The sequence below is a fragment of the Syngnathus acus genome, chromosome 21, assembly GCF_901709675.1.
Source record: "Syngnathus acus chromosome 21, fSynAcu1.2, whole genome shotgun sequence".
NCBI lineage: Eukaryota > Metazoa > Chordata > Actinopteri > Syngnathiformes > Syngnathidae > Syngnathus > Syngnathus acus.
Window position 1 is genome coordinate 11,496,064 of NC_051105.1, and position 226,381 is coordinate 11,722,444.

Consider the following 226,381-nt stretch of genomic DNA (forward strand, 5'->3'; position numbering starts at 1 on the left):
GGACCTCCATCACCATCATGGCCTCACCGCAGTCTGACCTCCAGAGATTTTTTTTTTTTTGGGTTAGGGTGGTGGTGGTTCTCACTTTGCTGGAAAGCAGAGCGGGTGGGTCACATGACTCATACGTGCATGTGTGAGTTAGTGTGTGCGGATGTGCATTAGAGAGCCATCCTGGGGTGAAAAGAGAAACACCCTCCACATTTCCATTTTGCTTTGTCCTGCAGTTCAACCCTAAATAATTCACATGTACTATGCGCACACATCTACATGCACGCACACGCATGAACACACGCACACATAAAATGCTGTTCTCTGAATGGCATCACAGAGAGGCTCCCTCTTGGAGGAAAAAGAAAAAAAATGAGGTCATCTTGGAATACTCCCAATTTTCTATCACAAAAAAATGGCAAAAAAGGACATTTTCACATGTAGTATGTGTCACTTGGCAACTACACGACACAAAGTGTGACACATTAGAAAATTTGAATTTTTTTTTTACTATGTGTTTTTTTTTTTAACAAGGACAATACCACTCTATCATATTAGTCTTCATAAAACATAGAACATAATTTAATGACCAATATGGATTTTTTGGGGCTCATCCTGCTTCCGAGCAATCTCACGTTACATAACCAAAAGTTTCTCAGTTGGTGTTTACCGTAAATCTGACGATGCTCACACTGTCTAATAAAGATATGCTCGTATAATGCTAATGTATAATGAAATATATATACAAATGTCATAGACAGGCTAATTTAAATTTAATACAAACCTTAAAGCAGCTTTGACATTGTCGGTTTAGACACCAAAATGTTCTACCAAAACATAATGAATGCATACTAGCTTCATGCTAACATAATGCAAAAGACAGGCTAATGAAAATTAGCATCAATGTAATTACAAACCTTCAAGCAGCTGCTACTTTTAAACACACATGGAGCTGCAACGTAAATAGAGAATATGCAAAGCTCTCAAGGAGCCTGCAGTCACACACAACGCACACATTTGTGTATTCCTCATAGACTACACTAACCCACAAAACAAAGCAAAAGTCATTGTGGCTTCACGCTGCGTTGCCACGACAACATCATCGGTCTGCTGGCCTACATGGATCATGTAGAGATGCATCAAGTAAAAGTGCACCACATAGACTTGCATTGCCTCAACACACACTAAAAGCATGTCAACGTACATCATGTATGAATAGACATACAACACGTAGACTAGCCTGGAAGTACATTGCAAACTGGATGAGGGGGGTCAACAGGAAGTCTGACCTACTACTTCCTCTACTTCCTGTACTACAACTTCCCCTTCATCGACTGGACTTCCTGTCACGATGTTTATCTTAGCGTGTGTCTCAGTTTAGTCTTCGTGCTCCTCGCCTCCGAGACAAACGTCTGCGCTCTTATTCCCAAGGTCACCCTCCTCCTCTACATCGACCCATTTACTCTACACACGCTCGCACAACAATCATCCATGCATGAAGCGGCGCTGGAATGGTGGCACACTCTGTTCTCACACAGTCCACACACACAGAGAATGTGTAAAAGAAAGCGACATGCCCAAATGAGCGTCCGGAGGGTCTTTCATGTTGTTGTGTTGCTATTGATTAGAACATAAACGTGGTGTTAGTGTTCGGCCACGCGAGATCAATGAGCGCCAGACAGAAGTCATCAAATACCTAGCCGAGTCGCTGAGAACTGAAATGCTGATTTAAGCCAATGAAATTTGTATATGTGTGTCTACGGTACCTTGTCACACTTTTTGGGGGAACTCGCACCACTTTTTTCTACTCGTTTCCCTAATCCCAACACACACACACACACACAGACACACACAGACACACACAGACACACACAGACAGACATCCAGAAAGACAGACAGAAAGACACACACACAGAGCCAGGCAGCATTAAACGTTACCATAACAACGCAACTCATGTGGCTAAAAGTTCATGTAAACCAAAACTGTATGTAACCTTTACACGTGTGTATGTGTGTGTGTTGTCCTGCTAGCTTCAGGCCGTGTTGGCAAGCTCTCTCTCTCTCGCCACATACGCACACATGTATACACACACACACACACACACACGCTCGCACACGCTCGCACACGCATAAAATGAGTTTGCTGGATGAAAAAGACGACGGCAGAGTACAATTGATTTTTTTCTTGTCCATCATGCAGAACTGAGGCATCGGGAAGCAAGCGAGTCACATTTTGGGAGGGAACAGGAGGTCAGAACACTCAGAACAAGACAACAAATCAATCTATAAATCGTTAGATCATTCTGTCGATTTTGCGGAACCAAATCAAAGCAGTTTAGGAACAATGGAGGGGAAAACCTTGGCTTATGTTTTGCTTCCCCGCAGCCTGTTTGAAATAGTCAATAATGTCCATTCAAGCAGGCAAATTTTTCTTTCTTTCTTTCAGATTTGTTTCTCTTGCAGCCCTTTTAGCCAATTGCTATAAAGCAGTCAGTGATTGCTGAGCAACTCATACTGCCCGCTGTCTTTTTAAAAGCACACAAGAAAAACTTTGTCTTGCTGTTGACTTTCTCTTCTATTTTGTATGGCAGCCCGTTTAGACAGCTGATTTAAAATATTCAATGACTGCCAAGATATTAATCATGCCTTGTTTTTGATCCCCTTTGACTTCTTTCATTCACACACACACACACACACACACACACACACACACACACACACACACACACACACACACACACACACACACACACACACACACACACACACACACACACACACACACACACACACACACACACACACATACATACACCCACAGAGCCAGTCATGTGTAAAGATGAGGACGACTTTCACAACCCAACTTTGTGGTCGTGCCTCATTTGTTCCGCTTTGACGGCGCCGTACTCCCGACTAGTTTGTCCCGGTAATAGTCTCTTATTTAATCTCCCGCGCCGGCGACTGAACGCCTCATTCGCCTCCTGAATTACAGCCGACCTAGGTGTGTGAGTGCGTGTGTGTGTGTGTGTGCTACACAAATGAATTGATGTGCAGCCTCCCAGCAAGGAGAGGGAAGATGATCAATCAAACGCAGATTGCTCATCAAAGATCAGCTTTGTGTTTTCATCACTTTTTCTTTCCATCTGTGAAATCTGCTGATCTGCACTTTGATTAGCAACGTCTGCGCCTCAAGTTCCGGCGAGCAAAATGTTCACATTACAAATTTCAAAAAAAGGAAGTTTGATATAAAAAAAAAAAGTGAAGGAGGATTAGGAAGATGACCAGTCATTCAGTTTCTCAGTCATTCACTTCCTCTGTTCTTCATTCTTTGTTTTGTTTCCTCTTTTTGTCTGACCAGGAAGCAGCTGTTAACTTACGCAATCGTGTGTGTGTGTGTGTGTGTGTGTGTGTGTGTGTGTGCGCGTGTGCCAACAAAAAAACAGACCCTCGGGACAGGCATGATTAATTGATTGGCAATCAGACCATTTTCAGAAGCACCTGCCTAAACAGGCTGCCATACAAATCAAAACTGTAAGTTTGGTTTGGATGCCAAATGCTGGTCGAGCAAAAAATCTTTATGATGAGATACTTTTGATCCCCTTCGTATTTAGACAATCAAAAGTGCACTTGGCTACTCAGCAGAACCAATCAACACGAAACTCGGTGTGGATTGTATCAGAATGCATGAAAAGTCTCACGACCCATGCCTGGAAGGAAACAGGAAGTGGGTTGTTTTGCTTCGAAAACATCACAATGTCAAAGTTGGGGTAGTATTGTTATTGAAATCAAAAAATTGTTGAATCTATTAAGTATGCTAGCGGTGCACTCGATACCCCGACGGCAAGCTGCCAAAAAGTAATTTGAGTGCAGACGATAGCGGCCGATGTAAACGCCTCTCTCTGTTCTTATCTCTTGTGCCGCCGTGATTCCCATCGGGAATTCAGCTCCGCGCCGAATCGGATCGGCGGCATATCGGCGGCACGCAAGCGTCTGGCGAGTCGCCGGGATCTGTGGTGACGCCGTGGTGGATCAATCCATCAATCGGGATGAAAACAGATGAAACGACAACAGAGCGCAACAGGCGGGAAGGGAAAAATGCTTTTAACCGGGATGTGGTAAAAATAGCAGGAGGAAATGTTACGCCAGTCTGGAAAATTTGGATTTATTGTCACACACACACAAATCCCAAAAGGCCATCACATCATTCCCAATCGGCACAGACGCAGCAATTATACGGCGAAGACTACATGCTGCTGTCAGACGCAACAAGGCTAACAGACAGGCGGGACTGTGTGTGTGTGTTTGTGTGTGTGTTTAGCAGTCGGGCAAAGCAGTTGATGAGAGAGGACAAAGAAGCAGAAGACACAGGAAGCAACCAAACATGACGATGCCAGTGTGTGCACGTGTGCGTCGCTGCAGAGAAAGAATTTTGAGGAAACTTGACATAGCTTGATACGTTTAAGAGTAATAGAGGCTGGCGAGGCTTTTATTGACTTAACTACAGCTATTAATACGACGACGCTACTTTATTTCTAATGATATCGCCATTTACAGTTTCATTAAGGGGATCATTATTGAAGGCAAACATGGACACGCGCATTATTGTGGCGCAACCACATGTAGTTTCTAGTTTCGGTCTTCTACGTAAGATTAACTGTAAGAATGCTGACTTTGCAGGAGAAAAAAAAATCATAAGACAGCAAATGTCATGAGTTTACAAGAATACTAATCATCGCTTAAGATGCCGTGCAGCAAATTAGCTCAAATGGGATTTGATGTCCATTTGTGTCAATTGTCTAGTCCAATCTATGCTACAAGCTAAAGTCATGAAATAGCCTCTGGTCCAAAGACAATGTTTACACTTAGCCTGTTGCTAAGTTAGCGAATGGCGGCTAACTTCATCCTACCAGCCACACAATGCGTGTGAAGACTTGTCAGATTTTCAATAACAGACTCCATAGAAGCCAGCAACCATGTTACAACGCTAATGACAACAAATGAGGAGTCATAACTGTTATTATCGACCCCTGGCATAGGTTACACACACAAGCTTTAAGTTACAGCTTTGAGTGACAACTTAGAGGTCAGAATTTGCAGACTTGGTCCACTTCTTCCCCCTATTCCATATTGTTGCCTTTTACATAAAAAAGCAGGTAAAGTTCCCTCTTAACGAATCTACAGAGCCCTCAAAAGAACTGCATAAGTCTGATTCGAGGAATTCGGTATTCGAGGAAATGACTGTCCCCCATTCCGCGTCACTGCCTTTCACGCCCCCCCCACCTCAAAAAAGGTGGAAAATGACAGTTTTTACTGCTGTCGAGTAAATGCAGACTTAATGGATGGGGCGGGGCTTCATTCAGTACTGTAGGCGTAATGGACATGTGGGCCACACACACGCGCACGCGCACACACACACACACACACACACACACACACACACACACACACACACACACACATACTGGTCACAGCTGTGCTCATTCAATGTCCATCAGTGTGGAACCATCACACACACGCCAATTAACATACCACGTGCTCATTAATAGCTTTTGGTGAGCACGTGATGAGCGTGAATATGATTTACATGGAGCCTGATGTCAACAAAACATTTTATACACACGCGCGTGCACGACGATGATGATACATAATTTAGTCTGCAAATTCGCCATGACAGGTGTGCATGTATTATTTAGTAAAGGGAGCCAGCGGCCATTAGGCGCGTGCGTGCGTACGCATCGATCAGATCAGAGCTGAAGCGCGCAGCCCGATCGCGCCCGAGGCGCGCGCACGCACCACAACAACGCTCCACGTAAGAAAAGCACGTTTAAATGCGTAAAGGGGAAAGAAAATCTTAAAAGCTATTCAGGGGTGGGGCTAAAAGTACAACATTCAAAAATATAGATTTGTTTTTTTCTTTTCGAAAGGAAGGCACGTGACTGTTTTTACGAGTGCGTCCGCGTGCGTGTGTGCCTGCCAGCGGACCGCGCTGCGATCCATGTGAGCGAGGAAATTAATATATAATTCAGGGGGAAAAAACGACAAGCCAAACTGGACAGTAATGACTGAAAAAAGAATAACGTGCAAATTATTACAAATATTTATATGTATGAATACATTTTTTTCAAAAACTGCTTACAGACCTGCTGCCAGTTTTCCTCCAGGGAAGGCATCGCGGAGAAATAACCAGTGTCGTGCACCAGTTGGAGTTCCTGGAAAATACTGTAATTAGCCAGCACGTCCATGCTTGTTGTGCAAGAACAACAAGAAGTAAAAGAAAAACGTCCACAATCAAGCCCAAAAAAAGTCCGCACGGGAAGTGTCACATCCAAACAATTATTTCCTCATCTCACGTTTAGGTGGGGAGAGAAAAAGAAAAAGAAAAAAAACAACTACAGCTGAAGCAGGGAAGCTCAGAATGAGCGCGCACTTTAATTTTAATTTGTTGAAAAGGAGAAAAATGAAGCTTAGTTTTGTCGGTTCCGCCTCTGCTCGCGGCTGCCAGGTTTGCTTCCGCACAGGCAGCTCGCCATGCAGGCTGCGGGTTGCCAGGTTTGCTTCTCGGCACAAGCCACGCAGCTTCGCCATGCAGGCTTTTGCGGGTTGCCAGGTACCACATAAGCGGGGGACCAGAGGGGGCGTGAAGTCTCTTGTCACTCACTTGCTCGCGTGACCATATAAGGTAAATCGGCTTCATGATGTCAGCGCCGGCCACGTAAGGGGGTGCTGCTGGTGAGGTTGGAGGCGGGACTTGTTGGGAGATAGGCTCGCCATTGGTTGGTTCCCGCTGTCAGCCCCGCCTCTTTGGGCAAAGAGGGGGGTGAGTTATTTTTAGCGAGCTTTAAATTGAGCCGAGCAACGCTCCAGCCAGTCAGTCCTGTGAGGACCTAAGAGGACGCACATGAGCGAGTAGTTCTCCAAAAACAAGCAGCGTCAGAAAGCAGTGGGAGCGTACATGTGAAAGTACATTTACAAGCTGCATGAAACGGAGCAGAGTCAGCAGACCTTCTCCCACCACTTCGGGTCAAATGACTGGGTTGGCTAGACCCTGTGGCTAAGCATGATGCTAATTAAAAATAAACTACAGAAATGGCGGTGGTCTTGTTGGTATGGGACATCTAAACTAAGATTTTGACATCACAAAATTGTTTAAGATTATCAGAAGTTGCATGTCATGTTTGGGAACTGAAATGAAACCTAACCTAAATGTCAATTCAAGACTATTTAGTGGTATCAGGTGCACTATGTACAGTATAAATGTGCTTGGTAAGCAGCAGTTGAAGCACACATTGTGTAGGGAATTAAGTCCAACAAAGAAAAAGTCACATGACATTTCCCTCAGGTGCATCGTGTCACATCTCCAGGGATGGAGGAACACGTCTCGGAGGAGAAGGCCGAAAGGGGTGTTTGAGGGGGAGCAGATGGCTTCTACATGAGCTCTTAAGACATTTTCATCATTGATTTTTACTAAGGCAAGGTGGAGGGGGTTGATCAATACTGGCTGACAGATTGCCAGAAACAGCCGGTCACACCACTCAAAATATATACCAGTATCGCTCAAACTACTACTAGCATGTTGGGTTATAGTACTGCTATTACAACTAGCATACTACTACTTCTACTAGCATTACTCACACTAGTACTACAACTGCTTGCATGGTGTCTATGATATGTAAAATTATCATGTTTTAAAAACATGGCAATGGCCTAACAGGTGTCAAAGTGTCTTTTTGTAAATTAAAGTCACATTGAGATGTCTCATGTGGTTAGCGGATAGACAAAATGGCCGTTTAGAGGTGTGTGTGTATAAACAATAGAGATTTGTTGTAGAAGAAGAGAGACATCTACTTTTATGAGGCCATAAAACATCTCCGCGGTGACCTTCCTTTGATGGTCGCCATGGCTAATGCGCGTTTATACGCCACAAACATGTAGCCGCGTCATTACCTTCTCGTTTTGTGATTGACAGCTGCAAATACATCATTGTTAACACATGCACAGACTCAAACGATTATCGGTGGACTGTGTCCAATGCGTTGTTTGAGGTGAGGTGATTTTTTGGGTGAGGGTGGATGGAATTTGTCACAATTGATCTAAAACACTATTTTAATTGATTTATTTGAAGATGATTTGATATTTTTCAGGATTATTTTTGAGGCGGCGAAAAACTATCCATCCATTCAAAGTAGCAACAAACACGTCATCGTGTCATTGGACCGCATGATGTTTGCGCGCCATCGCCATGGCACCGTTCTACTGGGATCTTTAGCATGTGTTTATCGCCTCTTATGAAACCCCACTGAGTGGGTGTATGACTGTGTGTTGTGTGTTTGTGCATGTGTTTTAGTGTACGTGTGTGGGTGCGTGCACGCGTTCACACAAACATCCAGATGTGTCCCCTGCGTCACATCCGAACCACCTGTGGTTCATGGACGCTGTGCCACATGACCACGACAGTACAGCACCCACAAGCTCCTTTTGTGTGTATTTGCATGTGTGAATTTCTCAAAATTTCTGGTATCTTGACATTTGTGCAATCGGGTGGAATTTTCTTGTTTTTACCATTTTCATAAACGAGTGCAGGTAGAAAGGGGTGTTTGCGCCGTTGTGGGTGTGAACACAGCTGACTTAGTTCCCCGCCAATGAAATCTTTCTCATGGCAGAAACAGGCTTACTGGAGTCCATGCAGAAGATCCACTACTGTGAAGTGGGCACATGGAGACCTGGTTCCACTTCCATTGTTTGTGCACCCACACCCTTTCCACCACTCCAATATTCCACACGTCCTGTAGGTGGTCAAACGGTTGTCATTGTGATCTCAATCCTTTTCCACCGCTGACAGACGATGCAAGTTGATCTTCAAAAGTGTAGCAAGTAAATCATAATAATAAAAATAATGTTTTTTGCCTTGCCAATCAGTTGGTCAGTGAGAGTGTTCATCATCCTGCATTAATTCCGGACCAGCGGACGCCAGCCAGGCTCCACCAGGGACTGACATCATCTAAAAGCCTACACACTACATCACCCCCCCCCCCCCCCGCCCCCAACTAATACCCCTCAACGCCTAGACCCTTTTCTAGCCCAGCCCTCCATCATTCCTCCTCTGCTCCCTGCATGGCCCAGTTCTTCCTCCGTGGCATCGCCCCGGGTCCAATTCAGCAGCGACCTGACACTCTCATTTAGTTTCGATACCAAGCCCCCCCCCCTCTATAAATTCCCCCCACCTCACGTCCTGCCTGGAAGTAGAAGAAAAGGAAGAAGCGCCGTCGCACATAAATCTTTGCTGGAGACACCTTCTCCTCCTCCCTGACCCACTTCCTCCTCCTCGAATGTCATCGGCTCCTCTGTCCATAAATCTTCACGTGCTATGTTTGACTACAAAAGTGCAATATTAGCAGAAAAATTGCAATGTTCTACTTTTGGGAATATTTTCCACAGTTAAATACTAGATTTGCTATATTCGATCACAAAAAGCACACATCCACCCAGCTGGTCACCTGCCTGAGGGCTGGAGAAGCAGTTTGCAGTGGTTTTTGTATCTTGTCTGCTGCAGAGAACAGCAGGTCATCAATAAACCCGCTAAGGGGGGAGAAGAGAACGAGGTGATGAGGAAGAGCACAGAATGGAAAAGAAAGATGGACTGAAGTTGGGAGGAAGAGGGAGAAAGAGCCGTTAAAGAAGAGCTCAAGTGCTCAAGTTGAAGGAAAGCCAAGATGTGTTTTATTTCCTCACTCAGAAGCTTCTGTGACCTCCCCCAGGGAACAAGCAGAGTCATCGTTCAAAGTAGACGACACTTCATTACACCGGGCCTTCTTCCTCCAATTCCTATTTCCTGCCTTCGTTGCTCGCTTTTCTCCATTCTGCCTCCATTCTTCTTCTTGCCTTCCATCCTTCCGCCATTCTTCTTCTCTTCCTTTTATACATCCTTTTCTCCTATTCCCCAGTTTTCTTACCTTCCTTTGCACTGTATGTAAAACATGGCCTAGTGTACGCCGGCCATAGTTTGAACCAGGTGCAGATGATTTCCCATATCCTGTGGTTCCTATCACAGTAAAACACCATGAAAGAGCACATCCTGTTGTTGCTATTGACTGCATGGATTATTTCGGACGGGTGAATGACAGCCGCTGGGTCGAGTCCTACATGCCCTTTATGTGCCACGCGCATGTAAGTTAGCCATTAGCGTATCGCGTAAATGCTACGTGTCCTAACACACGTGTAAGTGTCCCATTAGCATGCTTGTCATGACCCCCCCCCCCACACACACACAAGCCAGCTCTTGTTACCAGGCAGTGTAGACTCCATTAGCATTGATCAGACGTGTACGTGAGTGTGTGCGTGCGCGAATGCATGCGCATGACTCACTTATTTTCAAACTAAATCAGTCATCAGCCAAGTTGTGATTTTTCAAAATAAAATGAAAGAATGCAATATACTCATGCTTGGTGTAAATTTATTTTAGGTTTTAATCAAATAAAAGACAGACTTCTTTCAATGAAAAACATTGTCATTTATTTTTACATTGTTATTTAGCACTTTATTATTTTCTATTTGTTTTCAAATATTTATTTTTTATTGACCATTTCATGTTTTATTTTGGAGGTTATTTCAATAGTTTTTTCATTGACATTTCACTTACTTAGGTTAAATATGTTTAATGGTTTTTAAACGTTCATTTCTATTTTTGTTCTATATGTTTTCTTTTGTAAATACATATTTATTAGACTTGCTATTTTCTTCTATGGATGCCAGACTCGTTGAGGAAAAAAAGAAAAAACTTTTTTAAAGTCCATCTGGAGCAACAGTGCCCCCTGTTGCCCACAGCCAATTTGAACACTTTAAAAGGGACACCCTGGCAATGCAAATATAATTATTATTTTTTTTTAAATTGCTTCGTTTTGTCACACACACAAAGCAAAAAAAAATAACCTAAAATAATTTGGACTTTATTTTCATCAAATGAAAACTTTTCTTGAAACACATTTTTTCATTTTGGATTGATTTGTATTTTAAAAAATGGGATTTTATTCCTATCACACTTTAACCTTTTTCTTAAACAAATTTGTCGTTACTATGAAAAATTCGACTGGTCTTGAATTATTTATCTTTTTTCCCCTGAGTAAAAATCTGAGTTTTTCCATGTTTGGAAATATCTGACTTTTCATGTTGAATAAACTTCACTGTTCTCTAAGGACTTTGGGACATGGTCAGCTTTAATGCATCACGTGACGCATCTGTAATGAAGTCGTTAGCTTAAATTTGCTTTGTGCCTCTGGCCTGCGCACATCTCTTATTATATACTGTATGTACATCTTTTATCGTTCACGCTTATTTCCCTCGTGCACTCGTTAACTAAATAAATAATAAACATAAAAACTAAATGTCAGATGCTCGGAAGATTCAATTTATATGCTCATACTTATATGGGCACTCTTGTAGCCACCCAGTAATGACAATCTTTTCTTCTTTTTTTTTTTTAACAAAAATAGACATTCAAGTTCTACTTGCACATTTGACAGTTTGATTACATGTAACAATCTTTAAAATCATGGAATTTGATATTTTTTATAAAATATGTAGTTCTTGCGTTTTAAAAATGCGTTTATTTTAATATTTCAAAATGTTGACAGATTTTTAAAAATATATATTTTTAATTACTAAGTAACCCCGAGTTTGTGTGCAAGAAAAACAATGACATTTAAAAACATACAACATCTCTCCTATCACTTTGTCCATCTAATTAACTACAAAGTGTGTGCGCGCGTGTGAGTGAGTTTAAAGGCTTAAGGATTAGAGTCTGTTTTGAGTAACGCAGGCATTCAAACAGCAAATATCAGCGTGAGACTCCAACGAGACGATCATGAGGTGAGTTGAAACTTGTTAATACGTTCTTGAGTATTACATCCTTTGCGATGAATGCTAACGTTACATCATTTAACAGTGTCAAAGTTTCACTATTGGCACATATTGACAATTTTTTGAAGAAGAAATTGCCTTAATTTTATTCTATGACTGGTCAAGAGACACGCACTAGCCTGACTCCAGTGGCCCTCAAATGGACCAGCCATTTAGGAATCTTTCTCCAACAGGAAGATTTCATTTTAGGGGGTACCTTTTTTTCTTTTTTTGTTGCAATTTCCCCCCAGTCATACATGAATATAATAATCATGAAGTGATGAAAAGGTTACAGTAGCTACTAAAGTCACGTCGATATACAGTATTATCATATAGAGTATATGAGCTTTTAAAGGCAAATGAAGACTTTTGTAAGGCTTTGCTCTTCAGAACTGAGCTCATTCTTGGAATAAGTCTAATAGAAGAAAACTAAAGCTGGCATTGGTCCACATTTAGAACATGGTCGACGGAATCTCACCTCTATTCGAGTCAGTGTAGCGTGATGGCGCCTCCTGGTGGAACAATATGCTTCCACAGGTAGTTGAAGTTCCACTACTATGTTCGAGCATTAAACGTTGATGTGCTTTATTTTCCGGGCCATGCTGATGCTGATAGAGGACTGTCGTCATGACTCACACTGAGGAGGACGGTAGGAAACACACAATCAGATAACCGGAAGTTCTTCGATTATGGCGGGAGACGCCATTTTAGATTTATTTTACCCATTTTCCAGTGTCCCGCTTTTGCTCAAATCTGATCGCTAACAAAGTGGAACCACATAAAACGTTAGATTGAAAATAATTTGAATTATTTGGGTCATGTTATTTATGAGTAGACAGACAAAAAAGTATCACTACGCCATACCTGAAAAGACAAGGGAAGTTTTTACTTTACAGCTGCCATTTTAACTAATTTCCAGGCGTCATTGGGGTCCTATCTATGATGGTGGAAGATGTCGGCGAGGCCGCCACGAGAAACGTCAATGGCGCTCATCTTCTTTACGAACTCCTGAGCGCTCCGTGGCTGCGCGCCCTGCTTCAGGTCTGATTCCAACCAAGGGAAGAGACGAGGACTCCCGGAAGTGGCTACCATCGTCAAGCATAACTTCCTGTTTTCTTCTTCTACAGATTTATGAGTGCCTGTTGACTTTCAAGAGAATTTTGCCCCGCCCTCTCCTGTCTCACGCTTCGGGACTTTCACGCGAGGTTATTGCGAACAATTAACATAACAATTATGAAAACTCGCTAATTAAGTGACGAGCTGTTGAACTAAGTGACTAATTGACGAACTGATTGGCAAATTAATTGATTGTTTGCCTCACAGACTATCCAATTAACAATTGAGTGAATATTAGCAGGCACACCCCCTTTTCTGCTGAGAAAGGAAGGAGAATTCTGCACTAACTCTGGCTTCTTTCTTTTGTTATTGAGGTCCAGGGTGTCCTGCATACAGTCCAGACTCCTTCTGTGGAGGCTACAGAGCTTCAGATCCTCCTGAGCTCTCCACACATAAAGGTTCTCCATCTAGTCACCTACCGGGTCCTTAAACGGTCCTTAATCTCGAACCATCTTCAGGCTCTGTTGTCCTGTCACGACGCCGTGGCTCAAGCAGACTTCGGACCCGTCTTGGCGCCGCTACCTGACGGGCCGGCTGAAGATAAGGACGTCGTGAGGATCGTTTGTTTGGCTAAGAATGAACAACCTCTGGTCAGAACACAAATGAAGAACTTTTGAGTGGGGACCAGCATTGCCATTTGTCCTTACTGTGTGTGCATGTGTGTCAGGGGGCCACCATAAGGAAGGACAAGGAGACCGGAGAAATATTTATCGCAAGAGTTATTCGTGGAGGACTTGCAGACCGTAGCGGTGTGTGTGTAGTGTGTGTGTGTGTGTGTGTGTGTGTGTGTGCGTGTGTGTGTGTGTGTGTGTGTGTGTGTGTGTGTGTGTGTGTGTGTGTGTGTGTGTGTGTGTGTGAGGAACAATAGTTCGGATGTGCAGTAACGCATTCTGTGTGTGTGTCAGGTCTTCTCCATCCTGGAGATCATCTGCTGGAGGTGGATGGGAAGCCACTGGTAGGGTTGGACCCCGAGCAGGTCATCCAGATGCTGGTTTGTCTGGTTGTCAACGTTACCACGATTCTCATGCTCCCCATTTGCCATATTGCTCCTCCCATTTCTTATGTGTCTCAGATTTGTTACTCAAGTCTCAATCATTTGTGTGCTCAGATGAGGTCAGAGGGCACCATTCTCTTCAAAGTAGTTCCAAACACCTTCCAGCTGAGCAGCATCAACAAACCAGTGAGGAACCTTCAGCATCCTCATGTGAGAGATGTGTGCTGAGTATCTATTTCTCCTGCGTCAGGTCTACATGAGGTCCATGGTGGACTACTGTCCCTTGCGGGACTCTTCCATACCCTGCCCTGATGTCGGGGTTTTCTTCAGTAAGGGGGAAGTGCTGGAGGTCTTGGACCAGTCAGATGGACAGTGGTGGCAGGCCAGGAAGCTCACCAGCTCAGCCTCCTTTGTTGGATTAATTCCATCCGCCGCCACGTTGAAGAGGTTACCTGACACCACAACTAATTAACTATCTAACTAACTAACTAACTAACTAACTAACTAACTAACTAACTAACTAACTAACTAACGATTAACTCATGTTGTGGTGGTGTATCGTTTGTGATGTCATCAGTAAAGAGAAGGAACAGAGAGATCAAAAGGAGTGTAAAGATGATAAGCATGATAAGGATGAGTATGGCGGTGGAGGCAGCAGAGCAGGTGAGGGCCATCTCAAATGGAATGTATACAATTATATAGATGACATGATTTTGAATGAATGTTTTCTGTTTCAGAGGAGGAACCTCAAGAGAAATGCACTGCGGGTAATGCATACTTTTTATAATACTTGTATTTTATTAAGGACACTGTAGTCATATAATCTTGTAGACTATAAAAAAACATATGGCTTTTTTAAAATCCAACAGATCAGGAAGAAATACATATTGGTAGGTAAGTCTCCTGTAAGTTAGTCAGGTAGTTAGTTGGTCATGAAGTTAGTAGGCCAGTCGGGTGTTGTGGTCATGCAAGGCAATGTGATGTCATATCTTTCAGAGTCAGAACCATCAGAATTTCCTGATGGGCTCTACCTTGGTAAGATTCCGCAATATTGAATATATTATTGCATAATTTTTAGTTGTAATAAAATAAACGTCATTGTGTCTTTAGCGGGTTTCCGTCGTAGTTTTTGTCTGTTGAGGAGGTCGCTGTCCAAGAGAAGACGAATGTCTTGCACCAGCATCGCCACCTCCTGTTCCACTGTGGCCACGCCCTACGAGGAAGTGGTCCTCTACCGACGACCCCCACAGGACCACCACCGACTCATCATCCTCGTAGGTGAGAAGAGCATCACTTAGCATACCTTTGTCAACACTTTGGCCTCTCTTTTTTGTCTTATTGTCCATTTCTTTCGTCCTGGACAGGCGCGTCCGGAGTAGGCATCAACAAGCTGAGACAGACCCTCATTAAACTCAACCCGGACACATACGAGGGAACAACTCCACGTACGTCAGCGCCTCCTTGAACGCCGCATATAAAATCCGTGAGTAACTGAGTAACGTTTATTATGATTGGCTGCCGCAGACACCACCCGACCAATCAGAGCGTGGGAACAGACAGGCAGAGAGTACCACTTTGTCAACAAAGAGCTCTTTGACTACATGGTGTGCAGCCACAGGTGAGCCTCTTTTTGGATTTTACATTCTTCGCACACACCTGACTTTGCGTGTGTTTGCGCAGGTTTGTGGAATACGGCGAGTATAAGGGCCACAAGTACGGGACCAGCATTGACGCCATCGACGAGGTCATCAAACGGGGACGTGTGTGCATCGTTGACATCCAACCACATGTAGGTATTCAATACAGCACCGTTGCAGAATTAATAAATTTTACTGTTTTGAAAGAGTATCTGTCTTGTTGTAGAACATTCCTCCACTGAGGACCTGGAAGTACAAGCCGTATGTGATCTTCATCAAAGCTCCCACCTTGGAGAAACTTGCACAAACTAGAGTGAACGCCAGAATCATTTGCAGTTACCTGCACAACAGATACATCACTGTAAGACTGAGTAGAACACGTGTCCATACCTCTCAGGTATGAATAATAATTTCTATGTATGTGCTACAGAATCAAGACCTTCTGGACCTGGGGGAGTCGTCTCTGCAGATGGAGCAGAAGTACAAACATTTGTTTGATGAAGTGCTAGTCAATGAGCAGCTAAGTGACACTTGTGCTAAGCTTCATGCCGCTATCCACCGGGCACAGGTGGATGAAAACTGGATACCTGTCAGCTGGACGCGAGGCCAGGACTAACTGGACACTAAATATGGACTAGCATCACAGGAAGCTATAGCACGGACAACTGCTAAATTTCAGTACGCCGTTAACATTGACGAGCAGCTAGCGCCACCTGCAGGCTGTGTGTGAATGTGCAGGCATGCGAACAACTTACAAATTAAAGTTCAATGTCAACAGTTTGTCTTTTTCTATCTAGTGATTAATGTACCATTCCGATTTATCTAGCTAGCTACAAACAGCGCAACCTATTTACTTTGCGTACTTACATAACTGTCCATTTTACTACCCATCAACCCAAATAGCTAACTCGCTAGCAACCTACTGGCACTCGTTTTTCAACTTGTTACAACCTACCTATTTACCCCACTCACCTACCTAGAATATCTAGCTATCAACCTATCTATCACACCTATTTAGCTCTCTAGCAACTGATGACCTACATCCCTAATATTTAACAACACCTCGCTCTCCCTCTCTGCTAATCCACCACATGGAGCTAATCAGCACAAGCTAACAGGATTTACCACTGTACCTTTTGTGTTTCAGTGTTATAGTGTTTCAGTTACAAAATACTGGATTACCATGAGGAAAGACACTTTCCTAGACTTATATATCATTTTCATGACTTGGCGTAGTGTTGTGGAGGAAAAGTATGGCACAGTTCATCAACATTATTGTGCTCTTTCAAACTTATTTTGTGTTATTTTCTTCTTGAATCAATCATCTTTTGAAGGTCTTTTGATGGCGACGGTTTGACCCAAGTACAAATCATTTGTGAGGCCTCCTGCTGGTCAGATTAGCGTCAATGGCTGCTCTGCTAATGCTTTGCTAATTACATCATCACAAAGCTCTCCCAGTAGCTCAGCACATGTCCACCTGTCACTCACATCAGTGTCTATGTCGCCATCGTGAAGACGAGCTGAGCGCAAAAAAGCGTGGACAGGTGAGTGGCAGTAGCTTTAGCATGTGTAGCGTACATAACAAGACAGTAGTAATATGAGCAGCATAGTAACATTACTTGTAGTAATACATGTAGCGTAGCACTAGTGCCAGTGGCAACACTTGATAGTAATAACTGCTGTGTCTGTAGTGCAACACATAGTACACTAGTTATATGTGTAGCACTACCAGGAGTCATATATGTATCATACAACTACTAGTGCCAGTACTAGTAGCAATGCATGAAGCATACAAGTAGTAACATGCGTGGCATAGTCGTAATTACCAGCAATAGTATACGTAGCATACTATTTCCACCAGACGTAATACATACTTAGCATAGCATACTACCACCAGCAGTAGTAGTAGTAGTAACCAGTTGTGTGTGAATCAAATTAGTACCAGTGGAAGTTGCAGAGTACACTTACCATTGTAGTAAAGTAGTATCCGTAATAATAGATAACAGCACGGTTAATAGTTAACAAAGGAGTTGCTCAGGATGCTATCTGAGCTAAATGCTAACATCTTCATCCCAGGACATGTTGTTGTTGTTAGCATGGTAGCATTGCAAAGTGATGACTTTTACCACTCGAAATGTTTTTTAATTAAACATGACCCCGTAGCATCTGCTCTAGTTGGCTAATCCAATCACTGCTAACGTTTAGCGCTAATTGACTGACCTCAATCACTAATTGGCAGACTGGTCGTCATGCCAACAGTCAAGGGCAGGAAGAGGAGGTCTAAGAAGGAAGTCAACAATGGTGATGGTGAAGGTGAGTCACTGTCTTATGTGTACTACAAGAGTATAAAATTATTCACTTTAGTGACATCATCAGTCATTTATGACATCATTGGCTTGTTTCTTTAGTGGTGTGTGTGCAGGTAGGGACTGAGGAGTTGACCAATCAGAACAGAGAAGCAGCAACGCCGGACTTCCTCGATGCAGCGGCACCACAGAAGAAAAAGAAAAAGAAGAGGACGCCGACTATTGGTTAGCCTCTTCAATTTGACTTGATACTTGTCCTCTGTAACAGCTCCATTAAGTATTTTTTTGTGGTTTCAGATCAGCAGGTGGAGCTTGTCGACACGCCAAATGGGAACACGGCCGAAGCCGAGGTGGACGACGAGGAAGCCGCGGTCGCTGTGACCAGACGGACCAAAAAGAAGAGGTAAGCAACTCATTTATTGATGTATTCATATAGAAAGTCATTGTATCAATGTCTTGCGCAGGAAGACCAAATACCCGGAGCATCACAGCAACGACCTTGGAGCGGAAGATGACGACATTGCGGCGGACGCCCCCTCGCCCATTCCCCAGCATTCCTTGTTCTCCGCCCCCCATGGAAACAGTCAACCCGTTGGCAGAGTCTTTGTGGAGAGGAACAGTAAGTTGGAATGTTACTCAATGGCTATTTTCCAAATGCAAAAGTCTGCATACGCGTGCGTAGGGCGTTTCCAGCCTGAGCGAGTGGAGCAGTTCCGACATCCCGACCAGGTGGACGACTACTTGGAGCCCAGACAGATGATGTGGACCACCAGAGACATTGCCGTCAAGGTCCACAGCAGCTTCAGGTGTGATGGCATCGTTATCGTGCGGCATCTTTGCTTGCTCTGTATCACATGGTACGATGGTAGGGTTCTGGGCCTGTTCTGCCACGGCTTCCTGTCAGGCTACGCCATATGGAACGTGAGCGTGGTGTACGTCCTGGCGGGTGAGCACATGTCCACGCTGGCCAACCTTCTACAGCAGTATCACTCTCTGGCCTACAACGCGCAGTCGCTGCTCTACCTGCTGCTCGCCATCAGCACCGTGTCTGCCTTCGACCGGTACGTTGGCCACTTCTGCTCCGCCGGCGAGTCCGCAATTATTTGATATGGGATTTCTGCCCGGTGCAGAGTCAACCTGGCCAAGGCCTCCATGGCTCTGAGGGGCTTCATCACGTTAGATCCCGCTGCTCTCGCATCCTTCTGTAAGTCAAACACTTGAATCATTGTTAGCATAAATAAATCAAGTTATATGATCATTTTGGAGTTGCCTCTTGTGTTGTCTTTCCAGTGTACTTCATAGCGTTGATCCTTTCCCTCAGTCAGCAAATGACCAGCGATCGGATTCACCTCTATCCCACCGCCAACGAGACTCTTTGGTGAGAACTTTAAAAATAACCTTGCGGCAGAAGTTACGAATGATCCGATATGGTCATGATATTCCCTCAGGCCTCGTGGATCCGAGGAGCAGATCTTGCGACCGTGGATTGTAGTCAACCTGGTGGTGGCCGTACTGGTGGGCCTGGCCTGGGCCGTCATCTCCACGCGGCCGGATGTTGACTACACAGAAGGTACAGTCAAGTGTTATCATGTTGTTTGACTCAAAACAAAAGAGCCCTGATCACCGGTTTTACAGATTGGTACCAAAAAAGGGCTTGTACAAATACCAACCATGACAACATCAACATTTGGGTTGTTAATATTTGTATTATTTTATCTATACAGGAGATTAATTTCTTTTTTTGCAGAGTTCTTGATGTCCATGGAGGTTGACAGCTATCCCAGAGGCGATGAGAATGTGGACATCCCAGCCTAAGATCTTGTTTGAAATCAAGAATTCCCAGTATTTATATTCAAAATCTATTTTTTACTGTAATTCTTTTACATTTTTTGTCCATTGTAATTTTGTGAATTTAAGAAATAAAGTAGCAAATTGTTGTGCCGTGCCTTTGCACTTTTAAGCATGAGGTGGCGCTGCTGACCTCTAAATCCAAAATATTATTTAAGTTTACAGTTGATAGGACATGTAATTTAAGTTACGTGTTGTTTTAAATTACTACACAGTATTTGATTTATTTATTGCCATTATTAGAATTAATGTATGTAACTTTGACATATTGTAAAATGTAAATATAATGCGTGAGTAATTTTTGTGCAGATTAGTATTCTAAATTCAAATGATCACATTTTTAAAGATGCTACAAATGAAAAAAAAAAGTAGAATGAACTCAAGTGGGAGTTGTAAAATGGTGCGTTTAAGACCGTGATAAGAAATTCGCCGATAGTCAATTTACATTACAAAATTTCATAACTAAAAAAACACCGCAAACTAATTAACCTCCAAACGTAACATGGTATATGATTGCAGTTAATCTTTACAAATCAGCGTTTCTTCGCATAAAATGCTGTCGGTCCCCGTTTTCAAAAGCGCTGATCGCATAGTAGTCGCGCTATATCCCAGGGTCCATGAAGGCATCAGCACGCTGAGCTTGTGCTGTGGCAGCAAGTCAGGCAATCATGTAAAGATGGCGGAGCTTCAAATGCTTCTCGAGGAGGAGATTCCCGCAGGGAGAAGGGCGCTTCTTGACAGTTTCCCCAACTTAGAGAGCGTGGCCGAATACTGCGAGGCCAACTATGTCCAGGTAAGCGCTTACGGGGAAGTGGAGCCTGATGCGTCGGCGTTTAGGGGAGAAGTGGGCGTTCCACCGGTCAGGACCGAGTTTACAGTGAACCCCCGTTTATCGCGCCTGAAAATCCATAATATAGTCATATTCTATACAATTGATTTTGCCTTAAAATTATTGAAACACATTTATATGTTTTAAAACAAAGTTAGTTGTTGCTGTGCCGACTTTTTTGCCTTGTCTTGCGAGCAATAAATTGCAATCATATGACTACTTTTCCCAGTAACACAAAAACTAACACTTTACTTTTTCTAAACAGATTAAGATTAAAACATTTCACTTGAGTGTCCATTTTAATTTTCCCCATATTGTCATGTACACCTGACATGAGTCTTGTTTAATACTATAGTATTGCAGTAATACAGGCCTCCCCCTCCTCGTAGAAAGAAGTGTGTGTGTGTCTGTGTGTGTCAGTGTGTTTCTTGTCAACCTCCGGCATGAATGAGTTTGCGCTGACCTACATTGTATTCGTCCTGCTTACACACACATTATACACACACTAACAAATACACATGACGCACGTCCTTTGCCTGTAAACACCAAGCTTACACAAAATAAATGTAGTCACACAGTTGGCATGTTACTACTATAAAAAGGAGTAAAAGATGAAATGGTGACATTTGACATCTTTCTTGTTTGCTTCTTCTGACGTCCTGCCCCAGGCGTCGGACAAACGTGGAGCCCTGGAGGAGACCAAGAGCTACACCACGCAGTCTGTGGCCAGCGTGGCCTACCTCATCAACACTCTGGCTAACAACATGCTGCAAATGCTCGACATCCAGATGTCTCAGCTTCGCTGCATGGAGAGCTCCGTCAACCACATCACGCAGGTTGGCCGGCTAACCGCACAACATGGCCAGTAGTATTGGGACACTGGAAGCTAGGAAGGAAGGAGTCAAGGATGCAAGGAAGGATGACTGAAAAGAAAGATTGGAAGGATGGATAGAATCTAAATGTACTCTTTTCACTTGTTCTGCATTGGTGTAAATGAATGCTGACAGTAGATAAGCTCATCTTTGTGCCAGCTAGCATCACTGCCGGCGCCAACACTCGCCTACACAACAGCTGCCACCCTCGACACACACACACATGCACACACACAGAGCCACGCTGCTGACAAGGCTGAAAGAAGACCGACGGCATCTCATGTTTTTTTGCTTCTCAGCCAAGTGACAATGAAGGCTGGGTGGATGTGAAACGAACCATTGTACAACATTTTAAAAAGACAGTTGTGTGCGTTCCAGCCCCGCATCCCAAAAATCTATAGTGCGACGAAGATTTGTACATAAAATTGCAACGGATGCTCAAAAAAATTGTCAACAGTCAAGATTGTATATTTGATTGACAGGCGTACGTTGCCGCCATCTTGTTGGTGTTTTGCAGACGGTGGGCATCCACAAGGAGAAGGTGGCGAGACGGGAGATCGGCGTGCTGACCACCAATAAGAACGCGAGCCGCGCTCACAAAATCGTGGCGCCAACTAATCCAGAGAGGCCGCTGCGCTACGTGCGCAAGCCGCTGGACTTCGGCGCGCTGGATGACGTCGGGCACGGCGTCAAGGTGATTCCGGCTGATCAATAGCCGTCGCAGTCGCCTGACTTCCTTTATGCCGATGTCGTGACGCTGACAGTTTGCACTTTGTGTCTTTTTCTGCATTCGTTGATGTGTTAAGTGGTTGCTGAGGTTGAAGGTAAATCGTTGGGTTAGGATTTCAAATTAGCATTTCTAGATTGGGTTTGACGTAAAAAATAACAGGAAGCATTGTACATTTTTCCTTTGTGTGACATCATGAAGACTGATGTTTCAACAGGAGAACATGAAGGAGCCTGGCTCTAGCCCGCCCAGCCAGAAGCCCCCCAGCCCCCCCAGGGCGGGACGCAGCATCTTTGGGTATGTGACGCCATCTTGAATAGCCTGCTACTATTTTGACTCAAACTTCTTTGTGACTGACAATGCAACACACATACATAAACAATTATAGGTGCAACTGGGGACTTTTCTGCATTTCTGGATATTCAAAAATTATTATTATTTTTTAAATATTTTATTATTTATTTATGATATATTAATTTATTTATTAGATAATTACATTTTTAAAATATTCTAAAATGGTCTTAAATCAAGATTTCAAGCCAGGGTTCGTGTTTATGTTAATGTTTCCAACGAACCAAATGTGTGTGTCAGAATCCCGAGGCCAGATGATGACACATTGAACTCGGCACACGGGCGATGACATCACACTCGGGCGAGCGCATACACACTCACACGGCATTGGGAGAAATGACATCATGCTTTATGAAAGCTTGTTTTTCTTTCGCTCCCTCCTCCAGCATGTAGGTCAGCCACATGGAGATCTTCTCGCTTGGTCGTCTTTTCTCATCAAATCTCTTTCTCCCTGTTTTTTGGCTTCACACTCGACCAAATGTGTTTTTTTAATTCGAATGAAACGCAATGTCATTTTTTCCATTTCCACTCACATTTCTGTTTTGGTTTTCTCTACTAGGGACAAGAAGATCACAAAGGGAGCAAAATGTCAATTATGTGTTATTGTGTTTGGTCAAACATTCCAATCAACAAACAATCCACTTTAAGTGCACAACATTAAAAACAGGGCTTGTGATTGCTAACCATAAACTTTTCATTTTGGGCCCAAATGTATTTGGCCTCCCAACCTAACCTGCATATGCACATGCAGGAAGAGCTCCCCCTACAGGACCCTGGAGCCCGTGCGGCCTCCGGTGGTCCCCAACCACTACGCCTGTAGCCCCACCAGCAGAAAGCAAAACAACAACTGCCAGCGCTCACGCACGTCCAGGTCAGCCACATGGCCGCCGCCACCACCGGGGAGTCCCTCATCTGCTTCTTTCGCCAATCGCAGCGCTTGGCCCCGCCCCCACCCACAGCTGTCATCCAATCCACCTCTCACATTTCTTTGCTGTTTCTTCCGCTTGTCGCTAACATTTTTCTCCATCGGTGTCATCTTATGTTTTTGAAAAAATCCTCTTAATTTTAATTCCATAAAAATGTCTGTTTTAAAGTGGCAGTAGCGGAGGGAGTTACCCCAGCAGCAGCAGTCGGAGCAGCAGCAGAGAGAACAGTGGCAGCGGGACCACCGGTGTGCCCATCCCCGTGGCGACGCCGTCGCCGCCCGCCATCTTCCCAGGTAACACGCAAGTAATTGACGGCCTCCAAAAAAGCTCAGTATATATTTATACAGCTTCCTGATGTTCTCCCTAAAGTTTCCCCGAGCGCCGGACCCGCTAGCTCGTCTTCTAGCCCCCCCAACTCTTCCCCGACCTCCTCTTCCTCATTCTCGCCCTCCTCTTCTTCCTCTGCCACCCTAACCATGCCGCCGCCATTGGCGCACGCCCCCCCATCCCCTCTGTCCAAGCCCAACGAGATCCCCGGCACGGCCTGCAGCCTCCCTCCACCGCCTCCCTCCCCCCAGTCCTCATCACCCAAGGAAGGTGAGTTCCTACTTCCTGTCTGGTTCGGAATGCATCTCCTCCCACGTTATTCATCCAATTCATGTCGATGCATCACCATTTTCCAAAAATTGAAATTCAAAGGTGGGGTGGTGCCTCAGTTCTTCAGCATGAATCGTCCGCAGCCTCGCCAGCAGACGCCGCAGGTGGGCGGCTCCCTGCCCTACCGCCGCCCGCCTTCTGTCACCGGGCAGCCAATCGGCACGCAGAGCAACTGCAGGCCCTACTACAACGGCCAAAGCCCAGGTAGGTGCTGGGAGAACAACGTCACGGCTCGGCATGTGCATCACAAGTCCACTACAAACAAAAAATAGTTTGAAAAGCGACCAATAAAACCAATTTTTTTGCAGCCTCTCCACCGCCCTCCCTCCTCCAGTTCACTCCTCAGCTCCCTCTCATGGGCTTCGTGGCTCGTCTTCAAGAATCCAGTCAGTACACCACACTTTCTCATCGTCCAATAACGCGTTACCTAAGCGACCCGTTTGGCTTTCAGTCTCGGACGTGGCATCGCCCCTTTGGCCGACCCCTGAGGAGACGGCACCTGCTCGGGCCCCGCAGGACGTCGACGCACAGGGCGGAGAGGAGGACTCGGCGGAGTTGGAGTACAACGACCCGCATGCGGAAGAAGACCCACCCTGGGTCCCCAGCAATTACCTGGAGAAAGGTTATTATGGGTTAGCTTAGCATCTTTAGCATGAGCGCGGGGTTGAATGTTATTTTTGCCTAATGTTGTGTTTTGTGGATCAGACAAATTTTAGCGGCATCTCTGCATGAAATAAACAAAAAAAATATGATATTCCCTCCCTCCTCCTCCAGTGGTGGCCATCTACGACTACACGGCTGACAAGGAGGACGAGCTGTCTTTTCAGGAGGGCGCCATTATCTACGTACTGAAGAAGAACGAAGATGGCTGGTTCGAGGGCATAATGAACGCCACCACTGGACTCTTCCCCGGGAACTACGTGGAGGCCATCATGCACTACACCGACTGACTTTTTAAAATTTTTATTTTAACCCAGAAGCCCTTACACTTACATAGTGATGCCATTTCTGAGCCTTGTGTTTTTGATGTTGTGAAGTGGAGCTCAGCGGACATTTTGTCCACTCTTGAAGTTTACAGTGTGTTTGCGTGCACATGTACCATGTTTACATTTATAAACATACACAAGTTGTATTTTATATTCTTATGTGCTTTAATCTCAGCTTTTAAGCTATATTGTCCCTTTAAATGATGGAGTTGTCTGTGTGTGTATAAATAAGGTTAATTGGTTACAAAAATCAATCCTACACTAACATCGAGTCTGTTCAAGATGTTTAAAATAAAATGTATTGCGATATTTTGTTCTAAGGACTTGTTGTCTTTTTATAAAAAAATTTGTTCAATATAATTTAAATGTGCTTCACAAATCCCAATAAACAAACAAATGTCTGTCTTCGCTATCAAGCTACTCATCTCAATTTATGTTTCTTTGATTTAAGGTTCAAATGGTCATAAATCATAACTGATACTTAAATCAACGATTATCATAAGCCTTGTTTCGGCAACACAATGAACTACATTTCTAATATTGCACCGCGGGAAGCCTTTTTTTTGGGGTCATATTTGAACTACGTTTCCCACAAAGCACCTGTGAAGAAAGTGCCCAATCACAACTCGGGTTCGGCACCGCGTTTAAACTACGCCTTCCATGATGCACCTCTCAGGAAACAGTCAAGTCAAATTCCAATTTAAAATTACAACCTCGCCGGGTTTTCCGCGTTCTTTCATTTGAAATAAGGCGCCTCCTAGCCGGGAATAGTTCATTTTATGGACCAGTAAAACTCTTGGTTGACTTCTGAGTCCTCCGGAGCGTAAAACTGACGACTTTTATTTACGCCATGGCTTCGATTTTTCTGTCGGTTAGCCGCGCTAAGCTAACTCATTGCTAGCCAGCTAGGTCGCCTGCAGCTGGATTTTCAGACTTTCGGGACTTGATGTAACCATGCCTAAAGTTCGCTCAAAATTATTGTAGCGAGTCCCCTAAGACGTAGAGCACCATGACGCTGGCACCGAAGGAGCTGTCCAACCTGCTGGGCATCATCTCGGAGGAGGCTTGCACCAACACGTTCGAGACTCTGTCCACGCACTTTCACCACTTCTTCGGCAAGGCGGAGCACTTCCGCGCGGGCTCGGTGCTCGTCATGCTCCTGCAGCAGCCCGACTTGCTGCCCAGCTCGCCGCAGCGGCTCACCGCGCTCTACCTGCTCTGGGAGATGTACCGTACCGAGCCGCTGGCAGCTAACCCCTTCGCCGCCGTGTTCGCGCACCTGCTCAACCCCGAGCCCGAGAAGCTGCTCTCGGGTCAGTGTGGCCAAAAGTCCGGCTGTTATTGCAATAAAATGCTTATCTGTCAAACATTTTTTGAATATATTTAAAAATTGTAAGTTGTTTTTAAATCAAGTTAAAAAAGAAAAAGAAAATAACAATTGTGTTCGTTTTTAAATTAAAAATTGTGTACGACTTCAATATTGGAAAACAAATGTACATTTTAACCAAAGTCTTTTAAAAGAAAGTGAATTCTAATAAGTAAGCGATAACTTGGCATTTGTTTGCATTCAGGCTTCCTGCCACCCATCACGCAGCCTGAGAAGTTCTTTCTGTCACAACTGATGTTGGCGCCGCCCCGAGATTTGTTCAAGAAGACGCCGAGACAAGTATCGTGCATGGACGTCAGCGGAATGCCGCAGTCCATCGACATCAGCGGCCTGCAGCTCGCCCTGGCGGGTATAGAAAGTCTTCACACCCCTTTTCAAATACCAGTTTTTGTGTTATAAAGTAAATGACTCAAAAAAAGATAAATCCACTCAGAAGTCTTACCATGTGACCTCTAAATTGTGCACAACTCAGTGCGTGTTTTTGTTGGTGCAGAGCGTCAGTCCGAATTGCCCACACAAAGCAAGGCCAGCTTCCCCAGCGTCCTCAACGACCCGGACCCAGACTCGTCCAACTCGGGATTCGACAGCTCCGTGGCCAATCAGATCATCGAGTCTCTGGTCACTGAGCCGCGCCCACCGTTGGAAAGTCAGTATAGTTGATTTTTTGTGCCTCAAACATGGGTGAACGTTTCAAGTTTGGGTTTTAAACCAGCGTCGATGTCTCAAGTAAGCTGGTTTGTTTTATTTGCTTCCTTTCTCAGGTCACTTCCGCCCTGAGCTGATTCGTCCTCCTCCCCCGTTGCACGTGTGCGAGGACGAGTTGGCGTGGCTCAACCCCACTGAGCCGGACCACCGCGTTCACTGGGACCGCTCCATGTGCGTCAAGAACAGCACCGGGCTTGAAATCAAACGGGTCATGGCCAAAGCCTTCAAGAGCCCGTTGTCTGCGCAGCAGCAGTCGCAGGTAAACAAAACAAAACAAAACAAAAATACTCCAAGGCGAACAACAGTGATGATGGAGTGAATCCCACCACCAATAGTTGCTGGCTGAGCTGGAGAAGGACCCCAAGCTGGTGTACCACATCGGGCTGACCCCCGCCAAGCTTCCCGACCTGGTGGAGAACAACCCCCTGGTGGCCATTGAGATGCTGCTGAAGCTGATGCAGAGTAGTCAGATTACCGAGTACTTCTCTGTGCTGGTCAACATGGACATGTCGCTGCATTCCATGGAGGTTGTCAACAGGTCAGCATCAAACTCACCCACCATCTCCACTTCTTGTGTGTGTGTTGTAAACTCATCACGTTATTGCGTGCTTCAGGTTGACCACGGCTGTGGACTTACCTCCAGAGTTCATCCATCTTTACATCTCCAACTGCATCTCCACCTGTGAGCAGATCAAAGACAAGTACATGCAGGTAGGGCGTATCTTTTTTTGGGCTGCTCTTCATTGGAGGGACGAAACTGACATGGCTGCTGTCGCTGTTGTCCAGAACCGTTTGGTGCGTCTGGTGTGCGTGTTCCTTCAGTCTCTAATCCGTAACAAGATCATCAACGTTCAGGACCTGTTCATCGAGGTCCAGGCATTCTGCATCGAATTCAGTCGTATACGCGAGGCGGCCGGACTCTTTCGCCTCCTCAAGAGTCTGGACACTGGCGACGGCGGACTTCCTGACGCCAAGACTACCAAATAAGGGCTACAAAAATACTGTAAATAGTTTTACTCCTTTCAATGCAAAATTATGGAAATAAAACCTTTTTGTGGGGGAATTCTGAAATGGTCATAAATTGATTGACTGGTGGTCACCAATGTTCCCTCTAAGCTGCGCGCGTGCGCAATCGCGCACTGCCCGCACATTCTCAGCGTACAAGAAAATCTATCCAGCGCATAAACATCAACATAACGTGTTAATTAATATTAGATTATAATATATAATTATAATATATTATATCAATTATAATATATTAATATTAGACCTAATCTAATTAATTCGCCCAATAATATTGTTTTTTTTGTTTCTCACTCAGTGAGTGACAGGTGTCCAGCCAATGATACGATACGGTTCACTTACGGTACGAAGCCAATCATGGCATTGACGGTGCTTGCGTCTGGGCCCTGCCTATATGCGCCGTGCAGGTTAGCTAGCAGGTTAATTGATGCTAATACAAACCCCGCATCCTGGCGAAACGAACAGGAGCGATACATCCACTCACCAAGCCACAGTAAAAAAGAAATGCAGTTCTTTTAAGATGGAATGGCTGTCGGAGTATGTGCAAATTGAAGAAAAATCGGTGAAATTGGGTGAGATTTTTTCTTTTTCAAGTGAGAAAGGTCTACTCTGCAAAACATGCAGCGATGCCAACTGTGAAAGAGGATTTAGTTTAATGAATCATATCAAAACAAAATCCAGAAATCGTCTTGAAGTGACACATTTGGACCAGCTGATGCGCATAAAGTCAAAGCAAGAAGCAGACGAAGCCATCAACCTGGACAAAGTGTACAACCATTGGAGAAGTGAGAAGGACAGACGTGAAAAATAAGGTCAAATTTTAGTCCGATTTGTGCATATTCTAGTGACGGTTATTAAGATTTTGTCTTTGTGGATATTAATCATTAAATGTTGTTACTATTAGATCATTTATGGGTAGTAGAAATGCCAAGAAAAACTGTGTAATTAGATATTTTACAAAGTGTTACAGGAATTTGCACTGTATCACAAGCTACAGCACAAGTCATTGTGCAAAATGTGAATGTTTTAATGTGAGCAAAATGTTATGTCTGAAAGGTGTATATGTCTCATATCTTCCAGAACAGGACCCTCAGCCGGGCCAAAGCAGGACTCTTCCCATGGCCAAAGCAGGACTCTTCCCATGGCCAAAGCAGGACTCTTCCTATGGCCAAAGCAGGACTCTTCCCATGGCCAAAGCAGGACTCTCACATACTGTATAACATCTACACATCCCATTTTTCAGATTTTTGTCTTTTTTTTAAGTGGACCAAATTACTTATTTAAAAATAAAGCATGCATATCTGATGTTGCTCACACTAGTCCTCAGTTTGCTCAGGGAGCTTGTGTGTATGCCCAAATACATGAAAAATTAGAGGGAACATTGGTGGTCACTAAGGTTGACATTTATCCCAACTGGTGTGACGTCTGCAGCACCCAAGTTAGAGGAACTCAAAGTCCAAAGAACTGCAAGTTCCTGGAACTTTAGATTGAAACTCGAGCGTGTGTTTAAAAGCACCTGACTGTATATGGGAAAGTGTTTGTGTACAAAAAATTGACAATTGACATGATCTCATTTATTTATAAAAAAAAAAGGATGTTCTTGTCCTTTGTCCTGGTAACTCGGTTTTGAACTTATGACATCATCAGCGCTATGACATCATCTGCCGTTGTCTGTTCCGTTAAGTGCGTCAGGTCCGCTTCATGGCGCGCGCCATCAGGCAGGCGAACACGGTCATCACCATCTTGGGTTTCACCTCCACCAAGTCCTCGGGCAGCGCATACACGCGAGCGCCGATCTTCCTCGCCGTGGAGATGGCGTACCTGTCATTCAACATCATTACGGGTGATCACATGTCACAATAGACTGGTTCTGATTGGCTGTTCAGGACTGCAACCAGAACGTGGTTCAAGTCACATGACCCGGAGTTCTTTTGACGCAGACACCCTTAAGAAATGTTCTTTTACATGATAAAATCGTTTCTTACTTGGCGTTGTTGAGTTTTTCCTCTTCAGTCAGGTCGACGGTCTTGAGGAAGTCGTATCGGATGGATCTAGGCTGGATGGCATCAATCAGGTCCAGAACCGGCATGCTGGTGCTAATGGAGCCATCCTACACAAACCCAATTCACACTCTTACAACTAAGCAACAACCGACACGTGAGTGCCTAATTTCTCATGTTTTAAAACATCATTATTTGTCAGTGAAACATTTGTGCACAAAGTTTTCTTCGGGCCACCTTAAAACTGGAGATGGATGACGTTTTCCCAGCTTGTATGAGCGTCTGATTGGTCCACAACACGATGGTGTCGTCAGTGACTTTCTGCCCATCGCCGAGCTCCTCCAGGATGCTCAGCGTGTACCTAAAAAAATTGTTGCTAAAACACACCCACAGGGGGCGCAATGGAGGCGGCCGGCGTTACCTCCTCATAAGCTGCCAGAGCAGCGCCAGTGTGAGCGTTCGATTGCCAGAGTGCAGGTCCTGGCCGGCAATCCCCACCAGGGAGAACTTGGCCTCGTTCTTGCCCAGCTCCACCGCGTAGTTGCAGTTCTCCAGCTGTAGGGGGCAGCAGCATAGCGCTCATTCATTGACTGTTTAGTAGGGAAGAGTTACTCGTATCGTCGTCACCTTCTTCATGTTGCTGCCCAGTTTGGAGTAAGGAGGCTTGTTGACTCGCTCCCAGTCCACAGGAACATTGATCTTCTCGTACAGCTGGAAGATGATCAGGCCGTCCTCCATGTCACTACAGCATACAAGCAAGCCAAATATTGGAATCCTCTCAAAATCCCTAGTCCCTAATCTCAAGGCAGGCTTAGGGTTTAAAACATTGGTTAGATCTTAAAATGAAAGATTTAGCCCAAATGAAGGTTTCATTTCATGCACGTATTGATGATTCTTGATGATGCTTGATGTCATCTTACGCGTAGAGATGATTGACATGAGGGTGGACACCCAAAGAGTTGATCCAGTTCCTGAAAGTCCTCTCTTCCCTGGTTTCTCCTAAAAACATCAAATAAGGTGAAGATCTAGGCAGATGTCCTTCAGGTCTTTCGGGTCCTAACCTTCGATGGATCCCCAGTCTATGTCCTGGTTCTCGGGTTTCTTGAGGCCAGGGTATCTATTGAAAAGGTTGGCTACAAAGGCCAGGTTGAGTTTGGGGTTCCCGCGGACCACGTCGGTCGCCGTGACGAACTGACGACACCCCAACTTGTCTGCCTGGTCCAGCATCAAGTCTGCACGCTGTACCTCGTCTTTCTCCTGGAACACACATTAGGTTTCAAGCCAAGATTAGGTTTTCCAATTAGCCAGCATTGGAGTTTTAAGAAAAGTTTAGGCTTTGAAGAAGTCTCACTCTGATTCCTGACATATCAATGATGATTGGTGGGATTCCTTTCTCCGTCCCTCTGGGCCTGACTTGATCCAAAAGGTTGTAGTACGCTTTTGAGTCCTACACACAAATGGCATCGTCAGCCAATCAGACAGCAACGTCCATCCAATCATCCATCTCGGATCGTACCTTGATATCTGAGCTGAAGTTGTTGATTTTGGGTGAGTTGGCCACCTCCAGGTGAAAGTTGGCCCAGCGCAGCAGCAGCTCCTCTGGTGACAGCTTCATCATGTCTTCCAGACTCTCACCATCTCTCAGCAGAGCAACCAAAGCTATCGCGACAAAAACAATAAAACCATCAACAGTCAGTTCTTTGTTATCATGCTAAGCTATGCTAACAACGTAACGCTAAGCTAACGCTACCTTCATTCCTGCTGAGCTCGATGTCCGCGAACAGTCCAATCTTGATGATCTGCCAGAGCAGACCGAGGACCAGATGCTGCCGGCCTTCCTTCAGGTCCTCAGCTCCGATGTTGACCACGTGGCAGCCGATGGCCGAGGCCGAGTTGAGGGCCAGGTTGAGGTTCTCCTGGATGGTGAATGGGGTCAGCTTCTTCTTGTTGATGGTCCTCTCGTCTATGGTGTCCGCCACAGAGAGGTTGATCATCTTACTGACAGCAAGATAGGGTTCCAGGTTAGGGCTCGGAGCCAGAATTAGGATTTCAAGTTCAACCAGGCTTAATCTTTCAAATCGGGATCACAAGTCATGGTTAGGACTTAAACCCGAATCAAGAATTTGAAGTATGTTTCGAATTAGAGTTCATCAATAATTTATGGCTGAAGTTTCTAAAAGTACCAGAGAATAATTCCATCTCCCACAGCCGTAAAGAGTTCGTCAGTGTCTGGATCAGCAGGCAGGACATGTTTACAGTCCGGGTCGTTCTCCAGAGATGTGTTGATCCAGTTCACAAAGGCCACCTTCTCCTCCTCTGTGGAGACAAATATCACTATCAAAATGGACTGGACCCCCCCCCCCCCCCCCCCAAATATTGCTGCTTTAGTCTGTAGACTCATCTTCATAGATTTCCACCTCCACAGACCTTCAGACCTCAAAGTCGTTAACCCTCAAAGACTCCGTTCTTACCCGAGTATGAGTGCTGCGTGCCGGCCTGCTCTGAGGTTCCGGCCACATTTCGGATTCCCTCTTTCTTATTGATGGCTTTCCGGAAGGTCTTGCCAACCTCGGTGCTTTTTAGTCCGTGAGCTATCTGAGGAGAAAGTCCAAAAATGTAGTGGTGGACAACCGAAGGCGTCTCAGTGGACTGACCTGCGTGAACTCCTCAAAGCTGAGCCGATCGCTGGTCTTGGTCAGCTCCTCGACGATCTCTCGGACCCTGAAACCCGGCACTGCCAGGTTGGCGGCCCGGAAGAGCTCGTTGAGTTCTCTTTTGCTGATGAAGCCGTTGCCGTCAAGGTCTGCCGGAAGACGGTGGGGGGTGTCAGAGTTGCCGGACGGAGAAACCGAACTGGGTCGGCGTTCTTACCGATTTTAGCGAAGGCCTCTTTCAGGTCCTCCAGCTCCTCTGGGCAAATACCTGTGGTGGCGTTCATATTGGAGTGCTGGAAAAGAAATGAAAAAAGCTGAAATGAAAACGCCGTCCTCGACCCGAGAAGAGGAAGCGAGGACACTCGTGATTTCATACTGTGATGCAAATGCTTCTCTTCACTTCTACCAACTTCCTGCTTCACATGCCGCACTTCCTGTTTGACACTCAACACTTTCTGATACGCACAATTTGATCCAAAAGATCATCCTGATTTTAACAAGCAATTCCAAATAACGACATTGCTTCCTCCTAAACGCAACAGGTGTTCAAATGTTGTCAATTTCAGTAGAATAAAAAGTTGGAATGTTCAGATGACAAATTATTAGAATCAAGATGTCAGCCAATGAAAAAGTAAGACAATTCTAGGTCATGATTTTAAATAAAGGTTTCAAGTCAGGGTAGGGTTTTGAAAAGAGCTGAGGTTTCAATTCTGAGTAACATTTTTTTTAAAGGAGTCAGGCTCTCAAATTAAGGTTTCAAATCATGGATAGGGTATCGAACAGAATTAGGGTTAGAAATCTGTGTATCATGTCAGAGTTGTTGTTCAAGCGAGATTAAGGCTGTTAAATAAGCATTAAAGGTTCAAATCAGGGTCTCAATTCAAGATAAGGTTTTTCCAAACAAATTTTCTGACTTTCCAATTAGGGTTTGAAGCTGATGATGTTCCTCACCTGAGCGTGGTGGCAAGGAGGAGTCTGGCGGCGCCAAGCTGAAGATAGCGACGATAGCGAGCGGTCTGCAGCGCGCTCCCGTCTGAGCGAGCGATCATCTAGTCACAGCCAGCAGGAAGGAAGTGACTCAAAATCGCGCCTCAAAGCCCCACGTTTTGTCTTTATAAGGCAATGGCAGACACACAGACAGACAGATAGACAAACTGACAGGTAAGGTGTCACTCAAGCGATTTGACTCAACATGCAACTTTTTTTGTTAGATGTGCAACTTGCTCATGTTGGTTGCAAGGTCAGGTTTCAAGACATGACATTCAAATAAATTAATATATTTAATTTCATTATTATTTTAGCATCTTGGATTATTTCAATTTGGCGTATAGCATGAAAGGCTTCGAAAGCAGCGTGAAACACTCACTGGGAAACAGCGCCGGAGTTTTGCTTGCGTCGCACTGGAGATCAACGGTTACCGTTTGACACTCACTGAGGGCATCACACGCTGACATCATCACATCGGGATTCTGTCACAGAGGCGGCCGAGTCACTTGATGTGTGATGTCATCGCTAACAGTGGAAAGAAGTTAGAATCCCCAACAAGGGTTCTTTCTGGTTTCAAATTGGGATTTCAAAGCCAGGGTTAAGGTTTTACGTTTTGGGTTTCAATCCAGGTTTAGGGTCTAAAATTTGGGAATTAAGTTTCCAGACCAGTACTTACTCTTTAGGACTTATCAATACTGATATTGACTACCTCCTGGTCTCTGCTGGACGCCAAGACGGAGCTGCGTAGTGCTGGTGGTCTTCATTAAAGGTGTCTCCAGCTGGAGATCCGAATCAGACTGATAAAATCTGGATCCAAATCGGATTGATAAAATCTAGATCCAAACCGGACCTGGATCAAATGTCTGACAACATGAGTGCAAAGCAATTGCGGCTCATCTTTCAAAAGAGCTGAAGACACCGACGTAAACAACACACTTGTGAGCTTCTGTATGAGCTGTAAGGATTTTAATGGCAGTGAGGAGACCACCTTGGATGGTTTTGCGGCTTTTTGAAATAGAACACTCCGAAAAAAAAATACTCAGTTCAATAAGTTTGTGGGTATCTCATGTCCTGGATTCTCCCGGGTCACCACCATCCAGTGGCACCGTTCCTTCAAGATTTTTCGTCTCCACATCTGTGTCGTCCTCTGTGACAAATAGGTTCCTCATGGAGTCGGACAGAGCCTCCCTCAGATCATCATCTGACTCCTCAAAGTTCCTGAAACATAGGAAGACATCCGAGTAAACAAAAAGGTTTGGTTTTTCCGTCACCTTGTGTCAACTTACGTGTCATCATCGTCCGACCTGGGCTCCAGGCGCTCCTGGTCCATCTCGACATCTGAGTCTTTGTCCTGGTCTTCCATCCCTTCAGGGGCTGAATGAGAGTAAAGACAACTGAACGTTGCTGCTAGCAACCTCGTTCTCGTTTTTGTCAGGCCGATTTCTGACCTGCACCCTGCGAGTCCACAGTGGAGCATGTGAGATTGGCTTGGGCCATGGCATGCAGTAAGGTCTTGGGGGGACCGGAGATCCACTGCCGACGAGCGACTTCTTCTTCCTCCTCCTTCTTCTCACCTGTGAACCAACAAGGCTCATTCAAACAAAACAAATCTAAGAAGGTCTTCACATCTGTGCTGCACGAACACCTTGTTCTACCAGGATCGGTGGACCCATCAAACACTCCTCAGATGTCACTAAATCCATCTTCTTCACTTTCTATACAAAAAAAATAATTAGACTGACATGGTTGAAGTTCCAGCGTCGCACCAGAGTCCACGTCTATGTGGACCAGAGCCTCCATCAGCGTCTCCGGTGGTCCCTGGCTCCATCCCCTCCTCGGCTTGGCCCAACCCTCGACCTTTATGTCCTCGCCCTCCTGCAAATGAACTGTCTGATTCTGAAGGTCCACCTCCAATTTTCTCTCCTCCTCTGCTGTCTCTTCGTCTTCCTCCTCCGAGGAATCCTTTGCGTCGTCGAGACGGATCTCAAACATGATTCCCTTCTGGAAGATGCCAGAGACAATTTTGAAACTGGATGCTTACCAGTAAAGTCTTGATTGTGAACTAGACCAGCATGGTTTGTGTTATGGTGTCCTTCAAATCACCTGGTTCTTGTGTTCCTTCTTACGTTCCCTCCTTTGTTTTCGGTTCTCTTCCCTGATCTTCCTCAAAGCCGCTTCCACGTCCTGCGTTGTTTTAAAACGGTCTAATAAACAGCTGCCCGATACAATTCGAGTAAAGGCGGGCATTACCTGCACTGGTTGCTCTTGTTTTTCGGTTTGTGTAGTGGAAGGTTGTGCTTCTTTGTCCAGCACAAACGTGTTGTGTTGTTGTGGCGGCTGATCAACAAATGCCTACATCAATAAACGCAACACAACTGTCTCACATTTTTAACAACCTGCTCAAATATACACACATATATTCTAACCCATACCGCCTTTGTTATTTGTATCGCATTTGCTAACGTGTGTGCGTGTGTGTGTGTGTGCACCTCTGCCTCAGCTCTCAATCTCATCTGTTTCATCTCCTGATGATATTGTTGTCGGATGAGCTGCAGCTGCCTCAAGTACTCCTGCAAACACACACACAAATGTACATTTAACTCATTTACTGCCAATCCAATTCATATCTTTGATGTCTATAACCGTCAATGGCACTGAATGGGTTAATTTCTTGCTAGGCTCAATTCGTCCGATTTCCCGCAGCTGCAGATTATTTACCACCTGTTGGTCCTGTTTCTTGCCAGCAGGTGTGTGCTGCGGCTCACGCGAGTCCATGTGGCCTTCCGATCCGTCGGCCGGTCTGCAGCTCTCCGCCGTACTGGGTCGCAGACCCTGACGAGGCGCTAACGTCATAAAACAATCCTCGGATTGATGAAGCGTGTTGCTCACCAACTGTTTCTCTGCCCTCAGCTTGTATTGGTTGGCTTCCTGTCTCCTTTGAAGGTATTCTTCACGAGCTGCGGCCACACTGAAACGTATGTTACACTTGCATGTTACATGTGTGTAACACGCATATGTGAAATACAGCCGAATGTTGGTCACTCACAGCTGGTAAGGTTCGACCGGAGGGACCACGTAGTCTTCACATGGCTCACTGGGAGGAAGAGGAGGATGAAGAGCTGGAGGAGGATAAACGTCCCCCCTGTGGAGGGCATCCAACCGGGCAAAATATTGCTGGTACTGTCCAATCCTGTACAGGTAAAACTAGTTAGACTCAGCCCAGAGATGATTAGGATTTGAACTGACTTTTGGTGGTGATCCCGCGTGGTGTCTCCTGCTGCAGGCTGAGGAAGGTGTCCTGCTCTGTGGGGCTGAGTGGACATCACAAAAACAGACAGCTCAATAAATGCCTACAGGAAAATGTGTTAAGCAAGTCCAAGGTTTGGTTTAAGTTTGTGTAATTACCGGGTAATAAGCAAGGCCGCAGACCCTCCACTCTGGCTTGACGGGAAGTTTCTTCACAGCCGCTTTGCAATTTGTCTTGTTGTCTACATCACAACAACAAGCATGTGTTATGATTGTCGAACGTGTGTGATGCATGTGTAACATCTGTGTGTGTGTTACCTGATGTTGCTTTGCAGGTGTTAGTGCTCGATGTGTTGCTATTTGGACGAAACTCCTGTGCACACGAACACACACACACACAAATCATATACCAGCACAGTGGTGTCAAAAGTGTGTGAATAGTTAGTGAAGGCTGTGAATAAAAGCGGTCAAAGAAAACACTTCACCTGAGCGTGTTTGTTCAAGAAAGGACGCTCCAGCAAAGAGCTGACGGAGGGACGGTCGCGGGGATTCACCTGAACACAACACGAGTGAAAGACTGTCAAGCTTAAATTGGTCACGTGCAGTGAGAAATAACACGCGCAAAATCCGTGTGAGACCTTGAAGAGTTGCGCCACGAGCATGCGAAGATCGTAGGAGTAACGTGCAGGCACGGGGTTAAAGCGCCCCCTGCAGATCTTACTGACCAGCTGACTCAGACTGTTGCCCTCAAACTGGACGGGACACAAACACAAACAGTCGTCTAATATGTGATAGTTGTTACTTTTGTATAAAACCTATTACAAATAAGTGTGTCTGTTGAAGCTTACTGGATGTTTCAGAGTGCAGAGTTCATAGAGGACGCAGCCCAGAGACCAGATGTCCCTGCAAATCCGGTCCACAAACGCACCACATCACTTTCTTATGTTATTGTGCGAGTTGCGTGTACATACGTTTTATTGTTGTAGGGTCGACTCTCGCAGATTTCCGGAGAGAGGTAGTGAGGGGTCCCCACACAGGTTCTGGCTAGCTCCAAAGTGCTACGTGCACACACACACACACACACACATGCAGACGGGTTATTTGATGTTCTGTCTCGTTCGACATGTATGCGGCACTGACGTACTGAGTCAACATCCTTGCGATGCCAAAGTCACCTAGCTTGACTTTAACACCTCGCTCACTCAGGAAAATGTTCTACAACACAAATATAAAACCGTCACATACAACTTGGGTAACAAGACATTGTGTCCTGTTGTTATGTCGATGTCACAGTACCTGACTTTTAATATCTCTATGCAGGATCTTTTTGTCATGGATGTGCTTGAGGCCCAGGCAGATCTGAACAAACCAGGCCAGGATCTGATGGACAATAAAAAACACAGGTAAGGAATTACAAATACATATAAAAAAATTAACTAAAGTAAAACAATTCCTATTCGTGTACCTAATCAAGTGTCCTGTATATTACCTGCTGCTCAGTGAAGAAGACTCCTCTCTGCATGTTGATCTTCATCATCAGATCGCCTCCGTCGCAGTACTCCATAACGATACACAGGCTGCCCCTGTCTACGCACGAACACACGCTTATGGTAACACACTTGCACACAGACACATGCACACACGTGCACACCTTGGAAGGAGTGGATGAATGTCACAATGTTGGGATGTTCCATTTTGGACAAAAGGGCTACCTCCTTCCTCGCGGCTTCCTTCTCCTTGCTTGACATCTGAACACACGTAAATAATAATAATAATAATAATAGTAATAATAATAATAATTTGACAATAACCTTTGCGAGGTTAATCATTTTGACCACACACGGTGGGTCATTCCCGTCAGCCTTGGTTCGCACGAGAAAGGCCTTTCCGAAACCACCCTCTCCGATCGGACGCACCACCTCGTAGTCGTCCATCACAACTAAAGAGCAGAACAATGAAAATTTTATTACTACAGTCAAGTCTCAGAAACTTCATGTGCAAGTAATAGACACTTTTGTAATTATTTGGAGGAGTACTTTTTATTTTTACTTCACTCCTACATTACTCTTGGCAACAAATGTGGGCTATTCTACCCACCTCGGTGTAGTCATATTCCATAAAATATCTTTTCAGCAAGTTGTGAGTTAGAAGTTAAACTGGATTTAATGTAAAGTATGTCATAAACTTCTAACGGGGAAATATTTGTTGAATAAAACAATCAAATGTATCGACACATTCAAAACAGAACGACGACGGTGCCAACGGGACGGAAAGAGTGCGTTGCCATGGTGACTGGTACACGGACGAGACAAGTTTTGAATATAGCAAGTTAGCAAATTAAGAAGAGGTTTTAGCGCTACCTTATTTCTTCAAATAAGAATTACCTTTTTTATACGAAAAAACGAGTCGTTTAATTGCCAGGTGAAACTTCGATCATCGCGACAAGTGCAAAAATGTGTGAAAGATATGTGATTGTAACTGGAAATGGCGTATTTCTTTTGTCAACAGGGGGGCGCTGTGAGCGTCCGTGATTATTGCTGCGAACTTCCGGTTCCCCCTCCCACTTCTCTTCTACCACAGCATACGTAACTCGAATCAGGTGTTATGACACAAAAACGTTTAATATTTTCCCTCTGAGAAAGCGAGTTAAAGTTTTCTACTTTGTACAAAATCATGTCGATGTACAGGAACGCCGTGTGGTTTATGAAAGGACTACAAGAATACACCAAGTAAGTTGAAATAAACAGCTCGTAAACAGATATGGTTAGAAGTGAACCTTATCATTTGCGTTTCCCTTTGTGTAAAATATGAATTGGTTACATTTGGTCTCATTGGAGGTTACTTTAATTATACCAATTGATAGAATCCACCTTTTATTCTATCCCTTAATTTTTAGGTCGTTGTATTGTAGAAAGATGTTAGATAAAATACTACTCCCAAAAAAAGGCATGTAATTCCAAAATTTAAGCCAAAGAAAATTTAGTTAAATTTTTGTGGTAATAAAAAGATAACCATGTTTGTTTAACACGTTTTCTTAGTCTGAAGAAAAGAAAAAAAATAAGCTAAATACATTGAAAGAATTTGTCTAAATTTAGATTTTTTAATTTTCATTAGAAGAACATGTTGGTTTTCAGAATGTAAGGAAACAAGCTTTTTGAAAAGTTGTAGTTTTTTACTTTTTTTTTAAGTGACTTAAATACATATATTCATGTGAACTTTAACCAGGAGTGGCTACGAGGCAGCTGCCAAGACTTTTGTGGCATCCGACCTGGATGTGAACTTGAATGGTCGCGCCTTCCTGATCACGGGGGCCAACAGTGGTCTGGGCAAAACCACCGCACATGAGATCGCGAGCAGAGGTGAGTGATGGCAACCTCCGTACCTTGAGTTTTTGTTGCTTCTGTGTGCCTATGCGTGAAAATGTTGGTGTGTTTGCAGGGGGAACTGTGCACATGGTGTGTCGTAACAAAGAGCGAGCAGAAGCCGCCAAGCAGGAAATTGTGGAGCTGAGTAAGAACCAGGTAAGGCATCCTGACTTGGTAGTTCCCCCTGGAAGTCAGCCCTCAGAGTTTAATGATTGGAATTTCTGCTGCTTGTTGCAGAATGTTCACATCCACATTGTGGACATGTCCAGTGCCAAACAAGTGTGGGAGTTTGCACAGAGTTTCTCACAGAGTAATGACCTACACGTGTTGGTAAGAGTGTTTGTGTACGTACGTGTTTATATTTGATACTGTTACTGATTGTGTGATGTCTGACACCAGATCAACAACGCAGGCTGCATGGTCAACCAACGGGAGCTGACTGAGGAAGGTCTAGAGAAGAACTTTGCTACAAATACCCTTGGTCAGCAAAACCACAAAATGAAAATTCAAAAGGAATTTATCAAGCAGCATAGAAATCTCTATGTAGCTTCTGTCTAATATGTAATGTTCAATATTTTGTCAATGATAAGCATTCGAAGCAACAAAAATAATGTGATGTTTGAATGTAAAAAAACGACACAGACGTAATTCTATCTAAAACATTGATCTATTTTTGTAGACATTTAAACTGTCTGTGTGAGTCATAGCATCACTCAGTATTTGGAAATAGTAAACAGTCTACTTGAAAACCCAAACATTTAAATACTTCACTTATCTTATGTTGCTTTCAGGCACGTACATTCTCACTACTGCACTTCTACCTGCTCTGAAGAAGGCTACGGATCCCAGAGTGGTGAGTGGACTATCATATTGTTCATCCACCACATCCAAAAACACAAAATTATTTATAATTTAGTAATAAGTAAAAAAAAAAAAAAAAGGCCTCTAACTGCACTTTGTAAAAAAAAAAAAAAACACAGCAAAAAATGATTTTAAATAATGTAAAAGAAAAAAGCATCGTAACAACTCAATGGGCATTGCGTTGTGTGTGCGCTCTTAGGCCACCAGGGGGCGTTAAAACACCAAATTCCTACAAGATTTGCTAATGAAAGACAAGACCTAGCAACTAAGCTGCAATGACTCTTTTTTTTTTTTTTTTCAGAGTATAATAAATATATGCCTGTGAGTATTGTTGTGTGTTCTGTTTGCATGTGTTGCTACCGCTTGCGTTCAAACTAAAGTTGTTTAAAGGTTTAAAAACTAAAGCAACAATATTTTCACTCGCCTATCAGTGGCGTTTCCCATCAAGTGTTAGTATTTATAAAAGCATACATAGAATATTTCAAAAGGTTACAAAGGTTCACTTTTCCTTGCAGGTGACGGTGTCATCGGGCGGCATGCTGACGCAAAAGCTAAATGTGGACGACCTGCAGTTTGAGAAGGGTGCCTTCGATGGAACCATAGCCTACGCTCAGAACAAAGTCAGCAACACACAAAAAAACAGCAACAGAGAAGGAGTGAGGAATGCAGGCTGAGCCATTGTGTCGTCATTTGTTTGTCCAGAGGCAGCAGGTGATACTGACAGAGAGGTGGGCCGCGCAGCACAAAGACATCCACTTCTCCTCCATGCACCCGGGATGGGCCGACACACCGGGTAGATACCGGGTCAACATCTCGACACAAATGCGATTGAAATATGTGGGGAGATCATAAGACAGGTTTGATTCTAAAAATAAATGTTGCATCAAGTGTAAAAACGGTGCCCAATAATCGTCCTGGCTCAGTAGCGCCCCCTGGAGTTGTTTGGCAATTCTGCCAGAAATTAATATAGACGTGTATTATATTGCTCTGTCTGTTCTTTGCTGTAGCCGTGCAGTCATCCATGCCATCCTTCCACGCCAAGATGCAGAACAAACTCCGCACGGAGGCCATGGGGGCTGACACGGTGGTGTGGCTGGCCGTGTCCGAGGCTGCCGCCAAGCAGCCCAGCGGACTCTTCTTTCAAGGTCTGAAACTTTTTTTTTTTCATCAATGTGTATTCTTGGAGGAAATCAGCTTGAATCTTGTCATTTCCTCCAGATCGGCATGCTGTGGCCACACACCTCCCGCTGGCCTGGTCCAAGTCCACCACGCAGGACCAAGACAAGCTCCTGGCGGCACTCCACGACTTGGCGCTAAGGTTCAAACCTTGATGTTTTTTTTAAATCATTTTTAAACACTCCACAATTATGTTTACATTATCTCATGCTAATTATAAGATATCAAAAATGAGATTATCATATTTTTAAATTGTGTATTTGCAGCGATGCTGTTATGGTTTAATCCGTTGTTGATTTACTGTGAATGTACTTTTATATTTAACATCGACCAAAGTAGAATGAAACTTGACAGGCTAACAATTTATGGGCAGTGTCAGGTGCAATTTTTGAGCCACATAGAACATCTAAAAGGACCAAATTGCACCCATTTGGGAGGACATTACACTTAAGAGGTTAAAAAAATTATAATAAAGAAACGCACTTCAAAAATGAACAAGAATTTTTCGCATCAGAAACTTTTTGTGCTTCTTTAATGCATTGCTCACACATAATCACAACTCATTAAACACAGAATGTTCACATGGCCCATCATACTTTTTTTTTTAATACAGTTTGAGTCACCAACCGAAAAAGTCCAGCACTATAATGATCATGTTAATCAAGTATTACACTCGCATAGTAAGACTCAGCAGATGGAATGATTGCACCTCATTTCCACCAATCAGTACATATCGTCCCTTTTTTTTGTGCACAACCGCTTCAACCAAATAGTTTTAGTATAAGCGAGATTGAAGCTGACCTGTTAGTTATAATCCAGACTTCTATTTGTGTGATTCTCTTTTTCCTGCCAGGAAAAACTAGAAACACAGCTAGATAAACCTTTTGAGAAGTCCAGGAACCTTTTTTGACGGGCTTTACAGCTACAGAGAAGACGTCATAGAAAGTTCCTGGAGCTTCAGGCTTTATTTTGGTGCCCCTTCACATTTGAAGGAAATAAATTTAGGTGCTTAGTGGACTGCACGTTATAGATTCCCCGAAGGCTATTGAAGAATACTCTTGATTAAAAAAAAAAAAAAAAAATCCATCGCTTTATTTTCCATCTTTAGATGGTACTCCAGTGCATTGACATAGTTTTTCCACAACCACACAGCAACATTGACATCAGATCACAGCTGATGATAATTCATGATTGTGTGTTTGATGCTGTTCTTGCATTGACACACATTTGAAGAATAAATAATCAAACTGTACACACCACTCGTGTGGAGCTTACAGGTTCCCACCCGTGAACGGCCACTATCCAAAATGGCCTCCGCTTCCCTTCCTGTTCTGCTCGGGACCGACGGCTGCCGTCCCGCGGTTGGCGTGCGGAGCTTTTCCTGGCCATAGGGGGGGGACGTCATGATACCACGGGCGTCATGTCCCAAAGCTAAGTGACACATGCACAGGATAATGTTGGTCACGCTTCACCGCTTTCGTAATGAACTGCGATGTGAGCTCCCGGCCTACCTTGACCACCTTGTCGGTTCCGGACGTGAGCAGACAACCCGTGGTGGGATCGTAGTGCAAGTACACGATGGCATGCTTGCTGTCGTGGAAAGTAGCCGTGGGGGCGCGACTGGCGGGGGACGACGCAAAATTGAGGGCGAGTAAAAAGGGAGTGTAACACAAGATGGCGGCAGGTAGCGTCATGCTTACTCCTCGTCCGTGATGGAGGCGTGGCAGCCGTCGCACACGCGCACCTCGAACTCGAACCCCATGAGCGGGATAGTGGAGCGCTTTGACGAGCACTTGCCGCACAAAGCCTGACCGCACTTCCTGCAGTGATGCTGAACAATTGGTAGACAATATGAAAGGGGGTCGAAAAAATTCCACCGCTTTTTAGTTTTGGTACCTGACGTAGGCCAATCTTCTTGGTGTCCCACATCTGCTTGAAGTTCCAGAAGAAAGGCTGCTCACACTTTTGACACGAGTCACTGTCAAGCCACTCTGGAGTCTACACACAAATGAACAAATGTAAATCACACGTACAAATGAGCGAATATGCGACTTTTACCTCTTGTCGTGTCACGTCCATGTTCCAGATGACGATGGCGCCGTCGGCGCTACACGAGATGAGCTGGCGAGTGTGCGAGGCGTAACACAAGCCCTGCACCTTGTCGCTGTCACAGACAAGCACACACTCCGTGTTGGACAAACACGACGTGTAGACGACATGCTTTGTACTCCTACTTGTGGCCTTGCAGTTCGATGGCGGTGCCTTTGCGACCTCCGATGTCCCACATGATGATGGAATGGTCGGAGCTGCCCGAGAACAGAACCCTCTGGGCTGGGTCCCAGCACAGTGCGGTCACGTTACCTGAAAAGAGGTGAGTACTTATTTCACACGCATGAAAATACTGACCCCAAGTGGACCATGGGTGACACTACAGAACAAGGCCACTATTCAAATGTGCTTACTTGGCACTTATCTTCCAGCCAAAAGGTCACGGTCCACGCTCATTATGCACACTCTGTACTGAAGAATAATGCTCGCATTCATGACTCACAAACTAGGGTTGTAGTAGCTTGGGAAATTTGATTATTGTTGTTTTTTTAAAATTAGTTTTAATTTGGTTTCAGAGTAGATTTACTTTTAGCGTTTGAGTTTTTGTTATTACTAGTAAGATTAAAAGAAAATTGTGAATTTAAAAACTCACTTCAAATATTTTTAACAAAGGTTTTTTACCAGTGTGTCCCTTGAAGGTGGTCACCAGGCTGCAGCTGTCCTGCTCCAGCTTCAGAATGGTCACCTGACCTGACTGATCGCCGACAAAGGCGTGTCGGGTCTCAACGTCGAACCTTAGAGAATTGAGTTAAGGGCAAAAAAAAAAAATCCATGACAACAAACAATTTGTCAGACAGTTTGTCAGATAGTCAGTGACTTGATTAGATAGTCAGATCAGTCATTGTGTCATTTAGTCAGCAGACAATTGCTGCTCATTTAGTCAGGTTTTCATCAATGAGTCCGTCACAGAAGCCACAGGCAGGATACTGTAGTCCAGACACCCAGGCCGAGGTGTGGTACGATCCCAGCTGCTGTCCGCTCTCCGAGCAGTGCCAGGTGAAGGTCTTGTCCTGGCCTGTGCTCAGCACCCACTCCATCTCCAGAACGAACAACACCACCGTCACTCTGCCCTGGTGGGCTACAAAGAGCATCCGTGCCAACGATATACAAACACAACACGCGCACAACCAAACGTTGGAACTTACTCACCCTGGTAGGTGTGTGTGGGAGTCATCTTATTGTAATCCTCAGACAGGATGAACTCCTGGAAATACCACAGAGGTGGTGTTAACATAGAGCAACATTTTAAGACGGCGATCCAGGCAGTTACTTACGCAAACGCTTCCGGTGTCCATGCCCACCAGCAGACGCCTGGTCTCCGGGTTAAAGGTCATGCAGGAACATGAAGCTGGATGTGGCAGGGTCAATTTGGGAAATTCATGTACAACCACTAGCAGCTCAGACAAAACATTGCTTCTTTGTAAAATATTTTGTGAGTCATTAACTGTGTTTGCGTTTTGGATTCCTTTACAAAGTGAGTAAAAGGTTAACTAAAAGAAAATCACACCCAGAGGGGGCTAAAACGAAAGCGATTGAGCTCAGAGTCAAAACAAGCACAGGGATCGAAAAGGAAAGTGACTGAGCTCAGACTTTGTAAGTGACAAAACAGCTTTGCACTTTGTCCACAATAATGTCAGTAATTTTCTATATATTAAGGCAAAGCAGAAGCACACTCACATGGCATCGCGTGGTAGACGCTGGGCCAGTATTGACCGCTGTCCCGCTTCATCCAAACCCGAATTGTCCTGTTTGGGTGCAAAAGAAAATTGTTTTGAATAAATCTACAACAAGCCTATAAGAATATGAAGGCCTATGGTGGCCAACAAGTTCCATACTCGTTATAAGCTAAATGACTACACTACCACCACCACCAGTTCTACTGCTTGGACCATTAGTACTACTACCACTTGCTCTACCAATATTAAAAACTGAACTACAGAACTCCTCGTTAAGGGTACACGACCACATAATACGTTATTGATCCTCTTCCGTACAATACATACGTATGTGTACTCTAGTAAACACTACAATTTAGCATGTTGCTAACTAGCATGCTGGTCAGAATACGACCTGACATGAATATTTCTCATAATGTATGAATGGGCGAACGAGTATTCAGGCGGGGTTGTGAGTCCGTAGAGAGGGGGGAAAGGTGCGAGGAGGAGGGGCGCTTCAAAGCCGGAGACTGCGCGTCTTCCAGGCAGGCTCACCTGTCTTCCGACACGCTGATGACGCCGTCCTCCTTGGGGATGATCACCGCCGCGCTCACCACGTCCTGGAAGGCGTCGATCTTGCTCAGCAAACAGGGCTTCCGAACCTGCGGTCGCGGCTCGGTTTCGGCCGCCATGCTGCTACAGTCATGCGCAAACCCCCCCACGCCGGGAAAGCGTCGACCCCAAGCACGGATCAGAGGGAGTACGAATCACGGTCTGCGATGGTTGTGTGTCGCGGTGCAGGTGGCACTCACTCGGGGCCTGACAGTCGGTCCACTCCGTGGTGGTGGGGGGTGCCAATTGTCAGCTGACACTACACGCGCCTCGAACGGCGACACCTACTTCTGGTCATCAAAGTAAAACTTCCGGTACAGAAAACTAAATGATCAGTGGTTTGTGTATAGTAATCATTATTATTAATAATAATATTACTAATAATAGTAATAATACGACTACTACTACCATAACTTCTTCAAACACTACTGCTAACAAGTTGTAGTGGTACTACCAGAACCACTACTACAAGTCTACCACCATTACTAACACAACCAGTCCACAGCCACTACTATTACTACGTTTATTGCTAGTCCTACCACATTTACGACAAGTAAAAAACCATTAACTTGACTATCACGTTTATTTGCTAGTTTTTCTATTTCATTAGTCTTCTTTGCTTTGTCATGGTGGTTGATAACTACTCCCTAACAAAGCACCATGTTTCTTTTACTTCCTTTTTCATTATCAGGACTATTTCCGTTCTCGTTTAGGTGGAAGTGGTGGTGTTTACCAAGGAGCCACGTCATTATGCAAATAATGTGTTGCACAATCGCACACGCCTGCTGCTACTGCTTGAGTGTCATATGACAAATACAGACAACCGCTAAGTCTTTCACACATTTTTTCTGCCGTGTAAACCAAAATAAAAGCGTCCCAAGAAGCGTGCATCATTACTTCCTATGTAAAAGCTGCTGGTGGATCTGTCTTTATGCATTTTTGCACATGGGAAAATGAAGAATGTTTTTTGTCCTCTCCGAGCTGCAGGGCGTGACTGACATTATCAATCCAAATGACTTTTATTTGTTTCAACCTGTGAGTTCGAAGAGCGTCACAACTGTCGTTAGTCGTAAAGGGTGCACCGTGGCAAACAGTCTTCACTGGGTTTAAACGACGACATTGCATCGCCGCGTGTTTAGTGCCACATGACGCATGAACACGAAATGATTCTTTGCATTTTTGCCTCTGAGCCAGATGAGCATGCGCAGAACGATCTAGCGACCCTTATTTGAATATGGTAATCAGTTAGGGCAAAGAAGCCAATCAAAGCACCACGTTTAAAGCATGTGACGTTAAAGAGGCGGGGCCAGAAACCCAAACTGCCAGTAAAACTGCCAGAAGCCGCTCGGTACAGTCAGTGTAGAGAGAAGCAGGGACCTACAGTGAGGGGAAACTTTGTAGCGATGAAACTTAGGACTATTCGCAAAATATTGTCAAAATTGCCAAAACCCATCTTGAATCCAAGGGCTGCCCCTCGGGTGGGAATTATTTAGCTCAGTTTGCCAAGCGGGGGGCCTCGCCACTCACTCTTCCGACACTTTTTTTTGTGTGGTGGAAAGAATGTGTGAGACAGACAGTTAGCCGGCTAGCTAGTTAGCAGCTAGCTAGCTAGCCGAGGAGGTGACACGGGCGGCAGGCAGCGAGAGAACAAAAGATTTTTATTTTTATTTTTTTGGGGATGGTCTTTTTGGTTGTGTATTGACACCCAAGTCCATGCAGAACGTGTTGTTAGCACCACAAAATGCCCGTTTTACTTTTCCTGGTAGACACGTCCGCGTCCATGAACCAGCGCAGCCATCTGGGCACTACCTATCTGGACATAGCAAAAGGCGCTGTTGAGACTTTTATGAAGGTACTGTACTGGCGGGACCCATCCCGCTCGGCTCGGGTGACATTTCCTCTTTTTTTTTCTGGCTCAACCTGTCAACAACAAAAAAAGTCCAACTCTTGGGTCTAAATCATCTCTACTATCTCCACAGCTCCGAGGCAGAGATCCGGCGAGCCGAGGGGACCGGTACATGTTGGTAAATTATGAAGACATTCCGTTCGGGATCAAGGTAGAGTTCATGTTCGGCTCATGTCGGCTTTACACTGGCCCAGACTGATCGTGATCATGGTGATGAGTGTCCCCCTCCCTTCACAAGGCAGGCTGAGTGTGTTGTAAGCTCCCCTGAGAAAAAAAAAAAAAAGAGTTCTCACCTCAGAAGGAAGCTCGCCGTCCATGCCCCCTTTAAAACATGGCCGACATTTTGTACAGAGCACAGAGGAACTCTGGGAGTTATTTTTACAAACACATCCTTGGGGTGGGGGGCACACTCACACACCACTACTAGTTGTAACTCTTAATATCACTATGCTGCAACCACTATTAACTATAACCATCCCCACTTCTACTACCACCCATACTCCACCACAACTACTGAACTACTATCACTACAACCACTACCACCACTGCTACTAATACCACCTATAATAATACTTGTACTTTTACTGCAAACAGTAGTATTACTACTTCCCCTAATGATGCTATGTTTTCTTCACTACTACTAGTACCTGTACTGCTACTGCAACCACTACTGGTCCTACTGCCATTACTGATATCATCATTTGATAAGTAATTCCATTAGTAATTACCCACAATATCACCAGTACTGCTTCTCCTAATTCCACTGCTACTACCATCTTTATTAACATCACTACCGCCACTATTACTATTCAAGCCCAACTATTACTACTGTAATTATACCACTATTACTACTTTATTTATTTCTGCTACTGCTACTATCTCTACTACAACTACTAGCTACTAATACTTAAAAGTACCACCACCCCTAATGAACCACACTAATAGGATGACTACTACTACTACCAGTACTAATATCATGACTGCTACATTTCGATCATGTATAACAGCAAACAAGAATATAACGCAAATGCATTTGTGCATTTCCCCATTATTGAATCATTCTTTTTTTTCAAACTCTTGCTAACGACTAACAGTGACAAAACCTGCTAGCTCATTAAAAGTAATAACGCATCTAGGAATGTTATGTGCGGCTGTAGATGAAAGTTCCCAGCCTTCCTACTGCCAGCAGTAACCACAAAAAATATATAGTTGTTGGCTGTGTTTGAAGTTGTAATGAGCATGTCATTAACCTGATGTGTGGGTTTTCTGTGTGTGAAGGCGGGATGGAAAGAGAGCCACGCCACGTTCATGACGGAGCTGAGGAATCTGCAGGCCACCGGACTCACCACCGTGGGCCAGTCACTGAGGACCGCCTTTGACCTACTCAATCTAAATAGACTAGTGACTGGCATTGACAACTACGGGCAGGTAGGTGGCGCTCAAGTGCCACAAGTCCCTAAAACACTCGGATCCCCCCTTCCACCCACCCCAACCCCCAGTCCTCCAAGCATCAACCACGTGCATACTGTGACAAAAACACACTCATAATGCCTATTTAATGTTTTTCCATAACAGATGGGACACCCCTACTTTTCTTCATGAGGTGCTAAAATCACACTTATATGTAAATGATATAGAATTGGGTGAAACTATATTGAAAAATGTTTAAAAAAAAAACAAAAAACTTAAATTAGGCAATATGAAAATCTCGGGTTTTCTTTAATGTTAGGTCACAAAAATATGAAAAGTGCCTCCTGCACTGTGTTGGGTGAGGAAGATGGGAGGAGAGAGGGCATATTCCCAACCTCATTAGTAGGAGAGGAGTGATTGTGTCCCTCAGTAATAACCACCATGTACTTTATCTTATATTAGCAACCAAAATGAACTGTTGCTTAGCAACAGTGAAAAGCCAGTTTAACTATCACCTCTAAGCCTCATTAGTGGAAGACAATAAATATCCTGATTGTTTAAGAAGCATTTGGGCTTAAAGAAGTGAAGGTTGCCGCAAAAGCAATGGGTTCTTTTTTTACTGCTATCTTGATAGTGGATTCCTTGTTTTACAAATATTGGTATTAAAAAAACTCTTTGCTTTGGTTTCTTTGTCTCTGTAGGGAAGGAACCCTTTCTTTCTCGAGCCCGCTATCATTATCGCCATCACCGATGGCAACAAGTTGACCACCACTGGGGGTGTCCAAGATGAGGTCAGTGTTGATAATATCAAGTGAAAGCCACCATTTTCCATGTAAAAGGCGCACACACAGAAAAATGATTTATGTTGCAGCTCCATCTCCCCCTGACGACGCCCCTGCCGGGCAGCGAGCTGACCAAGGAGCCCTTCCGCTGGGACCAGCGTCTGTTCGCGCTAGTGCTGCGCATCCCCGGCCACGCGTCAGTGGAGCCCGATCCGGTCGGCGGTGTCCCGTCCGACGACTCGCCCATCACGCCCATGTGTGAAGTCACTGGAGGTAGGCAGATCTCAAACCTGCGCCTCCAGTTGAGTCATGTGCTTCGAAGCGAACCATCATTCCAGTAACGAGACGAACTTTGTGACTGGTTCACCGCCTCGAAGACTCCAAATAAGAACATGTATTTTGTCACTGTTTATTTTTTCAGGGCGTTCCTACAGTGTGTTCTCCCAGCGCATGTTGAATCAGTGTCTGGAGTCTCTGGTCCAGAAGATCCAAAGCGGGGTGGTCATTAACTTTGAAAAGACCGGGCCTGACCCTCCCCCGTTGGACGGTGAGTCTCGTCTGGACGTCCTCCTGTGTAGCAAACGTATCTCGCGTCGTAACGTCTTTGATTTTTGGGGCGGGGTCCAGATGCTCCTCCTGAGGCATTAAAGCCTGGCCTGCAGCCTTGGCACTGCTGCCACAAACTCATCTACGTCCGACCCAATCCCAAAACGGGCGTTCCTATCGGACACTGGCCCGTACCTGAGGCCTTCTGGCCGGATCAGAACTCCCCCACGCTGGTAAGGAACATGAAGCGGTTCAAAACATCAAAATTCCAATCCACTTGATGTTTGAATATTCACATCTATTGCCCAGCCCCCCCGCTCGGCCCACCCGCACGTTCGCTTCTCCTGCCTGGACGCCGAACCCATGGTGATCGACAAGGTTCCCTTTGACAAATATGAGTTGGAGCCCTCGCCGCTCACTCAGTACATCCTCGAGAGGAAGTCTCCACACACCTGCTGGCAGGTAGCGTGCCCTGCTAGCTCCCTGCAATATAACTTCAACGATTAATTGAAATTCACTTTCCAAAAGGTTGAAGCAAAATCTTTGCTCTTAAGCGACCCCAAGTGGACAAAATGAATACCTGCACTTAACAAACACCAATTTATATCCGATTGATTTTTTTTTCTTTAACGCTCCTCAGGTGTTTGTTTGCAACAGTGCCAAATACAGTGACCTCGGCCAGCCCTTCGGCTACCTGAAGGCCAGCACGGCGCTCAACTGCGTCAACCTGTTTGTCATGCCCTACAACTACCCCGTACTTCTGCCGCTTCTAGGTGAGACACAAGGCAAAGGAGCTGGTGAAGCAAATAGAAAGACATGAATAGTACAAGTTGTGTTGTTTACCGTAGACGACCTCATCAAAGTGCACAAGTTCAAGCCCACACTCAAGTGGCGGCAGTCCTTTGAGAACTACCTGAAGACCATGCCTCCGTACTACATTGGGGTGGGTACCCCAAAAAACGAATTTTTGGCCGTTTCCTTTGGGCTTTCTGTTTCGTCCGCTGACCTCCTCCTTCCTCTTTATCTTCCTGTCTCTGCAGTCCCTGAAGAAGGCGCTGAGGATCATGGGAGCTCCCAACCTTCTGGCTGACAACATGGAGTACGGCCTGAGTTACAGTGTGGTCTCCTACCTCAAGAAGCTAAGCCAGCAGGTTCGACTCGAATAAGCCAACTCGCTTTGCAGGGTCTGTACTGTTCTCATATGACACCGTTTACTTCCAGACCAAAATGGAGTACGACCGCCTGATCGCCTCCATCGGGAAGAAGGCGCCGCCTGAGTCGGGCATCAAGGTACGGTGGCGAGGCGGCGGCATCTCGCTAGCACAGCGCAGAGACTTCATCCAGCAACTTCAGAGTCTCTCGGGTGATGCCCCAGCGCCACCTCTTGAGCTCAACCCAAAAGAGTTCCAGGGGTTTCACCTGGCGCTCCTCAACAAGGTCAGCCTATGTCACTTTATTAAATGCACAACTGGTTCTCTCTCTTAACGAACTGCATCGAGAGCCAGCATTTATTGGCTTTGCTGATTTCTTCATGTCGGATGTCCTCTTCAGGGCTTCAAGCCTCAGAGCTTCCGGAACCCTTACGACATTCCCCGTAGTCACTTGCTGGACCAGCTCAGCCGCATGAGGAGAAACTTTCTCAACACCACAGTCTGCACACTACGAGGCTACGACGCAGGTATTCACACTGTCGGTCACCACCAACGTACATCTGAAGTGTACTAAAACGATAACTGTGATGTCCATCTGTCATCTCCTGCACAGATCAGCTCCACAGCGTTCCCATCGCTCAGATGGGGAATTACCAGGACTTCCTGAAAGCCGCTCCCCAGCCCCTCCGAGACGCCGACCCCGAGCAGCCCAAGCGCCTTCACACCTTTGGCAATCCCTTCAAGCTGGATAAGAAGGTTCCCCCGTTGACCCCATCCCCAAAATCTAGACCTGCCGCTTATAAATCTTTTAACGCGTTTGTTTCGTTTCTCCTCTTCTAGGGCATGATGATCGACGAGGCTGACGAGTTTGTGACCAGTCCTCAGAATAAAGGGAAGAGGCCCGCAGACAACAATTTGACGGGCGGCGGACCTAAGAGAAGGCGCTGCATGTCACCCCTGCTGCGCCTAGGTCGGGCCTACACGCCCCCCATTACTCCCCCAGCCAGCCCTCGACCTGACTCAGGTGAGTGAACCTGATGGTTGCAAACAAACAATTCTTCTTTTTATGGCAACACGCTCGTTTCAAAATCTTTACAGACGTGGACAACAGCGACGGAGAACCTGATCTGATCATCAACCACCTCAACCAGAACCACTGCAGCGGCACGGACTCGAGCTCCGACTCGGACACCTTGGATACCGCCGACCCTCAGGAAAACCACTCGGACTCGCAGGATGGCCAGCCCCGGGACGAAGAGGAGGAGGAGGAGGAGGAGGAGAACGGTCAGCTGGGTGAGGAAGAGGAGGCCAGGCCAGAAGTGATCCTGGCGGGGGAGCATCATCCCAGGTACCTGTCTCCCACCACTCTGAAGAAACACATCCACAACGAGACCACCAAAGTCAACAACGAGCTCAAGGGGCTCATCACCAAGGAGATCAGGAAGCCCGGAAGACGTATGCAACTTCAGAAATATATCCTTTTTTTTTTTTTTTTTAGTTTTCCTAATAAATACTCATTGCTTCTTTTCAGACTATGAGAAGATCTTCTACTTCCTAAAGCAGATCCAAGGCACCTTGGAAACGCGGCTCATCTTCCTCCAAAATATCATTAAAGAGGCAGCCAGGTACCTTTTTGTCTTTTGGTGAAATACAGTGACAACTTGACTTGCAAGATTTTTATAACCGATTCCTGGTGATTCCTTGAGATACGCTGCACATTTAGGGTGTGCACATTTATGCAATCACATTTTCTTGGTTATTTTTCTACTTACAATCGCGAAAAGATACAATTTTTCAATTGAGTTGTGCAAGGTTCTGTTTTTTTCATTCTAATCTGTTTTTCCCCCTGCGAAGATTCAAGAAGCGCGTTCTGATCGAGCAACTGGAGAATTTGCTGGAGGAGATCCACACCAGGTCCAATAACACCAACCACGTGGATGCACTCTGACCACCGCCTTGTCCCACCCCCCCAACTGAACTCCTAACCAACCCACTAACAAAGAGGACTTCTATTTTCTATTCGGTGGATTTTCAGCCTGGATGACGTGAGCATTCTCGAATGACGAACGTGACGATTTCCTGTGACGTTTTGGAGCAAACGGGTTGTGGTTTCTGTGAAACCGAATTGCTCAGTCGTCACACCCGCCAATCCAGAACCTTAAGGAGCACTCGACTGCTCGTGTGACTTTTTATTTAAGCGGCACTTTGAGGGTTTTCTTTCAAATTTGACTCTCCACCAATACAAGCACTCCTTGTTATTGATCCGACAAATAGATCGACAGGACTGATCGGCGGGCAACAGTTGGGCAAGTTGCTTACTGATGATCAACTAATTGATGAGTTGAACAAAGGTAACTGATATCTTGGAAACAAGTCACTGGTGACCGACAGTCTAAGATACTTGATCAACAGATGTTTGACCAAAGGGCGACTGACCGACGTCTGCAAATCCATTCACTGGTGACCAATGGACAAATTACTGACTGGCGTTCAAGCAACAGTCGACGAAATGGTTGACCGAAGGGCTACGGACATTTGACAACCAATGGGCGACCAGGTTGACCAACTGATGTCTTGCAAGCAACTGTTTGTAGACTGATGGTCAACCCTTGGGTGACTTTCTACTGACCTGACGGGAAACCAAAGAGCAAACGAGCGGCTGGCAACTGAATGAACTGAAAAAGAAGTGACCACGAGTTGACTGACAAATGACGAAGACTAACTTTGGCGAGAGCTATTGGACTGGTGACCGACGGACAACCTAAGAGCAAATAAATTTATCAACAGGAGACCGTAGATCAAACGATCTACGACCTACTTAAGCTATGCGTGTCACACGGCGAGCAGAAATCGATGTGATTGGTCGATGGTTGATTAACAGGGACAAAAAGCTCAGGAAGTGGCATAAAATCTTGAACTCTCACATGCACTTGTGTACAATTGCAGACTTATTTAATGTCCTTGAAAACAACACCTTGTTGTAGATGTGATTTTCTTTGGACGGCTTAAGAAATCTCCAAACCACGCTAACATGAGTTGCTTTGTAATTTCTTTTGGGCGGGCACTGCAAAACACAAAAATGTGATTCGATTTATTTGGCGCGGGTAATGTGATCTCTAGAACCATGCAAAATCAGGACTTGCTTTCCAACTGGGACCAAAATCTGCCATAGGTGTGTTTGTTTATTTGTTTGTTTGTTTGTTTGTTTGTGAGCAGGCTACCAAAAGAGTATTTTGAATACACTGTAAAGCTGTACATAACTCTAGAGTAATATTTAAAAGATGTTGTCGTGGTGGAGAAAATAATAATGGCCTTTTTGTAAGTATTTCCATGAATAAAAGTCTCTATTTTACACTGTGAATGGCCACCGTCTTAATAAAGTCTCGCTAAAGACGTGAATTTTGCTGACTTTCTTTGTCGTTTGGGGAAAAAAAATCTGCAAGTTGCCAATATATTTTTCAATTATTTAATCAAAACATTACTGCGATAAAAAATTGGCTTTTAATTAGTATATAAAATGTTTTAACTTAATATTTTTGTAATTTGGAAAAAATAATGTTTTAACTTAATATTTTTGTAATTTGGAAAAAGAAATGTGAGGGTGCCACAAAATAACCAAAATACATAGCAAGTGTAAAAAAATGTATTAAAATTTTATTTACACATTTACAAAAATATTGTCTCTCTTTCTGGAAATGCCTGCAAAATAAATACTGTGTGCACGTCACGTTAAAAATACTGGTCGGCGGGGTTCGTCACTCTGCCCATGAACAAAATGGATCCTGTTGAGAAATACACAAAGTTGTAACAAATTACTCAAAGGGACATGTTGATGCTAACAAAAAAGCTAATAGCCAAAAACAAAGTACCTGTTTTAACGTGTCTCAGCAGGAACAGGAACGGCCGGTCTGCCTTGAAGACGGCAGAGCGGGAACGCTTCAGTAACACCATGGCTGAAACATGACATCATTTTGAATTTATTCCAAACAACAAACGGTTCAATTAACGTGGAAATTTACAACAATATAACTGAATACTTAAAATATTAGGATAGTCGAATATGTCGTATAGTCAGTAGCTTAGTACAGATCAGTGGCCTAGTGGTAGAGTGTCCGCCCTGAGACTGGAAGGTTGTGGGTTCAAACCCCGGCCGGGTCATACCAAAGACTATAAAAATGGGACCCATTGCCTCCCTGCTTGGCACTCAGCATTAAGGGTTGGAATTGGGGGGTTAGATCACCAACTGATTCCCGAGCGCGGCACCGCTGCTGCTCACTGCTCCCCTCTCCCCCAGGGGATGGATTAAAATCACACGGGGATGGGTTAAATGCAGAGGACAAATTTCACCACACCCAGGTGTGTGTGACGATCATTGGGACTTTAATCTTTAATCTTAATCTTTGTCACTAACTCTTTGAAAATACAGTTACATCAGTTGCCGTTGATCTTGTGGGGAAAAATAATTTCGCAACAAAAAAGTCAAAATAATGTTCTGGCAAAACATGAAAAATCTTTTATTTCTTACCTGTGGAGGCAGCCGCCTTGGTCCCTTCCTCCGTGACTTCGATAGCAACGTCATGGTAGGCGTCTGATATGTAGAGCGAGTCCTCGGCTGCGCACACAAACGACCAGTCGGCTTTTTAGAACCGCTCTCAGACATGTTCGCATAACCGGACACAGACCTGAAATCCCAGAAAAGTCAGCGTTCGACGGGTTGAAGGCGTCTGCGATTCCCATGGCAGGAAGTGTGGACTTCAAGTTCAACTTTTTCTGCATCTTGAACCTAAACATGCACAAATTATGACAACCGAGAAAAAGGTTTGTCCTAATGACAATGCCCAGCGATTGGTCACCTGGGCAGGAAGACGTCCATCTTGGTCCTGCGTAGACCGGCCTGCCAGGAGGCCACGTGGCGAAAGCTCAGCTGAGCCTCCAGAGCAGACAGTGGGGTCTTGCGGTCCACAGGGAGGACCACCTGGAGGCTCAGGGACATTCCAGAGTAGGGGAGATCCAGGACCGAGTACCTTTGGTTAAACGGTGTTAGGAACTGACCTGAGCAGGAACAGAAATGTCTCAATTTTAGACTTGCAGCAAAAATAGCATAGCCACCAAGGTTATTATAGTTAAAGAAATCACAAAAATTGACAGCAAGATGTTCCTTACCAAAGTAGACCTCAGCAGACTGATGCATCATGGGCACTTTGACCGTGGTGCCGTCCAAGAGCAGAAACTGGAGGTTGTGCGTGTTGACAGTGTGAAACTGTTTTTGCCAAGTGCCCTTGAATGCAACTCGACTCAACAGTGCCATCTGCTGGCCGGATGGCCATAATGTTGACGATGTCGATAGTGACGTCAACGATGTTGAGGCTTCAGCCTGTTGAACTTCACCAGACCCAGATAAATCTCCGCTACTGCTTCCTGCCTGTAGTGGGAGCCATGCCTCATCTGCACACAAGTAACAATTGCGCATGCTCAGTACTTAACGTGTTTCTATGACAACCAAAAGATGCTGATTGTTAGCAATTAGCCTGTTTACCATTACATGTTAATTGTTAGCATTACCTCTGTGTGAGTCGTTCTGCTGCTGGTGATCTCTCATCACACTGACATCAGCCCAGGTTTCAACATTATGTTCAAATCCGGCAGCTAGTTTAATGCTGCTTTGCACCAACAGGACGCACGTCTGCTGTAGCCACGCCTCCTTTGACGCCATTGGATTGCTGCTGCTGTTCACCTCACCTTGCCACTGCTGCAGGAGCTCTCGAACGTGAGCATCTACGAACAAACACACAAAATTCAGCCGCTGAAATCATTTTCACTGAGCAAAACATTTCAATTGTAGTCATTGCGTGTGGGCGAAGCATGTCGTTAGACTTAGTTGACTGGCAGCTCTCGCCCCGCTTGTAATTAACCACGGTGACCTCTTAACCCGGCAGCTTCCAAGCAGGCGTGTGTATAATGAGATTAGCCGGGCGGTGCGTGGAGGCAGGTATCACAGCTTCGAACCCTCCTTGGGCGAGCTGCAACCCCGCCGCTCCACACCGCCTGGCACCAATGGGGCCGGCCGGTCTGTGCCGCACCGTTGACGTCGTAGCCAAGGCCAGCTTCCAGCTGGGCTCTGGTGTTGCCCCGGGCACCCAGTTGCAGGAGGCCCAGGGCAGCCGCCACGCCGGACGGCGACACCACCAGGTTGGTGTCGACGCGGCCCTCAGACACGGCACGGTACAAGGCCATGGCGAAGTTGCCCTGCCGATGCCTCAGGCCGGCCTGCAGGCCGCTGGTGCTGTGGACCGGTGACGCCAGGCAGAGTAAAGCCAAGATCGCACAAGCAGGCAGACAACACATCTCAGTGTTCAAAGGTTCTGGAAAAGGAGAACAAAAACTCCACATGGACCTTTTACTATTGACATGCAAGGAGTGTGCAAAAGTATTGGATCAGAGCACAATATGACTTTGAAAATAATCAATTTTCTCCCAACACATAAGCTAATAATCAATTCATTTTTTTCTATACAAGAGTATTTTCTTATTTTGCTTACCTTAATAACAATAAACTCTGTTGACTGTGGAGCTAATGAACATATTGTCCTGATCATACAAATGATAATTTGCATGAGATGCAATGAATGAAAGGCGTACCTGTGAGTGTTGGGATGCTTCCTGCTTGCAGTCGTCTGCTTGAGTTATGAAACCACTTAAAAGGGGGAACCCTCAGCTCCGAGCTGCTGCTGAGGCTGCCGGCGGCGGCGGACTCTGGCGGCGACGTCCGTACCACCGACTTCCGTACCAGCCGCCCACCCGCCGGCCGGGGGTGCGCGCCCTGCTCCACAGCCGCAGGGAGCCGCCGGGTGGGCGGAGCTGTCATAAAAGCCCCCGCCCTCATGTTCATGACCCCTCCCTCCTCCGCAGAGTCCACTCACACAAATTTCAGAACATAATATACTGTTGTTGTTTTTTTGTCCACATTGAAAAGTCTTTAATGAACCAAACATCAAAGGCTCTTTTGATAACCACCAAAGAGTCCCAAATGAACCTGCATGTCTGTTTTGGGAACATTAATGCATCAAGTTGTGGTGGAGGCACTAATGTTGTTTCTGGTGGCCTACATGCTAGTGGATTAGGGGTGACCACTGGCCGGTGACGGCGGGCCGGCGTCGCAATCGCGATGTGCCAGGTACGCCGCTAAGGATTAGACGCGGTGGAGCTGCCCCACGCCGGCTCCGCATCACGGCAACAAGAGCGTGGCGGGAAAAGGAGCATGGGAACAAGCAAGGACAAATTCCAAACTTGGTGGGAATGTGAACACAATTTTAATAGGCAACACTCCACAATGTCCAAGCATTTTCAAACATATACCTCAGTAGTCCTTATGTAAAACTCAGTTAACTCTTTAGCATTGCATTAGCAACTTTTTAGGTGACCCCTGTGTGAGGTTTGACCTTGTGACAGATTATGTTGAGTCAAATGAATATATAAAATGAATGAATATAAAAGTAAAAATGAAATTATAAATAAATTCTATTTATTAATAATTTAATATCATTAATAAATACAAACGATTAATTAAAAACTAATTTCTCATTAATTGAATAAAAAAAGAGATTCAAGAAATTGTTAAATGTGGCAGTGATTAAAGAATGAATAATAAATATGACCCACTAAATATCTACAAATAAATATATACTCATTTTGGCATTAAATAATCACACAAGTAGCGTTCAAGTGTGAAAATGGCCCTAAACAAATATGTGACGTCATCAATTGCCTTGGTCCTTCATTGGTGGAGAATTCCACACTGTGATGTCATCACCAAGCGACCGTAGACGATTATTTACACCAGTGCATCAAGTAAACCGCAAACCCGTCTGGTACCGAATTGTTTGCACATTGTCCGTTCGTGTTCTTCCCACCCGCCCTGGTGATGGCGCCGCAGAAAATCATCCCGTGGTCGGTGAGCGAGGTCACGCAATTCCTGATGCTGGTGGCCGACGAGAAGATCCAAGTGGAGCTGGACGGCACTCGCAACGAGAAGGTGTATCGCGAGCTGGCCCAGCGAATGGCCTCCTTTGGCTACAATCGGACTTTCCGCCAGTGCCGCGAGAAACTCAAGAAGCTCAAGAGCGACTACCGGGCCATTAAAGACAACAACTGCCGCGGAGGCTCCAACCGCAAGAGCTGGAAGTGGTTCGGACATATGGACGCCATTTACGGACACCGGGTTCGGGACAGCTGCAACAACCTGAGGGACGACTCCAATTTCCTGGAAGTTATCACTGAGGACGGTATGCTCGACACTATAATTGTTACTTTTCATAATACAAATAATTTCTGCACTTGGGTCTGAGCTTGACTATTAATGTCTGAACACTTCTTAGTATAATGTTAAATATTTCATTTAATATGTATAAAATAAATCTGTCACAATTATATTAAAAAATAATGAATTTATAATGGGTCAAAATTATATTCAACTAATGTAGTAATTGACAATTCTCAATTATTTTCTATTACAATTCACAATTTTCCCTATTTTTAATAACTTCCTATGAATAAAACAACGTTTTCTTTTACAAAAATAAAATTCCTTCAAGACTTGAGCCCCATAGTGCAAAGGTCAAAACTGGAGGATAGCACTTTGAGCTCCAAAGGCGGCCCTGCTGTCCTTTCCGAATCCATGGCCACCCTGCCTCAACACTCCGAGGTGGACTCCGATGCAGAAGAAGACGACGATGTCAGTGTGCCTGAAATGTCACCGCCAAAGCGCAGTAAGTGCTGCTGCTGCTACTACATTGTGAGTCAAACAGAAACAGCAGTAAAAGGAACCTAAGAGGAAACGATCCAAAATTGCACACTGTGCTGATGTCCTTTCTACTTTTCTCCGTTTCCTGTCCCCCCCCCAAGATGGCCGTCGGAGGGCGCCGCGCGACTCTGACCTGGCGGCTGTTCTGCGTGATATTCACTCGGCTGATGTGGTTCACCACCGCGTAGAAGAGGCGCAGCAGGAGCGCGCCGTCCGCCTTCAGGAACTTCAGCTACAGCAACGGGCTGAACATTTCCAGCTAGCCCTGGAGGAAATGAGATTGTCCAGGGAGACAGAAGAAGCTCTCAGGAGACAGGAGCTGGATGCAACCAACACCTTTAACCAGGCCTTCTTGGCCATGCTCGGGAAGCTGGTGGAGAGCTCCAACTCGCAATGACCATAAATAGCCCAATGGTATGGCGGCATGGACAATATAGTTGGAACACCCACAGGAGGTTGAGGAAATACTGGGAAGCTTTTGTGAAGTTGGTAACCAGTGAGGATGACAAAAGTGTAGAAGGTACCAATGAGCTTGCTAAAGTTGTGGAACCTTGAAGCGATGTTGACAAAATGGTGGAAACGTTCCATTGATGTTGACGAAATGGTGGACATTCCACAAGAGGCTGACTTAATAGCGTAACCTTTGCAGTGACAAAATAGTGACGTTCTCAGAATGTTCTATCGACCAAAATGGCAGAATGTTCAATGGACAAAATGGCGGAATGATCTCGTGACAAACTGGTGGAAATGTTTCACTTAAGAGAAATGCAAAATATAAAATATTTCAGTGAGAAAATTGCTGATGTTATCTGAATGTACATTATACATGATAGTTTCCGTCCAAGTCTATCAGGCCAAAGTATGTAAAAAAGTTTTTATTGTTAAAGAAATAAAAAAACATTTGTATTTAACTGTATAACTGTAAACATAACAATGTTCATTAAATATCAATTTACACATTCATGTTAATAAAATAGAACCAAGCCTTCCACAGTGGAAATGTACAGAACAGCCTCAAAATACACGCAATCTAAAAATAGTAGAGCATACTTCGAGGCCCAGGGGGCGGCGTAGTCCACCTCAAATGTAGAATTCCTCAACTTCTTCTCCTGCACGTCCTCCTACAAGCGCTTCATGGTTTTCGCCATTGGGCGGCACTGTGGAGCTTTCCCCGTCTTTTGTCCTCTTTGGCAGGGCCGTTTTGTCTTCTGGATCAAGAGGCTGGTAGTGGGAGGCCGGCGGGAAGGCTTGGTGGACGTAAGCCGACATCACGCTGAGGTCCACGCCGCCCGCTCGGACCGTGGTCCCCGTGTCCACGTCTGTCTCCTCGGCCCCCACCAGGGCATCCACATTGAGGCGAAAGGGAGGAGCAAGAGAGGCGCTCCGCTGGAGAGAGCGGCTGCGACGATTCTGGCGAGGCGGGCTGGCCGGGGGTCCCGGCGAGGAGCTGAGGTTCGGCAGCGAGAAGAGCGATCCAGAGAGTCCGCCCCGTCCCTCTGAGGGATGGCACCACTCAGGATAGAAGTCCTCCTGGCTGCCCAGTGGGAGGGAGCGCAGAGACGCCTGATGATGCAAGTCCCTGTGGCGGGGCACCGCCCGATGAGGATGGCGACGGCTCCAGTGAGCACCTTGCACCTGAACGAGAGAAACGAGTTTTGTCCAGAAGCTGTATAAAAGTGGCTTAGGAGCATCTGTCACTTGAGCGTACTTGTCAGCACACATTAGCACATTGTGAGCCTTCAATAGCGCTAATGGACTGATCCTTAATCTGATTCCACTTTCCAAACTAATCTCCCACCACCTGGACCCCAAGTCTGAAACTGATAGTGACAAAAACTGTGGATGTAAAGTCCAAAGACGAAGTTCTGACCTGCAGTAGTATTTTATTGCCATCGTAGTCTTGCGTCTGCCACCTCAAGTCACTGATGGGCCGGCACGCATTGGGCAGGAGTGGCACCAGGGCGCCCACGTCTCGCACCCTCACCTCCACCACCGTCGCGTCCAGAGGGGCCGGGCGCCTCCCCCTGGGCAACCTCCTGAAAGCCATCTGGACCTCCAGATGGGGGTTGGCGTAGACCACCAAGAAGCAGAAGTCGGGTTTCTTGTGGGCCAGCCGGCGTCCCAGCAGAAGCTTGTACAACCGCACCGTGTGGGCGTAGTTGTCATGGCAACAGTACAAGGTCATACGTAGCGTCCCTTTACCGTAGTGGACCCTCCTCAGAGCCCACGGCGGAGTGCCGGACCCTAGCGTGAAAAAATCCTGCGTGGACGCCGCTCCCGAGCGCCGCCCGCCACTCACCTCTTCGCTATGATGATAGCGCCAAGGCGGAAGCAGCAGCTCCTGGCCACCACCGTTGCCCTCCAGGAGGAACAAAATGACTGCCAAGGCCGGTTGAGGAGAATTGTGCCGGTGCTTGGATCGAGGACGCTCGGAGGAGGCGGCGCGCTCCGACACCCTGAAGAGCTGCAGCTCAGGGTGCAACCATGCCAGAACGCTGTCCGTTGCCCGCTGAAGGACGTTGCCCTCGCCCGGGTCCGCTATCAGGTGGACGCTCACCAGGAAGGGATCCCGCTGGAGGTCGCCCATCCAAACGTCGCCTCAACAACAACAACAACAAAATCTCCATTTCCAACCAGATTCCAAATATTTTACTTGTGCGTTTTTGTTTGTACTTACTGCTCGTAGATGACAAGGGACTGTAATCAGACCTGCAGAGGATCAAGTGGTATGAGAGCATTCATATTAATATTATTGTCCGATAGAAGAAAATCTAAATTGAACTTGAGGCGGGAAAAAAAAACACCACGAGGAAATGAAAGAGGGAGAAGCGGGTCACACCCTAGAAAGGTCACCAGTCAACGTCAGGGCAAACAATAGACAGGTCGCCCTCTCGCCAGCCAACGTGATGCCTTTCTCGGGGCGTTTTCACTCCAAATGATTTATTGCCTTCTTTCCGTAGACACCGCTAACCATAAAATGAAGCAGGGGAAGGATGCAATGAGGAAAAACGACAATAAAAAGACATCAAACTGACAATTTGGAGTAGACCGAAGCAATTTAGTGAGCCGCTCGTCGACAGCCAAAGGCAATAATGGCAGCCAGCAGCAACAAAAACAACAACACACTTGAGGCTTGACTCTGGTGTGACCTGCCAGCTTTGGATCGACACCAACCTTCTTCCTCAACTTTCTTGGAAGACACTCTGGTCTTTAAAATCCAAAACCCTCAGTTCCTGTGTGGTCCCGTCTGTGGAATAGCCCGGGCTGTCATTAAACTTTCAAGCGCCGCCGTCCAAAAACGTCCCCATAATGCAAATAAAAGATGAGAAAAGCAGGAATCACGTTCTGGATTGATTTGCTTCCCGCTTTCGCTCCAATTTTGGCTGCTGGGACGACAATCAAAACGTACGAGGAAAGACTTTATTCTGGCGGGAAATTCCCGGCTGGTTTTGTATTCCCATTCAGTGTCGAAAAAATGTCTACATTGATGGAAAACACGCATTTGATGATAAATGAACAATTAGTGTAAAATCCACAAAATAAGATATTATTTGTGCTTTGCCCATTCTGAGTCAAACCTCAAGTGATGTCATTTAATCCAAGCGACCTGCCATTAATCCCTTTTGGGGGATGCTTAATTGCGATAGACACCATGCTGGCGGGTACAGATTAGGGACATGTCTCACGGTGACGTCACTACAAAGACAGGCACACACACACGGGTGGCTAATAGAAAAGTGAGCATGTTAATCCTCACCGTCATCTGGATTAGTCAACACAGATCTATAATCTATCACAATAATAGGGACGCCTGTGGAATCTGATGAGATCCAATATGGCAATATTTCTTATATTTGGGGGAGGATTGTAAAATTGTCAAATCTTCTCAAAAATCTGTTTTTGTAATTAAATAAGTCAATTATATTTGTAACGATTTTAATAAACAAGTCTGAAAAAACAAACATTCTGCATGCAACCATCTGGTGGACAGGTTTAATTTTTAATTGAAGGACTAGAAACGACTTTATTAAAATAAATGTATTTTATCTTGTATTGGATCCAATAAGATACTTCATTCTTGCTTGTTTGGGTCACAACTGTAACATACCACTCGTGAGGTCCATTTATTAATGTCTGAAAAACATGCATGTCAATTATTATATTAAAAATCATAGTCAAAATTATGTGATTTGAGTTCCATGTAAGCCATGCATATTATTATGCATAGCGGAGCATCTGGTAGTGATTTCTTCTTTTTTTGCTACTCACCCTGCAGTTTCTGCTCCCGAATCCACGCACTCATCTTCTACAGAGTTCTTTTCCATCTCAATAAGAGGAAATTTATTTAATGTAGACTGTAGCGATGAGCATGCTTTGTTTGTAAAAGTTCCCAAAAATACAAACAAGGCGGGAGTGTTGACGGACTTGCGTCTGGAGTCAGTCTGCGAGCAACGTCACAAGCAGCAGGCGACTGGAGTCAGACGGCGGTGCCTTCAAGGTACTGTAGGAAATCTAATTACTTTTCGTTTTCTTTTTGTCTACATGATTTACGCCTAGAGGTTACGTAAATATTTAAGGTATAGTAGTTTCACGACACAAAATATGTACTTAGCGGTAAAAGTATGACGACTTCAAATCCATCTTCAAATTTAAAAAGTACGAGCTGTCACTGAAGAAACATCGCTATTGTATTTTTAGAAGATAGATAAATGGATGGCGAGTTGGGTTCATAGATAGATAGATAGATAGATAGATAGATAGATAGATAGATAGATAGATAGATAGATAGATAGATAGATAGATAGATAGATAGATAGATAGATGCATGGATAGATTAATTAAAATTAAATTAAAAAAAACAAACTCACGTTTGTGTGACATCATATCTACGCGCCTCTTTAAGATGACGCTCCGGAAGCGCATGGCCAGCAGTGACGTTTCGCGGTAACCGTCGTGTCTTTTAAACAGCGCCATTCAAGCAATCAGACAAAGCGCCCGTCTCGTGTTTGTAGTTTAACAGTAGACTTTCGCCATGTCGGTCAGCGACATGTTCTCCTACATTCAGGGCTTCCTGAGCGCCGACCAGGACGTCCGAGAGGTAGGAAAAATAACAGCGTCGTGTTTAAGTCGCTAGCTAACAGCTAAGTTATGAGCGCTAAATAGCCGCTGTTAAGTGTCACGTGTGTTTAGCTGCTTTCAACATTTGTTATCTTTTTGGTTTTGTAGGACATCCGAAAAGTGGTGCAGGTGTTGGAGCAGACCGCAAGAGAAATTCTCACTGTTCTTCAAAGTGTACATCAGCCGTCGGGATTCAAAGACAGTGAGTTTCATACTTCCCCATCTATATACCTCTATTCTCAAAAGTATATGTGATTTGCGAAACGGCGGTGGCTAACTGTCCCCCTTCTAAAATCCAAATTTCATTTTGTCTCTCAACAGTCCCTGATAAATGTACAAAGGCCAGAGAATTGTTTGGCACAGTTCAGATGCACATTGCTGACTTGAAGACCAAGTTCCCTGCGGACCAGTATTATAGGTACATAGTGTCGGAACTCCTAATAGATAGATGTTGGGATTTGAATCCAATATTGTGCCATTTAATTGCTATTTACTGGAAAAAAAAAGTGTAAACTTTCCAATTCAAATATGTTCTGCTATTAGTTCTCAACAAGACCATATTATTGTGCCACAAAAACATGGCATTTTGCCTTCAAAATGTATATGTAATCCAAATGTGATTTATTATTCTGATCCCAATTTTTTAAAATTCGCAACAGGTTTCACGAGCACTGGCGCTTTGTCTTGCAACGTTTGACCTTCCTGGCGGCTTTCGCGGTCTACCTGGAAAGCGAGGCCCTTGTGACCCGTGAGGAGGTGGCACAAATTCTGGACAGTAGGTACACGTTTGCGTGTCTGTCTACGTGTGTTGTTGCCATCGTTGTCATGGCACACATCCTCATTGTGTGCATGTGTTTCAGTTGAGGTGGTGCGAGACAAAGGCTTTCATCTGGACGTGGAGGACTACTTGGCGGGTGTGCTGATCATGGCCAGTGAACTGGTGAGTCAATTAAAACATCTTCATTTGCATAATCGTGGTATTTTGCATATTGATGCATATTTGCATATATTCGTGTTGATCTTGAGTGCCGACTCAAAGTTTGACTTGTTTACGCGCCCGCGGCTGCACGTTCAAGTTCCGTTTTGAGGGAAATTATTTGAAACACACTAGCAGCCAAATACACTCGGATAAAATTTGAACGTGAATACAAAATGTTAACATGCGTGCAAAATGAACAAGATGAGTCTTAAAGAACTCAAATAAGCAGTCGAAACAAAAAAGCGGTCCTCCTGGGGGCGCCTTTAATTTTGCGTCCTCCTGCTTCTTGACCAGTCACGCTTGGCGGTCAACAGCGTAACCGCAGGCGACTACAACCGCCCTTTGCGCATCTCCAATTTCATCAACGAGCTGGACTCGGGTTTCCGTCTGCTCAACCTGAAGAACGACCCCCTGCGCAAACGCTACGACGGCCTCAAGTATGACGTCAAGAAGATCGAGGAGGTGGTCTATGACCTCTCCATTCGCGGACTCGCCAAGGAGGCCAAGAGTGAGCAATAGGAAACTTGTCATGGGCAATGCTGGAAGTCAAATTTGCCGGGTTCTGACTGAGGGGCCGTCTTGGATGGACGTTAGCCCCGTTCACATTGCCGATCAGTCGTAACAAAAAAAATCCTCGCTGTGTATTGACACTGTTACGACCAACCAGTATTGGGGACACACTAGAAAGAAAAATAGAGTGGGAATAAAGTCTTAATATTACGAGAGATCAACAGTTTCACAGTCTGCCAAAAAAAGTACTCTTAATGTTCTTGACTAATAACCTTATTACTTTAAAAGAAAGATAACACTTTTCACCTTGCATTGGTAATTTTGCTCCCTTAAAATGTTTTGCAGTATTGTGCTTTTTTTTCCCCCCCTTGGGGAAAACAGTACAACATTTGTCATGTTAAATTACAGTATACAAATTTTAGTGTTGCATAAATAAGCCTAAATTCTGTGGGGGGGTATTTTGTTAAATAATCCCTTATCACATAAAAAAGCGCTTTCAAACACCTTTTTCTTAAATACATCTTTTATTGTAATATTGTGCATGCATTTCATTTTTAGATTTTAGATTTCTTTTTGCATGCAAATCCTCAAAGTAGCCTTTTCTAAAAAAAAAAAAGTATGACTTTTCTCTTGAAGGTATAAACTTCAATTATTTTGTAGCATGCTGTTTTTCCTCAGTAAAAATAATAAAAATAGACCAATTTTGTAATATTAGGTCATTTGTCTTATTGAAAAAAACCGGCCATTATTCTCATAGATGCAGATATCTCTTTTCTACTCATATGGGTATAACCCCTCCAAACATTTTTCTTTTTAGTGTGGCCCTAAAACACCAAAGTAGATCTGGCATGTTTTTTTTTTTTTTAATTTACAGAAACTATTTGTTGCCTTTTGTTTCATGCAGTGTGCAAAATGTAAATATATTTGTATGTCACAACTTGCAGAGTCTCTTTATTGAGAAACACACCACACCAAGCTCAGTCTGCATCGATTTAATGATTGACAATATATTAAATATGGAAAGAATACAGCAGAAAAAGAAACAGCACAGTCATGTTGGTGTACACAGTGATCTGCTATACACGCGGCATTGAAATATTCCGCTTTAACGTCGTCCTTGGATAAAGTGCTTTTTAAGGAAATAAAGCTCTCGCTGTTGAGGACGTGCCGAGTCTCGCCGATCGGGGACAGCCCGAGTCTGACCAAAGGCTGAAACGAGAGCCAAGGCACAGCGGCTCAGACCATAGACGGGGTCCACGTTTTCTTGTCGGCATTTTTTATTTTTTTTTGACTCATAACAGGCCCTTCCACAGTTCCCATTTAAGCCGCCTTTTCTGGACTGGCGGTTGCAGACCAGCGCATAATCTCCACATACAGTACTGCACTGTATTTTTTTTTTTTTATTGAACCACAAAAACATGGCGCGATTGTCAAGAAACAAGTGAAAACAGGCGAAGAGTGTGTGTGAATATTTTGAGTCTGCCGGCATTCTACCATTGGCCAATTTGCCCGCTAGTCGATTGGACACAACACAAAACGAGGAAAGGTGGCTTTGCTGGGCAGTGTGAAAGGGTCGACTTCCCCAATCCTGCATGGGGTCAACGGCATTGGAAGGAACGTGAAAAAGCCGACAGAAAGCGTCTGCTCATATGACCGGTTATTGCTGTCAAGGGGGGGGGCTCACTTGTCTGGCAGTGAACGTTGCTCCGTCCCCCAGAATGCGCTGGGAGGCGGCATACCAACAGAAAAAGGACAAGGGGCATAAAACGTATAAATAACAAACATGTCGTCCCCCATGTGAATTGCATTTTTCCCTACTTGTCTGTAAAAAACAACACACAAACAAAATGGCGTCATGGTTAGGTCATCTGCTTTTCTCAAAAGATGTACGGAAATAAACAGTCTTTACAATCATGGCAGATACACGGCACAAATTTAAAATTTTTTTTTTTTGGTCATCCAAATCTTTGATCACTCTGCATTATGATTTGCATCAAGCAAGGAGTCAGCCTATTAGAGCCACATTGTAAAGAAGAAAATAATTTGACTAATCTTATGTGAGGAGTCATTATTTGAAAAGAAAACTTATTGGAATACTTGATTTTAGACAAATTATATGAATAATAAATCTGAAAATGTCTAAATAATCTGACATCAAAAAAGGTATTTTCTTTTAAATATGCCAATATATTTGAAATTTTTTTTCCCCCTCAAGATGTGAATTTTCTGTATTCTCATTCGCATACAATTTTTGTCGTAGGTTTTTTTTTTCTTTTGAATGTGGCAGTAATACTCGATGGATCCATAGCTTTGTAAACCAAAACAACTCAAAAGTGCCCCTCCATTTGTTGCACGTCTTCATTGTTTTTTTTGGGGTGGGGGGCGAGGCAGCAGCATGGGTGTCACATTGCAGTTTTTGGAGCACTCGATCTATGGCGGAAAAGGCCTCGCTTTGGTCCCGGTTCTCTCAGGACCGACTCTGATTGGTGTTTATCATGATGTTGGGCAAAGCGTTGCGTCTCTTGCGCCAGGCTCCCAAGTCCCGAGCGTACCTCTTCATCTGGTGGAACCAGTTCTGCGTCCGGGACTTGTCCGCCGCCCGGAAAACAAACGACTCCCGCCGGATGTCCAGAACCTCAAAAGTATCCTGGCATTCGGGGTCCATGGACACCACGCAGTTGGCCAGCCGGATGGGCTCGCGCATCACGGTAAACTTGCCGCTGCTCTTGTCTTTGATCAGAACCAGAACTCCGTCTTGGACGCTTTCTCCCACTTCGCACGCCTGCTCGGCGCCGGGCCGCGTCCTCACCATGAGGAGACTCTGGACGTTTTGGAACTTGAGCGCCTTGCTTCCTTTCTTCACCCACTGGCCGTCGGCCGGCTGCGAGAGCTGCAAGGGGCCCTCCATGACGAAGCGGGTGTCCTCCCGGGTCCAACCCAGGGTCCTCATGGACGCCTCCCGCATTTCGGCGTCCACCGGCTCCCTGTTTTTGCGGCTGTCGCGGCGGAAGGAGCGTAGGGACCAGGAGGCCACGCCGTTGCCGTCCTGTTGCTTGGTCTTGGTGTTGATGTGCTCCAGGTGGGCCTCCACGCGGCTCTTGGCTTCGCGGAGTCGGCCAAATTCGGGGTGCTTCTCCGGGGTGACTTTGAGGAGGCGGCTGAGGAGAAGAGGGTACTTAGTGACCCGCTGAAGAGGCGCCATGAGGAAGGAACGCAGGTTCATGCGACGCAGCGCCGTGTTGTCGTTCTGGGAGACGTCCAGGAAGATCCTGGAAGATGTGAAAAGACAGAGTGAGACTCCAGAGATGGCTATGAATAGAAAACCTCTGAATTAATGATGACCTCGTGCCTTTCATGTCAAGAATTACACTGGCGGGAACCCGAAAAGCTCCACAGTGGGTCAAACGCAAAGAACATTTGCGTACATCTGGAAAATTTAACAACAGCACCTGAGCAGTTCTTTCTCCTTCTCCAGCGCGTTGAGCATGTTTACGGAGGCCGACTGCTGCAGGCAGTACGTCTGGAAGGCCGGCAGCATGTTGACGAATTCCAGGAAGATCTCACCGACGGACACCGTCAGCAGATCCTCGTCTCCCTAAGGCCAAACGTCCAGAGAGTCAGTCAGTCAGTCGGAAAGTCCCGGTCCGGCACGTTAATCTGAAGACTTAGGTTTTTGGTTCATGTGCTTCAAGCCTGTGTTAGGGTCTGAAACTTATCATCGGTTTGGATCTAACATGAAGGTCAGGGTTTCAAATTAAGGTTTCAGGCCTGACTGTGGCAAAGTCCCCCTCACCTGGTCCAGAGCGTGTTCAATGGCGTCGTGCAGATGTTCCGTGAACCTCTCATTAACGTCTCCCAGCTCCTGGACGTTGGCGAAGACCACGGCAAGCTGCTCGGAGCTCAGCAGGCTGGCGCCGCGCATGGGCTCGTAGAACTCCTCCTTGATGATCCTCAGGTCCTCGCCGTAGCTGCTCTCAGTCTTCAGGAACTCCAACACGGCTTCCTTCCGCTCGGCCCGCAATTTGGCGCAACGCTCGCACGCGCTTTGGCCCTCCGAGGTCTCGTCCCGCCGACCGCAGTCGGCGCACAACGGGAGTCTCTTCCAGGCCCGGGAGAGGCCCGGTCCGATGCCGCTGTCGGCCCGCTCCACTTCGGCGCCGCGTCGCCGCCGCCGGGGCTCGGCGCCGTTGTCGTCCTCCTCGCTGAGGCCGACCACGCCGCTGTCGGCGCTCAGGCTGCTGATGGTGCTCCAGCGGTGATGACGGCTGCGGCCCGCCCGGCGATCTGAGCCCGACCGGTCGTTCGAACCCGCCGGGCGCTCTTCTCTGGGAGGCTCCGAGTGACCGCGAAGTGCTGCCGGAGCTGAGGGCGGAGCAAAAGGTCACATGATGTTACACTGATACAGTTTAAAAAGGGATCCAAAATACTGATAGCGCTGTGAAAAGTAGTTAGATAAATTTTATATATTTTTTTAATATTTTGATAAATGTTCCTTTAGAAGCTGCTTTATCACTGTCGGATAATATAACCAGTTTGACAATCTGAAATCGGGAAGGGAGGGGCTTGCTCTTTATAGCCCAGTAAATCTCCAATGAGTCACATGGCCGTCTCCTTTGTCCTCACCGCTGTCTCTCTCCCTTCGATGATGTCGTCCATGTGGCGAGGTCTGCATCTTGGCCTTCATCTCCGGCTGTTTGCGACTGGACGCGTCGGCCGGCATGGGGTCACCGTGGCACGATTGCAGGCGGCACTCCGCAGCCGCCTGCGATCGCTCGTACGTCGCGTCTGAGCTGGAACGCCGGCACGCGCCCGGCGGCTGAGGGAAGGCAAACCGTACTTGTCAATCAAGTATCGATATCAAGTATCAATGTGCCTCAATTATCTTTGTTTTTTTACAATATCATTTGACCCTCAAATATTGTTACGTATCGTGATATACAAGCTTCAAATTTTGATATCACACATCAAATAATGATATCAGGATTTTCCGTATCTGTTTGAGGTCACGCGCATTGAAATGTGAGCGCTTATCTCCATAATTTGAAGCATCCTCGGCTGAGAATTCCTCAACATGCGGCATGATTCCCGGAGTTTTTTTTTTTTTTAAACGAGCTTTCAAGGTTCGTCAGGCACGGGCGGGGGGTAACAAATCACATTTTATGCTCGGCTTCGGGAAGGGCTGGGGCGAGGAGGGGTGGCGGCATTTAAAGAGACAGTACAATAGCTCAACATATACTTGATTTGGGAAATGTATTATATTTTATTCATTGCTATAAAATGAGATATTTGATTTTAAATAGTGGTGGCTAGCAGCTTGTATTAAGTCAAAGCAACTTATACTGATTTGGATTCTGTTGTTTTGCCGTAATAATTTATAAAATGTCAGTGGCTACCAGCGCTATAATGGCGTAGCATCTTTATCTTTTAAGCTCGCGAAATAGCAAAATAAAATAACGGCACTGCATTGACGTAGCATCTGTAGGAAAAATCAGTTAGCTTGCGCCGGCTAACAGAGCACATACCCTTAGCATCTCTGTATTTTCTAGTCAAATTCTATCCTACGTTTGAACTTTTGTGTCCCCTGGAGTGACATGGGCGACATTCCCCCACTGATGTTTTGAATTATGGCTGTTACATAATGCCGCTTTAATGTCTTGTCTCGCTCTCATTTTTTTTTTTTTTTTTTTTAATCTTTCGTCAAAGCCAAACATGTGAATGACTATGCGAGTTTGACCCCGGAATGCTGCAAGATGGATGGATGGATGGATGGATGGATGAGTTGCCAGGGCTGGAGATAATCCCTCTTTTATTCCTCCCTTTCTTTCCATGCATCTTCAGACATTCCCTTCCAAGCACGGACGGTCGCACACGCATATATCTCTGCATGGACGCGTGTGTCTGTCGCAGTGTCCTCGCCATCCTTGAACGCAGACATTTGGCGAGCCAAGTCGCTGCTGAACCGCACGCTTAGGCGAACACACGCGAATATACGTGCACGCACACACGCACGGATATATTTAAAATGTAAAACTCTCCTTACGCATTCTCCCGCTTCCTCGCTTTGGCCGCCGTCTTCTGCTTCTCCTGCGGGCGTCTGGTGGCCAGCCTCGGCTCCTGCCGCGGTTGCCATGGCGACGGCGGCGGGGGGCTGTTGGGGGGCGTCTCTGTCCCGCTCAGCTGGCAGCCTGACGGGAGCCTCGGAGGAGATGTCTGCACTGCAGCTGGTTTGGTGGGGAGGGGGGTGATGATGGGAATGAGACACAGTGTGTCAATATCCAAATGCAATCGACAAATAGCCATTTTGTTATGGATTGTCGTTATACGCAAGCAACAAATATTAATATGGTGTTGGATCTTGTTGGGTTTTTTTTGGTACAGTGTCAATATGCAAGTGTCCAATGATGATGGTGTGCCGAACAGATCATGTTCTTTATGGTACACTACTGATACACAATCGTCAAAAGTCGATGATTTGATACACAAGCGAAATGAGTGATATTGTTGTATGACGTCGAACGTAAGTGTGATGTCGGGATGACTCATATCGGTTTTGTTTTAAAATACACAAGCTTCAATGTGATATGTGACGTCATTCTGTATCAGAACACAAATGTCAAATATTGTTTTTGCATTGATGCATTGTTTTATGATACAGATACAAATCGGGATACAAACGTGGAATATCGTTAGCTTACCAATACACAAAGAATCAAATATGTGTTCCTATGTATAATAATATTACAGTTTCAATATACAATATTAACCTATTGATTATGGATCTGGCTTACCTCTTCTTGATGAGGTCCAGAGCTGAGCCAATGAGGCCATCCTTCATTTTGTAGATCTTGGCCCCATAGCTGGACAGGTCCGTTCCCTCCAGTAGCAGCGCAGGGCAGCAACTGGATGGTCGCCCTTTGAGGTCCCTGCCTGTTGGGAAGGGAACCGACCCGACCGGTTCCAGACTGCACCTCCTACGCCGACTATTATCACCGCTTTCTCCCTGACTTGAAGCTTGCAGTGGGGTCCTTGGAGATGGGCCCGTGCGGATCGGTGAACCTGTTTTGGTCTTACAAGCGGGAGGACCCGAGTCCTCAGAACCTGCTGCGGGTGGCTGGTTCCGGTCCTTCATCCTCATTCTTTTAAACTCCTCAAAGGTGGGAATGTACAGGGGGCCCGTGTAAATACTTTGCCGGTGTCCGTTGTCCCCGCCCAAAACGGTGACACTGGAAACGATGTGGGACACTGGAAGTGCTCTCGGGCTGCGCGGGGCCCCGTGGAGAGCCAGGTTGGGGCTGCTGTTCTGCCGACGCAATTCAAGTCTCCTCAGGACTTCCTGTTTAATTTCCTGGGGACAAGTTAGACGCATACCGCCCGCTGGCCGGCACCCTGCGTTCAGTTCGACAGGTGTGGGGTCTGTGGTACGCAGTGGTAGAGTCTTCGAAGGCTCCACTGCTGACCGTGCACTCTGTAGGCGAAGCTTTTCCCTTAGACCTTTCCTGGCGTCCCATTCGTCCATTCCAGTGGGGAAAAGCAACTGCGGGAAACTGGGCACATCCTTCCTGCGGGGACTATGTTGGGGGTAATATGCCAGGCTCTCCGAATTGGACCCATCTGGGGGCCCGTCGTACCAGTGGCTGGTGGCCGTGTAGCGTACAATAAACTCACTGGATGAGCACAAACCTGAATCCAGAACTGGGTTCCAGTTCAGGTTTTCCATACTCCGGTATGGCCTCCCCCCTGTTGGGACATCGAGAGTATGTCCTGGTACGATCTCTGCAGGCCCCTTTTCACCAGTGCAATGTCTCAAGTTAGACAGCAAGGTGCTGCTGTTACACCGAGATGCTAGTGGGTACCACTGAGGTCCGGGATAGTGGGTGGTGGCTCGGTACCGGGGGAAAGTAGGAAGAGCAGCGGTGGACAAGGGGAGGTGGGAGACGCAGGGTTCCATGGCCAAGGGGTGGTGGGCTGCTAGAGGGTGCAGAGGGCTGGTGGTCACATCATGATGGAGGCTTCACGTCTGGTATGGCCTTGCCCAGGCTCCCTCACACTTGTCTGGCCTAAAAAGTCGAATTTTGTTACGTAACAGCTGGCCTCTTGTTTCTTCTTAGGACAGTGTGACAACTTACCTCATTTTGTTTTATTTAGTTTTCATCTGGTCTCAAGACTTCCCCTGCCGCCCTCCTTCTCCTCTGGCAGCTCTAAGGCTAGCATCCCACAATGTCCCTCTTCCGAGAGCCTAAAAAAAAAACAGACTTTAATGCGGAATTGGGGCTATGTGCAGTGTCCCTGTGTGAAACACACTAACGTCATCTAATTAGGAGTCAGTTTACTTGAATTTTCCCACAGGCTACACAGAGACAATAAAAGTAAATTCCTCGCATAACCTCGCAGTACACACATGAATGTAAAGTAGAACAACCCCCCCCACTCCCCCATGGGATACTGAGATGTAGAACAGCGTGTCTGTCAAGTGGCAATCATTTTTAGACGCGACTCCCTTGCAGCTGATGCGGCGTCCCTGCAGTGCTGAATGATTGACAGCGTTAAAAAAAGAAATAATAATAATATTTCGCAATGGGAGAGGGAAGTGCCTGTTAAAAAATACACACTCCTTGCTTCTAATCTTTTAGTTCAATAAATGGGCTTGGGCTCATTGATGCATGGCGTTGATGACACAGCGAGACCAGTCATTACTAGACGATCACAGAGCAGAATGAGCAGAATGGGAATTGGAATATCAATGACTGTCATTGATTTGTGTGCTCATTCATGCTTGGAAGGTTTACTTCCCGGCACAGGTGAAACTAAACTTATAGGTTTAGTGCATGTTGTCATCACCGCAGAAGCTCATTGTGGTGACATCAGCAACTCACAACATTGACAGTCAGCTCACACACACACACACACTGGTAATGTATCAGGTGCGGGGAGGGGGCTCCCTGTCCATCCTACAAAGCACATTATTAATAATAATAACCCCCCAAGATGGTTGATGGATTGATTGGTGGTGCACATAATGACAGAATGAAAAGCCGTGGATCGATATTCTTCATTGGCCCTGCTGAGAGTGGATTTTGAATTTCCGTCCTGTTTTCTTAACCTTAACTCTAATCTCAAACCCTAACCAGAATCAATCCCTAAAACCCTAACAAGAATTTCTATCTCTAAAACCATAAGCGTCATCTTCTAACCCCAGTTGGGTTCCAACCACTTGTCTTCCCTCATACTTGCCAGCATGCAATGATGGAAGCGTCACCTTTTGTCAGCTGCTGAGAACAAGGCGGAAAGACTCAAGCGGCCGTTCAAAGACTCCAAGCGCATGTGGGGGATACCTTTCTCTCACACTCGTTTTTAGCTTCTCTTTGAAACCACCAGCTAGCTCCCTTTAAAGTGGTTTCCTGCCGACGCAAACAAAAGCCGGCGTTTGCGGCTCGTCTCCGAAGTGCACGTGTGCGTCAATCAATGTGTGTGTGCGAGTGAGAACCCTCGTCTTTTGTTGCGGCCAGCGAGAAACTGAGCATGCTCCGATGTGGTTGCCACGGAAACCACCAAGCCACTCGCTCAACAGCTTTTTGTCTTATCATATGAATGCATATGGACAAAATAATTTTAGCTCTGATGCAGTGGAAATAATGTGCCGACTATAAGGTTGTTGTGTTTTTAGGCGTCAATTTGAGAGAGGCATTGATGGATATCGAAGTAATAGGTTACACTTTCCGCCTTTGAGTCTCCCTGGTTACTAAATTGTCACAGTAAGATTCTTTTAGGGTTTTGACCTCCCACAAAACATGGCCGCCGGTCGGCCAATCATCCCCCCGAGGCTGTAATGAGCGAGGGACGCACACGATGAATAATTGACCCTCCTCATGAATTATCCAGGCGTGAGGACACGTCTCATCTTGACCCGAGCGGTGTCGAGTGCAGCGGACCTCTCTCGAGGAGGACGTGGGATACACAAAGAACTGCCTCGATTGGCTCCCAGCAAACTTGTCTTGTTTTTCATCATGGCGGGGCGAGTAAAAGTAACACTCATGATCACTTTTCTCTGGGCTGATCGGCCGTATCGCTGGCTCATCACTACGATTTTTTTCCTTGGGTGGGGTGATCAATATCTTAAAGAAGAAACTATTTTTACCAATCCAAAAAATTCTCCCAAAAATTTCTTAGATTTCTTCTAAGTTCCCATTTTTTAGTCTGACACTAGGATGTCATATTGTAAGTGTGACCAATTAAGATTTCAGGGGACAAGCTAAAGGGTATCTGGGCCTGACCAGGTGGTACACCGCAGCAGCTGATCTGACAACAAATGGGTCACACATATCAGCGTACGCAGGCCAGTTTCCCTCATTCATTATTTAATTTTCCATCTGTGGTGGATAGGGAAGTCCACGCAAGCAGCGTGCTCTACTCTTACGTAAGACCACACGCTATCATATGCAATTAGCTCGATGCTAAGATCAGTTCTGTGTGGAAGAATCCCTCCGCTAGGCAAAATTCCAAGTTTTCCTTGAGATGTTGACATTCAAGCCAAGAGCGAGAATGACAAGGTTGTTCGGTTATCGCCTCACTTTTTATCAGCGGCGTTCCTCCCGACAAGGCTAATTCACATTTCACAAACATATGGTTGCTTAATTGATTGCAATCAACTAAATGATCAGAAACATAATGAAATGTATGCATTACGTTATACGTTAAAGATTTTCATAAAAATATTAGACACTTTTGTGTTGATCAATTAAATAACTGGGTATTGTAATTACAACAAAGATTACAAAAAATTATTTTGTTATTTATAAATTAACTATTTAATATTCTGCTTGAGTATTGCTGATAATTTGATTCAAGCATGTCTAAAAATATCCTTTTAAACATTTAATTTCCCTTTTTTGTAAGTACTTATTGATAAGGCTCATTGATGTTGCTCAGTCAATGAAGGGAGCAAAACAGCTGATGTCAGCCACTGTGCTACTGCATGCTAATTGTAGCGTGCGCGCCAAGTGTTAAGTCAACACAGCGTGCAGCTCCTCGACGGGGTGTTGGCATCCCGGGGGGTCCATCACGTTATCTGCTGTCTGACAACAACATAGCACCACCTCTAATCATTAAATGCAGGCGTCATATTGATACCTTGCGGGAAGCCGCAACAACCTCAAATAGAAATTGTTGCCGGTCATGGTTTTCCGTGGACGTAAAGTCACAAATACAATATTTGGCTGCCCAAATTTTAATTTCACTATTTTTTTTCCTGGCCGATGCTGACATAAGTATTTGGCAGAATAAAATAGCAATAGCTGATTAGCTGAGAGAGATATGTACAGCATATTAACAAAATAATGCAAGAATAAAATGACTGTAACATGGCTATATTAGCGTAACGCGTTACAAAGTTACATCACTGGATTCTTGTCGCCATAAAAACTATTTTGAAGAATACATTATATTGGGCCACAAAATATGTTGTATGTTGCTGTGAAATTATATGTAACATGACCCTAATAATGACACATTTCCCATGCAAATTCCATATTTTGCCATTTCAACACTACATTTTTGTGCTCTCGAAAAATGCAATAATTGACCAACAGTTGCCACGTGACGCAAGGAGGATTTCTGTGGAGGTATTTTGGCACAAAGACCCACATTGAAGTAAATTTGTCCAGTAACGTTGTCGTTACCATACAAATATGTAACATCTTGCCGTTAAATCAGTACATTTGCTCACGAGAAGCTACATTATAAATGCATTAAAAGGCAGTGTAGGGCCACTTTAATGTGACGTTTTCCGCCATGCAGCTGTATTTTTGCATGGAAATGCCAGAGATGCTTAAGGTAACGTCAACAAGGCGTACTCACGGCAGATTAGTTGGGCTCCGTCACCTCCATCGCGTGAGGCGGATGGCAGGTTCGCTTTCGCGTCCGGCGTGGGGGGGCAGGCTCGCCGGGTAGGTTGCAAGCCAAACCGCTAATGCCAGTAAGACTAGATTTTTACTTTTAAAGGGCAAAAAAACTGAAGAAAATATACGACGCGTTTTTTGTCCGCTTTTTTAAGCAAAGGTTCTCTTCCACGCGACCGCTTTCTTTGCGGCTTTCTCCTTGGGAACTGTGCTGCGTTCACGTACGCCTTGTAAAAATAAAACATCAAATCGGAGCGTATGTTCAGTCACACTCGCCAGCCCCCCCAAAACAAACAAACAACCCACCAACCAAACAAAAAAAATTCGAGTTCAGTCTGGAATTCAAAAACACGCCATATCTTGATTTATGGCTTTTAACCAGCAAACACAACAAAGAAAATGCCCTTTGTTCATGCAAACATTGAAGACTATTTCAAAAGTAACATCACTAAGGAGTTTTCACATCAAAGTTGCACGTTAATGTCTGCAAAATATAACATCGGTGGGGTAATTTATTAAAATGTGATTGGTTTTAGATGTGTTAAGTTGTTTTCCTCTTGATTCTTTGTATTTCAGTCTTGCAAGCCTTGTTTGGTGTTTTGAGTGTTGATTTCTCTAGACGGGCCCTAAGAAGATGCTTCGTTTGTGGCCCACCAGCCACGACCTCCATGAACAAACGAACGGCTTTCCCCTCACGCTCAGTGAAAGTGGAGACAGCAGACCAACAGATGACACACCATACAGCCAGCCGCTTTGTCAAGTAAAGCCGGCCTGCAGAAAAATCCACAAGCAAAGTGGCTAAGAGCTGATTTTTGTGTCACATTGTTGGTCCTTTAACACAAAGGCAGCAGATGGACCTTCCCCATTGAAGGTTTAGGATTCATTAGGCGTTAAAGACAGGAAAACAGATTATATACTGATTAGCCTCTTTTTACTGTCTCTTTACATTTCACTCTTGTTGCTCATCGCCACTAGAAATCAATCCGTGGGGATTGGGATTAATTTTCCAATGCAAAATTATGCTTTTTTTTTTAAAAGTTCTGTATCACGTTAAGTTATAAATGTCACGTTTTAGAGTGATAGGTTTTACGTTTTAATGTGATAAATTACACGCCGAAACAAGTTGGACTTAAAACCAGTGAGATAAATGACAAAAGAATTAAAAATATATCATTGCCTGTAAAATAAATAATGTAATCTTATATTTAATTGTTCAGTGACGTTTTAGGAATTATGTAAAAATACTACAGCGCAGAACAATTTTTACTTTCAATTCATGACCGACACTAACGTCATTTCAAGTGACAGGCTGTGAGTCAATGGGCACACATTTTGATTCACCCCGAACCAATCAGAAAGAAGAAGAGGCGGAGCTCGACGACACTGGATGGTACATGGCCGTCGAAAAAAATAACAGCTGCCAAAAGTTCCGGCCAAACTCAGGATGAATGGAACAACTTACGCCAACTTTGACAACCAGGAGCATGTCTTGAAATTGGGAGAGACGTTCGAGAACCATCCCAAAAGTGCCTACCACACTGTGCGATGTAAGTGAACGCTTCAGATGATATGCGTTTTTTTTTTCTTCTTCCCCACACGGGCTAACAGTTAGCATGCTAGCTCATAGTATTTCCTTTACTTTCGAAGGGTACAAGTTCAACAATATTAACCGCCTCCTGAGTTTATGTGTACTGGCTTCTTGAGTCACACCAATGTCGCTTTTTTTCTTGTTAATTTGGTTTTCATGTGTTTATTCAACGTGAAATGTACCGGTAGCATCTCTCAAATAGCTCGTGTGTTAGCCTACTCTCAATGAAGACAACACCGCCATCTTGCGGCAGCATAGTGACCGTCACACTGCTACTAATAGTTCACTACTATTTGAGTTATTTTTCTAATCATTCAAACTTAAATGTTTGTCTTTTTGTAACTCCCCCCATTCCAACGTTTTTGCAATATTTTTTTTAAATATGACTCATTTTTTTGTCTTAAAATTGTTCAGGCCATTCAGGACATGAGTCCCCAAAATATCCACCCACAACCACTTGAATTAAAAATCCTCCACTTTGTTCCCCAGATGATTTCAAACCAGCATCGATTGACACAGCCTGTGAAGGGGATCTGGAAGTAGGCAAAGGAGAGCAAGTTACCATCACTTTACCCAATTTAGAGGTCAGACATTTCCTTGATCGTTTCAAAAAGGTGGGAATTGCTTATAGTTTTTCTGTGCTTTAGGGCTCCAGTGCCCCTGTGACGGTTTTCAAGGGTTCCAAGCGTTCCTATATGAAGGAGTGTATCCTCATTGTCAACCACGACACTGGCGAATACCGACTGGAGAAGCTGAGCAGCAATATTGCAGTCAAGAAGACCAGGTATTGACGGTTTTTGTTTTTCTTCCCAAACGCTGTTACGAGTGTAGGATTTCATTTGCTCTCTGGCTTTTTATTTTATGTGTTCCAGGGCCGAAGGCAGCAGTAAGATTCATTCCCGCGTGGAGCAGCAGCCCAGTCGTCTGGGCCAGCAGATGAAAAGCAGCAGTAGTGGAAGTAGCAGCGGAAGTGGAAGCAAGAGCTTGCCGGGATCCAAAAATTCTCCGCCCAAAGAGAAGACCTCGCCCGCATCGCCTTTGGATGATATCGAAAAAGGTGTCAACTTCTACCTACTTAGTTCACTAACTACGACCTCCCTGCTCGCTTTTAAAATCTCTGCAGCGGCTGACCTCCCCAATGATATATTTTGTGATGCTGCTATTCAATGATCATTGTGCAGAGCTGATGGCGGAGGCACGCGTCATGGACCAGATGAGCAGTGCCAGCTCCTCCAACAGCTCCTCGTCCTCCAGCAGCGATGACAGCTCCGGAAGCAGTGACTCGGAGGACGAGCGGACCGGTGGTACTGGCACCACAGCAGTGGCCCAGAACCACCAAAGTATGCCGGTCCTCACTACCAACAGCCGGCAGCAGGAGGGAGGGGTAGGAGGAGGGGGTGGCGGCGCTGGCGGCGGCGGGCTCATGAACACGCTCAGTGAGTAACCACCCTAACCACCCATTGTTACATTAAATGAGTACTTTTTTTAATTACTTAAATTCAAATGTTCCCCCGCTGTCTTGCAGAAAACGACCTCCAGTTAAGTGAATCGGGCAGCGAAAGCGACTGACCAATCACCAGCCGGAACGTCCGCTAACTTCCATTTCTTTCCCTTTTTTTTTTTTTTCTTCTTGATCAGTTCTTTTTGTTTTGTTATACAAGCAACTTAAATGCTCAGGAAACCTGGGTCAATCCTGCATTTTTTTGTTTATTTTAAACAGCTGCGAATCAAGTCTTAAAGCCTGCACTGCAGTGGTTCAACATTTCAGCTCAGAATTATGGCTAATATACATGATGTGCCTTACATGGTTGCATCTCTTACATGAACCTCTCTTCATTTTTCAAATTGTTGCCTCCACTCGCTCACTCGTATTGTCGACAGTGTCACTAGTTGCCTCTGTGGCTTGCTGCTTCCCTGCTAATATAACGAGGAGTGAGTGGTTGCTAATCATGTTAGCATGTGGAATTGTTACTATGATTAGTAACATCGCCACTTGTTACTGCATCTAGCTGCTTCCATGGCTTGTTCGCTCGCCACTTTGCTAGCATATCTAAAGACATCACTGTTGCTTGCTAGTGACCTCCTGGTTGCTAATGTATCAAGCTACATTCAAATTCTTTTGCTAATTTAGCCAATTACTAATGTGCCTAGTCACCTTTGTGGTTATGACCAGGTCAGTGATGCCTCGTAGCTTTAAACCTGCAATACTTGAATCCAAATCATTAATTTATTTCTCCAAGCAGCCGAATGGCCCAATATTAATATATTTGATGTTTTAGTAATTGACATATCAACCAGTTGGAAGCTTGTTGGCACTGCCCAGCTCTGCTTTTTTCCCTCTCTTGTTGAACTGGTCCTGCTTGCATAATTTGTAAAGGGCGAAATAAATATTTTAATTGGGTACATGACAGTCTAACTCTTCTATTCAGCCTCATGTCTCTTTCATCCAGAGAATATTCAAAATAGCCGCATTGGGTGCAGCACAGCAAAGAGAATATTACCACAACAGACTCATCCATTCATTTCCTCTACCACACACACTTAGTTAATTCAACAAAATGTGTAAAGTTTTGCAAATGTGAACATATGCTTTTCTGTATATTGAACAAGGAAGAGTTTGAATTAATTGTCTTGAATTATCCCCAAACATCCTATGTCACACTTTGGTAAATTTCAATGAAAAAAATCTAACACTTGACCCCCCCCCCCCCCACACACACACGGGAAATTTATTTATTTATTTATTTATTGTCAGATTGACCCAAGAGTAAGTCGTTGCGTTTTTGAGCCATAATTGAGTTATCACTGACCGAACTATTTTTAAAGTGAAGATGCCGGGTGGGATCAGTGAGTCACCATGGTGAGTGACGTAAATTGTTCTTGGCACCAATGCAACGTTCCTGAAGTTCTGAACACTTTAATCCGAGTAACGTGTTTCTTCATGTCATTGTGTCTGCAAAGTGGGTCGCTCCGTGTCAAAGTCCGCATATTTTCCCAGCACGCTGCGCCATTGGCGGACAACAAAAGCAAAGCGAACAACAAGCTCCGTCGCAGAAGAGCGCGACATGTTCGCCAAGGTTATCACCAGCTTCGGCTTGCGGACCCGCTGCTGGATCCATGTGAAGACGCGGCCGGCGGCCGAAGTGACGAGCCTGGCGGTCGAACCTCGGCAGCCTGCGCGCCGCCCCGCATCGTCCACCTGCACCGGCGCTGTGTCGGACGACGTCGGCCGGGTGAAAAGCATGGACGAGCTGGGCGGGCCGAGCTTCCTCAGCACGCTCAACTGGCTCTTCGTCAAGGGATACTTCAAAACCACGCAGCAGATGCAAGTAAGTAGGCCAGGCAGGCTGTGTTCACGCCTCTTTATTTAGATTTGATATATTTTATTTACCCTGTGTTGTTGTTTTGTTGCTGTCCTCCTTTGGCCCCCAAAATATCCAGGTGGGCTTGTTCAATCATTGCTTTGGTTGCTAAGAAAATCTGACTATTAAAAAGAAAGTCAGAATATTTGGAAAAAAAAATTATGTTTGAGATTAAGTTGTAAGAAGAAGAAAAATATCAGAAAATAAAATCAGCCCCGCCCCCATTCAGTAGTATTATTGTGACACAATTATGCAATTGGACAAGACCTACAACAGTCCAAATCATCTATTTCAGCAACCTTCTACTCGAACCTGACCCATTAAAACACAAGTGGGTCTTTGCTTCCAGATCGAGCACAAGAAGCTGTACGGACCCCTGTGGAAATCCACCTACGGCCCCCTGGTAGTCGTCAACGTGGCCAGCGCCGAGCTCATCGAACAGGTTCTGCGCCAGGAGGGTCGGCACCCGGTCCGTTCCGACATGCCGCACTGGAGGCACTACCGAGAGGTGCGCAACCAAGCCCACGGGCCCCTCACCGAGTGAGTCTTGATACCTTGACCGCCCTACGCCGACTCTTGTTGGTTGGCGCTTTTCTGTTTTTCCTGTCTGACTTGTACCGTGACGTTTTCTCCATATGCTGTGTGTGAACAACACTCAAAACACACATTTGAAGAGTGAAGAAAAGGTAGCACACAAAAAAATGAAATATTACATTAATGAAAGTTGCAACATTAAAGAAGATATTTTTGATGATAAAGTGTGACTTTTATCCCAAAACTAATTTGCAATATTAGAGCATAATGTTGTGTGATTATGACACTATAATTGTTAGCTTTCAAGCTAACCCTTTGATGTTTTTAGGATTGGGGCCAATTGGCTGCGTATCCGCAGCATCCTGAATCCTCGCATGCTGAAGCCAAAGCACGTTGTCTCCTACGCCGACACCATCAACCCGGTGGTGGCCGACTTTGTGGAACGACTCTGCTGGTTGCGCCTCAACAACAACAATGGCGTCACCGACCTGGTGCCCGACGTGACTGAAGAACTTTACAGGTTTGCTTTTGAAGGTAAAAAAAAAAAAAACTATTTGCATTTCACTTTCCTGGTGCAGTTTGTGGAAAATAAAACGTGTTTGTTTGAGGCATCTGCTCGGTGCTGTTCGAGACGCGTCTGGGCTGCCTGGAGCAGGACATACCCGTGGAGACGCAAAAGTTCATCCACTCGGTGGGGGAAATGTTCCGGCTGTCTTCTATCGTCATCCTCTTCCCAAAGCGCTACTGGCCCTACCTGCCCTTCTGGAAAAACTTTGCGGCCACCTGGGACCACCTCTTCAAATTTTGTGAGACCATCATCAGAAATACTTTTACCATGATCAAATAACGGTACTATAATCATCTTTTCAATTTTGAAAGTGTTCTGCCCAGACCTTGATTTTATTAGTGAAAATCTTATTCTGTGTGCACCTTTCATCGAGTTTGTTAATGATTACGTGTGCAGGGAGTAAAAATAGTTGACATTAGTAAATGAACACAAATGGGAGTCATTTGAGGACTCGGTCTGGTCCGTGTCAATGCACTGTAAAGTCTGTCGTGACCTCCCTCAAGGTACAAAGTTCACCACCTACCCCAGCGCTGATACAACTGCAGTACATTTCAACTTCAGTTTGTTTGAATTAAATCCCAAAGCACAGTCGCTCACATTTTTTAATACAAAACGTAAATAATGATTTTATGATAATGTATTATACGTTAATGTTTTAAACTGTACCTAAATGTTTCTAAACGAACGTTAAATGCGAATGTATTCAATTTAAAAAGGCAGGGATTCTTTATTGTACCGCTAGAGGGCGCCAGCTGCGCACCACATTTCATTAGCTACAAAATAATCGACATTATTAGGTATACAATTAAAGGTAAAGAGAAAACAAAGTAGATCAAGCATTTACAGTGACCACTCAATAAAAAAAAAAGATAATGAAATATAGAACCAACCAATATGAACAAATATAAATTTAAATTAAATTACAATGAATACACCACTAGTACAAAAAAATTCAATTCGTAATAAAAAGTGTGTCTATATGTTTATTTTATTTTCCGCTTTGTCAGTATTTCTGTCCATTTCTGGCCTAGTGGTAGAGTGTCCGCCCTGAGACTGGAAGGTTGTGGGTTCAAACCCCGGCCGGGTCATAGCAAAGACTATAAAAATGGGACCCATTGCCTCCCTGCTTGGCACTCAGCATTAAGGGTTGGAATTGGGGGGTCAGATCACCAACTGATTCCCGAGCGCGGCACCGCTGCTGCTCACTGCTCCCCTCTCCCCCAGGGGATGGATTAAAATCACACGGGGATGGGTTAAATGCAGAGGACAAATTTCACCACACCCAGGTGTGTGTGTGACGATCATTGGGACTTTAATCTTTAATCTTAATATATGTGGTTGTTTTTGTGCAGCGGAAGAGCTAGTACAGAAGAAGCTGGAGGAGCTGGGGAAGAAGGAGCAGGTGGATGGTGACATGGAGGGCGCCTATCTGACTCACCTGCTTCTCAGCCAGAAAATGAACGTCACCGAGATCCTGGGAAGCGTCACCGAACTCCTGCTGGCGGGAGTCGACACGGTCTAAACCTTTCGTTTATCAAATGCTCTTAATCTTGCAATAATATTTACTGCTTATTGAATTGTATTTAATATGCATTCCAAGTCCTATTTATTACAATCTTCTTCTACTTCAGACATCCAACACCATTTCGTGGGCTCTGTACCATCTGGCTAAGGAGCCTGGCATCCAGGACCAACTCCACCAGGAAGTGTCGACTGTTTGTCCCGCCTCACGCGGAATGCCCACCGCCGAAGATATCACCCGAATGCCCTACCTGAAGGCTGTCGTTAGGGAGACGCTGCGGTGAGAGTGGGACATCACTGTACCCAATGATTCTTTTTCATTTTTTTTAAACAACCACATTGTGTGTTGTCTGCATAGGCTTTACCCCGTCGTACCGGGAAACGCTCGCCTCACTGTGGAAAACGAGATTGTGGTGGGAGATCATCTATTTCCTAAAAGGGTGAGGCTTGGATCATACAAAGTTACGCCGCCCACACACGACAACGGGTGGCTCAGAACAATGACTCATTACATGTTGCGTTTACACTAATGTGAAAGATGCAATCTGGATCAAATCTGGATTATGATGGATTTGGCATTAAATTGGCAATTGTCATCCACCCGCTCAGACTCTGTTCCACCTGTGCCACTACGCCGTCTCCCACGACGACAGCGTTTTTCCCGAGCCGCATCGCTTTCTGCCGCAACGATGGCTGCGGCAGGAGAACACCAAGCAGCAGCAACACCCGTTCGGATCGGTGCCTTTCGGGTTCGGGATCCGGGCTTGCCTGGGTCGTCGGGTGGCCGAGCTTGAGATGTACCTGCTGCTGTCCACGGTAGGGTTTCAAAATACAGTTAGGGCTTCAAATTGGGGTTTGGAACTAAATTCTTGTCTGGTTTCCAAAGCTAATCGCTCGTTTTGAGGTGAGGCCTGACCCCAGCAGCACCGGACCCGTCAAACCTATCACCAGGACTCTGCTGTGCCCGGCCGCGCCCATCAACCTCATCTTCAAGGACAGACAAGTGTGATGGGCAAGGCTTGGTTCAGAAAACAAACAAACACTTTTTGTGTGACACTTTTAATTAAGGCATTGCCTACATTGGACTTCAACTAATAACATGATTGATTTTACTCTAAAATTAACAATTTTATTTTAGCGAGACGTTTGCACTGGTAAGAAAGAGAGTTTTTGTTTGTGTGTGTGTGTCTGTGTGTGTCAGTGTGTGTATGTGTGTCTGTGTGTGTGTGTTCGCGCGTGCTACAAAACCTTTATTGTTGATATGGTTTTATTATGCATTTAAGCAACAAAATGTATTAACGTACTGTGATGTTGTACATTGGTTGAAAGAAAAAAAAAAAGACATGCACATATTTTGTCCATAATCAGAATGGCTTATTTGTTATACATTTGGTGAGCGCAGAAAAAAACCCATTTTGAATTGTACATTTTATTCTTAGGAAGGACCAGCCACTGCCACGCGGGTATTTTTAACTTTATTTTATTTTTGCATGGGGATGTTTTTTTTTTTTAGTTTAGTTACGTTTATTCACACACACACACACACACACACACACACACACACACACACACACACACACACACACACACACACACACACACACACACACACACACACACACACACACACACACACACACACACACACAGATCATGTATACAGCTTGCTGGACATATAATTTTAGGCATGTGAATAGGTCTCCTGAGGAAGCTAACTAAAGCTTATGGTAGGAGCCTTCTGTGTAGAGTTAGTTGTTGGTGAGCTATCATTATAATAGGCATACACATTGGACATTTACATACATGACATTTACATACATTTAACATGCTGCGTGTAACGCAACGGACATTTAACATAACCTAAAATAACATGACGCTAACATGACAACGTACACTTAACATAATATAACAACATAACAATATACATTTAACATACAGTTTGTGATCCCATAAAGCAGGGGTCCCCAACACGGTGCCCGCGGGCACCAGTTCGCCCGTGAGGACCGCATGAGTCGCCCGCGGGACTGTTCTAAAATTAGCTTAAATAGCGGCACTTGTCAGTGAGCTGCATCTATTTATTTTACAGTCAAACCTCGGTTTTCGAACGTCCTGGTTCTTGAACAAATCGGAATTCGAACAAAAATTTCGAGATTTCTTTGCTTCGGTAGTCGAACAAAATTCGGAGGTCGAACCTCGCGAGATGAGCCGGGAGGACCCGAGAAAACCCGACCGCACGGCCCGGATGCCGACTGACTCCGTTGTTATGGTATTTTCGTTACTTTGAGGATTGTATTAACCCCTAATCATGCCTCCAAAGAAAGCAAGTGGGAGCAGTAAAGCCATCCTAAAACACAAAGACGCTCTTAAAGCAATGCGACAGTGAGCGCCCGGCGCGCTGCGGTTGCACGATCGGACCAAATTAAGCTCCCTGCGCGCTGAGGTCCACTCAAGTTTTGGAAAGTACATCAGGACTTTAAAAATATTTTCTAAATTTTAGCGACGGCTCTGTCACAATAATGCGACCAGCGCGGTGCAGTTGCGCGGTCGGCGACGTGCTACTGTTGCGCGTTCGGACAAAATTAAGCTACCTGCGCACTGAGGTCCACTTAAATTTTGGAAAGTACATCAGGACTTTAAAAATATTTTCTAAATTTCAGCGACAGGCTCTGTCACAATAATGCGACCAGCGCGGTGCAGTTGCGCGGTCGGCGGTGCGCTGCAGTTGCGCGATCGGAGAAATATGCGCAAATGAAAAAATGCTTAAAAAAGGTGGTTTTGTTGTTGTCTTGAAATCGATTAAAAATTTTTCTATTATCTGCAATGGGAAAAATAGATTCGGAATTCGACCGATTCGTTTCTCGAACCGCCTTCTGGAACGCATTGTGGTCAAAAACTAAGGTTTGAATGTATTTTTGCTATTCTTGTTAAAATCACACTTACATGTGAACTGGAAATGACAATAATAACAAATTGAGCAAATTGGCTATTTCAGAGGTGTGTGTCAAACTGGTAGCCCTTTGCCATAATCAGTACCCAGGAAGTAGCTCCCGGTTTAAGAAAGGTTGGTGACCCCTGCCATAAAGTATAATTATGTGTAAGAGTTCAACAGTTGATGCTTTAGTTGAATATGGAGACAGATTGTGATATTTTGAGGCTGTCGCTCAGCTCATTCCAAATCTGTGGTCCCCGGCACACCACACTCATACTGGTTCTCATTAATTTGCGGTTTTTACCTACAATGAGGTGTTTGTGTCTAGTATTGTGGGTGTGCTGGGGAATAGAGATGGGAATGAGCTGTTTTAATCTGTGGTTAGAGTCTGAGATGACCTGATATATTACACAAGCGTTGCGATAGTAATTGAAATCGTTGAGTCGAAGGATACAATAACGGGCAAACAGGTGACAGGTGGGTGAGTTTGGTTTTGTCCAGGAGATGGCGCAAATGACCTTTTTCTGTAATATTTCCAGTTTCTTGATATGGCTTGGATAGGTGTTGCACCAAATAATATTACAATAGTTAAGATGTGGTTCAAATAAAGTTTTATATAAAGTGAGAAGGGATGAGCATGGCGGCAGGTGCCGCAGCTTGAAAAAAAGATCAACATATTTCTATAGTTTATGAGCTAGGTAGTCTATGTGACTTTTGAAATTTAAACAGTCATCTATGTGGACCCCGAGGAATTTGGTAGAGAGGACCCTTTTAATCTCTTCACCATCTATTTTTATTTTAGTGATAGGATTTTCCATTTTTAATTGTTTTTTGTTAGAGTGGAATATCATATAATTGGTTTTCCCAATGTTGAGGGAAAGTTTATTTACTTTAAGCCAAGAGTTCACCCTCTGTAGTTCCTTGTTGAGAAGGTCGTGAAGTTCATACATATTATTGTGTGATATAAACAGGTTGGTGTCATCTGCAAAAATTATTTTATGGAGAGTTTTAGAGGAATTAACCAAGTCGTTTATATAGATGATGAAGAGCAACGGGCCAAGAATAGAGCCTTGTGGGACCCCACACTTGATGCATTTCTGTAGCGACTTAGTGTTATTAATGCTGACATATTGTTGTCTCTGAGTAAGATAACTTTTGAACCAGTTAAGAGCTAAGCCACGGATCCCATAATGATTCAATTTATCTCGGAGTATGTTCCGATCAATGGTGTCAAAGGCCTTTGATAGGTCCAGAAATACACCAATACCATAGTCCCCTTGTTCTAAGGTGTCGTTAACTTTTTCAAGTACATCCAGGATAGCCATACAGGTGGTGTGTTTCTTCCTGAAACCGTATTGGGATGATGTTAATATGTTTAGTTTGTTGAGGTAATTGATTAATCTATTGTAGACGATTCTCTCCAATATTTGGAGAGGGTGGGTAGTATAGCTATGGGCCGGTAATTGGTCTTATCATTTTTGTCACCAGATTTGTATATAGGGATGATTTTTGCAATTTTTGTTCTTTCGGGAACAATGCCTGTGGGAGAGGTTGAGACAGTGGGCAAGTGGGTCAGCAATTACATTTGCTATACATTTTAAAATTCTGCTTTTAATCTCATCCTCACCAGCTGAGTTGGGGGTCTTCATGGACTTTATAATGTTGAGAATTTCATTTTTTTCTGTTGGTTTCAGGAAGAAAGAGTTTGGGTAAATACCCTTCAGGTAATGTTGATATGAAGCTCCCTGTCGTTGGCTGATCTTACTTGATAAATTCTCACCTATGGATATAAAGTAGTCATTGAATTCATTAGCGAGGTCAATGTTGCTGTTAGTAAAGGAGTCGGGGAGCGTGGTTTGTTTATAGCATCTGTTTAGGACATTGTTTAATGTGTGCCAAGATTTTTTTGAGTCACCCTGTGTATCTTGCAAAAGTTTGCTATAATGGTTGGCTTTACTTATCCTTAATAAATGTGTAAGTTTATTTTTGTAGGCGGTATATTTATTTTTATTTTCAATTGTTGTCTGTCTTAAATATCTTTTGTATAGTTTATTTTTATGCTTAATGGAATTAGAGAGCCCTTGGGTTACCCAGGGTTTAGTTTCCCTCTTGCCGCATGTGACAGTCTAGGGATGGTATTTAATATCGCATCACTGATTGCCAGGACCAGGCTGTCATATGTGTTGCGTCTGATATTACATATCTTAAAATCTTACTCGTAAGATCTTGATAAGATCTTGATCTAAAAATTTGACTTTAATTTAGTTTATTATGGCAGTGTACCTAATCCAGTGTCCCCTTGTTATTCCGTCGCACACTCCACAGGTACTTCCTTCCTGGTTACACGCTTCCTTTTACTCTACCTTCCTTCCTTTTCCCCAATGTTCCTTTGCTTAAAGCTCTCTTTCTGCCTCAATTGTTTCAGTACTGGCCCTATACTTAGCTTTTTTTCTTAGCTTTGACCAAAATGCTCACATTTCTTCATGCCTTTAGTTGTTTTGATAGATACCCGTTGTTTTCACGTTTGAGTTTTTGAGTTTGAGTTTATTCACGCAATATCCAAGACATACAACATGAAACAACAAACAGTATTATGGATGCGTGAAAGGTCACCCCAAGCAAGCTATTTAAAGCTTTTAATAGGGGGCCTGGTTTCCCATAAGTATCAGATATTGGCCAGATATCCTTACATTATGGACAACATACAGATATATAATAGACAATAACAATAAACACACAATAAGGTACAACACACAATAAACATACGACAAGTAATAGATAGTCTCAGTATTCTGGTTACACTGGATTTGCAATTAATAAATTAACAACAGGACACAGGTGTTCATGCGATTAATAATCAGCACATTAAACATACATTGATAGGAGTTGATTTTTTAGATTTGCCTTGAAGATGGATATGGATCGCAACATCTTTAGTGTTTCGTCAAGCTCATTCCAAATCTGTGGCCCTCTGCACACAATGCTAAAGCTTGTAGATTTTAGTGCATTGTAAATGTTATTTCCTTACTGCACTTGTCTGAGTGGGGGGGGTGTAAAAAAAAACCGTATCTAAGTAGGGCGGGTTACGTGACGTCATTTGGTGGGGGATGGGAGGCAAGACAGTCGGCCCGCCTCCTTGCGTGCACCTGTGGGAACATACGACTGTTTGTTGTCTACACTTCATTGACACCGCACATTACCCTCGGACTAATAACATGTTTTTCTGGGAGGGAAAAAACTTGTCCTAGTATGTGGAAAGGTGTTTATAGCCCACGTAGCGGGATCTCGGTGGACTTTGGAACATCAGCGACGCTGTTGTGAAGGGAAAGAAGAATAGAGGGAATATACAAGGTGATGGGAAATATGATGCCTGTGACGCTGTTGCTGCTGGTGGTTTACCTTCCAACAGGTGAGGCTTTGTTTCGGCGACTTTATTTTCTTTTTCACTTTGTTCAGCCATTTTATACGCGTGCGTGCGTGAGCGGGCGTGCGTGTGTGCGTGCACGTGTGTTTTGAACGCAGGGCGAGGTCACGAAAGCAAACAGTTGAAGCTGAAAAGTTAATTATCAACATTTGCAAATAGGGCAAGGCCGCCTGTGTCACGTGACCACATTAGTATATACTCATAACTTATATTTAGTATTTTTTGTATTTTGTAGGTTCATCTCGACATGCACAATAATTTTATTTATTTATTTATTTATTGAAAATTGCAATACAATACCCTCGGTTTACAATGGGAAAATGTGTACGTAAGTCGAAACGCGCCGTATAACTAACAAAATAATGTCATAATTATAATAATTATTTTCATAAAAATATCATGTAAAATTCGCTCAACTTTAATATTCTCACACAAATATGTACTTTTGGGCAGTTCTCACGTGGGCCTACATTATTGGTCAATCAATTAAAAACTACACGTAGGACATGCATGGCTCCACAAACCTTTGCCGTTTTTTTTGTTTCAGATCACAGTGTTTATTAGTACTTAGATATTCATAATAATAATGCCCAGAGGCGTTGCAATCGTGGCTATCTGCAGGGATGTACGTACTGTAGCTCAGCTTCTGAAGCGTGGGGCATTTCTAGACCCCTTACCTGACGTCACTTGTGATGTGGGGAAATGTCTATATTCACTTTAAGAAGAGGATCGCTGGTGGTGTAGGGGTACACTCGCCTGTCTTGTGTGCAGGCACCGTGCGTGCGTTCGATTTTGTGTGTGTGTGTGTGTGTGTGTGCGTGCGTGCGTGTGTGTGTGTGTGTGCGCGAACGTGCGTGCGTTCACTTAATTGTTTTTTTATTTCATTTTTTTAAACTATAATTAATGTTCCTTTGTTACTCTATGAAAGAGATGTGTATTGTGACAGAACAATGAATTGCTCTTCCTTAAGATGGCGAAAGGTATATGATTGACCCGTGTATCCAGTTTGTGATTGTTTGGTTGTGTGCTGTGAAATTATTTTAATGGCATATACATGCCTATAGGCACAGTAAAAGTTGGTAAATACTGACCTAGAAAGAGCACTCTTGATGTTTCCCTGCAGGTTACAATAGTATGGGAAATCCCCAATGCTACCTTTGTGGTAATTTGACACATTTTACTGATCAACACTTTAGGAATTGGTTCTTTTGATTTTTTCCCTTTAATGATTGTTTACATTTTCAAGCGACTATGAACTTCATGACAGTCATGGTTTGTTATTTTTGAGTCTGCACTATGCAGTCTGCTTTCACACACTGTAAACAATGCATTCAGAATCAACATGACAGAAGCAGTACTATAATGTAAACTGTATTATTATATTTGAGTCAGTTTGTCAAAAAACATTAGTGACACTTTTCTCCACGAGCTACGCTACATAATTCAACTATGCCTTTGCTTACTGACAGGTGGGACTGCTGATAATGGGAAGGTGTAATATGTGTAAACCTGTTCAGTCACATTAGAGGACTCCACTTTGAGGACCTGTCTCGAGTAAACAGACCAAATGCAGACCAAAGAATTTGAGAAACTTTTTATGTTTTGCTATGTTTTCTTTTTGTCCATTAGAGCTGCTGTGCATCCAGGTGATTGTTCCAGAGTCAGAAAGAAGTACCATGTTGTTTGCATCTGTGATCCTTCGCTGCGATTTCTCCACTTCTGCAAATCCCCAGGATGTGCTGGTTACCTGGAGATTTAAATCCTTCTGTAAAGATCCCATTCTGGAGTACTACTCCACAAGTGAGTCCTGCAACTGCTTCATTCTTCGCGTGCAAGAAGCACTGAATCAAATTGAACTTCTAAAGTCCTCCCAGTTTCAGAATGAATTTCTCACATAAAAAAAACAAGTGCTACGATTCTAAAATCTTTTTAAAATGTTTACTGTCACCCAATTTTTACCGTCACACAAGCGTAAAAATGTATAATGGTTTGATAAAGGCCAGCCATCGTGCTTTTATCCAATGTACAAATATAAGAAGATCTTGATGGCAGCATGAAACTTATAACATCAATGAAATAGTAACTATTAACACAGAAATGAGTCCAAAAGCGCAGTGCTTGGGCCGAAATTATCTAAAACTAAACTCGGCTCATTGTGCGGACTACAGTCCATTCTTTATTTGAACGTGGTAAGATCTCTCAAAAATGATGTCTGTCAAATTGCTGTTTAGTGTCTTAGCAGTTGCAATTTCTTATTGTTTTACAAGGCTGCTCATTAAATTACTTATTGCTGTGCAAAACTGTATTTTAATTCATACCCACAGTGAAATATTATGCTTATTAAAACCGTTGAATTTTTGTATGCAAATATTTTCAACAAAGACTGTTTAACAGATGAATATAAAAAATAAAGCTAAAATCCAGTTTTCTAATTTATTTTTCAGATTTGTTTCTTAATCTGATCTCATTGTAGGTTGAATTCAAAACATTTTATTGTCTTACATGTTGAAATCCATTACTTTACAGTAAAAACGATGACTTTTTAAATAATCTTTTTTAAACTTTATAAGTCTCTCCATCTAGAAATGTATGCTGTTAAAGTGTAAGCAATCCTACTGTGTCACATGGCGTTGACACAGATAAACCATTAGCAAATTGGCATGAGACTTGAAAGAAACCGGTTTGTTTATACTGTTAAATTGCTCATCTGGAATTTAGTCCGTCGCTAGATTGCCAGCATGAATGTATTGTCTGCTTCATTTTACTAAATTTCCTGTGTGGACAATTGTAACCACTGTATGTCTGTAAAGGCTACCAGGCCGCCCTCCAGCTGGGTCAGGACCCAGCCAACGACTGCCCGGACCGCCAGCGTACAATCCGTACTGTGGTCCAAAAGCGAGGCCTCAATGAGCCTATTCTGGGCGCTGAATACCGGAACCGCAAAATTACCGTTCAAAACAGTGAGTTTGTATATAAAACAAAGTCCTGGTAATTATTTTATGCACATTTTAAACATGATGCTCATAGAGGCTGACCTGGTCATCACGGAGGTGATGTGGTGGGACAACGGTGTGTACTTCTGCACCATTGATGCCGCCGGCGACACAACGGGTGACTCGGATCGAGAAGTTAAACTCATCGTGTATCGTAAGCATCCTCACGTTGTCATGCAAAAGGTCCCAGCCAACGGTTACAGCCACAGCCAGGGCCATCAATATTTTGACGTTGACACAATCTTTTTTGGCTGTCAACACCACCACACTGGATTTGAAATTAAACAAGATGGACTTCAACTGCAGACTTTTAACCTGATGATATGTACATCCAAACCAGGTGAACGGTGTAAGAATTACTGTGCAACAGTTTGTACAGTGTCTATAGAAATGCACTTTTTATGGACCTGACTACCACCTCACAAGTGAAGCATTGCGGTGGTTGTGCCATGACATGAAAAGTGCTGAAAAATAATAGAGGCATATTGTCGAGAAGGAAAAAGGGGTCCATGCACACCTGCCATCTTTTTTATGCTATTTGTATTTTTTATCCTTTTTTTTTATCCTTGATGTGTCTTCAGAATCTGCCACCTAAAAAGCTGAAATAGTCTGAAAGGCTTCATTTTTAACACTTAACGCAGGGGTGGGCAATTCCGGTCCTCGGGGGATGGTGTCCTGCATGTTTTATAGGTCTCCCTGCTGCAACACACCTGATTCAAATGATCAGGATTGTTATCCAGCTTCTGCAGACCTTGCTAATTCCTCGAGGACCGGAATTGCCCACGTCTGACTTAACGGAATCCAATCTGGGACCCCAAAAAAATCAAACTATGATTTAGAAAGTGACAACAATTTTGATTATTCTTTTTCAATATTTGTTATTCACCAAATTTAATTAACCATATTCATTCTGTGTCATTGACTTTATATTAGTTATCAAAGTGTTTTCAAGATAAGTGCTGAGCCAAACAATAAACTTTGTCGTCAGCTCAGAATGATATGATGACCGATTCATATGAATCATGTATGGCCATGCATAGATGGCATCAATTAAAGTAGTATGAGCCAAGATGCCAAGAAAATAAATGTACAGCAGCCCAACTATAGATTTGCAGTTTTTTGAGGTAAAGAAGTTGAATGTTGTGCAGTGGCCAAGTCAGTTACTTGACCCAAATCTTATGATGAAACTGAGGTTAAAATGCCTCAAGAAACAACAATGTCTATTGCAGTAGAGGCCTGGCAGGAATGAAATCCAGGATCTGGTGATTTCTATGCTTTCCTGACTTCAGACTGCATTTGACGTCAAGGGATTTGTAATCATTAAGAAGTGAACGGTTGATTTAAAGTTTGTTAATTATTCCCATTGCTTTTGGCCCCTTAAAAAGTAGGAGGCTTACATATGTAGAAAAAGTCTGCAGTTAAGAGTTTCATGTGATTTTCATGTCATGAGGGGTGGAAAGATGACAATTGTTTTCATGGCCCAATAGTTATGAACCTGACTGCATTTGAATATTTTTATGTATGTGATGTGTGCCAGACTGGTTGACGGTGCTGCTAATCATCTTGGGCGCCCTGCTGCTCATCATGCTATTGTGCATATGTTGCTGTCAGTGCTGCCCGCAGAAGTGCTGCTGCTACGTGCGCTGCCCTTGCTGTCCCAAGACCTGCTGCTGCCCAGAAAAAGGTACACAGGAATATTGTGCACATTTTTATTACTACAATACAGTGAGGGCCTACAAACAAGTCAGTCAGGAATCAGGATTTTAAAATCATCTGCTTTCTCATCGCCTTGGCTGTACTATGGCTTCTTCAGTAACACCTTCACGCACGGTCCGGCTGTATTGTCATTGTCAGCGAATCACTGACAGAATTTTGTGCAGCTCGTGTGGGACTAATTCCCAAGTGGTGCTCCATTTACTATGGCCCCCTGATTGACAGAGCACCAGTTGAGGGTGTAGCCTGTCAGCCTCGGATAGCAAGAATAGGCCTTGGACAGGATAATTAGTAGACAGAAAAATGGATGGCTAGGCATGAGTGCATCATCATACAAATGTCAATGATGTCACAGAGTCTCATCTCGACCTTGTTTGTAGCTGTGATGCAACACAGGATGCTGCGTGAGGCCAAGAGAGCCATGGCGCCCTGGATGCACGGCCAACCCATTTACGCTCCCATCAGCTCCAACAACTCCGTCCAGGGCGTCCCTATGTTGTATTCAGGTGAGTCCAAAAACGGCTTAAATTCAAGACTTGCATTAATCTTACAATTTTTTTTCAGGTTCATTCTCGGATCCTGGCAAACAGAACTTTGCCATGGCGCCCATGCAGCTGTCCCCCGTGATGCTTCCGCAGCAGGCCGCCCCTCCGCACCACCTGAACGGCAGTGCTACAGGAGGCAGCCTCCAGAGCAACCGACACGTGTTGGATTACCTGGAGAACCAGGTGAGGGGGCTGGATGTGCCGATGCATCCTGTTCAGAATGTGCCCCCACGAGTGGTTCAGCCCCAACTACAGCCTTCCATTGTGCCTTACACACCCGGGCCCCCCAGCATGCTGTCAGCGCTCGATGAGATGGGCGTAAGGGGCACAGAGAGAAGGGTGATCACGCTACCCCCTATCATCCAGCGTGTTCCCAGCTTCTCGTCCCGCAGGGAACCCCGAGGTGGAGGGCCAGACAGTGGGGGGATACGGTTCTCTAGCCAGTCCAGCGGTAGTACCAACCCCTCTGGAAGGGTCGTACAACAACGCAGATATAGAGACCATTCTCCAAGACGGGGGATCTTGCGCGAGTACAGCGACGACTCCGACTGGGAGAGGAGGCAAGGAAGAGGGAACCACCTCACCCGGAGGGAGCAGAGCCGTGTCGGGTCCAGGCCTCGGACCCACAGCCGCGATGATCTGATGGAAGAGCTGCGGAGCAGAAACACGCGGAGGGAGAGGAGTTTATCGCCTCCACGCCGCAAAGGCTCCTGGAGCTCGGACGAAGACGACAGCGGCAGGCGAAGGGCGGCTAGAGGGAGGGATTGGCTTGAGAAGCCCCCCAGCTACTCCTCGGTGGAGAGCCAATATGGGCACGACAACCGCAGGAACCTCATCCGTCTTTCTGTAAGAAATGCTAACATTCTCTCATCTGTTTACGGTTTCCTTCATTCTTTGAGTGTGGAATTTTCTTTAACTATTTAATTTAGGATGGAGAATATTGTCATTCCTGTGTCACTTTGTTTGCATGTTTTCTCTTAATCTAACCACACTTCCTTCCCTTCTCTCCATAGGATCGGAGCTCCCGTAGCAACCCCAGCGTAGTCATCTGAAGCATTTCTTTGATAGCAAAAGTAGGCTGCATCTTTCTCTGAAGCATGGACTTTTCAGTTGTGATGTATTGTAGTAAACCAATATTTTTATGCCAAAGTTAATCATTTATGTGTTTGTCAGTTTTTTTTTAATCATCAAAATATTTGCCTTTTTTTCTTAGCAACACAGACTGAAAACCATGACAACTGTGCTAAGTTATATGGGACAGAAAACGATCTAGCAGAAGGCTTAATACTTATTCATTTTGCTTAAATGTTTTTACTGTGAGTGTTATGCTGTGAAATGTTATTTTGTATAAAACAGTTTAGATACTGCCCTGCCCTGCCTACTGCCTGAAATCAGCTGGGATAGGCTGCATCACGCCCGCAACCCTCGTGATAAAAAGGGGTTCAGAAAATGGATGAATGGACACTTTAGATACATACAGACACGTACAGGAAGATGGATTTGAGATCTACAACGCTACTATACCCACAAATAAATGACTGGAACTAGGTCAAAATGTCCACCAGAGGACGCAATTGTCCAAGTCTTTTTTTTGTTTTTAACTTTTTGTTAACCGACGGTAACGGGACAGTTCACCTTTGGCCGTTGAAGAATTACCAAATGTTAATTAAAAATGATAATTATGATCCACTAAGAACGACGGACTAACTTATAATAATGACATACTATATAACTATGACTGTGGTCAACCGCCGATAACCAAGCTTTTGTGCTTCAACGGAATATAAAACCGAGAGCCTCATGGAGGTATTGTGTATTTGACACAAAAGAGTAAACTAATGAGGTTTCGCGAAAATCTTTACAGATATTACGGTATTTGAACGTCACACAAACTATTATAGCGGCGGTGGGTAGGACTACTGCTTGGTTATGGGTTTTGGATTGGCTGAGGAAATGTAGATTTCTCAGGTTGCGTTATTTGAGCCACAGTAAACTATATTCTGTTGATACCTCCAGAGGGAAAATATATGTATTTGTATTGTGTACATTGTTACCATCCAAGTATCAAAAACAATTTAAATTTGCGATTAGAATGATTAGCTGTGGGCGGGACAGCGCTTGGCGTCTCGTGATCTGATTGGTCCTCTCAGAGTTCCGTGCACTGATCAGGAAGTAGCGCCAAAGATGTTTAACTATACTCTTTCTTCAAATCACATCGCTGTCGTTGGGGTCAATTTAATAACGATTGACACATGAGGGATTTTCTGTTGGACCTTCGAGTAACAGGGAGTTACCCCCGCTAATTTTAATAAATAGCATTAAACACGTCTAAGTGCAACGATTTGGTGATCCGCTGTACTGTCACTGTACATTCACAAGTTGCTGCAGCACAGTAAGGTTTGTCTTGTATATTAAAAGGCAGAAATTAAGGTTTTTAATCTAAAGATAAAAATGTACGTACCGTGTGTAATTATTTGAGAAGGGCTACATTATACGTGATTCGGCTACGGCCACTACGACATGGACATCTTTTCCGTAGAACATCTCTAAGGAGTCAATGTCAAATGATCCGGGATCAGCTGCTTCAACTAGATCCACCTCTAAAATCCACTCAAGCCGAGAAGACCGTTTTATTGGAGTTCACGGGAGACTCTAATGAAGATAAGAGTCACAGACACGGCAGCGTTACATTTTTAGTCTCCGGGTAAGGCTGAAGTTTGGTAGGAGGGCCAGAAATAGCCGTTTGCTTGCGGCATTTTCCGCGCGAAACGGGATTGACTTGTTTTATCGCTGATTTAAATAGCAACTTATCAATAGTCACTTGTAAGTGTTTATTTCATTTGAAGGAAACATTGTGATATTTCTAAATTAAGGGCAACAAGCCTCACGAGGCAGGTTGTGTTCAAGTAATGGGCTCAGTTGTGGTGCAGCGACTTGTTTACCAGCTTGAGAGTGACTAGCGCATCTTGTGTTTGTTTGAGCGCAGGCAGGCATCATGAATTCCATCACTGGAAGAGCGGCGTGGTATTTGTGCAGACGCACGGCTGCCAAGGGGGTTGTGTCGGGCGGAGGATTCCCCTTTCAGACGACGAGGGTCTGCCATGGCGGGGCGAGCAGCAAAGGCAGCGTTAGCACCAAGAAGCGCGGCTATGACATCACTAGGAACCCCCACCTCAACAAGGTGAGCTGATGGAATATGTCGGAACACGCTGTTGCCTCTCACTGACCTTCAAAAACGTTGTAGTTTGTCATAACTACAGACAGTATTCGTATAAAAATCACTTCTAGGCCATGCATCAATCATCCTTAAGACTTTATTTGCAGAAATACAATTAACTATTATTAAATAATATTTTATTGATATTTTTAAAATGATTGGCAGCGATTTGCCTGCCTTAACAGTAGAGGTGTGAAGTTTGACCCATGACCCTTCTACATTATTGTGACAAAAGCAATCGTTGCTCTCCGACCTGTATCCCATAGGTCTCACCAGGCACTGTATGCAAACTGACTGCATAAAAACGCACACTGTTGCGGCGTCGGCTTGCTACGCTGGGTTACATGTAAAAGACACAGGCAGATAAATATAGAATGTCTGACCTCTGGGTTAAGAGACTACTTGAAAAGTCAGCAATTGAATGGTGAGCTGTGTTTTTATACAGCAGCACAGATGCCACATCTGCTGAGCAGCCGTTGTGACTCGTGGCTGGTATCAGTAAAGGTATTTTTTGTGATACGTGTGTGTTATGGAGTAATTTGTCAAGCTTTCTTGAATTCAATTATTTAAGTGCCTGTAGTTTTTTTAAATTTCTTAGTATGTGTGTTAATGTTCAATCTGTGCGTAATCTTACAGTAGTTTACTGTAACATAAAATATTCAGAATTAAATATCTTTCTCGTGCCTGTATTGTACTGTTGGTCATTATAGTTGTAATTGGAGAGCTAAGAACTTTATGTGGTCCGCGTGCAAAGTTTAATAACCGCTGCAATAGAGATTCATAGATAAAACGAAATTAAGTTTTAGTGTGGCTGGTAACTATCTAACAAAGCTTTATATCTATTGATAGGGGATGTTTTATGAACCTTAGCAGTTAATTTTACACAGCAAGGTCACTGCAAGGAGTCATTGCATTGTCATGACATTAACACACCACACAACACCCTGCATACCAGGTGGCGGGTCATTCATAAACAAATACAGTACATCATCAAGTACATAGTAACTGTGCTGAACAACAGTATTGATGTTTTCACAGAACCAATGTCTTAATGAAGCACAAAAACATTTCTAACCCAGAAAACACTGTTTTTATAAAGGCAAACTCTCCCTGCAAAGATGACTAACTTTGGCCAAAGTGATCCAAGCCAAACATCCGCAATGAGTCATAAATAGGTTTCGGGAGGGCAGGAAACCACTCCTGTTTTCAGCAAGACTCTAACTTTATCAATACATCTTTATTTATGTAGCGCTTTCACATCAGCTATCACTGTAACAAAAGGTTATACAGAACATAAAATATGACAGAACACATAAAACATTGGAAATACTACAAACATAACCATCCCCGTACATACATATACCTTGTTGTTTGAACCCGTTGCCAACTTTTCTTGGTTTTAGTCAACATGAGGAAGCTCCCAGTTCCTTCTCAAGTCAGCATTTCTGTGACTCACTGTGGAAAGTGTGCCTCAGGAAATGGGGGCACAAGTATTTGGACAGTGAAAGAGTTTTTAGGAAGTTTTGTACAGTAGGTTTGTATATTAAATCTCACTTTCACAAAAATATTATATTTACAATTAAGTATGGCAGTTATTTTAAGTGACTACCTTGTCTTGCATGAGCTCAAATTGGACAAAGAAACAAAATGGTGATTACAATAATTTGGCGGATTACTCAAATTCGTCCTAATTCTCGGTGCACGTGTTTTTTTTTTTGTTTTTTTGCCTTCCTGGTGCTGTCGTATGTAGCAGCCTTCCTGCAGTTCTCCCTCTCTCTTTTCTTTCTATCTAGTGTACACCACTTAAATTATGACCGCTTGAAGTCATTTGCAAGTGAGAACTTTATTTGAGGTTACTTCAGTGGCTCTCTGTTAAAAGTTTATATTATGCACCATTAATTAACTGTAGAGTATTGTTTCAGTTTCTTAACAATGCAAAAAAAATAAGAGTCAGTGTAAATGTAGACAAAAATAAAACAACTGGTCGCTCCTTTTGTTTAACTTTGAGGTATATTTGCCCATTTCATCATAACCTGAAGTTCCCGTGTAGCAAAATCCAACATATACATGGTTTGGTCTTGTACCATTGGCAAACCTGCCCTCTGTATGAAAAACGGGTCCTGTGGCAACACAAAGCAGTCTTAGATAGAATAAAAGTATTGCTTTAGCGCCATCTTGTGGCCAAGGAACAATGTTAGTGGAGAAAGCACTTTATTTAATCATGCCATAGCGTTGTCTAAATAAATAGAAAAATGCCCTACTAACGTCTGAAGACCTCTGAAGGCACTTACAAAATTTTTTGGGTGGGCATCAAATAGCAATCAGTAACAGGTTTTTGCTATTTGTTGTAGGGCTCGGTTCTTATCACTGTGCCACTTGTGGCTGCTTAGTAGAATGCTGTTAATGGGTTTGAGCTAAGCTGTACCTTTGCAGCCTCTCCAAATGAAACTGCTGGATAACACAATGCAGAACAGTAGGTCTGAGACAATTACTTGTTTTGACTCAAAATAATAAGCCTCACCTCTCTAGGTGTCGGCTGAGCCTGTCAAACAACTTTCACAATGAATCTGGAGTAGTAGTAAATGCACTCAGAGGGCACCAAGCAACACAGACAAGTGGAGGTGATGCTAGGGGGAGTGAGTTCAGCCTGTCGCACCATTGGACAGAATAAATAGCAACACTCAGCTGCGAGCCAGCAGCTCCAGCCACACAAAAGACATGCCCAATCAACAAAATACATGCGTTGTTGCTGTTTCAAATCAATCAATGGAATAGTTGACAGGCTAATCAATCGATTCGAAAACAAGTCACTATAGTGACAGTTCTAACTAGATTAATGAGCACTGAGAAGAAACATAAATGTAACTGTGAAAGTTAACCCAGCACTAAAAGCACTAAATATATGACTGTATAGCTGATTATTTTTGACTCGCTGTACCCACTGGTGTAGCAGAGTGCTGTAGATTGTGCATTGAAGAACATAAATGGACACAATTAATCTGTGAAAAACACAAGGAAGCCCTATCTGTAATTTGGATGTGACTCAGGACATTTCTCTTTCGCAGGGTATGGCTTTCACCCTGGAAGAGCGCTTGCAGCTGGGCATACATGGCCTGTTGCCACCTTGCTTCTTGTCCCAGGATGTTCAAGTGCTACGTGTCATGAAGAGCTATGAAACGCGTGTCAATCCTTTGGACAAGTGAGAATCCAACTTTTAACCCTCAAGAACACCATACGCAGTTTTGGGCATTACGTCAGCAAAACATTTCTTCTGATTTTATTTTGTAGTAACAATAATGGCGCAGGGAATATGTATATAGTGGAGTAAAAGCAAAAGTTGCTGGGGCTTTATTTAGGAAGCCGCTTGTCCTTTTTTAGTGGCTCCCTCTCTGCGACAGGTACATCCTGCTGATGACGCTACAAGACAGGAACGAAAAGCTCTTCTATCGTGTGCTCACGTCGGACATCGAGGAGTTCATGCCCATTGTCTACACACCCACCGTGGGCTTGGCATGCCAGCAGTATGGTCTGGCCTTCAGGAGGCCGCGGTAAGTTAAGCACACACACACTTTTTTAGCATTGTATCAAGCAATTCAAATCAAGTAATTGTAAAAACCAATTCTATATTTCGCAGCCCAAGACCTACAAACAAATCGTATGCTAAAGCTAACTGGAAGTCTACTTTATTTTGGAATTGAAGCATTTTTGACCATTCGTATTTTAACAAACTCCTAGAGATTTTAACAGGTTGTTTTCAAACTTTCGGGTGTTTCATCTCAACATGTTTAGGATGCAAAGTTATTGAAAGCTTTTTACTTTTCCGTGCCAATGTGCTGTTGACCAAAAAAAAAAAAAAAATGCTGCTGTTTTTGAGTCTGAACCTTGGCTAAATTTAAGAGAGTTATTAAGTTTTGTGCAAGTACCCCAATGAACAAGTACATCAACTTGGCCAGGGTTGCGAGCGCCCTTTGTAGCTGCTCACAGTGCTAGTTGATTTTTGAGTCATCCAGTATTATAAAATAGCAAGTGTTGACTACTACCTCAGTATACTTGAGTCATAATAATAATGGTAACAATGATACTATTATTAATAATTAACAAATTGACATATTCTTTGATTCTTTATTAGAGATGCACCGATCCGACTTTTTCAGTTTCGATACCGATACCGTGAGTTTGCGTATCGGTCGATACCCGATACCGATCCGATATTATGGTTGACTTAACAAGCTACATACCTCTACATGTGGAACAGAAAAGACTAAAGGCAATGGCATCAGGCATGACTACACAGTTCATTCCTAAGACAAAATGTAACAAGATAAAGCAGATTAATGCAATGAATTATTTATTTGCAACAAAAATTGTGCAACAGCAGCAATAAAGTGTATTAGCATTTAAATTCAAGTAAATTAGGATACAAACTTCTTAAAAAAAAAAATACAAATGTTGCAGCTGAAACTGCACTGGGCAAATATAGAAAGGGTGATCAAGCACACAGTAACCAAATATTAAAATAAATAGTAAACATGTAAACATTAGGTGCCGTTCCACATCACTCATGACCTGTTGATGCTCTAAATGCTCATTTAAGCAGCAATGAGAAGTGCTCCCTGAAAACAAGCTCCGCTTAGTACTAGTACTATAACTGGCAGTACTACCACCACCCCTGGCAACATTAGCTTTGCAGACATTACAAACTGCCGTCGAGCTAGTTGGCGTGTTCAGTTTAAAGTACCTCCACACAGCTGACTCTTTCGTTCGCTCCATGTTTGCGTTTGTTTAGAAAACTCTCGTGGCATGCGGCACACGTGCTGCTGACGTATGACGTAGCCCGCGTCCCGCGGCACACGTGCTGCTGACGTATGACGTAGCCCGCGTCCCAATAGATTAAGGAAAGGATCGGCTCACAGATCGGCTGCATTTTCCGATACCCGATCCATCAATTTTGTTGATATCGGGGCCGATATCCGATCCAGATATCGGATCGGTGCATCTCTATTCTTTATTATATTTGTAAATCTATTTAATGTACCGTTTTTTTCCATGTATAATACGCCCCCATGTATAATACGCACCCTAAAAATGGCATGTCGATGCTGGAAAAAAGCCTTTACCCATGTATAATACGCACCCAAATTTTGACTTTTTTTTTTTTTTTTTTTTTTTTTTTAAAGTTCCAATGATCGTCACACACGCATCTGGGTGTGGTGAAATTTGTCCTCTGCATTTGACCCATCCCCGTGTGATTTTGATCCATCCCCTGGGGGAGAGGGGAGCAGTGAGCAGCAGCGGCGCCGCGCTCGGGAATCATTTGGTGATCTAACCCCCCAATTAAAGTTAAAGTTAAAGAAAGTTAAAGTCCCAATGATCGTCACACACGCATCTGGGTGTGGTGAAATTTGTCCTCTGCATTTAACCCATCCCCGTGTGATTTTAATCCATCCCCTGGGGGAGAGGGGAGCAGTGAGCAGCAGCGGTGCCGCGCTCGGGAATCAGTTGGTGATCTAACCCCCCAATTCCAACCCTTAATGCTGAGTGCCAAGCAGGGAGGCAATGGGTCCCATTTTTATAGTCTTTGGTATGACCCGGCCGGGTTACTTAAGTCCGTAAACGTAAAATTATTTCAGAAAAAAGATCATCTTTGGGAACAACCGGATGTTATTCTGCCGGTCAGTATCACTGCGCATGCAGTCGCAAACTCGATAGCGAAGAAATATGTGAGACTCTCAACGGGATCACCAATATTTGAGTGATGTTCCAGTTATTTATCACAATTATTTATTATTATAATAATAATATATATAATATATATAATAATTATTTATTTATTATTCACAATTGTCATGGTGATCTTTCTGGTGATTTCTTAACTAGGCTGGATGTATTTTTTTTGTTGGCGTTGATTTCTCCGACTGCCCAGAAAGGCACCACCGCGATCAGTTAGGTTAAAATGAAAAGAGAGGAAAGTGACGTTGTAAAGAACCATCCGTGACAAGATTTTTACCATGATTTTCTTCAAAAAAAAAAATTTAAAAATTGTACCCATGTATAATGCGCACCCCAGATTTTAGGACAATAAATTAGTTAAATTTTGCGCATTATACATGGGAAAAAACGGTAATTTCCACACTGTCTTGATTAGATACTTTAAAAAAAAAAAAAAGTACTACCAGCTACATTAGGTGTATTTGCGCAAAGTATCAGCGATACCAGTTTGTCTGTATTAGATTGTAAAAGAAATCACTGGTCTCGAACATCACTAGAAGGTGCTTACTCAGCTCTACAATTTGTATTGTCTTTCACAGAGGACTCTTCATCACCATCCATGATAAAGGCCACATTGCAACCCTGCTCAATTCCTGGCCTGAAGAAAACATAAAGGTAAGTCCCCCATCCTCCGTCCCCTCATCCTTTTATTCCCCCTTGCCTCCTTCCATGCCAGTCAAGTTATTTGTCTTTTTATTTGCATCTAGGCCATTGTGGTGACAGACGGCGAGCGTATCCTCGGGCTAGGGGATCTGGGCAGCTATGGCATGGGCATTCCCGTGGGGAAATTGGCTCTGTACACAGCCTGTGGCGGAGTTCGGCCGCAGCAGTGCCTCCCCGTGTTGCTGGATGTGGGAACTGACAACCAAGACCTGCTCAATGATCCCCTCTACATCGGCCTGAAGCACAACCGAATCCGAGGGAAGGAGTACGACGCGCTCATTGACGAATTTATGCAGGCTGTGACAGACAAGTGAGTGGGAACAAGGCGGCGATGTGATCATCTCACCTTCTTGATGCGTCTCCGTCGCCCTACAGGTACGGGATGAGCTGCCTGATTCAATTTGAGGACTTTGCCAACAGTAATGCATTCCGCATCCTCAACAAATACAGGAATCGCTATTGTACCTTCAACGACGACATCCAAGGTAGACTACGACCAGTGTTTATGATCCTTTATAAGCCAAAGCGCATATTTTTAGAACAATGTCATGATGCAACATCAAACATAAACGTCAAAAAAGATGACAAGTTGGCACTCGAGTAGAAAGCCTTGATTGTTTTTGTATGATGCAGACATGATGAAGTTGTGATAAAACACAAAAAAATAAAAAATAATAATGTTGCAATCATATCTTAATGGCAGAATCTATAATCACCATGTGATAGTGGCAGTTAACAAGAGGCCAGCGGGGTTTAAGTCATGCAATCAAGGCCCAGGTACAAAATGCATCACGCTGTCTATCTTTTCTCATAGGCACGGCCTCTGTAGCAGTGGCTGGGCTACTGGCAGCTTTAAAAATCACCAAAGACAAACTGTCGAATCACACCTTTGTTTTCCAGGGGGCAGGAGAGGTGACCAATTTGTATTTATTTTTGTGCATCCTCCTTGAATGCTTTGCTTTATCAAAGAAATAAAAACGATGTGCTCTTTTTGCCATCAGGCCGCTCTGGGTATCGCTCACCTGTTAATGATGGCTATGGCCAAGGAGGGCTTGTCTCGAAAAGAGGCCGCCAAAAGGATCTGGATGGTGGACTCTAAAGGTCTCATTGTGAAGGTAACGCATGTGCTTGTGTCTCGACAGGCTTTGCGTCAAAGGTAAAAACGAACGCTTCTCATTCAGGGGCGAAGTCATTTGAACCACGAGAAGGAGGAGTTTGCGCACGAACACCCCCACCTGAAGACCTTGGAGGAGGCCGTGCACACCATCAAGCCCACGGCCATTATCGGTGAGTCCGAAGCCGGAACCGAAGGTCATTATTGTTCCCAGAACCTGTTATGATTTAACCGACCTTGCTTATTTCATACATTTGTGGGGAGAACATAAACTTCCGTATGAATTTTTAGCAAAATATGAAATTGATCAAATTGATACGTAGAAGGTTTGCACCCAAAGCCAGCGATACGCAGCATGCATGTTTTAGGAATGTAGGAGGAAGCTGGAGTAGCAACTGAGAGAAAATTCACAAAAGCAAGTGCTACAGAGGGAGTCCTGAAATGAGATTGAAACCTCAAAACTGTGAGCCAGATGTGCTAACCACTGCTCTACCATTCTGTCCTTGTGTGGAATAACTGCTATATATAAAATATAAAATAGAGAAATTCATTTTCTGTAGTGCTTGTCCTCATTATGGTCATGGGTGACTTGTGGCCTATTCATGCTGACTTTGAGCAACATTTGGGGTACACTCTGGACTGGTCAGAAAACATAGGGCATATAAAGACCCTTCACACTCATATTCTCACGTCTGACAGTTCAGAGCCTTTAATAACCGAAAATTCATCTTTTGGGGATACGGGAGGCAGCTGGATTACCCGGAAAAATAATTTTAAATTATATATATATTTTTTAATCATATTTATTGAAGAATTTATGAAATGTATAAGATATAGCTGTCCAATGAAAAGCAAATGAACTGGTTTTATTTTTTCAATACAATATTTCAATAAAAAAGATAAAAAAGTTACACACTACTTCATATTGCAAATTTTATTACAACCTTCATCACTCACTGGATGGTTGATTGTAGTTGCTTTCTTTTTAAACTCCATTGTGAAGGTCAGCGTTAAAGACGCCATGCATGCTCTGCTGGCTACTACAAAAAGTGATGGTGTCAGTCATAATTAAGGATATTGTAATTACCATCAGCTTGTGCTCTTATTTTTCTTAAGGAGAAATAAAAGAAAAGTCAATTTTGAGCCAAGTGTGATGTGGATAACGGCAATAATTGGTAAAGAGGGTTTATTTGAGTGGAGACCCAAGCACAATGTTGCTTGTTTAATTTGGCTCATGAATACTTATGCATCAGTACATCTGTAATAATTTGCATTGTCATCTAATCTGAAGTAATCCTTGAAAAACGGTTGAAGAGGAAATCAACTTCAAATGGCAGGCTGTAATGTTCTTCAAATCTGTAAAAGTGGAATGTGACCATTTAATCATAATTCTTTCTAGTGCAGTTATTTGATCACCATTCTGTACAATTGTGTAAATTTTAACCGGAATTGTTTGAATGAATGGATGAGCATATGAATAATGCACCCACTGTGAGCGCTTTGAGTATAGGCTTCTATAGAAAAGCATGATATATCCTGTGCATTATGAGTAGCCACCCTCTAACGCGAAACCTTGCGTTTTATTTTTGTGGCCTTGAAGGAGTCGCCGCCATTGGCGGCGCATTCACAGAGAAGATAATCAAGGACATGGCATCCCACAACGACAGGCCCATCATCTTTGCTCTGAGCAACCCCACCAGCAAGGCCGAGTGCACGGCGGAGCAATGTTACAACATCACTGAGGTAGGACTTTAACGATGCCGCTTCTCCATTAGACAGTGAGAAATTGAGATGAAGCTTTGTGGTTGTGGTGCTTTTATGTTTGTTTTTACAAATCAGGGTCGCGGGATCTTTGCTAGCGGGAGTCCGTTTAACAAGGTGACGCTGGCCGACGGACGCTCGTTCTACCCCGGCCAGGGAAACAACGCCTACGTGTTCCCTGGGGTGGCACTAGGCGTCATCGCCTGCGGAGTTCGCCACATATCCGACGACATCTTCCTCACCACTGCAGAGGTCCTTTTTTTTCAATTAATATTATTATTATTTTAATTCTTATTTTTATTATTATTATTTTTATTCTTATTCTTATTACTTCCATCAAGGATCATTTCTATATGTGACTTCTTGTCCTTGCTACAATGACTATGATCAGCTATGGTGTTTTTGTCAGGCCATTGCTGACATGGTGACTGAGGAGCACTTGGCTGAAGGGCGACTCTACCCTCCTCTAAAATACATCAGAGAGGTGTCCTTCAAGATTGCTGTCAAGGTTTGATATGAAATAATGTATACACTGAAATATATATATGTGTGTGTGTGTGTGTGTGTGTGTGTGTGTGTGTGTGTGTGTGTGTGTGTGTGTGTGTGTGTGTGTGTGTGTGTGTGTGTGTGTGTGTGTGTGTGTGTGTGTGTGTGTGTGTGTGTGTGTGTGTGTGTGTGTGTGTGTGTGTGTGTGTGTGTGTGTGGTGTGTGTGTGTGTGTGTGTGTGTGTGTGTGTGTGTGTGTGTGTGTGTGTGTGTGTGTGTGTGTGTGTGTGTGTGTGTGTGTGTGTGTGTGTGTGTGTGTGTGTGTGTGTGTGTGTGTGTGTGTGTGTGTGTGTGTGTGTGTGTGTGTGTGTGTGTGTGTGTGTGTGTGTGTGTGTGTGTATATATATATACACATATATACACATATATACACATATATACACATATAGTTTCCAACCAGGCGGCTCGGTGGCGCGCTGGGTAGCACGTCCGCCTCACAGTTCGGAGGGTGCGGGTTCGATTCCACCTCCGGCCCTCCCTGTGTGGAGTTTGCATGTTCTCCCCGGGCCCGCGTGGGTTTTCTCCGGGCACTCCGGTTTCCTCCCACGTCCCAAAAACATGCTTGATAGGCCGATTGAAGACTCCAAATTGTCCCTAGGTGTGAGTGCGAGTGCAAATGGTTGTTTGTCTCTGTGTGCCCTGCGATTGGCTGGCAACCGGTTCAGGGTGTCCCCCGCCTACTGCCCGATGACGGCTGGGATAGGCTCCAGCACACCCGCGACCCCCGTGGGGACTAAGCGGTTCGGAAAATGGATGGATGGATAGTTTCCAACCTTAAAAGTCAACAGTGAGCAATGATGCATAATGTAGGACGAGAAAATAGCACACGTATGTTGTTGAAGCTTGAACTTTGTCTTCCATCCATCCATCCATATTTCTCCACTGCTGCAGACCCAACCAGTGAGTGTTAAAACTTACGGTTTGATGACGCCAACAGAAGCACACCATCAGCAAAATGCTTAGATGCAATACTGAGGCCACCAAACTGGACCCATTCAAAGACTTTAATGTATCTAGAAATGTATATGACCCTCAAAGGACTTAAGAAGCAGAAATGGCATGACCCTAACATTAATAATGTGTATGTATTGTTTCCAGGTTGTCAACTATGCGTACAAGCACAACATAGCGTCAGTGTACCCGGAGCCGAAGGATAAAGAAGCATTTGTCCTCTCTCACATCTACAGCCCAGATTATGACTCATTCACACTGGACACGTATGCTTGGCCACAGGAAGCTATGAACGTGCAGGGCGTGTGACCAGCGCAGCCTGAAATAGTACATACAGTACTACTAATATTTGTATGTTTTTTTTTTATTATAACTCCATTTCTTTCCTTATAACTTTGGTCAAAGTTTCGTTGCATAGCATATGAAGCTCAACACAGCACTCCCGTTTCTTGACTGAATGTCTCCATGGAAACAATGACACACAATGTCGATTACTGCTTTCATAAAACATGTCTTTCTACCTTGTCCAGTAACATCCCTAACCAATGTCCTCATTTTACACCTAGCAGGCATTTCAGCCTGAGCGAATAGCACTCCCTTCCAAACATTTATCATTTATGTCAAAATGCAGTGTTGTGACATTTTAAAGTGTGTTGATGATGTTCAGTGCTTGAAGTTTTTAAAATGAAAAATAATGAACTTTTTCAAAGTCTCAAAGTGTTTTTTACAACTGTCTTATCTAACAACAACACACACATTTTTGAATTTAGTAGAAATGTAGTGCAACAAAAATGTCACAAGGGGTTGGAAAAAAATTAACTGGCCACATTATTGAGTGCACTGAATGCTTATTGTGGCCATGAAATACAAATTTGTGCTCCTGTTTATCGCATTACAATTAATTTGTATGTGCTCAATCATCAGAATGTGGCTGGGGAAAGTTGATATTAAAATAGAATGGTAATAGAATGACATTTTTTAGTATATGTACATACACAGAACTTTTAGAAAGTAAAATAACAGTCAATAAATATTTAATTCAAAGTAATGTAGTATGGTGTTCTCAAACCCTGAATTGTTGACAAAGACCCTCCTAATTCTACATTTATTTCTGTTTATCACAAAACTCAATTCCAATGAAGATGTTAAAAAATAGATACACAAGTGTTAGGTTTGTGTTGTTTTGTCGCACAATGCAGCCTACCAAACTGCCCACACGCCTCATGACACGCAACAAAAAACATCCTGAATAGCTACAGATACGCTTAACCTGATCAGAATTTTTTGCTAATCAGTGAGTTTAAAAAAATCAATCTGATTGATCACTAGATTTATGGGCAAAACTTATTTTAGTCTACTATGTACTGTTGTGCTCGATTTGGTTCCCCCGTAAGATTTTGTTCCCCCTACCGCGGGAGCGCGCACGCCTTGTTTGGAAAGCGAAAAACCGATGCCGTACGGTCGGTCGTACGGCGTCAGCACTATGTTGTTTTCAATAAAAACATGAAGAACTCACGTTTGCGTCATTCAATTTTAATTTTTAGAAAAGATTATTCTCATTTGATGTCTTTTAAGTTCATTCGCGTTCTGCCGTTGAAGCGGGGTGCATTCAAAGATCAGTCGTACAGACGGAACCAGTGCCGGCCCTACGCAGGGGCAAGAGGGGGCAACGCCCCCTCAAACAGATGTCCTGCCTCCTCGAATCAAACTTTTAGAAGTGAAAAATCCGCTGATAGAAACACACGTTAATCAGCCCCCTCTCTTCTCTCATGTCGGTGCAGTGTGTGTCCTCACACAGCCTGCTGTCAGGACTCCGCGCCCCTCCGTAAACATCCAATCACTGTGAGTATGCAAATGAGGCAAGACGCAGCCAGAGAGTGTCAAGTTACAGTCAGCGCGGTAGGAGTTGGAAGAAGCAGTAAAAACTCCACCAAACTCGTCGTAATGACCCGTGATATAACTAATGATTAACGACAACTCAAATAATAGTTAATATAACATTCATATTATATGTCCCCCCTCCCCCCCCCCCCTGAGAGATTGCCACCTTATTGTGGTCAGGGGGTTTGCGTGCCTCAGTGACCCTAAGAGCAATACCAGCAGAAGCTTTAATCTTCAGGTGGGACACCCAAGCTGGACAGGTCTTAGTGTAGAGGCCTGACAGAGTACAATCCACTTCTCCAGGTTGAGATCTGGACACACAGCTAACAACTGCCGTAAAGAAAACACTAACAGTGTTAAAAATGTGTAAAAAAAAAAAAAGAACATGCCCCCTTCACATTTCTGACTGCCCCCTCTTATGTGCATTCCTAGAACCGGCCCTGGACGGAACACTCAATCACTTCACCAAAAAGCAACGATATAATTACGTGAGCTCTTTGCATAAACCTCGATGCAAAGACACTCCTCTTTTTGGGTACTGTTGGATTTTGTCCACAATTTAGGGAGCGCGCTATCTGCGCCTCACGGCAAAAGCCATTGCCAATCACCTGTTATCCAATTTACTCACTGCGTGCTCGTTTGATTTCTTCAGATTTAGGAAAATGTTAAGACACTGAAGCAGAAATTAGACTTACACAGGTTGGTTGAGTTCAATCACAATTCTTGTTAAGAAACCTCTGTTTTCAGGAAAGTACAATACAGCGCTGGGCCTTTCGTGCGACCATGCTCAAGACCAGAAAGTCTCCATTCAGAAAAGGCAACATTCAAGGTTCTTTGGTCAGCTTATATAGAGGCTTTGCAGTCACGTGGTTTTATCACGTGATTTTGTGTTATGCCGCCATCTTGGCGGTCAACTCGTCAGCTCGTTCCTACGTGTTTGTATGGGTTGTCTGATTTCTGCGCTACGTTTTCACCGATTTCTTCCGAATTATGGCTGATTTGCTATCCAACGAAGTTAGGCATTTGGATGAAGACTCCAAGAAACGTTACAGAGAGAAGTTGAACCTTCTTGGCACAACGGATCCGTACCTTTTACCGAGAAGCATGCTAAAATCGCCCGAGCATTTTGCAACAGCCGACCTGCCTGAACGCTCATATCCAGATATTTATAATTACCTCGTCGATTTGTTTTGTAATGGCATTTCATAACTTGACATATTAAAAAACTGAATAGAGTGAAATCATTCAGATACTGTACCTGTCTGTTCAAGTTGCTACCATTTTTATTTTTTGTTTATTTTTGCATGATGCCACATCTGATTGGCTTGAAAACTTAACCAATAAAAATTTTAACCTTGTGCCAATGGCTTGAAAACTTTACCAATGTAGATTTTACCTTGTGCCAAATGAAGTAACAAAAACCCTCTTGTTAAAAAATGCTACATTAAAAAAAAATTGTTTCGCAAGGTTCATAATAATTTTTGGGGAAATTTCCTAATGCATTCACTCGAGAATTAATTGTTCAATTCCAATATGAAGTTCAATATTTACATTGATAACGTTTTCAAGCCAATCAGATGAAGCATCATGAAAAAATAAACACAAAATAAAAACGGGGGGGTGAACTGAAGAAATCATCCCATTCCCTGCCTTGCTGCTCTTGCTGCTTTTCTAAAAATGCACCCAGCATTTTCAACAATCATATTTGTATCATCCCATATTGTATTATTTCACATTTTGTGAAACAAATCAGGGGTGAATAGTTTGTTTACATACCTGATATGAAGTCCTCATTGCATATCCTTGTGTAAATCGTAGGTTTCCATCGTTCACGACGAATATCCGCGATCCATTTATCACGTTTTTTCATGTTCGCCGGAAATCTATAGAAGCTAAGATTTGGTTTATCACCTCGTCTATTGCTACATCCAACAGCACAGCAGGTATCCGGCATTTTTAAGCTCAAATAGCAGCAGATATAACAAGAAAGCGTGTGTGAGTCGTTGACCGGCACTGAAAAGTTGACCGCCAAGATGGCCGCCAAGCTAATGTGGGTAGCTTGATGACGTCAGCTGCAAAGCCTCTATTCATTTGCACGTGCCAGTGTGGGCCGAGTTTGATGGGTGATGAGTCAGGGGGTGTGGCAAGTTCGCAGGAGATTCTGATTCCATGGGAGTGGGTGCTGGTTATGGGCGATTCGGTGTGTGTGGGGGCTGTTGTCTTCCATCCCGTCTTTCGGCCTTGGCGATCATCTTTGGCCGAGTCCTTGGCTGGCTCCCTCTGGCACCTGCTGGTTTTTATCTCTTAGAGACTTAGACTTAGACTTAGACAGAACTTTATTGTCATTTTGTCAACACTAGGTGTGTACAAAACGAAATTTCGTTGCATACGGCTTTCAACAATGTAGTGGTATTTCGGCTGGTTAAAAAAAAAGTGACATTCTATATAAAAATATGAAATAAGATAATTATAAAGTACAAAGTGCAGCAGTGATAAAGTATGTAAACAGTGCAGGAGACAAAAGCAGTATTTACAAGTGTGCAGAGGAATGCTACGTTTGAATGTTCAACAGTCTGACGACAGCAGGGAAAAAACTATTGCAGAACCTGGTGGACCTGCAGCGGATGCTGCGAAACCTCTTCCCAGAGGGCAGCAGGGAGAACAGTCCATGGTGGGGGTGTGATGGGTCACTGATAATATTACGGGCTCGGGACACGCAGCGCTGGGATGACAAGTCCTGAATGAAGGGAAGAGGAGCCCCGATGATCCTCTCTGCTGTCCTCACCACTCTCCTCAGATTCTTCCAATCGGAGGCGCTGCAACCTCCACACCACACCGAGAGACAGCTTGTCAGAATGCTCTCTATGGTGCTTCGGTAGAACGTCCTCATGATGGGTGGGGGCAGGTGGGCTCTCCTCATCCTCCGCAGGAAGTACAAGCGCTTCTGTGCCCTCTTGACCAGTGTTGTGGTGTTCACAGTCCAGGTGAGGTTGTCTGTGATGTGGACTCCCAGGAATTTAGTGCTGCTGACCACCTCCACAGCTGAGCTGTTGATGATCAGTGGAGCGTGGTGAGGCTGGTTCTTCCTGAAGTCGACGATGATCTCCTTCGTCTTCTCCACATTCAGGATCAGGCTATTTTCTCTGCACCAGCCCACCAACTGCTCCACCTCCTCTCTGTAGTCCAGGTCGTTGTTGTCCCTGATGAGGCCCACCACCGTTGTGTCGTCTGCAAACTTCACGATGTGATTGGTGGTGAACCTGGGGGCGCAGTCGTGTGTCATCAGGGTGAACAGCAGGGGGCTCAGGACGCAGCCCTGAGGGGAGCCTGTGCTGAGGGTGATGACATCTGAGGTGTTCCGTCCGACCCGGACTGACTGAGGTCTGTTGGTGAGGAAGTCTAGCAGCCAATTCCGAAGGGGGGTGCTGAAGCCCAGGTGTTCCAGTTTTTCCACCAGATGTTGTGGAATGATGGTGTTGAACGCTGAGCTGAAGTCCAGGAACAGCAACCGCACGTGGGTGTTCCTCTCCTCCAGGTGAGCCAGGCTCAGGTGAAGAACGGAGGAGATGGCATCCTCAGTGGAGCGGTTCTGCCGGTAGGCAAACTGGAACGGATCGAATGTTGGGGGGAGTCTGGAGACGATGTGATCTTTGAGCAGCCTTTCGAAGCACTTCATCATGATGGGAGTCAGTGCCACAGGTCTGTAGTCATTCCATGAGGTGATTTGAGGTTTCTTCGGCACCGGAATGATGGAGGCAGCCTTGAAGCACACTGGCACTTTGGCTTGGTCCAGCGAGATGTTAAAAATGTCTGCGATGACACCAGCCAGCTGGCCTGCACATTCCTTGAACACCCGCCCAGGTATGTTGTCGGGGCCTGGGGCCTTACGTGGGTTGACTCTTCTCAGAGTCTTCCACACGTCGGCTGAGTCAAGGCAGAGGGCCTCCTCTTCCTGGTGGGGAACAGTTTTAACTGCAGGAGTGCTGTTTAGTGCCTCAAAACGCCCAAAGAAGTTATTTAGACCATTTAGGAAGTCAGCATCAACCTCACCCACCGGGGGGGAGGGTAAGTTGTAGTCCGTGATCGCCCGTATGCCTTGCCACATACTCCTGGTGTTATTGGCGTCGTGGAAAAAATCCTGAATTTTCCGACTGTGGCTTCGCTTCGCTAGCCTGATGGCACGGTTCAAGTTGGCTCTCGCTGTCCTCAGTGCCTCCTTGTCGCCAGACTTGAAGGCTGAGTTCCGTGCTCGTAGCGTATGACGTACATCCTCAGTCATCCAGGGTCGTTGGTTGGCTCGGGTGATGATGTTCTTAGTGGTGCTGACGTCCTCGGAGCATTTGTTGATGTAGGCTGACACAGTCATGGCGTACTCATCAATGTCGATCTGATTGTCATATGTTGCTGCTGATTTGAACATGTCCCAGTCAGAGCACTCAAAGCAGTCCTGGAGTGCCTCCATGGCCCCCTCAGACCACACCCTCACCTGCTTCACTGTGGGTTTTGCTCTGATCAGCAGGGGCCTGTATGCAGGGGTTAGCATAACAGATAGGTGGTCTGAAGAGCCGAGGTGGGGGCGGGGGGCTGCTCTGAATGCATCCTTTATATTGGTGTAAACCAAGTCCAGAGTGTTCTCTCCCCGAGTTGGAAAATCCACGTGTTGGTAAAAATGAGGGAGAATAGTCTTCATGCTAGCCTGGTTGAAGTCCCCAGCAATGATGAAAACCCCCTCTGTGTGCGTGGATTGCAGCTCACTGATTGTCCGATAGAGAACCCTCATGGCCTCTTTAGTGTTAGCGCTAGGAGGCACGTACACAGCCGTGATGCTAACAACAGTAAACTCTCTGGGCAGGTAGAAGGGTCTGCAGTTAACAGTCAAAAGCTCGATGTCCGAAGAGCAGAAGCTGGCGACAGATCTAGCATTTTTGCACCAGTTGTTGTTGATGTAGACACACAGCCCACCTCCTCGGGATTTACCGCTTAGCTCGCTGTTTCTGTCGGCGCGGAATGTAGCGAGCCCCTCCAGGCTAACGGCGTTGTCCGGCATTGATGAGTTCAGCCATGTCTCCGTCAGGATGAGAGCGCAGCAGTTTCTAACTTCCCTCTTTGAAGAGAGTTCCAGTTTTAGATGGTCCATTTTATTATCCAGTGAGCGGACGTTGGAGAGGAAGATGGATGGAAGCGGCGGTTTGTAGGGGTTAGCTCTAAGCTTAGCCGTTAGCCCACCTCGACAGCCGCGCTTTCGCCGCCGGTCACACCGCCTACGCTTACTCCTCCTCCGGCGTGTGCTGCCCGGCGAGCCCGCTGCGTCGTGAGCTTCTGGGGCTAGCGCCCTAAGCACTCCAAGGCTACGCAAACAGACTAGGGTAGTTGTGGCTACGAGTCCGAAAACACTCGATGACCGTACCTCCAGCAGGCGCTGGCGATCATACACTAATCTACTGGATGGATAAACTAAACTTTGTGTTGTTTGTAGTGTCCTAGGCGACATATTTTGTGAAAATCCTCGTCGATTGCTGAGACCCGTAGCGGCCGCGGCCAACTGGGGCGCCGCCATCTTGGATTCTCCAAGTGACCTTCCTGTAAACATTCTCCTCCATTCTTGCACATACACTGTCTCACCTCAATCTTTCATCATTCTTTCAATTTTGTCATTTTGTACGAAATTATGTGAGCTTTTTGGCTGTGACATCATTAATCTATTAATGTTCCCTCACTATGCAAAGTTTGTTCTCACCATTTACCCTGTTTTTGTTTGTTTGTTCTTTTGATACTCCATGTACTTGCTTACGTCATCATATCCTTAGTTTAATCATGCTTCCAACCATATCTTTTCTTTGTTAGGCAAAATATTTCCCTCTGTCCAGACGTTCAGTAGTAATCGAAAACTGGCGTCTAGCATTAGTCAAAACATAAGATACAATCAAGTACTGAACATTTTTAGACGACTTTGGCAGTGTCCGTGATGCATGCATTAAACAGTTCCTTAAGGGTCATTAAGCTATTCAGGCAATATATCAAAAAACATTTGTTATTTCAAAGTGCTCAGAAATATATATCAGATCATAAAGTTATAAAAACCTTTGTCATTACCACCTATCAAAAATGTCGTTATGTCTTCTTTATTGATTTGGTGTGTAGGTATAATTATATGCTTAAAATGTTTCTTTTATTGATTTAATATGTGAATATACTTTTCTGTTTATGTACTTTATTCAATGAGGTTGAGCATATCTGTTTTTGTAGCTAGGCAGGACTTTTTGTATTTCGACCCCATTCCTTCAATACTACAACAGCCAGATATTTCTAAAATCACTTAATTATTTAATAATTAAAACAATGTAAAATAATTATTTCTGAATTTACACAAATAAATAAATATCAGCAACACAACAACAGTGTTCCTTGAATAAACATACAGTTGATATTAAACTCATGAAAGAATGTGGTCAAGCCCTGAAAGTAGCAAATAAAACTAAATCAACAAATGTTAGACAGCACTTTGCCATGTTAAGAAATAAAGAAGTCAGATCTTTAAGAAAAGCAAAGGCTGCTTTCTTTATCACCATAATTGAAAAATCAAACGGAAATGTCAAAATAATATGGAACCAGCTAAAAAAAAAACACACAGGTGATCGCCCCACAGGGCAAACTAAAATAAATAGACAACTATCAAATAATACTTCAACTTTAGCAGAGACATTCAATCATTATTTCATTAATTCTGTGACTAACATAGTAAGTTGTTTTACATCTACGGACATGTACAGTTTTTCAATCGACAGACCCAGTTTTTAGTCTTGAGTGTCACAGACTATTAAATCACTCAGACCATTCAAATTATATATCGACAAATAATATTTTTGATATGGATACAGTTGCTTAAGGACCTCATCATATCAGTCACACAGACCATCACTGAAATTATCAATCTATCCTTTTCAAAAAATGTGAACCCAAGCATTTGGAAATCTGCTGTTGATGTTGTTGCCAGTTTTAAAAGTGATGACCCTGATTCCATGGCAAACTTGTGCATTTACTGTAAATTTCAGGGTTTCAGACGTGAGAGCACATTTGAGCCTACAAAATGTTACCCTCACAGGAGCCAGGCTGCAGTATGCACAGACTGACAACGTGCTTGACAGCTCTTCAAAACCACGGGTATAACAAGGCATATATCAAGGCTTTCACACATGAGTTGAAGTCGTACATATAAAGAACATATTTCACCAGTGAACCCAAAGTCCTGCTGTCAACCACCAGACTGATAATGTAATATGGACAGAAACACACAAGAAAGACCAGAACCACAACACCAAGAGTCCTGGCCACCTTCAACTTGGATTTCTTTGCTATTGGGACAGACTGTTGTAGTTTGCCACATGTAACATGAGAGCGCATGGCTTGCGCCTGAGACACAGCAACCACAAACACTCTCATGAACAAAGTGATGATGGCGATGAGAGGAAGGACGAAGGTCATGACCATGTCCAGAATGCTTGTGTACAACTCAAAACCGATCAAGCACTCTCCATAACAGGAGTTGTGCTTTCCAGGATGATCCAAATTCAAAAGTATGCAACAAGGCCGTAACAGCAGTTATCAGCACCATGTATCCCACTGAGGCCGACCCAATAGTTAGGATAGATAGATGTTATGAGATAGATATCGATCGATCGATCGATCGATAGACAGACGGACGGACTGGGCGTTCAGGCAGAGAGAGAGAGAAAGCGAGACAGACGGACGGACTGGGCGTTCAGGCAGAGAGAGAGAGAGAGAGAGAGCTACATAGATAGATAGATAGATAGATAGATAGATAGATAGATAGATAGATAGATAGATAGATAGATAGATAGATAGATAGATAGATAGATAGATAGATAGATAGATAGATAGATAGATAGGCAGACAGACAGACAGACAGACAGACAGACAGACAGACAGACAGATAAAATAAATAAACAATAAACAGCAGCGCCAAACCACAGAAAACACACAATGTCAGCGAAATACCAGCAGGAGGTGTTGCTGTAGAGCCGACATGGCATCACCAGCAAACCCACCAGAAAGTTAGCCCGGTGTTTCCCAACCACTTTTAAGCAGCAGAACTCCCAAAACACAGACCAGTTGCCGCCGTGTTCGATGACGTCGTTTCAACATGGATGGCAAGTCTATGACGTAGGTTTCCAACATTTCGTGCACTTCTACGGAAGAGGATTAGGGCCAGTGAAGAAAAAAAAACGAGGGGTGACAGGATTCTGACTTTTTTGTCAGAATTCTGACTTAAAGTCAGAATTCCCACTTTCTGACTTTAAAGTCAGAATTCTGAGAATAAAGTCAGAATTCTGAGAATAAAGTCAGAATTCCCACCTTCTGACTTTAAAGTCAGAATTCCGACTTTAAAGTCAGAATTCTGAGAAAAAAAGTCAGAATCCTGTCACCCCTCGTTTTTATTTTCTTCACTGGCCCTAATCCTCTTCCGTACACTTCAGAGGGGCGTGGGGTGGGTGTAAGGCAAGAATTTGGACATGGCCCCTCCCAACTCTTCTGTAGTCTCACGCCATACCAATCGAGGGCGCTGCAAATTATTTCAGCCACACTACAAACGCGTAACTTGTTACTCGTTGTCCTTGCGTCACCGCATGGTCAACCGGATGTTGAGATCAACGTGGTATCAGTAGAAGTAGAAGGTTTGTTTTTTTTATTCCACAATTAATGCCACTCAGTGATAACTAACCGACATGACTGAAAGTAAAGGAAAAGCGAGTTCTAAGCCCGGAAAACAGTTACTGTCGTTGAATCCTGAGCAAGAAAATGAGTTTAAAAAGAAGGTAAAGGAGGTGAAGAAGTTCAAGGTGGGTTAATGTTCATCATAAATCATAACCAAAACGACATTTAAAATACATAGTACGGACCGGGGAGGACTGCGTAGCAAAGTTACCGTCCGTGGCATACGCTATGGTATTTCTAATTTGCTAATTTGACGAGAGGTGGAGGGAGGGAGGGGGCGTTAGGGTACGTTAAAATGTCCAGTTTGGATATAAAAAAATCTGTACGTTATTGTACTATATATGCGCGGATTGAACCTGAAAATGTGTGTTCTGTTTTACAGGGCAACCGTTTGACACCTGGCGTGGTATATGTCGGCCATTTGCCACTTGGGCTCTTTGAGCCACAGCTCCGAGACTACTTCGAACAGTTTGGAACAGTTTTACGGCTACGACTATCTAGGAGTAAAAAGGTAATTTGGAAACGTCTTTTAACGGAATCATGATAGACGTGAGCAATGTTCCTTCAAAAAGTGTCTGGGCATACACAAAAGGTCCCTGAGCACACTGGGGACCACTGATCAAAACCTTTGATCATCGCACGTTACATGGCTTATGAAAAGAATCAAATCACAGTAACAGTTTTCATTACTTTTAATATAAGTGATTTGGCTCTCTTTAAATGAAAAACACAATCTTGTTGGTGTTCATACGATGTTTTGTGTGTTTTATGTTACGTGTGTTAGCGTCCTGCTTTGGCCATGGTAAAAGTCATTCTTTGGCCTGGGTGTGGAAGAAATGAGTTATATTCACATTTTGCTCACGTTAAAACATTCACATTTTCCAAAATGACGTGCTGAAGCTTGTGATACAGTGTAAATTCCTGTAACTCTTTGTCTGTAAAAGATCTAATTACCGTTTTTTCCATGTATAATGCGCCCCCATGTATAATACGCACCCTAAAAATGGCATGTTGATGCTGGAAAAAAGCCTGTACCCATGTATAATACGCACCCAAATTTTGACTCCTACTTAAGTCCGTAAACGTAAAATTATTTCAGAAAAAAGATCATCTTTGGGAACAACCGGGTGTTATTCTGCCGGTCAGTATCACTGCGCATGCGCTAGCAAACTCAATAGCTAAGAAATGTTCTGGATTTGTGTCGGGTACATTGTGACAGCAAACGAGCAGGTGATCGAGCAAGCGTCTGATACGAGAGCATTGTGTTCGTATGGAGCGTGTTTGAAGTGAACAGCAGAGAAGAAAGCGCATCTGTAATGGCGGCCTCCGTATCATATCAAAAAATCTTTTTTTTTTATTTTTTGTACCCATGTATAATGCGCACCCCAAATTTTAGGACAATAAATTAGTTAAATTTTGCGCATTATACATGGAAGAAAACGGTACACAGTTTATTTAATAAAAAAATCTTAATAAATGTCAAAGGTACTGGTTAAGGAATTACACTCCTCAGCCTCCCTGGTAAGGTCTATTCAGGGGTGCTGGAGAGGAGGGTCTGTCGGGAGGTCGAACCTCGGATTCAGGAGGAACAGTGTGGCTTTCGTCCTGGCCGTGGAACAGTGGACCAGCTCTTCACCCTCAGCAGGATCCTCGAGGGTGCATGGGAGTTCGCCCAACCAGTCCACATGTGTTTTGTGGACTTGGAGAAGGCGTTCGACCGTGTCCCTCGGGAGGTTCTGTGGGGGGTGCTTCGGGAGTACGGGGTACCGAGCCAACTGATAAGGGCGGTTCGGTCCCTGTATCACCGATGCCGGAGTTTGGTCCGCATTTCCGGCAGTAAGTCGGATTCGTTCCCAGTGAGGGTTGGACTCCGCCAAGGCTGCCCTTTGTCACCGATTCTGTTCATAATTTTTATGGACAGAATTTCTAGGCGCAGCCGAGGCGTTGAGGGTGTCCGGTTTGGGGACCTCAGCATCGCGTCTCTGCTTTTTGCAGACGACGTGGTGCTGTTGGCTTCTTCAGGCCGTGATCTCCAGCTCTCACTGGAGCGGTTCGCAGCCGAGTGTGAAGCGGTCGGGATGAGGGTCAGCACCTCCAAATCCGAGTACATGGTCCTCGATCGGAAAAGGGTGGAATGCCCTCTCCGGATCGGGGATGAGATCCTGCCCCAAGTGGAGGAGTTTAAGTATTTTGGGGTCTTGTTCACGAGTGAGGGGAGGATGGAGCGCGAGATCGACAGGCGGATCGGTGCAGCGTCGGCAGTAATGCGGACTCTGTACCGGTCCGTCGTGGTAAAGAGAGAGGTGAGCCAAAAGGCAAAGCTCTCAATTTACCGGTCGATTTACGCTCCTACCCTCACCTATGGTCACGAGCTATGGGTCGTGACCGAAAGAACGAGATCCCGGATACAAGCGGCCGAAATGAGTTTTCTCCGCAGGATGTCCGGGCTCTCCCTTAGAGATAGGGTGAGAAGTTCGGTCATCCGGGAGAGACTCGGAGTAGAGTCGCTACTCCTCCACGTTGAGAGGAGCCAGATGAGGTGGCTCGGGCATCTCATCAGGATGCCTCCTGGACGCCTCCCTGGGGAGGTGTTCCGGGCATGTCCCACCGGTAGGAGACCCCGGGGACGACCCAGGACGCGCTGGAGAGACTGTCTCTCAGCTGGCCTGGGAACGCCTTGGGATCCCCCGGGATGAGCTAGATGAAGTGGCTGGGGAGAGGGAAGTCTGGGAGTCCCTCCTGAAGCTGCTGCCCCCGCGACCTGACCCCGGATAAGCGGAAGAAGATGGATGGATGGATGGTACTGGTTAACACGTCAGCCTCATAGTTCAGAGGGTACAGGTTTGAGTCCACCTCCGGCCCTCCCTGAGTGCAGTTTGCATGTTCTCCCCATGCCCGCGTGGGTTCTCTCTCACATCCCAAAAACATGCTTGGTACGCTAATGAGCACTCCAAGTTGCCCATAGGTGTGAGCGCGAGTGCGGATGGTTGTTCGTCTCTTTTTGTGCGCTGAGTGTGTGGGAGCAGTGCGCGATTGTGTAGGTGCGCAGCTTAGAGGGCAAATTGGACCTGAAACAATGTAAAGTTTAATTTAGCCATTTAGAGTTTGTAAACAATGTGGCGTCATTTTGGGGTGTGGCGTTATCTGGAGGCAAAAAGATGTAGCACGCTTGCTTGAACACGCAGGTTAAAATATCTCAACAGTTTGTTTGCCTAAGAAAGAATGTGAAAAATGACCATTTCAGTGAATATGTGACGAAACTCACTCTCCTCCATCGTAAGTGTTAAAATATAAGGACTTGAATGATGACGTTTGGTGGTGTGGTCACAAGTGCTGTTATGATTCTTTTCTCTTATATAATTCTTTTAATATGCTACTGTTTTCAGACGGGTGGAAGCAAAGGCTACGCATTCGTGGAGTTTGATTGTGATGAAGTCGCCAAAATTGTAGCTGAGACTATGAACAACTACCTGATGGGAGAGAGACTCATTAAATGTGAGTATTGTGTAGGGTGTGCCTCCGATATCACTAAGATTAAGTTTCAAATTTAAACATGAACTGGTTTGATCATTCTAGGCCCTCTATGTACCAGTACCGTACCAGAAAGGAGAGCGGCACTAGTATTGATTAGCAGAAAGAAGCACAGTGACACAGTTTCCATGTTGCATAAGAATGTAAAAAAACAACAACAACAATAATTGCAACATATCAGCCCGCCTGATTTAGCCGACCACATGCGTGAAAAGTTCACAAAGAGCACGTAATACTAGTGCATGTGCCTTGAAATTGATATCAGACATGTTGAATAAAGTGCCAACGACTTTCCATGGTGCCCAGTTTTGTTTCATTTGTATGCATTGGATTTGTGAGCTATTGTCTCAAAAGAATCATCTTATCTAAATCAGCATTCATTCATTTAAGTCATTCATTTGAAGTGTGGACAAAGTCGGTTCCGTAGATGTTTACTTTTTATTCATTCTAATTGTGTTGTAATGTAAGCTGATTGATAAAATGCACATGCAAATATTCTTAACCTACTGCGCATCCCATTTTTGTAGGTCATGTAATTCCACCAGAGACATTGCACGAGAAGCTGTTTGCCGGCTCCCAGAGGACTTTCAAAAAGCCTTCTAAGCCAGCTGTTGCCCGCTACAACATGGAGCGAACAAGTGACCAAGTTTCCAAAATGACCAACAAGCTCTTGCACAAAGAGGGAAAGCTCCGCAAGAGGCTTGCAGCACAAGGCATTGATTATGACTTCCCAGGATTTGTAAGTGTTTCCCAATTTCCTAGTGCTCATTTATGAAGGGGAATTATACACCAACAAAAATAATACTTACTTTTCCTTTTTGTTCCTATGTATTTTATTGCCCTCACAATGTCCTGCATTGTCGCATTTTGGGGCGAAATTTATTTGACAAAAATCGAGACCCAGAACAGTAGAGCTCTGACTTGCACGCAAAATCCCTGTCTGTTAAGAAATATGGTCAGAGCGTGCGCTGTTTCACTCTTATTGTTAGGAAACTTAGAGCATTGTTCAAACGTGCCGTTCTAGGGCTGGGCGATATGGTTGAAAAGTACAGCCTGATATACAGTATCTCACAAAAGTGAGTCCACCCCTCTCATTTCTGCAATGTTTTAATTATATCTTGTCATGGGACAACACTGAAGAAATGACACTTTGATCCAATGTTAAGTAGTCACTGTAGAGCTTGGATAGCAGAGTAAATTTATTGTTACTTCAAAGTAACTCAAAATACAACAATGAATGTGTAAAATGCTGGCAACAAAAGTGAGTACACCCCAACTGAAAATCTCAAAATTAAGCCAAACTTGGAACCAATTAGGCATCTTCCCTGTGTAATGCGACTAGTTAGTGTGTTAGGTGTGATTGGCGATTAGGTGTATTAAATTAGGTATTTTCACTCTCATACTGGTCACAGGAAGTTCAACATGGCACCTCATGGCAAAGAACTCTCTGAGGATCTAAAAAAAAAAGAATTATTGCTCTACATAAAGATGCCAACATCCTGAAACTGAGCTGTAGCACGGTGGCTAAGACCATACAGCGGTTTAAGAGGACAAGCTCCATTCAAAACAGGCCTCGCCATGGTCGACCAAAGAAGTTGAGTGCGCGCGCTCAGCGTCATATTCAGAGGTTGTCTTTGGAAAACAGGCGTATGAGTGCTGAGCATTGCTGTAGATGTTGAAGGGGTGGGGGGTACTCAGACCATACGCCGCACACTGCATTCAATTGGTCTGCATGGCTGTCGTCCCAGGAAAAAGCCTCTTCTAAAAAAGATGAACAAAGAAGCTCGCAAAAGGTTTGCTGAAGACAAGCAGACTAAGGATATAGGTTACTGGAACCATGTCCTGTGTCTGATAAGACCAAGATAAACATTTGGTTCAGATGGTGTCCAGCGTGTGTGGCGGCAACCAGGTGAAGAGTACAAAGACAAGTGTGTCTTGCCTACAGTCGAGCATGGTGGTGGGAGCGTCATGGTCTGGGGCTGTATGAGTGCTGCTCGCACTGGGGAGCTACAGTTCATTGAGGGAACAATGAATGCCAACATGTACTGTGGAATACTGAAGCAGAGCATGATCCCCTCCCTCCGTAAACTGGAGCGCGGAGCAGTATTCCAACACGATAACGACCCCAAACACACCTCCAAGACGACCACTGCCTTCCTAAAGAAGCTGAGGGTGAAGGTGATGGACTGGCCAAGCATGTCCCCAGACCTAAACATCTGTGGGGCATCCACAAACGGAAGGTGGAGGAGCGCAAGGTCTCCAACATCCACCATGATGTCATCATGGAAGAGTAAAGATTATTTTGTGTTCCCGTTCTGAGACGTGCATGCGCAACCCAACTGTGTTGCCCCCGCCCCCATGTGTGGAGAGTGGAGATCCAGGCCATATTTTACAGGCAGTATTATAATTTAACGCGTTCAATGAACGAAGGTTCATGAACTCGTTCATATTTTGGACGAACGTGAACTGTGCGTAGCACATATTTTCTCCATGGACGTTTTTGTGAACGCGCTCATTTTGGGACGATTAAATGGTTTTGAACGGCAGTTTACTTGCATTCAAGAATGCCAGGTTTTCTCTTCTGAGAATTCAAACAAAAACCCCGCTAAACACACTGTAAACGAGTCTTAAATAGGCAGGGGGAAAAGATTTGGCAACCTCGGTCACAAACAGTCGCATGGTGCGATGATGGACGCTCCATTCGATGAAAACTCATGTCGTGCAACAGGCAGCCCCGCCCCCACTCGCACTTAAGTGTTGAATGTGAGGAGTCTTTTTTAAACATGTTCAATAAATGGTTTACCAATTTCAAAAACATAATCGTGTAAATAGGCGGCTCGGTGGCGCACTGGGTAGCACGTCCGCCTCACAGTTAGGAGGGTGCGGGTTCGATTCCACCTCCGGCCCTCCCTGTGTGGAGTTTGCATGTTCTCCCCGGGCCCGCGTGGGTTTTCTCCGGGCACTCCGGTTTCCTCCCACATCCCAAAAACATGCTTGGTAGGCCGATTGAAGACTCCAGATTGTCCCTAGGTGTGAGTGCGAGTGCAAGTGGTTGTTTGTCTCTGTGTGCCCTGCGATCGGCTGGCAACCGGTTCAGGATGTCCCCCGCCTACTGCCCGTTGACGGCTGGGATAGGCTCCGGCACTCCCGCGACCCCCGTGGGGACTAAGCGGTACAGAAAATGGATGGATGGATGGATGGATAATCGTGTAAATGATTGAGATTTCAATATTGAACAGAATAATCGTGATAATGATTTTTTACCCATAATCGAGCAGCCCTGATATATATTGAATATTTTTAGTTCTTTTACTGAATGAGAGGAGCGCGCTTTGACTCCGCACGCACAAAGAGTGATGTTAGGCCATAAGAGTGAATTTCCAAACACACCTATGTTGATGACGGCGAACAAGTTCCAGTTTAATTTTTAATTGTGGCTTCTAACTACGGAAAGGTTTTTCTTTTTTAGTTTAAAATTGTTAACTTTAACTACAATCCTGCATTGCGGTCAAAGGTGTTTAGCTCTTGCATCTGTAAACCCTTGCTGTGGCATAAGGAAGGTGCATGTTGAACGAGCGATATGTCACATTTGTTGCCATCTGTCTGACTGCTACTACTACTTCTGCTTCCATTTCCTCTACTTGCTTTTAGAGAGGAGGCAAATATATTTGGTACATTAGCACCACCTAATCGTCACTGTCAGTACTGCACCAAAATGTATTTGCCAACCACGAAAAGAAAGTCAACATGATTATGGAATGGAGATTTTGGGTGCTAGTCCAAGGTCTTTTTTTAATATATACACACAAGTCCTACTGTAGTATAAGTCACAAGACCGGCCAAACTATTAAAATAGTGTTGCCTATAGTCTTTAAAAAAATCTGGTAATTCTCAATGTATTTTAAGGCCAAAGTCATGTATTTATAATGTTTCAGGGATGAAGTCAATCTGTTTTCAGGGATATTGATCAACCTCTGATTTGTTGAAATTTTTATGGAATGTAATCGTGCATCACTGTGATGTCATTGTTAATATCCAGTAATCTAAAAATGAATATACCGTAATTTTCGGACTATAAGTCGCGGTTTTTTTCATAGTTTGGGTGGGGGGGCGACTTATACTCAGGAGCGACTTATATGTGGTTTTTTTTTTTCAAAAAATTTCAAAAAAAAAAAAAAAAAATGAAACCGCGATAAACGAACCGCAATGTAGCAAGGGATTACTGTAATTTGAATTTCAAGTGACGACAGCAGCGCGAAACCATCTGCGTCACTCCAATTCATTAAATCCATCAATCGTCCTTTGTCAACAATGCGTGCGCGCCGCTGATGGCTTTTGCACTTAAAAATATTCCACAGGCCCATATAACGATATATAAATTATATATCAAATAACTATTATATAAGCAATAATGTTATCAAACCATCTGTGCACTCTAAATCATTAAATCCATCGATCAAATTCCTCGTCCTTTGTCAACATCGCCGCGCGTGCGCCCTGACGTCAGCCTCGTCGTTATTCCACAGATCTACTATATAACTATATTGTAGCGTTAACAAAGTTCAAGGAAAGACGTGGGTTTGGTAAACGGCTCTTTATTTAACAAAACAAACTTACAGGCGTGTGGCGGCGTGGACGTCCAGCCACGGAAGGGGACGAGAGCTCCATACAATAGGACCGGGCGTGCGTAGAAGCCATGACCGAGCCCCATGCACCGTCCTCGGACAGCCACCCGGCTGAGCGCCGGGCCTCGACTTCCATCCACGGAGCTGAAAGGCAGCTCGGTAGAGTAGGACCGGGCGTGCGTAAAAGCATTGTCCGAGCACCATCCACCGTCCCTGGACAGCCACCCGGCCGAGCGCCGGCGCCCGACTTCAATCCACGAAAGTGAAAGTAAGCTGGACGAGTGACGCGCGACAGCAGCGCGACGCGACGTCGCGCGTCAGCAGCGCGACGGTTGTTTACATAAAGGACAAAGATCGACTCGTCCAGCTTTCTTTCACTTTCGTGGATTGAAGTCGGTGGCTGTCCAGGGACGGTGGATGGTGCTCGGACAATGCTTTTACGCACGCCCGGTCCTACTCTACCGAGCTGCCTTTCAGCTCCGTGGATGGAAGTCGAGGGCCGGCGCTCAGCCGGGTGGCTGTCCGAGGACGGTGCATAGGGCTCGGTCATGGCTTCTACGCACGCCCGGTCCTATCGTATGGAGCTCTCGTCCCCTTTCGTGGCTGGACGTCCACGCCGCCACACGCCTGTAAGTTTGTTTTGTTAAATAAAGAGCCGTTTACCAAACCCACGTCTTTCCTTGAACTTTGTTAACGCTACAATATAGTTATATAGTAGATCTGTGGAATAACGACGAGGCTGACGTCAGGGCGCACGCGCTGCGATGTTGACAAAGGACGAGGAATTTGATCGATGGATTTAATGATTTAGAGTGCACAGATGGTTTGATAACATTATTGCTTATATAATAGTTATTTGATATATAATTTATATATCGTTATATGGGCCTGTGGAATATTTTTAAGTGCAAGAGCCGTCAGCGGCGCACACGCATTGTTGACAAAGGACGATTGATGGATTTAATGAATTGGAGTGACGCAGATGGTTTTATTAACGTGTTATTTATGTAATAGTTTTTTGAATAACTCTGAATTTTACGTCAGGGCCGTTCTCAGCTCTTAGTTTGTGTTTATGTCACGTTAGCATAGCTATCGTTTAGCCTGTTGTTGCTCGTTCATGACTGTTCTTGGTGTTGGATTTTGTCGAATAAATTGCCCCCCAAAATGCGACTTATACTCCGGAGCGACTTATATATGTTTTTTTTCACTTTTTTGGGCATTTTATGGCTGGTGCGACTTGTACTCCGGTGCGACTTATAGTCCGAAAATTACGGTACGTAGATTAAAGGACATGCACAGTAGTTGAAGTGGAACTTGATACTGATCTGCAAATTAAATTCACTTTAAATAATATTCTACATCAGGGGTGTCAAACAAATTTTTTTCGCGGGCCGCATTGTAATCATAGCTTCTTTCAGAGGGCCATTATGACTGTCAACCCAAATAAATGTACGAGCACCTCATATTATATACAGTAAAAGCTACAAAACAAATTGACAAATAACTAATTTTCAAATCAGATGAGTAAAAACTGGTCAAATATTTAAAAAAAAAAATTTTTTTAAAGTGAAGACAATTTGCAATTTTAGGAATGACACACGAATTTGATGCACAATTTGTCTTCGCGGGCCACATAAAATGAAGTGGCGGGCTGTATCTAGCCCCCGGGCTTTGAGTTTGACACCTGTGTTCTACATAAATCACCGTGCTTAGTTAGACCAAAAGGCTGCAAATAACTTTGATGACTTAAAAGCACTTGTTTTCCCAAATTCGGTGGTAGAATTTCTACTGTACAATCTTACAGCCATTCAACTTTGTATGCATGTGTGTGTTTGAATAACTACAGCACCATAGAGCAGAAGACATTTTCACCCTGTGTTTTTCTTTTATAGGCTAGCCATGTACCCCAGAAGAAGAAGCCTGATTCCTTGAATGAGTCTGCATGCAGTGATGTAAGAAGCGTAACAATATCTTCCTACTGTTGGTGTGGCGCAGACTGAAAATGATCCCAGATGTGTCAGTGGTCTGGGGTCAGATAACTGTGCCTAAAGTAATGCGGTGCATCAAACTTGCCGTGTTTGTCTCATAGTGACGAATGTGATAAACGTTATGCACCAACATGTAGCTACGATGTCACAGTACTCAAAAGCAAACTTAAAACTGATAGGTTTTACTTAGTTCTACTGCCACAACAAGTCCATCTCTTCTCCTTTAGGACACCACACCACTGTGCACGCCTTCTTTCCTGGAGCGAAGGAAGTCCATGGTCTGTGATGATGAGGATGAGATTGTCGTCAAGATGCCGTCGGTAGACAAAGATGAGTGCTCCTCAGAGGAAGAAGAAGAGGGGGAGGAAGAGACAGAGAAGGCCGGTGTGAAGGATGGTGATTCTGAGTGACGAAACCTGTGGCGCTATTGAGACATTTATACAGAGATGCGTAACCAGAATCTTGTTTTCTGGTGGACTCCTTTCTCTTGGTTTCAGAGCTGTTACAGTGTATACTGTTCTGATGCAAGTTTTATTCATACAAATGTCACATCCCCCATCAAAAAGATCATATCATGTCATCAATTGTGTTTGCAAAAAACCGAGCTTAAAATATGTATCATGTTGCATTTTTCAAAAAGTGTAATTACAACCGCATTTTTTTCATTGTGTTTCAAATAAATGTTAATGTCCTCTTAGACAATATTTGGCTGCAGACATATTTCCCTATTATGTGCTGTAGTTTTGATAGCTCATGATTTGTATATGATTCCCTCAGCCTCAGTGGTTTTGTGCTGTTGTCATGGGACATCCGGGCCAGCGCGACTGCCTATATCGCAGACTTGTGTTTTTGTATATACTACTGAATTATAGTCATACAAAAATGTCAAATTGTAATATATATATGGTCATATCCAGCTATGAAACTCGCCGCACATGATTCTTTCGAGGAGGTAACTTAAAGTCAACGGTGTCTCGAAATTTAGTTTGTATGTATTACCGTCGTCCAGCAGATGTCACCAGAGGATCCGCAGCGGTTCCGATTGGCCATGCGACAGTTCTCCAAGTGCCAGCATCATCCTTCTACCTTCTGCGCATGCGCGCGACGATCCCATTCTTGTGCTGCAGGCAGCATTCCGGGTGGAGAGAGAAAAACACGATTCTTAGGCCATATACCGAAACAACACTAAGAGATAATTTGCCAAGACCATCAACAGTCTTCAAACTGATTATGGTAGGTATTTTAATAGTTTATCCTCACTGCTCGCTTCCTTTCTTGTCATATTTGCTTTGTGCTGTGCCAGTTCCCTGACGTCTCATTGAAAGGGAGCGCTTCGTGACAATACAAGCTTTAGTTTTAATTCCTCATGCACAGTCTGACTATTATAAACCCGGCTGCTGTTTCCTCCTGGAAGCGGTGCATGTAAAGAATTATTTCTTGAGATTTTGATGCCGGTAGATTCTTTTGTGTCAAAAGTGTTGAGGCTGACAAGGTGTTTCTACTTGATTTGCTAGCAGTGATGGTCTGTCTGCGAGCTAGCAGGAGCGCAGCTAACACTGCACAAAAGCACACAAACTGGGTGGCAGCACAAATAATGTCAGACTGCCATATCAAGGGCACTTTAGGTATGAATGTCACATGATGTCGTCACGTAATTCCGTAGTACGCCGCGTGTGGTTGACTTTCCCCCTATGTAATAATTAATAGGAATTGTTATAGATTAACGCTTTGGTGCAATATTGAGACTACTTTTACCGGTTCTAAACTCGTGGACACACTTGAACGTGCAGGAAACACTGTTTATCTCTCGATACCAAGAACCCATCAAGTGTGGTGGTTGTAAATTGTATGTGGTAACTTGTTTGTAATCTTCTCTTTAACAGTTTTGCTGTCCCAGTAAAGGTATTGTCTCAAACAAATGTATAAAACCCACACTTGAAAGGACACACTAATTTTTAAATATTTGAAAAACATCTGTATTGCTCATAAGATCGGGCCCATTTATCCATTCAATAGAGCTCCAAGAAGCACATTCTTTTATATTGTCGGAAATTGTTTTCAAGAATTGGAAGGCAAATAGAGAGTGTGTGTGTGTGTGTTTGTGCGCGCGCGCGCGCGTGTGTGTGTGTGTATGAATGTGTAGTTATACAGTGGATAAACACCCCTGTGTCATATTTATCTGAAGTTGAGTGCCCAGCCCTCACAGGTATTTCCATGACATAGTAGTCGGTCATGCAGCTGATCATGTGAGGCTCTCCTTAGAAGAGGGACATGTTTGAAAAGGATATACAGTATAGAATATACAGTAATCCTTCGTTTTTCGCTGGGGTTACGTTCCGAAAAGAACCCGTGATTGGTGAAATCCGTGAAGTAGAAACCTTTTTTTTTAACATTATTATAGGTATAACATTGAAACCAAAGGACAAAACTTGTTTTCAGGTCCAAGCATTTGTTTAACAAAGAGAAGTAAACACTTTCTTCCTGATAACTACTGTGAAATAATAATTTTAATCGTCAGTACATACCTCTGCGGCCTGACTTCGCTATGTAGTGTCTTTTTCATCTGAAGCCATAACAAAGTCAAAGTCTGCTTCATTGTCAATTTCTTCACATGCCAAGACACACAAAGAAACCGAAATTACGTTCCCACTATCCCACGGTGACAAGACATAGTACACAATATACATACAAGTAAACAACACAAAAAAATTAAAAACAAGAACGCACAAACAATGAATAAATAAGAGTGATGAATAAATAATAAACAAATACCGTTTTTTTCCGTGTATAATGCGCAAAATTTAACTAATTTATTGTCCTAAAATCTGGGGTGCGCATTATACATGGGTACAAATTTTTTTTAATTTTTTTTTTTAAAAATTTTTTTTTTTTTTTTTTTTTTTTTTTTTTTTTAAGAAAATCATGGTACAACAAAACCAACAACAGGACTGACCGACAATAGTGTGTTTGTACTGTGCTCTGGTCATTTCGTCAAAGAAGGGATAATAGTCCTCTTCTCTTCTTGACTGACAATGAATGTGATAGTTTAATACAATCAGCAAATAACAAAATGCGTATTACAGGTAATATTTTACTTCACAACACTTTGCCATGTTCCTAACGTCTCTGCTGTTCACTTCAAACACGCTCCATACGAACGCAATGCTCTCGTATCAGACGCTTGCTCGATCACCTGCTCGTTTGCTGTCACAATGTACCCTACACAAATCCGAAACATTTGTTGCGGCTCCGAGTCACGACGAGGGGCAAGTTTTGGTTTCCAAGGGTGTTTTTATCCCTCTTCAACGTCTCTCCCATACAGAGCCGCCTTTTTCACATGTCCGCACGTCACTTTCCTCTCTTTTCATCTGATCGCGGTGGTGCCTTTACGGGCAGTCGGAGAAATCAACGCCAACAAAAAAAAAATACATCCAGCCTAGTTAAGACCATACCAAAGACTATAAAAATGGGACCCATTGCCTCCCTGCGTGTGTGACGATCATTGGGACTTAAAAAAAAAAAAAAAAAAAAAAAAAAAAAATTGGGTGCGTATTATACATGGGTACAGGCTTTTTTCCAGCATCAACATGCCATTTTTAGGGTGCGTATTATACATGGGGGCGCATTATACACGGAAAAAAACGGTAACAATAAATAAGAGGAGCAAAAATGGAGCAAGTGTGCATACAGCAGACAGTCAGAATATAGCGCAAAAGTACAGGACGCTACGCAGAACGGGGGAGAGAGTTCAGAATGCAGTGTGAAAAAAATCCGTGAAGCAGCGAGGCCGTGAAAGGTGAACCGTGATATAGCGAGGGATGACTGTACCGTCTTTTCCGGACTACAAGTTGCTCCGGACTACAAGTCGCACCAGCCATAAAATGTATAATAAAGACGTAAAAAACATATATAAGTCACACCGGAGTACAAGTCGCATTTTTGGGGGAACTTTATTTTACAAAATCCATCACCAAGAACAGGACATGAATTGGCAACAACAGGCTAAACTATACGATCGCTAACGTTACATAAACACAAATGAGGAACTGAGAACGTGCCTGACGTAATATATTAACAATTATTCAAATAACTATAACATAAAAACACGTTTATCAAACCATCCGTGTCACTCCAAATCACTAAATCCATCAAAATCTTCGTCCTTTGTGTCACTTGTAAACAATGCCACTGTTGACCCGGAAGTACATGCGGCGCTGACGTCAGACTCATCGTCAGTTGCGGCTCCAATATTTCCAGACCTATATAGTAACTGTATATAAACTATACACCAAATAACTATAACATAAATAACAATTTTATCGAACCATCCGTGCCACTTCAAATCACTAAATCCATCGAAATCTTCTTATAAACAACACCACTGCTGACTCCGGAAGTACATGCGGCGCTGAGGTCAGACTCATTGTCAGTTGTGGTTCCAATTACCGTTTTTTTCCATGTATAATGCGCCCCCATGTATAATACGCACCCTAAAAATGGCATGTCGATGCTGGAAAAAAGCCTGTACCCATGTATAATACGCACCCAAATTTTGACTTTTTTTTTTAGATTTTTTTTTTTTTTAAAGTCCCAATGATCGTCACACACGCGTCTGGGTGTGGTGAAATTTGTCCTCTGCATTTGACCCATCCCCGTGTGATTTTGATCCATCCCCTGGGGGAGAGGGGAGCAGTGAGCAGCAGCGGCGCCGCGCTCGGGAATCATTTGGTGATCTAACCCCCCCAATTCCAACCCTTAATGCTGAGTGCCAAGCAGGGAGGCAATGGGTCCCATTTTTATAGTCTTTGGTATGACCCGGCCGGGTTACTTAAGTCCGTAAACGTAAAATTATTTCAGAAAAAAGATCATCTTTGGGAACAACCGGATGTTATTCTGCCGGTCAGTATCACTGCGCATGCAGTAGCAAACTCGATAGCGAAGAAATATGTGAGACTCTCAACGGGATCACCAATATTTGAGTGATGTTCCAGTTATTTATCACAATTATTTATTATTATAATAATAATATATATAATATATATAATAATTATTTATTTATTATTCACAATTGTCATGGTGATCTTTCTGGTGATTTCTTAACTAGGCTGGATGTATTTTTTTTGTTGGCGTTGATTTCTCCGACTGCCCAGAAAGGCACCACCGCGATCAGTTAGGTTAAAATGAAAAGAGAGGAAAGTGACGTTGTAAAGAACCATCCGTGACAAGATTTTCTTCAAAAATTGTTGTACCATGATTTTCTTCACAAAAAAAAAACAAAAAGGAAAAAAAAAAAAAAAAAAATTAAATAAAATTGTACCCATGTATAATGCGCACCCCAGATTTTAGGACAATGAATTAGTTAAATTTTGCGCATTATACATGGAAAAAAACGTATTCCACAGGCCAAGTGCGCCATCATGTGGTTTAAAGCAGTGGTCCCCAACCACCGGGCCGCGGACCGGTACCGGTCCGTGGGTCACTTGGTACCGGGCCGCGGAGCTGCACAGGAAAAAAAAAAAAAAGAAATTTTTTATTTTTTTTTTTCATTGACGATCAATTCATTCAGGTTAAGACGCTCGTCCCGGTCACGTGACATGTTTCCCCAGTCGAGCCCGCAAAGCTAGCAAAAATGAGTAAGAATTTATTTTGAAAAATATAAAAAATTTGGCGAATCTCTCCCAATTACATCTGTCGGTGCATCTGAAAAATAAGGACTCTTGACACAGGGCGCTCGTCTCGGTCACGTGACATGTCACCACAGTCAAGCCCGCGAGGCAAGCAAAAATGAGCAAGAAACAGAGAAGTTTGGAAAGCTTCTTCGGAAAGGGAAAAACGTCCAATGAGGACACTGAAGAAGAAGAGGCTACGACTTCTAAGAAAAGGAAAGCTGCATTTAAAAGAACATTTCTGGAGTCCTACTTAAAATATGGATTTATCGCCACAGGTGACTCTGACGCGCCAAGTGCACTCCGCATATGTGGCGAAAGGCTAGCTAACGAGGCAATGAAGCCTTCAAACCTGCTTCGGCACATGGAGACCAAGCATCCTGCATTTAAAGACAAACCTTAACCACTTCGGGTGTCATTGTCTCCGATTACGCCTAGATGGGAACGGCTCATTTCTGAGAAAAGAGCTCGGTGCTCCCACTAATTCAACGTTTTATTTTTATGTGGTTTATATTTGTTTTTATGCCAGTCGTATCATTCTATTTCATCCTATTTATATATATAAATATTTAAATAATAAATATATAAATATGTTTATTTATATAAAGGCCGGTCCGCGAAAATATTTCTGACACGTAACCGGTCCGTGGTGCAAAAAAGGTTGGGGACCACTGGTTTAAAGTGAAAATAACATGTGAAGTGATCAACTATAATACTAAGTAAGTAATGTGTTAATGATCAAGTAATAATGTGTTAATAATTTCACATATAAGTCACTCCTGATTATAAGTCACACCCCTGGCCGAACTATGAAAAAACTGCGACTTATACTCCGGAAAATACGGTAATAACATCTTGAGCCATTTCTATTAGTGTTTTCTCTCATGTGTTTTCTGCCTTTTCAGGGCTTTCCGGGGAAGATCCCAGGAATACACGTGGAGATGTGATCTGGCCTTCATCCTTCACGATTTGCCACTTTGATTGTTGCTCTCCAAAACCACCGTTGCAAACACTGCAGCAGTGGTTTGGCTCCAAGTAAAACCCCAAGTTAGAGGCACTAGTAAACTTTCCCCAGCTGCTGCCTTGACACACATGGTGCATTGCTGCCATTCCCAAAGCCCGACTCCATCAGTCTCGAGGGCCCAGCCACTAGCTTGCTGGTGTGCTTACAGTAGCCACAAAAAGAAGGAGGGTCCTTTTGGATAATTGTTTACCCAGTCACCAATATAAATTCAAGTGTTGGGGTTTACAGAAACTTCCTGAGGCTTTGAGTTCTCAGGATATTTTGTAATCATCCAATCAAAATCTGTGAAGACTGACAAACACAGGGAAGGTGATTATTTTAGCCCAGGTTGATGGAGTACAACATGGAGAGCTGTCTAGCTCAGGTCCTGCAGAAAGATGTGGGCCGTCGTCTTCAGGTGGGCCAAGAGATCATCGATTACATCTTGGATAAAGAGAAGTCTCATGATCTGGAACAGGATCAGACTGCACTTGATAAGATGGTTGATGGCATTGCCACCTCCTGGGTCAATTCCAGCAACTTCAAGGTAAACTCCATTGATGGGGCTGGGAACTCTGATATGGGTTCCTTCAGCATGCATTTAGATTGCATGCTACGAGTGATGACGCAAATTGAAATTATTTTGTAATTCAAGATGGTCATCAGAGCATTAAAAAATGAAAAAATGCATGCTATCCTATCAGATCAGAATTAGGCCTCTTCCAAATAATTTTGGATTAAAACACTGAGTGGTATGATACGGGTAACTTACAATTCAATATTGTGATGATATGTGGCCCGCAATACAACAATAATGATACATAATATTTACCTCTGTCTCCCAGCCTTTTGAGATTTAAGTTCATATCATGAATATTAATTACATGTTACCACAATACTGATCCCTCTCATTCCATCCTCATAGAAGAAAAGAAAAAAACATTGAGCAACCATGTGAGGGAAAGCAAAGTACCTATTGACAAGACATAAATATGAAAGATGAGTAGTTAGGACACGTGACTGAGGCGCTTGCCTGTGGTGACGCTTGGGCCAATGTGGACAAAGTGTCAGCACATTTTACGTTTGTGGATGACGCAAAAAACTAAATAACAAGGATGTCTGCACATGGGACAGCATACAGACTGCACGCAGCGACATACAATCACAACAAGAGTGGACAGTAAATATAAACATGCAGTGAATTCACCAGAATTGATGTTCTGATGTGTCAAGTCTTAGTCATGTTGCACAATTAATCACATTTTAATCATGATTATAATTTTGGCTCCAGACGATCTCATAATTCATATAATCGAGTAAAAATGATTATTTAGTGTTTCCGTTCTAAATCTAATTGTGTCTCAACAATATCATGATGGGGATGATGTTGAAAATCATCGTTTAACTTTGGTTTTGTAAGATAAGATTTGACTGTTAGCGGAGACTCAGAAATCTGAGTGTGGCAACAGTAAAAAAAGGAAGAGTATTGGTACTGTTGGTACTATCTGTGTGTAAGGTGAATGCTGCTGGTTAGGAGAAAAGCTAGTTGGATTTTGGATGATCACGAAATTCTTTGAAAAACAAACCTTTAGCGGCGTCATCAAAAATCTTTGTCTTTGATCAAGCTGTCACGTGTTTCCTTTTAAACAATACGCAATTAAAATTTTCAATCAAGAGTTGAAATTGATTTTCACTCAATTTCACTCAAACAAGCTGATCACATGAAAACTAATGTGCAAGCTCTTGAGTTTGGGATAGTAAGTGATAGAAAGCATGACAGATTAATTTGCCTTCCATGAATAGTTGAAGGGAATGCCTTTAAATCGTCTAATGCTGCATGTGGATCTGCCAACATCACTCCAACCTCCCCATTGCATTCTAATGGACTTTAATTCCAAACACATTTTTGCTATTTGTGGGCAGGCTGAGCACCTATTTCCCACAAATAACGGATATCAACTGTACTTACTGTATTGTAATGACTTGGAAGCGTTCGGCAAGTGGCTGTGCCTCACTGGTTTATGTGCATTTTGATAAGCTATAATTTGCAACATTGTGGAAGTGCAAGTCAGATTTTGAATCATCACAAATCTAGTGGCTGAGGCTTGGCCACTCGTGAGATCTTGTGGCAGAACCCCCGCTTACTTGTGTTCATTGGCGTTCTGCTTCATCCCACGGTGTGCCCAAATTATGTCACTTATAATGTCTAAAAACTATTCATTTTTATAACAACCTGCAACAGAGAAAACAATGGCAAACAGCTGGCGGCATTCTCTCATTGACATCAGGCTCATAAATGTTAAATCTAGACGTGGATGTTCCCAAATATGCTAAAAACCACCAGAGAACAACAGAGAACTTTCCAGAGTGTTTTTTCATTGGGTTGGGGGTACTTGCAGGCATCATTTTTAAGTCCAACAATAAAATAAGTGTGAATGTTTGCCCCATGATCAGTGTTCTCTCTAATTTTTCAAGTGTCTGTGCAAACACACAAGCTCCTTGTGCACACTGTGGACCACTGTGTGCAACACTAGATTAAATAAGTAAACTAATAAGTAAATAAATAAATATTGTCAATGAGAACTTTAACTTGCTCGGGGTCGGATTTTGTTTTGTGTGACAGCTCGTTTCTTTTCTGTCGATCTTTTGCGCAGTCTCGCAAGAATGTACCGATCCCCTGTCCCATCTTGAGTCTTTGTACAATTCCAACAGCTTTCAAATAACATTTCTGCTGAATGTGACGCTTGAGGTAGTCCAACTTCCATTCCTTCCATATTTTTCCCTCAGTAAACTCGCCCGCCACTTTGGCTTCACTGCATGTTTTGCAGAGGAGACCTTTGTCATTGGAAAAAGAGAAAATCTCACCCAGTTTAACATCCTCTTGTAGTTGCACACACTCCGACAGCCATCCAAACTTAAAAGAACTGCCGCATCTCATATTTATTTTGTCTTGGCGAGTGGATGTGTCGCTGCTCATTCATTTCGCCATGATTAGCTAATTTAGCATTCGCATCGCTTGACGCCGCCGCACTGTCGTTAGCTAGCTAACCTGCGCGGCATGGATGAGCAGGACACATATGTGTCATACATATATGTAGCGTAAGTGAACCATATCATATCATTGGCTGGACACCTGTCAATTACTGATTTAAACTACAAAAAGGCACAGAAAGAAAATCATTCGTCCACTTAATTAGATCAGATTACGTCTATCATTAGATATTAATCAATCAGTTCATGCAGAATTTTATTTTGTGCGCAGCATGGAGTTTCTTGTGCGCAATTGCGCAGCTGCGCAGCTTAGAGGGAACACTGCCCATGACAGTCCCTTTTAAGATTTGACTTCTCAAATTTACTGGCTCAAATGACCAAAATGATCCCGATCATTAGTGACTAACTCAAGATTAGTTTTACTACTTCCATAAACCGAACCAAGTTTACAACCACTAATGCTAATAATTTAGCTTTTTATGTAGCTTAAAATTTAAAACCAATGGAGCAATCAATCGAGTCGAGCCAATAACCACATTTCCAAAGTCTAAACTTCAAGGCAACAAGTTGACGTGGGTTTTAGTGCATTGACTTCAACCAGTCAACAACAACCAAACAGGTAATGAAAATTGCATTCATGCAGAATAAATTTCAATTTTGTGACCACGTGCTTGTCAGTGATCCACAGCCTTACCGAGATGAAGCACCCCTGAACCATTTCACGTTCGCTAATTTTGTCACATCAGGTAACCCCCTGCTTCAGTGTTTATGTTCACTTCTGCGATGAGCCAAATGCAGAGGTCAAATTTCATGTACATGACAAAGTTTCTTCTTGTTCTTCAAATTTCCCAGTGAATGTCATATGAGCTCTATTTTAAGAACTTTGGACACTTGTATTACAATCACATGAACTATTTGTACTGAATCTGTGATACAGACACCTTAAGAAGACAGCTTTGTGCAATGCTCCCATGCAAGCGCATGTGTAAGGCACAATAGGGAGACAGAACAATATTTGTTTGGCGCACAGAAGTTATATTGAGTAAGTTAGGTGTCAATTTAGCTCGTAATGTACCCACATAGCACCTACGTTATATTTGTGCTCAAAGGTCACATCGGAATGTGTCACTTTTCAGGGCAGTAACAGACACAATTTACAACAAGTCTTTCTGGAATGCCTATGGTCCTTTGTAAATCTTTTGAAATATTTGTGAAGAATAGGCACCATGATGCATACAGGTGGGAAAACCTTTGTGACTTATGCTAACCTGAGTAGATCTTGTCAGCTAATGCAGACATACAGCATTTCACACATTTTTTGTGATCTGAAACGATAATAAAAAAGTGTTAGGGGTCATCCCAACCAAACATACCCCAAAATGATTTGCGTGATTTCCTTCTCCAAAAAATCTTCAATCCTCATTTCCAGTGAAGCTGGAACGTTGTGTAAAACGTAAACAAAAAACTGAATAATTTCCAAATCTTTTTGAACCTATATTTAATTCACAATAGCACACCCATGACCCTCGTGAGAATCACCAGTTTGTAAAATGAAGATGTATATTTACTTCTTCTGAATTTGATACCAAAGGCATAATCTAAAAAACTGTGGCAGGGGCATGTTTACCACTGTGATCCATCACCTTTCTTTTAAAAACTTCAATAACCATTTGGGAGTGGAACAACGATGCTTTTGTCTGAATTCCTCATTTTGATACCATCACAGGTCCCTCTTTTCTACGTGTTCTGAGGTGCGGCTCAGAGCAAGACGTTTTGGTGCGGTCTCTTTAAATGCAAATGAGATCCTTCACACCCCTCAGGCCGCAAGATGTGTGCCTCCCTTTCCGGTTGCCATGTGTAGTTTTTTTTAGCTGAGGTAGCGTTTACTTTTTTTTTTTTGCTTTATTTAAACGAGGTAGCGTTTACTTGCACCGCAAACTACCAAAGTCGATTTTCCATGATACGTGTCCTTTAAAATCAATTATTCTATTGGTTATTTCATCGATGAATCAAATAATTGGATGAAATTTTATCTTGCGTGAAAATGTATTACAAAACCATTGTTCCCCATTTCTGACTGTTTACTTGCGATTGATTGGTGATGAAAACATCTAAATAGCAATTAAACAATAACACACAAAAGAGATTACCGTATTTTTTGCATCAAAAGGCGCACTGGATTACAAGGCACACCCTCATTGAATTTTTTATTTTAGAAATGATTTCATATATAGGGCGCACTGGAGTAAAAGGCGCACAAAATAGAAGCTATACTGCAACAAACTGAGGTGAACTAGGGTTGCGGTATGCATCCACTAGCCAATAACCTATGAGCCCTCTGTAAACAATCACGTTTCTCAAACTATCTCCTATAAAATGATCGGAACTGACTAAAGTTCGATCTAACGCATTGGTATTGCTTACTTATGTTTCCCTTCCATATCGATCCGTAAATTTACTCGAAATATTAACGGAGCAGCCTATTTTGACATGAAATAGCCTCGTGCGTATAGCGGCTATCACTATAGCATTAGCCACCCGCAAACTCCCATGAGCCTCAGCTCGCAGACTCCCATGAGCCTCAGCAAAGTGTAAATAATCGCGTTTCTCAAACGATCTCCTATAAAATGAAACATTATTCGAAACATTAATGGAGCAGCCTATTTTGAAATGAAATAGCCTCACGGGTACAACAGCTATTCAGTGACGCCCCCTGACCACGGTTGCCGTAATGCTGGGAAGCGATGCGACCTTGTAATTTAGTAGTCGTACTAAAACGTACTGAAACATTTTGGCAGAGCACTGTGGACAACCAGTATGGATCAACAAATTCATCAATTGATCCACATATAAGGCGCACCGGACTATAAGGCGCACTGTCGGCTTTTGAGAAAATTTTAGGTTTTTAGGTGCGCCTTATAGTCCGGAAAATACGGTACTGTTGTTCTCACCAAGATTTTTGAAACGGATTCTGTTATTGGTGCAATTTTTATTGTTTTAAGTAAACGCAGACGTTTGCTTGTTTTGATTAAACACAAAAGAGAATCTCTTTCTTTTCACGGATGACTACAAAAAATGAATAATTACAGTTGAGAAGCAGACATTAGAGGATTTGTACAATTCAAATGTAAAAATGTCTCTAATCGATTGCTCGCTTGTCAAAATAGTTGTCTCAATTACTTGAAGATTAATTTGTTTATTCTAGGGCAGGCATGGGCAAACTATGGTCTGTTGGCCTGTATATGCCCCGCTGACCTTTTCCAATCCACAAAACAAATAATTCAACTTTTTGTTTGTGTTTTCTTTTGGCAAGCCACACCAAATGTCTTTTTGCACAAAAGAAATCGGTCTCGACAAATAAGGAATGAGCGGCTTGTGGCTACCTCAACGCTCACGGTGAGCTGAAGGGTTCGCTAATATTATTTTTTTTCTACTCTTGGCTTCAGTGTCTTGCTCAAAGACACTTTGACATGGTCACAATGGATGGGGATCAAATCCCCAACCACTGGGTTGGAAGATGACCACTCTGCCACGCCATTTCCAAACTTTGTGTTTGTGTCCCAGTTTGAGCTTATTTTAAACATACCATATGACAAGATTGATTATCAGGTTGAGTTTTTCCAGGCCACTCTACATTATTCCACAAAGTTAAGTTCTTGTTCATATTTGCTGTGGAGTTTTATCTCACAATGAAGACACTCATTCGTGTTTTCTTGTGAGCTGTTCTCGACACGGTAATTTACATGATTATTTTTTCTATCTTGAAATATCTTCAGACTAATCTCGTGTTTAAGAGAATTTTTTATTTTACATGCCCAAAATTTAGCTGCAGCCTCTCTCCAAATAATATTTTTAGTATACTTGAATGTTTCATTGTACTGCAGTCATATTTGAGTGTCGCAAGTTTGATTTATGCATATTTAGTTGAGTGTTTTGTGGGTGCGAGTGGAAGTTTGGTTGGGGTAGGTGTGGGTGTTCCTCAGATAAACGCTGGTTCTGTTAATTGTCAGTTATTTCTGATACCAAGGCTGTTTATAGTCCTTGCCTGTAGCAAACAGGACTTATCACTAACGTCACACTCCATCCCGTGGTTGCCGTCTGATAGGCCACATCGCTACCTTTGAGCACACATGGCTGTTGTTGGCTGAATCAAATCTGTTTTTGAACAAATACTGTATATTGCTAAAAAAAAGCTCAAGGCAAAACCTTTCTGAGTACAAAGTTGAGTTCCTTAATGAAGAGGCTATTAACTGCAGGCAGGAGCTATACAGTAGGCGGATTATTTCAGTGTAGTTATTTTTATTTTTCTTCTTCGTGACAGGGGTTTGCTTTGGCCTGGGGAGTTAAGTTCGGCATTTGCTTTGAAGATATCTGGCGCCATCTAGCGTTGTGAATGGGTATAATGTCTAGACCCCGAATGTAAGACGAACCCCACTTTTTCAGTCTCATTTCAATGCAAAAAACACCATCTTATATTCGGGCCAATACGGTACAATAATAAAACAAACTTAATACAGCTAATAAATTCATTCAACTTTCATAAAATTGTTCATTTGTATTTAATTTATTATTTTAATCTTTAACTTTTTTGGTAGTGCAATTGACAACAGATCCTCATTTACAATATCAACCCATCTGCAGACAGCAAAGGATATAGTTACAAATTTACAAGTTCATTTACAGTGGTAATGGTTCACTGAATGTCGGTGCGAATGGTCGGCCCCTACACATTTTCATCTAACCAAATCTGGCCCGCTTTGCAAAAAGTCTGGACACCCCCAATGTACGTACTGCTTTCAGATGGAGCTAATTTTAACCTTCATGTTGGTTGAATTGTTATTGTCAAGCCATTGTGCAGTCTGTGAAACATTCCCCCTCAGTGTTTTATATGCTTGGCAACAGGATGGATCAGTTGGGTCCATACATCCACATCAGATGAATTATTTCAACATTCTGAAATGTCGAATTCCACATTTCTATCAGAACTGTTTATAAAGGATGTAATTCGCCTTTCAGTCTAAAATGCATCAATAATATTTGCAAAGATCATCATTTAATATTTCCGGTTTTTGAAATGCCAGATTAGCTGCGCTCATTAAATAACAAACTATAGCTCTGATTATACATTTATTTCGTTTCGTGAGTCAAGTTGGGAACTGTTTCTCATTGAAATGAAGGGAACTAAATCTGTTCCGGTGTCAGGGAACAGAGACAGGGCTACCAAGTGCAGCACGATCCTTTATTGGCAAAAGGGAAAATGGGGACGTAGAACGCTGGACCTGCGGTCTGGCTGGCGTGGCTGAGCAAGTAGTCAGAACAGGCGGCGATCTGGAGCGTGGTCGAAGGACAAGCAAGTAGTCAGGACCGGCGGCGATCTGGAGCGTGGTCGAAGTTCAAGGAAGCAGTTGGCTACAAAGTTTGGTCCGGGGACAAAAAGGCAGCAGTATCATGGGCAGGGTAATCAGACGAACTGACAACCACTGGCAGAACACAGAGAGGTTATATAGGGAACCTAACGAGCTGTAGCAGGTGCTGGCAATTCCATGAGTCGGGCTAGGCTGGAAGTCAGGTGACGTGGGAACGTGACAGAACCCCCCCCCAAGGGACGGCCCCCGACGTCCCAAAAACAGAACCCCGAGTCGGAGCAGGAGGCCGGGCGGGAGGGGGGTAACCCAAGACGTGCGGCAGTCAATAGTACAACAAGTCCGAGTCAGAACACGTCGACCAAGCCCCGTCATCAGGCGGCACTACCGCCCAGTCCTCCTCCCCAGCAGCGGCATCGGGAGATGCCGACCAGGGGGCCGGCGCGGGAACCGAATGGGTCCCTACCGGACGACTCCGAGCAGGAAGCCGGTCAGACCATAACACCCCGCCCACTGGAGCAGAACCCGGCTGCGGACGTTGCAACGGCAGCCGAGTAAGGGCCCGGGCCATACGCCGTGGCCGACGGCGAGACCGGACCCGCGGCCGCTGCCCACGGGTTGGAGAAGCGGAGGGCCGAGAGGCAAGGGCACGGGCTGGAGTCGAATCGCGGTTCTGGGGCAGGGACTCGCGACAGGTGGTGGGGGGCAAGAAAACCGACCCCAAACGGATCCCTGCTTGGCGGGTGCCCTCAGGTCTCTTCTGGCAAGAGGCCACCCAGTGACCCTCACCCCTGCAGTACAGGCAAAGCCTATCTCTGATGCGCTGACTGCGCTTCCTCACAGAGAGAGAGGTGCGTCCTATCGCCATCGGTTCCGGCCAGCTGGGCTGGGTGTGAGGAGCAGTAAAGGCGCGCTGACTTACGTGGACAGGGTCCCTGGCGGACGACAGGTCAGGCGGAAAAACCGGTGCTCTCCCTGACACCCGAGGTGTCGGGCTGATGTCACGGCGACGGGGGGGCGGAGTCACCCTCCTCTTCTCGCGTCGCCTTGACTGGATCCGCCGGTCCACCCGTGCTGCCAGGTCCATGGCCACTTCAAGGGTCTGAGGGCGCTCGTAGGACACCATCTCGTCCTTGATATACTCCGCGAGTCCGTGGATGAAGGCACCGACGAGAGCCGGGGTGTTCCAGTCGCTACGACGCGCCACCGTCTGGAACCGGATGGCGTACTGGGCGACGGATCTGCTGCCTTGGTGCAGCGTGAGGAGCTCTGTGGAGGCGTCCTCCGAGGCGGAGCCCAAGTCAAACACGCGCAGGATCTCAGCTGCGAAGGCGTCGAACGACGAACAGGCGGGTCCCTGCCGCTCATATTCTGCCGTTCCCCACAGCCATGCCTCGCCCGTCAGGTGAGTGAGCACGAAACCCACCTTGGCTGGTTCCGTGGCAAATGTGACGGGCTGGAGGTCGAACAAGACGCGGCAGTTTGTCAGAAAGGCCCGGACGTAGTTGGGGTCACCGTCGAACCTCGCGAGGTTGCTGAGTCTGGGCTCAGGGACGTCCACGTGCTGCCCGGGCGCCGAGGCAGGACGGGGCGTGGACATAACGGTGGGCTGATCGGCGGGGCTGAGCGGAACGGTCGTGGACAGAGCTTGCGCAAACCGGTCTGCAGCAGCCAGAGGAGCCAAGTCTTTGAGGCCCCTGAGAGCCTCTACCAGTTCCTGGTGGAGCTGATGGTGCTGCTGGAGCTGCTGTTGCTGCTGCTGCAGTTGCTGTTGCTGCAGCTGGAGCTGCTGTTGCTGGACGACCCTAGTTAATGCCGCCATCTCCTCTGAGGTCTTGCTGAGCTCCCACTCCGTGTGGGTCAAGCGGTCCATGTCTAAGGAATCGTGCGCTGGTTGCATTTTTGGTCAGTTCGTTCTGTCAGGGAACAGAGACAAGGTTACCAAGTGCAGCACGATCCTTTATTGGCAAAAGGGAAAATGGGGACGGAGAACGCTGGACCTGCGGTCTGGCTGGCGTGGCTGAGCAAGTAGTCAGAACAGGCGGCGATCTGGAGCGTGGTCGAAGGACAAGCAAGTAGTCAGGACCGGCGGCGATCTGGAGCGTGGTCGAAGTTCAAGGAAGCAGTTGGCTACAAAGTTTGGTCCGGGGACAAAAAGGCAGCAGTATCACGGGCAGGGTAATCAGACGAACTGACAACCACTGGCAGAACACAGAGAGGTTATATAGGGAACCTAACGAGCTGTAGCAGGTGCTGGCAATTCCATGAGTCTAGGCTGGAAGTCAGGTGACGTGGGAACGTGACATCCGGCCCCCGAAAGAAGCTATGTTTATCTTTTTTTAAAAAAAATATTTTTATATATATATAGTATATATATATATATATATATACGTATATATATATATATATATATATATATATATATATATATATATATATATATATATTTACTCAATGTGTGGTTAACACACAGTGTGCTCACTATCGCAAACATAGCAACTTTGCAATGCCTTTGCCTTTTTTGATATATTACTGTTTATATTTACTATGGATACCCTGTCCCCGCTAAGAAAAAGGTTTGGGGACCCCTGCCCCACACGCTGAGAACCAGATTTACTTCTTTTCTCCATGTCACTTGACGTCGTGCTTTGCGTGCATGCGTGTAACATTTTTCTTCTTTATATTGTTGTAAAAGGTTTAACTAGTTGGGTGAAAGTGAAACGAGAAAGATTCAATTAAAAAAAATACCAATCTGTGTTCTAAAAATTGTTTTTCTTGTTTTCCAAAAATATTGCAAAATTATTTTTGATGACAATTATGGTCTGTTTATAGGCCAAAACCCTATAAGTTACACATTGGTGAATTTCTATTCATTAGTCTGCATGTGTGGGTGTCAACTGATTATTGACCAATCTAAAGTATTTAGAATTGCTCGCTCTCTTTCCCAATGCAATGCTAATGGTTGCCATTTTTTAGGTATATTTTGGTGGTACAAGGTTTTCGCCCGATGCCACCAATATATATGTGTATATGTGGTCTTTATTGGTGTCTTTCGAATTTTGCATATGGTCATAATGACAGAATTAAAAAAAAATCTCTGCATGGTGTCTCAATTATTAAATTAAATGGTTTATTTGCCCTTTATTCGCTCTGCTTGTTCTTTGTATCAATTGGTCAATGCTAATTTAGTCTTACACGAAAAGTTTTTTCAATGCAATTGAATGGCTAGTGAATAAAAAGAATATGTTACTGACAGATGAGACCAAAAAAAAGCACATTTAAAACTAATAGTTGTGTGTCCCCACTAGGTGGCTCTGCTAGGCTTGGATCTCCTCGCTGCTTTAGTGACGAGATTACAGGAGAGATTTAGGGCTCATGTTGGAACAGGTATGTTTCAACTATTACATCATTATGTGGTATCAAAATTGATGAACTGTCAATTGTCTGGCATCTGGGAAAAAACATTTTAACTGATTTCTAATCCTTGTCTGTTAAAATAGCAGCCCTAATGTATTACTATATGCATTTACCTTTTTGTGCTATTTAGTTTAAAATTTAAATTCATCTACTGAAATTAAGATTTAACAAGAATTTTATTCCTCTTCTTTACTTATTTTCCTTACATCCCATGCTGTTTTTCTGACGATTGGACCAACATTTAATGGCGTGATGACTGTTCTTTGCATTTGAAGGCAGCCACTGTCTGGTATCTGGAAAAAAATATTTTAAATAACTTTTATTACTTGTCTGATGAAATTGACAGTTGAATCTGCGTTTTTATGTGAAATCCCTGAATACTGCCCAAAGAGTGAACTTGGGTGGAAGCTTCTGTGCAACTCGCATGTGAATGGATTTTTCCACGTTTTCTTCTTCTTATTGTTTTGTTTTTATTTATTCAGCTCTACCTAGTCTTATTGATCGATTGGGAGATGCCAAAGACCAAGTCAGAGAACAAGACCAAGCACTGTTGCTTAGGATCATGGAACAAGCTGCATCTCCACAGGTATAATATATATTGTACATTATAGTACACTTTTTTATTGATATATTACTTGTATATGTAAGCAGCTTGATTAATTAAGTTATAATTTATGTAAATCTTGGTTTTGTTATCTTGTGTTGTATTAGTACGTGTGGGATCGAATGCTTGGAGGCTTCAAACATAAGAACAACAGGACCAGGGAAGGAGTCTGCCTTTGCCTTATTGCCACATTGACCATGTGAGATTCCTCCTTTCTTCCAATTTCTATTTTTAGTTCCGTGTTTTTCGGACTATGTCATGTCAGTAAAAAAATAATTGCCTTATTGGGGGGGAAACTTATTTTTTAAAAACTGGGAAAATGAAGCTTCAAATTTGCTTTTATTTTCTTTAACTCCGCTAGATGGCATGCTTTGTTCAATCTTGGCTCAAAGTACCTTGACGTGGCATTTCTTAAACGCCTTTATTTAAACCAACAGTACCATCGAGAGGAGTAAAAAATAAATAAATACAACTGGTTTATGAAGCAGTAAGCGAGACACTAACACCATGAGCAGGACACTGAATCCCCAGTTGCTCCTGATGGTACGTCATCAGTAGGTGAATGAGGAAGACGTGTGAAGTGCTTTGAGTAATCACAGTAGAAAAGTGATATGCAAGTGACAGCCCATTTACAATTAAAAAATAACACCTCTCCATGCTTATTTGTTAATTTCACTCAATTTCCCTTTTTGTCCTTCAGATATGGAGCTCAAGGCTTGACTCTCAGTAAGATTGTACCCCACATATGTAACTTGTTGGGGGATCCCACAAGCCAGGTATAGTTAATCATATCCACATTTTTGTCGTTTAGTATTTTGAATTGTTAAATGTACTTCAAGCAATGAACTGGAAACATTGTAATAGTAAAGTGATTCTGCAACAATTAATGGTATGAGTATTAACAACTCTGTGTACTGCAATAATGCTGTCTGTAATAATTAAATTAATGATTGAAGGTAAGATTCAGTTGCGATTCTATAAGCCGCACGTGCGCACGAGTTATTTACAAAGAAAGACAGTACACAAAAAGCCTTTTTCCCTCAGAACGAGATTGACGTTGGTGATGGTGGATTTTTTCACACTGCTCCACGCTGTCAGGATCCACTGGCAGACTTGTGCGAAAGTAGCTCTTTGCATGCGTCCAGTTTTTGTAAAGGATTTCTCGCCGCTGGGTATCCAAGCCTCCCATTCAAGTTGGAGGGCCACTTTAAATCGATTCATTTATTCCAAGTTTACGTGCAACCGCTCTGTTCCCTTCTTTATCAGCCAGCTCAATGCCTTTTAACTTGAAAGCTGCGTCATATGCACGCCTTCCAGTGTCTTCCATCATTGGGCTCTGTTTACGCTAACTTTCCTCGTGCACAACGCGCCACTACTGTTTTCCTCGACGCATATATTCCACCTCTCTCACTCTTACCTTTTCTGGTCGAGCCCCCCCTGATGGCCGTTAGAAAAAATGCATATAGAGTCGCCACAGGGTTCAAAATTTGAGAAAAAAGTAGCGGCTTATAGTCCGAAATTTACGGTATATTAACTTGAGAAAAAAAACACACGATACAGCAGACTAAGGTATTAGTTATCTTGTGTTGACACTTAGGTACGAGACGGAGCTATGAGTTGTTTGGTGGAGATCTACCGCCATGTGGGTGAGAGAGTGAGGATGGATCTCAGCAAGAAGGGCTTGCCTCAGTCACGGTACTTCCATCTCTGTTTCTGCTTCTTTTTTTGTTTAGGGATTTTGCTTTGTTTGTTCACATTTGCACTTATTGTCTTGCAAATAAAACTTCAAGCTCTAGGTTACCCAAAAGTAATCAATGACCTGCTAAGATAGTTGGAAAGGTTTGCTTTTATGTCCACTAATATGCTGTTATTTTTTAATTCCTCCATAGCTCATAACTGCATACCTAAGCAGATTTTCATTCGTTTTATCACAAAATCTGACCTATGAATCAGGCGCTTGGTTTGAGGGGCTCTTTGATCATAGCAGCAAATCATTTCCCCCCTTGTTTTTTTATTTTATTGTTCACAATCGTCTGGACAAATTTGTGAACTGCCTGCAAATTATTCAAATCAACTTTGTAGTAGTTGTACTAAGTTCATCTTGTTTTTCCTTTTTAATCACTTCACTGGTTCTTTTATATCAAACAAATTATTTTAGGTATATGGAATATTACTTATTATTTGGTCAATAATGGTAAATATTGAATTGAATTTTCATTTGTAAACCAATAACTTTTACTCATTGAGTATTTGAATTATTGTTATTCAAACAAGTATTTTTTTAAATGCAAAACCTTTATGTTTCCCAAATGAGTTTTCATTATTTGCTTTCTGAGGATGCTAATTCCATTTGGGATATACAATCGGGTCCCTGATGTTGTCGTGATACACATGGCCTGACTTTTGTGCAGGCAGCATAAATTAATTTTCCACACTATATGTGTACTATACGTGAGTGTAAATGGTTGTTTGTCTCTATTATGCTCCCTGCAACTAACTGGCGACCAGTTCAGTTGCAGTACTTATGTATGGCATGCTCAGTCATTACAACCCCTCAACAGCAACACTCAGCAGTAAAATGCAATACAGTTCGTTACACTATCGTATCTAATCTGTTTTTACCGCCTGCTCACCGTAACACGGCACTGGATTTCGTATTTTAGGTTACCAAATAGCAGAAATCTCCATGGCTGAAATTGCAATTAATTGACAGTCCATTAATACCATGTTTCTGACTATCTTCAACAATAAACATATGTTCAACAGGATTAATAAAACCTTTATTTTTTCAACATGCTAATAAAATGTTATACTTATCATTGAGCATTAATATAGACACAGAACTTGGTCAAATTGCATATAGCACAGTATTTATACATATATTGATTAATCCTGCATCATGTTTTTAAGATCAGTCAAAAATAATCCTATTTTCCATAGTCTCTGAGCATGTGGGGCCCACAAAGGGAGTTTAACAGTGAAAAAAGAATGCTTAAATAAGTCACTAATCATGTTAATGACACAAGTATTCACTAAAAAAAAGTTGTTCGCTGTCGAACTCTCAACAGTGACAGTCTGCAGACCTCCTTGGCTCTAGGCACAGGCCTTCCCTCAGATTTAAAGAGAAAGTCAAGTCAAATATTTTATTTACAATATGTTGATTGAATCCCCACTGGTCTAAACACAATATTCTGATTAATGTTCAGTTTGTTGAATATAAATTAAGCAGAAAAATCCACCCATTTTTATTTATCTCAGGGTGCTGCCATTTTGTTTTGAGGGCTCAAGTTTTTGGATTGGGTCATGTGACCTTTAAAGTCGAAGAACATTTTTGACTTGACTCTTCGTGGTTTAAAATGTGCTAAATTTTCCTCTCTTTCCTCTCTCTTTACTTCAGAAACAATAAAAAAAAAGTTTTTTTTCACCAAGACAAGACACTTTTGTCTTTACCATGATGCAAGAAATGCATTTGTCGGCCACCACCGCTTGCTCTTTCAATAAGGATTACCTTTATTATGAATGCCTGAAATTTTAAAACATCAGTAACATTTTGAAAGTAGCCTGGCTATTTCATTTCACACATTTACACATAATAAAAGTTACTAACTCACAATTTATCATTATTTTTATTTTTACAAATATCTTTACGGTTATTGATCAAGTGATATGAAAATGACCCTTATTCAAGTAAAATAAAAATAATTCCATGTCACATTGCCTGGTCTTATACTTTTAACTCCATACAGTGGATAGATGGATAGATAATGTTGTTGTAGGTCCCTGAGAGCCACTACCCAGCCTGTTTTAGTTGTCCCTCTCGTCCAACACACTTGATTAAAATAATCAGGATCGCTTCTGCAAAGCTTGCTGCTGAGCTACCGTATGTTTCGCACCATAAAGCGCACTGGATTATAAAGCACACCCTCATTGATTTTTTTATTTTAGAAATTATTTATAGGGCGCACCGGATTAAAAGGCGCATAAAATAGAAGCTATACTGCAACAAACTGAGGTTGACTAGGGTTGCGGTATGCATCCACTAGCCAATAACCAATGAGATAAACAATGGCGTTTCTCAAACTATCACCTATAAAAGTGATCGGAACTGACTAAAGTTCGATCTAACACATTAAGTACTGCTTACTTATGTTTCCCTTCCATATCGATCCGTAAATTTACTCGAAGCATTAACGGAGCAGCCTATTTTTAAATGAAATAGCCTCGTGCATATAGCAGCTATCACTATAGCATTAGCCACCTGCAAACTCCCATGAGCCTTAGCTCGCAGACTCCCATGAGCCTCAGCAAAGTATCATGGCGGCCCCCTGTAAACAATCACATTTCTCAAACTCTCTCACATTAAAGTGATCGCAACCGACTAAAGACTGATTTAACACATTGGTGCTGCTTATTTACGATTCTGTTGGATATTGATCCGTAAATGTACTCGAAAACATTAACGGAACAGCCTATTTTGAAATGAAATAACCTCGCGGGTACAACAGCTATTCAGTGACGCCCCCTGACCACGGTTGCCGTAATGCTGGGAAGCGATGCAACCCTGTAATTTACTTGTTGTACTAAAACGTACTGAAACATATTGGCAGAGCGCCTTGTACAACCAGTATGGATCAACAAATTCATCAATTGATCCACATATAAGGCGCACCGGACTATAAGGCGCACTGTGTTTTTTTGAGTAAATTTTAAGTTTTTAAGTGCGCCTAATAGTGCGGAAAATACGGTAATCATTTGAATCACATATGTTGGACGAGAAAGACATCTAAACCTGGCTGGTTAGGGGTTTTCAAGAACCAAACTTGGACACCCTTGCTTAGACGAGAGCTAGATGGATACTTCATAACTTAAGGGAATTTTACTACACACAACAAACAAGTTCTGTCATGGAGAAGACTTTGTACGTGCACGAAATGCCTCCTCCCTCTTTACAACAATGACACTTTTGAAACATAATGCAGATCAAGTATGTATAAATACTAGGGGTGTAAATCGCGGGTTTTGTCACGATACGATATCATATCGATACAAAGACCCACGATACGATATTTGCCGATATCTTAAAGCCTGCTGTGATTCATTCACGATACATCACGATATAGTGCTCTACGATCGATATAGAACAATATCCTGATTTATAACAATTCATACGCAAAATCAACAAGGTACTGCAAACTCTTTATTTAGGAAATTACAAGAGTATTGTAGTATACAAAGTGCTTATTTTAACACTGAACTTTATTAAATTCCTATAATTTCCTCGTCTTCTTGGACACTACCCATAGCACCAGCCCAGGAGCCGCGTAGTTGTCGGCTCCCCTTTCACGTGCCTGCTCTGCTCACAACACAACACGCCGCGCACTGCTCCCGGAAAGAGGAAGCAAGCAACAATGAACTGGATTTCAAAATAAAGTCGCGTCTAATGTCCGAGGTCAAAAACGGGCGATATAGATCGATGTTTACGTTTAGCATCGATGCCAACAAATCGTAGAGCATTATATCGATTAATCGATGTGTATCGATGAATCGTTACACCCCTAATAAATACAGTGTTGAGGTTTACGTTTAATTATAGTCCAGATGCCACACGTTAATTACTACATTATTTTGTGGCCATTGGGTTAGTAGTGCAAACCCTTGTCAGACATTTGCTTTATGCAGGAAATGCCAACTGAGCCCTCCAGTGTAAATTCTATTGTTACCTCAAATGATAGTATCATGTCTTATTTCTCCTTTTACTTTTAAATTTCCTGTATTGTGTAATCTGTATCTTTGCTCATTATGTGTTTGCTACACATCAGTTGGATTTTTTGTCATATTTTTTTTTTTTCTCAGCAATTATTGTCCTGTGCTTGCATTACAGATTGAATGTAATCTTCAGCAAATTTGATGAAGTTCAGAGATCTGGGAACATGATCCCCTCTTCAGGCTCAGGTGAGTTTACTGCCTTGGTGACATTCGGTAACAATAATAATATTGTTGCCATTCACTAAAAATAACTTTTGGGAGGTTTTAACCATTGACATCTGTCCTTTTTTTCCTCTCCATTAACATCTCAATGGGAAATAGACGAGATGAATTTCATGAATTTTGATGTGTACTGTACTGTAACCTGGTATCATTTGGAGGCAGTTTGTATCGTTAGTATAGATCAGTGGTTCCCAAAGTGGGCGGTACCGCCCCCCTGGGGGCGGTGGAAAGATCTGGGGGGGCGGTGAGGAAGAAAGGGGCGGTAGGGGGGCGGTAGGGGGGCGGCAGTCGATTTGTACACAACACGCCGCTCTGGCCCAGTCAGATCCGACAGCATAGACTACAAAAGCAAAAGCTCAGGTTTGTAATTTCAAGCTTGTAATGGTCAGAATTTTATCTTATAATAAAAACCGCATTCTGGCGGTCAACATCATCTTGAGTTCAAGTCAACATGAAATTGGGGACTCGCCAGAACGCGCCGTGTTGTGTTGTGTTGAGCTGGTTAGGGCAGTGGTCCCCAACCACCGGGCCGCGGACCGGTACCGGTCCGTGGGTCACTTGGTACCGGGCCGCCAAGCCGCACAGAATTTTTTTATCGACGATCAATTAATTCAGGTCAAGACACTCGTCCCGGTCACGTGACATGTTTCCCCAGTCGAGCCCGCAAAGCTAATATGTGGCGACAGGCTAACTAACCAGGCAGTGAAGCATTCAAAACTGCTTCAACACATGGAGACCAAGCATCCTGCAATAAAAGACAAACCTTAAATCACTTCGGGTGTCATTGTCTCCGATTACGTCTAGATGGGACCGGCTCGTTTCTGAGAAACAAACTCAGTGCTCCCACTAATTCAACGTAATGGTAATGATATTATAAATGTATTATTTATTTATTTATATAAATGTATTATTTATTTATATAAATGCCTTGGGGGGGGGGGGGGGGCGCTAGGAATTCACTGGGGAGCCAAAGGGGGCGCCAGCCTGCAAAAGTTTGGGAACCACTGGTATAGATGAGCCAATCTCAAGAAGCTCAGTATAGTTGAGAAATGAAAACATTCCACTCGCCTTGTATTGCCATGCTCTCATCAAGATGGGCATGTCACAAAAAATTCGATATTTATGATGAATATATATTATCATAATGAGAGATGAGTGTCAACATTATTCACCTAACTACATCCCCGTCGTCATGTGTTTTTCAGATCTCAAATACATTTGGGATCATTTAGGGATCTGAAAAACATGGGAAATCACAAATATATTTGTGGATCCGAAAAACATGTGACAACACAGATGTGGTCGTGTGACTAATTTAGACGAAAATCTCTCCCTTGCAAATAAAATGACAGATTAAGACCGACACATAAGGTTTGTGTAAAAGAAAGATGGAACTGAATAACAGTCAAGAGGTTCACAATTGGAATCTTGACTCAGGCCCATTTGTGTGGGATTTGCATGTTCTCGTACTTGCTTGGGTTTTCCTCTGGTATTCCAATTTCCTATCACAGACAGTAATGTGTGAAAATAGACGGTAGGTTAAATGAAGACTTTAAATGTCACAGTCTGAGCGCTAAAGGTTGTTTAATAATTGATCACAATAATTTATGTGACAACACTGACTAAGGTCATTAACGGGCTTCTGCAAAGCTTGCTGATGATCTGATAACTTGAATCAGGTGTGTTGGAGGAGGGGAAACAAACATGCAGAATAATTCTTCTCGAAGACCGGAGTTGGTGACCCCTGCTGTAGAGCTTTTCTAAATATGCAAAGATACAAAACAATTATTTGTACAAAAATATTTACTAAAATAAAAACATTTGGTCTTGGTTTTGTTCTGAATGTGGGGATAGGATTCTGCTGTCCTTGAATGCAGTGATGGCTCTAGTCTAGTGGGATAAAGTGCCGTTGGCCACCCCAAAATCTTGAAAAGTCATTCACCAATTGCCCCTAGTACATATTTCCTTGAACAGAAAGCTGTTAAGCAACACTTTATCAAATTTACTTGAAATCAAACAGCAGCTTGTTTGATTGATTTTACCGTGTTTGATCAATTAAAGCGGAATTTTAAAATGGCCCTTGTGTCCTTTCATCTGTTATGTATGTGGTCTTCAAATATAAAAGTTTGGATACACCTCTGATTTAGTCTTTAAATCCATGAGCTTGATGGCAACGCTATTTAGCATCTGTGTTATTTAAGTTTTATGTCTTTTCTACTTCACTTGTAAATGTATCAGAAAAAAACTTGAACAAATCTCCTATGATACTCTGTTCAACTGTTGTTGTTGTATAAATTTAGATGTTAATGTTCTATGTTACTATTGCACTTCAATGAGGATGAAATAACGAATTAGGGAGGGCTGCTGAAACTGAGTGGAGAGATCATAGGGAAAGGCGTGAGGGAGGGCTGGTGAGCAAAACAAAGCAGCCATTTCTCTAGTGCTGAACAGTGCGTGAGAGCTAGAGAACCCAGAGAGAAGGGTGAGAGTGGCTGTGAGCTGTGCAGTGGCTTTGGCATAGCTGCACCATGACAGCAGGAGAAGGTAAGACTCAAAAGAACATGAAATTTGACATTCTGTTCACTGTACTGTGGTCAGATTGCAAACATATTAAGATAAATGTCCTACAGTACAGGAATGTTGAAACTGCTTTTGTTATATAATTTGCACAAGTACGCAGCTGCGAATGGCCATCCTGTCATGCAAAGATGCTGCTTGGTAAATAAAACTTGAATGTACCTAGGTTTAAATGAGGAAATAGTCGTTGATGCAATTTGTTCTCATCCTGAGTAAATATGGTTGATAGTTTTGACCTGTATTGCTGTAAAGCTGCACCACTTAAAATAGGCACAATATACAAAACCATGCATGTTAGGATAACGTTAATACTGGGGACGAGTCCAAGGGGAATGGGCTTCATCTCACTAATGGTGACAAGCCATACACAAAATATTTTGGGGGTGTTTGTGCAAGAGATTCAGAGCCTGATTTACCCAAGGTTTGTAATGTTAAAACAGGTGCAGACTTGATTGCTCAGGCAAGCAGATATGGGAACTCTTACAGCTCACCTGTTTTCTTAGTTTGGTCGCGGCTTACCTGCTTTCTGTGTTTGGTCATGTAAAATTTCAATCGCCAGCAGTACAAAAATGGCAGCGGTCTGGACAAAAGTTTATTTTTATTTATTTTTAATTCATGTTCCATAAATGCAGTATTATTCAGAATACCTTGTTTAGACTAGTGGGGCACATAAAATATTATTGGGGGAAAAAAAATTATTAACTTGATTTATTCTTTAAATCCTTAAAGGCAGGTGCCAACTGGCCCTGATGTACGTATTGATGACTGTGTCAAAACTATCAACCATATTTACTGCGTCGAAGAGGAGGCGTAGGCAAAATAAGAGCCGATGGGGGTGGATATTTTTAAAGAATAGCAATTTGGTAACTTCTGAATGAATTTAGACCTAACTCAAGTATGGCGCTACAAAGTCAAAAGTCAAAGTCAAAGTCAGCTTTATTGTCAATCCCTTCATATGTCAAGACACACAAAGAAACCGAAATTCCGTTTTCTCCATCCCACGGTGACGAGACATACAAGTAGGCGACACAAAATAAAAACAAGAAGGCACAAACAATAAATAAGAAAAAAAAAAAATTATAAATAAAATGATACACCGAGGCAATCGGAATTTAGTACTCTCAATTTAGTACGCTCTTCTAGAGATCTATAGTAAATCAGGTCCTTTTTGTAATTTGTTAATTTTGGTTTTATTAGATTATATTAGATTTGAATAAAGACATAACAGTTATCCTACATAAATACTTTTTTACAACAGTCGTTTCCTGGTTCTTGCCTACAGTATACTGTAAGTTGAGTGATGAAAAATGTAAACTGTAAAACCTTTGATGCTTGTGTGCTGCAAGCCAAAGACCTCCTTGACATTTACCTTTGGAATTCCGATAGCAAAAATTAGACATAGTACAACACACTTGGTTAATTGTCTTCTGTGACTGCATGAAATGGTCATCCAGTTAGGTTTCAGAATCCTGTCAATGCATAATGCAAATTATGGACTCTCTTTATAATCTAAGAATAGCTGGTCAACCAGAATCTGTAAACTGCGTACTTTGCTGCCACGGCAGCCGCTTTCAGTTCTTCTAATGAAGTCATTTGATCTGCACACGACATAGCTTTCTGAAGGATTAAAATGATGTATGTATTTGTGTGGGTGTATGCCTGTCTATCTGCTACTATTGGCTGCTGGAATGAGCGGAGGAGAGATTTAGTTTGAATCCGGTTATACAACTTTTTCAGCCATTTTAAATACCAAAAGAATGCTTTTTCTCTCTACTTTGAAAATATGTCAAATTCTTATGCACAGAGTATAGAGTATTCAAAAGCCTTTAGGATGAGGCCCAAGCAAGGAGAAGCAGTGTAGTGTTTGTATGTGTGATCCGTCAAGTAACACTGCCAGCTCCTTGCATGATTTACATTTTTCTATACAGATTTTAGCATGCAGGTATTGCTTTGACAATGTAGGTATGTAATCACATAATGTGTGATACAAACTGAATGCTGTTTTTTGCACAATCATGGACTTTCTTCTGTGTGCCCTTCTGTCTCACTTCATTATGGAGTGTGAGGAAAAAGACATTTCATTGTTATGTTTGGGGCTCAGTGTGTCTGCTGTCTATGAACACCTTCATGACTGAGCTTTTCTTTTAATTTGCATGTTTGCACAAGTTATGATGATGTTTGGAGCTCAGTGTGTCTGCTGATTATGAACACCTTCATGACTGAGCTTTTCTTTTCATTTGCATGTTCGCACAAGTTATGATTATCAGCCTTTTTACGTCGCAGAATTTGTTTTGGGTATCAGAGCAGCTGTCTAAAGAGCTGACATTGGTCACTCGCAGTATTGAACCAGCATTAATTTGTTTTTTGTTATTATTATTATTATTATTATTATTATCCATCCATCTTCTATACCGCTTGTCCCCACGGGGGTCGCGGGCGTGCTGGAGCCTGTCCCAGCAGTCATCGGGCAATAGGCGGGGGACACCCTGAACCGGTTGCCAGCCAATCGCAAGGCACACAGAGACGAACAACCATCCGCACTCGCACTTAGGCCTACCAAGCATGTTTTTGGGATGTGGGAGGAAACTAGAGTGCCCGGAGAAAACCCACCCGGGCACAGGGAGAACATGCAAACTACACAGGTTGGGCCAGCGGTGGAATCGAACCCGCACCCGCCTAACTGTGTGGTGAACGTGCTAACTAGTGTTCCACCGTGACACCAATCATTATTATCAATATTATTATTTTTGATGGTTGCTAAGTATCTGTCAAAGTCAGGCATTTTAATTACATGGGCCTTTGAGTCTTGAGTATGAGTCAGTGCTTGTTAGAACAGGTCAGACATTAGCTTTAGAAACTTACATAGGTAAGTGAGATTTTTTTTTTGTATCGTAAATTGAGTGCTCAGACTACCGACAGACTACTTAGACGGATGTGAAGTGCAATACTGTCGAATATATTAGATCATTACCTTTGCTTTATTGTGAAACAACGGGAAAGTAATGTGTCTCTCATTAGTCACTTGTCTTGGTCAGTACGATTCAAATATGAAGGAGAGTGTGCACAGGCTAGTTCATTTTGAAATACAGCACGTGATAATATATTTAATGCTCAGTTGAAATGACCCCTTAATTAGCAAGATATATGTGTGGTGATCTTACTATAACACTGATCACCTTGTCATCTGTCACCTCTGCAGCTGCTTGCTACATCACACGTGGTCCAAAGATCGCTCACGAAGGAATGTTGGGGTAAAAAGACCTTTGAAATTTGGCTACAGCAAAATAGTATAGAAATGTGTGTGTTGAGAACAGGGCATATATAATTGCTGTAGTTTACACTTTAAAGTGTACCCTGACTCCTAGTGGACATCTCTGCTAACAGTGTCTTCGGTCCCTATGCATCATTATCATGTCCCTGCAGCTTTTTCCTCATTGGTCGAAGTGAGGTTAGGGAAACCAATACGATTGCTGCTGTTTTAAGGAAAAGAGTAAACATGCTAATTCATTGAGGGGTGCCATGCAGCTTCTTTTGTCCACAAATGCTTTGTAACACAAATGACAAAATGGTGATCTCACATTAAGAGCTTTTCTCTTCTCACTACTGTGTGTCAACCATCGTGAGTCACAAACGCACACATACACCGTCACACACTTTTACACACATATTGATAACCTTAGAGAGGCAGGCTTTAAGGGTTGGGTTTTCTGGCGCTGAGAGAGCCAGCCGAATGCAGAACGGGCACGCATATAGCCACACAGTTACTGTGGGAAAGAATCATATTACAGTATTTAGTCCAAAGCAGAGATGCTGAGGAAGCTAGTGTGCGAGAAGATCTGCTCTAGTAAGAATGATGTCCTTTTATATTGTTCTCTTATTATTTGGCTGTTGTTTTCTCTCTCCTCTTCCTGTGTTTTATCTTGTCCTGCTGTCCATTATTGTCAGCTTTTTTGCCAAACCATCACTCTTTCTCTCCTGCTGTATCTCATTCTCTTCTAAGTGGACCTGTTGCCTTATGCACTACTTTTTTCCTTTTTAAATGTTTGGGAATGGCAGCCCAGAAACGTGTTTTGCTTATTTATGTTCATAAATCAGACTATTGTACTCTGGATTCTATATGTGTACTGTGATGTTATGTGCTTTATGAACAATGAGAAATATACTGTGCAAAGGGGTGGAGCTCAATAGAAACAACACATTTCTCTCAATAATTTATTGTTGCTAAAGGGCATTGTTAAAAAACGCATTGCGAAAAAATGCATTTTTACTAATGAACCTTCAATTGTGTTTTGAGAAAAAAAGTATTCTTTCTCCCAGCCACTATACACTGTCATATCTGCTTAAAGCTAATCCCTGTGTGAATAGTCATGTAGCTGATAGGGCTGTGTATTTATGCACGTCTGCCATACTCGATTAAGGTCAGCTGGATGGTTAGATAAATCCTAAATAGACACATGCACACGGCCTGACAAACCGATTCAGGAACACTCTTTCGTGGATTGTACTACAATGTTTTGTCGTGTTTATATTGTACTACAATGCAGAGCTGAGTCACTGAGCTGATAAATGAGGAGCGATGTGATGCATTTCAGCATGAAAACTCATTTCAAGTAAAAAGAGCATTGTGTGAAAATGTCTATCCTTTGTGTAAAACAATGAGTGATAAATTGTTTATTGTCTATACTAAACACACACATTTGTATTTGTAAAAAATTTGAACTCTTAAAATGTTTGTTTTACAGATAAGAATTTTGAAGATGAAGACTCAGTTGATGGAGGCCGGTCCTCCTCTTCCTCATCCTCCAAAACACCTAGTGTCAGGCGGACTGTAATGACTGCTAGAAGACCCAGCTCAGCAACCTCAGCTAAGGCCACAGGTGAGTGTGAAAGTACGTGTTGGTGTATGTGTGTGTGTGCGCGCATGACCTGTCAATTATGTCAGACATGTCTATAAGTTTTCTTGTAATATTTAAAGGTAAAGAAGCAGCTGCCGGTGCCGTTGATGAAGAGGATTTCATCAAATCTTTTGAAGATGTGCCCTCTGTCCAGGTATTTGAAGATATGACAGCATCGTTCAGACCACAAATGGTTCGAATAGTAAAAACAAAACTAACCCTAACCCTCCTATCACCAGATTTACTCTAACAGAGAGCTGGAAGACCAATTGACGAAGATTAGAGAAATTCTGTCAGATGACAAGCATGACTGGGAGCACAGAGTGGTCGCGGTAAGTCAAACACGCGCACGCGCAACACTTGCTACCTGCATACCTTTCCAATTCAAATGAATCCGAATGTGAGTACCAGACACCTACAAATACACACCAACACGTTTGAGGTGAGGTGAGAGGAAAATAAGGTAAACATTGTCTCATATCCGTTTATTGTGGTTCCCTTTTAGCTGAAAAAGGTTCGCTCACTCATGCTGGCTGGCGCAGCAGAATATGAAGGCTTTCCTCAGCAACTGCGTCTGTTGGAGGCACCACTCAAATTGTCAGCTAAAGATCTACGCTCACAGGTGGTCCGCGAGGCCTGCATCACTCTAGGGTATGTTGAAAAAGTGCAATTCGATCTGATGAGTTCCTATTTTTTTAAGGACAGTTTTTTCACCAAGCACGACCTGTTAACCTCTCCAGTGGTTAACCTTGTTCAGTATAAAAAAACGTCATACCAAGATTGTATAAAGGAGGGTTTCCAAATTAAGAATAATAATGCATTGACGTGTACTTTTAAGTTTATGACCAACATGGGCATAGGAAGAAGTTAACCTTACCCCTTGACTCTGACATATATAGAAAATTACATGTTTTGTCCTATCAAATTTAGAAAAAGGTTGCTATAAAGTAAAACTGTAATGTCATCATTAATTTCATTTGTCAGCCAGTACTCTTACTAATTACAATTTCTCTCAATAATATACAGAGGTATCAAATCCATGTCCAGAAAGTAGAAACCCTGTCCCAGTTTGACTTTAGCCACAGGCTTTTCTACTCAACCTTCAGATAAAAGAGCTCCCGGAAAGCCGGTTAAATAATTAAAGCTAAACTATGGTAGTGTTGTTGTTTTATTCATTTATTTTTTCTGGACCTAGACTTGCCACCTCTCATTCTGAGTGTATTTCAAGTTACTTGGGCAAACTCCAGGTGCAACATTTGAGCACTTACAATGTCTCATCCTTTGTGGTCACCAGCCTGACTAAATTTATTATCCCTCATTCATTCAGTTTGGACGAGGGTCCAACTCTAGTATGGTCCTGGTGGTTTTGAACTTCTATTTATAAAAGCCATTGTTCTCATTAGGACCTTAAAAAGAGCAGAAAATGTTCTCTACCCTTTCCCAGATAAGTGCCTTTCCTAATAATGTCCAATCAATGGACTCCAATTAAGATGTAGAAACGTACTAGGATGATCAGTGGAAACTTGATGCGCCTGAAATAAATTTTCAGCTATATATCAGAATCAGAATCAATCTTTATTTGCCAAGTTTGAGCATGCCAAACAAGGAGTTTGACTCCGGTACATCTCGGCCTCTGTCCAACATTTAGGTAGCTAACAACATTCAGGACAACATGTGCAAAAATTGACAATTATTCTCAAACATCCCCTGATCTTAAACTCCCAGGAGGGCAAGGAAAAACTCAAAACTCCTACTAGGGGAAATGAGAAACCTTGAGAAGAGACCACAGATGGGAGGATCCCTCTTCCAGGAGGACCAGGCTGCAATGGATGCAAAGAGGACACATAGTACACATAATATGGACAATCCAAAGGTAAAGCATCGAGAGCAGGATGTTATTGCACAGTAATGACTCTGAGACTCTATGAGTGGTGTGAGTTTATCAGAGCGACAGCCTGGGGGAAGAAGCTGTGTCTGTGTCTGCTGGTTTTGGCGTACAGTGCTCTGTAACGCCGTCCGGAGGGAAGTAGTTCAAACAGACTGCGACCTGGGTGAGAAGGGTCTGTAGAGATGTTACTTGCACGTTTCCTGGACAGGTACAAGTCCTGGATAGATGGGACGTTGGTCCCGATTATCTTTTCTGCAATCCTGATTGTCCGTTACAGTCTGTGCTTGTCTTGTTTGGTGGCCGATCCAAACCAGATAATGATGGAGGTGCAGAGGATAGACTGGATGATGGCAGTATAGAAGGTATTCTGCAGCTCCTGTGGCAGGTTGAACTTCCTGAGCTGTCTCAGAAAATACAGCCTCTGCTGGGCCTTCTTCCAGACAGAGTATATGTGGCTGGTCCATTTCAGGTCCCGAGAGATTGTGGATCCCAGGAACTTGAAGGTGTCTGTGGAGAGAATAGTATTACTTTGGATAGTGAGGGGTGGAAATGGTTAAGGGTCACTCCTGAAGTCCACTGTCATCTCCACGGTCTTGAGCGGGTTCAGCTCCAGGTGGTTTTGGCTGCACCAGTGGACCAGCCGCTCCACCTCCTGTCTGTACGCAGTCTCGTCACCGTCCCGGATCAGTCCGATGAGAGTGGTGTCGTCTGCATACTTCAGGAACTTCACAGAAGAGTCGCCTGAGGAGCAATCGCTAGTGTAGAGAGAGAAGAGCAGTGGGGAGAGGACGCCCCCCTGGGGGGCGCCAGTATTGGTGGTCCGGGTGTCGGATGTGATGGTCCCCAACCGCACATGCTGCCTCCTGTTGGTCAGGAAGCTGGTGATCCACTGACAGGTGGAGGCAGGCACCGCGAGCTGGATGAGCTTCTGGTGGAGGATGTCAGGAGCGATGGTAATGAATGGCGAGCTGAAGTCCACAAACAGGATCCTGGCGTACGTCCCTGGGGTGTCCAGGTGGTGCAGGATGTAGTGCAGTCCCATGTTGACCGCATCGTCCACCGACCTGTTTGCTCGGTAGGCAAACTGCAGGGGGTCGAGCAGGGGGCCCGTGATGACCTTCAGGTCGTTGAACACTAACCTCTCGAAGGATTTCATGACCACAGATGTCAGGGCGACAGGTCTATAGTCATTCAAACCTGTGATGGCGGGCTTCTTGGCCACCGGTACGATGATGGAGCTCTTGAAGCACGAGGGCACCTCACACAGCTCCAGGGAAAGATCTGTGCGAAGGTGGGTGCCAGTTGTTCAGCACAGACTTTCAGGCAGGAGGGTGACACGCCGTCTGGGCCTGGTGCCTTTCTGACCTTTTGTCTCCGGAACATCTGACACACCTCCTCGCGAATCTGAAGTGCGGGCGCGGCTTCTGTAAGAGAGAGAGAGTAGGTGATAACGATGATGGAGGTATGGACAGGGTGGTTATGGGGGGAGGTTTGTATGGTGTGTTTGTCGATTGTGATGCAGGAGGTCCTGTTGTGTGGGTGGACCGTTCAAACCTGCAGTAAAACCTGTTTAGCTGGTTTGCAAGCCTTGGGTTCTCCACAGGACAGGGGGGTTGTTTCTTGTCGCCCGTGATGCTCTGTAGACCTTTCCACACTGTTGAGGGATCAGGATTGGCAGAGAGGTGTCTCTCCAGGCTCTCCCCATAACACCTCTTGGCTTTCCTGATCTCTCGGATCAGTGTGTTCCTGGTCTGCCTGAACAGGTCCCGGTCCCCACTACTGTAGGCTTCCTCCTTGGCTTTGCGCAGCATCCTGAGGTTTGGTGTAAACCAAGGTTTGTCGTTGTTGTACGTGCAGAAGGTCTTAGTCTGCACACACAAGTCCTCACAAAAGCTGATGTATGATGTGACAGTATCGGTGAGTTCATGCAGGTCCAAAGTTGCAGCTTCAAAAATCCCCCAATCGGTGCAGTCAAAGCAGGCTTGGAGGTCCTGCTTTGACTCCACTGTCCACTTCCTCACAGTCCTCACCACAGGCTTAGAAGTTTTTAATTCCTGCCTATACGTACATATATTATACAGTTATTAACTGTTGACCTCAAATGGGAAACTACTTTACAAAATAGTTAAATTCCAATGAATTGGGCTAATGAAGATATGGATTGCTCTGGTGTGAAATAAGCAGCAAGCCTGACCAAAATCATTATTCATTTACATTTTATTACAACCCTAATGAAATGGAACATACTTAAAATGAAAAACGCTATGAGTAAATGAATGGACCGTAGATGTGGATGGACTTAACGATTTATAACTGTTTGGACCCCAAAGTAGGGCCAATGTATCATGGAATGTAACAAACAGTTTTGTATCAAGTAATAAATGAAAACATCATCCAACGTATAAAGAACAAGTAAAGGAAAAGATGGGCCAAACAAAAGTGCTCCCGATGAGCAGGGAAAAAAAGGTAAAAATACTGTCTCACGAACTGAAAGAATTAATCCAAAACTACAGCGCTTACAACAAGTAATCACCACGGCAAAAATGGGAACACAATGAAAAAAATAGTAAGTGGAGGGTTGTAGGCAAGACTTCAAAAACAAAATGGATCTCTATTGTTCTTGCATCGTGTCTCCCCATTTTACTCTCATGTTCAGATGACAACCCCGTTCAGAGCCTGAAAATGCGAAGTCTCAGACTCAATTGATGCTTCCAATCAAATACAATAATCTCAGGATCACTTATGTGATTATATTAAATTTTTTAATAGCCTAGTTGCAGACCTAATATTAGGATGGGTTGACAAAAACATTCTTTCAAACAACGTTTTGGCATTTTTGGCCATGATGAATTTTAAGATAAAAGGGATGTTGCACAAAATTGCTCCAGGAAAACTGCTTCATTCCTTGCATTATCTGATAGACTCTACAAAGAAGAAAGCCACGGGTTCTAATCACACAATCTCCCCCCTCCCTCCTGTCATTCAGATATTTTTCATCGCTGCTGGGTAACAAGTTTGACCATGGAGCTGAGAGCGCCATGCCTATACTCCTGAACCTTGTGCCCAACAGTGCCAAAGTCATGGCCACATCTGGAATGGCTGCTATCCGCCTCATTCTCAGGGTGAGCTGTCACGACACGGGAAATACTGTGTTCATTCTCATATCTTATGTATTGCATGATTAAGTCATATCATCCAGCAGGCACAGATCTCAAATATTTTTCCCCTCCTGGGAAAACCAAATCAAAAACTCATTTGTCTGTTTTGATATGAGTTTTAATTCTTTTGTCTTACAGCATACACACTACCCACGTCTTATCCCTATCATTACAAGTAACTGCACCTCCAAATCAGTTGCAGTCAGGCGGTAAGGTGACCTTTTTAGCATTCTAGGGAAATAAGCTTCCTTGAATTAAAATGATCTGCCTTATTTTAAAATCTTCAATATTTATTTTTTGATTAATAATTTGTTAATTAGGAAAATTGAAATAGTTTTGAATACACTGTTGTGAAATGAACAATGTTTTTAATGGCATTCATAACCCCAGGTATTTGGTTTTATAATATTTTTGTATAGTATCTTATTTATTCAAAACTTTGGTTCCATTCCAGACGTTGTTATGAATTTTTAGAACTGATGCTCCAAGAGTGGCACACTAGTACATTGGAAAGGTAAGCAACATGGTTTCTTGAATACAGTATATCCACTATCTCCTTTACAAAACAAATATTCATAAAATTGCTGGCTGAGTTTTTCTCCTCTTCCCGCTCACGTCATTGCTTTTGGGTTCATTAGCAGTTGATGAGGTTGGGTGCGCCACTCACGATGGCCATTAAATTGATAAATTCTGCTAGTTTTAATCACCAAATTGGAAAATCACATTGGTCCCGCTCGTTAATTATCATGAAACCACCTCTGGGACTTTAAAAGGCGTGTGAAAACCGGTCCCATTCCTTGTCGACAACCAGAGGAAAAATCTGGAGACTGACGACAAGAAAGCAATACAACTACTCACCATGTTCCCTTGCTGTCGTAGGCATGTGGCTGTTTTGACTGAGACCATCAAGAAAGGCATACATGATGCCGACTCAGAGGCCAGATCCATTGCAAGAAAGTAAGTATTAAATGAGAGTTTTGGCTCCATTCTGACGATTTTTTAGGACACGTGAAAATTTTTGACTCAAAATGATTTTGCTTGTCCTTGTCATTAGGTGTTATTGGGGTTTCCATGGCCACTATAGCCGAGAAGCAGAGCATCTCTTCCAAGCGCTGGAGTCCACATATCAAAAAGCACTTCAGACTCATTTGAAGAGCTCTGACAGCATTGTGTCTCTACCCCAGTCGGATCGTTCCTCGTCATCTTCCCAGGAGAGTCTGAAGTAAGAAAAAGTTTCCTGTCATTTTAGCCAGATTTTTCTGTAGGTTTTGCCAGGCAAAATTTTTTTTTCTTCTGATTTTTGGGAGAACAGCACAGGAGTGGAAATATCAATTTTAAATCACCATCTGATGAATTTGAGGACTTGGATTTTTTTGTATGTGAATGTTTTTGTGCCTGTGTGTGCGCGTGCGCCTGTGTGTGTGTGTGTGCGTGTTCGTGTGTGTGTGCGTGCGTGCGTGCGTGCGTGCGTGCGTGCGTGCGTGCGTGCGTGCGTGCGTGCGTGCTTGTTAGTTCATGCACAATCAAGAAAATATTCTTATTTTTTTGTGTCCATTTTGTTGTCATGTTCACACATTCATTTGTCCAGCAAGGATCCTTAACAATGTTGCTATTTCTTTTCATTTCAGCCGACCCCTCTCTGTGAAGACTGTCATTGGAGGCAGCATAGGGAGAAGTAAGCACTTTTGCCTCTTGAGTTACGAGTGTCCTAATTAATTAATGACTATCCTATGTCATCTGCATTGATAAAAAAATTGGAATCAGCATTGTTTTTCAGTACAGAATTGATAATTTCCGCAGAAAATGTGTACAAATATAAAGCGCAAAGCATACATTCTGTATGTGCAGAAGGAATGAGTCTACTGTTGTTTTAGAATGCTTACTGATACTGTAAACCTGCAAACAAACCGTTATCTGAAACAGTGTAGGAGTTTGTAAAAGAATAAGTTTAATAAGGAGTTTATATTCCTCTGAAGCTGAAGCGATTGTCTTCTCTCTTGTCTCAGCTAAACTCGTTAGTACACGGATGCCCATTACATCGGGTTCCCTCCAGCGTTCGCGTAGCGACGTCGATGTAAATGCTGCGTCCAGCGCCAAGTCAAGAGTGTCTACTGTTCCTGCGTCTCCGGCATTCAGCTCAGCAGCTGCCCTTCCACCTGGATCCTATGCATCATTAGGTAATCCATTAATTCTCTCCATTAACTTTCCAAAGTTAAACTAATACTTTAGCATACCTGATCCATTAGTAATCCATTAGTTCTCTCCATTAATTTGCCAAAGTTAAACTATTACTTTAGCATGCCTGCATGGCAACTTTTGTTTAATGTTAATTAAAATTAAATTAGTAACCAGTCAAACAGTATTGTATAAAATGCTCCCATTTTTTCTATTTTTTCTTATAATGTTCCACTACTTTGCTATCTCATACAAACAGAAGACACAATAAATAACTAAAGAGTTGTAAATTCGCCCCTGTATTAATTTATTGATAAAAAGAGCTTCCAAATACCATAATCATGCTTTTTTTTGTTGTTGTTTTAGTCCCGCAAGGAGTATTAACAGCTATGAAATTTCCAGTTAGACTGTTCAGTGAGCAGGAACGGCTTTAATAAAATGTTAACACTTGACAATGGCTATAGTAAGCACTCCTACAGTTTAATAAAAAACAAAGACACTTCACTAACATTACAAGCTTGTACAGGTTGTGTTTAACATGTCCCAGACTGTGTGCTGTGTGAAAAATCCTTGCCTGTCCTGCTTCACTCCAGAGGGTCCATAATAGCAGATATTAACAACTTTCCTTGCCCACTCAATTCTTTCCCGCGTAAACTAACATTTTCCTCTTTACCGCTTCTCCCACTCGTTGCTGCCTTGCCTTTCCTAAATGCCAAAAAGATGGCACCCCTGGTAAAAGTGATGGTAAGACTTATGTGTTTATCCATGTTAGTGTTTGCAGTTTTGCAAATTGTACTGACAATTTTGTATGTCTTCTAGTAAGCTGTCTGTTTACGTCCTTACGTCCTTTTCGTCGTCTCTTCTCCTCATTCCTTCCAAGTGATTGTAGGTTGTGTGGAACTGCATGGACTATCTCTGCATGGACTTTCCGTAACCCAGACAATAATAGCTTCAGTTTCCTACAAAAATGTGTAATTGTATTTAATCCCCCATGTGTCTGTTGTCATTTTCCCTATTTGTCTCAATACTCAAAATTTTGGAGACAAAAATTAACAGCCTTCTAAAAGCCTCACTGTGCTACCCTTTAAATGAAGAATATCTCTAGAATAAGTTACTTAATACAAGTTAACTAGTAATAACTTAACTAGTTAATATTACGTCATAAAGCAACATTTTGACCTTATGAGCTCAAAAACTACAGTTGTATCAATTTTTGTGCCTTTACAATAGTCAATAATCATTCTCATTCTTGCTGTCGTTTGTGTTGGTGTCAGAACTGGCTCAGTGAGATAAAGCTCTGTTGATTACATCATTTTTGTACATGGGAAAACCAAATAGGAGCCGCTCTTACAGCCTCTTATTTCAATTATATCCATCCATCCATTTTCTGTACAGCTTGTCCGCACGGGGGTCACGGGCATGCTGGAGCCTATCCCAGCAGTCATCGGGCAGCAGGCAGGGGACACCCTGAACTGGTTGCCAGCCAATCGCAGCTTTTCAATTATAGTAGTCATAAAATCTGAGTATAAAGTACGTTGAGATAAATACCTCATCATGTTTCTAACCTTCATGTGGATGTCATGTCTGCATCACTATCAAAAGTCTGAGTTTGGTCTCAGCTCCGACCTGTGTGTATTTTCCATGTTCTCCCTCTGCCAACTATATGGGGTTTCTATGGGCACAGTTTTGCCCCACATTCTAAAAACAAAAATGTGTGGTTAATTAAAGTCGCAAGATTTGCTCCTGAGTATGACTGTGAGTTTTCTGTAATCAAATGTGTACTCTAGCTCACCCATCACCAGTGAACAATCTACAAAAAAAAAAGATGGAAAGATGGATAGTCTGAAAATGAACCTAATGAATTTATTCGTCCTCCAAGTTTGGATTTCTTTCAGGACTAGTTCATCCTCTTCAATAAGGCTCCCCAATGTTGTCTTTTGCACGTTTAGTCCAAGGGTTGAATCAGCCATCGAAATGGCATCTTCTTACGACATCTTTTTCTCCTTTCTCCTGGACTCTGGTGCCTCCCATGTCATTCAGGTCGTGTTCGTACCAGAAGGCAAAGTTCTGGCAGTGCAAGCGGAGCCAGTCCTTCAGTGGTAGACAGTCGAGGTCGGAGCCGGGCCAAAGTGGTTTCTCAGTCTCAGCGTATGTATACACTGAATTTAATTCTCGCAAAAGTTGTATCATCATTAGTCTTGAAATTCATTCATTCATTTTGTGATCCACACAGTGTATATTGATAAATTGTGAACTTTTTCTTAGCTCTGTTATTATGTATGTGCCACCACTCTCTAACAAGTGTGTGTGTGCGTGTGTGCGTTTGTGTGCGTGTGTGTGTGTGTGTGTGTGCGTGTGTGCGTGCGTGCGTGCGTGCGTGCGTGCGTGCATGTCTTTACAATGTGTATGCTTGCATTTTGAGTTGAATTATGGTTTTGTTTTGTACAGATATATTCTTTTTCATATTCTGTCATTGGAACCAAATCCACAGTCATTTAAAGTGGTGCCCTATGATTTCTGTGATGCAGTATAATAATACAGAAAAAATCAAATTGATCATCAAGCATTAACATAAAAAAACCACTTTATCTCTAGCAAGTTGCAAAGAAATTAGCTAAAATACAGTCTTCTATTGCTTAACAGTTGAGTTTCAGTTACTGTATCTCAAACTTTAATATGTGTCAGTCAGATGGTTATAAAAAACAACAACAGTGTTTTATCTGTTAATGGTTAGGAGAAAATAAAGGTCCATTGCCGATCATTTGTTATCACTTGTTCAATCAATCAACTAATACATAAATACTAGGGATGCACCGAAATAAAAATTCTTGGCCGAAACCGAAAACCAAAAATGAGGAAACCAAGGCCGAAAACCGAAACACCGAAAGAAATGATTATGTCAGTTATTAGAACCACAGCATTTATGGCTACATGTGTACTAACCTCACTAAAATCAAGGCATTGCAATAAACCAGTTACAAAAGTATGAAAATATTTATTTAGCACTGACATTACAACAATGCACAATATAAATTAAAATTCAAAAATAAAATAAAATAAAAATAAAATGTTTAACTTGACCCCACTCATGTGTACATTAAATAATAATTTACAGGCTTATAACTGACTGGCCTGCTGAAAGACGGTAAAATTAAATATGTTCTCTTGGCAGAATCACTGGAGAACTTTCTTGCCTTTTCAAAAACTTCCGCCACAGACGGAGTGGGCGTGCTCGGTGTCAGTTTCCTTTTCTGTGTCGCCTTCTTCTCATATTCAGAATGGCGATCGGGATGTTTGGATTTCAGGTGATGAATTAAACCCGACGTGGAGAAACTTTTTGCAGATGCACCCCCTCTTGAAATTTCAGCATTGCATGTTTTGCAAATCGCTATCCGTGGGTCTTTCTCTGAGATAGTGAAATCAGTCCACACCGCAGACATGCTGGCTCTTATCCCGTTTTCCCGCGTGCTGGCTGCGCTGTTTGCTCACGTCATCACAAGTTTCGGCTGTGTTGTTTCGGTGATTTAGGTCTTTCGGCCAAAAACCGAAAATGCACTTTTGGGTCATTTTCGGCCGAAAATGTTCGGTGGCCGAATTTTCGGTGCATCCCTAATAAATACATATGAAAACTCACAAATATTAGGGATATTGGGATGCTGACAGTATGCATTTGTTTCTAGTTCGAGTAGAAACAACAGTTGATTACTGAATTAATTGTCAACATCCCAATCAGCCACAGGTCATGTAACTGACAAAACTTAAATCATATACAGCTTCTAGATTTCATAGGGCCCTCGGAGTGCATGCTGCATAAAATCAATAAACATAACCCTTTGTCTCATTTTGACCAATCTCCAATTGTCCTGCCTATTGCTTCCATCATTCAGGATCCAGATCAGCCAATCCCATCAGTGGTAAGGCTTCATCCAATCACAAGCTGGATGGCTAAAGCACTATCCCCTGATCCTACACAACTTTGCACTGCTTGATCCTTTAGACCTTTACTTTCAGTTCACCACTGTGCTGCATGCTTTATTTATGAACGTTGGTGTGTTGAGAAGATGGCGAGAACCTCAAAATTGCCCATGCCAATTGTCTTGCTTTTTATGTTTGTCTGGTAGCCCTTGTCACATTTCCATCCCTACTTAGAGCTCATACCCCATCTGTGTCAGCAGTGATTTATGTGAATCGATTCAGTTCATTTTCTGTTTGTCTTACATTTACTTGTTGCTGAAATCACAGCGTATCAAGCTCCTTTGCATTTCAAGAAGACATGGACAGTATGTTACATTCACTTTACGAATGGAATACATGCATATCTATTTCTCATGTTCGTTGGTACATGTTATTGACAAATTCTAGTTAAGGCAATAATACTCTTGGTAGTAAAATGTGGTCTGAACTTCATCTAAATTACAGGAATAAACAAAGCATTGTAGTCTGAACAGTCACAAAGCACATGAAGTCTGATTTTTGCCACGCTGTAACACCACTTATGCGGTATTGAATTCTTTACTAAACATTTCTGTTCTTACAATTGTTTTTTATGATAAGTAAACGATCGTGTTAGGGATATGTTGTACTTGCATATAACTATTCAAGTAATGGATTGCACTAAATGTGTACATCCCTCCAATAATGTGATTTGATACATATCTCGATACATTATATGCAATGATTAGATTCAGTTCGATTCCGTATGGTTTTGATTCGATATGGTACGGCTCAGTTCAAGAGGGTATGTCATACCCTCAAGATTTTGTTGTTCCACAAAATTAATTAACTTGTCAGTGCTGTAAATGTAACATTTCCTTCCAAGCGATACGTATTTCGAAGCCGAAGAAATGCTCAGTATTATTTGGAGCTTTTGTCATGTTTAATAACATGTGACAGCACGTAGTAAACACGTTCCAAAGCCCAAACTATTAAAGTTATGTAAATTCAAAGAAACAATATCATTAGCAGCATCAAACCTATTTTTTTATGTTTTTTCTTCATAATTTTTGACCAGTAGAAGCTATTGCACAAAGAGACAGATTCATCTTTTTTGTGTACCGATTCACTCACACCTTTTTAAATTAAAACATGGTTTTCGCTCCAAGTCATTGGCACCGGCTTTATTTGTTATTTACAATCGGTTTAATGCAAAATACTTATTAGTTTTCTTCAATATTTGTACACATATTAATTGATTCAAGTTGTGAGCATTTTCTTCTTTAAGGCTTTCTCACTACTTTGTTGTTAATTATTGTTCATGCTTTTTGTATATTGTGGATACCTGTATGTTTATGCCTGTGTATTTGTCAACAGCTGGCAGTCGCTCCAGCTCCCCAGGCAAACTGCTTGGACACGGCAGCTACGGTCGGATCCCTCGGGCAACAGTTTCTGCCTCTAACACACCAGCTGACAAACGCAGTAGGATTCCTCGCAGCCAAGGATGCAGCCGAGAGACCAGCCCAAGTCGAATGGGCTTAGGTATGCTCGGACACTTATGCACAAAATTTGTATAGCCTGCTGTTTTCCCTTACTTGGACTGCATTATGATTCTGCAAAACTGACTTTTGTGGTAAACAAGAAAAGTCAGAGCCTGAACCTATTACGACATACAACAGAGCATGTTTATCTACAATGTGTAGCTGGCACACAGTAAGATGGGTTGATCCTTTCTTATGGTTATTTTGAGAGATTTTGTCGATTAACTTTAGTTATGAATGTTTTGAAGGGGTAGTGCAAATTAAATTTCGATGCTGCAGCTAAATGGATTGGAAATGAATTTTGTCTGTGAACTAAAGCAATTTTTGCTTGTTGGGCAACAAGTTATATATTTGACGCGTTTATTCTATACTTTTTTGTTTTGACACAGGGCAACTTTTTTGGGCTTGCATTTGTAACTGTACACACAATATAACCTTTTAACGTTTGGTTTGCTGTGTATCAATTTACTCTTATATCAGGCTTAGTATTTTTTTGTTATAACCCCCAAATGTCTTTGCATTGCTAATTTGCCATGCCTTTTTGTTTCATGCAAATTGTGTTGCGATTAATTTAGGAAAGAACAGATCATCTTGAACACATTTTATTGTTACTATCAGTATTACAATTAGAACACAGCAGCAGCATGATGCACCGCATTTTATTTCCATTCAATCCAAAAAGCTGTTTGAGTTTATCTCTTATTCCTCATCTCCGCCTGTCTAACATTTCTTCATGAATGCATACTGACACTTGCACCTAACTTGTTGTCCTCACAGCCAGCTTGTGTGGTAAAAAACCTCTTCTCCCTGCTGCTCTTCCCTACCGCACGCTAGCCCGGAGCCGCATACCCCGCCCCAGCATGAGTCAGGGTTGCAGTCGCGACACTAGTCGCGAGAGCAGCCGCGACACAAGCCCAGCTCGTGGCTTTACTCCTCTGGGTAAGTATCTGTGTGCTACCAACTGTCCAGGAACAACTGGTGCAGCCCAGATGTCCCAAAGAAACTTCCACAAAATGCCACATGCTATTAATGATTTTGTCTCAGGTCAAAAACATACCCAACTGTCTGCACATTCTTGCACTGTGTGGGTCCTCTCTATGCATGCTCGAAGTTGGGTTCTTTTGATCGAGCAAATAACTGATTGAAAAGTAAACTAACAACTTGAACTTTTTAACTGGTATATATATGGGACCATCTTGAGTCATTTCAGGAGTGGCTTCAACACTCACAATCCATGGTTTTAGCGTCATGGAATCTGCTTTCATTTTGTCTCCCACATGATGGCCAGACCAGTTCTAATTTGTTTGTGATGAAACTTAATGAACCCAAAATAAGGATTAGTAATAATCAATCATCATCGAATCATTATTTCACAGAAATTAATCATTTCTGTGGTGATATAGACCCAAGGAACTGTTATCATTTAGTTCAAATACATACGTTTACTGCTAGATAATTCACTGTTTTTGAATATGAAAAGAAATAAGAACAAATCTGGCTAATGAGAGACAATGAAGCAGTATGAAAAGGCAGATGAAAGTCATAGCCCACAGTCATAGTCAATTTTAACATGAACGGTTACCTTTTTGACACATACATTTTTACTTTTTCTTTCGGTCACTTAATCACCATCCCAGTTCGAATTAGTACACAATGTGGATGTAATGTTACATTACAAAAAGCAAGCATTTTTAATTGCCTATAGTCCCGCCCTCCAAAACAAAGGAAATCTGGATATAAACTAAAATAGATTGAGCGACAATAAAATATGTGATTTGTCACCCTGTCCCCATATTGCCAACCTTTCCTGTACCCCGCAGCTTCCCGACGGCATTCCCGTTCAACAAGTGCTCTCACAGCTGACCCTCATGGCCAGTCAGGTGACCTGCATGAATAGATGTCCCAACCCACCAGCCCCTCTTAGTTTTCCCCCAAAACCCTGTGTCATATCCGCCCGTTGTCTGTTGTACTTGCATGCTTTGTGATAACTGCAGGCAAGACTTGGAAGATTTTATTCTTAAATTTTAGTTGGAAAAATAAGAATGATGAGATCGGCATGTTATGATAAGCAGGTAAATTATTAGAGTCCTTCTGAGACAAGAAGACTCAGCATAATTATTGTTGTGATGTTTTTGGTCATTTAACGGGTTATAGGCTGCTGTTTTTCAGATGTTGATGACATGGGCCTATGTTGTGATGTTGTTCGTTGTTTTAATTTGGCACAGATCTATGATGTTTTTCCATCTTTAGTGCATTTTTTGGTGCGTCATCTTTTTGGGAAATCAGGGTTTAGAGTTTTTCCTTTTGTTTAGCACAAAATATTTGTTATTTCTCCAGAACACTGTTTCAATCTGAAAGGTTGACATAATGCCAATCTTGATAATAATCGCCTTCAATTGATGTTTTCAGTGTTCGTTATTTTTTTTTTCAAATCTTATTATGAACATACTCTCTAAAAGTATTGGAACAGATGACTATAATACAAACTGTATTTGTAGGTTTCCTATCTCGATCTGATACATATTGATCTTATGGCAGCTTTTGTTAAAACTAGGGCTATCAGTAAATCAAAATGTAATTACATGATTTACAAAGTTGACTCAGAATGAATTGCAAATTAATTGCACATTTCATAAATGTACAATTAAAGAATATTTTTCAAGTTTTAATACTCTTGATATTAAGGCTGTGTAATAATCAACATTCATTGCAATTACACTCCACCGTTACAAAATTAGCATAATAATAAAAATGATTATTAGTAACAATTATTATGTGGATATATCTGCTACAACCTCAGTTCACAAACTATGCACGGGGCAGGTCAAATAGGGGGCATGCATTAATTGCATTCTTTTAAAAACATTAATTTTGATATCCCGAGTTTAAACCCATCTGCTCATGTGAGTAAACGTATTTGGTCTGATATTTTTACTCAACTATAAATGTTGTTGTGTTACAACTACTGTACATAATTCTAAGTACTAAGTTATGTGTCAAATTAAGATGTAAAAACATGAATAGAAAGATGTATGTTTGTATGCCAAATGTCTGCAGCCAAAAAAATAGGAAATTTCTGTTCCAATACTAAAAGATTAAATATAAATAAATAAAAAATAAAATAATGAATATTCAATTGTTGATCGTCAGGTAAGTTTTGTTACAATTTCCATGTACCAGTCGTGCCAAATGTATTTCATCATGTTCTGTTTCCCCCCCCCCCCATCTAACCCATCTACAGAGCGTTATGGTTTGATTCACCAAGCTAGAATCTCAGCGTCAGTCAATGCGATGAGGGTTCTTAATACTGGCACGGAGGTGGAGGCAGCAGTTGCTGATGCTCTGGTAAATTCAGTTGAATTTTGAGAGTGCATTTATTTTTTTTGGTCATATTACTTGTTATTGACACAATATAACCGGAAGCACATTACGCATAATAACCAGTAGAGTTGAAATAATATATGCCAAATAAGTAATGAAATCCTCTTTTGTATAGCCAGGAATGTTCTTGTTCTTTAAACTTTCTCCCTCTCCTCTTTCTTTATTGTTGTTCTTCATTTCAGCTGTTAGGAGACTCCAGGAATAAGGTAGTCGGTTAGACTAAACAGTGCACTGTTATATGTATTTCCATGCAATTATGCACTAATAAAGCATAGAAATATGCACTATAGCTTCAAAACTGTTGCTTCCCTTTTGTTATCGAAAGAAAAACCCTCAATGATCACTTAAATTAAATTCACAAACCGTGAAGTGAAATGACAAAATGGAAATTCACCAAGACAAACCACTTGGTGAGAATGTCCTTTTGGCGGATGTGACAAGATTGAAATGTTTTCTCTTAAAAGTTGCAACAATTGGTGTTCCCACAATATTAAAGTCTGTAACTTTGATAGAAAGTGGACTCACAGTCACACCGGTTAGCACATCATCTCACAGTTCAGAAGTACGGGGTTTGATTCCGGCTCCAGTCTTTCTGTGTAGAGTTTGAATGTTCTCCCCGTGTCTGCGTAGATTTCTTTCAGGTACTCCGTTTTCCCCCCGAATTACCAAAAACATACACGGTAGGCCAATTGACCACATCAAAATTGACTGTAGGTGTGATTGTGAGTGTGGTTGCTTGTTTGTGCCCTGCAATTGGCTGGTGACCAGTTTGGCCTACTGCCCAAAGACTGCTACGAGAGGTTCCAGCACGCCCCCGTCACTTGTGAGGAAAAGCGATGATTGAATGAATGCATAATTGTGTTCAATCACAATTTAAAAGCAAAGTAGATTTTAATTTGGTAATTGTCTGTCCATTTTTATTGTAACATTTGTAATTTGCAAGGGTTTTCTTTCTTTATTGGGAAAGTAACATTTTTGTCCACAACCTGTAGTATCCCTTGTTTTGCTTTTTGCTCTATATATAACACATCTCCAATGCGTGCAGCTATATTACACATAACAGTATCATTTTGTTGTATTCTTTTTGATTATCAGTTTAAATATTTTCGTCTGTGAATTTCATTCATTGTACTTGTTGTCATGATCTCTGCCTATCGAGGTGCACTGCTTGATCCTGCCTGGCTTTTGATGTTTAGTCAGAAAAAAGTGTACATTTTAATTAGGGGATTACAAAATGTTGCATGTCTGCATCTGAATTTTGAAAATATTTCTTTAGTTAAAAGTAGATTGATCCAAGAAAAACATACAAAGCATAATGGCTGCCTGATGATAGTGGTAACCGTCTGTTCATGTGACAGTTCGTTTGCACACAGAGGAGCATTATGAGTATATAAATGTTATATTGGCTCATTTGTCCTTCTCTTTTTGTCATCTTCAGAGGAAGCCAATGAGGCGGAGGTACGAATCCCCAGGGATGTACTCCGATGATGATGCCAACAGCGATGCATCCAGTGCCTGCTCAGAACGCTCGTATGGTTCAAGAAATGGCGGCATTCCCCATTATCTTCGCCAGACTGAGGACGTGGCGGAAGTCCTGAACCACTGTGCCAGCTCTAATTGGTCAGAGCGCAAGGAGGGCCTTCTGGGATTGCAGAATCTCCTCAAAGGTCAACGAATACTGAGGTAAATAATGAAGACGTCGGTGTTTTATGTCTTTTCCTATATAAACGCGGAACTATTGTCAGCTGTTTTGGAACAGTTTGACAGCCCGCAAACTACAGTGATCCCTTGCCACACCTTTTGCGAATGCGCTACTTAGCAGGTTTATAAGTGACGTGAGAACGTCATTAAAATACACGCCGATAGCGCGAGGCGTGCGTCTGAGCAAAGTGCGTCACTGCGAACAAGCGCGGGAAGCGCAGCAGCCAGCCAGTCACGAACGAGGCAGGACAACTGTTTATTTAGGGCATGCAAAAAAGGGAAAAGGGAGGCTGGAATGCCAGCGACTGACGGTCAGCGAGCTCGAGTTGTGCGTCGTGGTGGCATCTCTTTACACAGAGGATCAGGCAAACGGTAATCAGATGGTAGGCGTACGTGTGTCAAGGCAGACAACCAGCCAGGCGTACCGCGACACAGCGGATTAGGCAAATGGGAATCAAGTGGCAGGTGTGTGTGTCAAAGCAGACGAAAGGGCGAGGACTGACTGGCGAAGGGCGTCTATGTACACGCCCTAATCAGCGTGTAACACGGGATATGTGGTGGCGATCAGCGCCAATTAGCACGTGCAATTCCGTATTGGCGACGCCCGTCCCCGAGGTCTACAGCAGAGGGCAGGCCAGCAGGGCGAGAGCGGAGATGTGACAAAGCTGCGCACATAGGAAAAATGCACCGCCGTGCAGAAAGAGTCGCGACAGCAGCAATGAGCGCTCATAGCACGGGGCGTGCCTGTGAACAATGTGCGTCACTGCGGACGTGACTGAGTTCAAGCGCAGGAGGCGGCAGCCGGCCACGCGTGAGGAACTAACCAGCGCAAAAGGAATCGGGACACATAACAATATCATGTTTGTTCTTTTATTGACTGTAAATGTACAATACATGCACAGAACAGTGTGGAAATGGTTATTAAGGGATTGGGAATGGTTTATGTCCTGTAAAAGTATTGAGGAGGGTTTAAAAAGCTTTAATATTGTGTCCTGGACCAAAATGCAACAGGAGATTCATGCGCAACCGTGACTCACATTGGTTTTTCTATTCATGATGTTCCCAGGTTAGTGTTAAGTGGTGATTCTGAAGGTGGACACTTTGCATTGCTTGGCAAGAAAAAAAACACTCTTCTAATTGACTTGCATTACAGCCATGCCCCCCAATCAGCCAAATAGAAACACTACGTGTTGGAAATTTCAATACAATACAACAATTTAAATTTCTTAATAATACATATGCTGTTTCTACTTTGCGGATTTTTGTTTTTCGCCGGTGACTCTGGAACGCATCTCCCGCGATGAACGAGGGATTATTGTATTGTATGTAGGACCTCTACCAAAAACTTTGTTTAGCTGTAGCATCCCTTTAGATCAGTGGTTCCCAAACTTTTGCAGGCTGGCGCCCCCTTTGGCTCCCCAGTGAATTCCCATGAAGCCAAACTCAGCAGTCTGATAAGATGAGGATGCATATCTCAAAACATGTACTGATGTACTACATTAGTTGGGGAAGAAAACTCGACCTTTCACAGACTAGCGTGGATTTTCAAAAATTATGTTATTTGTAACATTGCTTTTGTTAATTAACAGAAGTAGTCTGGAAGTGTTGGAAGACAAAAAACAGTGTCGACATTTAATATTCCTACAGTTGCTTTGTCCCACTGTGACTAGTGAAAATGCTGAGTGGCTAGTAACTCTGGTAAACCACTCGTCATAGTGGCTCGTGAACTCAAATTGAAATTCTGAAAGAAATAAAAGCACAAACTTTTTAAAATTAATTTATTAAGAAGTGTTTCTTTGTCTTGATACTTCTTTTAACAATAGTTAGACTACCATCATTTTTGTTCTGTATGGCCACTCTCAAAAGGCGATGGAAGATTAAATGTTAGCAAATGTAGATTTTGTTTGACTTGGATGCCTTCTTGTTTTGTTTTTCATATTTAGCCGAGTGGAGCTGAAGAGACTTTGTGAAATCTTCACAAGGATGTTTGCAGATCCACACAGCAAGGTGAAATTATCTGTTTAAAGTGCAATTGCAGCATACATAATGTTCTTTGTCTTACTGTATTCTATTTTTTTTATTTTCTGACACAATGTTACTCATGAAACTAAATACTATACTGTATGTCTCTTTTGCATGGCCCGCTTTGCTGTGGATTTGATAACAGAGAGTAAGTTTATTCTAACCCATTAACACAAAATTGTCTAAATATGACTATTGTTGTCAGAGTAATCAATAGTGTTGTTAATTCTTCAACATTATATATGGCGTTAGGTGTTCAGCATGTTCCTCGAGACCCTAGTGGATTTCATCACAGTACATCGAGAGGACTTGCAGGACTGGCTGTTCGTCCTTCTCACCCAATTGCTTAAAAAGATGGGGGCAGACCTGCTCGGCTCAGTCCAAGCCAAAGTCCAAAAGGCCTTAGATATCACAAGGTCTGCATGTTTTGCAAGCCAGACCTAAAATCTGTCTTAAAAATCTTCCAAGTAGAGTGGACAACATTTCTATTCTTTTTTTTTTCAGGGAGTCCTTCCCATTTGACCAACAGTTCAATATTTTGATGAGATTCATTGTTGATCAGACACAGACGCCAAACCTCAAGGTATTGTTGAAAAGTAGAAAATTAAGAATTCTGGTTGTCCATTAGTACAGTTCACTTAGCCCCACTGCTTAATTTATTGTTGTGACTTCATAGGTAAAGGTGGCTATTTTGAAATATATTGAGTCTTTGGCACGGCAAATGGACCCAACTGACTTTATCAACTCCAGTGAGACTCGCCTGGCTGTATCACGCATTATCACTTGGACCACTGAACCCAAAAGTTCTGATGTCAGGAAGGTAAGACTGCTTTCCATATTGTAAATGTCCTCATAGGATGAAAATTAAGAATTGTCTTCAGTAACGACAGTAATAAATGTCTTTATTAAATGTCTTTATTTTGATAATGTGAGATGCATTGGAAACTAAGAATAGCACAGCAAACAGTAAGAGAAAGTTTTATTTTTATTTTGTAGGTACTGTATGTCATCAAAGTGAAGTAAATATCAATACTCCATTTTTCTTTTTAGTATAAAAAAACCCCAATCCTCTCCTTACCAAACATTATTTACTCTGCCAAAACTATTGATTCTTCGAGTTCCCATGCGTATTAAAAACATGCTTTAATGTGCTTTTGTCATGCAAAGGATCATCAGTAAAGCATGTTTCTCACCATGTTTAAAGGTCCCATGCCATTTAAATCCAATTTCTTCCAAGTTTCATGCATAGCATCAAATATAAATGAGTCTGTGACAAAATTTTAGTTAGGTTTTAGAGCAAATTTGATTTTGACATCATTGTGATGGACATTTGTCACTCATCATTCAAAATCTGACCACTGCATGCTTGCTACAAGCCAAATCAATTCAGAAAAGCAAAGCAGCCGTATTTTGTGTAAAGGTAAAACTTTACATTTGCTGCCTGCCAGCATCAGAGTAGTTGAGAAATAAACCAAGAGACGGAATGTCAGTCACCAACGGATGGCCATCTTCTGGATGAAGAACGAGAAAGTTCAAAAAAGGACACGCTCAGGACGGGCGAAAGTGGCCGTCTCTGTAATAGTCACTAAACCGGTGTGTGCCGACAGACCGTCACTGATGGACACCCATTTCACTGATGACTGGCAGGAATGCACCTTGCCTGTCTCGTGTGTTTATGCTACCTTCACCGGGTGGTGACATCGACTGTGAATGCAGAGTTGTGTTCCCTTCAAGATGTGTCAAAGGTTTCTTAAAATTTCTAGGCAAGGTTGATTTAACCTTTATTTCATGTCTTTATATAAAAAAAAAAAAAGATACAACCTTGCATCTAAATATGATGGCGAAAGACTGTTGTCTTTCTGTAATGCCCATTCTGCCTTGCCGCTGTGCCCCAGACCCTACATAACTGGGTGAGTGAGGAACTAGCTGGTGGAGTCATTACTACAGCCTTACTGTCCAGTGAGGGCAACCCAGAAGAGAGGTGTAAGCAGGTAGAACCAGCTCCAACACATGACAAGTATCCAGTGCCTCGCCTGCCTCATACCTAACCAGCACTTTTAAGACTGTATGAAACAGCAAGTGGCATATCTTATTTACTTCTGCCATTATACTTTAACTGGTATGCTCTAATAACACACTTAGAATTTGAATCTGTGCTTTGTAAATTGTTAATTATTTTTTATGCAACCAGGGAATGAATAATACAAAAAAAGCCTTCGCTTTTCATGAATTGGCTTTGAGGTCATCAGAATTATTGCACAAAATTGCTTGGGAGTGCCAGTGTAGGATCTGACTAACTGCATCTTTTTGCCTGTCTTACACTCTAACAACCTTAAATGTCTGCATTGTGTTGACTTGAGTGTGATATGGACATATTCAACCTACGTTAAGGCGTTAACATGAACCTTTCAAGTGGCCTTGCATAAAGACTTCCTGCAATGCACATTCATTTCTTTCTACAGTATTATTGTCATGGAATTGTTGTTGACATTATATTGAATAGCTTAGACAGAGATGCATGTACCAAATGTTCGACCGAGTGGCGAATTTGCCCAAGACACAAAACCAACTCTGCGTTGTGTTTCTTAATTGTGGCAAGCTGTGATAGCCAGGGATACAATTTTGTTTTATCACTGTTTACTTATCGACTTGGCCATACTCTACTAAATAGTCCTGACCAACATCATTAGTATTCATGTAAAAGTCTGGAAAACCTAGAAAAGAGACAAAAAAAACTAGATTTCTTATTTTGTTAGGAGTAATTTTGTATTTTAAAATGTTCATCTGTGATGTTTTTATAGCAACGGAAAGGAGTCAACTTAAGCATAGTGGTATATTGATTGCCATATTGTGTAGCTGTTTTGACCCCTCAGATAGAGGAATCATGAAATTAGAGGATAAAGTTCTTTTAAAGTAGATTTTGAAGATAACGGGTTCTTCAGAACATTAAAAACATAGCTATTCAGCTGACATGCAAAATTGTTGCCATCGTAAAAGTTTAATGTTTTAATCTGGCTACCGGAGTGCTGATGTCATAGAGCAAGCACAAAATATTAACCTATCATATATTTATATTCTCCATATTCTGAACAAGCAACTGTAAAATTTGTCAAAACTGTACCGTGTTATGCACATTAAAAATACCTCAGCGGTTCTTGTACCATTTTGACTACTTTAAATATGGACATGTTATTCTACAATACTCAACTAAAAGAACAAATAAATTCCTTTGAATATTGAGTACCGTATTTTCCGGACTATAAGGCGCACCGGACTATAAGGCGCACCTTCAATGAATGGCCCATTTTAAAACTTTGTCCTTATATAAGGCGCACCGGCCTATAAGGCGCACCATTAATGCATCATGTCAGATTTTTAATCCAAATCAAATCAGTCTCCATTTTATCTTTTTTATTTCAACTTCAGACGTAACAAATTACTTTATAATCACAAAATAATAATCCATAATCTTTTTGATTCATGATTCATAGTCTTCAGCGGGCCACTTATGATTGATTTCATGACACAATGCTTTGGGCCAGTTTCAATTTAGGAATTTGGTCCATATATAAGGCGCACCGGACTATAAGGCGCACTGTCGGCTTTTGAGAAAATTTTAGGTTTTTAGGTGCGCCATATAGTCCGGAAAATACGGTACATATTAATTACATTTAAACAATAAAACTGTGTTAATAATTACTATTTTTTGTTCTCTCTGATTTTACGCTTTTAACAGTTGTTCTTTACAGACATCGCTTTAATAGTTGGTAGTGAAAATGTTGCCTGCCTTGATTTTAAATTAGCTTTGACGTTCGTAGTGTGTTGGTTTCTAAATAATTTTAGTCCTCTGTCTCAAAAGCAATTCCTGGTCAGTGCTTTTTTGAGTCAATATACTTCAAGATCATGAAATGCATGTGCATCTCCTCTGTGTGTCCCACTGCCCTCAGGCTGCCCAGGTGGTGCTTATATCATTGTTTGAGCTCAACACACCAGAGTTTACTATGCTGCTAGGAGCTCTGCCCAAGACCTTTCAGGATGGCGCCACCAAATTATTGCACAACCACCTGAAGAACTCCAGCAATGCAAGTAGCGGTGTGGTAAGTTGAGTGAACACTGGTAATGCAATGATATGTAAAATCTGTCAGTGTTAAGGCCACACAACAGTTTATTGCAGTGGGATAAGAAAAGAGAAAAAATTGTAAGTTAAGTTTTGTCATTCACGGGCGTCGTCATTGTCAGATGACATCACATTGTACATCACATCACATTGTAGTCCGTCTGTGAATTCGGGCTCCTTTTTTCTCCCCGACTTCACAATTCAGACCTTCCCGTTCAATGGAGTGTTCTCGTGCACATTTCCTAGTTTGAAGTCGGAGAAGTCGGAGAAGTCTGACTTTCCACTTTCCTCGAATGCAGCACTAGCCCATTCATATTGAGCCCTCGAGTGAATGCCTTGCGGCGCGGCTTTCATGTTGGCAGTAGAGGGCAGTGTTTCACTTCTTAGACCAGTGGTTCTTATCCTTGTTGGAGGTACCGAACCCCACCAGTTTCATATGCGCATTCACCGAACCCCTCGTTAGTGAAAATTTTTTTTTTTTAATTCAACACATAGATGTTTTTTACTGGTGCACAAAATGAGCCGTGCATAAACATCACCTTGTTCAAAGCACAAAACCAACACAATGCATGAACTCACAACAAATTACATACTGGCAAATCAGAATTTACATGATAAATCAGGTTTTTTGGACCTCCTCAGTAGAGGCTCTGTCGAACCCCTGAGACCGACTCACCGAACCCCTAGGGTTCGATCGAACCCAGGTTAAGAACCACTGTCTTAGACTGTTGGCCACACAGTACACCACTACTGCCAGAGATGGATACCTAAAGATACTGCATTATTCCAAACACTTTGAAATCGAGATACCATAATATTTACTTGTAAATAAGTATAAAAGGAACTCACATTTAAGGTCATTAAGAACATCAAAATGAATTGTTATTTACTAAATTTAGAGCAAATTGTAACTTTTACGAGTATGTTGTCACAAGCATGCTGGGCCAAAAGGTGACATGATTTATTGTAATTCAAACAGCCATTACCTGTTCCGGAAATTAAATTTACTCTGCTGTGTATATTTTGAGTAGCCAACTTTCCACCAGACATAACCAAATTGCACACACAAAAAGAACAAGATGATAGTCTTATCAGTCCATCCATCCATCCATTTTCTATACCGCTTGTCCCCACGGAGGTCGCGGGGGTGCTGGAACATATCCCAGCAGTCATCGAGCAGTAGGCCAGCCAATCACAGGGCACACAGAGACGAACAACCATCCGCACTCACACTCACACCTAGGGGCAATTTGGAGTGCTCAATCGGCCTACCAAGCATGTTTTTGGGATGTGGGAGGAAACGGAGTGCCCGAAGAAAACCCACGCGGGTACGGGGAGAACATACAAACTCCACACAGGGAGGAGGGCAGGAGGTGGAATCGAACCAACACCCTCCTAACTCTGAGGCGGACGTGCTAACCAGTGCTCCACCGAGCCGCCTCTTTTAATAATATATATATATATTATATTTTGAGAGCAGAAAACGTTTTTCAACCAACTTTCTGACGGCATTGCCTTTTAGGGTTCTCCAAGTAACACTATTGGTCGTATGACACCTCGCAACACGGCCAGTCGAACCAGCCCACTGACCTCTCCAACCAACTGCTCACACGGAGGAATGTCTCCAAGGTACAGTAATTTGCCTCTGCTGCAGCTCACTCCTTGTTCTAGTGGAAGTTTGGTAATTAGCCATGTGAATGCAGCTTCAGTGTGTTAAGTATAACAAAAGCGCTGCAAGTATGCTACTGAGTGAGTTGCTCAAACTGATTTGAGCACATCCCCTTTTTCATCTGTTTCATCCAACACAGGGAAAACTTCTCTCAAAAGTAAATAAATCAATGAGCATCTCTTATGTTGAATAACTGGGTTGTCAACTGAAAAAATCTGAAATCTGTCAGTCATCTGCTGATGACATCATCACCAATGCATGTTGTAGAAGCCAATTGAGCCTAACTTACCTGTGCCCTCTGCTGATAAAAATTCATCATACTTCCGTAGCTTTAAAATCAAGCATTTACACGAAACGATCTTTGCATCGAATTAAGCCCATTCAACAATATGCATTATGAGTACTGTATCTGTAGAGCATACAATATTTTGCCTGTGCAATGACGCAAGTTTGCAGTTCATTCAAGTGAAGCATTAAAATATTCTTTAAAAGCAAGTAGCCAATAACAATACTTTATCATCTGGCTTTGAGTATTGTCGTGAGAAATTAATAATTTTTTTTCATGTGAGCTTTCTAATGTTTTATTTGTAATGTTTTATAAAATCTTAGAACTCTAGTCCTGGATCTCAAGACTGGTTTCGTTTTTGACTTTTCTCTTTCTGTACACTTTTCTTTCTCTTTCTCTTTCTCCTACTAACACCACCACACCACCCACCCTCCCACCTTGTCTTGTCTTGTCTTGCGGTCTTCTCCTGTTGTTTGATTCCATCCTTCATTCTTTTACCGCTGTCTGTCCGTCCTTCCCTCCTGACCGCGCTATGACAACAGTCGGTTATGGGGTTGGGGTGTCGAAGGACTGTCAAAGCAACCCCCTGCCCCTACTCCTCTTCCTCCGCCTAACTCCACCTCTGCTGCCCCTTCTTTCAGGGTCCTGCGCAGAACACATTCACCCAGGTAATGACATGGAATGAGAAAAAAAAGAGATGAACCCAGATTCTAGCATTTCAGTTTTTTGTTGATAGTAGATTACATATTACCACTGGCTGTGATACAAAGACTTCATCATACTTCATTTATGTAGATCATTTATCTCTGTGAATAACACATTTTATGAGCCTGAGTGACTAATATCCCAAATAGCGGGCGATTAATTACATGTCCGCCTCTGATTGCACAAGCTGTTGCTGGTAGTGATGCGTGTGATTTTACTAAAATCCCAAATTCCACATTCCCCCACTGTAACAGCCTGCGGACTACTAAACTAACAGTGAATATGATACAAGAGTTAATAGTTTAAATCTTCTCAACAAACTACACTAATTAGCTTTGTCATTCTCTCTTTTTTTCCTTCCTTGGTGGACGTGGTTACACCTGCCTTTCAGCTGCACTGTATGAAGACACAAAATTGAGAGAGTGAAATTTGTCTCGTGTTTGCTAAATCCCATTGTTCATTATCAAATCAACTTCATATACTTTTCCTACAATGCACAAAATGAACTGCTCAGAATCCAGGTTGTGCCCGGTTAACAGATCAGCTTGCTTGTGTACGTGCGCAGCCAAGTCTATGCTTCTTTTTACGTTCGCAAACCTTTCCTAAATCAGGCCCTCCACACTATTACTAACCCACAACACTTTTGGAAAATTAACAATGTTCAGACTTCACTATCATTATTTGTATGGTAACAAAACATCAACGGATTACCTGTCATTTTAATGTATTTTTTGTTTGATTTTTGTGTTAGCGTGATGGAGTATGACACTGAGAACATGAACTCAGAGGACATTTATAGCTCACTCCGTGGTGTCACTGAGGCCATCCAAAGCTTTAGCTACCGCAGCCAGGAGGACCTGAATGAGTCAATCAGACGAGAGGGCAAGCGAGATGATGCAGTAAGTTATTGTGTTTTGGAATAGGAAAATCACTTTTCATTCATTTTTGAGAGTTAGCAAACAACAGCGCAACGATTACTTTTTTATGCACTACAGAATGTTTTTTTTTTCTTAATTATTGCTGTGATCAAAGCCAGTAAAGATGATGAAATCTCATCATCTTTAATGGCTCACATGGCTAATCTCAATCTTTAATTACAATTTGGTAACCAATAAAAGACTGCCACCCATAAAATTGGCATTTATTACTCTTTTCACTACTCATGCTTAATGTTTGAGGTTTTTGAGTGGCAAAATCTGTAAAATAGTAAAAGTAACTTTTCCAAAATGTTTTCTTTTTATATTTTATGTGTGTTCTTTTAACATATGAGCATTTAAATAATGATATGGTGTGGGATGATTTCAGTTAGGACTGTGGGTCGCGATACCATGAATGCCAAAAGGCAGTAAAGAGAAAATGAAGCTTCAAGATGATTCATGAACCAGTTGTGTTTGTTGAGTCCTCTCGATGAGACTTTGTGTTGACCATAGGGCTGAAAGCACACTTTCTTGCCATTTCTTAAACCCCTTTCTTTAAACTACCAAAATGTACCTTACCATGATGCAAGATTAAATCTGGCCAATTAACTGTGTTTGGGCAATTGTAGAATGTTTCATTTCTATGCACAATAAGACCATTACACAGTGTGTTATGTTTGTGCCATGTGTAGCTGAATGCCCTCTACCCCAAAGTCGGATAGTTTGTATGAATGGTTGTGAAATTCTGGCACTTGTATTGAAGTAGTTTTTTTAAAAAAAGGTATTACCTACTTTGTTACTGTGTACCCCTTGTTATATACACTAAACTGCATGTTAAATTACAATTATTACATTTTGAACTCTACAGACTGAGTTGCACATTCATGTGACGATTTCTTTCCTCCATGTTTTCATATAAATCTTATGCACAGTTACCGTCAATGGAAGATAGAGTACATGGAAGTTGGGTGAACTGACATGACTAACAATGAAGAAATTTATGTGTATAAAAAGCTGATGTTACATTATTTTTTAACATGCTCTCTGTCATCACTCCTCGTGTGGTGCTTTTATAGGCCGGGAGAGAAGGAATAGCTTCAACGCCTGGTTCAGAAGCTCGCCTGGGCTTGGATGTACCAGAAGGGGGTCGTACTGCTTTGGACAACAAAACTTCACTGCTCAATACGCCATCACCGCGTTCCTTCTCTGGGCCAAGAAGTCGGGAGTTTGCGCCTTACGGCCATGGTGAAACAATCTGCACCTACGACAAGAGTGCCCTAAAGGAGGCTGTTTTTGATGATGACGTGGAACAGTTTCGTGACTGTGAGTTTGATTTTTTTTTATTCATATAAAGTACCAAACAAAGTTTTACACCACCAAAATCTTTGTTGTTTTACTCATCTTTTTAAAATGTTGTTGAGGCTCTAGATAAAGAAACATTGCTGCTTCCAGAATAACAACATTTCTTTTAGTCATCCTCCATAGCCTGCTAACTAAGTCCTGCAATAAGTGTTGCATTTACGTTGTTTTACGTTGTCGACAAATTTTGTAGTTTGTACTTTAAGTCATTGTAAATAGTTTCAGTTTAATATACATATACGTAGTAAATATTCAAATAAATAAGTTGCCATATCCATTAATTAATTTTAATAAACTTAAATTCATAAAATTAATTCAAACTATTTTTCCAAGTAATTTGATATTAATTTTAGTTTAATACGTGTACATCGGTTCCTGCTGCTAATACTATTGAGTACCGTAATTTTCGGACTATAAGTCGCTCCGGAGTACAAGTCGCATCAGCCATAAAATGCCCAAAAATGTGAAAAAAAACATATATAAGTCGCTCCAGAGTATAAGTCGCATTTTGGGGGGCAATTTATTCGACAAAATCCAACACCAAGAACAGTCATGAACGAGCAACAACAGGCTAAACGATAGGTATGCTAACGTGACATAAACACAAACGAAGAGCTGAGAACGGCCCTGACGTAAAATTCAGAGTTATTAAAAAAAATATTACATAAATAACACGTTAATAAAACCATCTGTGTCACTCCAATTCATTAAATCCATCGATCGTCCTTTGTCAACAATGCGTGCGCGCCGCTTGCACTTCAAAATATTCCACAGGCCCATATAACAATATATAAATTATATATCAAATAACTATTATATAAGAAATAATGTTATCAAACCATCTGTCACTCCAAATCATTAAATCTATCGATCGTCCTTTGTCAACAATGGGTGCGCGCAGCTGACGGCGCTTGCACTTCAAAATATTCCACAGGCCCATATAACGATATATAAATTAGATACCAAATAACTATTATATAAGCAATAGTATTATCAAACCATCTGTGCACTCTAAATCATTAAATCCATCGATCAAATTCCTCGTCCTTCGTCAACAACGCCGCGCGTGCGCCCTGACGTCAGCCTCGTCGTCATTCCACAGATCTACTATATAACTATATTGTAGCGTTAACAAAGTTCAAGGAAAGACGTGGGTTTGGTAAACGGCTCTTTATTTAACAAAACAAACTTCCAGGCGTGTGGCGGCGTGGACTTCCAGCCACGGAAGTGGAAGAGAGCTCCATAGAATAGGACCGGGCGTGCGTAAAAGCCATGACCGAGCCCCATCCACCGTCCCCGGACAGCCACCCGGCCGAGCGCCGGCCCTCGACTTCCATCCACGGAGGTGAAAGACAGCTCGGTAGAGTAGGACCGGGCGTGCGTAAAAGCATTGTCCGAGCCCCATCCACCGTCCCTGGACAGCCACCCGGCCGAGCGCCGGCCCCCGACTTCAATCCACGGAAGTGAAAGAGAGCTCCGTAGAGTAGGACCGGGCGTGGGTAAAAGCCATAATAGTTTTTCAAACCTTCTGTGTCACTCCAAATCCTTAAATCCTTCAAACTCTTCGTCCGCCGTGTCACTTAGAAACAAAGCCGCTAATGATGCCGGTAGTACGTGGGGCCCTTCGTCATCTTTGTCATCCCGTGATCAATCTTTGTCCTTTATGTAAACAACCGCCGCACCACGCCGTGTCGCGCTGCTGACGTCACTTGAAATTCAAATTACAGTAATCCCTTGCTACATCGCGGTTCGTTTATCGCGGTTTCACTTTTTTTTTTTTTTTTTTTTTTTTTCAGATTTTTGAAAATCTTTGGAAAAAAACACATAAATCGCTCCTTATTATAAATCGCCCCCCCCCCCCACCCAAACTATGAAAAAAAACGCGATTTATAGTCCGAAAATTACGGTACGTTTTTTTTTTTTTTTTCCCTGCTGATTAAAATTTAGAGGCTTCTGCTCAAACATGTTCTACTTCATAAACTCTTATTGTATTAGTTGGGTGTCATTTTTTTTCCGGAATTGCAGTAATATGCTGATTGGACAGTGTTATAAGAGAAACAGTTGGAATGTAGACCCTCACAACATGTTTAGGTCTCACAAGCCAGACAGCCAACCTCCCTCACTATCTTCCTATCCTTTGCTCATTTTCTCACCCCCTAAATCGTCCTCATCGTATGACCCCGCTCATCTCAAAACACATCCATTATGACGACTAAACTTAACATTTTCCCTGTTTGATTTTAAATCTCTGAGATTATTTGGGTTGAGAATGAGTTTCATATTTTATTTTTAATTATGTGAGGCACATTGTGTATAAAATGTACAATAGAAATAAAAGTGCTTTGCCTGGACCTTGCCTTGCCCTAAAGCCTCTGGCAACTTTCCTCAGAGGAACAGTAAGGGATAAACCCATCCACCGCGATAAGCTCAAGAGGTGTATGGAATTTGAATTCTGTTCGTTGGAATAAAAAACAACAAAGCACATGTAGATATTTTCCAGAAAAAGTTTTTTTTTTTTTTTTTTGCCAATGTAGGGCGTGGATGTGGCATGTGTGTGATTGTTCAGAAGCGTACAAGTTCTGCATTAATTTGAGCCATGACAAACCCTTAATGTGTAATAACAATCACTACTCCCCCGTTGTTGTGACATACAATCAAACGTGTGTCTATTGTCACCAGAATCTGTTTCCCATCCTTCACCCTCATGTCTCCTCCACTCCTCTCCCCTTTAGGCCGGCGCAAAGAAAGTGGCGAAAATACAATGATGCTCTCTGGTAAAGATTCCGTCGCCGTATGACTCTTTGCTGAGTGTTTGGAAAATTTCACTGCTCGATGACAAAACAACTATTCTAATTCCTTTTGCTTTGTGTGTGTTTGCCCTTGCTCATCTTCCTCAACTGGCACCCCTTACTTTATCTCTGCTTGTGACATTATGACTCTGTCCTTATTTTACTTATGGTCAGAGCCGTCTCGCCTATTAGACAATACAGGGCAAATGCAGCGGGCAATGTGGTCTCCAGGAGAGGCCCCAAAACTAGGGGTAAGGGGTGGAGTATTAACTACTAATAACTACTTAACCACTAGGTATAAAATAATAAATGTTGGAAAACCTTATTCTCCTGAAAAAGTTCTATAATGATGTGCTCAAGTTCTAAAATAAGGATTGGTCATGATACTTTACAATTTAAATCATTACAAAATATTTTTAAAGACAAAAACAAAGGTTTATTTTTGCAACGATTTGTGTTCATTTTGGTTAGTTTTGTGCAGAGACAACGATTTAGTTTAGTTATCGTTTTTCAAAACACATTTCCAACTTTTATTTCATCAATAAATGCGTTTATTTACTTTCATTTTCGTTAATTTGTTCGTTGTCATTGACAATTACCTTTGTAGTCAGTATAACGGGCCATGTACTCATCAATTTTTTTTCCGGAATTTATGTTATGGAGGATTTTAGAGGCATTTGAAGTGCTCACTCCATTTTATTTATTTATTTTTTTAGAAAATTCTGCCAAGATAGCAACCCTTTGTCACATTGCAACCCTTAGACAGCACATCACAATTGCCATGATCAATCACAATATATTGATTGATCGTGACATATATCGATTATTCTGTTCTAAATGTACAATTAAATGTATGTAATAAAATTAAAAGTGGACATTGTTTTCCCTCATACACATATTGTATCTTTTAGTTCATTGATACAGTAATTTTATAGTAATTCATAGTTGTTGAGGTTAAAATATGTATTACTTCACTATATAGTTAGTTATAGTATGTAGTTATAGTTTTTCTGGGTAGCATTGCTGTTTTATATTGGTGACAATTACAGTACATCTTTTCAAAAATTAATAGTTTAATTAGAACATGAAACAGTCCATCGACTCATGCCCATTTTGTTACTTGAAAATTACAACTAGTCACCATTCCCGACAAATATGTTTATTATTTTTATATTTCATATTACAAAATTGGGTTACGATGATGCCTTGGTACAACATTGTATGCTTTCATTTTAAGTTTTATGCAGCTTGTCATTAGTGACATAGGTTTTCTGCAAGCAAGCTTTCCACCTTCTGGAGTTACTGAATAAAACACGCCACACATCGAAAAAAAAAGTGACTCAGTGACAAGAGGGGCATCAGCTCAGTTCTGGGCGTACCCATGCATACACCTTGGAGAGCTGTTGCACCCTTTCTCACTGCACGTTCCCCTCTCAAAGCAGGGAAAAGGTGGTGGTACCTCAGTCCAAATGACTCCTCATCTGTTCTCCTTAAACATTGTATGTAGTGTGTATAAAGGCTGCAGTGTATTAAATGAGAGTAATTTATACAAGGAAGTATCTGCTGAATTACTCATGTACATGGCTTTTCAAAAAAGGGACGTGAATTAATCGGTTTAAAAAAACTGCTGCGCTTAAAAGTAATTAAATCTTCAATGTGCTACTTTTGACATTCCTAATACATACGTGTGTGCGTGTGTGTGTGTGTGTGTGTGTGTGTGTGTGTGTGTGTGTGTGTGTGTGTGTGTGGGTGTGTGTGTGTGCATATGTGTATTTTAAGGTACAAGTCTTAAGATAAAAACTGTTTTGCTGCAATTCTTTCTTCTCTTGGTGAACAGTTGGTCAGGACAACTCTGACATGGTCGCCGACCTGCTTAAGGAATTGTCCAATCACAATGAACGCTCGGAGGAACGTAAAGGTGCCCTGGTGGAGCTTCTGAAGATCACGCGAGAAGACAGCCTGGCTGTGTGGGATGAACATTTTAAAACTATCCTTCTCCTTTTGCTCGAAACACTGGGTGATAAAGATGTAAGTAGCCTAATATCTTATTCTTATGATGCAATTTTGAGGACACTTAGCAGCTATTATCCTGCCTTAAACCCCACAGCTCAGGGTCCGTATATATGTACAGGGTCCGGCAAAATGATCTGACACATTTGTAGGTTTAATAAAATGCAAATAAATTAAAGAAACAAAAAAGTTTTTTTTTTTTCTTTTTTTCGAAAAGTACCGTATTTATTCTAATTATCGCCCATATTCTAATAATCGCCCAGTGTGTGTTAGCGGTGACATAAATAAAAAACATTGATACCTCTAATTATCGCCCATGCTGCTAAAAATTCCCCCCAAAACTTACGTTTTCCTCCGCGACCGCATGCCGACGTCATTGCGCAAGTTTAAATATGACCGATTTGACAGCACGTCGAATGTCCCTTTTAAATTGTTTTTCTCCATAAACTACGATACAATTACACTCGTCACTCCGCTACAATGTCCTAACACTATTACGTTATCGGGACTATTACGTTATCGGGGCGTGCGCTCGAACAAGACGATCGCGATAACATGACGTGCGCAACATGTGATGTGCGACGGTAACGTATCGCATCGATGGAGCGTCAATTGCCGCACCCCGCTGTTAGAGGTAGATCAAAATAGCCGCTGTTCTAGTGTTAAGAACACCAGTGAGATGCAGCTATTGCATACTACATAAGGAAAATAGACATATTATCGCCCATTTCAGTGCCCCTTGGCGATCGGACAAAAAGTGTTTTCTATTAATCGCCCACCCCCCCTGTTGGACATAAACCTTCTCTAATTATCGCCCTGGACGGTAAATATATAATGCCATTTTGTTTTGTTTCGTTTAATTTTCGTTTCGTTTTTGTTATTTCGTTATTTTGGTCTTACCGCTGCCACATTGTCTGGAGTCCTGGCGGTGCGAGGTCGGCCGGTTGATTTTCGTTTCAATGCTGATCCACTGGCTCTGAAGTTAGTGACCCATAACAAGATCGTGTTTCGAGCAGGTACTGGATCATGTCTACCAAGTCTGAAGCGCAAACGGAACGTTTGTTGTGTTGCAGTTACAGATTCGTTCTTGATTAACGTTTCCACAATGAAAGCGCGATGCTCACCGGTCCAATTCATGTTAGCAACTGAAACGAAACGAAAATGAAATGAAACGAAATTTTGCCGGACTCTGTTGAATCCTAGTGCGAACATAACTCATCGTGACACATTTCGGAAGAGCTCACCGACAGTTCTAAAGCAACTATTGGTCAACTTTTTGAATTAAATGTACTTTGTCAATGTACTTTAGGCAATTGGTGACGATGACTTATTGAAGCTTTTCCTTTATATGTTTAACTTGACTGAAAAAAATATGGGAAAACAATGCAATGAGTAAAAAAACAACATTAAAACCAACACAAAAATAAAACCCAGATGGTTACAGATGTGATTTACTCTGTAAATTGAAAATAATGAAAGTAATAAATACCATGTAGTACATCTATTTTCTAGCTTTTTTTCCAGTTTCAGGTGAGCTGTCTTTTTCTTAGACAGTTGCTTGAAGCATTGGTTTTGAAACAAGCACCCGGAATTAGCTTTAGGGTCAATAAAGTGTCCAACTAAAGACTCATAGCTATTGTTTTTAATATACTGTAAGTCAGTCTTATTAATACTGTCCTGTGGAATGTGGACTTTTTAAAAATGGTAAATATTTCCTATTTCTGCTAGCATACTATCCGAGCCTTGGCGCTGCGTGTGCTGAAAGAAATACTCAAGAACCAACCAGCTCGGTTCAAGAATTATGCGGAGCTTACCATCATGAAGACCCTGGAGGCCCACAAAGATTCTTACAAAGAGGTGTACTGTTGCTCCACACAGAATGTATAAATTTATATGTATTAGCGATAGCCTTATTTATTTATTTATTTATTTTTAATTTTTTTTTAATATTTAGACAAACTCAGTTCCTCTAGTTTGATGTGCATTTAAAAAGAAAAAAGAAAACACCTTTGTGGAAAGAATACCACTGCAACGCACAAAGGGAAACAGATACTTCTATTATTATTATTATCCATCCATCCATTTTCCGTACCGCTTTATCCCCACGGGGGTCGTGGGCGTGCTGGAGCCTATCCCAGCAGTCATTGGGCAGTAAGGCGGGGGACACTCTGATCCGGTTGCCAGCCAATCACAGCTTTTCAATTATAGTAATCATAATATATAACGAGGAGTCAGTGTTGAGGCACTGCGAGTGCCTTGTAGAGAGAAAAACACTGGAAAAGGAAAAGCCCATTCACTCAGACATATGATCTCACCATCCATCCATCCATTTTCTGTACCGCTTTGTCCCAACGGGGATCGCAGGCGTGCTGGAGCCTATCCCAGCTGTCATCGGGCAGGAGGCGGGGGACACCCTGAACCGGTTGCCAGCCAATCACAGGGCACACAGAGACGAACAACCATCCGCACTCGCACTCACACCTAGGGGCAATTTGGAGTGCTCAATCGGCCTACCAAGCATGTTTTTGGGATGTGGGAGGAAACCGGAGTGCCCGGAGAAAACCCACGCAGGCACGGGGAGAACATGCAAACTCCACACAGGGAGGGTCGAAGGTGGAATCTAACCCGCACCCTCCTAACTGTGAGGCGGACGTGCTAACCAGTACGTCACCGAGCCGCCTATATATATGATCTCCCCATTTTATATAAATAGCTATATACTACATATTAGAGGACTTTTTTTTCCAGGAATCCCTTGGATCGCGGTAATCCTGTGGGACTTGTTTATTAATTTATTTATTTGTTTGTTTCATCTGTTTATCCATTCATTTATTTTGTTGTTTGTTTGTAGCCTAACATTATTTCACGATGCCTGGTTTGGAGATTAAAATGTGTTAAAAACAAGAGGACAATGATGCATTTAGCATCATGCCGTGGGAAAGGAGCTAATATCAGGTCCCCTTCAAACGTGTGTTGTGCTTAAAGGACAAAGATGATGTATTTTTATCTGGTTCTCTTCATGTAATTTTTCAGGTGGTGCGTGCAGCCGAGGAAGCTGCATCAACATTGGCTGGATCCATCCATCCAGAACAGTGTGTCAAGGTGCTGTGTCCAATTGTGCAGACAGCCGATTACCCAATCAACCTGGCTGCCATCAAGATGGAAACCAAAGTCATTGAACGCATTCCCAAGGACTCACTAATACAACTGCTGGTGGACATCATCCCGGGACTCTTGCAGGTTTGCGAATGTTTTTAGCCACTTACCCATCTAAGTCAGCCTTTTTCATGGCTTGCTGACCTGTGGAAGCGCTGAAGTTGACGTGGCCATTTTTCCAGCTTTCTGTTTTCTTGTTGTTTTTTTTTATCAAAAGGCAATCATATTCAATAATATAAGGAATTTTCTTGCTGTCCTCAACATACATTTAACGATGGCAACTTCTTTCTGAAAGGCACATGAATTTAGACTGTACTGTCACCCATTGATTCACCGGTTTACCAGGAAATGCAGTTTGAAAATGGCATTTACTCAGTCAAGACACATTGTGAACTCGCCATAGACCTCACATTTTTGTCATGCGATTTTGCTCAACTTGCTTAACTTTTTCGAAAATGATTCTAGCAAAAAGTTGATTTTCATACAACGTCAAACATACAGTACATGTTCAGCATTGACAGCTTCAAATCACTTAAATTACCTTCTTATGAATTGTGGAAGGATGATAATAATTTTAACGTGTAAATGCATGAAAACTAACAAAATGTCAAGTTAAGAAATCCCTTTTATGATATTTTATTAATAATGTTATTATTATTATTAGTAGTAGTAGTAGTATTACTACTACTAAATGTTTTGTTTGGGATAGGCTCCAGCATAGCCGCGAACCTTGTGAGAATAAAGCGGTTTGGCTAATGGATGGAGGTACCATAGCAAGCTCCAAGTATTTTGACAGCACTGGAGAGGCCCATTTAATAATAATAATAATTCATTAAATTTGTATCGCGCTTTTCAAAAACCCAAAGACGCTTACAGGGAACAAGGCAAAGACATACAGGGGGGTAGGGAGACGGCGAAGAGACAATGGGATAAAGTTAAGAAGAGGACACCAGGGGAGGTCATAGGCTTGAGAAAAGAGGTAAGTTTTTAGACAGGACTTAAATATGGGGAGTGAGGGTGAGTCACAGACAGATTGAGAGAGAGAGTTCCAGAGTCAGGGTGCTGTGCAGGAGAAGGCTCTGTCACCGAAGGATTTGAGTTTAGATTTTGGGACTGTCAGACGTGAAGTATTGGAGGATCAGAGGGGACAGTTGGGGCGGTAGGGGATCAGGAGGTCGGATAGGTAAGGGGGAGCCAGGTGGTGAAGGGCTTTGACATTTTGATTTGAGGAATGATTTGTCTCAAGCAATATTTGTCATCTGCTACTTCGCACACTCCTTGTTTTCCTTGCTCACGTGTATGTGTATTTGCATTATTGTATGGCGGCACTGCGTGATACCTGTGTCTCATTGCAGGGCTATGACAACACAGAGAGCAGCGTTCGCAAAGCCAGCGTGTTCTGTCTGGTGGCTATATACTCGGTAATTGGTGAGGAGCTCAAACCCCATCTGGCACAGCTCACCGGCAGCAAGGTACTGACCACTACAAAACATTGTTTAGCTGCATGTCAGTGGCGGGCACTACATTTCGAACCTGGGCCTTCAAATGTTCCCACTTAAGTGACATAATCCACCTCTGTCAAGTCCTTTTACAAAATAAATGTTTTATATTAATTCATGGCTAATTCTACAAAACTAAAACATGTATGTCTAAGAAATTGAATAGTTTATTGCAACACATATTGCTTGTGTCTGTTAAAAAAAACTTGGAAAGAGGCCCAAATCAAAGCACAATTACCTTTCAAATTCAAGTCCCTTTTCGCCATTAAAATTCAAATCTAAGAACACTGCACAAGTGCAACTTGTCGAGTTTCTGTATGAATGTGTTGTGTCCTTGTTTGTTTGCAGATGAAATTACTGAATCTGTACATCAAGCGGGCCCAGACCACAAACAGCAATAGCAGCAGTTCCTCAGATGTCTCCTGTCACAGTTAATGGAGAAATCTTTAGCTGGAAATCATGCAGATGAACGTCGCCATCCATCCCGTGGGCCCAATGACTTAAAATATCACATCCTCCTCTTGAAATCACTTTTTTCTTTTCTTTTTTAGCACGCTTGTTCTGAAAACATTGGAATGTAGTTTGGATATGGAGCTATCTCTTTTCTACCTTTGTAGATCCCGTACCAATCATTATTGTGTACTATTCACTGTTATGTTTCGCCTTTATTTAGCGCTTTAGCTAAATAAAACTTGTTGGTAAAATAAAATGAATAAAAACAAATACTGTATATATAAAAATGATTTAAATCAAATGAGAAAAAAGCATTAGTACTGTATTCTAATTTCAGGTAGTATTTTAAGTATACCGGCGCACAGAGATGCCTCTGCGTTGAATGTTTTTTTTTTTTATATATAATTTTAAATGGCAAGTGGCTTCAATTGATTGAATCCCCTCTGTGTAGAAAGTACAGTGTAATGTAAAACATGTTTTTCTCAAGATGGAGTTGTGTGTGAGACTGCTGTTCCAACTTGAGTGAAAAGAGAGTTTGTAAATATTGCAATAGTCTTTTCTAGCTGGGAGTTGGGAGAGACCAACAATATGACGCTGCAGCCTTGCTCATGTCATGCACACAGTAAGCTTCTTCACGGCGACTGCAGCGACTGACTGGCATGTACAAAACTGTAAACTATCAGCTTATGAAAACTGTGAATATTGCGGGTGGGGGTGGATACTGACCCTTGTAAAGATGCAAGCAGTTTTCTCCAGTGTGTAACGACAGCCTCTACGGTAATGAGATGCACCACACGTTAGTTTGTTTGGACACCTTTAGACCTCTGCTTTGCAGCATTTTTGTTAAATCTAAGTTGCCTGTGTTGGATTTTTCCACGTTAGCCTGCATTTAACTTGCAGCACATTGTCTGTGTGAAGGGCCCAGGTTATTGGCTGTTCAAGTGCACTTGCAACATTGTATTACTCACTTCATTACTTCAATATGTGTTTGGTCGACATACCTTTCGGACAGATTGTTTTAATTTTAGCATCTAATTTACAGTAAGGTATGATGAAGCTTTAAATGTTTGCAAAGTCAACTACTTTTCTTGGGTTAACTTAAATGTGATAATATAGAATACAATCTACTTTTTGAAATTCAGCTGCTGTACAACGCCTCTCTACTTGATGTGATGAGTGATGTGACAGAGAATCCCAGGCAAATAGGCCCGTTCTTCTGACTCAAGTAAAATGAATGAATATAATTTTCGCTGAAACGTTGTTTTTTGTTTGTTTGTTTGTTTGTTTGTTTGTTTGTTTGTTTGTTTGTTTGTTTGTTTGTCTTTTAAGAATATCACATTAGAGGTACCGAAAGTGACGTGTAGCCCTCATACAGGCTATTACACTTCTTTAATTTAACTAGTCTTACACTTCTTTAATTTGACATCTTTTGAGGGTTTAAATAATTGCCAAGCCTGTTTGCTGTCAAATGAAAAATAATTTTGTCAGACTTTTACTCTGTGTACAGGGGAGTCAATTATTACTCTGTCCATACACGGGTGAGGCAGTATTCTAATTTCAAACCATTATTTTTTGTTTTATTTTATTTTACCATGCAAAATGTGTGCCCATATTTATTTTCACTTAATATTTTATTTTATTTCTTTACATTGTACAGAAGGATGTTTTTGTTAACAACCACCCTTGATAGACTTGCAACAATCAAAATTGTTTGCTTGCATAATAAACAGACTTGATGATCTGGAATTTTCTGGCTGGTCATTTCGGTACTGTCAGCATAGGCATTTGCAAGAACATGCATCTAGCCTGTGATTACATTAGGTGGAGTCTTACTGTTAGGGCGCCAACTTCGAACAAGAGTGAAAAGGATATTGACTGAACAGAATCAGTGGTGGTGAGAATGAAGGAGTGGATCTTCGAATGATTGCACCTGTACCTGATGATTGGTGACATAAATGAAAATAAAGAACCCCCGCCCTTTACTATTATTATTATTATCATTATTATTATTATTGTATTGAAGTGTGTACTATTACCGTGTTCCGAAAGTGTGTAACAATTCAGGTCATACTTGTATTGTCCATATGAGGGTGCGCAAGGCACAGCTGCTACTGAAACAATACTGTACTGCTGTTTGAGTGCAGGCCTTAAAGCAGTGATTCTTAACCTGGGTTCATCATTATCATGTCACACACCAACATGATAATGACAGAAATTGACTCCTACAGTACTAAGACCACAGGCCAGTCATTTTCAACAATAAACATTGTGTGCACTCTCTCACCCACACAAACTCTCAGTTCAACAAAGTCCACAAACGAAAACATAATAATTTACAATTTTTCACTTACTATGCATGTTGCATAGTGCATTCCTTGCCTTGAACAATCGTCTTCAAATCTGGCTTGCATCTCGAAGCTGTCACGTCTCGTCCCCAGCCGTTCCACTACGTGTCTGTTGTCATGGTTTCTGTCTGTGTGCTCGCTCCTCCCCTCCTGTGTGTCCATGATTAGTTTGATTATTCTCACCTGCATCTTGTTACCTGTCGTGTATATAAGTCCTGTCTGCCCCTCACGTCCCGTCAGATCATTGTTGTTGTCTTAATGTCTGCATGTCTTTTTGTTGCACATCTTTGTCGGTCAGTCCTGTAGTTGGTTTTGTTTATTAAGTCATGTCAGTTTGCCGAGTCTGTTAATTTGTGTTCTCCAATAAACCCTGGTCCAAACTGCATTTGGTCGCCCTGCTCCATCCGATCCGTGACAGAAGCAATTCTTTTTGTTGGATGTCTGATATCATTCGTTTCAGTTTGTCGTTTTCAGGCGACAAGATTTCAACACCGTCACTGAGGCATTTTTTAACGAACTCCCCTTCATTGTATGGCTTTTTAGCCCGTGCAATGTTCCAAGCCAGTTGATGCGATGCAAGCGTGACAGTCTCTGAGTGCTTCGTAATTTTTGGGAAAAACTGTACCTGTTTTTCTGCCTGACTTTTCAAAGTGTTCAACTTGCGTTTGCGAAATTTAGTCCCATTTGGAAAGTCCTTATCGATATTAGCATGAAGTGGCGTTGAAGATTTGAAGCTTTGAAATGCGTTAATGACGTCTGACATATCAGGCAGAATGGCTTGCCATTGCGTTCAACAAAAAAATATAAAATTTCCCACTTTGTTAAAAACGTCCTGTGTTCATCTTCATATTTTCGTTTAGCTGTGTATTTTCTCCCTGCCATTTTGAGAGCGAAATTGACACTGTTTCCTAGAATGGGTTTGCCCCTCCTCCTTTGCGGGATTTCACCTCATGCGCATACGCGTTTGAATACTTGATTTGACTTTATTAATTCATGCTTTCAGTGGAGCCAAAAAAAAAGGCCCGACTGAAGAAACAGCAGAACTTTACAATAACAGTAAAATATTAAATGTTTAAAAACATGTTTTTCAAGGCAGCGGAGCATGGAAAAAGTTCTGGGCATGGAAAAGGTATCAGTTTTGGTGGCCATGCTGTTTTGCTTGTCTAAATAATGTCATTATACAGTCTGACTGCAGTATACAATGTGGAGTTTCTCAGCCTCAAGCGAAGCAACACGCACAAAAAAACAACAACACAAACACAAATGTTGATATGAACGTAAAAGAGCAGTATGAAATCAGGCAAAGAGCCGTAGGCGGCTCGCGAGCCGCGGGTTGGCCACACCTGATCTATGTCTTGATTTTGAAAAACATAATTCTATTCTTCACTAAAGAGGGGTTCGGTGAATGTGCATATGAAACGAGTGGGGTTCGGTACCTCCAACAAGGTTAAGAACCAGTGCTTAAAGCCTTGCAGATTGACGTATCAACAATTACATGAAAGGACCCATTTCATGCTGAATCAACTTTTTTTTTCCGCTTTTAGTTGTGATAAAATGCTAATTCATCACAAAACCACCCACAGTGTTGTTTCCTCCAGTCACTCATCTTGGATTATTCCTGCTCTCTTGGCACCGCCCGATCCGAGGACACAAATGTGTCTTTTAAAACAAAAAAAAACAAAAAAAACTTTATTAGAACAGAAAAGGACCATTTGTAACTATCAACACAAACACAATACCAAAAATATATTCAGTGCAAATTTTGTGAAATGTTGGGCATATTTTTTACCTTGGCAATTTTGCGAAAACGCAAGCGCTCATCACGTGAATATTTGGAATATGTCAAAAGTGGAATGGAGTGAATCGGATGAATTATGTGGAAGTAGTAATTATAAAGTTTTGGTGTAGAATAACATAAGCCTTCGTGGTGTAGAATAACATAAGTGTGAAGACCTTTGCCTTCACACCAATAAAGGACAGGAATAATGTGTTTCACACCTTCACACAATAATGAAGTACAGCAATAACATACGTATGTGTGAAGCAGTGACGTGCGGTGAGGTTCATGACTGGGGAGGCAGGGTCTCCTGCCGGTGGGACATGCCCGGAACACCTCCCCAGGGAGGCGTCCAGGAGGATGAACTATGTCTAGTCGGAACTTTTCTGCCTCGCACACCAGCTCGGGCTCCTTTCCTGCCAGAGAGGTGATATTCCATGTGCCAAGAGCCAGCTTCTGCAGCCAGGAATCGGACCGCCAAGGTCCCCGCCCTTGGCCGTTGCGTAGCTCACTTCGCACCCGACCCCTTTGGCCCCTCCTACAGGTGGTGAGCCCATGGGAAAGGGGACCCACGTTTCCTTTTCGGGCTGTGCCCGTTCTGGCCCCATGGGCGAAGGCCCGGCCACCACGCTCGCCTTCGAGCCCCCACTCCAGGCCTGGCTCCAGAGGGGGGCCCCGGTGACCCGCGTCCGGGCCAGGGAAAACGAAATCCAATTTTGTCAATCGTCATAAGGGGTTTTTGTGAGCCGTGCTTTGTCTGGCCCCTCACCTAGGACCCTTTTGACATGGGTGACCCAGCCAAGGTCATAAAGCCCCAGAAAAACTTGGCTGCTAGGATCATTAGGACACGCAAACCCCTACACCACGATAAGGTGACGACTCACAGAGGGGTAAATCACATTTATTTTGAGCTAAACTCAAGTCACTCATCATTGAATGCAAAGGTTAAGACATCATCCTGTTGTAAAAACAGAGTCAGTGAATCAGGATAATGAACTGTGATGATTTCCTTGCAATAAAGTAACATATGTTCACATATGTTATTGTGAGAAGCCGAAGGCCTTCACACCAGGGACGTGCGGTCAGTGGAGGCATAGGGGAAAAACAAATTCAAATGTTTTTATTATAGTCATTTTCCTTTTAATTTCAATAGTTTTGTATCATTTTGAATCAAAATTGCTGAATTTTTATAGTTATTTTAAAACCGAAGACGATTCGGTCGGAGGAGCCAACTTCCTGCCTAGCCTCCTCTGAGGATTGCGTAATCACACGGCTGGCTGCCTTTGTTGACAGACTATGCAGTTAGACTGAACTGCTCTCTGTCTTTATGTCCCTGTTTAAGTGTTCAAACACTGTGGCTATACTAACTAATTTACGTAGTTAAGCTGACGTATATAATATCTTGTATTTTTTGTCATCTGTCTGTAACGTCATGTTTCTTCAGATGAACAAAACGGCTTTGAAAAGATACCTTACGGAGGCTACGAAAAACGGTTCTCCAGCCTTATGGCAGGAGGTGCTAGTGATCTCGGGATGCTTCATGCGCCTACCTGTAGAATAAGAGATCTCCAGTTCAAATTTACTGTGAGCAACTGGGGAACAGTCGCCCATTTATTTCGTTTTACATTCGTTTTTTTTCCCTGTTTTTACATTTCGTTTTACAATGGAGGATTACATATCCAAACGATTTTCAACTATGGATTTTCGGTCGAAGCAGGAGGTCATCAGTTAAGGAAGAGCAATTCCGGAGTTAAAAGGTTTGATTCAGACAACGGGACTTTGGAACGGAGTGGTACGCACGATCGAAGTGCTTTATTGAGTGTTTTTATGTGTGAAGACTGCTGATATGAGATTTTAATTAAAATAGTTCAAATTAAATAATGAATAAGCCACACTAGAGCAGCGTTCCCCAACCTCTTTTGTGACACGGTTAGGTGCCGGACAAATTTTACCGGGTGGGGGGACGTCAGTGCCTCCCCAGTCATGAACCTCACCGCACGTCACTGGTATGCGGAACGTCTCCGGCACCCACAAACCTTCCGCAAGCCTTCTATTGTTTTTGGACGCTGCATGCGGATTTTCATGAAGCTGAAGAAATTACTGTACTTTCCACACCATAAGGCGCAATTGCGGGGGCTTTTCTGGATTTCATCCACACATGGGGCGCACCTCATTATAGGACGCATGCATGCCATGACTTATGGAAAAACTAAACAAACACAAAAAAAAAAAACATCACAGGAGCAAGATAGTGAGTGTGATTGTACTTTATTCTAGTATTTAAAATAGTATGTACTCTGCTGGACTCACATTCTTACAATATTCATACGCAAATCCACCAAAGTCCTCACTTTCTGTATCCGAATTAAACAGTTGGGCAAGTTTCCCATTGAACATGACAAGTTCCCACTTGTCATTGTCTCGTCGTTGCTCTGATGCTTCGCCTTCACACTAATAATAATAATAATAATAATAATAATAATAATAATAATAATTCATGTGTTTGTTATTCCAAATGAAAGTCGCTGATGGTGTAGGGGCACTTTCGCTAGACTTGTATATGGGCAGCATGGGATCGATTCCTGCATAGTGGCGGTGTGCATGAGGGTTTGTCTATATGTGCCCTGCGACTGGATGGAGAACAATTCAAGGTGTAGTCTAGTTTTTGCCCGCGGTCAGCTGGGATAGTCTCCAGCATCCCCCACGACCTTGAACAGGATAAGCAGTGTTGAGAATGAATGGGTGGATGAATTTCCAAATCAATTAAGTATGCGGTCAAACGTTATGTTTGTAGATGAGTGACCATGAAAGAAATGTCTGGCAGTAAAACCCTGAACATCTTAATCGAATCAATGTCATAATTGCAAACATGAAAAAAGTCAATATTACCTAGCTATGACAGTATTATCTATTAAGATTGATCTTGAAAGTGTCATTCAAAGTAAGAAAACCCAAGAAGTTAAGACCATCATTTTCACAAGAATTGATAAGTCAAACTCTTTTTCAAATTATGAGGTCTGGGTTTTTTTTTTCTTCCAATCATCTTAAGGATCTCCTTATTGACATGTAGCCCCATAGCCACATATATGATGTGAGAGTCCTCTCGATTTGGCGAGCAAGGTTCTAGCCCTAGACGACAGACCTCGTATGTGCCATTGTTAACTTTAAATAATTGGAGTAAAATTTAAAGTACATCTCAGGTTTTGATCTTTTGTCATTAAGGTATCTCAGGCCATTTTGTATGGGAATGCTCAGATTTAGAACAGTCCTTTTTTTAATGTTCAAGCATAAACCGAAAGCCCTTGAAAACTTTAATTGCTTTGATGGCAACAGGCATTTGACCTTCTTTTTTTTTTTAGACGAAAACGTCATCATCCACTAATTGTGTCAAGATTAACTCTTTACCAAGGAGAGGGGTTCCATCAACAGTGCTAGCTAGCTTTAATAAGATGATAGATATTATAAGAAGATATGATTTATGCTACTATTTAAAACTTAGACTTAGACTTAGACACTTAGACTTAGACTTAGACAGAACTTTATTGTCATTTTGTCAACACTAGGTGTGTACAAAACGAAATTTCGTTGCATACGGCTTTCAACAATGTAGTGGTATTTCGGCTGGTTAAAAAAAAAAAAAAAAAAGTGACATTCTATATAAAAATATGAAATAAGATAATTATAAAGTACAAAGTGCAGCAGTGATAAAGTATGTAAACAGTGCAGGAGACAAAAGCAGTATTTACAAGTGTGCAGAGGAATGCTACGTTTGAATGTTCAACAGTCTGACGACAGCAGGGGAAAAACTATTGCAGAACCTGGTGGACCTGCAGCGGATGCTGCGAAACCTCTTCCCAGAGGGCAGCAGGGAGAACAGTCCATGGTGGGGGTGTGATGGGTCACTGATAATATTACGGGCTCGGGACACGCAGCGCTGGGATGACAAGTCCTGAATGAAGGGAAGAGGAGCCCCGATGATCCTCTCTGCTGTCCTCACCACTCTCCTCAGGTTCTTCCAATCGGAGGCGCTGCAACCTCCACACCACACCGAGAGACAGCTTGTCAGAATGCTCTCTATGGTGCTTCGGTAGAACGTCCTCATGATGGGTGGGGGCAGGTGGGCTCTCCTCATCCTCCGCAGGAAGTACAAGCGCTTCTGTGCCCTCTTGACCAGTGTTGTGGTGTTCACAGTCCAGGTGAGGTTGTCTGTGATGTGGACTCCCAGGAATTTAGTGCTGCTGACCACCTCCACAGCTGAGCTGTTGATGATCAGTGGAGCGTGGTGAGGCTGGTTCTTCCTGAAGTCGACGATGATCTCCTTCGTCTTCTCCACATTCAGGATCAGGCTATTTTCTCTGCACCAGCCCACCAACTGCTCCACCTCCTCTCTGTAGTCCAGGTCGTTGTTGTCCCTGATGAGGCCCACCACCGTTGTGTCGTCTGCAAACTTCACGATGTGATTGGTGGTGAACCTGGGGGCGCAGTCGTGTGTCATCAGGGTGAACAGCAGGGGGCTCAGGACGCAGCCCTGAGGGGAGCCTGTGCTGAGGGTGATGACATCTGAGGTGTTCTGTCCGACCCGGACTGACTGAGGTCTGTTGGTGAGGAAGTCTAGCAGCCAGTTCCGAAGGGGGGTGCTGAAGCCCAGGTGTTCCAGTTTTTCCACCAGATGTTGTGGAATGATGGTGTTGAACGCTGAGCTGAAGTCCAGGAACAGCAACCGCACGTGGGTGTTCCTCTCCTCCAGGTGAGCCAGGCTCAGGTGAAGAACGGAGGAGATGGCATCCTCAGTGGAGCGGTTCTGCCGGTAGGCAAACTGGAACGGATCGAATGTTGGGGGGAGTCTGGAGACGATGTGATCTTTGAGCAGCCTTTCGAAGCACTTCATCATGATGGGAGTCAGTGCCACAGGTCTGTAGTCATTCCATGAGGTGATTTGAGGTTTCTTCGGCACCGGAATGATGGAGGCAGCCTTGAAGCACACTGGCACTTTGGCTTGGTCCAGCGAGATGTTAAAAATGTCTGCGATGACACCAGCCAGCTGGCCTGCACATTCCTTGAACACCCGCCCAGGTATGTTGTCGGGGCCTGGGGCCTTACGTGGGTTGACTCTTCTCAGAGTCTTCCACACGTCGGCTGAGTCAAGGCAGAGGGCCTCCTCTTCCTGGTGGGGAACAGTTTTAACTGCAGGAGTGCTGTTTAGTGCCTCAAAACGCCCAAAGAAGTTATTTAGACCATTTAGGAAGTCAGCATCAACCTCACCCACCGGGGGGGGAGGGTAAGTTGTAGTCCGTGATCGCCCGTATGCCTTGCCACATACTCCTGGTGTTATTGGCGTCGTGGAAAAAATCCTGAATTTTCCGACTGTGGCTTCGCTTCGCTAGCCTGATGGCACGGTTCAAGTTGGCTCTCGCTGTCCTCAGTGCCTCCTTGTCGCCAGACTTGAAGGCTGAGTTCCGTGCTCGTAGCGTATGACGTACATCCTCAGTCATCCAGGGTCGTTGGTTGGCTCGGGTGATGATGTTCTTAGTGGTGCTGACGTCCTCGGAGCATTTGTTGATGTAGGCTGACACAGTCATGGCGTACTCATCAATGTCGATCTGATTGTCATATGTTGCTGCTGATTTGAACATGTCCCAGTCAGAGCACTCAAAGCAGTCCTGGAGTGCCTCCATGGCCCCCTCAGACCACACCCTCACCTGCTTCACTGTGGGTTTTGCTCTGATCAGCAGGGGCCTGTATGCAGGGGTTAGCATAACAGATAGGTGGTCTGAAGAGCCGAGGTGGGGGCGGGGGGCTGCTCTGAATGCATCCTTTATATTGGTGTAAACCAAGTCCAGAGTGTTCTCTCCCCGAGTTGGAAAATCCACGTGTTGGTAAAAATGAGGGAGAATAGTCTTCATGCTAGCCTGGTTGAAGTCCCCAGCAATGATGAAAACCCCCTCTGTGTGCGTGGATTGCAGCTCACTGATTGTCCGATAGAGAACCCTCATGGCCTCTTTAGTGTTAGCGCTAGGAGGCACGTACACAGCCGTGATGCTAACAACAGTAAACTCTCTGGGCAGGTAGAAGGGTCTGCAGTTAACAGTCAAAAGCTCGATGTCCGAAGAGCAGAAGCTGGTGACAGATCTAGCATTTTTGCACCAGTTGTTGTTGATGTAGACACACAGCCCACCTCCTCGGGATTTACCGCTTAGCTCGCTGTTTCTGTCGGCGCGGAATGTAGCGAGCCCCTCCAGGCTAACGGCGTTGTCCGGCATTGATGAGTTCAGCCATGTCTCCGTCAGGATGAGAGCGCAGCAGTTTCTAACTTCCCTCTTTGAAGAGAGTTCCAGTTTTAGATGGTCCATTTTATTATCCAGTGAGCGGACGTTGGAGAGGAAGATGGATGGAAGCGGCGGTTTGTAGGGGTTAGCTCTAAGCTTAGCCGTTAGCCCACCTCGACAGCCGCGCTTTCGCCGCCGGTCACACCGCCTACGCTTACTCCTCCTCCGGCGTGTGCTGCCCGGCGAGCCCGCTGCGTCGTGAGCTTCTGGGGCTAGCGCCCTAAGCACTCCGAGGCTACGCAAACAGACTAGGGTAGTTGTGGCTACGAGTCTGAAAACACTCGATGACCGTACCTCCAGCAGGCGCTGGCGATCATACACTAATCTACTGGATGGATAAACTAAACTTTGTGTTGTTTGTAGTGTCCTAGGCGACATATTTTGTGAAAATCCTCGTCGATTGCTGAGACTCGTAGCGGCCGCGGCCAACTGGGGCGCCGCCATCTTGGAAAACAAAGGATATGGGGAGGCAGGACAGCCATGTCGTACCTCAAGATTCCAGGAGAGATGCCACTTGCTTGCTTCATGGATCCATTATTGTTTACATAGAGGGTTTTGATAGCCAAAACCAAAATTTATGTAAAGACTGCATTATAAACTGATGTTCCGTTATACCAAAGGCCCTAAAAAGTCTTAAGAACAAAATAAATGCAATATTGTTTGTAATGTGTCTTTTGGGCATAAACCCTGACTGAGTTTTCTAAATAAAAGAATAACAGAAGTCTTCTGCCAAATACCAAGGCAAATATTTTGTTATCATTAATAAGTAATGATATTGACAGTGATCCCACAGTTCTTAAAATGTTACTTTGAGTTGTTTTGTGAACTTCTGGATGAGTCATTTCTGCACTCGCTTAATCAACCATTCCTGAGATATTCCCCACTTTTCTCAGTTTTCTTCATTTGTGCACAATTGCCCTCATCAATTGCCCCTGGGATCCAAAAATCTAGGGAATGGCTCTGTATTTTTTTCTAGATGGATGAGGACTGCCACGTTACCTAACCACGATCAATGGCTTGTTTCATTTGTTGTCTGGTTGTGGGGTATTTGCTTTAGCATGGAAGCACAAACTTCCCTCTCCCCAGCCACATCGTCCAGCTCATCCCGGAACAGCCAAGAACATGGTCTCTCCTGCTTGTCCTGAGTCATCCCCGGGCACGCCCGGACTGACCATCGGGAGAACCGGGAGTATTCCCGAAGCGCCGGCCTAGGATTGGCCTGCTGGCCTGCGACTCTCTGTTTTTTGTTTTGTTTTTTGTTTGTCTTTCAAGTCTGCCGTCGAGGCGGCGCGCATATCAGAGAGACAGGCCGGGCCACTCAGGCCAGAAGCATGGGGGAGGGAAAGACGATTGGTTTCTATCAATTAACACCCGCCCCCACAGTCCGTATCAACCACACAGAGCGCGTGTGGAGGAAGGGGTGTGTTACGTATGTCAGGTGCCGGCCGGCTGCTGTGTGTAGCTAGCGAGCGGTGCAAGTGAGGATAATGACTTCGAACGTGGTAAAAAGAAGAGGAAAGGCGGTGCGGAGAGGGACAAAAAAAAAGAAAGGCGCTAGAGGAGGATGCAGAAGAATACAGAAAATGCAGAAAAGTTACGGATTTGTTTAGCCCCCCCCACACACACACACGTTGCCATTAAAAACTGTGTGTGCCCGCGTGTGTGTGCATGCCAGTTTGCGTGTGTTGTGTGCATATGTGCCGCTGCCATTTAATAAGGCTGTCCCTGATTTAGTTCTAGTTGATTTTGTAAGTTGAAGAGTCATTTGTTATTCTTACTTACGTGCACATTCCTCTAAACTTTGTAACTGGCCCTGGCTAAATTAATATTAAAATATATGTCTATGTTTCCTATGCAAAGGTGGAAATATTGCCAGTTTTGGTGCTTCAGAAAGTAGGCCCAGTACTAGGTCAGAGCAGCTGACAGGTAAAGAGCAGACAGTCATCTATCAATGCATGGAATTAAATAGGCTATGACTATGCATGAAACATTTGGGAAAAAAAACATATTTAACCATATCATTCTTTTGATATTGATTAAATGTGTTATTGTCGATAATATAATTATTATGCTGGTTGCTCTGACACTCCCAGCAGATGCAGAGTATACTGGCAAGACAAGTCCAGGAAGCAGTGCAAGGTAAAGGCCAACTCAGGACACAGACAGACAGTCAGACTCAGAGAGACCTTTTTGATTATTTTGCTCGCCCTCATTCTAGAGATTTTGATTTGTTCTTCCGGTACCACCCACAACAAAACCCAAAGAATGATTGTGTGCATGTGTGTGCGCACAAATGCGTTTTGCTTGTGTCCATACATTTAAGTGTGGGTGTGGGCAAGGCCAGGGTGGCCTGGTTACATAACTGACTCCTGGCCTGAAAAAATCTCCCAGTCCAGCCCTGTCCCCGGGGCCTCCTTCCATTGGGACCTGCCCGGAACATTTCACCAAAGCGGCGTCCAGGAGGCATACTCATCAGTTGCTCGAGCCAACTTATCCGGCAGATCAACTCTGAAGTGTATTAAACGCAGTCTTCTGCTCGTCTCCCTCCCTTATGCATTGCGCAGATCAAGTTTGGAAAAAATATTTTCAGCCAATAGCAAAGCATGAATAGACTGACTGGTTGATTGACTGGCTGATTGATTGAATATATAAACATTACATAAGGTAAAAACAAAACAAAAATAAAAAACAGGAATTCATATTTTAATTCAGTGCAGTGTACACATACAGGACTGTCTCAAAAAAATAGAATATTGTGATAAAGTTCTTTATTTTCTGTAATGCAATTAAAAAACCAAAAATGTCATACATTCTGGATTCATTACAAGTCAACTGAAATATTGCAAGCCTTTTATTATTTTGATATTGCTGATTATGGCTTTCAGCTTAAGAAAACTCAAAAATCCTATCTCAAAATATTAGAAAATGTCCTCAGACCAAGTAAAGAAAAAAGATTTATAACAGCAAAACAAAATCAAACATTTGAAAATGTCCATTAATACACTCAGTACTTGGTTGGGAATCCTTTTGCACGGATTACTGCATCATTGCGGCGTGGCATGGAGGCAATCAGCCTGTGGCATTGCTGAGGTGTTATGGATGCCCGGGATGCTTCAATAGCGGCCTTTAGCTCATTTGCATTGTTAGGTCTGGTGACTTTCAGCTTCTTCTTCACAATACCCCACAAATTCTCTATGGGGTTCAGGTCAGGAGAATTGGCAGGCCAATCGAGGACAGTAATGCCATGATCAGTACACCATTTACTGGTGGTTTTGGCACTGTGGGCAGGTGCCAGATCATTCTGGAAAATCAAAATCATCATCTCCATAGAGCTCTTCAGCATGTAGTGCTCTAAAATCTGCATTTACTCTGGACTTGATGAAACACAGTGGACCAACACCAGCAGCTGACATGGCTCCCCAAACCATCGCTGACTGTGGGAACTTCACACTGGATTTCAAGCAACTTGGATTTTTTTCTTCTCCAGCCTTTCTCCAGACTCTGGCACCTTGACTTCCAAATGAAATACAAAACTTGCTTTCGTCTGAAAAGAGGACTTTGGACCACTCTGCAACTGACCAGTGCTTCTTTTCCATAGCCCAAGTCAGACGCTTCTTCCGTTGTCTTGAGTTCAGAAGTGGCTTGACCATGGGAATACGGCTATTGTAGCCCATTTCCCGGAAACGTCTGTGAACAGTGGCTTTTGATACCTGGACTCCAGCTTCAGTCCACTGTCTTTGAAGCTCCCCCAAATTCTGGAAGCGACTCTTCTTCACAATGCTGTTAAGGGTGCGGTCATCTCTCTTGGTTGTGCAGCGTTTCCTGCCACATTTCCCCCTTCCAACAGACTTTTGTGGATGTGCTTTGAAACTGCACTCTGTGAACAGCTTGCTCTTTGAGAAATGTCTCTTTGTGTCTTACCCTCCTGATGGAGGGTGTCAATGATGGTCCTCTGGACAGCAGTCAGATCACCAGTCTTCCCCATGCTTGTGATTTAGTTTACTGAACCAAGCTGAGTGTTTTTCAAGGCTCAGGAAACCCTCGCAGGTGTTTCGAGTTCATTAGACCAGTGGTCCCCAACCACCGGGCCGCGGACCGGTACCGGTCCGTGGGTCACATGGTACCGGGCCGCCAAGCCGCACAGAATTTTTTTTTTTTATCGACGATCAATTAATTCAGGTCAAGACACTCGTCCCGGTCACGTGACATGTTTCCCCAGTCGAGCCCGCAAAGCTAATATGTGGCGACAGGCTAACTAACCAGGCAATGAAGCATTCAAAACTGCTTCAACACATGGAGAACAAGCATCCTGCAATAAAAGACAAACCTTAATCACTTCGGGTGTCATTGTCTCCGATTACGTCTAGATGGGACCGGCTCGTTTCTGAGAAACAAACTCAGTGCTCCCACTAATTCAACGTAATGTTGAGTTTTATTTTTGTCATTTGTACTTGTTTTTATGTCAGTCGTATCATTTTATTTCATCGTATTTATATATTTATTATAAATGTATTATTTATTTATTTATATAAATGTATTATTTATTTATATAAATGCCGGTCCGCGAAAATATTTCTGACATGTAACCGGTCCGTGGCGCAAAAAAGGTTGGGGACCACTGCATTAGACGATTCAAGTGATTAGTTGAATACCCTACTAGTATACGTTTTCATGATATTCTAATATTTTGAGATAGGATATTTGAGTTTTCTTAAGCTGTATGCCATAATCAGCAATGTTAAAATAATAAAAGGCTTGCAATATTTCAGTTGATTTGTAATGAATCCAGAATGTATGACATTTTTGTTTTTTCAATTGCATTACAGAAAATAAAGAACTTTATCACAATATTCTAATTTTCTGAGACAGTCCCGTATGTTCAAAGGTAGTAGGAAGAACCAAAAAAAACTATCTTGTCCAACCCCTTGTTCTCTATAAATTATTAGAAATCATTTGGGCTGTAGTCAACCACAAAAAATATCGGCCGACTTTCAGTCGTCCAAATCTTCGACTAGTTGGTCGATTGGTTGGTGTGAGAAAACAACAAATAAACAAAACAAAACCATAAAATTTAGCTGCGTCACACGGCGTTGTTACCAGGTTACGCTAGCGTGACGACGCATACGGCACTGGAAGGAGTGAATGATTTCCTTTTTTTGAGTTTTAGACTGTACTTCCAACATTAAGGGCCACCAATTTAGATTTTTCAATGAACCTAAAATGAATGTTTTTTTTAATGTGGATGTAAGCCTTTTTTTTTGGCAATAGAAATCTACTTTATTGTCATAAGCCAAATGAACAGCAGCATACGCCTTAAGGTAATATTGACTCATGGTTTTGTGTTTGTGTGTGAGAGTGAGTCAGTCTACACAAGTCAAGAAGATCATGTTTGATGCACTGGTGGATGTATTTATTTCTTCTTCAAGAAATTTGAACAAGAAGTTTTCCTCGAAAGGCGTTTGTGCGTGAGCAGCCATGGCTTCACTGGGGCAGATCATCTTCTTCATGTGAGCATTTAAACAGTGTTGTTTTTAACACAATTATTGCAAAGTCACAACATAATCAGCAATGAAGTCAGAGGTACTTTGTAATAATGAACGGCTTCTAAGAACATTGGTTTCTACCTTAGGCTATGTCAAAACATAACCTCTCATCTTTGTACAAAGAAAGCTCACTGTATGCGTTTGTGTGTTCGTGGAGGATGATCACGCTCACTGTTGTCTTCTCAGCGCTCATCATCCTCATCGTCTCCTTGTCACTTTCAGGTAAGTCTTTCACGATGAACCAAGTCAGTCTAACTATGTACGCCTTGTGTATATTTATATCAGGCATGTCGAGCTCCGATTCTGCTGTCCTGCCTGTTTTCCATGTCTCCCTGTTGCAATCTACCTCATTCAAATGATCAGGATCATTACAGCTTTTTGGCATATACGTATCCTTGTGTGAAGGTTTCTCGTCTTTGTCCATGAAGGCAGATTGTTGCTGGTTCAGAGCCTCAACAGACTTCCTGTGGCCAACCTCGACGAAGACCACATGCTCAGCTGCTTCCTGACCGTAGACAGTGAACAAAGTCTACTCCAAGATGTGTCCATCACATGGACGAAGGAGTCGCTGACTGGAATTATTTACAGCTACGAGGATGGCGCAGAGAGCAACGACGAGCAGGACTCACAGTACAGCGGCAGGGTACAAATCTTCAGCGACATGGTGGTAAAAGGAAACGCCTCACTTCTGCTGAGGAAGGTACGACGCACCGATGCAGGCGAGTACACTTGCTTGCTCAGTCACTCGGGAGGCACCGGGAAGGTCAACATCATCCTCAGGACGGCAGGTGGGAAAACTTGACATTCCAGTTGCACTGTTTCATTCCCTAATCAAATAACAGGAACATGCAAATGGCAAGTGACTCAACTTGTAAATAAAGAATAAAAAATACAGTTATCCTTTAACAAGAACTAATAAATAATACTAATAATAATCTAATAAAGGCTTCCGTCGGTCAGGGTTGACCATGGATCCATCCTAGGCTTGGCTGTCTGCTCTGCTGGAGCAGCGTCTTTTGTGACTGCAGAGGCCAATGCGGGAGTGGCAGTCCCTGTCGCAGCAGTCACATCTGTGGGTGGTCTCTGGCCTGTTGGAAACGTTGGGCTCCTTTCTGCACGCTTCCCTGTTAGCTGCTAACTTTGGTGGGCACCCAATCTCGGGGAGGATCTTGAATAGGCTGTCTCTGCTGACGAGATTGACGGCCTTTGTAAGATTCAAGATTCGAGAAGTTTATTGGCCATGTTTGGGCATTCCAAACAAGGAATTTGACTCCGGTAGATCTCAGCCTCTGTTCAACATTTAGGTGACTAATAACATTCAGGACATGTGTGAAAAGTGACAATTATTCTCAAACATCCCCTGGTCTTAAACTCCCAGGAGGGCAAGGAAAAACTCAAAACTCCAACTAGGGGAAATGAGAAACCACAGACCACCGATGGGAGGATCCCTCTTCCAGGATGACCAGGCTGCAATGGATGCAGAGAGGACACAGTACAAGGTCGATAAATGCGACGTACAGGGGCATCTGTTGCTCTTTGCACTTTTCCTGAAGTTGGCGGAGAAAGAAGATCATGTCCACCGTTGACCTTTCAGCACGGAAGCTGCACTGCGACTCAGGGTAGACGTGTTCTGCCAGCTTTGGCAGGCGGGTCAGAATGACCCGAGCAAAGACTTTGCCGACGATGCTGAGAGGAGTGAAATGCCTCTGTAGTTGTTGCAGTCGCTTCTTTCGCCCTTGTTCTTGTAGATGGTGATGATTTTGGCATCCCTCATCTCCTGTGATACAGCTCCTTCATGCCAGCTGTGGCAAAGGACTTTGTGCACAGGATGAAGGAGGGAGGTCTTGCAGTTCCTCTTAAAATACATATTTTCATCATTTGATGATATATTTTTTTCCACCAAAAATAACTTCAATCAAATTGTAATATTATTGCTTGTTTTTAAATAGAATCTGGGTGGTGTTTTTTTTAACATATGACACTGCACATTTTTGCGTATGATGCACTTATGATTACATTTTATATTCCTCTGTTAGCTTTCACAGCACCCACGTTTACATTGTCAAACGGTGCCCTGACAGCTGAAGCGACCAGATGGTTTCCCAAGCCCAACGTGACATGGCTGGATGCCGGTAACAACGTTCTGCAGGGGAGCACAGACTTCCAGCAGAGTTCTGCGGGCATATTTCGAGTGGTCAGCACATTGCAGTTGGTTAATGTCAGCGACACTTACACGTGCAGGATTCAGAATGACCTGGTGGCGGCTCACTCTGATGCCACTGTGACAACAGGTCAGTTCCACAGGAAATGGGATATGTTGTATTTTGGGGCATTCCTATCCCCAGCCAGAACATTAATATTTCCTTATGTGTTTTATTTTGCAGGCTCTAATGTTACAAATGAAAATTACTTTACTTACAACTCTGCATCAGCCCTGCGAGCACCAGATTTTATTGTCATAATATGCGTCTTTTGTGTTCATCTGCTGTAATGCAACAGTACTTCACAATACATTATGTATGTCGTAATGTACAATGTCAAACTCAAGGCCTGGTGCAATCTGGTCAGCCCAAATTGTCTTATGTACTAAATGATGTTGAGATAGTGTGAACATTTTCTTGTTACCCAACCTGTTTTATAGTAACTTGAACAATAAACTTCTATTTGTAACTTCTGATTTAAAAACTAGTTATCCATCAATTTCTTGTGTACTGCATATGTTTAATAACATGAGGGGATTAAACATTTGTATGGTTTCACAGTCATAACGCCACTCCTGGAGGAAATCACAACTGCATTGGGGCCTGGGCCAAAATGACTTTGACAGCACTTTCACATAGATAGGACAACCTTGTGAATATGCCAATAACTAGCTTCTAATAAAGGTAATTTGCAGAAATAACTTATAGGAAGTTATGATTTGTTATTGTTTGTTGAATTGTTACAAAAATTATAGATACATTGAAGCAGTGATCGTATTGTCTCGATTTAATCGCAAATAATTTACACGCTCTGAAACTTTGGTCTGTTTAATTGAATACAAAGCTAGGATGCTGTTTACGACATCAATTGCTTATTTGTACCTTCTGCCATCTAGTGGAAGAGCTTTTAATTGTCCTGCCTTTCACTGTCGCAGGCAGAGCTAGATGCTATGCTGCTTTATCAGTCGTAAATACACTGCTCAAAAATTAAAGGGAACACTCAAATAACACACCCCAGACCTGAATGAATTAAACATTTTCATTGAATACCTTTGTTCTGGACAAATTTGAATGTCCTGACAACTAAGTCACACAAAAATCATCAATGGAAATCTAATGTAATAAATCAATGGAGGCCTGGATTTGGACTTGCACACAAAATTAAAGTGGAAACACACACTTTGATGTAATGACCTTAACACAAGTCAAAATGATGCTCAGTAGTGTGTGTTGTCACATCTCGTCCCCAGCCGTTCCACTATGTTTCTGTTGTCATGATTTCTGTCTGTGTGCTCGCCCCTCCCCTCCTGTGTGCCCATGTTTGATTATTCTCACCTGCCTCTTGTTACCTGTCGTGTATATAAGTCCTGTCTGCCTCTCACACCCCGTCGGATCATTGTTGTTGTCTTGATGTCTGGTTGATTCCTGTTGTCTCAATGTCTTCACATTTTTTGTTTCACGTCCCTGTCGGTCAGTCCTCTTGTTGTTTTGTTAAGCCATGTCAGTTTGCCGAGTCTGTCTTTGTTCTCTCCAATAAACCCTGGTCCAAGCTGTATTTGGTCACCCTGCTCCATTCGTTCCATGACATGTGTGCCCTCCACGTGCCCGTCTGACCACCCTACAATGCCTGGGCATGCTCCTGATGAGGTGGCGGAAGGTCTCCTGAGGGATTCTCATGATATTTTTATTAATTGGACTGTTTAGTCCTTTCAAAGGAAATTCAATTTACACTCTGACATTTGACTCTGATTTGATTTGATTTATACAGTTGCAATAACCCTACGCGTTCCCTGTCACATCATTCATTCTTTAAGCTGCATTAGGCTTAAATTCTATAAAACATCTTGATGAACTTGTGAATTTATGCATAGCAATGCATCCATAAACTACAAAAATGTACATTTTGTATTTCGATTGCCCACACTGTTTTGACAAATGACCACAAGTAGTGTGTATTTCTACACGTAGTGTGCATTTCTATCACATTTCAATCTTTAGGGACATCCATTTTTAATTTTATACGTAGAAATGATCTATCCCTGAGGTAAATGACCGCTATCGTACCCCTGAGAATGCCTCCAAAAATTAAATCTTAGCAAAGTTTATTCAATCCAGAGCAAGCCTTGAACATTTCATGAATTTTTTATTTTGTGCACAATTTTCACAAAAGCTTTAACAGTCCCACTAAGAATGTCTCAGATAAACTGTCCAAAATCTTATTTGCAGACGACACTAGTGTCCTGTACTCTCACAAAGATCCCAACACCATTATAAGGGTCTTAAATGAAGAACTTGGTAAACTGTCCATTTGGTTTCGGTGCAACAACTTAATATTACAAAAACAAACTTCATATGTTTTGGTCTCAAATCTCATATATTTAACAAATCACCAGCAATATATATTGGTAACGTCCCTATAACTAATGTGTGTTCTACACGATTCCTTTCATTATGATTGATGGATCATTGTCCTGGAAATCTCATATCATGACTATTTCCACAAAAATGGCCAAGAGCATTGATATTGTACGTAAAACCCGTCATCTAATCAGCTCCGAGGTATGCTATACTATTCAATGATCTATCCGTATATTAACTATTGTAATATCGCTTGGGCTAGTACTCACCAGACCAAACTTGCGCCTATATATCGTCTGCAGAAACGAGCTCTAAGAATAATATGTTGTGTACATCCGAAACATTCATCTCAGGCTCATTTTACTCGGCTAGGTATCCTCACTGTTTTTCAAGTCAATCATCTTCAAATTGGTCTCTTTGTTCATGGCTCACTGGGGAGAACCCTTCCCCTATTTTTTCCTAACCTATTTAGACATAATTCTCAGGTCCATAATTACCCCACACGCAGCTCAAATGACCTCAGACCACCAGCCTGTACAGCCCAAACCCAATTTAACATAGGCTACAGAGGGTCAAAGATTTACAATTTGCTGCCACTATTTTTAAGT

At 43.0% G+C, this 226,381-nt stretch overlaps 22 protein-coding genes, 1 long non-coding RNA gene and 1 other non-coding gene across 99 annotated transcripts in view; 17 read left to right on the forward strand and 7 right to left on the reverse strand.

Annotated features, from left to right (window-relative positions):
* Window positions 1-6,565, reverse strand: part of LOC119115176 (Krueppel-like factor 7) — a 17,605-nt gene extending 11,040 nt beyond the window's left edge. For both annotated transcript variants that reach the window (XR_005096107.1, XM_037239452.1), the window contains exon 1: window positions 6,129-6,565. Coding sequence is in view for 1 of the 2 variants with exons in the window: in XM_037239452.1 (XP_037095347.1) it covers window positions 6,129-6,230 (102 nt within the window). In the remaining variant the exon portion in view is untranslated. The remainder of the gene's footprint in view (window positions 1-6,128) is intronic.
* A 5,890-nt stretch (window positions 6,566-12,455) lies between these two features.
* On the forward strand, window positions 12,456-16,407 carry LOC119115435 (MAGUK p55 subfamily member 4-like). 3 transcript variants are annotated; one of them, XM_037239894.1, is made up of 19 exons: window positions 12,456-12,529; window positions 12,800-12,921; window positions 13,008-13,085; window positions 13,311-13,586; window positions 13,664-13,745; window positions 13,902-13,987; window positions 14,105-14,176; window positions 14,241-14,437; window positions 14,568-14,653; window positions 14,728-14,757; window positions 14,860-14,880; window positions 14,987-15,025; window positions 15,101-15,268; window positions 15,355-15,435; window positions 15,515-15,608; window positions 15,671-15,779; window positions 15,854-15,988; window positions 16,058-16,107; window positions 16,196-16,407. In XM_037239894.1, exons 1-19 carry the CDS (start codon window positions 12,508-12,510, stop codon window positions 16,263-16,265), a joined length of 1,818 nt encoding a protein of 605 aa, XP_037095789.1. In that variant the 5' UTR covers window positions 12,456-12,507; the 3' UTR covers window positions 16,266-16,407. The 3 variants fall into 3 exon arrangements, with proteins under 3 accessions (XP_037095789.1, XP_037095788.1, XP_037095787.1); XM_037239893.1 differs by having other exon boundaries at window positions 13,311-13,394; window positions 13,455-13,586; window positions 16,058-16,407; XM_037239892.1 differs by having other exon boundaries at window positions 16,058-16,407.
* A 695-nt stretch (window positions 16,408-17,102) lies between these two features.
* On the forward strand, window positions 17,103-19,875 carry tmem237a (transmembrane protein 237a). 2 transcript variants are annotated; one of them, XM_037239896.1, is made up of 11 exons: window positions 17,103-17,171; window positions 17,867-17,940; window positions 18,036-18,158; window positions 18,231-18,336; window positions 18,398-18,552; window positions 18,616-18,739; window positions 18,803-18,994; window positions 19,064-19,137; window positions 19,224-19,311; window positions 19,382-19,503; window positions 19,681-19,875. In XM_037239896.1, exons 2-11 carry the CDS (start codon window positions 17,877-17,879, stop codon window positions 19,746-19,748), a joined length of 1,116 nt encoding a protein of 371 aa, XP_037095791.1. In that variant the 5' UTR covers window positions 17,103-17,171; window positions 17,867-17,876; the 3' UTR covers window positions 19,749-19,875. The 2 variants fall into 2 exon arrangements, with proteins under 2 accessions (XP_037095791.1, XP_037095790.1); XM_037239895.1 differs by having other exon boundaries at window positions 18,616-18,994.
* Window positions 19,876-20,404: 529 nt separating this feature from the next.
* On the forward strand, window positions 20,405-25,553 carry LOC119115443 (abl interactor 2-like). 2 transcript variants are annotated; one of them, XM_037239913.1, is made up of 12 exons: window positions 20,405-20,574; window positions 21,279-21,446; window positions 22,000-22,176; window positions 22,289-22,318; window positions 22,427-22,506; window positions 23,312-23,431; window positions 23,655-23,779; window positions 23,856-24,083; window positions 24,186-24,347; window positions 24,452-24,529; window positions 24,595-24,765; window positions 24,918-25,553. In XM_037239913.1, exons 1-12 carry the CDS (start codon window positions 20,458-20,460, stop codon window positions 25,091-25,093), a joined length of 1,632 nt encoding a protein of 543 aa, XP_037095808.1. In that variant the 5' UTR covers window positions 20,405-20,457; the 3' UTR covers window positions 25,094-25,553. The 2 variants fall into 2 exon arrangements, with proteins under 2 accessions (XP_037095808.1, XP_037095809.1); XM_037239914.1 differs by lacking the exons at window positions 22,289-22,318; window positions 23,856-24,083 and having other exon boundaries at window positions 22,000-22,185.
* Window positions 25,554-26,138: 585 nt separating this feature from the next.
* cnot11 (CCR4-NOT transcription complex, subunit 11) lies at window positions 26,139-29,827 on the forward strand. 2 transcript variants are annotated; one of them, XR_005096148.1, is made up of 8 exons: window positions 26,139-26,442; window positions 26,701-26,865; window positions 27,010-27,162; window positions 27,278-27,480; window positions 27,557-27,759; window positions 27,836-27,932; window positions 28,008-28,313; window positions 29,629-29,827. XR_005096148.1 is itself a non-coding variant. In XM_037239910.1 (8 exons), exons 1-7 carry the CDS (start codon window positions 26,139-26,141, stop codon window positions 28,206-28,208), a joined length of 1,326 nt encoding a protein of 441 aa, XP_037095805.1. In that variant the 3' UTR covers window positions 28,209-28,225; window positions 29,644-29,827. The 2 variants fall into 2 exon arrangements, 1 of the variants encoding a protein (XP_037095805.1); XM_037239910.1 differs by having other exon boundaries at window positions 28,008-28,225; window positions 29,644-29,827.
* lcp1 (lymphocyte cytosolic protein 1 (L-plastin)) lies at window positions 29,804-34,368 on the reverse strand. Its single transcript, XM_037239909.1, has 16 exons — window positions 34,265-34,368; window positions 33,850-34,008; window positions 33,116-33,191; window positions 32,899-33,047; window positions 32,716-32,839; window positions 32,428-32,560; window positions 31,995-32,242; window positions 31,761-31,903; window positions 31,596-31,691; window positions 31,306-31,501; window positions 31,165-31,243; window positions 30,872-30,986; window positions 30,666-30,799; window positions 30,482-30,605; window positions 30,230-30,354; window positions 29,804-30,065 (listed from the first exon to the last, which is right to left on the reverse strand). Exons 3-16 carry the CDS (start codon window positions 33,180-33,182, stop codon window positions 29,933-29,935), a joined length of 1,866 nt encoding a protein of 621 aa, XP_037095804.1. The 5' UTR covers window positions 33,183-33,191; window positions 33,850-34,008; window positions 34,265-34,368; the 3' UTR covers window positions 29,804-29,932.
* On the reverse strand, window positions 34,265-39,639 carry LOC119115438 (serine/threonine-protein kinase Nek5). Of its 9 annotated transcripts, XR_005096147.1 has the most exons (24): window positions 39,516-39,634; window positions 38,943-39,070; window positions 38,783-38,879; window positions 38,621-38,718; window positions 38,428-38,511; window positions 38,276-38,346; window positions 38,103-38,189; window positions 37,980-38,034; window positions 37,770-37,883; window positions 37,617-37,685; window positions 37,450-37,504; window positions 37,291-37,373; window positions 37,132-37,196; window positions 36,932-37,075; window positions 36,775-36,853; window positions 36,604-36,717; window positions 36,375-36,455; window positions 36,136-36,237; window positions 35,989-36,069; window positions 35,628-35,886; window positions 35,334-35,459; window positions 35,172-35,259; window positions 34,595-35,103; window positions 34,265-34,367 (listed from the first exon to the last, which is right to left on the reverse strand). XR_005096147.1 is itself a non-coding variant. In XM_037239905.1 (23 exons), the coding sequence occupies exons 2-23, from the start codon at window positions 39,063-39,065 to the stop codon at window positions 34,950-34,952; spliced, it is 2,211 nt and encodes a 736-aa protein (XP_037095800.1). In that variant the 5' UTR covers window positions 39,066-39,070; window positions 39,516-39,635; the 3' UTR covers window positions 34,825-34,949. The 9 variants fall into 9 exon arrangements, 8 of the variants coding, with proteins under 8 accessions (XP_037095800.1, XP_037095799.1, XP_037095797.1 ...); XM_037239905.1 differs by lacking the exon at window positions 34,265-34,367 and having other exon boundaries at window positions 34,825-35,103; window positions 36,136-36,222; window positions 36,607-36,717; window positions 39,516-39,635; XM_037239904.1 differs by lacking the exon at window positions 34,265-34,367 and having other exon boundaries at window positions 34,825-35,103; window positions 36,136-36,222; window positions 39,516-39,635.
* On the forward strand, window positions 36,711-37,258 carry LOC119115444. The gene is made up of 3 exons (XR_005096149.1): window positions 36,711-36,860; window positions 36,934-37,083; window positions 37,169-37,258. It is a non-coding gene; the product is annotated as an uncharacterized LOC119115444 (long non-coding RNA).
* Window positions 39,640-39,681: 42 nt separating the features above from the next.
* On the forward strand, window positions 39,682-43,030 carry dhrs12 (dehydrogenase/reductase (SDR family) member 12). The gene is made up of 10 exons (XM_037239912.1): window positions 39,682-39,860; window positions 40,357-40,490; window positions 40,570-40,652; window positions 40,734-40,826; window positions 40,896-40,977; window positions 41,288-41,349; window positions 41,873-41,977; window positions 42,060-42,150; window positions 42,365-42,502; window positions 42,576-43,030. The coding sequence occupies exons 1-10, from the start codon at window positions 39,805-39,807 to the stop codon at window positions 42,686-42,688; spliced, it is 957 nt and encodes a 318-aa protein (XP_037095807.1). The 5' UTR covers window positions 39,682-39,804; the 3' UTR covers window positions 42,689-43,030.
* A 20-nt stretch (window positions 43,031-43,050) lies between these two features.
* wdfy2 (WD repeat and FYVE domain containing 2) lies at window positions 43,051-47,197 on the reverse strand. Its single transcript, XM_037239911.1, has 12 exons — window positions 46,853-47,197; window positions 46,320-46,387; window positions 45,917-45,990; window positions 45,792-45,846; window positions 45,570-45,720; window positions 45,264-45,376; window positions 44,768-44,894; window positions 44,592-44,697; window positions 44,430-44,531; window positions 44,234-44,364; window positions 44,045-44,153; window positions 43,051-43,964 (listed from the first exon to the last, which is right to left on the reverse strand). Exons 1-12 carry the CDS (start codon window positions 46,987-46,989, stop codon window positions 43,935-43,937), a joined length of 1,203 nt encoding a protein of 400 aa, XP_037095806.1. The 5' UTR covers window positions 46,990-47,197; the 3' UTR covers window positions 43,051-43,934.
* Window positions 47,198-48,255: 1,058 nt separating this feature from the next.
* On the forward strand, window positions 48,256-56,103 carry ints6 (integrator complex subunit 6). Its single transcript, XM_037239899.1, has 18 exons — window positions 48,256-48,761; window positions 48,889-48,966; window positions 50,094-50,243; window positions 50,927-51,016; window positions 51,097-51,280; window positions 51,429-51,554; window positions 51,635-51,786; window positions 51,863-52,015; window positions 52,194-52,326; window positions 52,402-52,496; window positions 52,594-52,704; window positions 52,775-52,990; window positions 53,105-53,231; window positions 53,318-53,460; window positions 53,545-53,728; window positions 53,803-54,159; window positions 54,236-54,329; window positions 54,559-56,103. Exons 1-18 carry the CDS (start codon window positions 48,651-48,653, stop codon window positions 54,650-54,652), a joined length of 2,598 nt encoding a protein of 865 aa, XP_037095794.1. The 5' UTR covers window positions 48,256-48,650; the 3' UTR covers window positions 54,653-56,103.
* Window positions 56,104-56,331: 228 nt separating this feature from the next.
* Window positions 56,332-59,500, reverse strand: serpine3 (serpin peptidase inhibitor, clade E (nexin, plasminogen activator inhibitor type 1), member 3). 2 transcript variants are annotated; one of them, XM_037239887.1, is made up of 9 exons: window positions 59,344-59,500; window positions 58,785-59,066; window positions 58,267-58,479; window positions 57,868-58,149; window positions 57,558-57,756; window positions 57,387-57,487; window positions 57,230-57,316; window positions 56,574-56,657; window positions 56,332-56,486 (listed from the first exon to the last, which is right to left on the reverse strand). In XM_037239887.1, the coding sequence occupies exons 2-9, from the start codon at window positions 59,047-59,049 to the stop codon at window positions 56,434-56,436; spliced, it is 1,284 nt and encodes a 427-aa protein (XP_037095782.1). In that variant the 5' UTR covers window positions 59,050-59,066; window positions 59,344-59,500; the 3' UTR covers window positions 56,332-56,433. The 2 variants fall into 2 exon arrangements, with proteins under 2 accessions (XP_037095782.1, XP_037095781.1); XM_037239886.1 differs by lacking the exon at window positions 59,344-59,500 and having other exon boundaries at window positions 58,785-59,130.
* A 937-nt stretch (window positions 59,501-60,437) lies between these two features.
* On the forward strand, window positions 60,438-62,493 carry LOC119115325 (zinc finger and SCAN domain-containing protein 20-like). 2 transcript variants are annotated; one of them, XR_005096130.1, is made up of 4 exons: window positions 60,438-60,986; window positions 61,296-61,469; window positions 61,606-62,092; window positions 62,157-62,492. XR_005096130.1 is itself a non-coding variant. In XM_037239749.1 (3 exons), exons 1-3 carry the CDS (start codon window positions 60,626-60,628, stop codon window positions 61,899-61,901), a joined length of 831 nt encoding a protein of 276 aa, XP_037095644.1. In that variant the 5' UTR covers window positions 60,438-60,625; the 3' UTR covers window positions 61,902-62,493. The 2 variants fall into 2 exon arrangements, 1 of the variants encoding a protein (XP_037095644.1); XM_037239749.1 differs by having other exon boundaries at window positions 61,606-62,493.
* Window positions 62,494-62,524: 31 nt separating this feature from the next.
* LOC119115324 (protein FAM124A) lies at window positions 62,525-66,114 on the reverse strand. 9 transcript variants are annotated; one of them, XM_037239747.1, is made up of 5 exons: window positions 65,774-66,114; window positions 64,679-64,751; window positions 64,182-64,470; window positions 63,375-64,102; window positions 62,525-63,139 (listed from the first exon to the last, which is right to left on the reverse strand). In XM_037239747.1, exons 3-5 carry the CDS (start codon window positions 64,240-64,242, stop codon window positions 62,585-62,587), a joined length of 1,344 nt encoding a protein of 447 aa, XP_037095642.1. In that variant the 5' UTR covers window positions 64,243-64,470; window positions 64,679-64,751; window positions 65,774-66,114; the 3' UTR covers window positions 62,525-62,584. The 9 variants fall into 9 exon arrangements, 6 of the variants coding, with proteins under 6 accessions (XP_037095642.1, XP_037095638.1, XP_037095640.1 ...); XM_037239743.1 differs by lacking the exon at window positions 64,679-64,751 and having other exon boundaries at window positions 64,182-64,213; XM_037239745.1 differs by having other exon boundaries at window positions 64,182-64,887.
* Window positions 66,115-66,387: 273 nt separating this feature from the next.
* Window positions 66,388-68,849, forward strand: tsn (translin). Its single transcript, XM_037239123.1, has 6 exons — window positions 66,388-66,602; window positions 66,731-66,824; window positions 66,944-67,040; window positions 67,282-67,397; window positions 67,483-67,562; window positions 67,896-68,849. The coding sequence occupies exons 1-6, from the start codon at window positions 66,537-66,539 to the stop codon at window positions 68,118-68,120; spliced, it is 678 nt and encodes a 225-aa protein (XP_037095018.1). The 5' UTR covers window positions 66,388-66,536; the 3' UTR covers window positions 68,121-68,849.
* Window positions 68,850-69,087: 238 nt separating this feature from the next.
* Window positions 69,088-80,217, reverse strand: si:dkey-91i10.2 (uncharacterized protein LOC555224 homolog). Of its 2 annotated transcripts, none has more exons than XM_037239118.1 (8): window positions 79,965-80,217; window positions 74,900-76,347; window positions 74,152-74,332; window positions 72,735-72,927; window positions 71,905-72,473; window positions 71,561-71,706; window positions 70,497-71,380; window positions 69,088-69,899 (listed from the first exon to the last, which is right to left on the reverse strand). In XM_037239118.1, the coding sequence occupies exons 2-7, from the start codon at window positions 76,057-76,059 to the stop codon at window positions 70,579-70,581; spliced, it is 3,051 nt and encodes a 1,016-aa protein (XP_037095013.1). In that variant the 5' UTR covers window positions 76,060-76,347; window positions 79,965-80,217; the 3' UTR covers window positions 69,088-69,899; window positions 70,497-70,578. The 2 variants fall into 2 exon arrangements, with proteins under 2 accessions (XP_037095013.1, XP_037095014.1); XM_037239119.1 differs by having other exon boundaries at window positions 74,900-76,168; window positions 76,238-80,217.
* Window positions 80,218-81,371: 1,154 nt separating this feature from the next.
* eaf2 (ELL associated factor 2) lies at window positions 81,372-84,009 on the forward strand. Its single transcript, XM_037239122.1, has 6 exons — window positions 81,372-81,552; window positions 82,083-82,177; window positions 82,241-82,377; window positions 82,466-82,650; window positions 82,775-83,029; window positions 83,119-84,009. Exons 1-6 carry the CDS (start codon window positions 81,450-81,452, stop codon window positions 83,160-83,162), a joined length of 819 nt encoding a protein of 272 aa, XP_037095017.1. The 5' UTR covers window positions 81,372-81,449; the 3' UTR covers window positions 83,163-84,009.
* Window positions 84,010-84,439: 430 nt separating this feature from the next.
* On the forward strand, window positions 84,440-88,930 carry si:dkey-91i10.3 (cytochrome P450). Its single transcript, XM_037239120.1, has 10 exons — window positions 84,440-84,453; window positions 84,555-84,922; window positions 85,305-85,495; window positions 85,818-86,023; window positions 86,098-86,295; window positions 87,410-87,573; window positions 87,689-87,858; window positions 87,937-88,018; window positions 88,188-88,394; window positions 88,465-88,930. The coding sequence occupies exons 2-10, from the start codon at window positions 84,659-84,661 to the stop codon at window positions 88,585-88,587; spliced, it is 1,605 nt and encodes a 534-aa protein (XP_037095015.1). The 5' UTR covers window positions 84,440-84,453; window positions 84,555-84,658; the 3' UTR covers window positions 88,588-88,930.
* Window positions 88,931-93,618: 4,688 nt separating this feature from the next.
* Window positions 93,619-100,554, forward strand: ildr1b (immunoglobulin-like domain containing receptor 1b). Its single transcript, XM_037239399.1, has 8 exons — window positions 93,619-93,916; window positions 95,561-95,731; window positions 96,742-96,891; window positions 96,959-97,078; window positions 98,462-98,608; window positions 99,018-99,143; window positions 99,202-100,028; window positions 100,196-100,554. Exons 1-8 carry the CDS (start codon window positions 93,862-93,864, stop codon window positions 100,232-100,234), a joined length of 1,635 nt encoding a protein of 544 aa, XP_037095294.1. The 5' UTR covers window positions 93,619-93,861; the 3' UTR covers window positions 100,235-100,554.
* An 807-nt stretch (window positions 100,555-101,361) lies between these two features.
* me3 (malic enzyme 3, NADP(+)-dependent, mitochondrial) lies at window positions 101,362-114,167 on the forward strand. Of its 5 annotated transcripts, XM_037239395.1 has the most exons (15): window positions 101,362-101,574; window positions 101,722-101,886; window positions 102,169-102,363; window positions 105,465-105,598; window positions 105,798-105,947; window positions 108,708-108,783; window positions 108,876-109,141; window positions 109,207-109,316; window positions 109,646-109,743; window positions 109,833-109,946; window positions 110,013-110,118; window positions 111,546-111,688; window positions 111,785-111,958; window positions 112,116-112,214; window positions 113,350-113,511. In XM_037239395.1, the coding sequence occupies exons 3-15, from the start codon at window positions 102,178-102,180 to the stop codon at window positions 113,509-113,511; spliced, it is 1,818 nt and encodes a 605-aa protein (XP_037095290.1). In that variant the 5' UTR covers window positions 101,362-101,574; window positions 101,722-101,886; window positions 102,169-102,177. The 5 variants fall into 5 exon arrangements, with proteins under 5 accessions (XP_037095290.1, XP_037095293.1, XP_037095292.1 ...); XM_037239398.1 differs by lacking the exon at window positions 101,722-101,886 and having other exon boundaries at window positions 101,362-101,579; XM_037239397.1 differs by lacking the exon at window positions 101,722-101,886.
* A 9,538-nt stretch (window positions 114,168-123,705) lies between these two features.
* On the forward strand, window positions 123,706-134,536 carry nifk (nucleolar protein interacting with the FHA domain of MKI67). The gene is made up of 6 exons (XM_037239356.1): window positions 123,706-123,941; window positions 124,199-124,327; window positions 127,203-127,311; window positions 127,875-128,086; window positions 133,865-133,924; window positions 134,188-134,536. Exons 1-6 carry the CDS (start codon window positions 123,828-123,830, stop codon window positions 134,368-134,370), a joined length of 807 nt encoding a protein of 268 aa, XP_037095251.1. The 5' UTR covers window positions 123,706-123,827; the 3' UTR covers window positions 134,371-134,536.
* Window positions 133,964-134,095, forward strand: LOC119115730. The gene has a single exon (XR_005096191.1). It is a non-coding gene; the product is annotated as a small nucleolar RNA ACA64 (small nucleolar RNA).
* Window positions 134,537-135,042: 506 nt separating the features above from the next.
* On the forward strand, window positions 135,043-206,969 carry clasp1a (cytoplasmic linker associated protein 1a). 42 transcript variants are annotated; one of them, XM_037239288.1, is made up of 45 exons: window positions 135,043-135,193; window positions 140,532-141,176; window positions 152,292-152,370; window positions 152,883-152,986; window positions 153,112-153,203; window positions 153,705-153,780; window positions 154,602-154,699; window positions 158,886-158,956; window positions 166,312-166,446; window positions 166,545-166,618; window positions 166,704-166,796; window positions 166,970-167,115; window positions 171,339-171,474; window positions 171,649-171,719; window positions 171,965-172,024; window positions 172,390-172,467; window positions 172,565-172,732; window positions 173,139-173,185; window positions 173,517-173,687; window positions 174,406-174,429; window positions 175,726-175,833; window positions 177,573-177,599; window positions 178,996-179,160; window positions 179,937-180,098; window positions 180,980-181,039; window positions 182,401-182,504; window positions 182,723-182,746; window positions 183,979-184,223; window positions 186,185-186,248; window positions 186,409-186,411; window positions 186,516-186,679; window positions 186,768-186,846; window positions 186,940-187,083; window positions 188,159-188,254; window positions 190,211-190,360; window positions 191,903-192,009; window positions 192,878-193,003; window positions 193,792-193,939; window positions 195,034-195,280; window positions 198,049-198,090; window positions 199,943-200,133; window positions 201,844-201,972; window positions 203,149-203,355; window positions 204,627-204,743; window positions 205,119-206,969. In XM_037239288.1, exons 2-45 carry the CDS (start codon window positions 140,982-140,984, stop codon window positions 205,203-205,205), a joined length of 4,914 nt encoding a protein of 1,637 aa, XP_037095183.1. In that variant the 5' UTR covers window positions 135,043-135,193; window positions 140,532-140,981; the 3' UTR covers window positions 205,206-206,969. The 42 variants fall into 42 exon arrangements, with proteins under 42 accessions (XP_037095183.1, XP_037095195.1, XP_037095190.1 ...); XM_037239300.1 differs by having other exon boundaries at window positions 192,977-193,003; XM_037239295.1 differs by having other exon boundaries at window positions 179,994-180,098.
* Window positions 206,970-221,035: 14,066 nt separating this feature from the next.
* On the forward strand, window positions 221,036-224,640 carry vtcn1 (V-set domain containing T cell activation inhibitor 1). 6 transcript variants are annotated; one of them, XM_037239352.1, is made up of 5 exons: window positions 221,036-221,178; window positions 221,372-221,436; window positions 221,643-222,002; window positions 223,251-223,505; window positions 223,977-224,640. In XM_037239352.1, the coding sequence occupies exons 1-5, from the start codon at window positions 221,147-221,149 to the stop codon at window positions 224,030-224,032; spliced, it is 768 nt and encodes a 255-aa protein (XP_037095247.1). In that variant the 5' UTR covers window positions 221,036-221,146; the 3' UTR covers window positions 224,033-224,640. The 6 variants fall into 6 exon arrangements, with proteins under 6 accessions (XP_037095247.1, XP_037095246.1, XP_037095243.1 ...); XM_037239351.1 differs by lacking the exon at window positions 223,977-224,640 and adding an exon at window positions 223,599-223,911; XM_037239348.1 differs by lacking the exon at window positions 223,977-224,640 and having other exon boundaries at window positions 223,251-223,911.
* The last annotated feature ends 1,741 nt before the right edge of the window (window positions 224,641-226,381 follow it).

What these genes read in the sequence shown, in the direction of transcription:
- LOC119115325 (XM_037239749.1), top strand. Translation starts at nt 60,626, where the DNA reads ATGGCGCCGCAGAAAATCATCCCGTGGTCGGTGAGCGAGGTCACGCAA. An exon ending in GGAAGTTATCACTGAGGACG is followed by an intron (nt 60,987 to 61,295) that starts GTATGCTCGACA and finishes AATTCCTTCAAG; the next exon opens with ACTTGAGCCCCATAGTGCAA. An exon ending in AATGTCACCGCCAAAGCGCA is followed by an intron (nt 61,470 to 61,605) that starts GTAAGTGCTGCT and finishes CCCCCCCCCAAG; the next exon opens with ATGGCCGTCGGAGGGCGCCG.
- si:dkey-91i10.2 (XM_037239118.1), bottom strand. Translation starts at nt 76,059, where the DNA reads ATGGAACCCTGCGTCTCCCACCTCCCCTTGTCCACCGCTGCTCTTCCT. An exon ending in TTGAACACGCTCTGGACCAG is followed by an intron (nt 71,707 to 71,904) that starts GTGAGGGGGACT and finishes GTTTGGCCTTAG; the next exon opens with GGAGACGAGGATCTGCTGAC. An exon ending in AAGGAGAAAGAACTGCTCAG is followed by an intron (nt 71,381 to 71,560) that starts GTGCTGTTGTTA and finishes CACATCTTCCAG; the next exon opens with GATCTTCCTGGACGTCTCCC.
- wdfy2 (XM_037239911.1), bottom strand. Translation starts at nt 46,989, where the DNA reads ATGGCGGCCGAAACCGAGCCGCGACCGCAGGTTCGGAAGCCCTGTTTG. An exon ending in TGGACACCGGAAGCGTTTGC is followed by an intron (nt 45,847 to 45,916) that starts GTAAGTAACTGC and finishes TGGTATTTCCAG; the next exon opens with GAGTTCATCCTGTCTGAGGA. An exon ending in ATCGAACTGCAAGGCCACAA is followed by an intron (nt 44,698 to 44,767) that starts GTAGGAGTACAA and finishes TGTCTGTGACAG; the next exon opens with CGACAAGGTGCAGGGCTTGT.
- nifk (XM_037239356.1), top strand. Translation starts at nt 123,828, where the DNA reads ATGACTGAAAGTAAAGGAAAAGCGAGTTCTAAGCCCGGAAAACAGTTA. An exon ending in GACTATCTAGGAGTAAAAAG is followed by an intron (nt 124,328 to 127,202) that starts GTAATTTGGAAA and finishes TACTGTTTTCAG; the next exon opens with ACGGGTGGAAGCAAAGGCTA. An exon ending in ATGAGTCTGCATGCAGTGAT is followed by an intron (nt 133,925 to 134,187) that starts GTAAGAAGCGTA and finishes CTTCTCCTTTAG; the next exon opens with GACACCACACCACTGTGCAC.
- LOC119115443 (XM_037239913.1), top strand. Translation starts at nt 20,458, where the DNA reads ATGGCGGAGCTTCAAATGCTTCTCGAGGAGGAGATTCCCGCAGGGAGA. An exon ending in GTCCTCATCACCCAAGGAAG is followed by an intron (nt 24,084 to 24,185) that starts GTGAGTTCCTAC and finishes TGAAATTCAAAG; the next exon opens with GTGGGGTGGTGCCTCAGTTC. An exon ending in GGCTCGTCTTCAAGAATCCA is followed by an intron (nt 24,530 to 24,594) that starts GTCAGTACACCA and finishes TTTGGCTTTCAG; the next exon opens with TCTCGGACGTGGCATCGCCC.
- LOC119115324 (XM_037239741.1), bottom strand. Translation starts at nt 65,677, where the DNA reads ATGATTTTTAATATAATAATTGACATGCATGTTTTTCAGACATTAATA. An exon ending in TCCCTTGTCATCTACGAGCA is followed by an intron (nt 64,103 to 64,181) that starts GTAAGTACAAAC and finishes GTTGTTGTTGAG; the next exon opens with GCGACGTTTGGATGGGCGAC. An exon ending in GCAATAAAATACTACTGCAG is followed by an intron (nt 63,140 to 63,374) that starts GTCAGAACTTCG and finishes TCTCTCGTTCAG; the next exon opens with GTGCAAGGTGCTCACTGGAG.
- clasp1a (XM_037239288.1), top strand. Translation starts at nt 140,982, where the DNA reads ATGGAGTACAACATGGAGAGCTGTCTAGCTCAGGTCCTGCAGAAAGAT. An exon ending in CACACTAGTACATTGGAAAG is followed by an intron (nt 172,025 to 172,389) that starts GTAAGCAACATG and finishes TTGCTGTCGTAG; the next exon opens with GCATGTGGCTGTTTTGACTG. An exon ending in CGTGGAACAGTTTCGTGACT is followed by an intron (nt 195,281 to 198,048) that starts GTGAGTTTGATT and finishes TCTCCCCTTTAG; the next exon opens with GCCGGCGCAAAGAAAGTGGC.
- vtcn1 (XM_037239348.1), top strand. Translation starts at nt 221,147, where the DNA reads ATGGCTTCACTGGGGCAGATCATCTTCTTCAT. An exon ending in CGTCTCCTTGTCACTTTCAG is followed by an intron (nt 221,437 to 221,642) that starts GTAAGTCTTTCA and finishes TTGTCCATGAAG; the next exon opens with GCAGATTGTTGCTGGTTCAG. An exon ending in CATCATCCTCAGGACGGCAG is followed by an intron (nt 222,003 to 223,250) that starts GTGGGAAAACTT and finishes TTCCTCTGTTAG; the next exon opens with CTTTCACAGCACCCACGTTT.
- cnot11 (XM_037239910.1), top strand. Translation starts at nt 26,139, where the DNA reads ATGACGCTGGCACCGAAGGAGCTGTCCAACCTGCTGGGCATCATCTCG. An exon ending in CCTGCAGCTCGCCCTGGCGG is followed by an intron (nt 26,866 to 27,009) that starts GTATAGAAAGTC and finishes TTGTTGGTGCAG; the next exon opens with AGCGTCAGTCCGAATTGCCC. An exon ending in TCCATGGAGGTTGTCAACAG is followed by an intron (nt 27,760 to 27,835) that starts GTCAGCATCAAA and finishes TGCGTGCTTCAG; the next exon opens with GTTGACCACGGCTGTGGACT.
- serpine3 (XM_037239886.1), bottom strand. Translation starts at nt 59,094, where the DNA reads ATGTGGAGTTTTTGTTCTCCTTTTCCAGAACCTTTGAACACTGAGATG. An exon ending in CCTTGGCTACGACGTCAACG is followed by an intron (nt 58,480 to 58,784) that starts GTGCGGCACAGA and finishes GTTTGTTCGTAG; the next exon opens with ATGCTCACGTTCGAGAGCTC. An exon ending in GCTGAGACACGTTAAAACAG is followed by an intron (nt 56,487 to 56,573) that starts GTACTTTGTTTT and finishes ATTTCTCAACAG; the next exon opens with GATCCATTTTGTTCATGGGC.
- ildr1b (XM_037239399.1), top strand. Translation starts at nt 93,862, where the DNA reads ATGGGAAATATGATGCCTGTGACGCTGTTGCTGCTGGTGGTTTACCTT. An exon ending in AGTTAAACTCATCGTGTATC is followed by an intron (nt 97,079 to 98,461) that starts GTAAGCATCCTC and finishes GATGTGTGCCAG; the next exon opens with ACTGGTTGACGGTGCTGCTA. An exon ending in CTGCTGCTGCCCAGAAAAAG is followed by an intron (nt 98,609 to 99,017) that starts GTACACAGGAAT and finishes CCTTGTTTGTAG; the next exon opens with CTGTGATGCAACACAGGATG.
- ints6 (XM_037239899.1), top strand. Translation starts at nt 48,651, where the DNA reads ATGCCCGTTTTACTTTTCCTGGTAGACACGTCCGCGTCCATGAACCAG. An exon ending in CATGTGTGAAGTCACTGGAG is followed by an intron (nt 51,281 to 51,428) that starts GTAGGCAGATCT and finishes TTATTTTTTCAG; the next exon opens with GGCGTTCCTACAGTGTGTTC. An exon ending in ATCAGAACTCCCCCACGCTG is followed by an intron (nt 51,787 to 51,862) that starts GTAAGGAACATG and finishes TCTATTGCCCAG; the next exon opens with CCCCCCCGCTCGGCCCACCC.
- LOC119115435 (XM_037239892.1), top strand. Translation starts at nt 12,508, where the DNA reads ATGACTCACACTGAGGAGGACG. An exon ending in CTAAGAATGAACAACCTCTG is followed by an intron (nt 13,587 to 13,663) that starts GTCAGAACACAA and finishes CATGTGTGTCAG; the next exon opens with GGGGCCACCATAAGGAAGGA. An exon ending in CCGACTCATCATCCTCGTAG is followed by an intron (nt 15,269 to 15,354) that starts GTGAGAAGAGCA and finishes CGTCCTGGACAG; the next exon opens with GCGCGTCCGGAGTAGGCATC.
- dhrs12 (XM_037239912.1), top strand. Translation starts at nt 39,805, where the DNA reads ATGTCGATGTACAGGAACGCCGTGTGGTTTATGAAAGGACTACAAGAA. An exon ending in CTTTGCTACAAATACCCTTG is followed by an intron (nt 40,978 to 41,287) that starts GTCAGCAAAACC and finishes TGTTGCTTTCAG; the next exon opens with GCACGTACATTCTCACTACT. An exon ending in GGGATGGGCCGACACACCGG is followed by an intron (nt 42,151 to 42,364) that starts GTAGATACCGGG and finishes TCTTTGCTGTAG; the next exon opens with CCGTGCAGTCATCCATGCCA.
- tmem237a (XM_037239895.1), top strand. Translation starts at nt 17,877, where the DNA reads ATGCCAACAGTCAAGGGCAGGAAGAGGAGGTCTAAGAAGGAAGTCAAC. An exon ending in GAAGAGGACGCCGACTATTG is followed by an intron (nt 18,159 to 18,230) that starts GTTAGCCTCTTC and finishes TTGTGGTTTCAG; the next exon opens with ATCAGCAGGTGGAGCTTGTC. An exon ending in GGATGTTGACTACACAGAAG is followed by an intron (nt 19,504 to 19,680) that starts GTACAGTCAAGT and finishes CTTTTTTTGCAG; the next exon opens with AGTTCTTGATGTCCATGGAG.
- eaf2 (XM_037239122.1), top strand. Translation starts at nt 81,450, where the DNA reads ATGAATGGAACAACTTACGCCAACTTTGACAACCAGGAGCATGTCTTG. An exon ending in ATTGCAGTCAAGAAGACCAG is followed by an intron (nt 82,378 to 82,465) that starts GTATTGACGGTT and finishes TATGTGTTCCAG; the next exon opens with GGCCGAAGGCAGCAGTAAGA. An exon ending in CGGGCTCATGAACACGCTCA is followed by an intron (nt 83,030 to 83,118) that starts GTGAGTAACCAC and finishes GCTGTCTTGCAG; the next exon opens with AAAACGACCTCCAGTTAAGT.
- lcp1 (XM_037239909.1), bottom strand. Translation starts at nt 33,182, where the DNA reads ATGAACGCCACCACAGGTATTTGCCCAGAGGAGCTGGAGGACCTGAAA. An exon ending in TTGATATGTCAGGAATCAGA is followed by an intron (nt 31,502 to 31,595) that starts GTGAGACTTCTT and finishes TGTGTGTTCCAG; the next exon opens with GAGAAAGACGAGGTACAGCG. An exon ending in AGACTGGGGATCCATCGAAG is followed by an intron (nt 31,244 to 31,305) that starts GTTAGGACCCGA and finishes TGATGTTTTTAG; the next exon opens with GAGAAACCAGGGAAGAGAGG.
- si:dkey-91i10.3 (XM_037239120.1), top strand. Translation starts at nt 84,659, where the DNA reads ATGTTCGCCAAGGTTATCACCAGCTTCGGCTTGCGGACCCGCTGCTGG. An exon ending in TTACAGGTTTGCTTTTGAAG is followed by an intron (nt 86,024 to 86,097) that starts GTAAAAAAAAAA and finishes TGTTTGTTTGAG; the next exon opens with GCATCTGCTCGGTGCTGTTC. An exon ending in TGCTGGCGGGAGTCGACACG is followed by an intron (nt 87,574 to 87,688) that starts GTCTAAACCTTT and finishes CTTCTACTTCAG; the next exon opens with ACATCCAACACCATTTCGTG.
- LOC119115438 (XM_037239900.1), bottom strand. Translation starts at nt 39,065, where the DNA reads ATGGACGACTACGAGGTGGTGCGTCCGATCGGAGAGGGTGGTTTCGGA. An exon ending in ATTCATCCACTCCTTCCAAG is followed by an intron (nt 38,719 to 38,782) that starts GTGTGCACGTGT and finishes GTTCGTGCGTAG; the next exon opens with ACAGGGGCAGCCTGTGTATC. An exon ending in GCGGCCTTGCTTATTACCCG is followed by an intron (nt 37,197 to 37,290) that starts GTAATTACACAA and finishes ATGTCCACTCAG; the next exon opens with CCCCACAGAGCAGGACACCT.
- me3 (XM_037239398.1), top strand. Translation starts at nt 102,178, where the DNA reads ATGAATTCCATCACTGGAAGAGCGGCGTGGTATTTGTGCAGACGCACG. An exon ending in GGAACCCCCACCTCAACAAG is followed by an intron (nt 102,364 to 105,464) that starts GTGAGCTGATGG and finishes TCTCTTTCGCAG; the next exon opens with GGTATGGCTTTCACCCTGGA. An exon ending in CTGGCCTTCAGGAGGCCGCG is followed by an intron (nt 105,948 to 108,707) that starts GTAAGTTAAGCA and finishes TGTCTTTCACAG; the next exon opens with AGGACTCTTCATCACCATCC.
- tsn (XM_037239123.1), top strand. Translation starts at nt 66,537, where the DNA reads ATGTCGGTCAGCGACATGTTCTCCTACATTCAGGGCTTCCTGAGCGCC. An exon ending in GCCGTCGGGATTCAAAGACA is followed by an intron (nt 66,825 to 66,943) that starts GTGAGTTTCATA and finishes GTCTCTCAACAG; the next exon opens with TCCCTGATAAATGTACAAAG. An exon ending in GGTGGCACAAATTCTGGACA is followed by an intron (nt 67,398 to 67,482) that starts GTAGGTACACGT and finishes CATGTGTTTCAG; the next exon opens with TTGAGGTGGTGCGAGACAAA.